The sequence below is a fragment of the Pseudochaenichthys georgianus genome, chromosome 4, assembly GCF_902827115.2.
Source record: "Pseudochaenichthys georgianus chromosome 4, fPseGeo1.2, whole genome shotgun sequence".
In the NCBI taxonomy this organism is placed as follows: domain Eukaryota; kingdom Metazoa; phylum Chordata; class Actinopteri; order Perciformes; family Channichthyidae; genus Pseudochaenichthys; species Pseudochaenichthys georgianus.
In genome coordinates this window covers 5,038,921-5,322,121 of record NC_047506.1, presented here as the reverse complement: position 1 = coordinate 5,322,121, position 283,201 = coordinate 5,038,921, and the positions used below count along the sequence as shown (strand labels likewise).

Genomic DNA, 283,201 nt, shown 5'->3' with positions numbered 1-283,201 from the left:
CCTATATAAAATGGTTAGTGCATGTTTTAAAATACTCTAATTTAATAGTTTTGCAGCACAAATGATGCCTCAATATCCATTTTACTTTTTTCCATAGTAAGTCTCCAGAGCAGTTATTTGTTTTTAACAGAAAAGGGGACGGAGCGTATTGAGGAAGGTCAGACACTTTCACATTTGTCACCATGCATTGATCCCTTCTGGTTTATCAGTAACTTCCTAAACTCTGTGGAAAACAAACCTGATTGGTTGTTTGGGAAAAAGAGGGATGGCAGTGATTCTGGTGTCAGACACTTTCTGATAGTGCTTCTCCTGTTATTCAACCTACATATGATGTGGGCTATTTGGAACATTTTCTTTTCTCTGATAACAGTTTTTGGGAAGTTCACTGGGCTTTTTCATCCTCTTTCTCCTCAGAAACTGACATATAGGTAGCTGCCCAATGCCTTGTTCAACAACTCTTAGTCTGACTAATGTCGTGTTTCAGCATATTTAGATCAGTGTAGTTTGTTTCTTTACTGTATTGTTTACTCACTTTTGTTTTGGACAGGCACCATGACTATGGGACTCAAGAAATTCTAATGACTTGCATGATTTAATTGAAGTAATTGACAGGAACATAATGACCCTGTTTGTGTGTGTGTTTCTGTGTTGTAGGCGTTATTTATACAATACATTGCCCCTCTTATTGCGTAACAGGTGACCCCGACTATTGGATTATCTCACAATCACTGCAGACATTGCACCCACCCATGTTCATTTTTTAACCATCACAAAACCAAACAACGAAATCCTGCTCAACCCCCCCTTGTCTGACACTAAATCCTGACTGAAACTTTCATTTCCTTTGTGTAAGATGGGAAAAATAAAACAGAATGGAAATGTATAAAACATGGAGGGTGCTTGTGAGGAGCTGAAAGGATTGTGCTGAGATGTCTGATGGCTCTCTGAGGAGTTGGGAAGAGATTCCAGGCAGATGGGACAGGCTGGATGTTTTCAGACGATTTGTCCCTTGTGTGTGTGTGTGTGTGTGTGTGTGTGTGTGTGTGTGTGTGTGTGTGTGTGTGTGTGTGTGTGTGTGTGTGTGTGTGTGGTGTGTGTGTGTGTGTGTGTGTGTGTGTGTGTGGGTGTGTGTTGTGTGTGTGTGTGTGTGTGTGTGTGTGTGTGTGGTGTGTGTGTGTGTGTGTGTGTGTGTGTGTATTAAGTTTCAGTCTATTTCCATGACAAATAGATTTACACACTCACCGTGCCTCTCACACACACACACACACAACACAAAAACACACTTTAACTGATTGGATATGACTCATGCCGGTATTATTTACTCACATTCGCAATCAATTTCTGCATTAATATTTCTGTTTTGTATTCCATATTAGTGGGAGCAACAGTTCATTGTGCATTTTTTTTTTTAAATACAATTCCTTTACTGATATGGATTATGGCAGAAAGGTTATTTAGAATAAGCTAAATACATTGATGGATGAAAAACAAATCAATAGAGGAAATAAGCAAGAATGGAAAAAAAAACTTGATAGGAAACAAGCAAGAATGGAAAAAAAAACTTGATAGGAAACAAGGGATGCTTGATTATTCTGCATGTTCTGATATTTGAATATAATTAATTGTCCGTTTTTTTGGTCAATTTATAGGTTTATAGAATATATTGTTGCTAACCTTGTCACGATCACAGGTACAGATCAGAACCCAATAGCACAACTCAGATACAACCAGTATAGTAATGTTCAGTTTATCCAGGTCAAGGACAGGCAGAGTCAAAACCAGTAAATCCGTCAGACAGGCAGAATCAAAAAACTGGGCAGGACAAAACTCGGGACTAGAGCACAACACTCACTGGAGAGCTTGGCGGAAAATCGACAAGACGATCTGGCAAAGGACAACTGATAATGAGGTGGTATAAATACTTGTGGAGTGATAAGGGAATGAGTAACAGGTTGAGGGGAAGGGGCTGAGGAGATCAGGTGAGGGAAGTGAGCTGATTACAGGGCCTGGAGGAAAGCGGGATCTGAAATGAGAAGAGAGAGAGAGATAGAGAGAGCGAGAGAGAGATGAGATAGATAGAGAGCTAGATGCGAGGCAGAGAAGAGAGAGCTCGAGCGAGAGAGAGCTAGATGATCTAAGGGCAGTGAATAGGAGAGAAGGCCAGCTCAGAACAGAGAGAGAGTGGCATGAGGCCGGGACAGTGTGTGTGTGTGTGGTGTGTGTGTGTGGTGTGTGTGTTGTGTGTGTGGTTGTGTGTGGTGTGTGTGGTGTGTGTGTGTGTGTGTGTGTGTGTGTGTGGTGTGTGTTGTGTGGGTGTGTGTTGTGTGTGTGTGTGTGTGTGTGTGTGTGTGCGTGTGTGTGCGGACCAGACAGCATTCCGTTGACAAGGATTTAGGGCTCCACCTGGAAGATTTTTTCTCTAGTTTTCTCCCCGTCTTCCAATACACCTCTCCCCCTTCCTTTTCCCCCCTTCCCCTCTCCTCCCCCCTGATCCTCTGGCATCCTCTCAGCTCCTGCTCCAGGCGTCTCCTCCGGGCATGCTCCTTAAGCCAAAGTATGGCCGCTTTCGCAACGAGTCTGTGACCTCCGGCGACCTGATGCACAGCTTAGCCATGAGCGGGCCACACCGGTGGTCTCCGTCTCCGCCACCAGCCTCCATATGGCGCTGGATTGGACCAATGTGTTGACAGACACACACAGACAGTAGAACAGGACATGCAGAGCGCTGTTTGCAGTCTATGGACATAGCGGATAATTTTGACTCGTTGCGTTGTGGCGATGTCTCGCAGATAACACAGATAATACATATGAAAAGTATAATTTACTCAGAGTCCAGAGACAGTTGTGGTTCAGACCGGAGTCCGGACTTTGAGGATGCCTGGATATTCGTGCACCGCAATACCAATATATATAATATACGTGCGGGCTGGCTGGTTTGACCAGGTTTTCCCGAGTGGAGGCTGGCTTGACCATATATCTATGGGCTTTACCGCAGTTCTTATTGGGGGTTATATTTGGAAATAAGTGTCAACTCATTGGTTAGTGCTGTACCCAGGGGGCTGTACCACATGATTGTGATGTCACTACCTGGGGTAAAAGACCGTTGGAAGTCACGCCCCTTCTCTCTCTGTCCTCAAGTCTCTCTGTCCTCAAGTCTCTTGAGACGTGTGCCTATAATAAATAACGCCGTGATGAATGGCTAAACTTGAACTGCTGATATTATTCACCTTTCTGCTGCAGGAGACAAAAGGTATAAGTCTAAATCTGGTAACATCAACAATGAACACAATGCAGGTCAAGTAAGGTCTTATCTTTGTAAGCCATGAGGGTTTAACAGGGTCTGACCCTACTCCTTCCATTCAGTCCGACTCACTGAATCTTTATTGGGGATTATATTTGGAAATAAGTGTCAGCGACCGACACAAGTTTAGTAGTAGGGAGTGTCAAGGCACAGAACAGTATGTTCTGCCAACGGAGGAGTGTTTGTATGAGACAAATGAGGGACACACATGATGAGCAGGAGCTTTGATGTCAATCACTGATGGTTTGGAGCTTCGGCCGGAGATTTCACATCACAAATCCAAGAGTCAGAGGTTCTGACTTCACGGTAGAGTTGCCACGTCAAATCTGAAGAACTCTACCCCAGACCCATGTATTTAGCTAGTTCAGAGAGAATAATCAACATTGTGCACAACAAGATAGAATCATAACACCTCAGCTGACGCTAACAGGCAGGAACAGGGAGACAAAACACTGAGAGCACAGCAGCCACGGTTACAGGTGCGTGTGCTCAGTCAGGACAGTATGAACTACATACATGATACACTGGGGCAAAGTTATGGACCTTGGAAAATATTTCCCCAACAAGAGGTTCGTGAATAATTCATATGACAGTGCTTGAATATATATATTTTCAAACAATAGAAATGGAAGGTTATTAGTTTATAGTTTATATAATTTATAGTATTATTGTGCAATTTACATATGGTGTTTGACTTGTCTGTGACCTCATATAAAATACTTAGATAGGTATTGATCCCAATTTGGGAACGGTTTGTTCTCAGTGTTATAACAGTAATTAACATTGATCCGTGTATCAAACTTTTAGGAGTTAGGTGCTTGTATTTTAGGGATTTAGGCCTGGAAAGTGGAAAGTCATTGAATTTGGTAAGGTTTTGAAACCCACACCCATTTGTGGCGCCCCCTTCCGTGCCTCAATGCAATCGCTCTATAGAAACCTATTATCCGGGTTCACGCCCTTGCAGTGAGTTTGTATGGATTTACATACATGGATTTTATTGACTCCATGTAGGCTAAATGATTAACACGAGGAATCTTTGACATAACTCTTCTTCCGCGCCACGTTGTTGATGTCTCCTTTAAAGCCAGCAGCTCTTCACACCCTCAGCATCAGTGTGTTTGTTTTGTTTTAGCCTCAGTTAGCATCATGGAGGGCGTAAAGCGGTATCTGGAGAACGTAGAGCCCCGGACAGCGGCTCTGTTTACGGGTGCAGCCTGCATGATAGGGACCTTGGTGGTGGTGCTGCTGCAGAAAGGCTACACTCAACGGGAGGCAAAGGCTAAGATCCAGAAGGCACAGAACCGGAGGACCGACAGCCTGCAGCGGGCTGAGCATGCGGTGCTGCAGTACAACAAGTCGGTGAGATTTCAACACAGACAGTTACTAAGTGGATTTTGTAAGGATTTATTTAGCCCTGAGAGCAGGATAAACTGAAAAGAGTCAAGGGAAGCTTATAAAAGTTAACAGCATTTAATTAAACATGATGCGGTGATATACAATGAAATGTGCGAGTTGGTGGCTCCCCGCTGCCAGCTGTTGGTCCCGTTTGCGTTGGGTCAGCTGGAGGAAGAGGTCGATTCTTCCTGTCCATCTCGGGTTATCAACCAATTTACTCAAGTACTGTACTGTACTTGTAGGCCTACTGAGTATTTCCAATTTGGACTTGGAAAATTCAGAAGTACAAAGTGTACATTTACTCCACTACAGTTGTTAAGTTCCTTTAGTTACTTTGCAGATTTGGATTGATGATGTTAAATATAATTAACACTTAGCTATATCAGACTTTAGTTACACCTGGGGTAAATTCACAAGCTACCCTGCAGTATACAAAGTCATTACAACTATTATATTATAAATTTATAACATACTATTATAGATTAAAACATTAATACATTAGTGAATCAATAATGAAAATGGACATTCTTCAATACTTTTTGGTGATTCAAGTATTGAACTGAATGTTGTTACACTGTTTTTACTGAATTACAAGATGAGTACTTCTTTCACCACTACATTCCCTGCAACTTATTTCACCTACTTAATTACAATTTTTCAAGATACATTTTGTTCTTTTAATTACACTACACTTTGTTGTTTGCTTAATCACATTTGGATTAAGAATTCAATCTACAGTGTATAATGTGTTATTATAAATTACAATGACTAGTCAATAATCACCAGATTTTATCTGCTTCCTTTCCAACTATTCCATTTATACATGTCTGCATTGAAAACGTTCTAACAATTACTGTAGGTGTTTGGCAGAAAAGTAATTTATAACTACTTTGATCACCAACATATATTGTCATTTTTAAAGTAAAAGTCCCCAAATTCCTATATTAGGGCTGCACAATTTTAACAAACAAACATATTTATTTTGACTGTAATTGCAGCTGCAATTTGATTAGCGACATAAGAGGGAATGATTATTTTGTATACATTATTCACATAATAACTGAAGTTACCTACTGTAACTCCAGCTTCTATTAGTATTGGCGTAGCCCTCTAAGGCTATTGGGTAATCCCCCTGCGCACCCGCGCAGCACTGAAACACTTGTAGTCCACGCCCACCTGCAAGGTGGGCCCCACCCTCGGGCTCCCTTCCGGTATAAATAGGAAGGAGGCCTGACAATCTGCTCCCACACAAAACAATTTTTCTTCAGCTATTCGTGGAGCCAGTGGGGCCCAGAACATAGAGGGCTACGCCAATACTCATAGAAGCTGGAGTTACAGTTGGTAACTTCAGTTCTATTTCGTATATGGCTTCGCCCTCTAAGGCTATCGCTATTGGGTTAAGGGCGAAGCATGATGTAGTCTGCGCCCCACTGGGTCCGCCCGGGTACTAGAAGCACAGACACACCTGCTCAGATAATAACCCATGCCTATTGCGTCATGCGTAATGGCGCATCGCCGTCCCTGGAATATAGCATAACATGAATATTTTCCATGAGGGGACGAAGGCTGGGAACAATACTGCCGCTGTGATAAAGTAGAGACGAAGGTCATACTTTTCCCAGTGACAAAAAGAGGGGGAACAGCCAACAAGTCCTCCAACTCATACGACCAAATATGCCGATTGTTAAAATCCTCTCTCTGTAAAATCCTAAATTGTAGGTTAGTTTGGCCATTAAAACGCTTTTTGATTAGATTTCTAGCGAGAAGTGTATATTGTACTTTTAGAATCCACGTCCAGTCGATATGTAGGATATATAGTTTGATAGATATTACGAAGATGATTTGAAGTATGCGGCAGCCTCCATGTAAAGTTATGGGTTGAAAACAGTATTTCCGTTCTCAACGTTTTCATAATAAAACCAATGATCAAATGAACATTTCATATTCATTACTAAAGGTACAGCCGAATCATCACAGCGCACAAAACCTATTACCGCCGCAGATGGACCAAAAAAGGGAGCGTTTTGAAAAAAAAAAGGGGCGGGTCCACTCAGTGAAACGATAACAACGAAACATGGAGGAACAGAAATCTGCATTTAGTGTGTGTGTAGAGGTGTGTGTGTGGTTAAAACACATCAGCATGCGGTCGCTCTTAGCCTTTCTAATGATTCTGAAGGTAAACACAGTGAAGGCGGTCCGGCCGAAATGTCCTTAAAATGAAGTCCGAGTTCAACATTTTAATTAATTAATTAATGACCTTTCCAACTCCTCATGCAGTTGACTGTTACAGGTCTATACAGGTTCATGGTACAATGCATAAGCTTCAAATTGAGAGACTGAAACTGTATTTTCCTTTTACCGTTCTGTTTTAATTTCACAATAAAGTTAATAGTCATATTATGTTTGATATTATTATGTTTTATTAACTACACCACAGGTTTTTTAACCCGCGCCGCCTAGTGGTTAAAGCGCGTTGTTGAATGTTGTTGTTGAATATGTTTAATTTGATGAAAACATTTAAATATTAAGAGTAGCCTACATACAAAATTGAAAATATCAAGAAGATACTGTAGTGATCTCTACAATAAAACAGTTTAGTGCAGGACGTCCAAAGATATTAACAGGAGGATGTACAAAACAGACCAACTAGCTTTATTTAAACATTAAAGATTACTTTAAGTTAAGGTCTTCTTTTGAATAAGAAAAAAACGTTGGGGTTATCCACAGATAAATATGAAGTCTGACAACGTACTTAACGTTCAATATATTCCATAGTTTATTTTGGCACTTGACAATCACCTTCCCTGAATTTGAGTCAGGTGTAACTAAAATACATGTAGTGGAGTAAAAATACCAGGTTAACCTCTGAATTGTAGTGGAGTAGAACAAAGTAGTATGCTGCTGTACCAAAAACATTTCCCAACTTGGGATCAATAAAGTATATCTTATCTTATCTTAAGATGATCGATGGCTACTGCCATATTTGCAAAATTTGCCTCTGAACCTTGACAAGTGCATGTTTCAGGCTTATCAATGAACAACAGGAGGGGTCACAGACATAAGAGCCAGGGGCTGGGACCCGTCCAATTCCAGTTTTGGATAGTCTGGCGTGGTTCCATTCCATTTCAAAGAGCTGTTGACGCTCAGCGTAACCTTGTCGCACTGCCACTCCAACATCCAATCACAGGGCTTGATGACTAATCACGGGGTTTGTAAAGCAAGGCGGATGTTGTAGTCCCAAACGATAGCTGGGGATTCTGGGTAGTGTAGTGTCTTCGGAAACTGTAGTGTCTAAACTCCTAAAAAACTATTTGTTTCTCTGAATCGAAGGTTAAAAACACAAAAGTATTGTACACAATTTAAACCAATCAATATGTGACCTGCTCCATCGAAATCAGTCGCATTGACCCGAAGACACATTTTGAGTTGTATACACGGTTGGAAAGAGGAGATTCCTAGCTTTCTAATGATATCAGGATTGTTTTTGTACTCCAAATATTAAGCGAAATATGTCACATTATATAATGACTGTCAAAGAGTCCTCATTTTGAGAAAAAGGCCTTTAAAGTTTCCTCTTCTCTGGAATCCATCGATCTGATTGATTATTAGTGGAGCAAATGATCAAAATACTACGGAGGGAAGATATTTTCGTTTGGAGGGGAAGCTCGCGAGTGTGTGTGTATACGTGTGCGCGTGTGTGTGTTTGTGTATTTTTGCGTTTGTGTGTATTGTGTTTGTTTCCCGGGGAAAACCCTCACGAGAAACACCGGCTGTTGTTGTGCCTGCTGTGGCGTTAAATTACTCCGTTCCCCGCTTGTAATTATGCCGTTACAAGCTTCAAAGTTATATTTATCATCTGAATTTGCCGAAACAAGTTTAATATTCTGAAAGCCAAGACTCTGTTTAATTTAAATCAGATGAAAACAAACTGTAAAGGATCCTGCCGTGTTATCTATGATTACTTTACTCTTACGTTCATAATGTCAGCCGGAGGGAGGGGGGCGGCGCTGCTGGAAGAGCAGAGTGCGAGTGAGAGGTGCCTGTCTTCGTCCCTTCACAAGCTTCAAAAATGTACTTATCGTGTGATTTTGGAAATAAAAGTTTCATATTCTGAAAGCCAAGACTTGGTTTGTTTAAAATCAAACAAAACACCCGAACCCTGAAAAAATAGTTTTTTACGTAAATCCACGTTTATTCTGAAATGATCCGTTGCGACTTCCGACTGATTTCGATAGAGCGGGTCACATATTGTGTAATTAACAAGGATAAACGTGTTTTAGTGGATGAGTAATGCAGATATCACTGTGTAATCATTTGACAGTGAGGGGAATATATCCGGTTTTATTATGAAAACTTCGAGGCCGGAAAAACTGTTTTCACCCACGCTAACTTTACATGGAAGCTATATACATGTTATCCTGGCGAGACCTCAAATCATCTTCGTAATATCTATCAAACTATAGATCCTACACATCCACTGGACGTGGATTCTAAAAGTACAATAAATATGCACTTCTCACTAGAAATCTAGTCAAAAAGCATTTTAATGGCCAAACTATTCTACAATTTAGGATTTTCCAGAGAGGGTTATTTGTGAATAAACGGGAGCATGTTGTTTCTTACACGACCACTAGAGGTGCTACACTTTAAAACGTGGCTATGGGTCGTAATCTAAGGTGCTTAAACAATCGACCTATTTGGTCGTTTTTTGTAGGAGCACAGGCTGGGAACAGCAGCTCTCTGCATGCAGACAGGCAGGAGAGCGCAGCTGGATCCCTGACGTCACTCACTCTGACAAGATACTCCGTACAAAATGTTTTTTAAAAAAAAGAAAACATCCCTCTCATAAGAGGGAAAAAGGGCCGTGGAGGAGGACATTCCTCTGAGGAGTGCGAATTGATGTTCTCCGGGGGATCCACCCCAGAGGAGACATATGCCTGTGACACAGCTTCACACAGCCAGTGTGACAGCCGTTGTGCAGACAGAGGCTGCCCGATCGAGTGCTCTCTATAATGCACAAACAGGCGCTGAGAACGGCGCAAGGCAGCCGTGCACGCCACATAGCAGGACAGGGCGCGCACAGGACAGAGGAGATGAGACGCGGCTCCTTCCTCCGACCTGTGAGGAGGGGGAAAGAAGCCATCCAAGGTGATCACTCTCGACTCTAAAAGAGCTTGTGATGACCTTTGGCATAAAAGCCGGGTTAGGGCGTAAAACAGCTGAACTGCCATCTCCTTGGATCTGGAGACATGACGGAGCCACAGAGAGAGCAGACAAATCACTCACCCTTTTCGCTGATAGTCAAAAGTAATACTATACTTTGGCTGACAACAGTTTAAGGGGAACCTGGTCTAAAGGTTCAAATGGTGATTTGCTTAGTGCGCGTAACACCAAGCCGAATCCCACTGAGGCGCCAGTGCACGTGAGTCCAGTGGCGTCGCCTGGCCTTGGCATTCGGGGCTTTAGGGCTTTTGTGCACCATGACTCGCACATGCATGCACGTGCACGGTGTGGCGTGACCACCAACACAGAAAGATATGGACACAAGATGTGTGCAAATGTATTTAGTTCTCATTCATAACACTCCGTTCGATGTCTCACTATGGGATGCACCTCATCGCGGAGCAAACAGAAGCATCAATCTCATTACGCCAATCCTGATTGGCTGGTGATCTTGATGTCAGCGTCAGGGAATTCACGCCACAACGCATGCGTCATTCAAACACCTCTTCTCGCTTCGGAGCACATCTCTACAGTAGCCGGGCAAGCTTCACTGTCCACAGACTGAACCCAAATACCCATTTCGGTCGACGGGCGCTCGCCGGCTACTCCTTCTGCTTCGCAGGAAGACGGTAGTACTAACGCTGTTAGTATTTTAAAAATCGACCTCGCCCTTCTCTACGAGAAAGTAAGGTAGGTACGATTTTTCAAGCTAGCAGCACACCTGTTGCTAGCTCGCTCCCTCTCTACCGACACCACGGTAGCGAGGAAGTTTTTCTTTTCTCTTCCCCACAGAGGGGAAAAGGATTAAAAAGGAGCATACTGCCACACCAGTCAGTATTCTCCGGGAATAAAAGACCCACACCGTCCTTTTTCTCCGGATTAAGGACAAGGTGGTAATACCTTTTTCTCCCGTCCCACCTGTCGAGAGCGGGGCCCTCTCCACGCCACGAGGCGACCAAGATGGACGCCCCTCTCCCTCACACCAGAGGAGTCAGGGACTCGGTGGCTCGACTCTGCGGCTGCGGGTTGAAGATCTCGGGCACAGACACACACCAGGTCTGTTCGTCCTGCCTCGGGCTGGAACACGCCCGAGGCGCTATCGACAACCCCGGCTCATGCGGACATTGTGTCCGCTTCACCGTTAAGAGCCTCCGCCGACGGTTAGCAAGACAAGCTAGCTTGTCGGAACAGGACCCCCCCATGTCCATGGACCCGTCGACCGGCAGTCAAGACACGGGGGCGTCCGCCACAGAGAGTGAACCCCTCTCCGTGTCGGTCTGGGGCTCATTACCCGCTATGGCCACAGAAACCGGAATCCCGCGCCCTGGCAGGCCGGGACCCGGTGACGACAAGACACGCGGGAACGGATTCCCGCGCTTTACCAAGACCTCACCATGGTCTCACCCGCGGAGGATGTCCTCGGGCTGGACTACGAGGAGGACTACGAGGAGGACTACGAGGAGGACTACGAGGAGGACTACGAGGAGGACGCCTTCATGTCATCGGCCCAGGCTGCAAAGCCCGGAGCGAGGGCTGCTCTCCCGGGCGATAGCATACCAGCTTCGCCCGGTCTGAGCATGAGCCTGCAGGCCGTGTGCAAACGCACTGCGGTCAGACTCAACGTTCCGTGGCCTGAAATGGCCAAGGAGACCTCCAGGTCCCGCTACGAGGGGAAACACCTTCCCCAAGCAGCGGGCAAAAAGAGGCAACTTCACGTATCTAACAGATATTCCCCACTCAGCGAGACACCCGCTGAGAAGCCAACTCTGGTTATTGGTAGCTCTATTATGAGACACGTGAATTTAGAGACCGAAGCCTCCACAGTCACATGCATTCCGGGGGCCAGAGCGGGCGACGTTGAGGCGCATCTTAAACTGCTGGCTAAAGATAAACGTAAATACAGTAGGATTGTTATTCACGTCGGTGGGTAATGATGTTCGTTTACGCCAATCAGAATGCACAAAACTTAATGTGGAGTCGGTGTGTAGTTATGCTAAAACAATGTCGGACACCGTAATCTTCTCTGGTCCCCTCCCCAATCTGATCAATGATGACATGTATAGCCGCATGTCATCATTTCAGCGCTGGTTGTCTTGGTGGTGCCCAGCAAACAATGTGGGCTTCGTAAATAATTGGACAGCCTTCTGGGGAAAACCTGGTCTGATTAAGAGAGACGGCATTCACCCTACTTTGAAAGGTGCAGATCTCATTTCGGCAAACATTTCAGGGCTTTGTGGACGTAATCCATGACAAACTGGAGTTGAGACCAGGAGGCAGAGTCGCAGTCTTACACGCTTCTCTGCGCTCTCTCCTAGGCAGTCACCCATAGGAATCCCGAACCCAATAAAATACCCAATATTAGCGGTGTGTGTGTCTGCCCAAGGACAATTTAAGGTAACACCTAATAGAGGTGTCATACATAATAACCTAATAAAAGTAAATGTAACAACTACTACAGTGCAACAAAACAGGAAGATTAAATGTGGTCTCTTAAACATAAGATCTCTAGCATCTAAAGCAATATTGGTAAATGATTTAATATCAGATTATAATATTGATATATGCTGTCTCACTGAAACTTGGTTGAGACATGAAGAATATGTCAGCATAAATGAGGCCACTCCACCCAGCCATGTCAACACTCATATTGCTCGAGGCACGGGCCGAGGAGGTGGAGTTGCAGCAATCTTTGACTCAAGTTTACTTATCAATACTAAACCAAAATGTAATTATACCTCTTTTGAAAGCCTCGTTTTTAGTCTTATGCATCCGACCTGGAAAACTTTGCAGCCAATCTTATTTGTTACAGTGTATCGTGCACCAGGTCCTTATTCAGAATTCTTATCAGAATTCTCTGAGTTTTTATCAACTTTGGTTCTTAAAACAGACAAAGTAATTATCGTAGGTGACTTTAATATTCATGTTGACGATGATAAAAATAGCCTTACTGTTGCATTTAACTCTATATTAGATTCTGTTGGTTTCTGTCAGAGTGTAAATAAACCAACCCACTGTTATAATCACACTCTCGACCTTGTTCTGACTTATGGTATTGAAATTGAGCAACTATTAGTCGAACCGCATAATCCTGCTTTATCCGACCATTTCTTAGTAACTTTTGAAGTACTGTTACTAGACTACAAAGCATTAGTCAAAAGCTCTTGCAGCAGAAACCTATCTGTTAGTGCTACAGCCACATTTAAGGAAGAGATTCAACCAATACTTAACTCGATAGCATGTCTGCATGTAGGGGAGGAAACTTATACAAAATGTACACCACCCCAAATTGATCATGTTGTTGATAGTGCTATAGATGCGCTGCGAATAAAATTAGATTCTGTTGCTCCTTTGAAAAAGAAGAAAAAAAACAACATAGATTAGCTCCATGGCATAATGCCGAAACCCGCAAAATAAAGCAAAAGTCTAGACAACTTGAAAGGATATGGCGTTCCACTAAACTTGAAGAATCTCGTTTAATTTGGCATATTACTCTCAATGAATATAAGAAAGCACTGCGTAAAGCGAGAGCAGCCTACTACTCTTCATTAATAGATGAGAATAAGAATAATGCAAGATTTCTTTTCAGCACTGTAGCCAGGCTGACAGAGAGCCACAGCTCCATTGAGCCTTCTATTCCCTTAGCACTCAGTAGTAATGATTTTATGTGCTTTTTTAACGATAAAATTGTTACTCTTAGAAACAAAATTAATGACCTCTTGCCTTCGACCAGTATAGTGTTATCAACAGCTCCCGGAATCGTAAGTTCTAATATTACACTAGATAGTAAACTAGAATGCTTTTCAGCCATTAACCTTGAACAATTACATTCAATGATTCTCTCTTCTAAACCATCAACGTGTATGTTAGACCCAATTCCAACTAAGCTGTTGAAGGAAGTTTTTCCATTAATTAGCACTTCTTTATTAAATATTATGAATATGTCTTTATTATCAGGCTATGTTCCACAATCATTCAAAGTAGCAGTGATAAAACCGCTTCTTAAAAAGCACAACCTCGATCCAGAGGTTTTAGCCAACTATAGACCTATTTCTAATCTTCCGTTCCTCTCAAAAATTCTTGAGAAAGCGGTCGCAAACAGTTGTGTGATTACTTAAAAACAATGATTTATTTGAAGATTTTCAGTCTGGCTTTAGAACACATCATAGCACAGAGACAGCTCTGGTTAAAGTCACAAATGATATTCTAATAGCCTCAGACAAGGGACTTGTCTCTATTCTTGTTTTGCTCGATCTCAGTGCTGCATTTGATACTATCGACCATGATATCCTATTGCAAAGACTAGAGCACTTAGTTGGCATACAGGGAACTGCTTTAGGCTGGTTTAGGTCCTATCTATCTGAACGCTCTCAGTTTGTACGTGTTAACGATGAATCTTCCACGCAAACCAAAGTTAGCCATGGAGTGCCACAGGGCTCAGTGCTCGGACCTATTTTGTTCACATTATATATGCTTCCGTTAGGCAATATTATAAGGAATCATTCTGTAAACTTTCATTGTTATGCGGATGATACTCAACTATATTTATCAATCAAGCCTGATGAAATTAATCATCTAAATAAAATTCAAGACTGCCTTAAGGACTTAAAAACGTGGATGACCTTAAACTTTTTGATGTTAAACACGACCAAAACTGAAGTTATTGTACTTGGCCCGAAGAATCTACGAAACAAATTATCTAAAGACATACTAACTATGGATGGCATTAATTTGGCCTCCAGTGAGACTGTAAGGAATCTTGGTGTTATATTTGATCAGGATTTATCCTTTAACGCCCACATAAAATCAATTTCAAGGACCCGCCTACTTCCATCTACGTAACATTGCAAAAATCAGGCATATCTTGCCTCAAAACGATGCAGAGAAACTAGTCCATGCATTTGTTACTTCTAGGCTGGATTATTGTAACTCTTTATTATCAGGGAGTACCAAGAAGTCAATCAAGTCGCTTCAGCTGATTCAAAATGCTGCGGCTCGTGTACTAACCAGGAGTTAGGAAAAGGGACCACATTACTCCTGTTCTGGCTGCCTTACACTGGCTCCCTATAGAACACAGGATAGAATTTAAAATTCTTCTTCTCGCCTACAAGCCCTTAATGGGCAGGCGCCATCTACCTTAAAGAACTCATCTATACCCCTACTGTCCTACTAGGGCATTGCGTTCCAAGAAGCAGGGTTGTTGGTTGTTCCTAGAATCTCTAAAAGTACAATGGGAGCCAGAGCCTTTTCTTATCAAGCTCCACATTTGTGGAATCAGCTTCCAGTTTGTGTTCGGGCGGCAGACACCCTATCCGTTTTTAAGAGTGCGCTTAAGACCTTCCTTTTGATAAAGCTTATAGTTAGGGCTGATTAGATTCAGCCCCTAGTTTGCTGATATAGGCTTAGTTTGTCGGGGGGACATCTTACTTCTTCCTTCTCTCTGTCTATACCCGTGTACACTCATGTTCCGATTAACCCAGCTTCCCCAAATGTCTTTCTTTTTGGTGTCTATATACGCTGGGATCCGGAGTCATGGATGATCCTGCGGTCCTGTGTCCTGGATCGCGAGCGCTGGATCTTGAGTCGTGGCTGTGGTCCTGGATCATAGGTCCTGGATGGATATCCTCGTGGATTCATCTTCCTATTATACACACTTGCATTTCCAAACATTTGGACTACCTATGTTGCAAATGTATTATCTTTTCAATTTACACACGGCATCTATTGCACGTCTGTCCGTCCTGGGAGAGGGATCCCTCCTCTGTTGCTCTCCCTGAGGTTTCTCCCATTTTTCCCTTTTAAACTGGGTTTCTTGGAAGTTTTCCTTGTACGATGTGAGGGTCTAAGGACAGAGGGTGTCGTATTGTCATACTGATATTCTGTACACACTGTGAAGACCACTGAGACAAATGTAACATTTGTGATATTGGGCTATATAAATAAACATTGATTGATTGATTGAACTCCTCCCGGTCTTCCCGGAAATGTTGGATGAAGTGTCGGTTTCGTGGAGAGACCGGCCCTTCAGCAACAAGGTTCCAATCCAGGGTGCCTCCTCCCTAGACTGTGACGGGATGGAGAGGCTCGACCTGCTCCGCATACCGCTCATGGAACCGCTGGTAGCGGCCCATGCAAAGGAGGTGTGAGACGAAGAAGAAGGAGGATGAGGCACTCCACCTCTGCCTCCCTCGAAGGATCCAGCCGCTGCCCTCGCAGCAGCAGTCCTTCACCCAAGCTGTCTCGAACTCTGCTCGGTTTAAAGCACCGGACAAGCAGAGGTCGCAGCCCACCCCGAGTCCCCAGCCCAGGCTGGAGACAAGGGCAAGTTGGCCGAGAACATCTCCGGTTCCGGCTGCAGCTCAGGCTCAGCCAACCCAGAATTTCGGCCAGCAGTCGAGGAAGAAGAAGCGAGCGGCGTGACAGCCCCTCCTTCTCCCCTCCGTGAATGTGTTCCCGCCGCCTCGAGAGATGTCTAAACACCATCCTCAAGTCCACACAAACACATGTCACACATTGATTGATTCCTCTGTCATAAAACATTTGCCGCTGATGCATCCAGGCTTCAGGCCGAGGGCGCAGCTCAAAAAAATGAAAAGAAAATCAATGAAGCCAATAAACCGCCGCTGCCCGTGAGGCGAAAGGGCTGCGAGGGAGTCTCCACACGCTGCATTTCACTCCGTCTCTCATCATGAGGCGCGTACACGCCCAGGGGATGAGTGGTGTGTGCAGTGCTGTCCACAGGAGGCGTTATAACGGTGCTCGTGGGTTTATTATGACCGTGTCAGTGTGCGAAAAAGTACACGTCCCACCGTCCGGGACGTGTTATTTACAATATCGGACAAGTAGATCTTTCAATTGACTTGTCCGGCGGACAAGTGACGTTTTTCGCCCCGATTTATTGACAAATTATTGATAAATTCAGTTTACAAAAGGCAGAACTCATTCGCAAATTGTACGTGTCCGCCATTGTTCGTTTAGAAATGTTAGTTTCGGTTCTGCTTGTCAATTCATAAGGAAATGCATCTCGCCGCTTTCTGTACAGTTAGACGGGGGCGGGGGGGAAGTGTAGCACAGTGGCAGGGTTGGGAAGCAAAACTCGGTTCCAAGTAGGAACAAATAACAATTGTCCGGTCCCGGGATTAATAAGAGTTGTGAGGACAGGAGGCGAGGCCGAGCCCCGCGGACCGCAGCTCTCTCTCTATGCTCCGTATCAGCTGATCGCTGCACGGTGCAGCTCAGCGTCTCCCTCTCTTTCTACACACAGCGGATCCGCTGCCCGTTTAACAGCCTCATCTTTGTCAAACTTTCTTATGTACTTTCTCGAACACGTAATGAAGGTTATTAAGCGTTTTAGCTCCTGTGTTGTTAATATTGACCACCATTTCCTTTATGAAGTGAAGCAGCCTCCCTGTCTGTGTCCTTGCGCTGTCCTCACATCCCCGGACCCCCAGACTCGAAGGAGCACAGGAATGTCAGTATTGTTTATGAAGCAGGGTATAGAAAGTACATTATTGAAATGCTATTTATACTGTTTATTAACTTTTACAAACAGTGCGCAGCTGGGCAGCTGCCAGCATGTGTATTGCAGGACATGTGTAAGCGTGCAAGTGTCTTTGAGTTGTAGAAAAGCGCTAGGATAGGCTATAAATATAATAATAATAACTTTATTTGTATAGCACCTTTCATACAGGGGATTGCAGTTCAATGTGCTTTACATCAGTAAAAAATAAGACATAAAATCAGTGTAAAACAAGCAGCAAGAGCAAAGCATAAAGTGGGATAAAATAATTAAAAATAAAAACATAGGGAATAAAACAAGAAATAGTGCAATGTCAATCACAGAGAATAGTGCAGTATAATAGTGTAAAATAAGTCAAATGCTTTGGTAAAGAGATTAAGCCTTTTAAAAATGCCTAATGTATTGGCTTCCCTAATATTGTTGGGTAACATGTTCCACAGTTTTGGGGCGTAGTTTACAAAGGCTGCATCACCGATCTTCTTATGACTCTTTCTGGTGACCTCTAATGGACCTGCATCTGATGATCGCAGTGTTCTGGCAGGTGTGTAGTTCATTAGAGAGTCAGCAATGTGGCTGGGTCCTTGTCCATTTAGAGCTTTGTATATGAGGAGAAGCACCTTAAAATCAATTCTAAAAGTTACAGGAAGCCAGTGTAGAGTAGCTAAGACAGGACTAACGTGTTCCCTCCTTTTGGTATTCGTTAGTAGTCTAGCTGCAGAGTTTTTAATGAGCTGGAGTCTTTGTACATTCTCAAACTGCACCACTTAGAACTAACTAAACAATGCAGAGATTATTTTTATATAATTGTATTCAATAACCGTAAGAAATTAAACAGTATGAAGTGATTTGTAAATAGGAATACAGATTTGACTTAATGTTTTCATAAATATATTTTTCTCCCAGTTTGTCATGGGACTTATTTTTACCCTCTCAAAGAACCGGAATCGAGAACCGAAAATAACCGGAATCGAAAAGCAGAACCGGAATCGTTAAAATCCAAGCGATACCCAACCCTTTGTGTGATGCAGTAAAATGTTACCGCTCACTTACGTTAGCGGTGTTGTAAAAACCGTGGGAAAATGTAAAAAATACGATGACGAAGAAGAAGATTCCAGTGGCCCCAATTTTTGTCAATTCTGGACAAGTGAAAAATGTATTCGGACAAGTACATTGCCAAATTCACTTGTCCATGGACAAGTACTCTCTAAAAACTTTTTCTCACACTGCGTGTGTAGGAGGCATATCTGGGACAGAGGAATGCCGCGAGCTCTGCAGTTTATAAACCAATAGGTTAAAAACAGCAGGCTTCTGCAGCGAATGAACCACCTCTGGAGTGTCCCCCTGTTGGAAGAGACCCAGGGGGATCATCACGTGACCAGCTGACGCCAACGCCGAGCGGCTGTGTCACGGAGAGGGCTGTGCGGGTTGTGACACGCCGGAGGGGAGCTGTCAGTTTCTCCACTCGCTGCCGCGAGAGCCGCGCTCTCATGCTGGCTGAGTTTAATTCCCCTCCCAGATAAACGATTGTCTGAGAGGGAAGAGGACAGCTCTTCTTCCAATTTATTATGAAACCCAGGCTTTGACAGATGCGATACGAGATGTAACGTCTGTAAAGCAACTTCCTCCCTGGGAAAAAAAAAAGGAAAAAGGAAACCACACTCTCATCCCTCCTCTGTGTAGTGGCTCCAGCCTTCTCTACACAAAAATGCGAGGAGCCAGGGAATATCTGAACCGCAGACGATTGTCTGGTCTGATATTCCCTGAAATGAGAAACGCAGGAATGTCCTGTGTTTCGGGATGATGGGTACGTGGAAGCATGCATCCTTCAGGTGGAAGTGAACCAGTCGTCCTGGGTAACACATTCCAGCACCTGTTTGATCGTCAGCATGTGGAATACTGACAGATCGAGGATGTCTCATTCCCCCAGTCTTTTTCGGGATTAGAAAAATAACGGGAGTAAAAACACCTGATTTCCTCCCTTTGAGGAACCCTGGAAATAGCCTCTTTCAACAGGAGTTCCTGCAGCTCTGAATGGAGCGCAAGACTGTTCCTGGGATAACAGGAGTGTTTCCTGTATCCCATTGAACTGTGGGGTGGGAGAGGCTTGATCAGCCTGCTCATCCATCTGTCCATCAGACACACGCGCTGCCACTCTGAGAAACACGAGCGGGCGCACATGCTTGAGATGTTCTGTGGTCGTCATGGCGACGAACCACGCCAGGGAGCCTCCACATGCTGCGTTTCACTCCGGCTCTCATCACGAGGCGTGTACACGCTCAGGGGATGAATGGAGGTGTGTGCAGTGCTGTCCACACAAGGCGTTATAACGGCGCTCATGGGTTTATTATGACCGTGTGTAGGAGGCGTATCTTGGACAGAGGAATGCTGCGAGCTCTGCAGGTTATTAACAGAGGTCAAAACCGGCAGGCTTCTGCAGCGAGCTCTGCTGTCTACTTAATCAACAGGTTAGTGGCAGCTGGCTTAATTACCTGCTCTGCTTCCTCTGAGGCTCTCGCGGAGCAGACCAGGAGCGGGGGAGCCCCACTCCCCTTTGACTCTGGGGTGGCGGGGGAGCCGAAGGGCGAGCCTGACGCCGAGGCGGTTGCTGTGGGCGTTTCGCCGCTTGCGGCCTCCTGTGGCCGGCGTGGATGCCGCGGCTGCTGCCGCTGTGGGTGCTCAGCAGACTGGAGCCAGCTGACATGCTGGCGAATGCCGTCCGCCTGTTCCGCGGCCGTCTTCATGGACTCCACCATGGTGTGGAACTGGGGTCCGAACAGCCCGTCCGGGCTGATTGGAGCGTCCAGTAGCACTTTTCTGTCCGTCTCCGTAACAGACGCCTGCTTCAGCCAGAGGTGGCGCTGGATTTGTGTCACCCACGCGGAAATCCTTGCCTGGGAGACAGCGATGGACGCGCACAGAGTGAGCGCCTTGCTGGCCGCCTTGCTGGCCGCCTTGCTGGCCGCCTTGCTGGCCGCCTTGCTGGCCGCCTTGCTGATTTCCTCTGCCTTGGTGGTGGACCGCTCTACCAGCATCACCACCGAGTTGGAGAGCAGCGCGATGTTATTCTCCGCTGCCTGAAAGGCACACTGGTGCACCCGGTCGGCCTGGCGGGTGACATACTGGTCTCTGGGGGAGCTCAACGTAGAGCGCCGTCCGGTGATTATGTTGGCCTGTCTTACCCCAAAAAAACGCCGTCAGGCCCGGCTCCAGATAAGGGGTGGCTGGGAAAGCAGCATCTGTGAACCCCTCCACCGTGGTGAGGGGAACAAATGTGGCCACCGGAGCCTTCAAGGTCCTCGGGTTTGCCTCCGCCCCCTCCTGGAACCTCCTGATGGCTGGGAAGCGTGGCCAGATCGGGTCACTCCTGACCGTCTGCACCCGCGAAAAAAACTCCGGTCATGTCGTCCGGAGCACACCTCTCCTCCTGAGCTAGGGGAACGGGGAGATCTCTGCAGGCGGCCGCCCTGCGAGTGATCTCCGGCAGTTCCCCTAGGATGCCACCTATCGCCGGTAGCGCTGTGGTGACGGAGAGGGGGAAAGCATGTTCGGCCGCAAAGCTGGTATCCTGCTCTGACTCTGTCTCCCCCGTATGGGGGAGAGGAGGGAGGGGAGAACCGAACGGTGAACCGTGGAGGGAGGTGGGGTAGGAGTTGTCGGACTCCTGCCCGGCACTCGGCCCCAGGGACATGAGGCCCCCGTCCGCGGGCTCGTAAGCCTGGACGGGCCAATCGTCCTCCTCGGCCGCAGCAGCAAGAGCGTCCGCTCTCCGCTTGCCCGAGGGGAGACGGGCACAGTGTGTGCATGCTACCTGCTGGTTTAGAGTATGCGTGCTCTGACCCCAGGCAGGATTCGCATACTGTGTGCTGGTCATAACTCATTATGAACCCAGAGCCACATGAGGGACAATCTCTCACAATTGTTACTCATGTTTACTCTGCAATTGAAGTGTCTCTTGTGCTTCAGTAACGGTGTGCTGAAGAAAAGAGGGAGCAGATTGTCGGGCGGGTGGGCGTGGACTACAAGTGTTTCAGTAGCCTTAGAGGGCGAAGCCATATACGAAATAGAAGTCAGTGTTACAAGCTGGCTCTGCTTGTAACAAAAAGGACAACAGTTCCACACAGGAGTTTCCCAAAACAATCATTTATGTATCCCAACGCAGTGGTTACAACCAACAATAAAACACAGAGGAGCGGTGGCTTGGTGCACCGAGCAGGGCAGCCGAGAGAGAGCGAGAGCCTGTTCTGCAGCCCTCTTAAATAGTGGAACCAGGTGCGACAGGTGGGTCTCATCACTGCTGATTACAAGAAAAATCCAGGTTACAACAGCACCACATGGTGGACAACCACTGGGTTGTTGTTATAAAATATTAATCTGTGGTCATTTTAGAGCATTTTTTAGAAGTGGACATTTTTGTCCCCAATGACTAATGTGTGAGTTTTTTGTTCAATCTGATTTTGTGCAAAAACTAATAATTAACCAAAATCAATGTTGTTGCTAATCTTTGACATATCCAAGACTGTGATCATCATGAAAAACAACAGCGGTTTCATGTATTCAAAATGGCATTTAAAGGGTTAAAATCCTGAAAATGATTACATTCTTGGTATTTTTGATTAGGACGGAAGTTGCTTTCAAGATTCAACCCGAAGAAGTTGTGAAAAAAAATTCAAAAATAGATCGAGAAAATAGCCTTGTTAGAAAAGATCAGGCCATTTGCACAAACTCAACCAAAGTTATTGCAAAATGAAAAGTGAACAATTACCCATATGGACAAAAACGTCCACAGTGATACCGGAGGGTTAAAATGATTTTATTTATTTGTTTAACTCTGGAATACCTCTCCCCTAGCTAACTGCCTACCCAATACTAACTATCTTGTCTCACCCTAGTCTTCATGCATGCCACGACAGGTGTTTTAAACACTTACCCAATGACCCGGTAAAGCCCCAGCGAAGCTGTTACTCACCAAGACAGCCACGGACGTGTACCCATGACAAAAATGTTGAATCATGTTTATGCACAAAAATAACAAACCAACAAGCTCCCCTAAAGAAGAAGTTGCTTATGCCTATCAGGAAAGGTAATTCCAAAGCTACTCCTTAATGCCCTACACCAGGAACAAACTGTCTACACAATCAAGGCAAACAAATCAAGTAAACAAATATCACCTGGTTCTTGGATCGGACGATCCCCCATATGCTACAAGCTGGCTCTGCTTGTAACAAAAGGACAACGGTTCCACACCGGAGTTGTCCAAAACAATCATTTATTTATCCCAACGCAGTGGCCTGGTGCACCGAGCAGGGCAGCCGAGAGAGAGAGTTCTGCAGCCCTCTTAAATAGTGGAACCAGGTGCCACAGGTGGGTCTCTCTTACAGCACCACATGGTGGACAACCACAGGGTTGTCACAGTCAGATATACATAACAAATTATTATGGTGTGATTTTTTTCTTTTGAAATATTACATCCATGAAGATCTTTTCCATACTTATAAAAAGTAAGTATAATTATTGCCTAGTGTCCGAATTCACTTTCCACACATATGTTTCTACTGAATGCCTACTGTGTGTTTGTGTGTGCCCTCTAGCATCCAGAGACCGACTCCGCTCTCATCCTGACGCTGTCTCTCTCCGAGCTGACAAAGAAACTGCAGGAAGGCTCGCTCAACCCTGAGGAGGTGTTTTACTCTTACATGGAAAAGGTGAAAAAACATAACACAAGTCATACCTTTATTTTTTTCAAAATGCCTAGTAGATCTTAGTGTTACTCTTTAAGGTTTATTTAAAACTTATCAGCAGACTTGTGTCTAATCAAAATAAATGCAATACATATATATGTTCAAGGCTTGTTGCTTAAATCGTCTATATGCACTGTTACAAAGTAAATATTGATGTTCTTGCTTGCACATTTCTATATGACTTTCATGGTCTATAAAACCAAGCTTTTGGAGGAACCGGTCTGTGCTGTGTTTCCTCTTCCCACAGACTCTGGATTTGAATAAAGATCTGAACTGCTGCACTGGGATCCTGTTGGAGAGTTTCGATCAGATGAAAACTCTTGACTCTAACAGGAAAGGTCTCTTGTATGGAGTTCCAGTTAGCATCAAAGAAAACTATGGATACAAGGTATTCTGTCGTTGTGTATTACACTCGTCTTTCAAATGCTTTATTTTCGTAAGCATAATAGCTACAGTTTGGGCGATGAAAAGCTTTCGTCTCAGGCTCTTCCAACAATGCAACAATGTTTTGGAAACGGTGATCCAGGATTAAATTAAGGTTAGTTGATCAGTGATGAAGTACAGGTGTGTGCAGGACAGGTCACCCTGCTCTTTGGATTTAGAATGTAATCTTTACTCGCATGTTCTGCAAATGATTATATTATTATTATTATTATATTATGATTATACCAACAACACCTATAAAGCTCAGTTTGATGAGTTGATGCTCTCTTCTAACCATTCTCTTTTGTCTTTGTTTTACATCACAAGAATTACGACTCTTCTTGTGGTGTTGTCATTAATCTGGACCACCCTGCCAAGGAAGACAGCGTTCTTGTTGAAGTTCTGAAGAAACAAGGGGCTATTCCTTTTGTGAAAACAAACATACCCCAAGCCCTACTAAAGTAAACATGCTTCTTGCCTGTGCTTATGTTCTCGTGTGTGATTTCTTTAAAGAGGCCCTTTTATGTTCATATGTGTTCCTCTACTGTGACATGTCTCCATGCTTTAATGTTCACAAAGCTCTTTATTTTTCTCATACCGCCTGTGCTGAAGCACCTCTTTTCACCCTCTGTCTGAAACCAGAGCCCAGTCTGCTCTGATTGGTTAGCTAACGTAGTGATGTCACTATGTTACAGAAGTAAACAAAGGAGTCCAATGGAGGCGTTTCAGGCTGGGGGGGAGTGTGTGGGAGAGGAACTCTCCAGAGGGAACTGATGAATTGTAGCTTTTGCAGACCATTATGCATAACAACCTACAGTATATAGCACACTACAGGAAAGGGGAAATCCCCAAAAAAAATAAAAATACAATTTCTTAATAAAGGTATAGAGAGTGAACTGTGGTACAGGTGTGCTCTCATGTAATTATGTTTTGATGCTTATGTGTTTTTATTTTTGACCTAATATCTAGTTATGAATGCAGTAACCCTATCTTTGGGCAGACCTTGAACCCGCACAACCCCCTGAAGACCAGCGGAGGTTCCTCCGGCGGGGAGGGGGCTCTCATCGGGGGAGGGGGCTCCCTGCTGGGGATGGGCAGTGATATAGGGGGTAGCATCCGTTTACCCGCCTCCTTCTGTGGGATCTGTGGCTTCAAGCCAACTCCAGGTCGACTCAGGTGAGTGTCTCTGCTTCAGTAGGTTTTGGATAATCATTCATTACATTAATATGTTTTCTTTGTTTTGTGTCTTATTCAGTTCACAGGGTTTGAGCTCCATTTACCGAGGGCAAAAATCAGGTAAGTTGTATCATCATTGCCTATATACTACATGTGTTGCCTGAAAATCATTGGTTACTGTTTGCTATGTTTCTCATTACATTAGTGCCGTCTTGTGCTGGACCCATGGCGAGGGATGTGGACAGTCTGGCTCTGTGTATGCAGGCGCTGCTGTGTGACCACATGTTCTCTTTGGACCCCACTGTCCCACCCGTGCCTTTTAATGTGCAGGTTTGTCCACCTCAAAATAGGTTTATGTAACAGACTACTTCTTGGCTGGGACCCTTAACCTGGACAGACATGTTGTTTGCTGCTGCTATGGATTTGCTCATCTTTTCAGTGAGGGGGCACAGTATGCTTTGTGACAGTTACAATGTCAAATCAATCAGTCAAATACCCAATATCACAAATTACACATTTGGCTAAGGGAGCTTCACAGTGTGTACAATGACACACTATGTCCTTAGACCCTCACTATGAATTGCAATTAATGTGGGGAAAACTTGGGAAGAGCAATAGAGGAGGATCACTCTCCCAGGGCAATAGATAGTGGGTGTTTCTCAATGCGAGTAAAGCTGCTCCAGAGCCACTATTTCAAGCATACTACGTCATCGAGTGCCGCCGAAGTACTGTTCCAATCTCCAGCATACTTGGAATTCTACCGAGCCCGGCGTGCTTCATTTGGAGAAATTTCGAGGCTGCACATGTGTAGACTCCACGGTCTTAAAATCCCCACAATGCTTTGCGCACGGACCAGGCGGGGCCTCTCATATGACGCACACCTGCACACTTGCTCGCCTGTTCCATTCCTTGTTTTCCGAGGCTAGGAAGTATTCTTGCCTCGCTTCTGAAGCAAGACGCCCGGAAGACATGTGCTACCAAGCAAGCGTACTCGAGATTGAGAAACACCCAGTGTGTGTCTAGATAAAACAAGATAATACATTTACAAGATAGACAGTCAAAATGATTTTGTGAATGTATATTTAAAAAAAATAGAGCCAGTTGGATGTCATCAATCTTCCAGATGCTGCCAAAAATAATAAAGAAGTGGGTGTGAGGCAGAGCGATGGCCACAATAATCTAGTTAATGTTCAAAACCCGGCCTATATAAGCACACCTTTGAACATCATATTTTAATTATGCCACAGACAAGTCCGCCTTAATCTGCCATCAGGCCCTGGGGCTGATAGTTTTTGTAGGCTCCCTATTTAAACAACAAATCAAAGTCATTTATAGCCTCTGTGATCGCACTTCTCCACTCTGCTCTACGCGCGCCTGGTCCTCTCCTCCAGATGAGTGACGTATCGGGCCTCCCTCATGTATTTGTCCGGTTGCCGTTGGCTCCCCTCCACGTAGCAAGTTCTCGTCGTCTTCTCCATCTCCTCCAACAGATAATGTCCCTCCTGTCTGTTTTTCCTCTCCAACTACTCCATCGCTATCAGAACCAGACGGCCTACTTGGCTCCGAGACCAGGATTACTGGTCTGGGGGAAGTGTGTGTGTGTGTGTGTGTGTGTGTGTGTGTGTGTGTGTGTGTGTGTGTGTGTGTGTGTGTGTGTGTGTGTGTGTGTGTGTGTGTGTGTGTGTGTGTGTGTGTGTGTGTGTGTGTGTGTGTGTGTGTGTGTGTGTGTGTGTGGTGTGTGTGTGTGTGTGTGTGTGTGTGTGTGTGTGTGTGTGTGTGTGTGTGTGTGTGTGTGTGTGTGTGTGTGTTTTTGCGTGTATTGCGTTTACGTCCCGGGGAAAACACTCACGAGAAACACCGGCTGTTGTTATGCCTGCTGTGACGTCAAGTTACTCCGTTCTCCGCTTGTAATTATGCCGTTACAAGCTTCAAAGCTGTATTTATCATCTGAATATTCTGAAAGCTAAGACTTTGTTTATTTGAAATCAGATGAAAACAAACTGTAACGGACCCTGCCGTGTTATCTATGATTACTATACACCTTACATTCGTAATTTCAGCCGGAGGGAGGGGGGGCGGCGCTGTGGAAGTGCAGGGCGGCGAGTGAGAGCTGTCATCTTCCCTTTACAAGCTTCAAAAATGTATTTATTGTGTGGTTTTGGAAATAAACGTTTCATATTCTGAAAAGTTAAAAGTTTATTTAAAATTAAAAGTTAATCTTAAATTTTAAAAAAACACCCGAAAAAAAAAAAAAAATTTATGATAGGCCCCCGATCTCCGTAGGACCCTGGGCTTGAGCCCAGGTCAGCCCGTGCATTAAGGCGGCCCTGGCCACAGATAAGGCTTGCAAAAGAATTAACAAGCAGCAAACCGTTTTTTGCACAATGTTGGCCTCAGGGCAGGGCCGGACTGGGACAATAAGTCAGGCCGGGAATTATACACCCAGCCAGGCCACTACCAGCTTTCTTTTGTGCCATTTTCCTGGATTTATTTGTCAATATTTACAGCGTTGCTGCCCATAGTGATAGCCCTAAACTTTAAATCTACTACCCCAGAATAAACATATGGACATGGGTTTATTTAAAAAAAATGTGCCAAGCTATTTAGGAACCTATCCATGTGAACATATTTTAAGTGAGGGTGGACCTCAAATCTTCTAGGGGGGGTCTGGGGGCATGCTCCCCCGGTAAGATTATTTTTTTAAATGTTGGACTTAAATGCATCAATCTGGTGCATTTTGAGGGGGAAATAAAGAGACTACACCCGCCATATGAAACAGAACTGTATACATTTAAATAATCATAAGAACATGGCCATAACCAATAACATACCATATCCAACATGAAAAAACATTGAAACTTGTTTATTTATTTGTTTTTGGTTCATTTATAGTTGTGAGTGTGTCTGTGCTCCTGAACCAGCCTCTCCTGTCTCCCTCCTCTCCCTCTGCTCCTCTTTGAGGCAGCAGCAAAGACTAGTTGTAGCTCTCAACACGTTTGTAAAGTTTATCTTACCTTTTGTAGTGGCAATTTCTTATATTACTTAATACTTACTTTATATGGTAAAACCAAATGATGATATTATGCTTAGAAACTGTTTGGTCAACTCAACCTGTTGTAGCACACGGTAGCTTCCTGCCAAGGTCGTACCTGGAAAATGCGGCTCTCCCTATGAGAGCATTGTAAGATAACAGTCAGGAGAAAGTCTTATCTCTTTTCCTTTCTGCACAGCAACAGTCCTCTATAAAACACACACACACACACACACATTATACCCTGTGCACACTCCTGCAGACTATCCTATACTCTGTGAGACCTGTGCCTTTGAAGCTTCAAATAAATAACCAACAAGACAACGCTGTTTGCTTTCACCAGTTTATTATTGATTACTCTCATTGTACATCTTTGCAGTATTGAAGAGTCTAAAATATCCACAACACTTTTTTCACCTAGTTAACATTTTTTATTATTATTCATGCATATTTTACGAATCACTCCCCCCTCCAGACAGCCAGTCACTCTCTGTGAGGCAGCGTCAGACCCACATTTGCGCAGCGTTGCGTTCACAATACATACAAAAAAAAAATCCTAAGGCCAGCAGGCCACTTGGCATGCCAGGCCATCGGGAAACCTCCCGGTGCTCCCGATGGCCAGCCCGGGCCTGCCTCAGGGTAGGGTCGTGCTGCCAGAACTACTAACGGCTCGATAAGTGAATGAAGAGTGTCTTTATTCCCATCCACATACAACCTTGATATGTTGGTTTCCTTTAAAGTTTAAGAGGTTGGAAAACTCCCCGGACCAGTTTCTTTCAGGAACAATAAGGATTGGATCAGATCAGCAGGGAAAGTGCTCGCTATATTAATAATAATGAGTTCACCTATAATGTGCAGGGGAAACATAAAGACACAATAACATCCATGGTTGTGTTCATCTTGATTCTAAAAAATCCTGGATCTGGCCCTCTGACTGCGAGCAAACGACTCTTTGTGGACACATTGACACTAACAAGAGGCCTTATTCTGCTTTTTGGGGTTTCCCTATCCTGTAGGGTGTTATATAGGTTTCTGTGCATGTAAAAGGTCTGCTAAGGCTACAATCCCATAGTTCCCTTTAGATGGAGTTTCTCTCCCACACACTCCCCCCCCCCCCCCCCCCTGACTTTGTTTACTACCATACCTTAATGACATCACTATGTAACACTCATGCTTCTATTGGCCAGTGCTCCAACACATTTCACATAATAGGCTAAGGGGCGGGACATCTCTAAGCGGTTGACCAATCACAACAGAGCCGGCCAGCTAACCAATCAGAGCAGACTGGGCTGCAGCACAGGCAGTATGAACAAATAAAGAGCTTTGTGAGCATTAAAGCATGGAAATAAGTCACAGTAGAGGCACAACATACAGATAGGAATCTGAAAATAAGCACTCTACACTGTAGCTGTATAAATTACATTAAAATCTTTAAACCTTTCAACCTTTTTGAATCAAACTGTTCACCTTTTCCTTTACCTAGAAACTGCTTTAGGCTACTTAAGTAAAGCTTTTAAATAAAGGAAAAACTTACTTAAAGAAAATGCTTCCTACAAATATATATTAGTTACATTTCATTTTTTTAAATATACATTTATTCGAATTTTTAAAACAGTGGATACCAAAAGTATTTACAACAAACAAAAGTAATACCTACACATAATGAAAGAGAAGAAGAGGAGAGAAAGAAGCATGTTGTGTTTGTATTGTTTCCACTCGGATGTCCCGCTATCGATTTGACAGAAAGAAAACCTTTTGTCCTCAGATTTACCAGAGCTCCAAACGTCTCCGGATCGGTTACCTAGAAAGCGACGGCTACACACAACCGTCTCCAAGCATGGCCCGCAGCGTCAGAGAGGTCAAAGCTCTGTTAGAGGCAGCAGGGCACACGGTAAGACTTCTCCACTCAGACACACGGACACTGTATGATCTACTGCCACATAACATATGTGATGTGAGCCCTATGTTGTTAATGCTGTTACCTTTTCCCCTGTCTGTCATTCGTGCCTGTAGTTGGTGCCCTACCGTCATCTGAATCTGGAATACGCTTTAGTTGAACTGGTTATAAGAGGTATTCTGGCAGACGGAGCCACCACTCTGCTCCAAAAACTGTGAGTTAGAATTACCTTGCAGATGGAAATTAGCTATAAAATATAATCTGGCATAATTCATATCTTTTCTTTTCTGAGATTAATTTGTATGCATGGTCCTTGTTGAAATAACTTAACCTGTCTAACTATACCAATGAGCCAAGTTACAATCCCTATGAAACAGATCATGTTGTGTGCTAATGAACCCTTATATTTTCTGTTTCAGAGAGGGCAGCCCTGTGGACCCTTGTCTCAAAGCACAGATTGTACCGTACGCTCTTCCTATATGGTTGAAGAAAACCTTCTCATTTCTGCTCAAGCCCTTTGTGAGTTCTCACCCTCTGACAAACATGCATACAGGCTAACATTATATCCTCAAGGTTGTTGAGTATAAAATTGGTTTAAATATTTATTTGGTAGATATTTCCTTAAACAGTTATTTTTTTATTTGCACGGTTTTTATGTCTTGCTTTTGTTTTTCAGTTTACTCGGGCTTCCGTTGTTCTACAAGGTCTCTGTGGAGTTGGGTGAGAAAGTAACTTAGTTCGTCATCGGTTTGCACTTATGGTTTCGTTACATTGCATGTGACGGGCAAAAAACAAACACATTTTTTTGTCTGCCTTGTTTTTAGATCCATTCCAGATCTGTGGAAGCAGCATGCTGCAGTTGATGTACTGTTAGTTGTCGGCTAATAACGCTTTTGCATCTAGGAATGCAGAACATTAAGTTCTCATTGTTTTGCTCAATTGTGTTCTCATTAGGACTACATTCAGGAAACGATAGCAGAGTGGAGGAAATGCAACATAGACGCTCTGCTGTGCCCTGTGACCGGACCGGCCTACAACCACCTCTACTGCGGCAAGCTCACCAGTACGGCACTCAAACTACTTCTATACTTAAAGGGGACCTTTCATGCAAAATGCACTTTGTGATGTCTTTTATACATAAATATGTGTCTCCGGTGCGTCGGGGAACTCACGCAGCGTCAGTACCCAAATCTCTAAAAACGGGGCTACAACGGAGCTGATCCCGGGTTGCGTTCCAATAGTCCATTTAGCTTAGGAACCTTCCTAAAGGAGTGAAATTACCCGGAAGTCCCTCAGTGGCAGCCATGATAAGTGCCGTTCCAATTCTCCAAATGAAAGGAAAGGAGGTTTCAAACTTCCTTTATAACCTCCTTTAGCTTAGGAACCACTGGACCTCCCTTGACGAAAGGAGAGGAGAAAATGCTGCCCCACAATGCATTGCAGCCGCAGCATTTGCGTCACACAACAGTCGGCCGTTCACGGAAACAACCGATTATGACCAATTAAATAATATCATGAAAGTTACGGTGCTTATTAAGCTTTTTAAAACGTATGTGGTAAGTTGCCAAAGTGCTTTGTTTTGAACGTTCATCAGTATTATAATCAAAAAGAGAAATATGAACGTTAGTTTTCACTGAAATTATCAAATAAAGTCAACATTTCAGTCTTTACTGAGCTGTGTGAGATGTTTGAATGGTGATATACACAGTGATAGATGTTAAGGACTAACGTTTATAATAAATACATTTGTATTGATTTTAAGATCTTTAGTTCATACAATCATACGTATTGGGATCATTGGTATTAATGTGGACCGGAGGGAGAGGGGGACGGGCATAAGTTTCACTTTCATTTTTTATTTCAATTCCAACTTTGGTCATGAAGAATATGTTTCTCTGTTGTCCACGTTCATAAAGCAAAGCAGCAGCATCAGAGCATGGTGCAGAGTCTCTAGATGAGTTTACAGTAGTCCCTCGTTCTTATTAAACATCCATGTTGTAGTCCGCTATAGAAAACTGTGGTTTCCATAGTTCCCCCACAGCAGCAGACGCACATTCATGACGTCCGCTGGCGCATCATAAACACGTCGGATAGTGAAAGTGCATTCAGATTCTCTAAAGTACCGCAGTCTCTTCTCCTAAGTCCTTTTGAATTCTCCTATCCACTATCCCTTAACCCCGTGACGTTTCACTCAGAGGTCAAGGAATAGGAGATAGGGTTTGAATTTAGGAGCTGATTTTTGGATTATTGGAACGCAACCCAGATTTCCATCCGCTGTGATGTCATGGACCAACAGAAAGTTGCTATCAGAAACAATGCCTGACAAGTTTTGGACGTAATCTCGTCTGTGTTTACATTAGCAAGCCTCGCTAACACTCAGAGCTAACCTGTACTGGAGAGCACATGTGTTTAAAAAGCAGGAAATAAAAAAAGGAACTTACCTTGTGATAAACCCGCAAGAGAAAAGGCATTTGGGCTCCATACTCAGAAATAATCCTTGACGTGGTTTAAACAGGATGGCGTATTATCACAACCGAATTTAACTTTATCTCCGGTAGAATTCTGATCAGGCATTAGCTCCGCCTCCTCTTCTTTTCTTTTTTTCAAGCTAAGGACCTAAAATCTGCGTTTCTCTAAAGCCCCTGTCACACTGTCCCGAAATTGACACCCGATGGACACACGATAAAGGAAATGTTCAAATTCGGCTGTGATCGTAGCAACATCGGGCCATTCGTGAGGGCATCTAAGCCATCGTATGACCGCCGGTGGAGTTTCTCAGGCTCCAGCAGCAACTTCGTGAGCGGCAACTTCGTAAGGCACTCGTGAGGGCATCTTGTCAAATCGTGTCATCTTCGTGTTATCATCGGTGCATTCACCCTCACTCTGATCGGGGCGAATGCCCGATGGCACCGATGATAACAAGATGCCCTCACGATGGCCTTACGAAGGGCAACATTGACACAGAAATTCAACATGAAAATGAACCTTCGCAAGGTCCTTCGGCAATTTTTTGGCATGCCAAAGATTTTGCCACCACTCACGAAGTTGCTGCCGGAGCCTGAGAAACTCCACCAGCGATCATACGATGGCTTAAGATGCCTTCACGAATGGCCCGATGTTGCTACGATCACAGCCGAATTTGAACATTTCCTTTATCGTGTGTCCATCGGGTTGTTTTATTGCACAACAAAATCATGTAAACATATTATGTAAATAACCCAATTTGTGTTCTGTGAAACTAAAAAGGATATAATATATTATTTTGAAGGACAGTTGACAAGAAGTTGTTGTTGCTATGGAAACAACATTACAGAGAAAACGTAATATTTTCTACATATAAAGACGGATAAAGTAAAGAACAAATTCTGAAGATATCAGTACAGTTTCATAGTACTGTAACATAATTGTTTTTGGTACTTTCATTGCAGTTGTATGTCTTAAATGTAATGTAAATGTTGCCTTCGTGTGTGGTTCGCGGCCATCTTCGTGCGAAATTCACAATTCCATATTCGTGTGTCCATCGGGTGTCAATTTCGGGACAGTGTGACAGGGGCTTAACAGGGCTGCAAAAGAGGGGTTTGAGCAGTATGAGGCATGGCTACAATGGGTGATCTGTTTGGTATTTTGAAAAAAAAACTTCACAGACATGTTTTATATAGATATGGCCCTACAATATATTTTTCAAATATAGCATGATAGGTCCACTTTAAGTTCAATAAAACGTAACTTAATAAAACACTTAAAAAAATCAAATATTACACAGTACAGGAAAGGGATAATCCTGTAAAGCATAATAGGGCCTCTTTAAATATTGTTACCTTGCTAGGATAATTGATTTGTGGCATAATGATTGCCAAATCTCTACCGGTGGACATATTTGAACCCAGTAAATATATGTAAATATACATATACAGGATGATTTAATGTCCGAGACAAAAAGGAGAAATATTATCTGTGTTAATTATTGAACTTTAAAACACTTCATAGGAAGGCTATATAAATAAAGGCTTATATGGTGTAATAGTATCCGTCCATTCATTCAAAGGTTTTTCCTCATATTTGTATCAATGATATTCAGTTTTGGCTGATACTTGATAGTAGAGAGGGCAATGCTGTTGTATTAGCAAAAGAGCTATCTCTCTGCAACAACAACAACAATAATATTACTTCCTCCTCTTCTTCTGTAACCTGGTGAATAACCTATTATCTGTCCTTCCAGGCGCTGCGTCTTACACGCTGCTTTTCAATCTCCTACAATTTCCTGCCGGAGTTGTTCCTGTTTCCACTGTGAATGCAGAGGATGAGGAGGAACTGAAGCACTATAAAGGCGTTTATCAGGATCAGTGGGACAAGCTCTTCAAACAGGTAAGACACTCTGATGTGACTTACACAACAGTTGTTCCATACAGCACTTGTAAAAACCTTCAGTGTGAAGCCGTAGTTCTGCAGTTGGTCAGTAGATGGAGGCAGGAGACTTTAGTGGTTCTCTGACTGGATGTTGTGTTTGTGTTCAGGCAGTGTGTGGAGGCGAGGGTCTGCCCGTGGGGGTGCAGTGCGTCACTCTGCCGTGGCAGGACGAGCTGTGCCTGCGCCTCATGAAGGAGGTGGAGCAGCTGGTCAAACAGAGCAAAGCGTAAAGGAGGACACAGAAGAAGTATGAGGAAAAACACAATCAATGTTTGGGAGAAGGAAGTTGAGTATAAGAAGTGCTTTAATATTAGGAGTTTCACTGTTCTGCTATATAAGGATTAACTCAGGCATTTTCTGCTCATTGGCTTTTTTAGATCCATAATTAAGATTTGATAAATGTTAAAGGGGATATTCATGTTTACTGATTTGAAAACGGTACACCTTCTTTGTTTATCTGTTCGTTAACATTGTTTTTAATTTGTCTTGTTCCTAAAACAGGAACTTAGCTTTTACTGCTTTTTAAATGTGGGTTTTCTCCGGGAGTGTTTCCTTGTACGATGTGAGGGTCTAAGGACAGAGGGTGTCGTATTGTCATACTGATATTCTGTACAAACTGTGAAGACCACTGAGACAAATGTAACATTTGTGATATTGGGCTATATAAATAAACATTGATTGATTGAAATGAACAGTGTTACTGACATCGACAGGCTTGATTATAGGGTGTTTCGGCAACATTCAGCATCCTGAACATTGAACATGAAACAGTGTTTTTTCAGTTGGCATAATGTTTAACATAATATCGCATGAGAATGAAATACATGCTGGAAAATAAATTGACCTCACAACAGCGTTATGCAAACAGTGCATAGCAACCACACACACAATGTTTTGTGAGTTAGGGTTTATAATGAATAATGTTGGCACCCTAATTCATACAGTATGTGTCTTTTTACAAGAATTGACAGATTTCTGTGATGTGATGACAAAAAATACAATAAAATGACTGATTTCTCACAAGTAAACCATTGCTATTATTGGTTTCCAAAAATAGAAATGTTTGAAATGTGGTTTAGGCGGTGGTGGCGAAGTCGATAGGGAGTTGGCTTGGCAACTGGGAGTTCAAGTCACCAGTTCAAGTCCCGGCAAGACCAAGTGCTACCGAGGGTGTCCCTGAGCAAGGCACCGTTCCCGACAATGCTCCCCGGGCAGATGGGGCTCATAGGCATAAAGCCCATCTAGGAGAAGGACACTCTGAACTAAGAACCAGGACTGAGAGGAGTTGCGCCCCCAGTCCTTAATCAGCATAGTAAAGCCAACCACAAAGAACAAAGTCATCCCAAAAATCCTATACGGAGAACCGGGATGACTGGTAGCGACGATGGAGGGCTCGTCTGAGGACGACCTAGAGAGAGAGGTTGGTACCAGACATCGATAATGCACTCTGTACAGGTAAGAAATAATCCTGCGTTCCTTCCTCTGCTCACCTGTCACATCACTTGTAATGGTTTCTTTTGGTGTACCAGTTATAAGTTGATATTTATAGTATTTAAATCCTGCACAGTTAACATGTGTTGATAAGGAGTGTTTAACAAAAGGAGCTTATAGAGTGCACCTTCATGGCATCTGTGGGGTTCACAAAACCTCTGTCCTTCTTCTTCCTCTCTTCCTCTCCATCACTGTGCCAGAGAGTGTGAGGTGATTGTTGTCCCGATGCTTTTACAGGAAACAGAAAAGAGATAAAGGAGACTAATGACACATGGCGCCTCCATCTACAAGGCCGGCGCACCGTGTCGTCATATTGTGATTACCCCGTGCTATTGTAAATATGTGTTTCTGTTGGGTTTACATACATTTACATATGTTTTAAAACTCCTGGGATGGGAAACCATTAGGGACAATGTTGGCTTTTCCCATTACAATCGCCCACGTTTGCTCCGCAGTGTCATTGAATGGGAATGGCCGTGTGCGAGCGGCGGAGGAAGGAGGGTACATGAGGCGAGGAGGGGAGCTGGAATTGAGAGGTTATTCTTAGCATTATCTGTGGCACATAGAGAGAGAGTGTGTGGCTCCCGCTGTGCCACTCAGTCAGGGAGCATTAAGCTTTAAGAGGCAGCGAAGAGACTCAGGTCTTCAGAGGGAACTTGACATTGTTCATAAATCCCTCAGGATCTGAGACAGAGGCAATTACACCAGTGGCGTTTTCTCCTGAAAAAAGCCAGGCTTCCCCTGTTTTTTCGGATTGTAGTTATAATTTTAATAAATAAATAAAAACACTTAGTTTAGTTTCGGAAATTCTTTGTTGTGTGTTGCTGCCGGTGTAGGTACCATGGCTGCAGTCGAATTGTCCAAAGATCAGCTCCTAAGTTTTAACCCTATCGTCTATTCCTTGACCTCTGAGTGAAACGTCACGGGGTTAAGGGACTTAGGAGAAGAGACTGCGGGGCTGAAGTCGAATAGTCCATTTAGCTTAGGAACCTTAGTTTTTACTGAAATGATCAAATAAAGTCAACATTTCAGTCTTCACTGAGCTGTGTGGGGTTTGTTCAACTTTTAAAAGATGTTTGAATGGTGATATACACAGTGATAGATGTTAAGGACTAACGTTTATAATAAATACATTTGTATTGATTTTAAGATCTTTTCATAGTTCATACAATCTTTGGGATCATTAGTATTAATGTGGACTGGAGGGAGAGGGAGACGAGCAGAAGTTTCACTTTCCTTTTTTATTTCAATTCCAACTTTGGTCATGAAGAATATGTTTCTCTGTTGTCCACGTTCATAAAGCAAAGCAGCAGCATCAGAGCACGGTGCAGAGTCTCTAGATGACTTTACAGTAGTCCCTCCTTCTTATTAAACATCCATGTTGTAGTCCGCTGTATAGAAAACTGTGGTTTCCATAGTTTCCCCACAGCAGCAGACGCACACAAAGACGTCCGCTGGCGCATCATAAACACGTCGGATAGTGAAAGTGCATTCGGATTCTCTAAAGTACCGCAGTCTCTTCTCCTAAGTCCTTTTGAATTCTCCTATCCACTATCCCTTAACCCCGTGACGTTTCACTCAGAGGTCAAGGAATAGACGATAGGGTTAGAACTTAGGAGCTGATTTTTAAACTATCCGACTGCAGCCCGGTACTTTAGAGAATCCGAATGCACTTTCACTATCCGACGTGTTTATGATGCGCAAGCGGCCGTCATGAATGTGCGTCTGCTGCTGTGGGGGAACTATGGAAACCACAGTTTTCTATAGCGGACTACAACATGGATGTTTAATAAGAACGAGGGACTACTGTGAACTCATCTAGAGACTCTGCACCGTGCTCTGATGCTGCTGCTTTGCTTTATGAACGTGGACAACAGAGAAACATATTCTTCATGACCAAAGTTGGAATTGAAATAAAAAAGGAAAGTGAAACTTATGCTCATCACCCTCTCCCTCCGGTCCACATTAATACCAATGATCCCAATACGTATGATTGTATGAACTAAAGATCTTAAAATAAATACAAATGTATTTATTATAAACGTTAGTCCTTAACATCTATCACTGTGTATATCACCATTCAAACATCTTTTAAAAGTTGAACAAAACCCCACACAGCTCAGTAAAGACTGTGAAATGTTGACTTTATTTGATAATTTCAGTAAAAACTAACGTTCATATTTCTCTTTTTGATTATAATACTGATGAACGTTCAGAACAAAGCACTTTGGCAACTTACCACCTATGTTTTTAAAATACTTAATAAGCACCGTAACTTTCATGATATTATTTCTCGGTCATAATCGGTTGTTTCCGTGAACGGCCGACTGTTGAGTGACAGCAAATGCTGCGGCTGCAAGGCATTGTGGGGCAGCATTTTCTCCTCTCCTTTCGGTTAGGGAGGTCCAGTGGTTCCTAAGCTAAAGGAGGTTATAAAGGAAGTTTGAAACCTCCTTTCCTATCATTCTCATCATTCTAGAGAATTCGAACGGCACTTATCATGGCTGCCACTGAGGGACTTCCGGGTCATTTCACTCCTTTAGGAAGGTTCCTAAGCTAAATGGACTATTCGAATTCAGCCCATATCTGCTCGAGTGTATTTCCGTGTTGGAGTTACATAATTGTTTCTTTACTCCCTCTTCTGTCTAGGCTCTAAGCCAATAGTGATGTGTGCAGAAGACGATAAAAGCACATTTATGGCTTAATATTTTACAGATTACTTTGATTTAGCTTTAAAAGAATAAATTATCCAAAGCTTAGTGTTATATGACAAACCTTTGACACCGAGATAAGGTTTTCACGTCGTCCACTTTATTGACATTTTGACTCAGACTACCTTGTTAAATATCCTGTTTATTCACAAAAGGCAGATACATTATAGTTTACATTTTAATTTTCAACATACAGCAGATCCACATATGGATATTTTTAAAACAATGTTCTCTTCACAATACAATAATTGAACAGTCAGGTAGGACTTCATTTCACCGAGTGGAACAGTTTGTGTGACACCTAAAGAGGACATGAGGGAATTCATTAATATAAAAATACAACATACAGTTTAAAAGCAGAAAAAAGTGCAATTAATGTTGCAAGTTAAACACAATTTTGCTTTAAAATGACAAGCTAGTAACATATGGCACACATTTCCCATCTTGGGATCCATAAAGGCTTTTCTTATGTGTCTATGTTGGTGTGGGACATGGAGCTGCTGTGATGCAAGTCACATTTCAGACTTGATCTGACCAATAAAGTATTATCGTATCGTATTATCTTATTTCAGCATTACTTAAAGAGCCTGTGACACGGTTTTCCCCCATCATCCAAACCCATCAATTTGAGTACATATTGTCCCCTTGAAAACCGTTACTGAACTGATTTTGGATATTTGTACTTTGATAACCATTAATCTGCCTTCAATGTTGACAATTTTCTGGATCTTCTCGCGGATTCTTCAAGTCTCGCCAAATGATGGGTGACGTCATTGCGGGCACAGCGCTCCAGCTGCACCGTCCAGGATCCCAGCATCTGCAGCAAGCTCAGACAGCGATGACAGGTTAATGTTGAACGTGTCTGAGAGCTCATATGAGGCTGAAGGATCGGTTTATGTTGTATCTTCTAAGTTTAGGAATGAGGTGCGTCAATATGGGTGATCATATGGTCATGTAGCCAGTGGTGGACTGGGACTAAAAATCATCCCGGGACTCTCGACCGGCCCACTTCGGTACCGCTAGTAAATTGTCAACGGGGGGAGCGGGGGGATTGTAAAATACAAATATAATGTATAATGTCTGTGTCTTTGACATTAGCGCTGCTAGCCACCTGTGCCCTGTACTACGAAGCCAGTTCAACAGACCCTGGATATGTTTGAGTAACAAAACAAACTAACAACAACAAACTAACAAACGAGATCTCGCTAAGCGGTCCTACGACGCTGGTTATCAACTCGGTAAATCAAGCCAGGGTTTCTCTCTCCAGCTGAGAGCGCGTTCACGTCTAAGACACGAGTGGATCTGACTTTAATTACATTTGTCTCGAGTGTTTCGTCAAACATAATGTGTTAAATAATACTTCTGCATCCAGTCTGTGACACTGTGAGTGTTGCACGGCCAGATGAGGCTGGAGAAGCTGACTCAGATAAGGAAATATATGATATATTATGATATTATATGATCGATGATTCTGATTGATGATGTAATATGAATGATAAGTTGCGACACGTCGGCATCTTCTCTGCATACGGCAGTTTAAACTGTATTCCTTTATCCTGTAATATGACTTGAGAGATTTAAACTCCGCACACTGAGTTGATATCTTCTATAGACGCCGGAGGCGGGCAGCGTTCAGGTAAAAGAAGTTATTTAGCCTTCTCAAACCTGAGCCTCACGCGCCGCCTATGGGGGATGTGCTAGTTACTTAACCGACCGGCCCATTCGGTACCGGCCCATCGGGATTCGTCCCGATGGCCAGTCGCCACTGCACCCAGCCCACGTAAACTGTCAACGGGGGGAGCCTCGCTGCGGGGAAGGACGGGAAGGTGGACCTAGTGTCCCGATCGGAGAGTGGGAATAATAATAATAATCCGTGCATTTTATCCATTAATTTCCCCCAACATTGTGGTTAAAAACCACACGTTTAATCCACGTTGGTGTACTACAACTACAAAAAGCATCGGTTTGTTTCTCATCAGGAAATGCAGACCGGCTCCAAACAAACGATTTTTTAATCATCATCCTCAATCATCATTTAATGTATCATATGTTCGCCGAATTGACATGAAAGCACTAATAAATGTAGTTTCATCCACTTGAGTTTATAACCACAAAAATAATCGATTTGTTTTTATATCACATCCGACGGGAAGGAAATTCAGCAGCTCTCACTCCCGATTTTTAATCCTAATGTAATCATCATCTTCACCACGATCATTTATGTTTATGTCGCCGAATTGACATGAAAGCACTGACAAATATGAATATACTGTAGTCAACTTCATTAAAACGTTATTAACGTGCCTAATCTCAGTAATTCACCATTTCTACGCATGACACAACACACTTTGTCCGTGTTTGGCTCTCGAAGCGTTCCCGCATTGACGTCACTTCCGGCTTCCCCCAAAACTTCAAAATGAGTCGAAGGAATTTTCCCGCGATGTTCGAAATTATTGATATTTAACGAAACGGTATCGCTTTTTCTTTTTTAAACTGACGGTTCGAGATTACTACCCAATATTTCATTGCACAACAGTTGTTGGGATGGTGTCACAGGCTCTTTAACTGCTGAATTCTTTATGTGTGAATCAAATGCAAAGACAATGGTAATTCAAAGCACATTTTGACAATGTTTTAGTACAGTACAGTCTCTTCTGTGCAGTATGCTGTTAGATAAAATGGACAGGAAAAATAGATGACAGTTTGTGTGTCAATAAAACCTTTTGGTAATTGAGGCATGAAAACGGGTCAGGGGTGAAAAAGGTGAGAAGGATATTATCCCTCTAGGGGGGTCTGGGGGCATGCTCCTCCGGAAGAACATTTTGAATATTCCATATTTTAAAGCATCAGTCTGATGCATTTGAGATGCATTTTTTTGCCAACCTGGGGAGAGCTGGAGAAACTTAACTTCAGCCATGAGTCAAAAATATTATGACCTCCTTACTAAGTATTATCAGGGATGCAAACTCATCAGGTATGGAAAAGGTGACAAGGACCCGAGCCCCCCGACCCCACGGAATATCGGCTTTAAAATTAGGAATAACAGAGGATTTTAGCAATCAAAACAACTAAAGCAGCAGTGTTAATAATAACAGAAATGGTAAAGAGTCACATCTAATAGAAATATATAAAAGCATTTATTTTAATTGTGTAGCAGTCAGTTTATAATTTTGGCAGCACTGTTGAGCATTTTGAAAATCTATTGTCATGCCTCTGTTTAAGGCTGAGTTTTCTATCTTTATGGCATCTGGTGTAAAGTAACTCAATTCATAAACTCAAGTACTTGGGTACAATTTTGAGATACTTGTACTTTATTTAAGTATTTCAATGTTTTGCTACTTTGTTCTTCTTCTCCTCTACAGTTCATAGGTAAATGGTGTACTTGTACTCCACTACATGTATTTAATACCTTTAGTTACTTCACAGATCTGGATGAATGATGTGAAATCTAATCAAGTGTTGAATCAGACTTTAGTTCCACCTGGAGTAAATCCACAAGCTACCCTGCAGAATACAAATTCATTCAAACTAGCTGCACCTTTACCAGCATTGAGAACACTTTCATGATCAATCATTATAAAACATATCATATATATTATTTGAAATGGACCAATCTGCACAACGACTACTTTTACTGTCGCTACTTTCACTATATTTTGAGTATTCCTATTCCTACACTCTGGTACTTCTACTTTTACTCAAGTACAAGACCTGAGTACTTCTGCTTTTACTCAAGTACAAGATCTGAGTATTTCTGCTTTTAATAAAGTACAAGATCTGAGTGCTTCTACTTTTACTCAAGTACAAGATCTATACTTATACCACCTCCGTTTATCGCCTATGAAAAAAAAACTATTAGAAAACGAAGGCTAAAGCTAACGTTAGCAGATAATGACAATGTATGCTAGCTAGCTAGCTCAACGATAATATTGCGACAGAAAAACTTTTCAGTGCACATCACGCTCTGCGCTCCGACAGGGAGCTCTGCTCTGAACACCTGAGCGGCCCGTTCTAACAGCTGTTCACCAGCGGTCCAGTCTGTGCCACAGTGACTCCGGACCGCACAGTTAATATTAACAAACGCACCGTAGCTAATGTGGCTGCTGAAGCTAGACCATCATCGCGGAGCAGCAGAGCCGACAGGCATGAGGCAGCGTCAGACCCACATTTGCGCAGCGTTGCGTTCACAATACATACAAAAAAAAAATCCTAAGGCCAGCAGGCCACTTGGCATGCCAGGCCATCGGGAAACCTCCCGGTGCTCCCGATGGCCAGCCCGGGCCTGCCTCAGGGTAGGGTCGTGCTGCCAGAACTACTAACGGCTCGATAAGTGAATGAAGAGTGTCTTTATTCCCATCCACATACAACCTTGATATGTTGGTTCCTTTAAAGTTTAAGAGGTTGGAAAACTCCCCGGACCAGTTTCTTTCAGGAACAATAAGGATTGGATCAGATCAGCAGGGAAAGTGCTCGCTATATTAATAATAATGAGTTCACCTATAATGTGCAGGGGAAACATAAAGCAATAACATCCATGGTTGTGTTCATCTTGATTCTAAAAAATCCTGGATCTGGCCCTCTGACTGCGAGCAAACGACTCTTTGTGGACACATTGACACTAACAAGAGGCCTTATTCTGCTTTTTGGGGTTTCCTATCCTGTAGGGTGTTATATAGGTTTCTGTGCATGTAAAAGGTCTGCTAAGGCTACAATCCCATAGTTCCCTTTAGATGGAGTTTCTCTCCACACACTCCCCCCCCCCCCCCCTGACTTTGTTTACTACCATACCTTAATGACATCACTATGTAACACTCATGCTTCTATTGGCCAGTGCTCCAACACATTTCACATAATAGGCTAAGGGGCGGGACATCTCTAAGCGGTTGACCAATCACAACAGAGCCGGCCAGCTAACCAATCAGAGCAGACTGGGCTGCAGCACAGGCAGTATGAACAAATAAAGAGCTTTGTGAGCATTAAAGCATGGAAATAAGTCACAGTAGAGGCACAACATACAGATAGGAATCTGAAAATAAGCACTCTACACTGTAGCTGTATAAATTACATTAAAATCTTTAAACCTTTCAACCTTTTTGAATCAAACTGTTCACCTTTCCTTTACCTAGAAACTGCTTTAGGCTACTTAAGTAAAGCTTTTAAATAAAGGAAAACTTACTTAAAGAAAATGCTTCCTACAAATATATATTAGTTACATTTCATTTTTTTAAATATACATTTATTCGAATTTTTAAAACAGTGGATACCAAAAGTATTTACAACAAACAAAAGTAATACCTACACATAATGAAAGAGAAGAGGAGAGAAAGAAGCATGTTGTGTTTGTATTGTTTCCACTCGGATGTCCCGCTATCGATTTGACAGAAAGAAAACCTTTTGTCCTCAGATTTACCAGAGCTCCAAACGTCTCCGGATCGGTTACCTAGAAAGCGACGGCTACACACAACCGTCTCCAAGCATGGCCCGCAGCGTCAGAGAGGTCAAAGCTCTGTTAGAGGCAGCAGGGCACACGGTAAGACTTCTCCACTCAGACACACGGACACTGTATGATCTACTGCCACATAACATATGTGATGTGAGCCCTATGTTGTTAATGCTGTTACCTTTTCCCCTGTCTGTCATTCGTGCCTGTAGTTGGTGCCCTACCGTCATCTGAATCTGGAATACGCTTTAGTTGAACTGGTTATAAGAGGTATTCTGGCAGACGGAGCCACCACTCTGCTCCAAAAACTGTGAGTTAGAATTACCTTGCAGATGGAAATTAGCTATAAAATATAATCTGGCATAATTCATATCTTTTCTTTTCTGAGATTAATTTGTATGCATGGTCCTTGTTGAAATAACTTAACCTGTCTAACTATACCAATGAGCCAAGTTACAATCCCTATGAAACAGATCATGTTGTGTGCTAATGAACCCTTATATTTTCTGTTTCAGAGAGGGCAGCCCTGTGGACCCTTGTCTCAAAGCACAGATTGTACCGTACGCTCTTCCTATATGGTTGAAGAAAACCTTCTCATTTCTGCTCAAGCCCTTTGTGAGTTCTCACCCTCTGACAAACATGCATACAGGCTAACATTATATCCTCAAGGTTGTTGAGTATAAAATTGGTTTAAATATTTATTTGGTAGATATTTCCTTAAACAGTTATTTTTTATTTGCACGGTTTTTATGTCTTGCTTTTGTTTTTCAGTTTACTCGGGCTTCCGTTGTTCTACAAGGTCTCTGTGGAGTTGGGTGAGAAAGTAACTTAGTTCGTCATCGGTTTGCACTTATGGTTTCGTTACATTGCATGTGACGGGCAAAAAACAAACACATTTTTTTGTCTGCCTTGTTTTTAGATCCATTCCAGATCTGTGGAAGCAGCATGCTGCAGTTGATGTACTGTTAGTTGTCGGCTAATAACGCTTTTGCATCTAGGAATGCAGAACATTAAGTTCTCATTGTTTTGCTCAATTGTGTTCTCATTAGGACTACATTCAGGAAACGATAGCAGAGTGGAGGAAATGCAACATAGACGCTCTGCTGTGCCCTGTGACCGGACCGGCCTACAACCACCTCTACTGCGGCAAGCTCACCAGTACGGCACTCAAACTACTTCTATACTTAAAGGGGACCTTTCATGCAAAATGCACTTTGTGATGTCTTTTATACATAAATATGTGTCTCCGGTGCGTCGGGGAACTCACGCAGCGTCAGTACCCAAATCTCTAAAAACGGGGCTACAACGGAGCTGATCCCGGGTTGCGTTCCAATAGTCCATTTAGCTTAGGAACCTTCCTAAAGGAGTGAAATTACCCGGAAGTCCCTCAGTGGCAGCCATGATAAGTGCCGTTCCAATTCTCCAAATTAAAGGAAAGGAGGTTTCAAACTTCCTTTATAACCTCCTTTAGCTTAGGAACCACTGGACCTCCCTTGACGAAAGGAGAGGAGAAAATGCTGCCCCACAATGCATTGCAGCCGCAGCATTTGCGTCACACAACAGTCGGCCGTTCACGGAAACAACCGATTATGACCAATTAAATAATATCATGAAAGTTACGGTGCTTATTAAGCTTTTTAAAACGTATGTGGTAAGTTGCCAAAGTGCTTTGTTTTGAACGTTCATCAGTATTATAATCAAAAAGAGAATATGAACGTTAGTTTTCACTGAAATTATCAAATAAAGTCAACATTTCAGTCTTTACTGAGCTGTGTGAGATGTTTGAATGGTGATATACACAGTGATAGATGTTAAGGACTAACGTTTATAATAAATACATTTGTATTGATTTTAAGATCTTTAGTTCATACAATCATACGTATTGGGATCATTGGTATTAATGTGGACCGGAGGGAGAGGGGGACGGGCATAAGTTTCACTTTCATTTTTTATTTCAATTCCAACTTTGGTCATGAAGAATATGTTTCTCTGTTGTCCACGTTCATAAAGCAAAGCAGCAGCATCAGAGCATGGTGCAGAGTCTCTAGATGAGTTTACAGTAGTCCCTCGTTCTTATTAAACATCCATGTTGTAGTCCGCTATAGAAAACTGTGGTTTCCATAGTTCCCCCACAGCAGCAGACGCACATTCATGACGTCCGCTGGCGCATCATAAACACGTCGGATAGTGAAAGTGCATTCAGATTCTCTAAAGTACCGCAGTCTCTTCTCCTAAGTCCTTTTGAATTCTCCTATCCACTATCCCTTAACCCCGTGACGTTTCACTCAGAGGTCAAGGAATAGGAGATAGGGTTTGAATTTAGGAGCTGATTTTTGGATTATTGGAACGCAACCCAGATTTCCATCCGCTGTGATGTCATGGACCAACAGAAAGTTGCTATCAGAAACAATGCCTGACAAGTTTTGGACGTAATCTCGTCTGTGTTTACATTAGCAAGCCTCGCTAACACTCAGAGCTAACCTGTACTGGAGAGCACATGTGTTTAAAAAGCAGGAAATAAAAAAAGGAACTTACCTTGTGATAAACCCGCAAGAGAAAAGGCATTTGGGCTCCATACTCAGAAATAATCCTTGACGTGGTTTAAACAGGATGGCGTATTATCACAACCGAATTTAACTTTATCTCCGGTAGAATTCTGATCAGGCATTAGCTCCGCCTCCTCTTCTTTTCTTTTTTTCAAGCTAAGGACCTAAAATCTGCGTTTCTCTAAAGCCCCTGTCACACTGTCCCGAAATTGACACCCGATGGACACACGATAAAGGAAATGTTCAAATTCGGCTGTGATCGTAGCAACATCGGGCCATTCGTGAGGGCATCTAAGCCATCGTATGACCGCCGGTGGAGTTTCTCAGGCTCCAGCAGCAACTTCGTGAGCGGCAACTTCGTAAGGCACTCGTGAGGGCATCTTGTCAAATCGTGTCATCTTCGTGTTATCATCGGTGCATTCACCCTCACTCTGATCGGGGCGAATGCCCGATGGCACCGATGATAACAAGATGCCCTCACGATGGCCTTACGAAGGGCAACATGGACACAGAAATTCAACATGAAAATGAACCTTCGCAAGGTCCTTCGGCAATTTTTTTGGCATGCCAAAGATTTTGCCACCACTCACGAAGTTGCTGCCGGAGCCTGAGAAACTCCACCAGCGATCATACGATGGCTTAAGATGCCTTCACGAATGGCCCGATGTTGCTACGATCACAGCCGAATTTGAACATTTCCTTTATCGTGTGTCCATCGGGTTGTTTTATTGCACAACAAAATCATGTAAACATATTATGTAAATAACCCAATTTGTGTTCTGTGAAACTAAAAAGGATATAATATATTATTTTGAAGGACAGTTGACAAGAAGTTGTTGTTGCTATGGAAACAACATTACAGAGAAAACGTAATATTTTCTACATATAAAGACGGATAAAGTAAAGAACAAATTCTGAAGATATCAGTACAGTTTCATAGTACTGTAACATAATTGTTTTTTGGTACTTTCATTGCAGTTGTATGTCTTAAATGTAATGTAAATGTTGCCTTCGTGTGTGGTTCGCGGCCATCTTCGTGCGAAATTCACAATTCCATATTCGTGTGTCCATCGGGTGGTCAATTTCGGGACAGTGTGACAGGGGCTTAACAGGGCTGCAAAAGAGGGGTTTGAGCAGTATGAGGCATGGCTACAATGGGTGATCTGTTTGGTATTTTGAAAAAAAAACTTCACAGACATGTTTTATATAGATATGGCCCTACAATATATTTTTCAAATATAGCATGATAGGTCCACTTTAAGTTCAATAAAACGTAACTTAATAAAACACTTAAAAAAATCAAATATTACACAGTACAGGAAAGGGATAATCCTGTAAAGCATAATAGGGCCTCTTTAAATATTGTTACCTTGCTAGGATAATTGATTTGTGGCATAATGATTGCCAAATCTCTACCGGTGGACCATATTTGAACCCAGTAAATATATGTAAATATACATATACAGGATGATTTAATGTCCGAGACAAAAAGGAGAAATATTATCTGTGTTAATTATTGAACTTTAAAACACTTCATAGGAAGGCTATATAAATAAAGGCTTATATGGTGTAATAGTATCCGTCCATTCATTCAAAGGTTTTTCCTCATATTTGTATCAATGATATTCAGTTTTGGCTGATACTTGATAGTAGAGAGGGCAATGCTGTTGTATTAGCAAAAGAGCTATCTCTCTGCAACAACAACAACAATAATATTACTTCCTCCTCTTCTTCTGTAACCTGGTGAATAACCTATTATCTGTCCTTCCAGGCGCTGCGTCTTACACGCTGCTTTTCAATCTCCTACAATTTCCTGCCGGAGTTGTTCCTGTTTCCACTGTGAATGCAGAGGATGAGGAGGAACTGAAGCACTATAAAAGGCGTTTATCAGGATCAGTGGGACAAGCTCTTCAAACAGGTAAGACACTCTGATGTGACTTACACAACAGTTGTTCCATACAGCACTTGTAAAAACCTTCAGTGTGAAGCCGTAGTTCTGCAGTTGGTCAGTAGATGGAGGCAGGAGACTTTAGTGGTTCTCTGACTGGATGGTGTGTTTGTGTTCAGGCAGTGTGTGGAGGCGAGGTCTGCCCGTGGGGTGCAGTGCGTCACTCTGCCGTGGCAGGACGAGCTGTGCCTGCGCCTCATGAAGGAGGTGGAGCAGCTGGTCAAACAGAGCAAAGCGTAAAGGAGGACACAGAAGAAGTATGAGGAAAAACACAATCAATGTTTGGGAGAAGGAAGTTGAGTATAAGAAGTGCTTTAATATTAGGAGTTTCACTGTTCTGCTATATAAGGATTAACTCAGGCATTTTCTGCTCATTGGCTTTTTTAGATCCATAATTAAGATTTGATAAATGTTAAAGGGGATATTCATGTTTACTGATTTGAAAACGGTACACCTTCTTTGTTTATCTGTTCGTTAACATTGTTTTTAATTTGTCTTGTTCCTAAAACAGGAACTTAGCTTTTACTGCTTTTAAATGTGGGTTTTCTCCGGGAGTGTTTCCTTGTACGATGTGAGGGTCTAAGGACAGAGGGTGTCGTATTGTCATACTGATATTCTGTACAAACTGTGAAGACCACTGAGACAAATGTAACATTTGTGATATTGGGCTATATAAATAAACATTGATTGATTGAAATGAACAGTGTTACTGACATCGACAGGCTTGATTATAGGGTGTTTCGGCAACATTCAGCATCCTGAACATTGAACATGAAACAGTGTTTTTTCAGTTGGCATAATGTTTAACATAATATTGCATGAGAATGAAATACATGCTGGAAAATAAATTGACCTCACAACAGCGTTATGCAAACAGTGCATAGCAACCACACACACAATGTTTTGTGAGTTAGGGTTTATAATGAATAATGTTGGCACCTAATTCATACAGTATGTGTCTTTTTTACAAGAATTGACAGATTTCTGTGATGTGATGACAAAAAATACAATAAAATGACTGATTTCTCACAAGTAAACCATTGCTATTATTGGTTTCCAAAAATAGAAATGTTGAAATGTGGTTTAGGCGGTGGTGGCGAAGTCGATAGGGAGTTGGCTTGGCAACTGGGAGTTCAAGTCACCAGTTCAAGTCCCGGCAAGACCAAGTGCTACCGAGGTGTCCCTGAGCAAGGCACCGTTCCCGACAATGCTCCCCGGGCAGATGGGGCTCATAGGCATAAAGCCCATCTAGGAGAAGGACACTCTGAACTAAGAACCAGGACTGAGAGGAGTTGCGCCCCCAGTCCTTAATCAGCATAGTAAAGCCAACCACAAAGAACAAAGTCATCCCAAAAATCCTATACGGAGAACCGGGATGACTGGTAGCGACGATGGAGGGCTCGTCTGAGGACGACCTAGAGAGAGAGGTTGGTACCAGACATCGATAATGCACTCTGTACAGGTAAGAAATAATCCTGCGTTCCTTCCTCTGCTCACCTGTCACATCACTTGTAATGGTTTCTTTTGGTGTACCAGTTATAAGTTGATATTTATAGTATTTAAATCCTGCACAGTTAACATGTGTTGATAAGGAGTGTTTAACAAAAGGAGCTTATAGAGTGCACCTTCATGGCATCTGTGGGGTTCACAAAACCTCTGTCCTTCTTCTTCCTCTCTTCCTCTCCATCACTGTGCCAGAGAGTGTGAGTGATTGTTGTCCCGATGCTTTTACAGGAAACAGAAAAGAGATAAAGGAGACTAATGACACATGGCGCCTCCATCTACAAGGCCGGCGCACCGTGTCGTCATATTGTGATTACCCCGTGCTATTGTAAATATGTGTTTCTGTTGGGTTTACATACATTTACATATGTTTTAAAACTCCTGGGATGGGAAACCATTAGGGACAATGTTGGCTTTTCCCATTACAATCGCCCACGTTTGCTCCGCAGTGTCATTGAATGGGAATGGCCGTGTGCGAGCGGCGGAGGAAGGAGGGTACATGAGGCGAGGAGGGGAGCTGGAATTGAGAGGTTATTCTTAGCATTATCTGTGGCACATAGAGAGAGAGTGTGTGGCTCCCGCTGTGCCACTCAGTCAGGGAGCATTAAGCTTTAAGAGGCAGCGAAGAGACTCAGGTCTTCAGAGGGAACTTGACATTGTTCATAAATCCCTCAGGATCTGAGACAGAGGCAATTACACCAGTGGCGTTTTCTCCTGAAAAAAAGCCAGGCTTCCCCTGTTTTTTCGGATTGTAGTTATAATTTTAATAAATAAATAAAAACACTTAGTTTAGTTTCGGAAATTCTTTGTTGTGTGTTGCTGCCGGTGTAGGTACCATGGCTGCAGTCGAATTGTCCAAAGATCAGCTCCTAAGTTTTAACCCTATCGTCTATTCCTTGACCTCTGAGTGAAACGTCACGGGGTTAAGGGACTTAGGAGAAGAGACTGCGGGGCTGAAGTCGAATAGTCCATTTAGCTTAGGAACCTTAGTTTTTACTGAAATGATCAAATAAAGTCAACATTTCAGTCTTCACTGAGCTGTGTGGGGTTTGTTCAACTTTTAAAAGATGTTTGAATGGTGATATACACAGTGATAGATGTTAAGGACTAACGTTTATAATAAATACATTTGTATTGATTTTAAGATCTTTTCATAGTTCATACAATCTTTGGGATCATTAGTATTAATGTGGACTGGAGGGAGAGGGAGACGAGCAGAAGTTTCACTTTCCTTTTTTATTTCAATTCCAACTTTGGTCATGAAGAATATGTTTCTCTGTTGTCCACGTTCATAAAGCAAAGCAGCAGCATCAGAGCACGGTGCAGAGTCTCTAGATGACTTTACAGTAGTCCCTCCTTCTTATTAAACATCCATGTTGTAGTCCGCTGTATAGAAAACTGTGGTTTCCATAGTTTCCCCACAGCAGCAGACGCACACAAAGACGTCCGCTGGCGCATCATAAACACGTCGGATAGTGAAAGTGCATTCGGATTCTCTAAAGTACCGCAGTCTCTTCTCCTAAGTCCTTTTGAATTCTCCTATCCACTATCCCTTAACCCCGTGACGTTTCACTCAGAGGTCAAGGAATAGACGATAGGGTTAGAACTTAGGAGCTGATTTTTAAACTATCCGACTGCAGCCCGGTACTTTAGAGAATCCGAATGCACTTTCACTATCCGACGTGTTTATGATGCGCCAGCGGACGTCATGAATGTGCGTCTGCTGCTGTGGGGGAACTATGGAAACCACAGTTTTCTATAGCGGACTACAACATGGATGTTTAATAAGAACGAGGGACTACTGTGAACTCATCTAGAGACTCTGCACCGTGCTCTGATGCTGCTGCTTTGCTTTATGAACGTGGACAACAGAGAAACATATTCTTCATGACCAAGTTGGAATTGAAATAAAAAAGGAAAGTGAAACTTATGCTCATCACCCTCTCCCTCCGGTCCACATTAATACCAATGATCCCAATACGTATGATTGTATGAACTAAAGATCTTAAAATAAATACAAATGTATTTATTATAAACGTTAGTCCTTAACATCTATCACTGTGTATATCACCATTCAAACATCTTTTAAAAGTTGAACAAACCCCACACAGCTCAGTAAAGACTGTGAAATGTTGACTTTATTTGATAATTTCAGTAAAAACTAACGTTCATATTTCTCTTTTTGATTATAATACTGATGAACGTTCAGAACAAAGCACTTTGGCAACTTACCACCTATGTTTTAAAATACTTAATAAGCACCGTAACTTTCATGATATTATTTCTCGGTCATAATCGGTTGTTTCCGTGAACGGCCGACTGTTGAGTGACAGCAAATGCTGCGGCTGCAAGGCATTGTGGGGCAGCATTTTCTCCTCTCCTTTCGGTTAGGGAGGTCCAGTGGTTCCTAAGCTAAAGGAGGTTATAAAGGAAGTTTGAAACCTCCTTTCCTATCATTCTCATCATTCTAGAGAATTCGAACGGCACTTATCATGGCTGCCACTGAGGGACTTCCGGGTCATTTCACTCCTTTAGGAAGGTTCCTAAGCTAAATGGACTATTCGAATTCAGCCCATATCTGCTCGAGTGTATTTCCGTGTTGGAGTTACATAATTGTTTCTTTACTCCCTCTTCTGTCTAGGCTCTAAGCCAATAGTGATGTGTGCAGAAGACGATAAAAGCACATTTATGGCTTAATATTTTACAGATTACTTTGATTTAGCTTTAAAAGAATAAATTATCCAAAGCTTAGTGTTATATGACAAACCTTTGACACCGAGATAAGGTTTTCACGTCGTCCACTTTATTGACATTTTGACTCAGACTACCTTGTTAAATATCCTGTTTATTCACAAAAGCAGATACATTATAGTTTACATTTTAATTTTCAACATACAGCAGATCCACATATGGATATTTTAAAACCATGTTCTCTTCACAATACAATAATTGAACAGTCAGGTAGGACTTCATTTCACCGAGTGGAACAGTTTGTGTGACACCTAAAGAGGACATGAGGGAATTCATTAATATAAAAATACAACATACAGTTAAAAGCAGAAAAAAGTGCAATTAATGTTGCAAGTTAAACACAATTTTGCTTTAAAATGACAGCTAGTAACATATGGCACACATTTCCCATCTTGGGATCCATAAAGGCTTTTCTTATGTGTCTATGTTGGTGTTGGACATGGAGCTGCTGTGATGCAAGTCACATTTCAGACTTGATCTGACCAATAAAGTATTATCGTATCGTATTATCTTATTTCAGCATTACTTAAAGAGCCTGTGACACGGTTTTCCCCCATCATCCAAACCCATCAATTTGAGTACATATTGTCCCCTTGAAAACCGTTACTGAACTGATTTTGGATATTTGTACTTTGATAACCATTAATCTGCCTTCAATGTTGACAATTTTCTGGATCTTCTCGCGGATTCTTCAAGTCTCGCCAAATGATGGGTGACGTCATTGCGGGCACAGCGCTCCAGCTGCACCGTCCAGGATCCCAGCATCTGCAGCAAGCTCAGACAGCGATGACAGGTTAATGTTGAACGTGTCTGAGAGCTCATATGAGGCTGAAGGATCGGTTTATGTTGTATCTTCTAAGTTTAGGAATGAGGTGCGTCAATATGGGTGATCATATGGTCATGTAGCCAGTGGTGGACTGGGACTAAAAATCATCCCGGGACTCTCGACCGGCCCACTTCGGTACCGCTAGTAAATTGTCAACGGGGGGAGCGGGGGATGTAAAATACAAATATAATGTATAATGTCTGTGTCTTTGACATTAGCGCTGCTAGCCACCTGTGCCCTGTACTACGAAGCCAGTTCAACAGACCCTGGATATGTTTGAGTAACAAACAAACTAACAACAACAAACTAACAAACGAGATCTCGCTAAGCGGTCCTACGACGCTGGTTATCAACTCGGTAAATCAAGCCAGGGTTTCTCTCTCCAGCTGAGAGCGCGTTCACGTCTAAGACACGAGTGGATCTGACTTTAATTACATTTGTCTCGAGTGTTTCGTCAACATAATGTGTTAAATAATACTTCTGCATCCAGTCTGTGACACTGTGAGTGTTGCACGGCCAGATGAGGCTGGAGAAGCTGACTCAGATAAGGAAATATATGATATATTATGATATTATATGATCGATGATCTGATTGATGATGTAATATGAATGATAAGTGCGACACGTCGGCATCTTCTCTGCATACGGCAGTTTAAACTGTATTTCCTTTATCCTGTAATATGACTTGAGAGATTTAAACTCCGCACACTGAGTTGATCTCTTCTATAGACGCCGGAGGCGGGCAGCGTCAGGTAAAATAAGTTATTTAGCCTTCTCAAACCTGAGCCTCACGCGCCGCCTATGGGGGATGTGCTAGTTACTTAACCGACCGGCCCATTTCGGTACCGGCCCATCGGGATTCGTCCCGATGGCCAGTCCGCCACTGCACCCAGCCCACGTAAACTGTCAACGGGGGGAGCCTCGCTGCGGGGAAACGGTGGACCTAGTGTCCCGATCGGAGTGGGAATAATAATAATAATCCGTGCATTTTATCCATTAATTTCCCCAACATTGTGGTAAAAAACCACACGTTTAATCCACGTTGGTGTACTACAACTACAAAAAGCATCGGTTTGTTTTCTCATCAGGAAATGCAGACCGGCTCAAACAAACGATTTTTAATCATCATCCTCAATCATCATTTAATGTATCATATGTTCGCCGAATTGACATGAAAGCACTAATAAATGTAGTTTCATCCACTTGAGTTTATAACCACAAAAATAATCGATTTGTTTTTATATCACATCCGACGGGAGGAAATTCAGCAGCTCTCACTCCCGATTTTTAATCCTAATGTAATCATCATCTTCACCACGATCATTTATGTTTATGTCGCCGAATTGACATGAAAGCACTGACAAATATGAATATACTGTAGTCAACTTCATTAAAACGTTATTAACGTGCCTAATCTCAGTAATTCACCATTTCTACGCATGACACAACACACTTTGTCCGTGTTTGGCTCTCGAAGCGTTCCCGCATTGACGTCACTTCCGGCTTCCCCCAAAACTTCAAAATGAGTCGAAGGAATTTCCCCGCGATGTTCGAAATTATTGATATTTAACGAAACGGTATCGCTTTTTCTTTTTTAAACTGACGGTTCGAGATTACTAGTAGCCCAATATTTCATTGCACAACAGTTGTTGGGATGGTGTCACAGGCTCTTTAACTGCTGAATTCTTTATGTGTGAATCAAATGCAAAGACAATGGTAATTCAAAGCACATTTTGACAATGTTTTAGTACAGTACAGTCTCTTCTGTGCAGTATGCTGTTAGATAAAATGGACAGGAAAAATAGATGACAGTTTGTGTGTCAATAAAACCTTTTGGTAATTGAGGCATGAAAACGGGTCAGGGGTGAAAAAGGTGAGAAGGATATTATCCCTCTAGGGGGGTCTGGGGGCATGCTCCTCCGGAAGAACATTTTGAATATTCCATATTTTAAAGCATCAGTCTGATGCATTTTGAGATGCATTTTTTTGCCAACCTGGGGAGAGCTGGAGAAACTTAACTTCAGCCATGAGTCAAAAATATTATGACCTCCTTACTAAGTATTATCAGGGATGCAAACTCATCAGGTATGGAAAAGGTGACAAGGACCCGAGCCCCCCGACCCCACGGAATATCGGCTTTAAAATTAGGAATAACAGAGGATTTTAGCAATCAAAACAACTAAAGCAGCAGTGTTAATAATAACAGAAATGGTAAAGAGTCACATCTAATAGAAATATATAAAAGCATTTATTTTAATTGTGTAGCAGTCAGTTTATAATTTTGGCAGCACTGTTGAGCATTTTGAAAATCTATTGTCATGCCTCTGTTTAAGGCTGAGTCTTTCTATCTTTATGGCATCTGGTGTAAAGTAACTCAATTCATAAACTCAAGTACTTGGGTACAATTTTGAGATACTTGTACTTTATTTAAGTATTTCAATGTTTTGCTACTTTGTTCTTCTTCTCCTCTACAGTTCATAGGTAAATGGTGTACTTGTACTCCACTACATGTATTTAATACCTTTAGTTACTTCACAGATCTGGATGAATGATGTGAAATCTAATCAAGTGTTGAATCAGACTTTAGTTCCACCTGGAGTAAATCCACAAGCTACCCTGCAGAATACAAATTCATTCAAACTAGCTGCACCTTTACCAGCATTGAGAACACTTTCATGATCAATCATTATAAAACATATCATATATATTATTTTGAAATGGACCAATCTGCACAACGACTACTTTTACTGTCGCTACTTTCACTATATTTTGAGTATTCCTATTCCTACACTCTGGTACTTCTACTTTTACTCAAGTACAAGACCTGAGTACTTCTGCTTTTACTCAAGTACAAGATCTGAGTATTTCTGCTTTTAATAAAGTACAAGATCTGAGTGCTTCTACTTTTACTCAAGTACAAGATCTATACTTATACCACCTCCGTTTATCGCCTATGAAAAAAAAACTATTAGAAAACGAAGGCTAAAGCTAACGTTAGCAGATAATGACAATGTATGCTAGCTAGCTAGCTCAACGATAATATTGCGACAGAAAAACTTTTCAGTGCACATCACGCTCTGCGCTCCGACAGGGAGCTCTGCTCTGAACACCTGAGCGGCCCGTTCTAACAGCTGTTCACCAGCGGTCCAGTCTGTGCCACAGTGACTCCGGACCGCACAGTTAATATTAACAAACGCACCCGTAGCTAATGTGGCTGCTGAAGCTAGACCATCATCGCGGAGCAGCAGAGCCGACAGGCAGGAAGACTCGAGCACACAGCTCGCGCTGCATTATAATATATAAAAAAAGAACACCATGCGTGTCATGATGGCACATAACAGCTCGCGGCCGCAGATTACTCCGGGTCCCAGACCCCCCCCCCCATACCCCTAAAATATTTTTATTGCAGATCTACATGAATCACACAAACGACCTATTTTGGATTCAAAACGGCGAATTTCGCCGAAAGGTGAGTGATTCTCATGCCTGGTAATTAGATGTAAAGGTGCTTATAGTTGCAGCATGTGCCCACCAGGTACATTATTGTGAAAAGCCAGCTATGAGCAGTAAAGCTATACTTGTAACTCTTTAGGGAAGACAATTCATTCTTTCTACAATATAAGAGCACAATGTTTTCTTAAGAAGGAAAGCTATATACAATCCTGTAATGCTTTTTGAAACAACGTAGCAGGAGAGACTTTACTGAAAAACATTCAAGTTTGTATCATGGGACACTTGCTTGAGTATTTTGTAAAACACATTCCTCAAATGTGATATGTGAATCACACACACACACACACACACACACACACACACACACACACACACACACACACACACACACACACACACACACACACACACACACACACACACACACACACACACACACACACACACACACACACACACACACACACACACACACACACACACACACACACACACACACACACCACTTCAGGGGACATTACATTGACTTACATGCAGTTCCTGGAGACTTATCCTAACCTTAACCACAACCAACACTTGCCTAACCCTAACCCTAATCCTAATCCTAATCCTAACCAAATCTTCACCCTAAAATTAATGATTCCCCTCATGGGGACCTCCAATTTGTCCCCATAAGGGAGGCGAGTCCCCACACGTGACTATGTAAACAGATTTAGGTCCCCACAAGTATAGTAATGCTAGGACACACACACACACACACACACACACACACACACACACACACACACACACACACACACACACACACACACACACACACACACACACACACACACACACACACACACACACACACACACACACACACACACACACACACACACACACACACACACACACACACACACACACACACACACACACACACACCATGACAGTTGCTGCAGCATTTGAAAACCTTTGATCACATACAGTACCAGTCAAGAGTTTGGACACACCTTCTCATTCGAAGGTTTTTATTTATTTCGATTATTTTTTACATTGTAGATTAATACTTAATAATTAATGTAGATGAAGACATCAAAACTATGAAAAAACAAAATATGGAATGATGTGGTAAACATAAAGGTGTTAAACAAACCAGTATATGATTTATATTTGTCAGAGCAGCCTGTAACCTTGGGCTGCAGTGCTCTGTGTTGTGTCTCCCTGCTCCTGCCTGTTGGCGTCAGCTGATAGGTGTTATCGTGCTTTATCTTGTTGTGCACAATGTTGATTATTCTTTCGGAACTAGCTAAATACATGGGTAAAGGTTCTACTTGAGCCCAATTTGAATACCATAAAGAAAGTATTAAAGCCAGTTCAAGCTAAATGTGTTTAATTAGTGTACAGTTGTTTTGATTTATTTTATTTGAGTTAAACATATTTCAAAACGCGAAGTGTAATAACTGCAGTTTGCCTCCCTGTCAGAATGACAAAGATTCTCAGTGAAGCTCAAGCCCATGTCTCACTACATTGTAAGTACAACTTATTAAAAAGATCAGTTCAATGCAACTAATGTCATCTTAGTGTTATTGCATGATGTTAAAATTGGTTTGCCATGAATTTAGTGATGGATTGTAAACATTTGAAATGTAGCATTTAAGTGTTTCTCAGTTACAAGGTTGTTGTTTTAATAAATCAGACTCCGATGGTGCAGCGCTGTACTGTACCTCTTTATATAGGCTTTTTGTCCCTAACAAATAGTTTTTGGGCTGATCAGGGGGTACTTGGCTGAAAAGAAAATTCGAAGGGAGTACATTATTGAAAAAGGTTTGAGAAACACTGGATTATGGGTAATGCTGCAATGATCTGTTTGGTATTTGGAGCCAAACACTTCAGAGACATGTTTTGTATATATCTGAGACCTATAATATATTGATGAAAAACAGTACAATAGACCTTTAACTTTAACACACACACACAGTACTTAGCCGTTTTACATTTACTGGCAGGCCGCATACAACTTCACGGCGTATACTGCCCGTACATAAGGCATCTGTTCATCTTCCTCAGACATGATGGAGTTGACTGAAGTTGTGTTTTTTGTGCTCATCATGTTATCCTGATTTATTTCAGCCAACTAGGGATTTGACACAGATGCGGAGCCACCAGTCGAATGCAATAGCAATGCTAGTTCAGAATCGAAGGCGGTTAAGAAGCCTTAAGAAAAGGATTGGACGATGGAATGCACGCGCTATGGCCATGTTTCGCCGTAGGATGGCTGAGGACGATGAGCGTTTTCACGCCCTAAGAACAGCAATGGTAAGTTCAGTAAATCACAATTATTCATACTATCTAATGTAGGATTTGTGGAGTTATGTAGAGCTAATGTAGGATTGTTTTTGTGCCTTTGTATGTGTTCCAGATATGCGAATACTACGGAACGCGTCGTGTCCCACGCTCTCTCTACCTGGGGGTGAGAAGGTTTGCGCGAACTAGGGACTAGGCCCAGATCCTTTTTGGTGTGAAACCAAATCCCCCCCCTATCGGCTTAGTTCGGGGGGAAAAGTACTCCGGTGTGAAAGCGCCTATTAACACCTCTTGTTGTTAAATAGCAACGATGTGCAATATGTGGCGTGCAATATATACACCGTTAAAAACTGTGCAATATATACCTGGCTGCTAAATCCTCAGAACTGTTACACGGTGTGTATTTTTGTAAAATGTGTAACTTTTTTTATGCATGCTTTGGCTCTTTTCTGCTGTAACAATGTACATTTCCCCCCTGTGGGACTAATACAGATATTGATAGGTACTGATTCTGATTAGTGGCTGATCTGAATGACAGAGCTTAACAGGGGCCTATTTTAATGGAGCTTTGGTGCCCCCTGCTGACATTATTAATGTATGCCAAGTTATTGCATGACTAATAAAAAGCACCTCCTGAACCTTGGATTCCTGGTGTTGTATTTTGTTATAAACTTACACAGTGGTCCCGAGCATGCAGGAAGTCAAACAGCTCCTCGGTGCAATCCTCCGCCGTGGAGGACCGGGAGCCCACCCTGGTCTCACAGTCCTCCAGACGCTCCTGAGTGTGGACGCAGTGCTCCGTCTCTGCACACTTCAGCCGCATTGTTTCAAGAGGGTCCTGAAACAGAATACTCAGAAATAAGAATATGTACCTCGAGTAGTGCCCTTCAAAGGACAGGAATTCAGTCGATGATCAGTTTTACACTAGAGCTAAAACGGTTTGTGGAGAGAGTTTACAATGGTGTGACAAGGGCAGCATCAGTGTCAAGGCGAGTTTATTTATATAGCACCTTTCAGCACACGGCAACCCAAAGTGCTTTACAAAATAAAATAAAAGACATTTAAGAATAAATACAGTAGAAGCACATTATAAAATGGCATTTAAAAAAAAACAGGCATTTAAAAAGCAAAGATGATAAAATAAACACAACAGGTACAAAATACATGAATAAAAGCCATACTGCAGTGTGAATAGGAACACCTCACTCAAATGCAGCGTCAAAAAGATACGTTTTTAGTCTTGATTTTAAAATATTAACAGTTGCAGCGGACCTGCACGATTCAGGGAGTTTGTTCCAGATAGTCGGGGCATAAAAACTAAACGCTGCTTCGCCATGTTTAGTTCTGACTCTTGTAACAGAGAGCAGACCCGTCCCAGAAGACCTGAGACTCCTGGAAGGTTCATACTTCTGCTGGAGATCGTTAATATAATTTGGTCCTAAACCATTCAGTGCTTTATAAACCAGCAATAGTACTTTAAAATACATTATTTGGTAGACTGGAAGCCAGTGTAAAGACTTCAGAACTGGACTGATGTGATCCACTATTTTAGTGTTGGTGAGGACTCGAGCAGCGGCGCTCTGAATCAGCTGCAGCTTTTTAATGAGACCGGTGAAGACACAGCAGCGCTTTGACAGCTTCATCCACATGTCATATCGCTGTAATAATAAACGTGTAGGTGATTTAAATGTTTAAATATAGCCATGGTGGAACTAATTGAATGACAGTTGTCTCCAGAGACCCACCCATTCATTGTTGTCCTCTGTGGTGCACATTGGTTTTTGGTCCATTACTTTGAGGTTATACGCCACAGCATTAACTCCAATTGTACTCTACAGAGGACATCCTGGGCTTTTCAAACATATGACATATGTGGGGGTGTGGCTTTGAAAAAGATAATTGCATTGTATTTCAAAATGGCGTCCATCAACACAAGCACTATTTATAGAAAGAGAAATGGTAAGTTTGTAATTTTGTAATTACCAGTGTTGTGAGGTCAATATATTTTTAATTAATTATAGTAAGGGAACATCTTAGGAGTTAGTGTAATGAGTTTCAGAGCAGTGTAATCATGATTTGACCTAAAACTAAATGTGTTTATGAATATCCTCTGAGGAGGACATGGGGATTTGCTAACTTTTTATTTCCCCCATTTTACACGACACAAATGGAGTCCACTGTGGGCCAAAACTAACACGTAGGTTTCTGTAGGGTTCATGGCAGACGGATGCAGTGGGGAAACATACATCAAGTGCCTCAAGTGTCAGATGTATCTCTGCACAAAAAAGGATGGAGTACTACAAAAGAGGGCTCAGTATGTGTTGCATTGAGTTGTTGTGCTCTAATGTTGTCCAAATGTACTTGTATGTTAATGTTGTTTGTATACTATGCTTCGCATAATTAACACCCGATGCCCTCTACAAAGGACACACAATAAAACAAAAATAAAAATATATATGTTTTAGTTTGTGTTAGTCATTATGTTAATACTACCGTAAAGACTTGTGTGAAAAAAAAAGGAGATTTGAAACCTTTTTCTTTCTGGGTCTCAAGAGGATATTGTGATCTGTCCCTTATTGGGAAAGTGTTTGATCCATGTTGGTATAGTGTGAAACCGAAAGGGTTGAATGATTCTTGTTTTATCAGAAAAGGGGGGGTGGCACAGGACAAGTCCTGATGTGACCCGGTGTCTGTTTATTGTTAGTCATGTAAGAGGGAGAACAGGAGCTCTCAACATTGTCCACAGCTTGAACACTTTTTTCTTTAAACACACCTTTGTCAATGAGTTCTTGTTTTTACCCTTACTCCTTCCAAATTAATGATCAACTATATCAAGTCAAACGAAAAGGATGCAAGACATGTGATAAAAGGCTTGTGCTGATCTTTATACAGAGAGCAGCTATAATGTATTTTGACAACATACCACCATGTCTTCCTCCTCTTCTTCTTCTTCTTCCTCCTGAAACAGACATAATGACCAAATCAATCACATAACTCACTTCCAGCCTTCAGACAATTATTAACAGTAATGTTATCATGAACTACACTTTCATCAACCACTAACTACAACGATTCTGCTGCATTAATAATAAGAATATTCATGTTTCTGGACGAGGATTGAATGTTAAAGTTCGCTAATGCTAAGTGTTGATACAGCTTAGTTAGCCTGCTTGCTAATATTACCAGACGTTTCTAACATGGCATGGCAGAGCTGTGTTAATTCTGTCAAATGTACTAACATCCTCGGGCTCTCCGTTCATGATTATCTTCTCCTCAAAAACCATGGTTTATGTTGTTGTCCTTAAATGACCGGCTGTCAGAGTTACAGAGGACACAGCAGGTCACACGAGCAGAGCGGTTACCTGACAAATTAGCCGAAATTAGCCACACAGTTTCCGGTTGTCGGATTTTCAAAATACATTTCCTGTAATAATCCATAAACTTGGTTTCCGTCGTGTTCAGAGGAGGGAGAAGTACTCAGATCTTGTACTTAGGTAAAAGTAGAAGTACCAGAGTGTAGGAATACTCTGTTACAAGTAAAGGTACCTTCCTACACTGAGCTTGCTGAGGAGCTCAAGCTCTCACTTATATGGAGGACGGAACATGACGTATAAATAAATAAATGTATGAATAAAAACATGAATACATAAATAAATAAGGCAATAAATAAATAAATGAATAAATACAGGAATAAATAAATAGACGAATAAATAAATAAATACATCAAATAATAAATAAATATGGAAACAAATAAATGAATGTATAAATAAATTCATAAAGTTGAGAATAAAACAGAACACACATTATTATATATCTTTAATATATTTGGCCGGCTCAGTCAGTAGGGGCTTGGACTGTGAGCCGTAGGGTCGCCGGTTCAAGTCCCCGACCAGACCTAAATATGGAGTGTGGACTGGTACTTGGAGAGGTCCCAGTTCACCTCCTGCCCTTCCGTGGTGCCCTTGAGCAAGGCACCAGACAACCACCCCACTCCCATTGCTCCCCGGGCGCTGTACAATAGCTGCCCACTGCTCCTAGTACTAGACTCCTGGTACTATGGGTTAAATGCAGAGAACAAATGTCACTGTGTGTGCTGTGTGCTCTGCATGTGAGACCATTAAAGAGGGTTTCATCCCTCCAATTCTATTCTATTTTCTATATTTCTACATTTAAGTTCACTTACATCTGTTTAAGGTATAAAGGCTTTTGCATCAAGGTTTTTTTTTTTTTTAAAAGTGTATTTAATTCATATTTTCATTAACTGTTTTTTTTTTTTTAGTAAAAACCTTTTTTTAATATTAAATATCTTATCGTTTTTTTAAGTTCGTTTTTATGATTGTATTATCTATTATATTATTATTTATTTATTTCATTATAATCATTATTATAATTATAATTGCATTTGTTTAATGTCATGCATTTGTCTCCCTGTTATTATTTTTTGAATTATTATTTGATTGTTTTTGTATATAATAATAATACTAATATATTTGATTTATATAGCACACTTTAAAAACAGCGTCATCTCAAGGTGCTTCACAAAGCTATAAGGAGAACATAATGAAACAAATAAAATAAAAAGATATCTAAGGAGCATATTGAATAAAACATGGTAATATAAAAAATAAAAATGTTAAAATAAAAATAACTAAATAAAGTAAAGGACAGTATATGTTTAATTTTATTTATTGTGTTTTTTTATCATAATTGTTTTATTATAATCATTTTTAATGAATGTGTTATTATTATTTTGTATGTATTTATTACACATTTGTATTTTCTTTTTTAACTATAAGTTTTTGTATTAGTTTATTTTTAATGTTTTGATTATTATTTATTTATATATTATTAATATGTTATCAGTATTAATCATTTATGGGCGTTTGGTTGAATGAATTCTTAATTTCTTTATACAACAAGACATTTCTCCAACCCACATTCCCACCAAATTACTGTGTTGATGGTGGATGGGGATTTGATGTGTTTTATTTTGAAGTCACAAACGTCTGCCAGACAAACGTGGATTGTGAACTTCCTCTTGACCAAAATTATGCTCATTCCTGCCATCGCGTGGTAAGAAGAGTAGGCTACTGCTTCGAAGTCAGGGACACCACAGACACCACTGTCCAGAAACCGTCCCCTAAAGCTGGGCATACACTGAACGATTTTATAAAATGTTGTAAATTCCATATTATAATTGTACGAGTAAGTGACTTGCAAGAAGAGAAAGATTGTTGTCCCAGCTTTGTTGGAACAGTTTTGTGGCAGCCAGGTGTTCTCCTGTTGTTGGAAACACTGTTGTTCAACACAACACAACACGTACATATTTAACCTGTTTAGCCCTGAGCCTGTTTTTCAGGTCTCAGGCTCGAAAATGACATTCCAAGAACAAAATAATTAGAGTTTGGTTCCAAAACGCTATAAATCCATGTTGATTAATTTGAGTAAAAATGTATTTTCTTTACCAAGAAAAGTGGCAAGTGAAAACCACTATTTTCTGTTTCAAACTTTCACATAGCATCTTGAGGTTATAATAACATTACAAATTAAAATCCAGAATTAGATTTTCAAAGATTTATTTTAAAAACTGATAATTTTTTCCCCAAAATGCAATAAATCCATGACACGTTTTTTCCCCTCCAAAATGCAATAGATCAATTTTATTTTTCATATTGAAACTGTGCAAAAATACACAACAGTAAGTCAGTTGATACATATGAAAATCTCTGAACTTGGTCAATACTAAACTTATATATGGGCACTGGGCCAAAAATACATCAATCTTCGCTCCCAAAATGTATTTAACGGGTCATCTTGTTAATACACATTCATTACAACAATAAAACATTACATGTGAGGAAAATGTATCATGAACAAGAACAACAATATCACATTAGACCACAGAAATTTCAAAATCACATTCATCTTTGCCATGTTACATTCATATTAGTGCTGTACGTTGTACGATTGTCTTGTGCATACTATAAATCCATTGCATTCATATAACTATATCTGTGTAAAGAACTGTAAAGAAGATTGAAAACTGATTTGCACAAGTCTTGTGCACAGGGGCGGCGCCAGGGGGAGCTAGGGGGTGCCGAAGCACCCCCCACGATTGCCAAAGCACCCCCTAAGCACCCCCAAGAAATATGTTTTTTTTTTCCCCGAAAATTATTATTATTTTTATTAAATTAAATCAGAAAAAATATTGATTACATCAATGCAAATGTGAAACAAATAAATGTTTGACCAAAAACATAAAGCCAACACAGGTGATATGAATAGGCCAGTTCACATGTGCGGTGTTATGCATGGCTGTGTTATGCATGGCTGCTGCACCTCGCGGGAGTGTGCACAGCGTAAAGCCAAAACTCACAGACATTTCAATGATTTGTACGGCACAGTTAGGTTTGGAAACGGTATGATGTCCTTTTTGGAGGCCGGGGTAGACATTAAGGGTACATTTCCACTGGCCCGGAGCATTCGTTCAAACAAATCTACTAATAATGAAGGAAATAAACACATTTGTTGCAATAGTCATTTATGCACAAACTACATTACAAACTACTTGTACTACAACATTTGAATCATCAGTTCTTCCTCATTTCCCTCATTGTTCATATTTGGTTTATTAAAATAATTATATTGTGTTCATTGTTAAAAGAAAAAAAGGAGGGTGACTTTTCTGCTATGGTATTATTATTTGTATAATGCGCTTTCTGTCTTCCTGTCATTAATGTAATGCCCTAGTAATAGATTAGATTAGAACCTTCATTATCCTAAACTGCTGGGACATTTCCCGATAGCGAATAGCTTTTATATATGTTCTACTCTTCACTTACTTGTCAGCATAGGTCGGCATTGATGTACGGAGCCGACTAAAGACCTTGTTTATATCATCATATTGAAGCCAACTCCATCGATCAAGCTGGCTGAAACGTTCTCTCCCTGTTCTTCTCATGCTCCCTGTCACTCTCCTTTAACTCCTCCGGTGACTGTCTTTTATTCGAAGATAGTTTTTTGCCCGGCGCTTGGCCGGTTACCGCTGGTATTAAAAACATTTTTGGCGAATGGTTAGGTGACGAAACAATTTAACAAAACTGCTAGTCTGGGAGGGCATGCATAATACGGCATAACACCGGAGCCTCGCTGCGGGGAACTTTGGCGCTGTTCCGAGTTTGTTCTAATCTGTCAAAATGACGGACTGCTTTCAGATTTGTGCGTCATTGTTAAAAAAAATCAAATCAATCAAAGTCGCGTTAACCAAATATTTGGTTAACGCGACCTCTGTGTGTGATACATCTCAAACATGAGTTGCGTGTTACATTTTGTCCAAGGGGATATGACATATATCGAAACAATCTTTTATTTTATTCCATGAGATTCAACAAATTGCACTGATGGTAATAATGTCTTCAGTTTTGCAAGTCTACACTGCAGATGCAAAGTATGAACAAACAACATTTGTTTGTTGTGAAAGACAAGTGGAAAAAAATAATTATAGGTCACTGATTTATACTGGTATCAAGGGGGCAGAGTCCAGTTTTTCCTCTAGGCAATCACTGGGCTGCCGTGAGCAAAGTTTCACGAGAGGTGATAGCTCTCTGCAACAGAAACAGCATTTTATGTGAAAGTCAAAGCAAAGAAACCCCAGGTTTCAGTTAGACAGGCTTGAGCCCTTGATTTGCAGAATGGATTCAATCCTTTCTGTACTCGGTTCCTATCTGAACTGGGATGTCAAAAGCCTTCTGCTCTTCTCTGTAATCTTTATCCTCACCGCCGATTATTTCAAGAACCGTCGGTCAGGCAACTTCCCTCCAGGACCCCGGGGACTTCCTATTGTGGGCAACATGTTCTCTGTGGATTACCAAAGGACCCATGAGAGTATGACAGAGGTAAATCAGACATCTTCTCACAGTTAGCAGGGACATATGGAGATGTGTACAGCCTGAGAATGGGTCAGTCATGGATGGTGGTGTTAAACAGGTTTGAGGTTCTGAGAGAAGCTCTGGTTACTCAGGGTGACAGTCTATCAGACTGCCCGGACCTCCCTCTGTTCGTTGACATAACCTCTGGACTAGGTGACACACACACACACACACACACACACACACACACACACACACACACACACACACACACACACACACACACACACACACACACACACACACACACACACACACACACACACACACACACACACACACACACACACACACACACACACACACACGCACACGCGCACACACACACACACACACACACACACACACACACACACACACACACACACACACACACACACACACACACACACACACACACAGTGTATATTGAATTCCTGTGATACTGTGATAAATTGTTGAATTATTACACTGTGTGTTGCATCAGTTTCTCCCTCAATCAGTTTTATAGTTTGCATGTGTTCATACTTTTACACACTAAATGAACTAGAGATGAGTTTTTTCTGCTGAGGAGTTTTGTCAAATAATTATGAACCTTTTAGTTTCTTCTTTTGATTTCTTTCTGTGTAATTTAATATAAATAAAGTATTCAAAATATAATGAAAGCTAAATTAAACTAATAGTTTTTTTTTATTGTTCAAGGTTTTCTTAATCTGCTTGTGTTTCCCATCAGGTATAGTTTTCAGTAATGGCAACACATGGAAGCAGCAGAGGCGTTTTGCACTTTCGACCCTCAAATATTTTGGATTTGGCAAGAAGTCCCTTGAGCCCATCATCTTGGATGAATTTTCATATTGTGCAAAAGACATCAGAAGCTACAATGGTAAAAATGAAAGCATAAGGACAATTGAAGAATGATACACTGATGTGCACATTTGCCATGGCCTCTGCCTTACACCAAATTTGCAATTTACATTAAATGTTCTGATAAACTTTGAAGGAAAGCCATTCAATCCACATCTCCTCATCAACAACGTCGTCTCCAACATCATTTGTTCCCTTGTTTTTGGTCATCGCTTTGAGTATGGTGATAAGAAATTTACAAAACTGATGGAGTGGTTTGACAAAGGTCTCGAGATTGAAGGCTCCATTTGGACACAGGTACAGCATTTTAAAACTATTGATAATATCGTAATGCTGTGTTGTTCGACACTCCTCATCATGATTCAGACCATTGGCTTCAACATGTTAACATGTTTTTTAGCAGAACATCCATCCATCCATCTTCTCCCGCTTATCCGTGGTCGGGTCGCGGGGGTAGCAGTTCCAGCAGAGAGCCCCAAACTTTCTTTTCCCTGGCGACATCAACCAGCTCTGACTGGGGGATCCCAAGGCGCTCCCAGGCCAGCGAAGAGATATAATCCCTCCACCTGGTCCTAGGTCTACCCCTTGGTCTCTTCCCAGCTGGACGTGCCTGGAACACCTCCCTAGGGAGGCGCCCAGGTGGCATCCTAACTAGGTGCCCGAACCACCTCAACTGGCTTCTTTCGAAGGCGAAGGAGGAGCGGCTCAACTCCGAGTCCCTCCCTGATGACCGAACTTCTCACCTTATCTCTAAGGGAGACACCAGCCACCCGGCGGAGGAAACCCATCTCGGCCGCTTGTATCCGCGATCTCGTTCTTTCGGTCATGACCCATCCTTCATGACCATAGGTGAGGGTAGGAACGAAAATGGCCCGGTAGACAGAGAGCTTTGCCTTCTGACTCAGCTCCCTTTTCGTCACAACGGTGCGGTAAAGCGACTGCAGTACCGCTCCCGCTGCTCCGATTCTCCGGCCCATCTCACGCTCCATTGTTCCCTCACTCGTGAACAAGACCCCGAGATACTTGAACTCCTTCACTTGGGGTAAGGACTCATTCCCTACTTGGAGTGGACAGTCCATCGGTTTCCTGCTGAGAACCATGGCCTCAGATTTGGAGGTGCTGATCCTCATCCCAGCCGCTTCACACTCTGTTGCAAACCGATCCAGTGAGTGCTGAAGGTCGCAGACCGATGAAGCCATCAGAACCACATCATCTGCAAAAAGCAGTGGTGCAATCCTTACTCCACCGAACTGCAGACCCCCCCCCCCCACGACTACGCCTCGAAATCCGATCCATGTATATTACAAACAGGATTGGTGACAAAGCGCAGCCCTGGCGGAGGCCAACCCTCACCGGAAATGGGTCCGACTTACTGCCGAGGACCCGGACACAGCTCTCGCTTTGGGAGTACAGAGATTGGATGGCCCTGAGTAGAGACCCCATACTCCCGCAGCACCTCCCACAGTAACTCCCTGGGAACCCGGTCATACGCCTTCTCCAAGTCTACAAAACACATGTAGACCGGATAAGCGTACTCCCAGGCCCCCTCCAGGATCCTTGTGAGAGTAAAAAGCTGATCCGTCGTTCCACGACCAGGACGGAATCCGCATTGTTCCTCCTCAATCTGAGGTTCGACAATCGGCCTGACCCTCCTTTCAAGTACCTTGGAGTAAACTTTCCCGGGGAGGCTGAGTAGTGTGATGCCTCTGTAATTGGCACACACCCTCTGATCCCCCTTTTTGAAAAGGGGGACCACCACCCCGGTCTGCCACTCCTTCGGTACTGTTTCCGACTTCCACGCAACGTTGATGAGACGTGTCAACCATGACAGTCCCTCAACACCCAGAGCCTTCAGCATTTCCGGGCGGATCTCATCCACCCCCGGGGCTTTGCCACTGTGGAGTTGTTTAATGACCTCAGTGACCTCCCACCGGGAGATTGGTGTTGATCCCCCGTCATACTCCAGCTCTGCCTCTAACATAGAGGGCGGAGTTGTCGGGTTCAGGAGTTCCTCAAAGTGTTCCTTCCAACGCCCCAACACTCCATCAGTTGAGGTCAACAACGTCCCATCCTTACTGTACACAGCTTGGATGGTTCCCTGCTTCCCCCTCCTGAGGTGTCGGACAGTTTTCCAGAACAACTTTGGTGCCGCCCGAAAGTCCTTCTCCATGTCTTCTCCAAACTTCTCCCACACCCGCTGCTTTGCCTCGGCCACGGATGAGGCTGCTGCCCTTCGGGCCTGTCGGTACCTTGCAACTGCCTCGGGAGTCCCCCGGGATAACAAATCCCTGAAGGCCTCCTTCTTCAGTCGGACGGCTTCCCTGACCACCGGTGTCCACCAGGAGGTTCGAGGGTTACCGCCCCTTGAGGCACCTAGGACCTTGAGACCACAGCTCCCCACCGCGGCTTCGGCAATAGAGGCTTTGAACACCGACCACTCTGGTTCAATGTCCCCAACCTCCACAGGAATGCCCGAAAAGCTCCGCCGGAGGTGTGAGTTGAAGGCCTCCTGAACTTGGGCCTCCTCCAGACGTTCCCAGTTCACCCGAACTACACGTTTGGGCTTACCAGGTCTATCCAGAGGCTTCCCCCGCCACTCGACCCAACTCACCACCAGATGGTGATCAGTTGACAACTCCGCCCCTCTCTTTACCCGAGTGTCCAAAACATACGGCCTCAGGTCCGATGATACGATAACGAAATCGATCATGGACCTTCTGCCTAGGGTGCTCTGGTACCACGTACACTTATGAGCATCCTTATGTTCGAACATGGTGTTTGTTATGGCCAATCCATGACTAGCACAGAAGTCCAGTAACAAACCACCACTCCGGTTCAGATCAGGGGGGCCGTTCCTCCCAATCACGCCCCTCCAAGTGTCTCCATCATTGCCCACATGTGCGTTGAAGTCTCCCAGCAAGACTAAGGAGTCCCCTTCAGGAGCCCCATACAGGACTCTTTCCAGGGTCTCCAAGAAGGCCGAATACTCTGAACTGCTGTTGGGTGCATAAGCACACACAACAGTCAGAGTTTTCCCCCCCATAACCCGCAGGCGTAGGGAGGCGACCCTCTCGTCCACTGGGGTAAACTCCAACAACGAAGCACCTAACCGGGGACTTGTGAGTATCCCCACACCCGCCCGGCGCCTCACACCTTGAGCAACTCCGGAGAAGAATAGAGTCCAACCCCTATCCAGAAGTAAGGTTCCAGAGCCGACGCTGTGCGTAGAGGTGAGCCCAACCAGATCCAACTGGTACCGCTCCACCTCCCGCACAAGCTCCGGCTCCTTCCCCCCCAGAGAGGTGACGTTCCACGTCCCCAAAGCCAGCTTCTGCCGCCCGGGTCTGGTCCGTCGAGACCCTCCGCTTTCACTGCCACCCTTCTGGCAGCGCACCCGACCCCATCGATGTTTCCCGTAGGTGGTGGGCCCGCGGGACGGAGAAGCGGAGGTGTTGCCCACGTTGCCTTTTCGGGCTGGGCCCGGCCGGGCTCCGTGGCAAGCCCGGCCACCAGACGCTCGCCGACGAGTCCTCCTTCTGGGCCTGGCTCCAGAAGGGGACCCCGGGCTTCCTCCGGGCCGGGTATCCTCACTTCCTGTGTCGTCTTTCATGAGCAGAACATATTTTTCTGAAATGCCTTGTCATGTTACTGTTCTGATCTGCTCCACTCTGCAGCTTTACAACTCGTTCCCATGGCTGATGAGACGTTTGCCAGGGCCTCATCAGACAGTCCAGCACATCTGGGACGATGTGAAGGACTTCATAAGAGTAGAGATTAAGAAGCACAAACAGAACTTGGATCCCTCAGACCCAAGAGACTACATCGACTGCTTCCTGAACGAGATTCAGAAGGTACTTGGTACTAAGATGAACATTGTTGAGTTCCTGTATATATCTTATCTGCTTGTTTTGCACCACCATTAGCACTAGCAACTGTTTTTGTGTTGTACTGACACAACATTTCATTGCAAAATTACTCCTGGCTGGTATGTGAACAAATCAAAGACCTGATATGCACTTCTGCAATGGCCTCTACCTTATAGCCCTATCATTTATTACCCTATCTTTAACAGCATACACTCCTTTTGATCAAACAAAGCAAAGCCTTTTAATTATCAAGGTGCAAGGTCAAGAATATATATGTTTGCTTTACTTACCAGGAACCATAATAACATACAATGACCTTTGCTGTTACAGCCATGTAGATGTTCCAAATTAATTTGCGTCATGTTTTAACACGTGCATTCCCGTATATAATTAGGGTAAGGGGAAGGCTGACAATACTTTTGATGAGGAAAATCTGGTTGGGTCTGCCTGGGATCTGTTTTTGGCTGGATCTGAGACAACCTCCACTACCCTGCGATGGGCTTTCCTCTTCATGGCAAAGTACCCTGAGATGCAGAGTAAGAGCATTGACACAGCCAACTGAGCTCTTTGTTTTGATGCAATTTGTAGGGCTAAATAATTACAAACATCATGTAACTGCTTTTTCTACAAGGGGACAAAGGGTGTCTTTAGATGTATCGCTATGCAACAAACATCTACAACTTATAGTATTAGACTGATTCAAGTTTGCATATAAACAGGGCCTCATCTTGATAAAATATTTATGCTACAAATTCTGTAACGTCTGCCTGTTCCCCTCCTGTTCCACAGCAAAGGTCCAGGCTGAGATAGACAGAGTGATTGGACAGTCCAGACATCCCTCCATGGAAGATCGTGCTAACCTGCCCTACACTGATGCCGTCATACACGAGATCCAGAGGATGGGTAACATAGTTCCTCTCAACCTGCCTCATGTTACCAACAGGGACGTCCAGCTGGGAGGCTACACAATCCCAAAGGTCAGTTCTTGAATGCAGTTGTATGTCACATGACTATGTTGTATCTTTGCGAATTGCCATTTCATTTCCAATTCAACAGGGAGTTACTATAATCCCCAATCTGACCTCGGTGCTGTACGACAAGAATGAATGGGAGACGCCAAACACCTTCAACCCAGGACACTTTCTGAACAAGGAGGGAAAGTTTGTGACGCAAGCTGCTTTCATTCCATTCTCTGCCGGTGAGAAGCAATACCAGTTCTTGCTTTTGAATTGTCTCTATCTGTTTATACAGTAGTCTATCCTGTCATACACTGGGACCCTATGTTCTTCCTTTGCATAATGATTGCAGTTTGTCCTGGTAGAAACTGTCACCATCTTGAAGATAACACATACAATGTTATGGCTAGGGAGCCGATAGGTCTTTGGTGTTTGCTTTAACCATGTTCTGGATGTAGGATAGGCTTGATCCACTGACAGCATGATAAGCTGGTGCCAGTGCCAGGTGAACAGGAGGGGAGGAGCGGTGTGGTTTGGGAGGTAGACCAACCAGGAGGGAGTTGCAGTAGTCCAGACGTCAGATGACATGAACATTAACAAGAACCTGCGTCTCCTTCTGTCTGAAAGGGACATGTCATCTTGATGTTGTAGATTTGTTGCAGTCTGATTTGTGGACACAACACAAGTGTCAATGTTGATACTATAGTAAGAAAAAGCAGTTTTGTCTTGACAAGGTTGAGCTTCAAGTGGTGCAAGGACATCATCTGCGAGATGTCAGCCAGACCAACAGAGATTTTTGCGACCACTTGGGATTCAGTCTGGGGAAAGGCAGTATCTGTTGAGTGTCATCTGCATAGCTGTAGTAGGAGAAGCAATGACATAGCCAAGATAATTGGTGTTCAGAGGAAAGAGGGGTGGACCCAGGATGGCACCCTGAGGGACCCCAGTAAGAAGTTGACAAAGTTCTGACACAGACCCCCACCACATTATTCTTTATGTGCATCTTTGAGATTGGATGTGAACATTGGAAGTGCCATCGTCATAATAATGAATACTGTATTCTTTATTACTGTAAGTCTAAGAAATGTTCTGACAGTGTCTCGGGGAGAACCTGGCAAGGATGGAGCTTTTCCTGTTCTTCACATCCTTCATGCAGTACTTTAACTTCTCCATGCCTGCTGGGGTGAAACCTGTTTTGGATTTTCGCTTTGGCGTTACTCTTGCACCCGTTGAATATGAAATCTGTATAACCTCACGCTAGGATTTTACAAAAACTATTTTTATTTTGTCATAAATATAGTTAAATTACATTTTGAATCCCTACCTTTCCAAAGCCGCTGTGTGGACGTCCCGTTACTCCGGTTCAGTTTCACAGATGCTATCTACAGGGTTTCACTTAGGGATCATCAACAAATGATCGTTCTAATGACTAGAAAACAATGTAAAACCTCCATAGTGAAATGACCATATTAGTAAAAAAATATGCTCATGATTTTGATAAATATGTCTTGTGCATCCTTCGCGTCGAAAGGAGCCAGTTGAGGTGGTCAGGGAAAAGAAAGTGTGGGGCTCTCTGCTGGAACTGCGACCCCCGCGACCCGACCACGGATAAGAGGGAGAAGATGGATGGATGGATGGATGGATGTCTTATGCATATCATTATATCATTCACTTTTTTGATTACTGATGTAATGATTTTCTTTTACAAAGATATTGAAGTTTTTTCAATATCGTCTTGAAAATCCATTTCAGATATTATTACTACAATGTACTCATAAGACACACATTTTTTAATTATATTTTAGTGCATCTTCTCTATTTTATATATATTGTTATGAAGTTGTTTTATTTTTTATAAACTATGGGATTCTTTCAATAGCTTCCATGGCACATGACAGTAAATGGAGCATTGTATAAACTAAACAAAAGGACACACCTGTTTTATCGTGTTTTAGTCCCGCTTCTATTTTTGATAAATATTTCTATGAACCTTTTCTTCTTGAAGATATTCATATGAAATAGAAGTTTGACTGAAATACAATAAAAATACATGTGCCCCTCTAACCTAATCTAATCTAGAAAATATATCTCAATTAAATTGAGCTGATTTTTATAAAAGTATTAGAGGCGGTTTGAAATCCAATAAAGACAATACAGTGCAATACAATACAATACAATTGGGCATTGACATGGCGTCATTATGATATAGAAGCTATGAGAAATATAAATATCTTTTAATCGTAGGGGTGTGTCCTACTGCTCCAGTGTAATTGTGAGGGAATAATTTGAGCTTTACTAAGATATTTGACCTTTCGGCCTGTTGACGTTTTACGACCGAGCCAAAGTCTGTTATCTGTCTTAAGGAATGGGAAGTGTCAGCTATCTTGATAAACCAGTTCAACTCTCGGTCACAAAATGGTTTATCGCTGTGGGAACGCTGGCTTCTAAACACCACTGACAAGTGATTGAGTATTTCTAGTTGGGGGATAATCTCCTCTAGCTCCACAGATGTTTACGCCTCCCCCAATATGCTGATTAGCTCTCTGAAGCTAATTAAAAGGTCGGCCAAGGGAGAAGGGATTCAGAATTGACATGGCAACCCACCTGAGCAGTCAGAACTTTTGACTGTGTGACTTGTGATGTGAATTTCTCCGGCCGATGCTTGTATTAAACTGACACTGTTTGACATCAGAACTCCTGCTCGTCCTGTGTCTCCTTCATGAGTCGGTGACTCCCACTGCATCGCTACACAGAAGTTTCCTCCACAAATTGGCGTTGTCGGAAGGATACCAATATATCTTCAGAGACTGGTAAGTGTAATTTCAAATCCACATTTGGACATTGCCTTGCCAGAATCTGTGATTGACGGTATCCTAAAATTACCTGTGAAACTGAGCGGTTGTGTTTCATTTTTGATTAATGAACATTTGGCTGATTGTCTCTGTGCATGCTGCTTGGGACAGCTTATGTTCAGAGTAACCTTAAAGAAATACATCAGTAAAGTGGAACTTCTGTTTAAAAAGCAATGTAAAGATTTGTATTGAACAAATCGCAGAATTCTGGGGGTTTCAGCGGCCAAACACAGCAGTTAAAAATAAGCAGCCAGAGATATTTCCCTCCATTGCCTCTGTGAGCACGGCTCCAGCAGCAGCCGGGGGTGTGTGTGTAAATACCTCCCCGCGTTTGGGTGGCTGCAGCCGTGCAGCTGAGAGGAAGAAAGTCCGGGGCTGCAGTCGGATAGTTTAAAAATCAGCTCCTAAGTTCTAACCCTATCGTCTATTCCTTGACCTCTGAGTGAAACGTCACGGGGTTAAGGGATAGTGGATAGGAGAATTCAAAAGGACTTAGGAGAAGAGACTGCGGTACTTTAGAGAATCCGAATGCACTTTCACTATCCGACGTGTTTATGATGCGCCAGCGGACGTCATTGTGTGCGTCTGCTGCTGTGGGGAAACTATGGAAACCACAGTTTTCTATACAGCGGACTACAACATGGATGTTTAATAAGAACGAAGGACTACTGTAAACTCATCAGACCGTGTTCTGATGCTGCTGCTTTGCTTTATGAACGTGGACAACAGAGAAACATATTCTTCATGATCAAAGTTGGAATTGAAATAAAAAAGGAAAGTGAAACTTATACTCGTCACCCTCTCCCTCCGGTCCACATTAATACCAATGATCCCAATACGTATGATTGTATGAACTAAAGATCTTAAAATCAATACAGATGTATTTATTATAAACGTTAGTCCTTAACATCTATCACTGTGTATATCACCATTCAAACATCTTTTAAAAGTTGAACAAACCCCACACAGCTCAGTAAAGACTGAAATGTTGACTTTATTTGATAATTTCAGTGAAAACTAACGTTCATATTTCTCTTTTTGATTATAATACTGATGAACGTTCAAAACAAAGCACTTTGGCAACTTACCACCTATGTTTTAAAATGCTTAATAAGCACCGTAACTTTCATGCTATCATTTCTCGGTCATAATCGGTTGTTTCCGTGAACGGCCGACTGTTGAGTGACGGCAAATGCTGCGACTGCAAGGCATTGTGGGCAGCATTTTCGCTTCTCCTGTCGGTTAGGGAGGTCCAGTGGTTCCTAAGCTAAAGGAGGTTATAAAGGAAGTTTGAAACCTCCTTTCCTATCATTCTCATCATTCTAGAGAATTCGAACGGCACTTATCATGGCTGCCACTGAGGGACTTCCGGGTCATTTCACTCCTTTAGGAAGGTTCCTAAGCTAAATGGACTATTCGACTTCAGCCACAGCCTTTTTGTCTATAGCTTTAACTCACACCACCACCATCTCTATTAAAAACGAGATGGTCTAAAAGCACCCGTTGTTTGCGACCGTCTTCTGCATTGCTGGTAAGGCTGGGGCAGCACGAGGTGCGTGCATCACCTGATGCGCCACAGTTCTCTACTCTGCTGGAGGAACATTTCCTACGTTGCTTGGAAGTGTTGCCTACGTTGCTGGAGAAACTGGTGGCGGTCCGGGGTGCATTCATAAAAATTATAGGCTAATTGATCACAGGTGGGCAGTGGCAAGCAAGCGTAGAATCAAAACTGTGTTTCACGGTTGGGGTGAACTCAATGGCGGGTGTATAGGCTGGTCGTGTAGGACTACAGTTAACTGTGCTGTTTTTGGAGAGAAAGGGTAGCGGAAAAAAAGTCTATGTTCTCCTTGTCGGGGGATCATAGCGCCACTAACTAGTGGTGTCGCAAGAGGATAAGCTAGTTATCGCTTTTGGACGGTCTTCAGGCACGATCTTAGCACTTGTACAAGGGTGGATGCGCGATAATAACAGATGATTTTAGCAGTCAGAACAACTAAAGCAGCAGTGGTAATAATAACAGAAACGCTAAAGAGTCACATCTAATAGAAATATATATAAAAGCATTCATTTTAATTGTGTAGCAGTCAGTTTATTATTTTGGCAGCACTATTGAGCATTTTGAAAATGTATTTTCATGCCTCTGCAAGGCGTAGTCTTTCTATCTGTATAGCCACTGGTGTTAAGTAACTAAGTTCATAAACTCAACAACTACTATACTTGGGCACAATTTTTAAATTTAAATGCTTTGCTACTTTGTTCTTCTACTCCACTACAGTTCAGAGGTACATGGTGTATTTCTACTCCACTACATGTATTTAATACCTTTTAGTTACTATACAGATCTGGATGAATGATGTGAAATATAATCAAGTGTTAAATCACACTTTAGTTCCACCTGGAGTAAATCCACAAGCTACCCTGCAGCATACAAAGTCATTTGAACTAGCTGCACCTTTACCAGCTTTGAGAACACTTTCATGATCAATCATTATAAAACACATCATATATATTATTCTGAAATGGACCAATCTGCACAACGACTACTTTTACTGTCGCTATTTCCACTATATTTTGATGAGAATACTTTTATACTTTTACTTAAGTAACATTTTGAATGCAGTACTTTTACTGTAACATAGTATTCCTACACTCTGGTACTTCTACTTTTACTCAAGTACAAGATCTGAGTACTAAAGCTAACGTTAGCCAGAAACATTTTTCAGTGCACATCACGCTCTGCCGCTCCGACAGGGAGCTCTGCTCTGAACACCTGAACGCCCCGTTCTAACAGCTGTTCACCAGCGGTCCAGTCTGTGCCACAGTGACTCCGGACCACACAGTTAATATTAACGAACGCACCCGTAGGTAATGTAGTTTGAAGCTAGAACATATTCGCGGGGCAGCAGAGCCTTATCATACATCCGTGAGCAGAGCCGATAGGCAGGAAGACTCGAGCACATAGCTCGCGCTTCATTATCATATATAAAAAAAGAACACCATGCGTGTATGATGGCACATAACTGCTCGCGGCTGCAGATTACTCCGGTTCCCAGACCCCCCCCCATACCCCAACGATATTTTTTTTGCAGATCTACATGAATCACACAAACGACCTATTTTGGATTCAAAACGGCGAATTTCGCCGAAAGGTGACAAGTTTGCATCCCTGCTTGGTATCCTTTTCATTACAGAGCTGGGAAAATGGTGTATTGATTAGATTCTGATCCGTGCAAGTCCAATTTTAACTGACTTTAGTTCTAATGTTAATGATAATTTGATTTCAACCCATAAGTAATTATTTAAATTAACTCAACATTTCACATGATGGATTAGTGTTTCCCACTAATTTGTTTTATGATTGAGCCAATGGCAAAGAGAGACATTGATGACCCTGTGTCCCTTTTGTTGGTACGTGGTTCCATTTTGTCTATGGCCTCGGACGGCTTCACTAAAGGTCACCCAGTTCTGCCCTGCTACCGTCCGGCTGAGTGCAGTCACAGAGATGCTATGGCTGCTCTACATGACATTAATGGTCTGGTCCGAGAATGGACACCATTTCTTGCTCCCAGAGAGAATAACATTCCTCAAACTGAACTGTACAAGCCGTTGATACTGTCTCACGTGGGTCTGCCCCCCCCCCCACCGAGCCATGAACTGAAAACTTGACATCTGCTTTGAACACTTGGAAGCCTCCTGTCACACCAGCACCTACCCTTGGGTCAGTCAGATGAGACTAACGGCTTCACTTAGGGCATAAGGGTCAGAAATATGACTCTCGTTACCACGGAGTGGTTTGTTTGTTTGTTTTTTAAGGCTATTCATACTGCTATGCAGAGGATGCCTGTAAGTTGGCAAGCTGTTAAAAGCCCCTACTATGTTTAGTATAGGCCTAATGTCAGGGGCCTCTTACTGTCTACTTCTACATGTATTCACATTATATGGACCATGTTTCCACCTGGTGAAACTAGAGGCTGCACGGAACTCAGGCTACAATACAACCATTTTGTTCTGCTCTAACGATTCAATTTATAGATTCTACTTCAAAACAGTTCGTTTTTATTGTTTCCAATGATAACGTTACCTTAAGTGGAGGAATGCAAATCTGTTTTCAAATGTAAGGTTTTGAATTTGTTTGACATTTCTCAGTAATGACACCCTCAGACGCCCACTATCATTCATGCTATGCCTTCAGTGGTAACGCAGATGTTAAAGGGGTTGAAGCTTTTCCTCCCAAATCGGCTATGCTTTGTTTTTTCAACAACGGTGTGCATTTCCTGCATAATATATGTTTCTCACAATTGTTTTTTGTTAGCTGCGCACAGGTGATACTGAGTCTTCTCGAGTGATGGATTATGACCTCTACCATGCTTACATGGACTCGTATGTTTTATTTCATATCTAACTGAAGTAAGAGAGAAAGAGATGGGTAAGCGAGAGACGAAAGACATGGGGAAGTAAGACAAGAAAGAGAGAATAGAGAGAAATGTGAAAGAGATGGGAGATGAGGATGAGAGAGAGATGAGGAAGAGAGAGAGATGTGAAAGAGATGGGAGATAAGGACGAGAGAGAGATGAGGAAGAGAGAGGGATGAGAAAGAGAGAATAGAGAGAAGAGGGAAGAGAGGGATAGGAAAGAGAGAAGAGATATTTGCGAGTTGCATACTGATACTGAGTTTTCTCGATTAATAGCTTATAGACGATACCATGTTTAAATAGACTCCTACGTTGTTATTACATTATGTGACATATGTAAGAAAAGGGAGGGGAGAGTCAATTATATTGAGTAATTGATTTCATATTGGAACATTCATTTCTCAAACCTATGTTTTATGGAAGAAGAAATGTACTTCTGATAAACTAATCTTTTATCAAACGGTAAATGGTGAATTAATATAACATTTAGAATCATTGAGAAAGGGTTATATCCACAGGGACTAGCTCACATTTAACTTAAAATAAAATGTCTCTGCTTTGGACTGATGAGTATATGATTCTTGCATGTTAAATGACTAACCTTACATGTATGCATGTGCATGTGTCAGGAAGGCTCCCAAATAATTCTGAGGGACCTATCCTATTTTTGTAATTGAATGATAATGTGCTAATCCATTACCTTGAGTTGTCTTCACTCAGGAAAACATCCCTATCAAGTGTTAACCCAATAACTAGGACAGCTCTGAAGGCCAAGGGTCAGAGAGAGAGGATCACACTCTCCGGCTGCAGAGGGCACCCCCAGCCACGGGCAAGGAGGCACGAGGTCGTTCGAGATGAGAGGATTCTAATCTTCAACTTTCTGATGGGATAGGATGCTTCTTCATCCTTCTGCTCGGGGGGGGGCTCAAAAGACAACTCTGCAGGACGAGCGATGGCTTCAGAGGCTTCATACAAGGTTCCATGTTTCCTGGAGGAGCAGATGTCTTCCTAACCTCTCCCATCGCGGGGGGGCATCTGGATGTGCCACTTGGAATAGGCTCTGCTCTCAAGCAGATAGCAGAAGGAATGCAGGCAGATGAGCCTCCATTTCACTGGGGGATCATAAAGTGCTCACTGAATGAGCCACAATAGCAGAGCAATTGGGGGGTTGAAATATGGCGCTCTGATGAAGAAGAGTTTTGAGCCAATCAGCACCTCAGTGCTAATCTACAGTATCGGATGCCTTTACACACCAGACATTCTGTGTCATAAAGAGAGGAGGAGAACGAGTCAGGAGGACATGTTTTTCCAGCTCTTGTACAAAGATAACATTTTAATTGAATGACCAGATGTTTACAGATGTACAATTAATGATAGTTCTTATATTTACGATGAACAGACATGTGTTAAATAGTGGTGATAAATATATTTTGTCAGATCAGATTACACTTTCACACTACACAAAATAAATTAATTGATATTTTCAGATTATAAGGTATTGAACAATAAGGTATTTCTAATATTATAACAGATGATGTTAATATCCTTAATTGTCCAGCAATCAGGTTTAACAACACTACTCTTCAACGTATTATCCATGCACAGAAAGACCTACAATGATGTTTCAAGTTTTAAATATTTAAACCTTCCTTTCCAGGTTTTACAAAAGTCTTTGAATATTTGCCTAACTTTTCAGATTGTTAAACATTTTGAGAATTGTTTTCCCTTCAGATTTTGAAATGACATAATGATTGATAGTTGAAGTAATGTAATTATGTTATCACACCATAGTCTTTTGATTTAATATGTAATGAAGTAAAAGTAACAGTAATCCTGAATTGAGGACACTGTAACTTTGCAGATTACGAATTGATCAAACCACTGTGAACTTTATACCTTAACTGTGATTTTATACCTCAGCTGGATCTCTTCTGATCCTATGTTTTAAATGCATTTGACTAGTGATTGCCTTAAACTAAATCTTTAAACTGCAAGCTGGTTTTGATTTTATAGTTTGATAAGTGATATCAGCTAATGGTTACATGTTAAAACTAGTGCTGTCAAAATTATCGCGTTAACGACAGTAATTAATTTTTTGAATTAATTGCGTTAAAATATTTAACGCATTTAACGCATGTGCAGAATGGCCCGCCCCATACGTGCCACCAGTGGCAGCGCCAGGGTATGGCTGGGGTAGGCTACACCCATACCAAGAAATGGCTTAGCCCCACCATGAAAAAATTATGTTAAAGTAAGCAAAATAAAGTCTGCCAACTCGCGCGGAGTAAATTGCACAGACAGCAGTTAGTAAGATTGATTTCAGTAGCCACGGTTTTGAAAACTTTTGTCACGTAGTGATCGTCTTCTCAATAGAACATCTTTGATAACGGCGTGGTGTTGTTGCAGGAAGTCCTGACGGAGAATACTTTTGCTGTAGTACAGGTAACACATAACTAACTGGTACGCAGGTTATGTGCATAATCTGAAATGTGTACCGTCACTTGTGTCACAAAGCGCATTTGCGTACCGACGTACTTGTGAAGCTTTTCCAGAAGGCGGTTAGATCACCGGACGACAGAGTCGGTTTCCGTGTGCACAGACAGGGCTGCTGTTAACGTCGGTCTGTACAAACGGAATTGTGCCAAAACTACGCCAACCGGTTGCGGAGGGAGACTCCCCCCTTCACTGGAGAACTGCGCTAAAACAGCTGATCACAACGTTCACACTCTGTCTGTGGTCACGAAGTACTCCCCCCCCCCCCCCCCCCGAAATCAACACGTAATGAATTAAGACCCCACGGTTTGATGATTGATAGGTGTGTGGGTCGTCTTTCATTTTGACACGCAGAAAAATGTTATAATAAACATAGATACTGTATGTTAAATGGATATATCCGCCTTCTTTCATTTATCTTTCCATTCCCACAACAATATACATAAATAAATGGAATATTTTGGTCATAGTTCGAATGGTGATTAATCATGATTAATTAATTTTTAAACTGTGATTAATCTGATTAAAAATTGTAATCGTTTGACAGCCCTAGTTAAAACATATTATTTTAAAGAAGATGTTTTGCTATTATGCGTCTGTGTTTTATGTGTGTTCATTATTGTGCTTTTGACAACAGACGATCCAAACATTGATGAGAGATAATTTTCTATTGTGGTTGTCTGTATCAATCATTGTGGTTGAATGTTTCAATTGTATTCTACTTTGTGATGTAATTGATGTATGGTGGGACCACACTCATCTGAAGACGCCTATTGATTTAAGTATTGACCAAATTATTATTAGACTAACGTTTTCAGGTTATCAAAGATGATAAAAAGAGTGGGCTGTGAGGGAATCATTTTAGCTTTACTAAGATATTTGACCTTTCGGCCTGTTGACGTTTTACGACCGAGCCGAAGTCTGTTATCTGTCTTAAGGAATGGGAAGTGTCAGCTATCTTGATAAACCAGTTCAACTCTCGGTCACAAAATGGTTTATCGCTGTGGGAACGCTGGCTTCTAAACACCACTGACAAGTGATTGAGTATTTCTAGTTGGTTGATAATCTCCTCTAGCTCCACAGATGTTTACGCCTCCCCCAATATGCTGATTAGCTCTCTGAAGCTAATTAAAAGGTCGGCCAAGGGAGAAGGGATTCAGAATTGACATGGCAACCCACCTGAGCAGTCAGAACTTTTGACTGTGTGACTTGTGATGTGAATTTCTCCGGCCGATGCTTGTATTAAACTACCAGTGTTTGACATCAGAACTCCTGCTCGTCCTGTGTCTCCTTCATGAGTCGGTGACTCCCACTGCATCGCTACACAGAAGTTTCCTCCACAGTAATAATGCAATGCTGCATTGTTTTTGGATTCATTAAGTCAGAGGATATGGAAGCTTTTGAGAAAAATCAAGACTTTTCAATGTAAAACTGCAGAATTTTACGGACAATAATCGTATAAAATAGAACCACTAAAATCTAATAAAAAGAGGTTTGTCCTACTTGTCCAATGTAGTAATACGATGCTGTATTGTATTTCTCAATGGGTCACCTGACATTAAAGCTTTTGAAAAACAAATAAACACTCAAAAGTCATTGTAATGTTATTTATGTATTTCTCCTGTCTTTGGGCATTTTCTAAAAATTCAAGGTAAAAGTTTCCTATTTGCTTTCTTCCCAATCACTTGTGTTCTCCCTCCCACAGTTGGCAGAGCAGTATGGGAACGTGTACAGCCTGAAGATGGGCCCTGTGTGGACGGTGGTGTTGAACGGCTTCAGCACTCTGCAGGAGGGTCTCAGCAAAGGAGATCACATGAGCGACCGCCCTGCTTTCCCCATCCATACTGATGTGTTGCCTGATCTAGGTAAAGCACTTTTTCTATCCTTGTAGGAGGGAGGTTACATACCTCATCAATTATTTTACGTGTAGGCCTACCGGAGGCCTACTAATAATACGTAACAATATTTACACGGATGCTTTCATTATCAGTTAGCAGCGGTGTGGTTCATATTTTTACAATTTTTTTTTTTTTTTACACTGCCTTTTTAGAGAGAAATCAAGTCATAGATATGATTAGAAATTACTGATAATTAATTAATAATCCTAACATCTGATGTATTTACAGTACATTAAAACATTCATTTGACACTTACAACATTACTTTGCAAGGTACGCACAATCAAAATAAGTCTGTAAAAGCAGAATTTGAACACTGTTTCTGTGCTTCTACAATATTTTATTTACTGTTCACAGAAGTTTTATTATACTCATAAGACTGTTAAACACCTGAACTTTTGAAAGAACATCGATAACATTCATCTGTTTGCAACTTATATATATCGATATTCCAATTACTTGTAGACTATTCTGCACTATTTCTATTATATTCTATTTTTACTTGCACTATTTTATCTGTTTCATTGTGTTGCACTGTTGGAGGAGCCTGTGTGTGAAGATTTTCATTGTCATAACTACACTGTAGCTACTGTATGCACACATGACAATAAAAGCCTTGAATCATGGTGTGTGAAGAATAGTGACAGGCATTATTTTGATAATACATTTGATGTCCCACTATTTCAAATTGTGGGACATCACATTGTGAAAGTGTTAATGTTGTTGATTATAAAAACTACGGTTAATCATGTGTTTTTATTTGTTAATTTGGATATAAACTTAAAGATGTGTTTACTTCTACATACAGACTGTTTCTATCTGTCTCATTTATGTCACAAGCTGCATTTCTAAAGTTTTTATCTAAATTCACATTTTCTCATCAGGTATTGTTTTTGCTAGTGGATATTCGTGGAAGCAACAAAGGCAGTTTGCCCTCTCCACTCTCAAATACTTTGGCGTTGGCAAGAAATCACATGAATCTTCCATACTGGAGGAATTTAGGTACATGTCCAAAGAAATCGCTAGTCATAAAGGTAAAGTGTACAAATGTCTAAAGGTATTGAGAATACAGAAAAAAGCCTATTACTGATCATGCTACTCACTTTTCATTTTGATATGTTTGATCAACTGTCCAGGCAAACCCTTCTATCTACATTTTTTAATGAAGAACGCCGTCTCCAACATCATCTGCTCCCTGATCTTTGGCCATCGCTTTGACTACAAGGATGAGAAGTTTCTGCAGGTGATAACGTTGTTGGACAAAGGGGTCCAGATTGAAGGATCCATTTGGGCACAGGTACATCCTTTCAAAACTATTTCAATCTTACTTCAGTGTACTGGTCTTGTTCCTGCATCTGGACACTCTTTAGAGTTGAGTGTTTGCTCTTTGATACACATTTGTTCTAAGTCTTATTTACACTGTATGATAATGATATCATTACATAACAGCTGTACAACGCCTTTCCTGTGCTGATGAGGCGTGGGGCCACACCACACTCTTCAAAAGGGTTATCGTGATATAATGGACTTGATGGAAACAGAAATTAATAAGCACAGGGAAGACTGGAACCCCTCTGATCCTCGAGACTTCATCGACTGTTTCCTGACTGAGATTCAGAAGGTTCGTGGACAAACTACGAGCAAATCAACCAGATACTAGCTTAATTGATAATATTTGTTTTGTGTTGCCTTATATGATTGTAAACCCAGATGCTGAATTGACAGTTTTTAGGGTTTCCTTAAGGCTGTGGGAAATCGTCATTGTGATTTTGCCACTATATTCTGAAATCTTACAGTATAGACCAAATGATTATCAAATGCAAGAAATACCCATGCAATTAATTAATAATTAAAATTATCCTTTGTTGCATAATTTAGAGAGTTTCACACATATGTTTTTGGCAACAAAAGCATAAAATATGAGATTATTCAAAGTCAAAATTCAGTTTACTTATTATTGAATTTGCTTTGGTATATACTAATACAAACATGAACATAGTAAGAGAAAAATATGTCATCAAATATTGAAAACAATATTATAAAAGCTATTATAAAAATAAATTCACAACATAAAAGAAAATACAATCATTAGAAGCACCCTTAGTTGGACTTAATATTATTCAAATGTAAGTTAAAACCATAAACGAAAAGGATTGCTATTTAGCATTTCAATGTAAAAACTGTAGTAAAACAATTATATATATTTATGAGAAATATAAATTAAAATGAATGGGCTCTCTTTGATATAATGACAATTAGGTAATCATTGTTTAATAATCCATTTCTTTCCCTGCCTTCCCCCCACACTAGACATTTGTTTGTAAACTGTACCTCTAAATTGACATCACAAGTGCATTTTCAAAATGTTCAGCATCAGGACAAGAGGGATGATGAGCCAGACGCTTGTTTTGATGGAGGCAACCTGGTGAAGTGTTCGTTTGATCTGTTCGGAGCTGGCACTGAGACCACCTCCATCACCCTGCGCTGGGGTGTGCTCTACATGGCAAAGTACACTGAGATTCAGGGTATGAAATCATCATAAGTTATATTGGCTCGTGTGTCTTCTCTTCCATTCATTCTCTCCTTGGCTCTCCTGTTGCACAGAGAAGGTCCAGGAGGAGATAGACAGCGTGATTGGACAGTCCAGAGAGCCGTCCATGGAAGATCGTCCAAACATGCCCTACACTGACGCCGTCATACACGAGATCCAGAGAATTGGAAACGTAGTTCCTCACAACCTGCCTCATGTGACCAACAGGGACGTTCAGATAGGAGGCTACACAATCCCAAAGGTCAGTTCTCTAATTCAATATTTACGCAAATTGAACAACCATGTTGCATCTTCATAAATTACCATTATGGTTCCAATCACCAGGGAGTTATAGTAATGCCCAACCTGACCTCGGTGCTGTTTGACAAGAATGAGTGGGAGACGCCCAACACCTTCAACCCAGGACACTTTCTGAACAAGGAGGGGAAGTTTGTGCAGCGAGCGGCTTTCATCCCTTTCTCTGTGGGCAAGTACCTTTTCTAATATTATAGAAGTGATGGTGCAGATAACCAAATCAGTGGTTGACTTTGATACACTGGAATCCTTTTAAGTAATATATTGTTTGTTATTATATTGTCACGGATGAGTGAAGGAAGCAGGACCCAAATGCAGATAACTCTTGAGAAACCCTTTATTCCAAGGATAAATGACAAATACAGAACAGAACACTCTCCGGTGCACTCCGTCACCAACAAACAATGACCCAACACTGAACACAGACAAGACTAAATACAAGAAGGGGTAATCATGACAACGAGAAACAGCCGGGCAGGGGAGGAGAAACACAAGGACAACAGGTGAACACAATCGGGTAATCAGGGAGGGAAACAGACAGAAAGCAGACAGGCAGGAAATGGGGGTGAACACTTAACACAATAAGACAGGAAACCCAAAGACAAGAAAAACACCAACACAGACAAAACTACAAACGTGACCTAACATGTGAATTGTGACAGAACCCCCCCCTCAAGGGACGGATTCCAGACGTCCCTAAAGAAAAAAAAAAAAAAAAAAAAAAGTCCAAAACCCCAAGCAGGGGGTCCGGAGGGGGTCCGGAGGACGGGTCTTGGGCTGACAACCCAGGAACACAGCGGAGGACCAGGAAGGGGTCTCGGGCGGACGGCCCGGGGGGCAAGGTACAGTCCAAAAAGGGGATTCGGGCGGACTGCCCGGGGACAAGGCAGAGAACCAGGAAGGGGTCTCGGGCGGACGACCCGGGGTCAAAACAGAGTCCAAGGTGGGGACCATGGAGGACCGAAGGCAGCGGCAGGAAGAGTCAGGGGGCCGGGCCCGAGGGCGAAGACCGCGGCTCTCAGGGGGCCGGGCACGAGGGCGAAGACCGCGGCTCTCAGGGGGCCGGGCTCGAGGGCGAAGACCGCGGCTCTCAGGGGGCCGGGCTCTCAGGGGGCCGGGCTCGAGGGCGAAGACCGCGGCTCTCAGGGGGCCGGGCTCGAGGGCGAAGACCGCGGCTCTCAGGGGGCCGGGCTCGAGGGCGAAGACCGCGGCTCTCAGGGGGCCGGGCTCGAGGGCGAAGACCGCGGCTCTCAGGGAGCCGGGCTCGAGCCGGTGTCGACCGGACAGGATCAGGAGGCCGGGCAGGAAAGCGCTGATGGGCCAGTTCCGGAGATCGGGCAGGACCCGGTGTCGGCCGGACAGAAACCGGAGCCGGTCGGACAGGCTTCGGCAGGATCCCCCACGGAAAAGGACCAGGAGTGCCGCAGAAATAACTGACTGCCTCTCTTCAGTACTGGAGGCATATCGAAAGTCATTCCTCAAGCAAGTTAACTTGTACTTCACCGCGTACAAACTGTCTGCTGGGTCCATTCCTGGTTGGGTCATTCTGTCACGGATGAGTGAAGGAAGCAGGACCCAAATGCAGATAACTCTTGAGAAACCCTTTATTCCAAGGATAAATGACAAATACAGAACAGAACACTCTCCGGTGCACTCCGTCACCAACAAACAATGACCCAACACTGAACACAGACAGAGACAAGACTAAATACAAGAAGGGGTAATCATGACAACGAGAAACAGCCGGGCAGGGGAGGAGAAACACAAGGACAACAGGTGAACACAATCGGGTAATCAGGGAGGGAAACAGACAGAAAGCAGACAGGCAGGAAATGGGGGTGAACACTTAACACAATAAGACAGGAAACCCAAAGACAAGAAAAACACCAACACAGACAAAACTACAAACGTGACCTAACATGTGAATTGTGACATATATAACATAAGTATTCAAGTTTAAGTTAACGTTTCAAATATGGCCAGGTGAATATTAGGTGTAAATATTTCTTCTCAGATTAAATGTTTGTGTTTAATTCATAAAGATTGGCTTTTGGCACTACTGTAGTTTTTCCTGTCGAAAACAATCAAAAGTACATCCTGAAATGAAAGCATATCAGGAACAAAAATTGGCGTTTACTGCACTGATTAAAGGTAGGGTATGTAATTGATTTCAGAAACACTTTTTGTTATATTCCATGGAATGCTCTTAACATCCCGATAGCAATGAATACATTAAATGCTTTGACAATAAATACATTAAAAATTCATCTGTGGAAGCCATAGTACTGTAAAAAGCACAACCAATAATTTTCACCGGCCCGGCTAAAATAACTGGATGGCCTAGCTGCCTGTCAGCCTTCCATCTGGGCACACATTTCCCTCGTTCCCTCATTGGTCATGTGCCCGTTCGTGTGTGCTGGAGGAGGGGCTCTGTAAGGAAGTCTGAAGGAAGGGGCAGTTTTTCCTGTTGTGTATTTTCAAATTCTAGCGCACTCGAGCTGGTTTCTCCAAAATTACACACCCCACCTTTAAGCTCTGAAAACCTATAACACTAAAATATTTTTTATATGTGTATAAATGTTAGTAATACTCCCTAAAGCATGTTAACAAACCTTCATGTTTAATGTCGGTGGGGCAATTTTAAGTAAAACTGAATCGTCTCAGGTGAAGATAGCTCAGATGATAAATTGTTTCTTTTTTTTTTACTTATGTATTTGCATTTCTCTGATTATGTTTTTGCCGCAGGTAAGCGGGTGTGTCTCGGGGAGAACCTGGCCAGGATAGAGCTCTTCCTCCTCTTCACCTCCTTCCTGCAGCGCTTCACCTTCTCCATGAATCCGGGTGTGGAGGCTGTGTTCAAGCCCCGTGTCAGCATCTTCCTCTCACCCCAACCCTACCAAATCTGTGCCACTTTACGTGAAGAGTGACACACCTCATCAACACAATTTCCAGAAATATTAGAAAATATTCATTTATAAATATTTCTTGGAGCAGAAAAAGACGACAACGATGATGTAATTGCTAATGTTTAGGATAGACGTTGCCTATCTACATTGCACGTCCAGCAGAATTAGAGCTTTATTAGCATTTATTGGTATTTTCAATTTCAGACCAATATACACCCTTGCTTTGGTATCTAACAACTTACTTTAAAACATATGGATGTTTCGCTTAGTTGTGGTCTGCTATTTGATTATTTTCGGGTTAGGTGGAGGTTTAAGATAACAACAAAAACTGTATAATCAGGGATTCAGGGTCTCTGTAGACCGTGTTGTTTCTTTTGAATAAATGTCTTATATACTGTAATTGTACGAGGAGACGCATTAAATATTGTTGTGGGTTTGCAAGGTCTTTATTGTTAATTGTGCCTTGGATTTTTAAGACATTTAAAAAAAACAATATAATACAAGTTTTTATGGTAACATCTGTAAAACCCTAAAGGAGGAAATCTCCCACGACATCTGGAGCTTCTGAATCAAAGAAGGTCATACGAAGGCCTCTTACATAAGACATAAAGAAATGCAATAGGCTAACCAAACTGGGTGCTAGGTAAGAGGGCAGATATCAGGACAACACGGTGATAAGAATAAAAAAAGTCGGCCACACTGCAGTTCTGTTATATTGTGAGTATTTTAGTCATAAATGATGTAAGCTTGGTCAGAAATGACCATATCCTGTCATTCACACAGCTATTCTACTAGAAAAATGTATGTTTGTTTCAGTTTAACTTTATTGGAAATATTCCGGTGAACTCTTTGACTACAGTATCACACAGACAGTCCTTATTATTTGACAATCAGTGACAACCTGACTGTAAAAAGTGTTCTTAATATTGTCACCATTTCAAGAAGTTTTATTACTTTCAGCTGCCATACACATAACTGACAAATAATGAATCCATTACAAATTGTATAGACTTATAAATATTTGTTCATGAAATTGTAAACATTTTAAATATAGTGGTGATTAAATAAACTCGTTGTTACAGTGATGTCCCCCTTTTTATTTTAACATAACAGCTGAGAGAAGCCACAACACCCTCTCACTCATCCAATTTCAGTTTGTGTGTGTTACCCAAACTGTTGTCTGTGTTTACAACATGGCTCCTCAGCCCTTCCTCCCTGGACACTGTGTTTTGTAGCCCACCATGTAGGCCTGCAGATACACACGAGCCTGGTTCAGCCTGGAAACACAAACACAAAACATTTATTATTATTTTAAATACTCACGGATCTAACTTCACCTTTAGTTATTTTTAAAGAGGACATACAGTACAATGCTCATTTCCAAGTTCATATTAGTATTTATTTAGTGCCTCTACTGTGACATGTTTACATTCTTTAATGTTCAAAAAGCTCTTTATTTTTCTCATTCTGCCTGTGCTGCAGCACCTCTTTTCACCCTCTGTCTGAACCCAGAGCCCAGTCTGCTCTGATTGGTTAGCTGGCCGGCTCTGTTGTGATTGGTCAACCGCTTGGAGATGTCCCGCCCCTTAGCCTATCACTTAAAATGTTTTGGAGCGCTAACCAATAGATGCAAAAGTGTTACATACTGATGTTACTATGTTACAGAAGTAAACAAAGGAGTCCAATGGAGGCGTTTCAGGCAGGGGGGGGAAGTGTGTGGGAGAGAAACTCCCCACTTTTTTGCTTTTTCAGAACAATCACATGCAAAAAAAACCCTAATAACACACTTCAGAGAAGGGAAAACCCCAAAAAGCATGATCGCGCCTCTTTAAAATAATGGTCAACACATGCTGCTACTACCTTTGTATTTCATAAGGCAATTATGTTTCATTCTGACAATAAATAATTATTAACTGATTGAATCTAAGTCTAAGTAGTGATCTAAATATGAACATCGATAGCTCCACCATCTTCAACTTTATGAACTACCTAATCAAGATCTAGAGCAGTGGTTCTCAACTGGTCAGGCCTCGGGACCCACTTTTTTCTTTGTCAATAAATCGCGATCCGAAATGTTGAACCACTCAAATCTATTCAACAAAAAATCGTGCTGTATATACGCTTTTCAGCATACAATATTAATTAAAGTGAAGTACAGTGCATATATCCCTTCACAGAACTAAAGTATGCTTTAAAAAAATGTTTAATGAGATGATGGAATCAAAGCTTAAAGGTGGGGTAGGTAATTTTGGAGAAACCAGCTCGAGTGCGCTAGAATTTGAAAATACACAGCCGGAAAAAATCTGCCACTTCCTCACAGAGCCCCTCCTCCAACACACATGAACACGCACATGACCAATGAGGGCACGAGATAAGTTTGTGCACGAGATGGAAGGCGGACAGGCAGGTAGGCCATCCAGCTACTTTAGCCGGGCCGGCTCAGATGATTGGTCGTGCTTTTTACGGCTTCCGCAGATGACGTTTTTTTATGGATTTTGTTGTCAAAGCACTTCAGATATTCATTGCTATCGGGATGTTAAGAGCATTCCATGGAATATAACAAAAAGTGTATCTCGAGCCGGTTTCTCAAACTTACCCCACCTTTAACTATATAACATAAAAAGGCACACATGCTGAAAACCCAACCCCAGAAGGGGGGGTCTGGGGGGATTCTCCCCTAGGAGATTTTTATAAATACTAACATATAAACTACGCATTCTGGTACACTCTGAGAAGAAAATAAATAAATCTATTACTACCCGACATTTTAATAATATTTTATGCCATTGTTTGTTTTTCACTTTTTTCTGACAGCTGAACCTGCTGCTCCTCACGGAGAGAAGAGTAAAGAGGAGATAGTCTGTATGAATTACTTTAAATTGTGGGTAAGGTTAGATAGCCCCCATTGTTCTGTGGCCTGTCAATCATCAAACCGGGGGTCATATATCATTATGTGTTCATTTTGATCTGAAGTTGTACCCAGGGCCGGCTCTAGACAATTTGCTGCCCTAGGCGAGATTTTAGCTGGTGCCCCACCAGCCAGAAAATTATACAATAGAAAAGATAAAGATCAATAGAGTATCCAAGGAATACACAATAGCCGCGTTCACACTGCGGTACTTTTCCCACAAAGGTTCATGCGAACTTAGTTCATGCGAACTCTTTAGTTCGCATGAACTAAAGAGTTCGCATGAACTAAGTACAGAAAAAAACCACCAGAAAAAGTCCCTGGGGGTGGTTTAGGCAAATGAAGCCGCTGACGTCACTTCTTCTTCTTCTGCTTTGGGTTTACTGGCAGGCCGCAAACCACTTCACGGCGTATACTGCCGCCCGAAGTCCCCGGCCGGAAGTCCCCGGAGTTGGGGACTGGCTTCAGTAGAAGCTGCTGGGAGTCCCAGCAGCTTCTACTGAAGCCTTCCGAGTAAATCGCCAGAACGCCGACACCTCCTCATCTCCACCGCTCCCATGTTTTATTTTGTGTTGCCATAAGTTAGTCTCTCTGCGTTTCTGCGCTGGGCTAATGCTAATGCTAATAATGCTAATGCGAGGATAATAAAATGGCGGCTTCACAAAACTTTTTGGGAGTTTTACGGGGCGTGGTTTGCAATTCGCCCAGCCAATCAGAAATATAGCTCTTTTCTCAAAAAAGAGCCGCTCGAAAGTCCCTGCTAGAGAGCAGGGACTTTCGAGCGGGTAAAAAGGTTCGCATGAACTACTTTTAGTACCGGCTCTTTTTGGTGTGAACGCGATCATGAACTAAGTTCGCATGAATCTTTGTGGAAAAAGTACCGCAGTGTGAACGCGGCTAATGGAATGGGGGATGGACGTCAAATCCTCTAGGGGGGTCCGGGGGTATGCTCCCCCGGGAAGAATTGTTTGAACATTTTAAAGTAAAATGCTTCAATCTGGTGCACTTTGAGCAGAATTACTACCAGATCTAGGGGGTACAACACTAAAACACCCATATGAAAAAGATCGGTTTACATTTTAATAATCAAATAAGTATGTGAACATAACCAATAACCTACCATAGCCAATAACAAATAAATGTAACTTATTTTATTTTTGTTGTTCATTCATATCTTATTTTACTTCGTTAACATTTTTTTATTTATGCATATTTTTTTATCTCTCCAGTTTTAAACGATATTTTTGGTTTACTGTCCTATAGTATACATTGAAATGATTTCAAACCTGTTTATATTATATATTATAAAGGAGTGCCTTGGAAATATGTATTTACATAAATTGTGATCAAAACGTTTGAGACCCACTGAGATAACTTAGACTAAAGTGAACTATCTAAACACTGAGAGTCCTTTACCTCACTGAGCTGTAGTTATCAGCCTCTCAGTCTGACTGGAGAGGACTCTCCCTCCACATTATTGTAGAAAGCACCAGATTCTAATAACAACAGCGTTGGTACCGGTGCACCCTCCCTTTCTCCCTCGCTCGCTCCCACGCTCGCATTTTAGCTGTGAGCTGCGGGCGCCTGATAAGCCAACATCCCCATTTTCGTCACTTACAGCGCCCATCGTACAGGGCAAATGAAAAGTGTAACCAGGGTGAAAAGGGTGTTACATTTACTTAATTATGAATAATGTTACATCAAGGCCGAAAATTAGGATGAGCACCAACGGTCAAAATGTTTTTTTTTTCCTCCCAGAGCTGTCAGCGCAGCGCCTCCCCAGATCTGGCGCCCTAGGCGAACATCTATAACGCCAGTGCTACGAGCCGGCCCTGGTTGTACCCATGGATGTATAAAGAATAGTTCTACCGCAAAGTTATTCTCCGTGGGGACTTCCAGCAACAATCTTGATTCTGATTGGCCAGAAGACGTGAAAAAACATCAGCAAAGATGTTTTATTGAGAAGATGATCACTACGTGACAGAAGTTTTCAAAACCGTTTATGGTCTCCGGTACTTCCTGTCCAACGCCTACTGCATGCACAGCGTTAGAAAAAAAAAGATACTTTTTTTTTTCAATTTTCTTTTTCTTCACTCACACATCTGCGACCCACTTGAAACGGGTCCACGACCCACTTTTGGGTCGCGACCCACCAGTTGAGAACCACTGATCTAGAGGATGTAATAAGAAAACAAGTAAGAAACCTGTATTTAGTGCAGAACCGAATCCCCAGGGGTCCGCAGCGGTCCACGTAACTCTCCCTGAACGCCTTTCTTACCGCTCGAGCCCTGCTGACCACCGTGGTGACCACAGGGCACGTCCTAGGACACAAACACACATTCATAACAACACAGTCAATAAGTCATTATCATAATATAAATCATATGACATTTTTACATTTGCACAGATTCATTAATACTTGAGAGAAATTGTGAAAATGACATGATCAGTGTTTAAAAAGTTGTGCAGTTGTTAATATAATTCCGAATTTTATTTAGTTTTAAAAATGTGTTTTACTTTTATGTATGCACCATGACATCAAGTCAAATTCCTCGTACGTGTCAACCTACCAGGCAATAAACCTGTTTCTGATTCTATAATGTGCTTGAGTGAAACAAACTTCCTGAAAAGGCCGACCAGTAATGAGCAGCAGACAGACCACACATTAATGAATCGTGGTGTTATTTGTGTATCTTGTTGTTGTTGTTGATACTCACAGCTTCTCGCAGCGTAGGCCTGCCGTCCCCTCTGGACAGGTGCAGGTGTTGTGAGGACTGCAGGTGGCCCCGTGTTGGCAGGGCGGCACACAGGGCGTGGTCAGAGCTGCAGACACACAACACACAGCAAGAGTCTTAATGCAAGGTGACGGCAAAGAAAAGGTCTCTTATACAAACACACACACACACACACACACACACACACACACACACACACACACACACACACACACACACACACACACACACACACACACACACACACACACACACACACACACACACAAACCCGTTTCACAGTGAATTCCAGTATATCCTTTGACGCAGCGGCACCTGTTGAGGCCGACACACACTCCACCGTTTTTACATGGTTTGTGACACTGAACGGGCTCTGAGGGAGACAGAAAAACATGCATTTAGATGTAATGGATCATCTTTGAGTGATATTGATGCAGGGGAAACTGGTGGTATGACTGATGAACAGTGACCTGGATCAGGGGCCAAGACAAACTGGGCTGCACACTGACTGTTTGTTTTGAATACAACATGACCCTGAGGAGGGAAGCCTTTCTCTTTCTTTTATTCACTATTAAAGATCCAACTCTGTTATACTCTGTAATCCCAAAATAAACCATCTTGAGTTTTGACTTCTGACCACACTTCAAGCTGTAGTGTTGAACACTTATTATAGACGCTGTAAATTAAGCAACTTTCTCAAATATCAGTGAACATTAACTTTAGATATTCTGGTGCGGCTCGACAGCTCCACTTATTGGCAGCCGGTAGAGCTACATACTGCATCCAACCTTATCGGCTTATTTTAAATAAAGCCATGTCTACCAGGACATAAACATAATATTTTCATCATCAATTTATCTGTCAAGTAATTTAAAAGGTTGTCATTGGAGACAGTTAAAAGCGAAAGATAACTGGAGATCAATTACAAAAACAAATATGTAAGAAATAGCAATCTTTTCTCTTTTAATCGCTTGCCCTTTTTTATTTCTGTTCATTTACTTCTGGCAGCTCTATGTTCTTCAGTAGTAATGTTTTCTCCACCTCTCAGATTGTTTCAATTGAAGGGGTTTTTAGAGGACTAAGAACAGCGTTTCACAAAAAAGACACAACACATCTTTGAAGAAAACAGACCAAAGTTAATACAGAAAAGTTCATCAATGGAAAAAAGACAAAGCAAAATACAGAAAACATAGGTTAACACAGGTTAAAGCGAACATCACTGCTGTCTTTGTCCCCCAAAGAAAATCTGCATGAGGCAGCAAACACAAAATAATCTGAAAACAGGAAAACGGCTGCATCCATAACTCGTAACAACCAAAACCCCATTTTGTTAAAAGGCCCAATTTCTGGTGGAATAATGAAACCTCACATAGTGGCTTCTCTAGGAGGTCAAACCTGCCTCCTGATGAAGGTGAATTGAACTTTGTGTGTAAAAGGTAACAGGAGCTGAGAACAAATTCAGCACCTCGTTAAAGTAAAAGCTATTAGAAGTCATATGGTCTCATTTATTCAAAACACGTTCTATTCTGCAGACACAGACAATTAGGGAAATGTCACCTATTTGGCAGCGAGCTCCTTGCCAACCACTAACACATGTGCATTTGTTGACATCCACACATCTTCCCCCGTTTCTGCAGACAGGACTGCACAAGGCTGCAAAACAAACAAACACACACACACACACACACACACACACACACACACACACACACACACACACACACACACACACACACACACACACACACACACACACACACACACACATTGAAATAGAAGTGTTATGTCGGAAAAAAATTCATTTAAAGTAACATTGTGTTGTCCAAACATGATTTGTTTTTCCATCACACATTTTATTAGACCTGCATGGTGGCTGTAACTGGAGCCAGATGTGTTTGTGCTTCTGTTACTCACGCAGGAGGCACTGGGGGCCAGTGTAGTCAGAGGGACACTGGCAGGTTTCAGGCCCCACACAGCGACCACCGTTAGCACAGGGCAGCTCACACACCGCTGAGAGAAGGACGATACAAATGTGAGCATCTTGTAACCTTTTAAACAACAGGATTTTTTTCGTTTACTGCATTCTGCTTTCTTTACTCAAAATAGCTTCTATCCCAGCATGCTTATAGACTCTGCAGTGCTTGCTTGTACAGAAGTGATGCATAAAAGCTGGAGTGCAGATATTTTGTCTCCCCTCTCTGGCCGTAAGAGTAATTACTATACGGGGGAAATGTGCCAATAGCCGCTTTCACACCAAGTACTTTGCCGTACTTAGTGCCGGCACTTTGTCTGGGGTACCAGGGCACTAGTAGTACCCCAGGGCACTAGTACCCCAGGGCACTGAGTGCAGATCGCGTTCACACTGGAATAAATCGGAGATTACGCAAATGAGCCGCTGACGTCACTTCGTCTTCTTCTGCTTTGGGTTTACTGGCAGGCCGCAAACCACTTCACGGCGAGTACAGTAGGTGGCAGTATGCAGTGCACCTTAAAGTTATTTGCAATCCGCCAAAAAAACGAGAGAAGAAGAACTTCACGGCGTATACTGCCACGCCCACCTTCCGACCTCAGACATGACGGAGATGGAGTTGACTGAAGTTGTGATTTGTGTGCTCATGTTATACAGCTTTGTAACTGGGTTATTGCAGCCAACTAGGGATTTGACACAAATGCGGAGCCACCCGTCGAATGCTATAATTGCAATGCTGGTTCAGAATCGAAGGCGGTTAAAAAGCCTTAAGAAAAGGATTGGATGATGAAAAGCACGCACTATGGCCATGTTTCGCCGTAGGGTGGCCGATTCTGATTCCACTTTTTGCTGTCTGAAATGTGTCCCCTTTGTGTAAAGAGATTCTGAAAGTTTCAGGAAAAAAGATTTGCTCACTTTTTGTCCTGATCCATTTATATTAAAACTTGGCGAATTTGTGATAATGTTTTTTTGTCTTGTGTAACCATTAGCCAATCACCAACCAAGGTACCCCCCCCCCACACCTTATCACCTGAATCTCCTCCTAGAGCACCATTGTGTTCTGTTTAACCAAATCTCTCATAGGGGCGTGGGGAGGGACTCCTTATCTTCATCTAAAGTAACAGACAGAGAATCAGCACTTTTGAAACAGGGCTGAAACAGAGGGGATTATGGGTAATGCTGCAATGCATGATCTGTTTGGTATTTCAAGCCAAACACTTCAGAGACATGTTTTGTATATATCTGAGACCTACAATAAAGTAATGAAAAACAATATAGGGGACCTTTAAGCTTAATCACTGGAATCGTTTGGCAAAGGCTTGAATGTACGGGACTTTCCCTATTATGTAAAATTCACTGATTCAGCTTTAATGTCAGAGGTGAGGTACCTGTGTGGCATCCTGCTCCCTTCCAGCCAGGAGGACACAGACATTTGTTCCAGCGCATACAGGTTCCTCCGTGAGCACAGGGCGGGGAGCACGAGGCTGAAACACATCATCAACAAGAGTCTATTTCTCACAGCAGCAGCAAATAACTATATACACTTCTACATCAATGTTCTACATGTCAAACAGTCCAGTTTTGTACCTGAGCAGCCCAGTCCAGGGTAGCCTGGAGGACAGTCGCAGCTGTTTGGAGCCACACACACTCCATAGTTCTGACACTGAGTGTTACACACAGCTGCAACAGCAGGGACGTTAATAAGCATTTTATAATAATTAAATCCTTTCAAAAAACAGACTAAAGCAGTTCCTTTTGCTAATACTGTTGTAGGGCTGGGAAATATGTACGTATTATGTTGATATTGTGATATGAGACTACATATCATCTTATTTTTTTGATATCGTAATATTACAAAAGTAGAGAACAATACAGTAAATTGATGTCATTTTTTTATTCACTCAGTCATTATATCCTCATTACTGATGATTATTTACCAACAATCTCATTGTGTTCATATTTTTTAAAGCCCCAATAGTCAACCTTACAATATTATTGTAATATGATTACTTTCTCAATATTACACTTCCCCATACTGTTATCACTCATCCACATTTTGGTGGATCAGAAACATTTAGGTCCATTTTGTAAGCTGCCATAGACATATTGTGTGTTTGATGTTTGACTCACGCTTGCACTTGGTGCGGTCGTCAGTTTGAACCTCGTAGCCCCCCCGGCAGCTGCAGTGAAACGCTCCAGGATGGTTCACACAGAGCTGCTCACAGCCTCCGTTTGTAAAGTCCCCGCACTCGTTCACATCTTATGACAAAAGGTTAAACAGTTAAACATTTCACAACATTAAAAAACACATTGTCTATGCAGTCTGTTCGTTTCCTTTATGGCTCAGTGACAGGGAATGCTCGGCTGCTCACACACAGGCTTATCGCACATGACATGTGGCCGCAGCTAAACTGTTCAGAGTCATAAGGTCAATTATCAAATTTCGGCATTGGCCTTTTAACCGAGATACAGTTTCTTTTAAGTATCAACCTGGCACAAATAAATAAAAGAGAAGCTGAGCGCAGCCATTTAAAGTCCTAAAAAGCAGTACAAAGCAATATATATTTGCAAATGAGCCTCTGGGGATCTTTGTATGGCTGTTTCATCATAAGGTTGTTTTGATTGTGAAGTCTGAAGGCATACAACTGAGTTATTTTAACATAAATACTTGAAATAAAAGAAAATCCTATCTAACGTTGCTGGATGTTAATGACCTCAAATGAAATAGCATTAAATGTTCCCAAAATCCTTTTAAAATGATGGTGAAATGTATAGACAGCTTAATTTCTGGGCGGAATTAAGTTCAGTCGAAGCCTAATGAAGCTTAGCGCAAGTTCAGACAGGAAGACCTAACACTCCGTATTGCTCGTCATGGCAATACTTGCTCCCTGCACTAAATGACAGGGAGCGCCACTCCTCAGCTAACCTATCACGTCCCTCCATTTACAAGCCTAATGATCGCACCTGTTAATCCCTCTATATATGCTCTCCCCTTTCCTATCAGCTGTCTTCCAGGTGTCAACGCGCAACCCTCCTCCACCCCTTCGCCCCCTGCTTTCAACTCAGGGCCAAGCTTAACCTTCTCCCTTCCAACCGGACCTAACCACTTATCACCACCACCAGTGTCTAGACCCAGGGGGGTTCATCGGAAACGGTTCTTCCCTTCCCGATTGATATCCTACAAAACCTGGGCCTAATCGCCAAAACAACATTTCATTCACTTGTTATAAACTGTCATCATTATGTTTCATTTATATAATGTGACCGATAATAAATATGTATTCCATACATCACGTCTCTCCTGATTGAACTACAGTAGGTCAGCAATTTAAAAACAAAGGTGGCAGTGAGGAAATAAAATGGTTCTGACCGACGCAGCTCCTCTGGTCGTCGCCCAGCTTCCAGCCGGCTGTGCAGCTGCAGCGGATCTGACCCTCCGCTCTCACGCTGCAGACGTGTTCACAGCCACCGTTTCTCAGCTTGCAAGAAGTGACATCTGTACAGGTGAAGAAGAAAAGGTTTTAACACTAAGTATTTACAGATTATAATACTGCAGGGCCGGCTCTGACCAATTGGGGGGGCACCAAAGCTGGCGCCCCCCCCCCCCCCCCCAAATGCAGACACTCACTATGATTCACACGTGCATGGTTGTGGCATGACCACAAAAACAAAGATATTGACACAAGATGTGTGCAACTGTATTTAGTTTCCTATCCATTTGACCATGATTTAAGTGGGGGGGGGGCTCCTCTAGGGGGGTCCGGGGGCATTCACCCCCGGGAACACTTATTTTTATATTGAAGTTGAAAGCATCAATCTGGTGCACTTTGAGAGCAACATTAGGAGATCTATGGATACATCTCTCAACACCCATATGAAACAGAACTGTAAGCAGATTTTCTTTTACAAATCACTCCCCTTTCAAACTGTATTCTTGTTTATTAATAACAACTTTTTTGTACTGTCAGTATTTTATACCTGTTTTTCACCTGTTCTCTTATTTTTTTATAACTATAATGATCATATAAAGGTGTGCCTTTACCTCACTGAGCTGAGGTTATCAGAGCCTCTCAGTCTTTCAGGAGAGAGCTCTTTAAAGCTCTCCCCCTCGCGGCCGCTTACACAGTAAATTTCAATGTTAATAAAAGCACACAGAAGCTGTGTACGTTTTTTGGGAGTTTGATTTATTTTAAATGAATACAAATACAAAATTAAAACCTATAATTGCACACTAAAACCATTATTTCAAAAAAAGAACAATTTCACATAAGGGTTTTTACTGGGACTGGGGCAGTTCAACTTGATTTTGGGGGGGGGGGTGTGCCATAGTTTATGGGTGCTGTACGCAATATAGGCTTAGTTCTGTTAGTATAAGATAATAAGATGTACTTTGTTGATCCAAAATCGGGAAATTGTGTTGTTATGAAATAAAAAAAAAATATATTTTTTTTATTTCTAACTTCTTTTTTTTTTCAATTTTCGGCGCCCCCTATGGGTTGATGCGCCCTTAGCATTCGCCTATACTGCCTATGCCGAGGGCCGGCCCTGTAATACTGGCTTGGGCAAAACTAAATAAATAGATTCATCAAGTAATAGTGAAATGACCTAATCTTACATTTTCAAGCCAAAATGCCCCAAAAAACCTTCTAATTCCAGACTTTAAATTGTGAGATTATTACATTGTTTTAATGTTCCAATTAACATGCAATTTCCTTTAATAATATACTTTTAGTTGATAAATCACTGAAAGAGTGAATTGGCAACTAATCAACAATGAAAATAGTCACATTTAAAAATGACAGACCATATGAAAAAGCAGTCTTACAAACAAACAGTTGCTGCAAATAATAAGTTAAAGCTGCTGTTTTAAGTATTTTTAAACAACTATTTAAACTACCTCAACCATTTGATCTGATAATTAGCGCTACTGTAACCAGTCCTAAAGAATGAATTATTGACAGAGTACATTTCTTTAAAGCTGTGTTGGATGGGCATCAGTAAAATCATGGAATACTAAAATGTAAGCAGTTTGACTTGCAATTTGATACGACTTTACATGATAATTAGTTGCAATTCATAATTGATATTTGTCTATGTTGATGTTACACATGGAGCTGATCTGATGCAAGTCACATTTCAGACTTGATCTGACCATTAAAGGATTATCATATCCTATTTAAATATTACATTACATGTTACTTGTTAGACGCTTTTATCCAAAGCGACTTACATACTCAATACTGTGGGCAATCCCCACACCGACATGCTGACTCCACTGTGCCACACGCCTCCTATGAAATAGAATGCTTAATATTGTGATGTAGACACTGAAATGAGAGACGTACTGATGCAGGTGTGGTTGTCGCTGTGCAGCAGCAGGGGAGCAGGGCAGTGGCAGAGGTGTCCTCCTGGAGAGTTGGTGCAGGTTTGAGAGCAGCCACCACGCTCGAGCTTACATTCATCAATATCTGAGCACAGAGAAACACACACACTTTTTTTTTTTTACATAAACTCACATATATAATATATATATATATATCAATATTCCAATTACTGTATATATAGACTATTCTGCACAGTTTCTATCATATTCTGTTTCTATTATATCCTATTTTATTTACTTGTACTATTTTATCTGTTTTATTGTGTTGCACTGTTGGAGGAGCCTGTGACCTAAGCAGGTTGTCATGACTACACTGTAGCTATGTACAATAAAAGCCTTGCAACTTGAAACGTCTTTTTTGAACACCCATATTTCTGCTATGCAACACATTTCTCACTTTCTCTTCTCACTAATCCTTCAAAATGTGCCATTACGAGAGCCGTTTACATAAACAGACACACACAAACGGCGAACATGAGATAGCATATTCATGGCCGTTTTCGTCTCTCTGCATGCTGGTAAATCAGCCGGTTTAAATGCCTATAATGAGTAGGTAAACAGTGGGAAGTGTGGCTGAGTGACTGACCCACGCAGGTGTGGCTGTCGATGTGCAGCTGGTATCCGGCCCTGCAGGAGCACTGGAAGGATCCCTGAGTGTTCATGCAAATGTGATCACAGGTCCCGTTCACTGCCAAACACTCATCCACATCTGTGGGATGGGAAACATTTAGTTAGCTCTTCTCCAGAGGCACAACACGACTCCATATGAAAGGCTCGTTCTACAGTCGAACACTTTTTACAATTCATTTTAGAAGTCGTTTTCAAAAGCTTAGAGGGTCAGGTGAGTGGGGTTTCAAAGAAGGAAATGTTAAAAGGAGGCAGCTTGTTTGGATCACGAGACCAAAAAGGCTTCTTTGGATAATATACTGAAGAAGAGAAGATCCCTTTGATGATTAAACTACCCCGCACTATCAGAGGCCTTCAACATCATTTGAATTGGTTACAATGTCTCTGGTGTAGGATAACATTTTGATCCACAGTTCCTTCCTTCTGTGAATGGATCAATACCTGCTCCAGTGTTGTACCTGTGCAGGTGAGTCCATCCTGCAGCAGCTGGTAGCCTGAGGCACACCGGCAGCTGAAGCTTCCTGGTTGGTTGGAGCAGTTGTGTTGGCAGTGGCCGTTGTTCAGAGCACACTCATCAATATCTGCACAGAAGGACAATCCTAAGGCACTCGTCTCTGGAGAGTGCTGTGTGCCCAAGTGCTGCTGGCACACGCAAGTCGCATGACACAAGTATCACTTCAATGTCAAATTCAACTTTATTGTCAATCTCAACATATGTTTGTACACACAGAAAGATCGAAATACAGTTTCCCACAGTCCCGAGGTATAAAAGAACAATTACAAAAAAATTAAAATAACTGTTTACTTCAAGTAAGCAGGATATAACAAAAAGATGATGTGCATCGTGCAAAATATTTCCATAGCAGCGTAAAAGTGACTGGATTTGTTGTGTCTGTGTGTGGGGGGGGGGGGGGTGTTAACGTTTTTGGATACTGTGAACCACTAGTGGCAGGACCATGTGGAAAAGACACACACTGCTTACCCACCAAAACAAGAGTGGCCATTTCCATTGAAGCCCTGGTAGCATTGGCAGAAATAAGAGCCGATGATGTTCCCACAGCTAGCGTTGATGTCACACCCGTGATCACCTGACGCACACTCATTCCTATCTGCAAAGACAGCACACACACGCACACGCACAGGCACACACACACACACACACATACCATGTATACATCACTTCAGGGGACATTACATTGACGTACATGCATTTCCTGGAGACTTATCCTAACCTTAACCAACACATGCCTAACCCTTACCCTTAACCCAACCAAGTCTTCACCCTAAAATGAATGATCCCCCTCATGAGGACCTCCATTTTGTCCCCATAAGGGAGGCGAGTCCCCACACGTGACTATGTAAACAGATTTAGGTCCCCACAAGTATAGTAATGCTAGGCCACACACACACACACACACACACACACACACACACACACACACCCACACACACACACACACACACACACACCACACACACACACACCACACACACACACACACACACACACACACACACACACACACACACACTTTTTAAATGCCAGATCCGAAGATCATTACCATCTAATAATCATTAGTCAGCCACTCGGGATCTTTTGAATGAAAGATATAACTGCAGGCATTAAACCACGCGCACACACAGAGTCTGACCCCATCTACAGGAAACTGATTTCCCGTGGACGGACATTCTGCACTAATTACTTACCTGCGCAGTGTGTGCCGTTTCCCCGGTAACCAGGTCGACACACACACTTGTAGCTCCCGAGCGTGTTCTCACACACACCCTGACCATCACACACCGCAGGACTCTCTGAGCATTCGTCCACATCTGGAACACAGGAAGAGAATGCTACATAAACCAACATTTGTCATTCACTTGTTACTCTGACATAATCTGCAAAACATTATTACTGAGTGAAAAAACAACTGTTGTGCAATCCACCCTTATGTAACTGAATCATTTTCATGTCAACAAACCCCAGTAGGATCCGCCCTAATACATCTTGTTTCTGCAACACTACGGGGATATGTTGTTTTAATAGAGGACAGTACTTCACATTGTCCAACTCTACATTCACTACTCTCCTAAAGCAGTTTGTAATTATAGAAATATTATTAAAATAAGGGTAGAAATAACAAGATATTACTGGAAACTCTTTTTAAGAATGTCCGCTTAACCCTTATAAGATTGCGTTAGCCTACAAGTGCAACATCAAAGTGATATCTTTCAGCACCTTGGCCTAACTCAGAGGCCAACAGTACTTCAGGAGCATTACATACAGAAGGGAGCAGTGGTGGTGGTCGTGTCATTATCCTGGTCCTACTGGAACTGTTTTGTTTTGAAATGCATCTTTTCTTGTCTTGTTTTACTTTCTGTCTCTTTACTTTGTCTGATTCTCCTCACCTGCTACCCTTGTGTTTTTGCATGCCCTCCCCAGCAGTGTCCTGTCTTTGTGATTACCCCTGTGTATTTATACTTCTGTCCTTCCTTGTGTTCTCTGTCAGTTCGTGGTCAATGTTTCCCTGGTGCGGTTCGATTTGTCACTGTGTCTGGTTTCCTGTCTCCGCCTGAATCTTGATTTTCCTCGTCTGACCTCCTGGTTCTACAACCTGTGGTCTCCAAGTCTAACCAATTAGTTCCTCGTTTTGTTTTGCTGTTATCTTTTGTTATGTTTCAACTTGCCTGCTCCCCTTAGTATCTTACTTTTGTACCAGCTTTATTTCAACAAAGCACTTTTTTTATATTTCATTTCTGCTAATATATATATATCCCTTTAAACACTACGCACGGGCCCTTTAAGCTTTGAAAGTGCATCATACCTTGACACACATTGTAGTCTTGACACACAGGACCTGAGATTGGAAGTGCAGAAGAGTCGCAGAGAAAACACAACAAGGTGAAAAAAGAGGAGGTTTTGGGAGGATTTTAGAGCACAAGAGAGGAAATAGGTAATTAAAGAAAAAGTGAAGGAGCAAAAGAGTAAACAAAAAGTAATAACTACACAGGCAAGCAGCAAAGCAGGCGATTAAAGCTCTTCTCTCCTGCAAAGCCTTCCTGTCAGCAGAAGTTATTAAGTCCGGTTTAATTCAAGTGGAATGTTAGAAACACCCGATTAGATCTGGACATCAGTCTGACCCAGAGGAAGGGAAACGTTAACACCGGACTTACCCACGCAGGCGGGGGCCTCGGCTCTGAACCCCGGCCGGCAGCGGCACGTAAAGCTGCCGGGAATGTTCACACACTCGTTACCCAGCTCACGGCGACACTGATCCTCGAAGCTGCACTCATCCACATCTGTAAGAACGTGGATAAGAACTGTAATACTGTAATACACTCCCGTGTGGATTATATGGCATGGAGGTCAAGTATAATAACACCCAATATCCGGTCAAAGAGGAAGACATTTAACCCCTCACTGCTTCCCCAGGCGAGAAATACGAGATTTTGATGTATTTAGTTGACAGGGACAATACAGTTTAACCCTATGTGCCCCTATGTGCGATTTAACATGTACAGTTTAGTTACAATATAAAGCTTTAAGTGTAATTAAAACAACACGTAAATAATTAACAGCATTAACCAGAAACTAGAAACAAAGGAATCTACGGAGCCCTAAAGGGACATGGAAAAAAAAAAAAGTTACCGATGCACCAAGGAGGAAGTGGAACACGAGACAACCATTTCATTGCAGACTTTTATGTTTACGTGGGGAAATGACAGTGCATACATTATTTGAGATATATTTTGAAGTCAGACTTAATTGTATGGACATTTCGGCCAGGGGTGTAGAGCTATTGGTTTAAGCACCGGATTGGCAAAAAACAGGAGAGTCTGTAAATGTCCGTGACTCTCAGAGTACCTGCTGCCCGCAGCTGTCACACACACTCACTCACACACTCACACTCACACTCACTCACACACACACACACACACACACACACACACACACACACACACACACACACACACACACACACACACACACACACACACACACACACACACACACAGAGCCAGTGGCGGACTGGCCATCGGGACGTATCCCATTGGGCCGGTACCGAAGTGGGCCGCCCGTTGACAGTTTACGTGGGCTGGGCTGGGTGCGAGTCCCGGGCTGATTTTTATTCCCAGTCCGCCCATCATGTATAGCTGTTCAATGAAGGTAAACACAGTGTAGGCGGTGCGTAAAAGCTCTTTGAGCGCTGGTGCTGCTCTTCTCTGAGTTACACGTCCCGCTGCCTCCTGGAGTGACCACACACCCCTGGCCGAAATGTCCTTAAAGTGAAGTCTAAGTACGATATATATCTCAAATAATGTATGCACTGTCATTTCCCCACGTACACATAACAGTCTGCAATTAAATGGTTGTCTCCTGTCTCCTACTAACTCGTTATCCTGACTTTTTTTTTTCTCCCTCTGTTTTTTTTTTTTTTTTTTTTTTTCATGTCCCTTTAGGGCAGTGGTTCTCAAACTTTTTCTGTCATTCCCCACTTTGAACAGGTGGGCCTTTTCAAGCCCCACCTGTTCCTCATCGCTCCAATAAAATGGTAGGCCAAGCTTAAAATTGTCAAATGTATCGTTCTATAACGGGGTCTCCAACTTTTTTTAGGATGAGGGCTACTTTCAAAAAATAAAACAAGTCGTGAGCTACTTTTACTCCTCTTTTTTGTTTTTTTGCAGTGTATATATTTAGCACATTTTAACATTATTATATGCTACCTTTAACCTTTGAGTGCTGTTTGGGTCTGTGGGACCCGTTTTCAGTGTTTACTAAAATAAAATGTATGCAATTTAATTATTTTAACCTGCTTTATTTGGTGGTAGACGTCACATCCTCGAGGGTCCGGGGGCATGCACCCCCAGGAAGATTTTTTTTAAATGTTGAAGTTGAATGCATCAATCTGGTGCACTTTGAGCTAGGGCTGCTCAATTAATTTTAATCGCAATTACGATTTTGGCTTGCAACGATTATGAAAACAACATAATCGAAATAAAACGATTTTATTTATTTTTTAAATAGGTTTTTCAGTTGAATTATACTTAAAGTTCAGAGTAATCAACTGTTAAAAACATACTTTTCAAATTATTTTCTTCAATAAATTGATGTTTTTCAAAGTAAATGGTTAATCGTTTTTAATAATCGTGATATCAATTATTGACTCAAATAATCGAGATTATGATTTTTGCCATAATCGAGCAGCCCTACTTTGAGCCCAACATGAATGTATGGATACAGCTCTCAACACTCAGATGAAAGGGAGCTGTATACTTTTCAATAATCCAAACATCTTTAGAATATGATCACAACAAATCATTTAAACTTGTTTATTCTTATCTTATGTTACCTAGTTAGCATTCTTTCTTTTTATCTATGCATATTTGACTAATCCCTCCCCTTTTAAACTTTTTACTGTCCTACTGTATGTACACATTGGAATGATTTCTTACTTTATTTTGTACAACTTTATTAAATAGATAAAGGTGTGCTCTCTCTCTTGCTCTCTCGCTCTCTCGCTCCACATTGCTTTTCTTCCCGACTGCAACGCTGTTGTGTGTGTCTGTGAGAGCGTTTCACACTTGTGTATGAGAGATTTTTACCAGTGGCGAGCCTGTCTCTGAGGGCCTAAGATATTCTACAAAATAATATTTAAAAACATTAAAACAAATTATATTTTTCTTTATATATATTTTTTAAATATGTTTTTAGTAATATTTGTCATTAGTTTTACCAAAAATAACTTGATTAAATTGTATTTAAAATAACATTTCCAAAGAAATAAATCCTTTGAATCTGCCTATTCAGTTTCTGTTTGAATGTGAAGGGTTAAATGAAAGAAGCTCGTCTCTGCGAGGTGAAGACAGGAGCTGATTGGACGTCCAGCTATGAATTCACAGAGGGCCAGCTATAGTAACTGAACGAGAGTAATGTCAAATGACAGTACAATTGACCAAATATATCTTCCCTCTAAATGGGTGGGCTTTATTATCGCGGACTTTATGACAAGTTCCGCCCGCTGTGAAACGTTTCTTGTTTCCATAGCAACAACAACTGTCAACAGCGTAAACTTGCCTTCAAAATAAAAGCATGCCAAATTACACTTAAGACATACAACTGCAACGAAAGTAACAAACACAATGCAATATCCTTTTCAATTTCAAAGAACACAAATTGGGTTATCTACAGGTGTTGTTTTGTGTGGTAGAGGGTCGCTTTTCATTGATACGTTTTGCACCCCGGGCGGTCCGTTGTTTTGATATTCCACCAGTGTATAAATAATAAATAAATGTGGAAAAAAAATGTAAAAAAAAGAAATTGAATTTTTTGAATTTTTTTTTTTTCGCGACCCACCTATCACATCTCTGCGCCCCACCAGTGGGGCGCACCCCACACTTTGAGAAACGCTGCTTTAGGGGCTCCGTAGGAATCAAATTAAACACTTTTTATTTGTCACACACATGTCGTACTTCGGTTACTTTTTAATATGGAATTAATTGGATTTTAGTTGGTAATGTGTTTCAGAATTGACAGCTCTTTATGGAGAAAGCTGATCGTTGTTCATCAACCATCAACCATCTACCATGCTCATAATTCCTCTGTTATCATCTTTCACTTTGGATATTTCTGGAAAGAGGCTCTGGTGCTAGACTGTCAACCCATTGAAAGATTATTAACGTAAGCAGATTTGGCCTTTTTTGTATTCTGATGCTCTCGGACAGGCTTTTAATTAAGTATTTTCTGAGTCTAATTGTACTAGCATGTAATGTGTGTGATTGTAGATGGTTTTACTGGATATGAAAAATAAGAGAAAATCACAGAGTCCATACAGCACATATCATGCTCCTGAACATCTCATTATACTTCCACATTCTAGAGCCATACACCATTGACCTCACCTACACAACTTCGTCCATTTAGAGCCATTACATATCCTGCAGGACACGAGCAGGTGAAGGCACCGGGTGTGTTTCTACATTCAGCATCGCCGTGACACGCCTGCAGGCCCGTCACCGCCGCCAGAGCACACTCATCAATATCTGTGACAACATACAGAACACATGCATTAAACATACGGCAAAAGGGCTGGAAAACGATTTCAAACATGCACTCACACCCATTTATTCTTTCTCTCTCACACACACAGATAATGACGCACCCTTGCACCCTCCAGCACCCATCAGGTAACCACGGAGACAGCTACAGGAGTAGGACCCGGGTGTGTTAGCGCAGTCGGCGTGGAGACCACATGGACCCCCCACTTCACACTCATCAACATCTTTCGAGCAGAGAGAAGATAATGTGTTGCAACTAACGGACATCGCTGTGTATAAAAATAGGTGCTACAGTACATGATGGAAAATATTACGTAAAGCACTTAAATGTCAAATCCTTTTTTTGTGCATAAAGAAGATTATAGTCAGAGAAGTTTGGGTTGTCTTCTTATAAAGACTGTTCCTGGTACTTTTCCTGGCATTAACGAAACCTTCTGTTTTACTTGGATGTTGTTTTTTCTTTGGCTGTGTATTATTGCTGAGTTCCTGCAAATAATAGCTGTGAATCGTTTAAATAGTGCTGCAAGGAGAGTTATCGAAAGTTTTGATAATAGATTTAACGGTTAGGGCCAATTTTAGGCCCAATTGTGTTTTTGGAGGTTTTCCTTTCCAGAAGTGTGTTATTTAGGTTTTTGTGCATGTAAATGGTCTGCAAAGGCTAAAATCACGAAGTTCCCTTCTCATATTAATGTGATTATACTTGGGTTTGAAAGACATCACCATGTACATTGAATGTCCCATACTGTCCAGACTGTGATGGACCTTTTGTCACTATTTTCTGACTCTTATCAACAAACAATCTTCTCATTTAATTAAGTCAGTTGTAGCCATATTAAAATGCAGAGTAGAGACTGCTTGCCATTCTTCAGACTAATCAGTAGCCTCATTTGTATACTTTAATTACAATTACTTCCCTTATTGAATGCAGAACTAGTAAATTAGACATCAGTTAAAGCGTCTCCTCACCTTTACACCCTGCGGCCCCCTCCAGAGTGAAGCCCCCAGGGCAGCTACAGTTGTCTCCGTCCTTCACCATGCCAGATGGACAGCTGCAGACGGTGCTGTTCTCCAGCTTCACCTGGTTCCCCGGACCCTGAGGAGGAAGACTGGTGCTCGGAGAAACTGTAGTAGTCAGGGGAGCTGCTGATGTAAAGAGAAAAAAGGAGACATTTTAGGATCATCTGAAAAGGTAAAAGAGAACACAGCAAAACAAAAACACTCTCTTACAGGACGTTTGTGGCATGATATAATAGGTAAATAGGTATATTGTCTGTTACTTAAGCCCTTGTGAAACTGGAAATCTAACAAAGAAGATATACTTCGAACTATTGTGTTCATTAGTGAGTCTTCAAATTACGGTTGTATACAGTAGATAGTGTTACCTTTTGATGGAGCCACACTAACTTTTAACACTGTTTCCAGTCTTCTTTACATAAAGCTAAGCTAACTGGCTGCTAAGTGTAGCCCCCAAATGAACAGACATGAAAGTGGTAGGGACATTCTAATCTTACTTTAAAACAAAAGAAGCAATTAAACAGATTCTATATTTAAACTTAAAAAACAGGACCCACAAACTTAAAAGTTCACTTTTGAAAGGTCAAATAAAAAAAAGAATTTGGTAACATTATTGGATATTAAGTCTATTGAGGTATTTATTCTGTATGTTGTTGGGTAACCGATTACTGTAAATATATAATTTTTTTTACCATGGCATCAGAAAATGTTTCATATATAAATCACAGCTGGATTCTTTCCCGTTTTCTGTAAAGCTATCACAGGATAAATATGTAGATTTAATTAACTAACCCATTAGTGTATATATACAATAATTGACGCCCTAGTTTGAAATGCAGACTGCAGACTGCCTACCATTCTTTAATGGCCTAATTTGAATACTTGAATTACACACATTTTAATGCAGTTCTGATCACCTTCAGTTAAACTCTGGTTCTTCCTCTCCTCACCTTTACACCCTGCGGCCCCCTCCAGAGTGAAGCCCCCAGGGCAGCTACAGTTGTCTCCGTCCTTCACCAAGCCGGATGGACAGCTGCAGACGCTGCTGTTCTCCAGCTTCACCTGGTTCGTCGGACACTGAGGAGGAAGACTGGTGCTCGGAGAAACTGTGGTAGTCAGGGGAGCTGCTGATGTAAAGAGAAAAAAGGAGACATTTTAGGAAAATCTGAAAAGGTAAAAGAGAACACAGCTAAATACTCTCTCGAAGGAAGTTTGTTGGTTGATATAGTAGGTAAATAGGCTAATTGTCTGTTACTTTCTTTAGCCCTTGTGAAACTAGAAATCTAACCATCGAGATAAACTGTCTACTGTTGTGTGAGTTTCAGAGGTGCTGAATGGTAGACTATGTAACCTTTAGACAGAGCCACGCTGACTTTGACCTGTTTCCAGTTTTTACACAAAGCTGGACTTAAAGGTGGGGTAGGTAAGTTTAAGAAATCGGCACGAGATACACTTTTTGTTATATTCCATGGAATGCTCTTAACATCCCGATAGCAATAAATATCTTACTGTAAGTGCTTTGACAAAAAATCCATGAAAAATGTCATCTGTGGAAGCCGTAGTACTGTAAAAAGCACGACCAATCATCTGAGCCGGCCCGGCTAAAATAACTGGATGGCCTACCTGCCTGTCAGCCTTCCATCTGTGCACAAACTTATCTCGTGCCCTCATTGGTCATGTGCGCGTTCGTGTGTGTTGGAGGAGGGGCTCTGTAAGAAGTGGCAGATTTTTTCCGGCTGTGTATTTTCAAATTCTAGCGCACTCGAGCTGGTTTCTCCAAAATTACCTACCCCACCTTTAATGGTTGTGTTGCCTTTTATAAAAAATACAAGACATGAAACGTACACAGACCTTCTCATCTAACTCTTTGCCAGACAGAAAATAAGCCTATTTCCTACACCATAAACCTACTTATTAAGCCTTCATAACAAATACCAAAAAACATTAAAAGTTCAGACTTGATAGGTCAAACTAAAACACTGAATATGATAATGTGATCGCCTTGCACCAAGTCCTTATTTGATATCAGGTCATCTCATTGATGTATTCTGTATGTTTCTGGGATATCAATGAAACGTATATTTTATTTCCCATGGCATCATAAAATGTTCAGTACCATAATGACGATAAAGCTGTAATTAGTTAAAAAAACTATACATTTCATTCCGGTTTTTTAACGACAGAATAAATGTTGATGATGTATATTAAGGTAACTAACCCCTTGGTCTATATGGGAATTGAAGCCCTGATTTATTATGCAGAGTAGGGGCTGTCTACCATTCTTCAGTGGCATAAATAAACACACTTAATTCCCGAGTTGAATGCAGTCCTGACCGAAACATCACCTTCAGGTCAACTCTGGTTCTGCCTCTCCTCACCTTTACACCCTGCGGCCCCCTCCAGAGTGAAGCCCCCAGGGCAGCTACAGTTGTCTCCGTCCTTCACCATGCCGGATGGACAGCTGCAGATGCTGCTGTTCTCCAGCTTCACCTGGTTTCCCGGACACTGAGGAGGAAGACTGGTGCTCGGAGAAACGGTGGTAGTCAGGGGAGCTGCTGATGTAAAGAGAAAAAAGGAGACATTTTAGGAAAATCTGAACGGGTAAAAGAGAACACAGCTAAATACTCTCTCGAAGGAAGTTTGTCGGTTCATATAGTAGGTAAATACTAATAGGCCAATTGTCTGTTACTTTAGCCCTTGTGAAACTGGAAATCTTACCATTGAGATAAACTGTTTACTGTTGTGTGAGTTTCAGAGGTGCTGAATGGTAGACTATGTAACCTTTAGACAGAGCCACGCTGACTTTGACCTGTTTCAAGTTTTATAAGCTATCACAAAATAAAGATGTATATTAAGGTAATTAACCGCTTGATGTACATGAGAATTGAAGCCCTGATTTAAAATGCAGAGTATAGGGGCTGTCGACCATTCTTCAATGGCATTTTAAAAAGCAGAGAAGAGACTGCTTGCCATTCTTCAGTGGCCTCATTTGTATACTTAAATTACAATTAAATTCCCTAATTGAATGCAACACTGGCAATTGAGACATCACCTTCAGTTAAACTCTGGTTCTGCCTCTCCTCACCTTTACACCCTGCGGCCCCCTCCAGAGTGAAGCCCCCAGGGCAGCTACAGTTCTCTCCGTCCTTCACCATGCCAGATGGACAGCTGCAGACGCTGCTGTTCTCCAGCTTCACCTGGTTCCCCGGACACTGAGGAGGAAGACTGGTGCTCGGAGAAACCGTGGTAGTCAGGGACTCTAAAGCTAATGTAAAAAAAAAAAGTTGTAAAAGGAACTGAAAGGGTAAAAGAGAGTGCAGCAAAAAACAAAAACTCACCTGTGCTCGGTGTGTTGCTCGGTGTAGGCTCACTGAGATTTCCAATGGCATTTTCCATCACCTGATTCTAAAAAAAGTAGAAACCAACACATTGATTTGAACTAATCCACATCACATCCAATACGAACATTTCTAGCATAAGAAGCTAAACACTCAAGGAGGGTTTCTCTGGTCACTGGCCTGGCTCTTGGTGTGCTCCGCCTCTGGGTGTTTAAAGACTTCATTTTCATTTTCCTCTGGGCTGTTCAGAGGCTCGGACACAGACAGAACCAGCAGCAGGGCTGACAGCAGAGTCCTGAGGAGAGGCATCACCTGCATCTGTGTGGAGGAGGGGGTGATCTGCTGAGGAAAAGGAAGAAACCCCTCAGAGTGTTTCATAAATCAGAAACGTTCAGATGAGAGCAGTTACCTAAGGGGAAATAGTTTGGAGCTAAATTGGACTCAGATGATGAATTGTGTGCAGCTGCAGCCTTACAGTGCATGTCCAGGCAGGCAGAACAACAAAGGGTTCAGAGCACCCTGTTATTAAGTTAACATCACCCCCCCCCCCCCCCTCACAGAACAAAAGAAATGTACAGCAGCGGCAACAGGATTTACATTGAGCACATTGAAATTTTAAATATGAAAGCAACAAGAGCAACAAGAAACGTTGTTAAACATATAAACACGCTACTTCCGTGGAACTGACTTATAGAGTTGGCTAATGATGCGATATCAGAGTAAGAGTGCAACAAACTGAGCCAACTCACCCGGGTTAGATCTACTCGCAGTAATGAACCGGGTTGTGTCTCCAGGAGTTAGACGGAGACAGTTATCCAGATGCCAAAAATGCGCGTCCTATCTTCTCCAGATGCGGGGACTCGTGCAGCCTGAAGCAGCTCGGTGTCAGTGTGGGGGGGCTGAGGCTGTAGCAGTGACTCCACATCCTGTCTGAACACTCTGCACTTCCCATTCCTCAAATCCCAAACCAGCGCTAAAGTGGAGCAGCAGCCAGGCCCGCAGGCGGATCACTGTCACCCTGCTGCCGCCTCTGAACCCTGACATGCGGGTCATAAAGCAGTCAGAGCCTCGGTCAGCCGGGGAACCAGGGAGGTCAGAGAGACTTCACATGCGAGTTCATTAGGTTAAAAAAAAGCCTATTACACCCTGCCTGATGGTGAACATCTGGGGGGCTTCATGTTAGAGGGAAACTTTCCTTTAGGAAGGTCAGAGTTTACAAGAAGGCGTTTTACTAATTGGGGCTGCATGGTTGCGTATTAGTGAGTCATTTGTAGGCTATAGCCATTATGCAGAAGAGCATTTTGCATCATTATGTTTGATCACATGACACACACTTTATATCTACTGTGAGGACAGAGATGGGAGGAAAAGCCTTGTATTCTGCTGCAGCAGCCAACAACGTGGAATAATCTGCAAACGCAATTTGAGTTTAACCACAATGGGATGTTTCCTTTCCTGTCGTTTGTTGTTTAGGTTTTGATCTAAATTACATTACATTGCATTTAGCTGACGCTTTTATCCACAGCGACTTACAATAAGTACATTCGACCAGGAAGACACAACCTTGAAGAAAACAGAATCATATAAGTACATCAGGTTTCATAGAGCCAAGCATTTCAAGTGCTACTCAACTGGCTTTAGGTAAACCAGTCCTTTATTAGTATATAAGTGCTCTGTTAGCAGTTCTTTGTTAGTAATTCTATCGCTCGAGGTGGAGTCGAAAGAGATGAGTTTTCAGTTTGCGCGGAAGATGTGAAATTGTCTTCAAAGGCTAAAATTCCTGTGTTCCCTCAAGAGGGAGTTTCTCTCCCACACACTCCCCCCCCCCCCTGCCTGAAAAGCCTCCATTGGACTCCTGTGTTTAATTCTGCAACATAGTGTCATCACTGTGTAACCCTCGCACTTCTATTGGCTAGCGCTCCAACACATTGTACGTGATAGGCTAAGGGGTGGTACATCTCTAAGCGGTTTACCAATCACAACAGAGCCGGCCAGCTAACCAATCAGAGCAGACTGGGCTCTGGTTTCAGACAGAGGGTGAAAAGAGGTGCTGCAGCACAGGCAGTATGAGAAGAATAAAGAGCTTTTTGAACATTGAAGCATGGAGACATGTCACATTAGAGACACTGAATACAAATATGAACCTGAAATGAGCACAATACTGTTTAAAACTAATAAACAATACTCTTTAATTATACAACTGGTACTAGTTTAACTGTAAATCATTTTAGATACATTGTCTAAAATATGTATTCAAACATATAAAACACAATATAAAGATTGTTAGCTTGAAAATGGTTTTGCCATTGCTTTAATGATAACATTTATTAAGGTTTTCCAGATGAAGCACAACTGTAATTTTACTAAATACTCTCATATTGTTTTTTCTGAATGACATCCTTGGAAATGAAATCTACATGAATAACTATGATTTCAGTATTACATTACATTACATTTAGCTGACGCTTTCATCCAAAGCGACTTACAATAAGTACATTCGACCAAGAAGACACAACAGGTATCAGTGATTAGCGATTAGATAATTGATTTGACATTGCGTAGCTGCCAGCTGATGAGATTGCAGAGAGCCATAATCAAATCAAATCAAATCAAGTTTTATTTATATAGCACATTTATAAACGATTTTTGGTCGAGCCAAAGTGCTGCACATATAATAAAAATAGCCTACAGTAGAGACACTTTACTGATAATGAATCAGAGAAACCATATTTATGCTTTAGCTCCTTCAAACCTGTTAATTTCACAAGGCAATACAACATCACAAAGAGAGGCACAAGAATAGCAGCGACTTCCAAATGTAACAACAGAGAGATCTGACTTCTTTATACATTCAGTTTTACACAAATGTTTTGTTTACATAAAATAAACTACACTGTAAGAGTATTGTGGCTTATAACACATACAAAGCCTAAACATCCATTTTAATTTCTAACAAAAGATCTGTAAACAAATGATGGCACTCACATATCAATTTGTATCGTTCTATTATGCAGTACAAACCGCTGTATAATGTCAGCATCACATATATTGATGTAAAATAACTTAAAAATAATTACCATGATCAAGTTTATGTTCATGGTATTGTGTTCATGACATCAAACCACACAACAGGTGAGAAGCTGCTCAACTCTCACCAGTGTGTCAACGATCTAAAGGTTACAGGTGGAGGAGGTTACACTGAACAAGCGAACAAAAAACACACACATATAGCAGCTGTCACTAATGTGTATCATGAGCAGACTTCATTCATTAAGCTGCCATTAAGGTATCAATTTGTACGCACTTTGAATTAATATATTATATAAAAACAAAGAAATAATTTTGCTCAGTGAATAAATATATACATACACACTTACAGTTCATCTCCCTGTGTGCTAGACCAGTGTTTCTCAAACTTTTTCATACCAAGGACCACTTGACCAATAAAAAAACACTCGCGGACCACCTAACTCCACAAATATCCAAAAACACATCGTTTTTTACAAATCGCCTGAAAATTGTACAAACAAGTGGCAATATGTGTGATGAAGGTGCTTATCTGGGCTATATCATGCAATCGAAAGTGAAACTTAAGCTCGCTCCATTGCGGATATATTCCCGCGAGAGTGCGAAAAACTTAAATAAATGTATTTATTTCAAATGTGAAATTTTACCAATATACTCACGGACCACTAGGGGGCGCTCACGGACCACCAGTGGTCCGCGGACCACACTTTGAGAAGCACTGTGCTAGACAACTCAAAATAATCAATCTAAGTTCAAATATGAATTATGTAGTGCAATGTTATACTGCTGTTGAATTATATAATAATAATAATAATTCCTTACATTCATTATAGCGCTTTTTCAATGACTCAAAGCGCTTTACATATACACACATTACACATATATCATACATGCAATGGTCAGAAACTGTGGACAATACCCACAGGAGCAAGTTCAGGTGAAGTGTCTTGCCCAAGGACAGTAATAACCCATTTTAATTTCTGTTTGAGTCAACTGAGTGATTAATCATTTGTGTCTATTACATTTTCAACAGGTTACGCTACAGCAACAGTGATAAATGGAATTTAATCTACTGTATCTAACTTTAGCATCGACATAGAGACGACATCCACCACCCTCAATAGTGTTTTTCTTGGTTCCTAAAAAGCCATATCCGGTGAAACGGTTTACATAATTGATTATTCCTTAATCATCAGGGTAAGCGCTCAGCTTCACATACTCTTTATTCTTTAATAAAACCAGAGAGGGGCCCGAGGAAATCTGGAAGGGGAAGTTGTTGACACAGTGACTCAAGGGAAATTAAATTGGCAGGATCTGTTCTAAAATGCGTGTGTATAATGTCATGAAATGTCATCCTTCTTTCTGGAGCAGTCTTTAAAAAGGTCATCTTTTGAATGGTTTATAAATGTACAGACTTGGCTTTAAACCACTATTGTGCATACTGTGCAGCCTATTGCAGAACATGACACACACAAAGGCAATCCTGTGGGACTTCACAATGAGCAGAGGAGCTGTGGGTGGAGGGTGAAGACCATCACTAGAAGGGTGTGTCCATCTGACTGCATTTAGCAGCTGGTGACACCACACCATAGCTCCGCTCCAGCCACCTCAGCCACTGCATGTGCACCTCTTTCTGGACCTGGCAAGCGAACATAGGCATACAGAAAACACAATATTGAGAGGATTTCAAACTTGTAAGATGATGCAGTTGCAACTCGTATATGTGTTTGAACAGTTATGCTATTGGTTTATGATTTAAAAAACAACAACCATAGCATATACTGTGATGTAATATACTGAAAAGCAATAGTTTGACGTTTAAGGACACACATTTACATTTACAAGAAGATTGATTCCCCTCTCATATATTTCTGTTGTATGTAAGCAGCAGCTGGTTAGCTTAGCTTAGCACACAGCTCTATCTGTCCAATGGTTACCAGTACCAGACATTTTTCCAAAAATATTAACGTATTTCATTAACTTCAAATTACACACAATTTGAAAATGTATTTCCGTTTCACCACTCAAGTCATCTAAAGTATAGTATTCGCCATGTTATTGGGGTATAGGTGAAATGTAAAGCTTTAGATATCATACATTTCCCTAAAACATCCTTCACTAATAAACCCCAGCTGTATTGTGTTACTCGGTGTCTTGAATCTATCAGAGGATACAGATTTGGATTCCATTAGTGTGTGTAATAATTATGTGTCTTCCAAGTACTACCCATGAGGCCCTAATACACCAGGCAGATGAGTTATTGTGTACTGAGACAGTGTCTGTGTACTTGCTGGTTAAATATGTTCTCAAGGTTGTTTGCTTATGCAATGAGGGAAAGAGAGGCGTAAATTATATAGTTTTTTCAGCCCTGAAATCTCAGACCCACTCATCCTCACTGGTATCATGTTACTCTTGTTTATTATGCAACAGAGAGCTGTAAATTATCTGCGTGCTTTGGTGAACATGTAATAGTAAATACATGAGTGTTGAGGCTTGTACTGACCTCTTTATTGAGAAAGCAATAGAGGATCGCAACAAGGAGCCCCTGTAAGAGAGATGGTTTTAGTCATACACATTTAGGAATAGTCCACATCATTAAAAGGATTCATAGCCTAAATATCGATTGACAAATGATAGCTTCAAAGAGCTGGAAAAGTAAAAACAGGTCAGGAAAACTCTGACAGTATAATGACTGTAATAAATGTATAATGTGCTATATAAGCAATGTATACTCTAAATAAAAAGCTGTAAACGAAAACATATAGAATTAAATTGGACTTACTTGTTAAACTCTTATACTGTATAACCAAAAGCCTAGGTCAGAGCAAATGATGCACCTTTGTTACTAGCCTATGAAATACTTGTGGGACAATTACTATTAATAATCTTTAGAACAGATATGCAACACCACCCCAGCATGAGTTTCTTTATCACTTTGGTGATCCCTTGACTCTAACAGCTCGAATTTCACTTCAAGGCAAGTTTATTTATATAGCACCTTTCAACACAAGGCAATTCAAAGTGCTTTACAAAAAACGAAAGACATTAAGAAAATGGCATTTAAAACCAGTCATTAAAAAGAAAAGCTAATAAAATAAACATTAAAAGAAAAAATACATGGATAAAAGTTACGGTGCAGTTTAAGATGTGAACAGTTCAATTAAAAGCAGCGGCAAAAAGAAAAGTCTTCAGCCTGGATTTAAAAGTAGTCAGAGTTGTAGCGGACCTGCAGGTTTCTGGGAGTTTGTTCCAGATGTTTGAAGCATAATAACTGAACGCTGCTTCTCCATGTTTAGTTCTGACTCTGGGGACAGAAAGCTTCAAACTTTTTTTTTACGACCAAATACCTGGTAAAGTAGTGGCAATCCCAGCTCTTTTACTGTAAGTGCGAATTAGCTAAGACTACAGGCTTTACTATCAGCATGTTCATAACGCTGCTCATTAAAGCCCCACAGTTAGCATGGCTGGAGACTCTAAGTCTGGTTTACATAAGCTGTCTGGGAGAAAAGACCATTTTAAGTTTAAGTGTTATTACCTTATTCAATAGATTTGGTAATGAGCACTTCTAATTTACTGCAAGTGCAGAAAAAAAACCGAATCCAATGAATCTTTAACGTTATTCTCAATAAATAATGTCAACAATTGATCTAATATATTGTTTAGAGTTGTAAGAGTTTTCCATTTATATAGCCCAAACAACCCAAAGAGGTTAACAAAGAAACACATAGACCAACATACATGAGTGTGTGTGTGTGTGTGTGTGTGTGTGTGTGTGTGTGTGTGTGTGTGTGTGTGTGTGTGTGTGTGTGTGTGTGTGTGTGTGTGTGTGTGTGTGTGTGTGTGTGTGTGTGTGTGTGTGTGTGTGTGTGTGTGTGTGTGTGTGTGTGTGTGTGTGTGTGTGTGTGTGTTTTCATGGTATTTGAGCAGGCACACTATCTTCCTGTCAGCATATTGAGTGTTTATATATATGTTTATCGGTGTGTGTACCTGAAAGGATCCCATGCAGAGCTCGATACAGAGGCGCAGGTTGACATTGAAGTAGTCAGGCAGAAAATTGAAGACCATGTAGTGCGTACCGAACAAAGGGATGAGGAGGAGGGTCGACTTAGTGAGGCGCCTGTTGCACAGAGGGGGGGGGGGGGGGGGGGGGGGAGATGCAGAAGGTGAAGCTACCACAGGGAGTCTTTCTGTCTAATCTGAATGCTACTCTGGTTAGCATCCTCTACGCAGACACGCTAATCTTCAGGTGCCAGGAGAGGATGTGTGTGTGTGTGTGTGTGTGTGTGTGTGTGTGTGTGTGTGTGTGTGTGTGTGTGTGTGTGTGTGTGTGTGTGTGTGTGTGTGTGTGTGTGTGTGTGTGTGTGTGTGTGTGTGTCTGCCAGTCTGCACACAGTGTTGTTGATGAGGTGCAAGGTGAGGCAGGGGCGTCGTTCAAAGTGAGGATAAACAAATGTGAGTGCGCAGTTAATGTTCTTATATGGGGGAAATATCACTCTCAATTACTCTATTTACAAGCCTTTGGTGTGACTTTTATACAATTTGCATATGCATGATGACCCTGAACACTTTCAGCCAATTAGTTTCATTTATTTGTGATTCAATGAGGTGGAAAGGTAGACGTGGCCAGACTGACTAGTTTGAGTTGCAGTAGTGAGTGACTGAATAATACATAGCAGAGTGTGGTGTCTCAAACGTTTTCCCTCAATTTGCATCTCTCCCCACATCAAAGCGTCGCAGTAAAAAGGTTTCAAAGAGAGTGAAGACTATTTGAAAATGTGTCCGTCAGAATTTAAAAGCCTAATAGCTCAAGATAAACAAGTAACACAGCCGAATATTGAAACTCCAACTCTGTGTAAGACGAAAGTGAGACATGGTGTCGTGACTGAGGGAGGAGGTACTGGATGATTCTGCAGACAAACATTACCTGTACTGAGACGAGTTGTTGAACTGGATCAGACGAGGATTCAGTTTCTGTATCAGGATCCGGATGATGTTCATGAGGAGCAGGAAATTAACCTGTTGATTCAAAGGTTACGAGAGAAAAATTAAGAAATGAACACTTAAAGGTGGGGTAGGTAAGTTTCAGAAACCGGCTCGAGATACACTTTTTGATATTTTCTATGGAATGCTCTTAACATCCCGATAGCAATGAATATCTTAAGTGCTTTGACAAAAAATCCATAACAAAATTTCATCTGTAGAAGCCGTAATACTGTAAAAAGTACAACAACGATGGCCTACCTGCCTGTCAGCCTTCCATCGGGGCACAAACTTATCTCGTGCCCTCATTGGTCATGTGCGCGTTCGTGTGTGTTGGAGGAGGGGCTCTATGAGGAAGTGGCAGATTTTCTCCGGTTGTGTATTTTCAAATTCTAGCGATCTCGAGCCGGTTTCTCAAACTTACCTACCCCACCTTTAAGGGTAGTGGTGGTCTATGGATAGTGAGGTGGGCTGAAGATCGGAAGGTTGTGAGTTCAAATACACCACCACTAGTGTGCCCTTGAGTAAGGCACTTAGCCCTTAGTTACTCCAGGGAGAATGTCTCGGTAATTGTAAGTCGCTTTGGATAAAAGCGTCAGCTAAATGAAATGTAATGTTAACAATTCATTTTTGCTGTTACCGTTTATTAAATCAAATAACTGGTTATATCTTACAATGCACTGTAACTTTTATTCTTCTATATGATATGTGTCTTAATCATTTTCACTTTTTCAGATCAGATCCAGAATGACTTAGCGCTGTGGCTCAGTAGATAGTGTGATGGACTTCGAATCAGGGGATAGCAAGTTCGAGTCCCACTGCAGTCAGCATGTCGTTGTGTCCCTGGGCAAGACACTTCACTGCAAATTGCTCCTGTGCAAATTGCTCCACTTACAATAAGTTGATTATTGAATACTGTGATAACAAATATGGGTAGCCAAGTGTGTAATTGATTAGGATTGATGTAAGGACACAAAAAAAAGGTCCCATATAATTTCTCATCTCTAAAAAGAAAGTACACATCTGCATAGCAATCTGTAATCTGTCTCAAGCATTGTTAAGAGTCTGTCATTTAGCTGGTTTCCCACAATGTGAGCATTTACCGCGATAGACACAACAATCGGTCCCTTGATGATCCACCAATAGGGCGAGTCCTCGTTGATATCCCAGCATCTAATATAGAAAGACATTATGAAATGCGCGCTTGAGTCCATTTGCAGTTATTTCAGGGTGTGATGTACAATGATGGTAAATCAATTCATAACCAGCAACAAATAGTCATGAGTACAAAGTGAGTGCGAATTACACATTTCCTCGTAAGGGTTTTTTTCTTCATCCGAAACCGATGCTAAAATGCTAAACACTGTTGTTAAGTTGCTGTGCTGTAAAAATAACATATATTTATAAGAAATAAATGGGGCGAAGCCTGCGAGCTAGTTCAGGCAGTCAACTTCGAGCACTTATGCTGCATTCATACATAACGCCCCTTGCCACTCTACAACCAACCAAACAGAGTCTCCTTAATAAGCCGCTCTATTTAACCTGCCGGATCTCTCTCCATGCTTTGCTTGCTGCTGCTATTGCTGCAGATACCTCCACGTCGCTGCTGCTTGCTGCCCCACCACCACCCCAGCTTCCACCTGTAGGCTCGGGGGGTTAGTTATTTAAAGGAGAAATGTCATGCTTTTCCGGTTATTACCCGTCCCCTTGTGTGTTATGAAGGTTTTTATGCATGTAAACGGTGTGCAGAGTCAAAAACCCTCAAAGTACACCCTGTAGGGAGTACAACTCTAACGGCCCGTCTACACTACAGCGTCGACAGCGTCGAAAGCTCCAATCTGCCCATTCACTTTCAATGGGGTGACGTCACGTAGCCTCGCTTTTTTGCCGAACTGAATTGTGGGTAGCAGAGCGGTCCGTCTCAGGCGTCTCCGGCGACAGAAGTTGAACAATGTTCAACTTCTGACGCCGGAGACGCCGGAGTAGCCAGCGCCAGCCAATCAAATCCCGTTTCCCAAAATCTGACAGCTGAAGCCGTAGCCAATCAAACCGCGTCTAAGCTGGGAGAGATATCCCGCCGTTCATTTCTATATTTCAAAAAAAGTCGGAGGAGAAACTAACTATCGCCGTAGCAAATCACCCGGTTTTGTATGACCAGACCCTCTTCACCTACCGGGATACAAACCGGAGGAACCAGGCATGGAGGGAGGTGGCAGAGACAGTGGGGGAAACTGGTAGGTTTTCGCCTGTTTGGGGAGTTTATATATATATTGCTCCCATGCAATCCCCGGGGTTTTTTGCTTTGTATGTCGGGGGCGGGAGATTCATGTGATTGGTTGTTGGCCGTGTTGCTTGAATAAAATCCCCAAGCTCCAGACACGCCCAGCTCCAAGCTATTTTTGAAGCTGTAGTGTGGACGCTCCGTAACACAGAAAAGACCTCCCCAAAACGCCTCGTTGGAGATTTCTCATGTTCTTCCTGGGCATTGTGACGTCTGAATACCCAGTAGCCACGCCCAGAGCTATGACCAGGCTGATTGGTCCAAATTAACCAATCCATGGACTTCCTCACACACACACACACACACACACACACACACACACACACACACACACACACACACACACACACACACACACACACACACTATCATCATCATCATCATCATCATCATCATCATCATCATCGACGGTCACTCGTAGTCGAGTATGACTGTCCTCCTTCTTGGTCCTTGTGGGTCTTCAGGTGGGCATAGAGGCCGATTCTGGACCCGATTATTCTTGTGCAATGTGGACATGGGAATGCAGTGGTGGAGGGTTTGGGTTGGACCTGTTTGGTGGTTGCTCTCTCCTTCCTGAGTCTGCGCTTGTCTTGTGCAGCATGGCAGAGGTCATCATTATATAGTGCAGCACCCTCACGGACAAGGGTTCTCCAGGTCGCCCTGTCTGTTGCCATGTCTTCCCAAGCTTTTAGGTCTATGTGGCACTTCTTTAGGTTTGTTTTTATGTTATCTTTGTACCTCTTCTTTTGGCCTCCAGGGGCCCGTTTCCCTTTAACATGGCCAGTCCATCTGAGCTGGTTTTAGGCAATGGTGGCAGTGATGGTGGGAATGTCAGCCTCCTCCAGGATGCTGGTGTTAGTGCGCCGACACACACACACACACACACACACACACACACACACACACACACACACACACACACACACACACACACACACACACACACACACACACACACACACACACACACACACACACACACACACACACACACACACACACACACACACACACACACACACACATACACATACCATGTATACATCACTTCAGAGGACATTGCAATGACTTACATGCATTCCCTAGAGCAGTGCTTCTCAAAGTGTGGTCCGTGGACCACTGGTGGTCCGTGAGCGCTCCCTAGTGGTCCGTGAGTATATTAGTAACATTTCACATTTGAAATAAATAAATACATTTAAGTTTTCCGCACTCTCGCGGGAATATCTCCGCAATGGAACGAGCTTAAGTTTCACTTTCTCTTGCATGATAAAGCCCAGGGCAACACCTTCATCACACATGTTGTCACTTGTTTGTACCATTTTCAGGCGATTTATAATCTGTTCTAGAAAAACGATGTGTTTTGGGATATTTGTGGAGTTAGGTGGTCCGCAAGTGTTTTTTTATTGGTTAAGTGGTCCTTGGTATGAAAAAGTTTGAGAAACACTGCCCTAGAGACTTATCCTAACCTTAACCATAACCAACACATGCCTAACCGTAACCCTTAACCTTAACCTTAACCCTAAACCTAACCAAGTCTTCACCCTAAAATTAATGATCCCCCTCATGGGGACCTCCAATGTGTCCCCATAGGGGAGGCGAGTCCCCACACGTGACTATGTAAACAGATTTAGGTCCCCACAAGTATAGTAATGCTATAGTCCTCACACACACACACACAACACACACACACACACACACACACACACACACACACACACACACACACACACACACACACACACACACACACACACACACACACACACACACACACACACACAGACACACTGTGCAGGCAGCTCTGCTGATCTCTCCTCCCTGGCTGCAGACTGATAACAGACAGTTGGGATCGCAGCAAAATTCTCCCTGCAGACCCATTCTCACAGCGGTTATCAACCTTTTGCTTACTCAATATCAAGCCACACTTATTGTTTTTACTTCGGCTGTGACTTTGTGTGTGCTCAGGATGAGTTTGGCTATGTTTCGCTGTGTATCGCTAAACAAGGAAACCACACCTCCACGGAGCTCAGCGCGATTCACAACGTCCCGACCAATCAGAGCGCACTGTGCTCACAGGGAGGGTGGGGGCTGGAGCTATTGGAGCTACAACGAGCCGTTAAAGGCAGAGAGTGAAATTCAGTGAATACACGTAGTTTACAGAGATGCTGTTTGAGAAACAATGTGAGTTTGGAACATTGCACAATATAAATATATTCTAGACCTCAACAATGGAATTATGATCAGTGGAAATGGCCATGACATGTCTCCTTGAATCATCACTCATCGTGCTATGTGTATCTGTGGAGCGATGAGGCCCGAGCCTAGACGCCAAACTCAACTATATGCTGCTTCTAATAAACATGTTAAAGAAACACATGAGTTGTCTGACTGAACTGTGCTTGGGGCGATATAAATGGGAGTGTATACAAACTCTGTGTCCTCGAAATACACCCTGGATCCAATCCACATGACGATGAAGAGCACAGGTACACCTTTGGAAAAGCAGAGAAGCAAAACTAATGTCAGGGAGAGGCGATCAATAAACATATTCATAGAGTTAGCAGAGTGTGCGCCTGTTGAATGACATCCTTTGTAATATCTGTATTGATTTATTCAGTAAGAACTCAACGCAAAGGGAATATTCTTTGCACTACAGATCTACAATATGTCTATTCCCTGCCTTGCAGCCACTAGGACAAATTGCAGTATTTCTATCGTAATTGGGGAAAGTTTAGTGACGGAAACATCCAACCCACAAACACAATTTAATACATTAGCAGTGACTGCCATGGGAGTTTACACTTTGATTCAGTTTGTTTCCTAATTACGGCTGATGCCATTGAGCCATGGCAGTTTCTGGCTGTTCAAAACTAAATCTGTCTGCCTCTTGTTGTCCCTAAAGACAGGTTTTTTTTGGATCACAGCAGGACTGGAATACAAATGTAACTATCCTGCAAAATGGGTTTTAAATCAGTCATCTGCTTTCTGGGGAGGAGGCACAATTAAAAACACATCTTAGGCCCCATGTCATGAGGTTGATGAGAGTGGTCAGTGTGATATATTTTAGCACTATGTTTGGCAATAAAAAATAATAGAATTATTGGGTAATAATTCAAGGTGAAGAGGACATATGTTTGCTCTTTTCACCCTTGGTTAGCTTGCCGGCTGTGTGGTGATTGGTCAAACACTTAGAGATGCGAAAATAAATTGTCTATAATCATTTGTCGATTGAAACATAAAGAAACTGTTCATGTGAATTGAATTGGCAAATAGTTTCCAAAATAACTGGAAACTGCAATGCGACTTTTTCTGAAGAAGAACAGCCTGAAGCATCAAAGTATAGACATATTAACAAACACATATCTTTTCTAAGATAACAAATATCAGAAATGTATTCTGTGCAACATGTACTACTTGTTAGGGAATAATTTGCTTAGGTATTCAACCTTCGACACAGTTAATCATTTTCTCTTCTCACTGTCTCCTTTCCCACGGCACTGATCTACGGCCTTGGGTATTGCTGCTATCTCTCTTAAGGAGGAGCAGCTTGGGGGCATTGTTGTTGCCAGTCTATGACAGAGCACAAGCCGCCATGAGGTAGTTTACTGTTCAGGGACGTAGGCTCCCTGGCACACATTCTTTCCTATGGACGAGAGCTCTCGTTAGATTCTGGGTCCATAATGTTTAGTCTCGCTGATGAAGAATGTTGATTACTACACTCCGAGCTAGTTGAAACCTCGAGCTGCAGAAAGAGTTCTTCAGAATTGGTTTGGCAGCCGCCGTGTCAACTCGTGACACACGACCTGTCTTGTCAATTATCCGGCCGTAACTCCAAATAAACCGTGAGTGTTTGCCATCAAAGCTCCAGCTCTCCTCGTGTCTCTCAGAGTCCTGTTTCCAATTGCTTCAGAAGTTTCCCCCACACCACTAAGCTGCATGCACAGAATAAACAGTGTTTTGCTTACAAAAACCAACAAAGACTATTCAGGCAACAGTTATATCTTAACATGTCTCTTCTTCCGTATAAGTGTAACTCGCATTGAGCTGAAATACATGTACAACTCAAGTATCTGTAAAATATAAATAACAGTCTTTTTATTTTTCTGTTGGTGTACTTTTTTTACCCCTTAAATCACCCGTTACCGACAAATGTTTTCTACCTTTTCCACTGCGGACCAAGTATAAAAGAAGTATTTTTAGTATATCTCAAAAACTAACCAAAGCAAAAATACTTATTTAGCCTGAGTTTATCATTTCTATTATTATCATCATAGAAATATGAAAATCAGCACAGACTTCTATTTTGTAACGAGTCAAGGGTATTAGCCAAACTTAGCCTCTTGGCGACTTAAAGATGTTCCAAACCACTTCAAGGATTATTTCTGAAACAGTATGGCGCTCAAATACTTATTTTCGTGCGGGTTTACCACGAGGTGAGTTCCCTTTTTATTTCCTGCTTCTTTACACATGCTCTCTCCAGTACAGGTTAGCTCTGAGTGTTAGCGATGCTTGATAATGTAAAAGAACATATTACGTCCAAAACAGGTTGTGTATTGTTTCTGATAGTGCCGTGGGTCCACATTTCTGATATTACGTCATATTGGCAGCAAATCTGGATCAGCTCCGTTGTTCCCCCGTTTCTAGAGATTTGGGTACGGAGGAAAAGAGAGAGGGTTTTGTTTTCTGACGCTTTGTGAGTTCCCTGACCCCCCGGGGACACATATGTATGTATAAAGGACATTAAGGCATGGTGCATGATAGGAGACCTTTAAGTTATAGGAAGTGTTGTCGCTCAGTCAGCGTAACATAAGTGGAGGTAACTGCATGTTAAGTTCTCTCACCCCATCCCAGCAGGCTGAAGCCCCAGAGGCATGGGCGGCTGTGATAAAAGGACGAAAGCAGCAGGGAGTTGAGGTAAAGCGCCTCCACCAGGAGCCAGAAGAAATTGGACATTACACAATAGTGACAGAAGACCACAGAGGCCTTACAGGCAAACTGGAAAAAAGAAAGAAAGGAAGACACAGAGTGGATTATAAGGAGGGATATGCAATGAGATCAATGGGGAATCTGCCGATGGGAATTTCTTTATGCAACTAAGAACCTCTTTTCATTCTCCTACCGTGGAAAGGGTGCAGTGGTTCGTGTCTTCACTCGAGAAAAGAGTTGCATCCTTTATGAACACAGCCACAGCTTTGAGGATAAATGAGATGAAGAGCTGGATGTGAATGAAGTTCCTGGCACAACGCAGCCTCCTGTTGAAATATCAGGTAAGATACATGTAGTAAAAGTACGGGAGTGTTGTCTGATACAAGCATACAAGTTGTCCAAATGGTCAAAATAAGTTCTGCTTCACAACAAATTGTTTCAGTACTTTGTTACGCTTACTAATAGCTCAATATGCCATGGTGTGCATGTTTTGAGAGGCAGTTTACACATTATATCAGCTCAGAGATAAAGGTTCAGACCCTAAGAAAATAAAACCGTTGAAAAGGCCTAGTGTAAGGTCAAAATCAAAAACTGATCATTCAAAAAGACATGCAAGTTTTGATATTGCGATTTTAAATAGATTACACCAACAACTGATTAATGAAACCGCACAGCTGCACACAGAAAATGTCATGAGGGCTTTCTCGCCACTTTGTTATTTGGCCTGGCCTGGCTCTGTGGGATGGGAAGACCCTTGACTTTGTGCCAATCAGCTGCTAAGTGGACTATATCAGCTGTTAGATCCATGTCAACGAGGGTCCGAATCCAAAACAGGAATTATTGAAACTGAGAAGCATGACACAGATAAAGGTGAAGCACGTATTGGATTATGGACGGAAATGAGGGTATTATTCCTCATAACACCATGTCAACAGATTTAATTATAGTTATTTTAGTTTTTGACTTTGACTTCTCACAACAGAAACGACCCTCTTCTACACATTTTGAGAAATATGTTTATATACTTTTTAGGCAACATTTAGTTGAGGAAATCAAAACCTGAAGCTATAGAACCAACCAGATTACACTATAGCTAGCAGCTAAGAAATGTACACAATGTAAGCACAACTTTGCGTTTTCACATAACTGTTTGGGTACGAATTTAAAAAGTAGGATATACAACATTTGGAAAATGTAGACGCAGTGGTACTCAACCTTGTCCTAATCAGGAGCCACATTGACGAAAAATATTTTTGCAAGAGCCACAATCCAAAAACGCTCCTTTCCTCCCTGAAACTATTATGCATTTGAGAATATGGATAATAGTAATATGTTACTAAGGAATGAAAAGCATAATGTACAGTGCAATAACTGTGATTTATTATTTTCACTGCAACCACAAAACACACATTGTTGACTGCCCATAACAACAGATAACAGACAGCATGTTTACTGATCATCACAGCATGCCTCTGTCGCTCTTTCACACGTATTAGTGTGGAATAAGTTCGGTTATGTTTAAGTCTCGCCAGCTTTTCCGCCCTCAACTCTCCACCTTTCGGAAAGTCGGTACTGAACTTCGGGTGTTTTGTGTCGTGATGGCGCTGAAAATTGGACCTTTTAAATTGTGAAATGACGTTGTCACAAAGCAGGCAGATGCATTTTCCCGAACCGGTGGAGACGAAGAAAAACTCGAGTTCCCAGTCCTCTTTAAATGTTCGATATTCCTCTTCATATTTTCGTTTCCTATATTCCTTTACCATTTTTTCATAGTGCTGTAAGCTAGTTTTCCCAGTGTGACGGAGCAATTATCTTGCGCACCTGCAATCAGAGCGCGAAACCTGAAATAATTTGTGATTGGTTGTTCAGAGGGATGGGGGGGGCGGCTTAATAGACTGATGTGTGTGATGACTGATGTGTGACTTGTGAGTGATAATGAAATGTTGATGAATTCTGCTGACAATGTTTTTTTTTTTGGTTTTTTTAAGTGGGACTTAAAAGAGCCGCAACTAGTCTTAAAGGAGCCGCATGCGGCTCGCGAGCCGCGGGTTGAGTATCGCTGAGAGGTATTGGTTTAATCACTTTTTGTACTATGGGGAGCACCAGGCTACCTGCTTCCTCCTAAACTAAGCTAACATAAGCTAGTCACCTGTTAGCTCTTGCTTAATTCTTAGAGTAAATAAATAGGTTTCATTCTTCTCTTCCTACCCTTGACAAGAAAGTGCAAGCATAATCCAAATTAACCTATTTCTTTATTTTGTTTTATTTGTTACTTCTCATAACAGACACGCCCTCTTCCACACATTTTGAGAAATATGTTTATATACTTGTGAGGCAACATTTAGATCATAAAATCCTGAATCTATGGAGCCAACTACACTGCAGCTAAGAAATGTGCACCATGTAAACACAACTTTGCGTTTTCACATAACTGTTTGGGTACGAATTCAACAAATGAAGTCTCTAGCTGAAATGATGTGGAAGGAGTAGCATTTGAACAGGATATTGCATTTTTGGAAAATGTAGAGGTATTGGTTTAATCACTTTTTGCACCGTGGGGAGTACCAGCCTGTCAGTGTATTATGCTAATCATAATAAGCTAATCACCTGTTAGCTCTTGCTTCATCTTTTGCGCAAAGAAATATGTGTCAATCTTCTCTTCTTACTCCTTGACAAGAAAGTGCAAGCATAATCCAAATGAATCCTATTGTGTAAAACTATACTTGTTATAACAATAACAACCTTTTAAATGTGCCAAAGGCTGGGCCCACACTAAGTGTCATGTTTAAAGGTATTTTCCCGGAACGTTGGCTCAGAGTGCCTTGGATTATCTAGTTTACGAGCAATAATATGTTCTGATTGCTTTTGCTTCGCTCTCTGTGGTAAATGGACTGAAGGGTTATCTAAAATGTACTTCACGCTGATAGAACTGAATTGAAGTCTACCATTCTTACTTCTGAAATGTAATATGTTCTTACCTGAAGAGCAACAGGATAAACACAGCCACAGCCAGCACCGCCAGAGAGATGCTGTAGCCCACGGTGTAAATCATCTTCACCGTGGCAAAGTATGACTGCTCCGTCTGAAAGGAGATGGAAAGAGAAGATTTAGCATAAAACAGGATAATACTCCTAGTGAAATAAATGTAATATCTCAAAAAGGCACCAAATTGCAGAGAAGTTTAGGACTCATTTGGCTTGAAGAGATCAAAAGATGTTTTGGTAGAAGCGCTTCCTGGATTTAAAATGAGGTTCTGTTTGCATAAGGTAAGTAAGATAAGATAAGGTAAGTGTAGATGCGTAATCACAGGAAAACTCCCGTACTCCAAATGGTATTGTCGCGACGTCTGTGGCATTAAAGCATGAACGCTTTCTCCATATTTTGAGATATAACATGAATAGCAATCTATTGAATCGACTCCAAAAAGCTACTTACATCATCACTTGTCAGTAGAGACTTTACACGATAGGAAGACTTCAAAGGTATTTTGTTCAACATACAACAAAAGCTCTTTCTCTAAAGCACCAAAAGCAGTTTTCTGATGATTATCCTCCAAAAGCACTGTTCAGCAAGATTAAGCCCCATCCTCTTTGTGAAATAAGATAATTTCCGCTATTACCGGATGTGTGACATTTGTTTCAATCACTGCCTTGCAAAAGTATTTTTACATAAGACACATTTATAATATCTAATTAGAATATATTTTCTCATCTGCTTCTGTGAGGCAGGTAGCATATATATTTAAATCTAAACCAGGCTAAAAAAGAAAATGGAATATGGGCAATTAAAGTGTGTCAGACTGTCCAATTATTTATACCAGAACGTTTTGTTTTTATTTTAGCTTGTTTTGTTCCTTTTGCTTCTCTTCCTGTCTCGACCCCCACGCTCTCGATTTCCCATTCTGCGACCGGACGTCTTTATCTGCTTCGCCCCTGGCATTTCTCACCTCAGGGATGTCATCATCCACACTGCAGGCGATGTGGTACGGGGGGAAAGCTCTGGTCCATCCTCCGCTGGTGCAGTTACGGCTCACTGAACCTGCGGCGAAAGGTCAAGATATCAAAGAGATATCGACCATAAAGAGATCACCTTCCGATTATATTCACCCACTTGTCGAGATGAAGGAAGCAAATGTTTTTAACCTTCCTGGTAATGGAACAAAACCATTTCCAGCAGGGGAACCAGCATTTGGGGTATCTACGTTTTCTTTCTCTCATCTGAATGACACACCTCCCTCGCTCTTAATGCATAACATTATCAGAATGATGTGAAATGGCTTCTATTTGCACTTTTTGCTGATCGAGAACTGCACAATTGCACGAGTTATCAATGACGGTGAACCCTTGTTTGTTGTTAGCAATCTTTCTGACTATCCTGCAATATAACATGAATGCAACATTTGGCAAGGCAGGTTTATCTATATAGCACCTTTAACAACACCTTTTGCTTTACAAAATAAAATAAAACATTAAGAACATTTAGATTAAGCATGTAGGCTGAAAGCACCACTGGTTCTAAGGACAAGTGTTGTTTAGAAACGGTTCTATCCTCACCAACACATTTTACAATGTATGTTTTGCTGATTGACAGCACAGGATTGATGTCCTCTCTGAGCCTCTTGGACCAAAGTCTTTCTCTGTAACATTACATTGGATTATTTGGCTGTTTTGACCCAAATATGGGTTCAACTATTTTGTAGTAGTTTATTTAAGTCTGGTCTTCAACCTTCCGAAATGTTCCCACACCACGCCGTTCCTCTGCTCCCTTCACTGGCTTCCAGTAACTGCTGAATCCACTTCAAGACAATGGTACCTGCGTACCATGCTGCGAATGGATCTGGCCCTTCCTACATCCAGAACATGGTTAAACCGTACACAGCACGTGCACTCCGCTCTGCGTCAGGTTCCCATCAGCAAAAACACGTGGGTTTGCTATCCTGGCTCCAAAATGGTGGAATGAGCTCCCCATTGACATCAGGACAGCAGACAGCTTACACACCTTCCGGCGCAGACTGAAAACTCATCTCTTTCGACTCCACTTCGAGCGATAGAATTACTAACAGAGCACTTATATACTAATAAAGGACTGGCTTACCTAAAGCCAGTTGAGTAGCACTTGAAATGTTTTGGCTCTCTGAAACCTGATGTACTTATATGATTCTGTTTTCTTCAAGTTTGTATCTTCTTGGTCGAACGCACTTATTGTAAGTCGCTTTGGGTAAAAGCGTCAGCTCGATGCAATGTAAAAGTGCTGTGTGATAACCTCTTACTGTTAAAACAATAGTTATCTCGTGATATTGAATCCTTGCTTGTTGTTAACAAGGGAATCTTTCTGTCCACTATCGGGCCCCTCACTGAAGACTCTTTTTTAGAAACTGTAACTCATATCCTCGCCAACAGATAACGCAAAAGGTACTCCTTGTTTTCTCATTTGTAAAACATTTGCATGGGTTTCCCAATCCACATACACTTCCATCGCTGCTCATCTATCTGTTCAGAACAACTAATTTGATTTCAGTCAACTGTGACATGCCGGTGTAATAATAAATAAACACGCTTCATGAAATGATCCGGATCGGAAACACTCTTTCATTAGAGCAACAATGTCCCTTTTTGACTCCCGCTGCTCTCTTCATTATCACATCACTCCCCCCTCCTCCCCCTTTTGTCACCTGTGTTGTTTCTGAAGAGGGAGAAGACGGCAGGACATCCTCTCTCCACGGTTTCCCCCACGGCTGCGTGAGGCCAGCAGGCCACAGCGTCCCAGAATGGCTGACAACCTTTTCGTAAAGAAGGTTTAAAACAAAAAAGTTAGTTGAGTATCTATCAGGGTAGTACATCAAAAGAGAAACTCCATAAAGAGGTATTAATATGCGCTTTGCTCTGTCACACACCGCCGACACAAAGTTAAAATATATATGGGGAAACAGTGAAGGTAAATGGGGTGTATAATGCACGATATCACCAATTACATTTTTCAAAGACATAACATCTGCTTTTTTTTTTTTAATTGTATTAAGACAAGGACGAGGAAGTACTGTAGGTTTCAAAGCGAGACCTTTCACTTGAGATAGATTACATACATACATCCTTTTGTAACCAGCCGTAATGGTCTCCTATACAGATGCTACACAGTGATAGATCACCCAGTGCAGTGGGGACACTGTGACAACTGATGACTCTCTGCGAAGCAATTATTCCAGCTTAAACTCTTGTACTCAACACGCCTTGATTCAAATGGGGGGGGGGGTGAACACACACCTTCTGAGCTGGTGTTGCCCTGCTCGGCGATGAACTGATGGCAGAGACGCTCCTCTCTCTCCAGCTGGAATATGAACTCACATTCAGGGTGAAGGCTCGACAAAACCTGGAGTCAGGAAAGAAAGAAGGAAGGAAGGACGGAATGGAGGAAGGAAGATAGGAAGAATGAAAGAGAGAGAGACAGAGTTGAAGGAAGGAAGGAAAGTAGGACGAATGAAAGAAAGAAAGAAAGACAGAATCAAAGGAATTAAGTAAGAAAGGGTCGAAGGTAAAGTATAGGAAGAACAAAAGAAAGAAGGAAGGAAGAAAGGGAGGATGAAAGAATGAAAAAAGAGGGACATAATCAAAGGAAGGAAGGAACAAATGAAGGATAAAGGAATGAAGGAAGAAAGGGTCGAAGGTATAGGAAGAACAAAATAAAGAAGGAAAGGCTTGAAAGAAGGAAGGAAGAAAGGGAGGAAGGAAGATAGGAAGGAAGAAAGGAAGGATGAAAGAATGAAAGAAAGAGAGACATAATCGAAGGAAGGAAGGAAAGAAGGACAAATGTAAGAAAGAAAGACAGAATCAAAGGAAGGAAGGAACAAAGGAAGAACAAAAAGAAAGAAGGAGGAAAGAAAGTAAGGGATGCTCTTTTCGACATTGAATCAGTGTCCACTCAGTCTTTAACCTCTTCTACAACGCACCACCGATACCGGGGGGAAACGCGTCATCTGCAGGAAACAGCGTCTGAGGGCATCTTGATATTCAATAAACTAAGAATATTTTATATCCATGTAACGGGAAGAAACTCAGCTAACTAATCATTTTTATTAATTTTTTTTAAAAAAACACATAGCTAGCGCTGAGCCTATGAATTAGCCACGAGCGAAAAATGCTAACGGGGTGTTGCACAGAAACTTACTCATACTGGACGCGCTCGTGAACTGTCAACGGGGGGGGGGGGGGGGGCGACTGTCACTCAAATGCGGGACATAGAGCTACGTTTTTATTATAATACTGTGAAATCTGCCTATTATGTTTTCGTCAGTATTACAACAAATACACACTTGCAACTGTTAACACTGGCAATGATTTTAAATGTATTAGACGATTAAAAAAAGAAATCACGCTTCAAATAAGTGGGGGTACGGCGCCCCCGCGTCCAACGCCTACTACACCACTGGTTTCACTATAAGTAAAAAAGATTTTTTGGACGGACACTAATTTACAGTTTTTTTTACTTTGTTCAATCTGAATTTTCTTTAAAATAAAAAACATCTATATTGATTCTGACTTTTCTACATCCAACTCACAGGTTTACCATAACTTTGAGAAAACAGATTATTAATTTAACCCTTTTAGAAGGGAAGATAATGTCATTTGTTCTGGGAAGTCATTTTCGAGCCTGAGACCTGAAAACAGGCTCGGGGCTAAACAGGTTAACTCCATAACAATGACATTTCATCTGTAGGTCAAATCATTTGAAATGCAGTGACTCACTTTTCCTTCGCTGTGACCTCCTGGCAAAGCTCACCTGTTCCCTCGGTGGCATTAACTAACACGATCCCTCACTTCACTCCACAGAGAGGGGGGAGTGCAGTGAACCCTACATGATTGCATCCTATGGACAGAGATGATTGTCCTGGCCTCCGGCTTTGTCTCTCTATCCATTTAGTGCCCGACAGAGATCATTCTGTTACTGCGTCTCTGCTCATTCCTCCGGTTCCCGACGCCAAATAAAAACGGAATAATTGTGTTGGCTGAAATGTATCTAAGACTAAAACTATTAAGGATGTCTTGTTTCTTGGAGAGGAGAAGGAAGGATGTAAGGCGGATGTTGGAGAGTAACGTGGGGAAGAGGGTGGATGGAGGGAGTCTGCACGAAAAGAGACTATGCTTATGAAGACTGGTAATCATATGTGTGGCTGTACTGTAAATGTTGTGCATGTGGGTTAAAATAAACATGTTTCTCAGTCCGTGATGTTATATGTTTTCCATAAAAGAGAGGTGACAGGGTCATATACATCACATTCATCTGGCTCACAGGTTCAAACCCCACTGCAGTCAGCATGTCGTTGTGTCCCTGAGACACTTCACCCCAAATTGCTCCTGTGGGGATTGCCCACGGTACTGAGTATGTAAGTCGCTTTGGATAAAAGCGTCTAACAAGTAACATGTAATGTCTCACTTGACTTATTACCGCAGTAAACATATTCCCGTTGCATTTATGGTCTCGATCTTAGTCTATGAGAAAATGTAACACATGAGAATTGCCCGCACACGGTACAGATGTATTTGTGTAAAGTGCGGCAGCCTCAAGTGTGTAGGTACTTTAGTTACTTTTGTTGAAAAAGTAGTAGAAATATCTCTCAAAAATGTTCACGTATGGGAATATTGATTAAAATAAAAGCTTTTCAAAGCAATCATGTTCTTCAAATAGTGTCTAAGATTGTGTAGGATGATGCAGCAAGAATGAAGAAAGTTTTTGTCTGCGTGTGTGTAAATAAAAAGAGAGAAGTGAACACACAACATTATGAGAAAGATTGGCATTCAGTTTTTTTATAGTAGGAGTTTAGAGGCTGCACGTTGACACTCTATTTCTGTTTGAGAAGACGAATATTAATAAAATAAATACCTGAGGGAACTCCTAATGAAGGGAAACTTCAGACGCTATACTCTTCTGGGATCACACACACTCCCTCTGGAGATTTTCCCCCACAGCTTTCTGAATGCCTTCCAACAGCATGAACTAATTAACAGCAAGATCTTTGAGTTACTCTGAGGGGGACACAGCAACATCTGCACCCAAACAAACCCACCTGGAGCCATTTCATGGAATTGCATGAATGATTAAGCCTAGATATAACTTTTCATCATCATAATGTTGTGCATAACATTTGAACTGGGTGAAAAAAAGGTTTGGAAATTAAGAATAAAATGCTAAATGTGTGCTGACAGGGCACATGCAGGATGTTTGCCCAAAATGCAGTGTTGTAGTCAAGTCACCAATTCACGAGTCCAAGTCACTCTCGAGCCCCCACTTTTCGAGTCAGAGTCCAAGTCCGAGTCACCAAGGGAGAGTCGGAGTCGAGTCCGAGTCCAAGTCCGAGTTCAAGTCCGAATCCCAGTCCGAGTCCCAGTCCGAGTCCAAGTCCGTGTCCCAGTCCGAGTCCGAGTCCAAGTCCGAGTCCCAGTCCGAGTCCGAGTCCAAGTCCGAGTCACCCAAGGAGTGTCCGAGTCACCCAGGGAGAGTCGGAGTCGAGTTCAAGTCCGAGTCCGAGTCCAAGTCCGAGTCCAAGTCAGAGTCACCCAAGGAGTGTCCGAGTCACCCAGGGAGAGTCGGAGTCAAGTCCGAGTCCAAGTCCGAGTCCAAGTCCGAGTCCAAGTCCGAGTCTCGAGACTCGAGTGCTCCATCTCTGCCAAAATGTAGATGTTTTGTCATCATGATTAGGTTAGAAAAATATAAATCAGTAGTTTCAAAAGGGTGATTAGATTCAAACATACATTTATTAATTTCTTTGACACACTGATGCCGGTAGATACAAAGCTAATCAAAGCACCTCGGCCCCTTTCTCCTCGATTTGTTACTTCAACATGTTCCCAGTATAATAACACACACACACACACACACACACACACACACACACACACACACACACACACACACACACACACACACACACACACACACACACACACACACACACATTCACACATAATAGTTTTTTTAGAAACGAAAAGCTCGTGCAGAATAACATACCACTTTATACAGAAAAGTAGTTGTAATTACACACAATCCTCCTGAGAGTTGTAGCACAGGAAACATGTTTTCCCCCTATTTTCTAAAAATAAGTCGAAAGATAATGCAACCATCTGTCCCTCCATCAACGAGGAGCAAACATTTTTGAAGGCAACATGAGAAAATCGTTCCTAATGCAATGCTAATAACTTAATGAGAGGTACCATTGTGCAATTGATGCCCCAATTACTGCTCTTTCTGTTCAAAGACAGGCGAGGGAGACAAAAAAACATGGTTTGCACTGCCTCCCGTATAGCTGGTTGGTGGTAAGTGTGTTTCAAGGTGGGACATGTACTCTGATAAACTGTAGCTGTGTTGTATTTAAGCGTTGAGTAGAAAGAGCCAGAGTTAGGGCATTTATATTCAAAGCAGAAAGACGTGTGCACTCATGTTACAATAAAGCACATTGCACAAGAACACCAGCTGAAAGGCACACCATGGCGTTTCTGTTCATATACAAAGGCATGCTGTTAAGATATTTCATTCTACACAACAATAGTGTGCAGGTGAGAGGAAGCAAGGCGGGGGGGGGGGGACAAAGCAAGAGTCAATTGTTGCATGCATTTTAACTACATGGTGGAATAAAGGGAGATACTATGAAGCATTGAGACATCATAAACGGACATCAGGGTACAGAACGATGGGGGGTTGCATAAGGTAAGGCTGGATATTATGTACCATGAAACAAAAACACGAAAGGCCAGTTCACGCTGCGAGGTTAGCGTGCAGTCTGCTGTAAAATGTTCTCTGAGAGCCCATTATCCACTAACTACCCCCTCTAAAAAAAGAGGCCATTGAATTTGGAGAAAATGAGGTGCACTTTTACACTAGCCGCCGCTGAACTGTGGCACAGGAGAGAAATATATAAAAGATTCAAACAGTTTCTGAAGTTCGGTGAGGAAAGGAATTGTTTTACATATCATAAAATATAATGATATGTTTTCTTCACTATGCACTTTATATATGCATCGTACAAATGTAAGACTTGTGTTGATATTTTCACATAACTCCCTTCACAAAAGGAACTATATATAGCCTATTGTATTTAAATATGTTGGTTACTTGTGAAGGGATTCAGATTGAGTTCATATACGATATATATTTGGGAAAATTCAATATACAACCAAGAAGATGACCAGACAAATATTCCTCTCTAAAGTTTTGTGAGACACAGAAGGACATGAGGGAGAAAGAGCTCTTACACCTCATTAAAACAATTATTTTGCACATAAATGAAGTTAATAACAAACATAATCAACGTTAGAAAACAAGAGCAGCGAACATTCAGAAAGAACTGATGTGCCACAACATGCTGGATGTTCTGATTCAATCATACCCGCACATTCTAGAAAGATCGTGCTCCGATGGGCTTGTTTCCTTTTGAAATGTGTGTGTGTGTGTGTGTGTGTGTGTGTGTGTGTGTGTGTGTGTGTGTGTGTGTGTGTGTGTGTGTGTGTGTGTGTGTGTGTGTGTGTGTGTGTGTGTGTGTGTGTGTGTGTGTGTGTGTGTGTGTGTGTGTGTGTGTGTGTGTGTGTGTGTGTGTGTGTGTGTGTGTGTTGTAATGGACTCTGGTGGTTCATTATGATTCTCCACAGTCCTGAGCAGTGACAGTGAATGGACTGAAGTGATGAGATTCTGAACTGTTCCCTTCTCTCTCCGTCACACTGAACCTATCCGCCTGCTTCTCCCCTCTCTATTCTGTTATGGAAATTAGAGAGGTGGCCGTGTAATAATGACCCAATAAAGCTGTTTTGATACAAATAAAAAAGGGCTGCTGGAATGGGGATGTCGATACGAGTGTGTACGGTTTGTTGCACATCTTACTTATCACGGTTGATTTGCCAAGACAAGGCAGCACAGCAGACATCGTGAATACAACTGTAAAATCACAAAACACTATAGTCACTCCAAGTTTCCGGATTTCAATAAAGTGTGTGTGTGTGTGTGTGTGTGTGTGTGTGTTTGAAAAGAAAATAGCTAAACTAAATAAGACTAATACTTCTTTGTCTTTCACACACACACACACACACACACACACACAGACACACACACACACACACACACACACACACACACACACACACACACACACACACACACACACACACACACACACACACACACACTTCACTTGTTCACATTATACAATCACATTTTTGGTGTCATTTTATATATTTCTGTTATTATTTATAAATGATTTAATATATGTAAATCTAATGTTCTCTTGGCAACCGACTTTCCTACAAGGCCACCCAACTCTCAATGAAAAGATGAGGCCCCCCCCCCCTTTTAATATTTCCACATTTTATGACGTCCGCCCTTTGTAAATCTCCGCCTGCTCTTTCTTCTGAGGTCTGAGAAAGTGCTTTTCTCCTCTTAAACAAATCCTGACCTTTACCACAAGTCTCTTGGTGTTTTTCTCCCTGGTCTCTTTTCACTTTGCCTCGCTTCACGCTGTTGATAGCTTTCCTCTCGCCACATATGACAGATTTGTCCTGTTTTACAATAAATCCAAAGTCACTGTAACCTGGGACCCAGCCCACTGTAGTGGACATTTTGTTAACATGCATCTCCTTTTACTCTTTTGAGCTAGTCTATCAATCTGTGTGCTGCACAGAGGACATCCTGGTCTTTCCAGTGATATGTCATTGGTTAAAATTGCATGCTGAGATTCCTTTTTCTTTTCATCCAAAATGGCTGGCATACGAAAAACAAAATTGTATAGAAGAAGTAGGAGAAGTCAAATATTGTTGAATAATTGTAATTTTTACCATGAAAACCATATACCGGTATGTTCTTCTTTATTAACATGTGAGGAACTATATAATTAGTTCTGAAAGCAATTAAATAATTCAAGTTTTCAAATAACAGCTCTTTTATAAATGTCCATTTTAGTGGACGTCAGGACCGTCTTCATGGACTTTATGACTCAATATTGTTGCAGGAGACGGAACTGAAGCAGACATTTTCTGCACCAGATGATGAGAGAGATGAGGATGTCACACCTGGGATAGAAGAGGGTCAAGAAGATGGGGGGGAAAGATGCAGGAGGCTCCATGAGCGCACATATACAGACAGAGAGACAGATAGGGACGAGCTGGAAAGACATGGCCCCCTGTGGGCCAAGAGTAGCACGTATGTCTTATTGTTGTTTTTATTTGAAGTGGAGCCATGAAAAATGAGAGTTGCCTCAGGAATGCAAGCTTTGTTTCTATGAGCAGGTCAAATGGAGACCACATCCATAAAACTAGTCAAGATGACCCTACAGCCCGTGCCGACTGCAGTCAATGAGGTACTTTCCCACATCGACTACAAAGTCTTTGAAGATCTGGAAAGATTCACCAAAAACCAAACTAGTTTTGTATTGACCAAATAAACAGCAATGTTCAGATCAATTACTTATTCATGTTTTAAATAAAGGTGAATGTATTATTGTATTAATATCACTCTATAACCATAATAAGTTACATAGTCCATCTGTTAATTTTGGCTGTCTTTTCAAACTAATATGGTCCCGACGTCCTCTACAGTGGACATACTGTAACATTTTAAAATAAAATAAAATTAAAAAAGTCTAAATTGCAAGATGTTTTTTTGACCCTAAATAGGTAGGAAATCACAAAAAAAGGAAATTGGAAGACACTTTTTTTCCTCGGGTCCCAGGAGGATATTGTAACCCTTCGAGAGTGAGCTCCTTTCTGTTTTCATACGGATGAGTCATCAGATTCATTCAATACTGATGCTCTGACAGTGGAGGACATGCCGAAGAAGAGAAAGAGTTTAATAAAGCAGGTCATTTCAGTTTAAATGATGCACAAATACTGAGACGCTGACTCTCACAAATAGTTAAGATATAAAAAATCAGGAGCAGAATTCTAAATCACTTTAATTTGTTTAAACTCTCAGAAAAGTGATCAATTGGGACACTGCCGAGGATCAGTGTCCTTGGCAGGGGTTCGATTCCCTCTGCCTCCTTTTGATTATCTTCAAAGTATCTGATAGAACGCAAAAAAAAAAGCATATCTTAAAAAGAAAACACCAAACCGATCATTGCAGCATTACCCATAATCCCCTCTGTTTCAGCCCTGCTTCAAAGGTGCTGATTCTCTGTCTGTTACTTTAGATGAAAGTAAGAAGCCCCTCCCCACGCCCCTCTGAGAGATATTTGGACAAAGAACACAATGGTGCTCTAGGAGGAGATTCAGGTGATAAGGTGGGGGGGGGGTACCTTGGTTGGTGATTGGCTAATGGTTACACAAGACAAAACATCGTTATGACATCACAAAGTGGCCAAAATCTGATCAGCTCATTTTCAGACAGGTTTTTATAGAAATGGATCAGGACAAAAAGAGAGAGAATCTTTGTTCCTTAAACTTTCAGAATCTCTTTCCACATAGGGGACACATGTTGATGTAGAAGAGACATGAAGAAGTGGATTTTGCATAATGGGTGACCTTTAAAGTATCCGGTTGTAGTTTTGTTATGATTTTCCTATGCATGTTGAAATCTTATAATGACACTATCAGAGCAGATGAGTCTTGGCCGCCACCTGTCAACATTGGCCCGAACACCAGGTTGGGAACCAGTGCTTCACAGCATTGCCAAGTTGTAATATTATTAAGGTGGAGACTTCAAATGAGCCCAGTGGGTTTTCTAGCTCTCCCTGTTCAGAGAATTTCTTATAATTTTTTTAATGGTGAAACATAAACTTGAAATCCTTGTTCTCATGTGTGGTCAATAAAGTGTATTTATATTAAAGGTTAACATATAATCACACCCCACAGGTCACACACATGCACTAAATCTCCAGCAGACGGATTTTAATTAAATGTGAAAGATAATATTAACACTTTCAAATAATACAGTATTGGAAAATCCATGCTGGTGTGATGGGATATTGGCATTTTTTCTTAGATTTAGAAGACAACACACACTCACGTAAGACACACACACACCTCCAGACCCACCCACACATTGAATAGTAAAGACTAGAGACCCACACATACACACTTTATACTTATTCACATCACATTCATTCGTGAGCCTATGGATCGAGTACTCCTGGCTTTAGATCAGTCTGCTGATACCCTCCTGCAGAGTAGTTTATTATGCAACACACGCTAATGATAAGAAAATGATTAGCTGCAGATCAGGATTCTGCAGACAGACACTGGGGCACGCACACACAGTTTGTTTGTTTGTTTGTTTGTTTGTTTGTTTGTTATGATGATTTTGATTAAAGCTCAGTGAAAAGCAAAGTAATTCAAATGCAAATCTAGGAGAGGAAAAGAAAGAGAAATAGGGTAACATTTGAAGATTTATCTCGTTTTTGAAACACATCAGCCAGTTCCCTGCAAAACAGAACCTAAAGTTTTCTATGTGGCAATAATAATAAAAATAATAATGTACCTTTTTTCATTGTTAACAAAAGGTAAGTTAAAGTATCACTCACAGTTTGAGGCAGCCACAGAGAGAGCAGGATCCCTCCGATGAGACGGGACATGTTGTCGGTTCCTCTGTTCAGAGTGGAGTGGAGCTCTCATCAATGAGGCTGCAGCCCCCTCCTCCTGCATGTGAGACCCTGCTCTCTGCACAGGTGTACATACAACACCAGTCAAGCATGCAGCAATACAGGCGTAGCATTTCCTGTGTATTCTTTCAGAATAAAAATCGCATTCTCAAGATATCGGTAGGAAATGGATAAAGAGTGAAAATGTCTACATATTCCTATAGCTACAGTATGGAAAACAATGTACCAGCCACCAATAGGAATAATGGAAGTCTAATGACATATTTGTTGCGCGATTGTGAGGCGAAACGTTTCTGTATTTTATTTTGAAGGCCAAGAGGAGTTTGAAGGTGTTTTGGCAAGCTTTACAGCTGAGGCTGTTTGGTTAGTGAGATTCTCAACATTCAACTCTCTTCCTACGTACCTGAGCCTGAATGTGTCGCCAAACACACAGTTTTGGAAATGTTGGGCTGGTATATTACTTTACTCGAACAGAGATATAAAACAGGAGATAAGCCAGGTGAAAAACATATGAGTCTGAGACTTTGATGGAGAAACAGTGTTTTGTTTGAGTTCACATTCAGATTTCTCCTTTAAAGATTGATACTTTTATTAATTTGTGCAAATGTCAATTAATTTAGTTTCTCTCCCACACACTCCCCCCCTGCCTAAAACGCCTCCATTGGACTCCTTTGTTTTCTTCTTGAACATAATGACATCACTCAAGGGTGTAACTTTGGTTTGAGAAGTGGGGAGGACACAAAACAGCGGGTCCTCCGCAATAAAACATTGTTCTCGATTTAATTCCATTTCCTGCCTTTCTACAAATATATATTAGGGACTATGGTGTTAAATAATCCAATAACAATGTGTAGTGTATATAATGAGTGTGCAAACTGATCTATCCATGAACCTGTTTTATTTGTGATGACCTCACATCCTATTGGGGGGTCCGGGGGCATGCACCCCCGGTAAGATTTGTTTCTTTAAATTGAAGTTAAAGGCATCAATCTGGTGCACAAATTAAGAGATTTATGGATACAGCTCTCAACACTCATATGAAACAGAACTGTATATATTTCTATACTCCAAAAACCATTAGAATATGCTCACAATAACACATCATTGATACTCCTCTCTCCTATCTTTATCATACCTAGTCTGCATTATTTCTTTTTATGTATGCATATTTTACTAATCACTCCCCTTTCAAACTGTGTTTTTAATTTTTTACTGACATTGGAATTATTTTTTAACTTATTTTGAATAACTATATTAAATAGATGGAAATATTTGTTTAGACCAAACCGTTTGAGACCCACTGAGATAACTTAGACTAAAGTTTACAATATAATCACTCAGCGAGTCCTTTACCTCCCTGAGCTGATGTTATATCAGCCTCTCAGTCCGACAGGAGAGGACTCTCCCTCTCCTTATTGTTGCAACAGCTTCTAATCTCTGTTAGCTCCGAGCTAGCACCAGATGCTAACAACAACCCCCGTAACTCTCTCTGTCTCTCCCTGTCTCTCTCTCTCTCTCACACAAAATGCGCTCCTGCCACACACACACAGACGCTCAACCGTGACGATGACCACTTGCGTTTTGAAAAGTCGGGGGCGACAAAAACGGGATTTTGAAAAGTGGGGGGGACATGTCCCCCTTGTACCCAGTAGAAATTACTCCCATGACTATGTACCACCATAGACTGTGTACCACTTGCATTTCTATAGTCTAGCTCTAGCGCTCCAACACATTGTACAAAATAATCTAAGGGGCGGGACATTTCTAAGCAGTTGACCAATCACAACAGAGTCGGCCAGCTAACCAATCAGAGCAGACTGGGCTCTGGTTTCAGACAGAGGTGCTGCAGCACAGGCAGTATGAGAAAAATAAAGAGCTTTTTTACATTAAAGCATGGATACATGTCACAGTAGAGACACTAAATACAAATATGAACCTGAAAGTGTGCAATATAATTATTTAAGTTGTATTTGTATCATAATAGATGCAATAAAATGCATTAATCATTTTTGTCAATCAAACTGGAAATTATAATTTGATAGATAAAAACAAAAATATATCCAAATCAGTAAGGTGGAAAATGTCCATAATGTTTTACCGTTTTCAAATAGTCCTGTCAACAATTTAAAAGTCACATTTACAAACAAAAAATTCAACAAATATTTGAGAAACGGGAACAAATCAAATATTTGGCATTTTTCAATTGACTAAGTGATAAATGTGGCTTACTCTCTGAGATCATTAGCAGAACAGGCTCTGGCATGAGCTCACAAAAACTAATCATATTCACCGAGTATTATTCTGGATAATGTGATCTCGTTCCGTAGTTCAAGATGTCACACACTTAACGAGACAGATTAGTGGATCTCACATTTTATTCATGTTTACTGGATGTTTGACAGATCTATTAGAGTCACACTGAGTGCCTGTAGTTATGATTCATGCATATTACACTTCTTCAAAAATGATCCTTCAAGATCGGCAAGTAGAAAAATCTGACAAAGATACTGTAAACTTAACAGATTCAGTATTGTTTGTAACAAATTGTAAAGTAATTATCACAAAGTGCAGCTCTGTAATGAAAATATGAGCCTTTGCATAGAAATTGCACAAATATATACCCATTAAAAATATAAGAGATCTTACTATGAAGCTAGAAAAGATTTCAACAGCACAGAGATTAGCCCTTGCTTTTTTATAGTGTACGGATTAATCCGAGATTGAGCTGGATAATTTTTCTCTCATTACTTTGCTTTAAAAGAAACATTAAAACATAATAAAAGCCATTTGATCATCGAGAGTACATTGAATAGGGTTTCCTAAACAAGATGCCCGGGATTACAATAGAATCCAAATGAAAGTCAAACTTAAAATAAATGCTGATTTGTGATTTGAATGTCACTGAATACGTTTTTACAGAATGGTATCAACTCGTACCAAGTGTCATGTTTTATGTCGATGCTACAAAAGAAAAGTAATCCCTGGCCATCAGAGATAAGAGGCACTTTAGAAGTACAGTAGCTGATTAGCTGACCGTTTTTAATATACCTTTAGTGAATGTCATTGTAATGACACCAGTCAGCCTGTAGGTGCAGGCACTCCGCTTAATGAGGTCCTATAAACTGGATGGAGAAAGCTGATTTGTATTCTCCTGACACAGAAAGTAAGATGGCAGTTTTTCTTCTTTCTCTCACTCAAAAACATTAAAAATAAGGACATGCTACAAATAGAGGACACTTCAATGTCCCACTCCTGAGATCTGCACAAAGTTTATACGGTTTCTTATAAAACAGATATTGTAATTTTCCGGGTCAGTTTCTAGTTTCTACTTTTGGATATTCCTGCGCTAGCAAAGTGCAAACATAGTGTTCAGACGGGGTCATTAATAAAGCCAGGAGCAAACCTTTTGTCTGCACCTTTCTGCTTTGAATTCTTTGATTTAAAAGATTGCACAACAACTGACCGTACTTTGTCAATTAAAATAAAATATGTCTTGGGTCTTTTGCCAATAAATACTTATACTGATGAAGTAATGATACTACTGCATTCCCTAACATGACAGCATGTTGGGAAAAGAGAGACCAATAGTAAGACTGACAAAAATAAAAGAAAGACAAAACGTCTCAAACGAAACCAAAAGCCAACCAAACTTGGAGTACATATAGTATATTACTTGGTGGACATCTATAAAAACACACTAAAACATTTGTCTTCCTGTTTCTTTCAGAGACGTTTCCCTCTTGTTGACAACACCTCACTTAGGCCACAGTTAAAACATGGGGACACCTAAAGACAATAAGACCACAGACTTAAATAACACAATCAAAAATGGAGGCATAAAATACTTGGGTAAAAACCATTTTGGAGAAAAAGAGGTAAAATAAAATCCTATTAATTAGAAACTGTCGTTGAATTTTCCATCTTTGAGATCCTTTATATCATCCGTGTTCAGGGGAGTCACTTCCATCGTAGATGATGGGTCTCTCCATGGTCAGATGGTAGAAGACCTTCTTGGAGATAAACCTGTAGAAAGAGGGTTTCCAATCAGAATTTATCATCAAAGTTAATGCATTTCTATAATTAATATGCTTCTCCCCAGTGTGCGAAATACCGGTCAATAATCGGGGGGGGTCCCCATCTCCCGATTGTTGCTCAATATACCCATGCAGTAGGCCTATACAATATTCCATGGATGCAAGCCAAGACAATCAGTAGTCTATAGCAGTGTTTCTCAACCGGGGCGCCGTCTGTCGTCTTCAGGGGTGCCGTCAAATAATTCTATATTCTGACGTTCATATGAATGAATGAATACGCGACCGTTAAAGAGCCATCTGTTTCCATTCTATGCGAGGAAAGGCTTTTGCCAGCCAGAACAGAAGATATTTGTGAATAAATGTTGAATTATGAATGTATCACTTTGGTTAAAAAAAAAAACGAGCTACAGATATACTGGACATACAGTAGTAAGCTTAAAAACATTTTAGTGACCATTGTAAGTGACAAATATATATTATAATTTGAGACCCCCCTCAAATGTTGCTGTTGAGGCTTTCAGGGGGGCTCAGGTGTTAATCGTATTTCGCACGCTGCTTCTCCCCCTGAGAGGAAGAAGCGGGGCAGAGGAGATGTACCGTGAGTAGGAGTTGTCAAAGATGAGTGTGTAGAGGCCGGCGTTCCGGACTTTCAGCTGTCCCTGAATTGTCTCTTTATGGGAATTGCAGCGAGTCAGAGGAATCAGGACCTGAGAGCAGAACAGAAACATCGGCATGAAGTGAAACTCAATGTTCAGATAAAAACATTCTGCCACGGGTTGTCTAACAACTCTCGCCTCACCAGCCTATTTATCTACTCTAGTGTCGCTTTAATAATATGCTGTGCAAACAATGTTTATGTTTGACTTTGGCTAGCGCTCCAACACATTGTACGTGCCAGGCTAAGGGGCGGGAAATCTCTAAGCGGTTGACCAATCACAACAGAGCCGGCCAGATAACCAATCAGAGTAGACTGGGCTCTGGTTTCAGACAGAGGGTGAAAAGAGGTGCTGCAGCACAGGCAGTATGAGAGAGCTTTTTGAACATTAAAGCATGGAGACATGTCACAGTAGAGACACTACATACAAATATGAACTTGAAAGTGTGCAATATAATTCTTTAAAGGGAAATGGAAACACTTTTCAAACTGCTTTCCATGCGACAATATTACCATTAGGAAATGTATTTATCTAGTCTATTTCCAATGTAAACGATCGAGATACGCGAATTTACTTTTTGAAATACGTGCCTAATGACCATGGGCGCTTCCATTGCTCCGGGACTTTTCCAGTGACGTCACTGACTGTACGGCTTCCTGGGCCAAAGCTCAATAACAAACAACATGGCGTGCAATGCACCAGTAGTTTACATTACAAGAAAACGGTCGTCGTCAGGAGTTTATTGTATTGCCCCAGGCTGCACAAATGGATTTTATACAAAGAAGGAAGAAGTACATTTCCATAGGCTGCCACTAAAGGATGAGAAGCTGCTCAAAGTCCAGTCTGGATGCCTGGTTCAATACAAAACATTGGATTTGAAGCCAGGATCTGTTCCCACAATATTCGATTTCTCAACGTATGCAGTCGGGAACACCGACCGTCCCAGCACGTCGGCCGCGCAAGACAATGACAGTGTCAACAAACGTGAAGTTCGAGCCACCAAACGAGTTGCTTCAGCTGCCGAGAGAGAGGTACATATTGCAGCACTACCAGATTACTAGCTCACACATGTATTTACTGACACAGTGTGACCTTATTAATTAACGCAATCGCGTCCAAACTAAATGGTAGCTATTATTATGACGCACAATAGAGAATTGGGGGTGTTCTATAGCTCAACTAATTAAACTGGCATACACATGCTCATCTGTCGAAAACAGCCCTAAAAAGGCTAGTATTGCTATTGATGGATGGTATTGCAGGACCCAGAGCGCACGGAGCACAGAGCGGACAGCAGATAACGGAATTGCAGTTGTATTGCTTATAGATTATCAGAACATTTCAAAGGGGACACAGCCCCATTGGATATTAACCTATGGATTAACTACATCATCGTTTTTATCGTTGTAATGCCATTGAAGACCAGTTTAGACCAGACAATGAGGAAGGTAAACCGTTAGCCTGGCGTATGTTAGTACCTAGCGCCACTTGTTTTGATGTACGTTTTTGTGGATAACCTCGCGAGTTTGTATCTTTCAGTGTTGAGGTGGGCACCGTTAGATTCTGTGTCTCCTTGCGATCATAAACGATGTGTTGGATGTGCGGCTAGGATAAGTAATAAGGGAGCTAGGAGTGATTTTCGGTGCAGTAATAGGTTAGCATTTTCGCTCGGGGCTAATTCAGAGGCTCACTGTTAGCATTGTGTTTTTTTAATTTTTTTATTCCGGATCGTATGCCACTCTATTCGACCGAATCGGTTCATAAGCATAGGCCATGGGATGCCTGGTAACTGTAGATGCTTCCACATCAATGTCATCTCCCGACGAATAGTAAAATTCATCGTTCAAAACGTCGATCTCATTGCAAAATTCCTCCATCGCTGCCATATCTGCTACGTTGTGTTGACTTCAGGTGGAGCGAAAACACAGCCAGTGACGTCACCATTTGGGACTCCCCTAATGGCGGCGGCCTGGTCCCGGAATTCCCCACCCGGCCGGCGGATAATTAATTTTCTTTTGGCGAGTAATATCATATACAATAAATATTACGATCAATATCCATTGTAAAATGAATAAACTACCGGAATATTATAACTGTAATTGGTGTTTCCTTTCCCCTTTAAGTTGTTTTTATATATACAAAAATAAATGCAATAAAATGCATTAATAGCATTTTTGTCAGTCAAACTGGAAATTATAATTTGATAGATGAAAAAAAAATCTATACAAATCAGTAAAGTGGGAAATGTTCATAATTTTACCGTTTTCAAATAGTCCTGTCAACAATTCAAAAGTAAAAAAAAAAGAAAAAAAAATATTTGAGAAACAAGAACAAATTAAATATTTGGCATTTTTGCACAAAAAGCTATTTTCTATCAATTGACTAAGTGATAAATGTGGCTTATTTGCAGAATATAATATGTTCTTAAATGTAATATATTGTTAATGCCAACTCATTTTTAATTATATTTATATTATATATCAAAGGTGACTTAATATATTAAGTAAATATTGACATGAGTAGAAGGAGAAGTTTATGAAACCAAAGGTTGTTCATTTACAAACCCTGACATTTAAAGCGCAGGTGGTGTACCTTAACCTGCTGAGCAACACTGAACACCCGCGGGGGTTTTCCTCCGTCAGTGATATTTGAAAGATCAAGCAAAACACTGCAGGGGTCTCCTAAGACAGGGGTTCCCAATGTTTTTTCCCAAGAGCCCCCCCAAATGACTCCTGTTGGAAGTTGCGCCCCCCCCCCCCCCCCCACACACACATACAAGGGGGGGGGGGGGGGGGGCGCAACAGCGGTAATTAAAGTTTAAAAGTCTCAAGCTGCTACAACTACTGTCACAAACTGAATGAATGCACTATTGGAGTGAATTTGATGATTATTGGACTCAGGATTAATTCATTTGGATTCCCGCTGTATGAAGAAATTAAAGGACGGCGGAAGTGGAAACAATTCACAAAGGGATTAAACTGTTTAGAACACATGCTCAAAGTAAGCCGGATTTTGCCGATGTGCTTATGTGGATTCAAAAGTCGTAAATAATCGACAAAATGGAGGAGACCGATCTGATCGGAGAAACTGTGACAAATAATCCAACTGAAACCGGCGTGGACAATGACTATGTTTTAAAAATGCGCTTATCCAGAAAAGCCTGGTTTGGACACTTTACGGGCGGAAGAAACATTTCTATTAAAGAAAGAATTATAAATATCTGTCTTTTTATGCCTTTAATAGCTACTAACTTTAATTTTTATTAAAACTAATTAATCCATTTTTTTTTTTTATTGTAATGTAGAGACAAGGCTTTTAGTGACAATCATGTATTGCGTTACAATTATATGTAAACAAAAAAAAGAAGTAAAAAATGATATTTTTCCTCAAATCATCTGAGGCCTGGCGCCCCCCCCCCCCCTGCGCGCCCCCCCTGCGCGCCCCCCAGGTTGGGAACCACTGTCCTAAGACACAGGGTCAATCCTTTGTGTCTGTAAATAACTTTTGAGTCTGTTTTGAAGCAACTGCAATTTGAATGTATGAGCAGGAGTACAAGGAGTGAACACATTTATCTTTGACGTCTACCTTTGACTGTTCCACATGAACATCAGCTGATTCCCTGTAAACGACACTGAAGGAGATGCTCTTAGGCTCCGAGGAAAACACCCAGCTGATGGTTGGCCCACGGTCACCCACGGCAACAGTGATTACACTGTAACAGCTGGATTTGATGAAGAGCTCCCGGGAACCTTCACCAAACCCAGAAATATCGTCAATGCTGAGAGGGACAGCCATCCTGCAATAAGAACACCATTTCAAATGAGTTTTCAGTGGCATTTAAACGAGTCTCTCATCAGTTACACACTTCAAACCAGAAGCCAAGACTCACGTGACTTCTCCGGATTTGAGAATGTTGATTTCTGTATCCTGAACAGTGGGAACATGGTCTTCAGGGTCCTCAGGGGTCACATCTCCGGTGCCTCTGCAAAACACACGAGTGATATATATACTTTTAATGCAAATAACTCTTCAACGGTAATGATTCAGAGCTATAATGATAATTTAACTACACAAATAGAAAGCATCCTGATGTAGGCACTAGTAGGCAGGATAGGTATTGCTGTCTTGGGGATACACTACGGATTCATATTGATGCATTTAAAGAAGAATATGCATTTTTGCAGATTTGATCCCATTTACTTTATGCTTAACAAATTATGTTGCCATTAAAGTGAGTTCAATGTAAGCACAAGTTAATTCAATGTTACCTCACCGTGCTCCCAGTTATCTCCGAGGTACATCTTTGTACATTTTTTGTTCACATATTTAAGGGTTACCGCATTGAGTACTCCCGCATAAACATGTTGTTATATTTCAATCAAATGAACAACGGTAACACATCCATACTTCTGCATCTTTCTTCCACCCTGAAGTTGCAAGAAGCAAAGGCACTGATCTGTTGTTGTTTAAACTGAATGATAAAGGTCACATTGGACACATTGATTTTATATTATCAATAATAAGGAACTAATTCAGTTCCCAATGTCCTACTTGGAAAGGTCAAGAAGTTAAGGTGAACACAACCTGGAAGACAGCCTTGTTGTGTGTCTGCTTTATAAGCAAAGTAAGATTTGAAACCTAATTACATTTCTCATGAAACCACGCAGTATGTTGGATTTACAGGCTGATCAGCAAACAGGACACACACTTCATGAATGTACTGTGTGTAGATGTCCCACCGCTTGGTGCAATACGTGACTATATAGGTCTGGATGTTATCTGTGAGTGTAAACCTGAAATCAGTACTAAGTTGCCGTAGTATATCAAACTGAGGGATCTGGCCTCCGGCTGAACCAGGTCTCAGTTTTCTGACCCTACAGAAGTATGACACTCACATATCCAGCGCTCCTGGGGGCCGTGGCTCCTGATCTCCCTCCAGAGAGCCCCCTGTGGTCTGGGACACATTGTCACTGTCGTAGACGCCGTTCACTTCCTCTTCTGTGATTATGTCAAAAACCCCGTCATCAGATTTTGGGCTGGGGTCTGAAACTGGAAGAAACAAGAATATATCAATTACTGTTGGACCACTACATATTCTCATGGTATAGTCTGAGGAGCACACCAAATACATTGTGCATGTACAGTAAACATTAAAGGTCCCTATTACACTGTTTTTCATCAATATATTACAGCTCTCAGATATATACATTTGTCTGAAGTGTTTGGCTCCAAACACCAAACAGATCATTGCAGCATCCCATAAACCACTCTGTTTCAGCCCTGTTTCAAAAGTGCTGATTCTGGGTCTGTTACTTAATACGACAAAGAGAGCGAATATTTTTTTCAAAATCTCTTTCGACAGAGGTGACACATATTTATATATAAAAGACATGAGAAAGTGGATTTTGCATAATAGGTGCCCTTTGAACCATCCTAAATGAACGTCTGATAATGGGCCCCAACAAAGAGCTTTCCTTTATTTAGAATGAAAGTTAAATAGCCTCCTGTCAGAATTGAAATGTCACCATCTTCCCGTTTTGTCTACTAAACAAGAATCCTACGGCAAATACTTCGATCCTTGTTCCTCTTTATGAAGAAGTTAGTCTTTTCACTTCTGCTTCCCAGTTAACGGGCTACACACGGCCTGAGAACCACAGCTTGTGGGTGCTACCTTTAAGTTAAGTGTGCAGTGGTCAGGTTAGCATGTGCTTTCTCCCCAGCTTGCCTCTCACCTGTGACCCTGGGAGTGGGTTTATACGGGGCTGGTTCTGGAGGGGGCTGGGGTCCAGCTAAGGGTGGGGGGGGCTGAGTGTCTGAAGGACTCAGCTCCGCCTCTGTGAACCTCTCCACCACCGCGCTGTGCTGGTTGTAGCAGTCCCTGCAGCAGCGCTCCTTCTTCCCGCTGTGCTTAGTCAGCACAAAGTTGTTGCTGCAGTAGTAGCAGAAGATCCGACCACAAAGCCTGAGAGAGAAAGGGTTTTAATCCGTTTCAGACATTGTTCACGTAGTTTAAAGGTCCGCTATTATACTGTTTGTCAATATATTATAGGTCTGCGGGCAGGGCTCTCGACTAACTTTTTTCCCCATCCTCCCGGAACCGTCCCGAAATACAATCTAAGCCGTCCCGAAATTAATGTGGATCGTCCCGAATTTAAAATGTTAGTTTTTCTACATTATCATTAGTTAAAATCATTCAAAGTGACCTTTAACATAAATACAACATCATACAAATCATTAGATGATAATTCATCAACCTTTTTATGAGTAAATCGTTCTGTCACACATACAAAGGCCAAATATATTTAAACAAACACACAAACGAGAAAATTACTCTAATATTGAATCCAATCAAGTCCCATCCAATTAACAAAAAAATCCAACACTGTGTCCTGAAGACAGAACCCAGAGCAACCGCTAACCAGGATGACAGTCTGTAACAGACCTTTACAAACGGCCCCGCCCCCTCGCACACAGACGGGAGAGAGAGATCTCGTCTGGATTGGAAAGCTCGAAAATACATCACAGACGCATGTTGTAGTCTTATTGCATATTAGAAACGGAGTTGGTGAAACTAAAACTGCGATATAATGTGTATGTAGCAATAATACATATGACATATATTTTTTAAATGTCTTCAGTACCGATAAAAAGTCCGATAACGTCGGAGTTTAACGTTACCACTGTCTTTAATAATTTCGGACCGGGGCCCGTTTAATACCGGGGCTCGGTACCCATCCCCACATGGGGAGAGGCAGCATATTGCTAAGGACTAAATACGATGGAGGGTTCTCTTCTCAGCCTTATTAGGGGATGAAGAGGAGTAAGTAAATAAAGAGGCCGGCGCTCCAGGGTCTGGTTCTGCTGTGCGTTTTTGTGATGTAACGGTAAAACATTTCAGAATTCCTCCACGGGATGCCATTGTGCATCACTCAACCCGCGAAATACACACACTCAGTAGATAGCTAGACCCGCAAATTTGCGGGCCAGGAATTTGCGGGCACAGCCAGCTGGGCGGCTGGCTGACGGCCAGCGGCACAGCTGTAACTATGTACTGTGTGTGTATTTCGCGGGTTTCTAAATGTTTTGTGCGTGAGGTTTAATAACTGTGTGCTACCCATGTGTGCTACACAAAACGTGCAGTCGGTTTCATTTTCATCGCCGTTTGTAGTAGAGTTAGCAGGGTATTTTTATTCTAACTCTCGTCCCAAGTTCGTCCCAAAATTATTTTGTATCCTCCCCGACACAATTTTTTTCGGCCCCGGGACGACGGGACGTCCTTAAGCTCGAGCCCTGTCTGAGGTATATACAAACATGTCTCTGAAGTGTTTGGCTCCAAACACCAAACAGATCATTGCAGCATTACCCATAATCCCCTCTGTTTCAGCCCTGTTTCCAAAGTGCTGATTCTCTGTCTGTTACTTTAGATGAAAATAAGGAGCCCCTCCCCACGCCCCTCTGAGAGATATCTGGTTAAAAAGAACACAATGGTGCTCTAGGAGGAGATTCAGGTGATAAGGTGGGGGGGGGGGTTACCTTGGTTGCTGATTGGCTAATGGTTACACAAGACAAAACATCGTTATGACATCATAAAGTGGCCAAAATCTGATCAGCTCATTTTCAGACAGGTTTTTATAGAAAAGGATCAGGACAAAAAGAGAGAGAATCTTTTTTCCTGAGACTTTCAGAGTCTCTTTACGCAGAGGGGAAACGTGTTGATGTAGAAGAGACGTGAAGAAGTGGATTTTGTATAATAGGCGATCTTTAAAAAGGAGCAACATAAGGCCCACTGAAGCCCACCTGCAGTGATGTCTGCGCAGCCACCAGGTGAAATGGCCCTTGCAGTCGAGGCAGTTGGTGGTCTCTTTATCGGACCACCAGTGCTCCTCTGCTCGCATTTTCTGCTCAAACTCCAGAGCGTCTGACTTCTGCCACAGAGCATCTTTGTCCCTGGTGTTGCACAAAAAGACAAATGCAAGTTGAGTGTCATTGACTGCTGTCTTAAGGGGGGACATTATCATTTGAACGGAAAGGAAACTTTCACAATTGATTCCTGAACATATTTGTTTGTATAACAAGTATTCTGAAATGTTAAAATGAACAAAAAAGGTATCTTTTTTTATAACATTTGTAAATGTGCAACAGAACAGATATCTGAACATTGGACAAAGCCAGGACAAACAAGTGCCGTTTAATTTTCTTGGCAAATAGAAGTCACATGTTTTTACAAAGGGAATTGTGGGTCTGTCTAACACTTCAGAAATCAGAAAACAATATCGACAGCAACAAAATCTAATTCCATCCTGTTTTAGGAAGAACATTTGACATGATATTATAATATTAAATATAAAACATGTGGTTTATATGGTATGCTTCCCATTTATTTGAAGACTGAGCCCATTTGATGTGTTATATGCACTTTGACTGAACTATTTTTCCTTTCAAATATCCATGTCATCTTACACGTTGTATATTCTTGGTACAACAATGAAGGTGTGCCTCCTATTGAACAATGAAAGGCTTACATCCTGTGTGCACCTCCCAAAGGAGTTGACTGTAATCACTGAATGTGTGTTTCATCCCTTACACAGTATCACTCGCTCAATCGCTTTTGAGATAACAATGAAGAATATGTTATGTTCCACTTCCCCTGTCATGTTGGCCTTTCAGCATCACCCTCTCTTCGCATGCAACAACCCTGCTTCTCAGATCTTATTTCCCCCCATCATTGTCAAATATAACAACATGAGAGATACTCATACTGGAAGAAACTATTCAAAAACACACACACCCACTGGGTCTATCAAAGCGCAGGCAGCAGCTGTAGGAGGTCGACATCCAACGAGAACATGACCTTTAACCCCTTTACGCAGCTGTGACAGAGAAAGGTCGTACCTTATCAGCTCGATGAGCCGCTCTCCAAGGTTGCCCTTCGTCCTGTTGAGGTCATCGATCTCTGCAGTCATCGTCATGCTCTGGTTTGCTCTGTCGGCTTCTGTTGTGATGAGTTTCTGCCTCAAATCCTCGCAGAGCTTTTGCGCAGCCAAGTGTGCTTCTTCAGCGCTGAGGATAAACACATGCAAAGAAAATGATTCTGTAGCTCGTTTTTTTTTTTTAAACCAAGGGGATACTAAGTATGACTGGAAATAAACGCACCTGGTTACAGCATCCCTCAGCTGCTGAATCTCGCTCTCACTCTCACGGATGGTTGTTTCTGTCTGTGTGATGTGAGAGTCTTTCTCGCCAGTTAGGTTCAGGTACTGCTCATTCAAAGCCTTTAAAAACATTATAAGAACAATGTCAAATTTGTACATTAATCTCAATAATTTAAAGGTGGGGTAGGTAAGTTTCAGAAACCGGCTCGAGATACACTTTTTGTTATATTCCATGGAATGCTCTTAACATCCCGATAGCAATGAATATCTTAAATGGTTTGACAAAAAATCCATACAAAAATGTCATCTGTGGTAGCCGTAATACTGTAAAAAGTACAACCAATCGGATTGCCGCCCTGTCTGTCAGCCTTCCATCTCGTGCACGCACAAATGTATCTCGTGCCCTCATTGGGCGTGCATTGCAGCAGTACTTCAATGACTCGCCAGCAACAGGCGGCCACTTTCACCAGTCTGCTGACGTCATGTGTGCGTCCATGTGTGTTGGAGGAGGTGCTCTGTAAGGAAGTCTGAAGGAAGGGGCAGATTCTTTTCGGCTGTGTACTTTCAAATTGTAGTGCACTCGAGCCGGTTTCTGAAACTTACCTACCCCACCTTTAAGCAATAGTTCCATTGTTGTTCTTGAATTGGTTCTTTTGAACACGGCTGGGTTTAATTAAATTGTCGGAGTCCTAAAAAAAAAAAAGTTTTGCTCCTATATATTGAAGTATATTATATATCAAAACATGTGATTAAAACATTTTTAGATAACATTCCCTGGAGTGACCCAGAGTCAATTAAATCCAACAATCAAGTTAATCACAAATCAAAATTATAATCGTATGACACTGCTGTTTCAAATCTACCTAATGCAATCAAAGAAATCAATCGATATACAAAAACAACCTGAAAAAAGTCATGTAATCACCTCCTGTTGATGAGTATTAAACAAACCATGCTTCTGTAATGATGTCCCTTGTGGTGTGTAACTTTTCTCCATCCCTGTAAATCCACTTATGATAAAGCTGCTGTTGCTCCAGGTTATGTATAGGACGTTGCACTTTTGACTGCGTGACCCATGTTTGTCTTTAGACTAGAAGTCAGTACATCCCACTTTTGTTTCTTTCAAATGATGTTTTATATGACATGTTTCTCCTTTGCAAAGATTAAAGAACACATTCTTCCGTCACCATGTATTTACTTAGGTAGTAGATAGTAGGGCTGCTCAATTAATCGTATTTTAATCGCGATATTACGATTATGGCTTGCAACGATTACGAAAACAACGTCATCAAAATAAAACGATTTTTTTTTTTTTTTTTTTTATTATTACTTCTTTTTTTTTATATAATTTTTTTTTTTTTTTCCTGTTGAATTATTACGATGGAGTATTAGGGCCACACTTAGAAGAAAAAAAACAGAGAGATTTCGAGAATAAAGTCATAGTTACGAGAATAAAGTCGTAATATTACGAGAGTAAAGTCATAATTACGAGTTTAAAGTCGTAGTTTCATAAATGACTTGAGAAGGAGACAACAGGAGCGTCCTGCAATAAAATGAGGAATGTGGAGCATCTTGTGAAGTAGTACTTTAGTTTAGGTTTCTCAAATAACGAAATACTTAATCTTTTGGCACATCAGCATCAGATTATCATAAGTATTAGAACTTTGAAAAGGTTGTGCAAGAAACTATGTCTATTATTTCGAAGAACGAAACAAACGGACTTGGAGGAGATTGTCTCCTTTCTGCAGGAGGAAATGGCTGGTTCTGGCCGACTACAAGGCTATCGTTGGTTACATCTACGAGCTGTTCAAAGGGGATTTGCTGTTTCACAAGAAACGATGAGACTTGTAATCAAGGCTTTGGATCCAGAAGGAGTCGAACGATAGCCTTCTAGTGGAATCGGAATGAGCTCCCCATTGAAATCAGGACAGCAGAAAGCTTACACATCTTCCAGCGCAGACTGAAAACTCATCTCTTTCGACTCCACTTCGGGCGATAGAACTATTAACAAACCACTTATATACTAATAAAGGACTGGCTTACCTAAAGCCAGTTGAGTAGCACTTGAAATGTTTTGGCTCTATGAAACCTGATGTACTTATATGATTCTGTTTTCTTCAAGTTTGTATCTTGTTGGTCGAATGCACTTATTGTAAGTCGCTTTGGATAAAAGCGTCAGCTAAATGCAATGTAATGTAATGTCGTCGGCCAGAACCAGCCATTTCCTCCTGCAGAAAGGAGACAATCTCCTCCAAGCCCGCTTCTCAAGTCACTTATTAAACTACTACTTTAATCTCGTAATTATTACTTTATTCTCGTAACATTACGACATTATTCTCGTAATATTACGACTTTATTCTCATAACTATGACTTTATTCTCGCATTATTACGACTTTATTCTCGAAATCTCTCTGTTTTTTTTCTTCTAAGTGTGGCCCTAATACTCCGTCGTAAATTATACTTAAAGTTCAGGGTAATCAACTGTTAAAAAGATACTGTTCAAATCTTTTTTCTCCAATAAATTGATGTTTTCAAAGTACCGTACTTTTCGGACTATAAGCCGCGACTTTATTCCCCATTTTTTTAGTACAGCTAACGGCCACTAGGGAACCTCCTAAATCTATGGATTTTACAGGTAAAATTAACCACCTTTAACCCTATGGGCTCTATGACCGGTCCGCGCCCGCCACCTTTAAGCGGCGGGCTCCAGCAGGAAAAGGCCGGAAAAGAGTGAGACAGGTAGCGCGCCAAAGTAAAAGTGGAACCGAGAGACAGAACGAGAGCAAGACAGACGGACAATTTAGCTGCTGCGGCTTATATGCAGGTGCGCTTTATAGTCCGAAAAGTACGGTAAATGGATAATCGTTTTTAATAATCGTGATATCAATTATTGACCCAAATAATCGAGATTATTATTATTATTATACATCACTGTATTTGATGCTTGAAAGACACAAACCGCTATCTCAGACACTTTGTCCTGCAGGCTGGACACACTCCTCGTCTCCTCCTGCAGCTGGCCTCTCACCGCGTCCAGCTGCTCATTAACGCTCTGAAAAACAAGAATGTAATGCTTACATACAGTACTGATGCTATGTCATGCATGCACCACGACATCAAGTCAAATTCCTCGAATGTGTGAACCTACCTGGCAATAAACCCGTTTCTGATTCTGACTCTGATGTACCCTCACATAATTGAGAGGGTTTGCATGCTAAGGTTTGTTAATTAGCAAACACAAAATGCAGCTGAGGCTGATAGTAGGGTTGCCAGAAACTGACCATGATCAAAATCGATTATTCGGCAGCCCTGGCGAATAATAATCGATTATTCCTCCAAGTTTACAGTAAAACAAACTGGTGGTGTGACCAATGACCATTTACAATTATTAATACTATTACTATTATTAGCATATATATATATATATTTATATATATTTTGGTTGAAACTAAGACATAATAAAAAAAAAATACATTAAAAAAAAAATAATAAAATCGATTTTTAAAAATAATATTCGATTATGGAGACTGTAGCGAATATTCGAATATTCGAATAATCGCTGGCATCCCTAGCTGATAGGAATGTCATTCGTTTACATTTCCCCGCTGTGGGACTAATAAAGGATTTCTGAGTTTTACTTCTGGTCATAAACCAAGTATGGGGCTTGATCAAAAGCATGGGAGTCATGGATATTATGGGGGATTCGAATGTCTGTACACAATTACATAACAATCTATCCAAAAGTTAGGATATTTTATTGGGGAATAAAGTGTTGGAGTGACATTGCGATCTCAAGAGGTCACGGTTATGGACATGTTGAGCACTACCCGATGTACACCTGGCATGTACATGTGATTTGTATCTGCTTCGCGAGGGACTCTCTTCTCTGGCAACGTGATTCAGACACACCTGACGTCCTCGTGTGGAAGTGCTTCCCTTAACCTGGGACTCACACGTCAGCCTGCTCCGCCTCACTCATTTGCATATTGATGAATGATCACATTGTGGGTACAATCAAGCCATAAAAGGAATTTAGATAACAGGTGTAGATGCAAAGACCCATGGATTGGATGTCATTGCCCATTTAACAAATTCAGATACAGATTACAAGGTGTCTTACAAGGTGTGAATGGAGCCAATAAACTAATAACTATCCAGGACACAGGATCCTGCATCCTGTGTCCTGGATGTCCTGTGTCGTGGACTTCGAGTCGTGGCTGAACCTGTCTCTGTGGTCCTGCCTGACTCTCACCATACTACTTCCCTGATGGCTTCCACAGGATTGTTGACATCCTCGTTGATTCATCTTCTTATTATACAGACATGCTTTTCCAAAACATTTGGTCTACCTATGTTGTAAATGTATTATCTTTTTCGATTTACACACGGCATCTATTGCACGTCTGTCCGACCTGGGAGAGGGATCCCTCCTCTGTTGCTCTCCCTGAGGTTTCTCCCATGTTCCCTTTAAACTGTGGGGTTTCTCCGGAAGTGTTTCCTTGTACGATGTGAGGGTCTAAGGACAGAGGGTCTAAGGACAGAGGGTCTAAGGACAGAGGGTGTCGTATTGTCATACTGATATTCTGTACACACTGTGAAGTCCACTGAGACAAATGTAAGATTTGTGATATTGGGCTATATAAATAAACATTGATTGATTGATTGATTGATTGATTGATTGATTGATTGATTGATTGATTGATTGATTGATTGATTGATAACTAGTGCAAAGAATAGGCTTGCTCAGTAGTGAGTGTTAATGTTGACCACCTTCACTGACATTGTCATGCAATGTTTTGGGCCAGAGCGCCTTCATGGAAATATGTGTTGATAGGGGGATAGAGGGGAGGCCATTGTCTGCAATGCTCTGCCAGCTAAAGAGTTGAACCCTAATACTTGGCCGCAGACACCCGAAATAAAAAACCTAAGTTGCGTAATAACGTGTGTTTTCAATGCTTGTCAACTCTAATGGCAAAATGTAAGTGCCAGCTGACTCGCTTCTGACCGACTCACCTTCATCTGGACCTGATGGCTCATGCTCTCAGAGCTCAGGCGGAACTTGGCGGCCTCCACCTCCTCCGTGGCGCTCTGCGTTTGGTTTTTGGCGTTGTCCAGCTGCTTCTGGAGCTCCATGATACTCTCCGGAAGTGTCTCCTTCTCTGTCAGCTCCTCTCTTAGTCTGGCATTCTCCCGCTGCAGCTCTGCCATGCTCTCTTCGAGTCGCCCCACCTCTTTCTCCATGTCCTGGATCCTGGCGGCGTCCCCGGCCCAGTGCTCTCTCGCCTCCTCCTTCTCTGCACCCAGCTTACAGATGGTGATGCCGAGCTCTGCCATCTCAGTGTTGGCTCTGTGCAGACCCTCTCGCGTCTCGCCGTTCTCCGAGGACAGCCGGCTGTTTTCCGCCTTGAGTTTGGACAGCTCTTCGCGGACGGCCGCTGCAGAGATGGACAACTCTGCACAGACGGCTACTTCTGTATCACGCTGTTCAATGAGAACCCCCTCGTTCTTCTTGCAGTCCACTAGCTCTGTTACGTGCTTTTGATTCAGCGCCTCAGTCTGGGCTTTGAGATGCTCGGTCAGAGTCCGGAGCTCATCTCTCTGGGCCTCCGTCACCTCCAGTTGTGCTTGTGATTTCATTTTGTCTTCCTCGGACCTCTGTACCCGCACCCTGAGGTCCAGGGTCTCTGCTTGCAGCCTGGACACGTCCTTCATGCACACCTCCAATTGGCCTTGAAGTTTCCCCGTCTCTTCCTGGTTCTGCTTCACTTGCGCCGCGCTCCTCTCCAGCTGAGATGTCTGCATCACTCGCGTCTCCGAGGTAACCCTTTCAATCGTGTCTGTCTGTTTAGCACACACTGCTTCTGCGTCACATTTGGCGATCTCCAGCTCCTTCTCCCTGGTCTCAAGAGACTCCAACCTGGACTGCAGCTCAACGAGACTCTTCTCTGTATGGTCTAGTTGCGCCTCTTTGGCTTCGAGCTGTTCTTGAAGGGTGGTTTCGTTCTTCCGCGAGACTCCTAAGTTTTTCTCCAACTCTCCGATCTGCACGTGAACACTCCTCAGGTCGGCTTGCATACGGCTGAGAGCTGCTTTCACCGTGTCCTGCTCCTCCCTCACACTCTGGTTCTCCTGCTCCAGATGCTTTGCGGCCATGTATGCTCTCTGCAGACTCTCATCCAGCTGGCGGTTCTCCTCGCGCAGACGCTGCTCCTTTTCATCCACCGTCATCTTGGTGTCGTCCATCTGGCCACGAAGCTGTTTCTCAGAAGCTCTCAGAGCAGCTAATTCAGTCTCGGTCACTTTTCGGTGTTCTACCATCTCCTTCTTCATCCCCTCGTTTCTCTTTTCTGTTTTTAGCAATTTCTTATTTAGCTCTATTAAGCTGCCACACTGAGTCTTGTATCCTTCGATCTTCACTGCTTGTTCTTTGACGTTTCCCTCCAGCTCCACGAGGTTATTGGTCAGCGTGTCTCTCTCGGTGATCAGGCTTTGGTGCTTGGATTCTAGCTGTGCGTCCTTCTCCTTTAGCTTCCCCTTAAGGGCAGTGACTTCTGATCCTAAACCATTAGACTTCTTCTGCATTTCCTCTTTATCTTGCTGTGCCCTCTCCTTCACCTCCTCCGTGTCCTTCTCCTTCTCCTCTAGGGATCTTTGGAGGTCCTGCAGTTGTCTTTGGAGGTTGCTTGTCTCCTTCTCTCTCACTGTCAAAGCCCCCTGCAGCTTATCAAGAGCGCTGCACTGTTCCTCCACTTTCACCTGCAACCTTGCCTTCTCCTCGGATGCAGACGTTACCAATGCTTCTAGTTTTGTTTCGCCACGCGTTGCTGCTGCTTCCCTCAGTGTCAGCTCTTCCTCTAGCCTTTCTGCCTGTCTCTTCTTCTCATCCGCCTCAGCTACAGCATCCATCTTCCCTCTCTCTGCCTCCTTCAATCTGTCCAGTAACTCATGGATCTTTTGAGCTGAATCAAAGTGACTGGTTGCCTGCTGGCCCTTTTCACTCAGCACCCCGTCTAATTTGGCTAGGAGATGTATGTTCTTCCCCTCAGCAGCTGCCAGCTTTTCCTGGAGCAGTTGTTGTTCAGCTTTTCCCCCGGTCCTGAGTGCTTCCACTTCTCTGGAAAGGGCCTCTTCTCTTCCCTGCAGAGCATTCACATCTCCCTGCAAGCCCTGGTGCTCCTCTTGGGCAGCGAGGGACACATCCAGCTGACTCTGGAGCTGCACCACTACATCCCTGAGCTCAGCAGCCTCCTCGCCCAGCTGCTGCACTTTATCTAGGAGCCCTCGCTGCTTCAGCTCTGATTGGTCCAGCTCCAGGCGAAGGTCTTCAGCTGTGCCGGCCTCTTCTGTGCAGGATTCGTTCAGGTCATTGAGCAGATTCTGACCATAGTCAGGGCTGGAGGGAAACTCGTGGGCTTGCTACAACAAGGAAGGACGAGAAGGAGAGAGATGAACATCATGTATTTTAAAGGTCCCCTATTGTACCCATAATCCCCTCTGTTTCAGCCCTGTTTCAAAAGTGCTGATTCTCTGTCTGTTACTTTAGATGAAAGTAAGGAGCCCCTCCCCACGCCCCTCTGAGAGATATTTGGTTAATAAGAACTCAATGGTGCTCTAGGAGGAGATTCAGGTGATAAGGTGGGGGGGATTTTTCTTGGTTGCTGATTGGCTAATGGATACACAAGCCAAAAACTCGTTATGACGTCATAAAGTGGCCAAAATCTGATCAGCTCATTTTCAGACAGGTTTTTATAGAAATGGATCAGAACAAAAAGAGAGAGAATCTTTGTTCCTGAAACTTTCAGATTCTCTTTCCACAGAGGGGACACATGTTGTTGTAGAGGAGACATGAAGAAGAGGGGACACATGTTGATGTAGAAGAGACATGAAGAAGTGGGTACACATGTTGATGTAGAAGAGACGTGAAGAAGAGGGGACACATGTTGATGTAGAAGAGACATGAAGAAGAGGGGACACATGTTGATGTAGAAGAGACATGAAGAAGAGGGGACACATGCTGATGTAGAAGAGACATGAAGAAGAGGGGACACGTGTTGATGTAGAAGAGACATGGAGAAGAGGGGACACATGTTGATGTAGAAGAGACATGAAGAAGAGGGGACACATGTTGATGTAGAAGAGACATGAAGAAGAGACACATGTTGATGTAGAAGAGACATGAAGAAGAGGGGACACATGTTGATGTAGAAGAGACATGAAGAAGAGGGGACACATGTTGATGTAGAAGAGACATGAAGAAGAGGGGACACATGTTGATGTAGAAGAGACATGAAGAAGAGGGGACACATGTTGATGTAGAAGAGACATGAAGAAGAGGGGACACATGTTGATGTAGAAGAGACATGAAGAAGAGGGGACACATGTTGATGTAGAAGAGACATGAAGAAGTGGGTTTCGCATAATAGGTACGGTGGCTGAGAGGTGCGATCGACAATTACAAAGTGTGAAACACTTTAACAAAGCTTGAGACAAATTTACATTTTATAAAACAAAATCACATTAGCAAAACACTTTTACCAAAGAAAAAACTATTTAGCATCAACAAAAACAAATTAACAGGATGCGAAACACTTTTACAAAGCTCGAGACCAATGTATAGGTGTCGAAACACTTTCAGAAACTAGAGAATCAAACCGGAAAGGGAATGCCCATCATACCAGAAGTGACGTGCAAGTGATTGACACAAACCTAAGTTTATTTTGGCGGATAGACCGCCGGTACCTATGGACCTTTAAGGTTGTTAAACATGTTTTGTCCGTTCTGTGGAAACCACCTGGGCCAAGTGACATGGTGTTGCTCATCACGATATATCCATCCACTCTCAGTACATTGCCACTTTCCGAACAGGAAATGCACGCAAATACAAGCCTTTATATTATTAAGGTACAGCACCACTTTCCAAACCATTGATGAATGCGTGTGTACACAAAAACGGCAGGCAAAACCGTTTTAAATGTGTTTCCTGTATGGCGAATACAGCTGCTTTATTTATGTCTTCTGTATGAAGTTGTTGTGAGTGTGGAGGGAGCAGCTACAGGTTAGCTTAGCCTAATCGATCAGTGCACTACGAAGCCAGTGCTAGACAGTGAACTGTCAACGGGGGGAGCCCCGCCGGTCATTATCGGCCGATATTCACTCTTAATAGTTTGATCGGTGCTAAAGGCCGATCAGGAGAGCTGGATCTGATCGATATGGACATAAACGCGAGTGAAGTGTAACCGGACGCGAGAGAGAGATCAGATCAGCTGCTGAGTCTGATTGAGACACGCTGCTCTGCATGATCACTTGATGCTCCGCCCTCTGTTTAGTGACCGGACAGCGCAAAATGCGTATATGAAGTAATCTTACCCTCGCGGGGGCGCGCTCATGTGATTGGCTTAGAATGAAGGAGACATCTGATTGGCTATAGATAGAAAAAATTACAAGAACAAATCGGCTGACGGTCAGGGGAGTCTCAAAAAACCCACACACGAATGCAAAGCGATCCATGCACAGAAAGCTGGTTGTGTTTGCAGGTTCAGGATTTAAACGGGAAACTAATAAGTGAGGATCAAAAATAGATATGTAAAACTTTTTTCTGTATTTGGATTTTATTTACATGTATATGAAACGGAACACATTTGTGTGTGCATTGAAAAACACAAGTGTGAATCCTTCTGTGTGCATGTGTGTATTATGAGACTGTTCTGAGCCCATATTAGACAGCTAAAGAGCGACTGCAGACTGCTTCGTTATGGCCACACACACCTCTACACACACAAACACACACACACACAAACACACACACCTCTACACACACACACCTCACTTGCACGTCACTTCCGGTATGATGAGCATTCCCTTTCCGGTTTGATTCTCTAGATTGTTAAAGTGTTTCGCATCTTGTACATTTGTTTGTGTTCATGTTAAATCGTTTTTTCTTGGGTAAAAGTGTTTTGCTTTGTCATTTTGTTTTATAAAATGCAAATTTGTCTCAAGCTTTGTTAAAGTGTGTCACACTTTGTAATTGTCGATTGCACCTCTCAGCCACCGTAAATAGGTGACCTTTAAACATTTTGAATTGATGACGATGAAATGACAGGATGTTGTGTGAGTGTTACCTGGGAGTAGGTGCTGGCCAGACTGTTCATACTGGAACTGCGACTGGGTGCTTTCCACGTGTGGCCAGGTGAGCTTCCCAGTGTCCTCCTGTTGATTAGAAAATAAATATAGTGGTGGTTTATAGGAAGGCTGTACACACCTGTAATCATTTTGTAGATATTGTTGTAGTTTTACCTCCTTTTTAAGTTTTGTGTCGTTATTTACTGTCTGAGCTACAGTATATATTGCTTTAATATTATTTAATAGTTAAACATACATTTTCTTGCTGTTTTTGTTTATAGAAAATGTGTTAGATTTAAGATTTAAGGCTTTAATGTCATATGCACAGTAGCTAGTGTAGATATGGCAGGTCCCAGGCTCCTCCAGCAATGCAACATGAATATATATATAGGGCCTAAAACAGATAAAACCAACAAACATAGTGCAAGAAATAACAGAATGCTTTTATAATGAAGGCATCTTTGGGCACTTGGTGATTCGGGCACCTAATAATTGTATATATTGGAGACAGGTGATGGTGGGAGTAGCGCACCAGTAGGCATATCGTGTTTTACCAGGGTGAAACAAAGGCACAGGGAACACATTGCAAGCGTTGTACTTTCGGATGATATTGGATTAAAAAATGTACGAAACTGCCATCTTGTCTGGACTTGGATCATTCCTGGCTACAATTCGCTATCTTGTTCCTCAGCGGCAGTTTGACTTTTGAGATGAATTTCTGTTTTATGTCTCTATGATTTTGCTACATTTACCTTGCAAACGTTGGCCAGGAGGCATCAAGATCGTGACCTCTGGAGGCCACATCAAACTGGACCTCATTGAGCTCGTACAAGTGATTGATTATGTCAACACTCAGGTGGGGCTTCAAGAAGGGGCTCCGTGCATAATACCAGTCACTGTGGGAAGAGGGTAGAAAGAGGTCACAGTAGGTAATACCCAAATGATAAGAAACAAGGATAGTGGCTGAAAAAAGATCTTTCGTCACATTTTTTGACAACATTTTCTTCTCGATCAAGAAAGGCACCAAATATCAGCTGTGTGCTTCTTTAAGATTAAGATGTTCCCTTTTAGTTGTGTATTTTATGGCACAATACTAAAACTGCAGAACTCTACAATCTGACATCAAAAATGTGATTGAAAACAGTAACTCGATTCTTCTCTGTTATGTTTTTTAATATTCAACTCTCCCCTCTCTACAGCGACTCTCTCCGACCGACTACTACTTTAAAAGAAAGGGGAATTGATCGAATCAAACTGAACAGAACATGTTCTGCTAAATGAAATGCAATTTATTGTAACGGCCCGTCCACACAGCGGCGTGCGTCGAAGCTTGCCGGCGACCAACAACCAATCACATGAATCTCCCGCCCCTGACACACAAGCAGCGGTTTGATTGGCTAGAGCTTGTACTGATATGATTCGATTGACGCTTCTGCCGAGGCTTCAAAAGTTGAACATTGCTCAACTTTTGCAGTGAGCCACGCCAGCAAAGCTCCACGTCGCTTCCCGCAATGCAGTTTGGCGAAAAGTGACGCAGAAGCTTTCAACGCACGCCGCTGTGCGGACGGGCCGTAAAGCTGTTTCACCGTGATGCAAAAACAAATGCTGTTCTGTTTTTCTAAAAAGAGACTACATTGCTCCCTGATCATTTACCTGGTGACTCTCTGGTTCATCAGGCACTGCTGCAGAGTGTCGGCCAGGCGCTGATGTACGAGGGAGTAACGGATAAACGCCCGTCCTTTCCCCAGAGATGTCTTCAGCTAAAGCAGAAGAAGACATTTTTTCACATAACTTCATAGACTAACTGCACATCAACATCTACACATTTCTTCTAACAAATCTATTCAAACAAAACAAGATGGGGAAAAAACTTAACATGTGACTAATTGTTTCTATATGTTAGAGTTACAAGGTTGAAACACATTAGCTCTAATACTTCAATTGATTTCTTGGGTGTGTTTTGGGCCTAGCATATTAGAAGCTCTGAATACAATGCAAAAAAAGTTAAACAACAGGCTTTTTGTGCGTGGGAACTTCTGTCATGTCTATGGTGTCTTCCTACCTCAGGGATGGATTTGACAAAGCGGATCCCATCATTGGCTCCTTTGATTTTGGCCAGGCAGTCAGTGAAGTACTCCCAATAATCCTTCTTTGTACCAAGAAATGTGGTCTTCTCCTTCTGGTCAAACTGAAAGGTGAACACATATATAGAAACAGTTGGAATTAAAAACGGAAGTTGAATGTATGTCATTTTTTGAGGCATATATATATTAATATAGTTATTAATAACAACTTCCCTAAGTAAGTCATGTCATGTCTGACAATTAAAGCTGAATCACACCTGTAGTAAGTATTCCAGTTTGTAGGATAACTTGTGCAGGTTGGTACTGTCATCTGTGATTGGCTCCCCACTTTCCCTGTACTCTTTTGCAAGCTCAGCAACAGCATCTGAAGTTCACATAGTTTAAACAAGAAACAAAGGTCAGTCATTAAACTGGGTTTTCTTTGGAAGTTTCCTTGTACGATGTGAGGGTCTAAGGACAGAGGGTGTCGTATTGTCATACTGATATTCTGTACACACTGTGAAGACCACTGAGACAAATGTAACATTTGTGATATTGGGCTATATAAATAAACATTGATTGATTGATTGATTAATAACACTTTATACAAACAGTATGCATGTAGATTCACCCTGGTGAAGACATACAAAAGGCAAAGACATAATGCTTATTAAAAAAATGAAAGGAAGTGATAAATACAGTATATTAGGGAAGGGAAGACGGAGAGAAACAAAAAGACAGACAATTGTTATTTCCTTAGAATAAACCTAAAGTCACGTGGCCCAAAACAGACTCAGAGGAAATGAATAGAATTGCATCACTGTAATATTTTCCCATCTTTGTACACTTACACAAACAGCCTTAGTGCATACATCTAAAATGTTTTACCCTATTAAGCACAACTAGTCTGCCAATCAACCACTTGCCTCGTATCCATCGCAAAAACTGGAAGGACACCTGCGATGGGTGTATCCTCAGTATGAACTCTCTGTCACACTGCATGCTGACAGACCCTCCACCACACCCTTTTACAGCAACATGAGCTCAGACGCACACTTTCTCAAATAACTTGACATCCAGGAAAGGTCAGATAATTCCAGGCGAAAAATGTTGCTTAGAATTGAAGTTGAAATCAGGTCTAGTGATTATGAATCTTCTTTCACCTCTCTCCAGTCACACCATGTCAGCTGCAAATATCTGACTGCAGCCAATCTATTCATTCACAGCTACACACACACACACACACACACACACACACACACACACACACACACACACACACACACACACACACACACACACACACACACACACACACACACACACACACACACACACACACACACACACACACACACACACACACACACACACACACACACACACACACACACACACACACACACACACACACACACACACACACACACACACACACGAAGCTGGCCTACCGTGCAGATCTCTGATAATCCTCTGTAGTTGGCTCTCCCCGACTGTCGCCCCAGCAGCCATGGCCCCACCGCTCGCGGGGTCACAGGGTCACACCCAGTCTGCTGAATCAGAGAATCAGACACGGTCAGGAACAAAAGCTGGACACGAACGCTCCGAAATCTACTGTACTCTCTTGTGGCTGCAATTTATGAGCATGGGCACACTTTAATAAGAATGATCAGAAATGGCATTTTATTTTATTTATTTATGTGTTTATTCCACACATGGCAGTTATTTTAAAACAAGATGTACACTTTACAAAACACGTACACTTATAAAAAAAAAGCGCATAGCATATCATAGCGCATGGTGGAAAGGAGCAGGGAGAAGAAAATCTTATTATTTTTGTATATTAATTAAATTAATTAATATTGGACCTGCCCCTTCTTACAAAAAAATATAACAACAACAAAATATAGAAAAAAAGCAATATTCTTTCAGTCACAGTTGCTTACAAATACTGCAACATAAAACCAGAACACAATCAAAAGTTAACTTCATATTATCTAATTACACTTTCTTTATACATTTTCTTAAACATAAAAAATGCCTTACAGCCCTTTAAATCATTGGGCAAAGAATTTCACTTCTTTACGCCAACTACAGAGATACACATCTGCTTTAAAGTAGAACGTGCAAACTGATGCTTAAAATGTAATGTCCTCCTGATGCTCATCCTCTGAAATTATCATCGTCATGATCGTGTATGACAGTATAAGAAATGTCACTACACACATTTTTCAACCGTAATCCTGTATCCCAACGATGCACTTTTGTTTTTATAACATTCAGTGACGCAGACTATAATAACTAAAAACATAATTTAAATGATTTTAAAACTGCAAAATCAACGGATGATAGCCACAGAAATATATTTTGAAGACAAGACTGGAGAGTATTGGTCCCAAATGGAGGCGTGTGCAGATGTGATTACAGTAAGAATAGAGAAATAGTTACAGACCTGATAAAAACTTAAAGACACAGGATATATCCTCCATGAAGTCTGTGAGCAAATATACTTTTTAACCCACAGGAGAAATATTTGCAACAAAACGTACAATCCTCATACTTTTATATAACTACACATTGTGTGAGAGGACGTGAATGCTTTCAAATAAAATCATTATTCACAATATAGGAATTATTTGTATGTTTTTGACTTGTACACAGTGTTGTAAAGTAACTAAGTACATTTACTCAAGTACTATACTTAAGTACAATGTTGAGGTACTTGTACTCCACTACATTTATGTAATCCCTTTAGTTATTGTGAAGATACGGATTAATGATATGAACACTTAAATAAGACATTAGTTACACCTGGACTTAATTCCCAAACTACCCAGCAGTAAAAAAAGTAATTTAATTAGTTCCACCACCACCAGCTATGATAAACATAATAATGCATACATAATTAGAATCAAAACATATATGTATTATTACGAAATATAATTATATGTATATTATTTCCATAATAAGTACTTGATTTTGATGCTGATACTTTTGTACTTTTACTTACAGTAAGTAACATTTTGAATACAGGACTTTTACCTGTAACATAGTATTCCTACTCTGGTACTTCAACTCAAGTACAAGATCTGAGTACTTCTTTCACCCCTACTTGTACATAAAGTCCTCTAGTCCATAAACTATGTATACCATAAGTCAATACCTCTGATAAACTACACAAAAAAAATAACATTCAGAGAGGAATGTGACTGGATAGTATGTGCAAAATGTTACCGTGTCCTCCTCCTGCTGAACACTCCTGTTAGTTAGCTATGAGGAAGTAAACAAAGCATGTAAAATATGTTGTATGCCTTCTTAATACAACGTTATAAAAGTGGCAAAATACTGGAAAAACCTGCATTTGAATACTTCAGCATTCACACTGTAGTTACGTTAGCTAACGCACTTTACGTTACGTTTTTGTTTAGCTAACGGCTAACTTAGCTATGTTAGGTTTCAACAGTTTGAAAACATCAACAATAGTTTCACAACACTAACGTTAAGCACTAATATTTAATTTCGAACCTTAAAACCGACAGACAAGAACGAACAGCTGGCAGCTCAATCCTTTAAAGACACTTGTAAATGCTTTGTGTAGCTTTTACAGTGACGTTAAATTTAGCTTTTACACAGTTAACCTTTGGCAGGTATTTAGAAAATAGCAGTGACATCTCCAACAAGCGATACGTTGGATAATCGAGCGTGTTTATAGACCATTTCAGATTAAATATGTATAAAAGAATAATAACTTTGACATACTTTTACAGATGTGACTCAAGTCCATAACAACACAGATCGTTTAGGCGTGCATACAAACTTGTTTAAAGTGTCACAATTGTAACAGTGTTAACCAATCACAGAGCGCATGTATCTCTTCGACCAATGACTATGAGCTTGGTAGGCGGGACCCTTAAGGTAGCTTGGTTGTCGTAGCAAAGTAAACACCGATGTCATGTGATAAATGACAACAACAATTTATCCCACTTTTCTGTTGTCCTTTGTTGTCTGTTGCACATCTTTAAAGTATATTGAATGTAACTGCAATATTAATTTCGAACCGCTAAACCGTTACTTTTAAAATGTATGTGTATTTTATCATTTATAAACACCATCATCTCCAACACCCGTTTGTGTGTTACATACTATACAAGTAAAATAGACTAATATTTAATAATACGATTTAACGCTGGTCAATTGGTCCCCTTTTTTTAGGACGCAAATTGATTTTACACTAATACTTAGCCTGTGTGTTTTGTTTTCAGCAGATGAGCTGGTTGCATTGTGGGAAATGTAGGATCAAGTGATTGAAAGCTTGACCCACACTAAGGACAATAAATCAGGGCATCTTGGGCTCTGGTTTATCAATTTGTATCCATCTATAAAACAAAACAAAACAAAATACACACAAGTGCCCCAATGTCATGTAAGTGCTGTAGCACCCCTTTTTAGTTTCATAGCTCATATCTTCTTTTCTGAGGTTTCACTATCTGAATTCCCAGATAATACATGCCATGCAGATATAGTGTTTGTTTAACTTGACACGATTTTAAGTCATCCGACTCAGAGATGTCTTTTCAATTCCTAGTTCATATTAAAACATGTTTACAGTAAGTGCTGCAGATTATCTAAAGTAAGTAGTTAATGCACAAGTTAAAAACAAAACGAAAAAACAGGCCGCTGTATTGAGTTAACACCGGAAATCTAGATTAATATTTAACAATTCGGGCTCACAAAACAAAAACTATTCCATTTGTGTTTGTTTAAAAATAAATCCGCAAATCCAGGTGGGCTGAGGACTTGAACACATGTCAGGCTAGTACAACAAAACTAGGAACAGAAAACACTGCCTCACTTGTCACGAGATTACAAAAGCTACAACTTTTTTAGATTCCTTTGGAGTAGCGAGAGGCATCACGTCCAACAACACATCAGTCCCGCCGAGCAAGAGGTAGGTCCTTTTTTTTTAATCTTGCACACTAAATATATTGATGTTGCAACATAATAATTTCGTTATAGGAGTTCCAGTGTAGCATGATGTTGAATGCATCCTCTTATATAGACTCAGAGTTCTTGTTAAAAGACCTTTATTATGTGTACTCTTCTTACAGTGACATTTCTTGAACCTGAAATAATGCACATACTTCTTGTCTAGGTTCCAGTGATCAGCAATGAATGACTCTTGGAATATCAGCCAGTATGACGAAGACTACGAGGATGAAATGTGTGAAAAAGGCGAAGTGGTCCAGTTTGGGTCCATGGTCATTCCTGCGTTCTTCTCTGTTGTGATCACACTGAGCCTCTTTGGAAACATCCTCGTCCTTGTCGTTTTGGGGCTGTATGAAAACCTCAAGTCTCTCACCAACGTCTTCATCCTGAACCTGGCCATTTCCGACCTCGTTTTCACCTTCGGTCTCCCCTTTTGGGCCATTTACCACATCTGGGGATGGGTGTTTTCGGAGGCCCTCTGCAAAATTGTGACTTTTGTCTTCTTCACTGGGTTTTACAGCAGCATCCTCTGCCTCACCATCATGACCATCTACAGGTATTTGGCCGTGGTTCACCCTCTGTCTGACCTGAGAACACTGCAGATCAGCACCGGGGTTTATATGTCTTTCCTTCTGTGGGTAATCAGCATCGGAGCAGCCGTGCCCACCCTCTTCTATAGCGCCCTCATTCCGATCCCCCACCAAGGTGAACACTCTGTGGGCTGTGAATATGAATCTACTATTTGGAAAAGCATTGGTTTCTCCCCAGAGAATGTTATCTTCTTGGTCACCTTCACAGTCATGGCTTTCTGCTACATTCAAATACTGAGGAGAATCTCAAAATCGAGATCCCACACGAAGAACAGAGCCATGAAGTTGGTGTTCTGCATCGCGGCTGTGTTCTTCCTCGGCTGGGTGCCGTACAATGTGGCCATCTTTCTGAGGATCCTGTCGGACAATATGGTTGAACCATTTGATAAATGTGAAGCAAGTATCCAGCTGGACTATGCCTTCTATGTGTGCCGGCTCATTGCTTTCTCCCACTGCTGCCTGAACCCCGTCTTTTACGCGTTTGTTGGGGTGAAGTTTAGGAGTCATTTGAAGTCAATGATGCATCGCATGTTTATTCGCCAAAGTTCAGCCGGAGAACAACATGTTCGCGTGCAGAACTTCTCACGTGGATCAATGTACTAGTTGCTGTTTGAGTACGTAACTTCCTTGCATTAACTGTTGGATTACTGATCTAAAGAATGACTGATTTCAGGGTACATTTGGTAAAAAATCCATGGTAAAGAGGTTTGTAGCAAGCGCCAATATTCACTTGCAATGTTTCAGTGTATTGCTACATATGTGTGTCTACCTATAACCAGTTTCCTAATGTGCTTTGTATTCGTGGTGAATTTCAAAGGAGGCTATGTGGCACATGACAAATATTGTTCATTACTGGCAATGGAAGTGAAGCCATTATAGTAGACGTATGTTCACAGAGTGCCACGTGATTTATTATGATGATGTTGATGATGAGTTTTCATGTATTACTGTAATTATGGTTGATACTAGTGTACATATTATGCAATGTGTCATTTCATACAGCCACAGTAAACTCTGGTTTTCCATATGTTACAATAATGTAACATGTTTGTAAACAATGTATTTGTTGATATGTTTCTGATAAATGTGTAGATTAGTGTAGAATAAAACTTGATGAATGTTAATGTCAAACATCTCTAACATATGTAGATGTAATCAGTTCCTCTCAGTTAAAAGGAAGCAGAAATATTTGGATTTCTTTATCTCTCCGTGCTGTAAATAAACACGATATTTTTTTCTTCTGACAATATACTTTTTAATAAAGGTTCATATTCTTCTTCTTTTCTTGTTTTTTTTTAAATGAACCTCTACTAAATGAGATGTAAATGACAAACAGTTATGTCTATTAAAGGTGTATTAACATGTTTGGACACCACTCTCTGTGGACAGGAGCAACATGTTAAAACAGTTTTTTTGTGCCATATTTAACATATTTAACAACAAAACAATAATAATACCAGGAATGTAATATGTGGTGCAGCCTTTGAGTTCCACAAGTCAGACCAGCCATATATTTTTCTCAATAAATGGACCTCTGCCACTTCAATCTGGACACACTTTTTCAAAAGTGTCCAAGTGATCAGAGTGATCATAATTATTTTTAAATTGGCTTTGCTAAATCATTATTACCTGACGTGGCATTGATAACGTAAAAAAAGAAGATCAAACCAATATAATAGTCATGGTGGGGAATATATTCAGATCACAAAAAGAAAGTGGCACAGAAAAAAAGATCTGAAAGTCCAAGTATCTACAGTAGACTACAGTTTCTAAGGAACCAACACACTGTTAGAAAACAACACGATACAGTATAAGAGATATGAGACAGGTCAAAGCAAAGTGGAACTACTTTCTTGATCATAAACTGCATGTGGGTGGGTTCAAGCCGTGCACTTAGATTGCCCTTTACTGAATAACTTCCTCCTTCAGGCTGTTTTGCGCTGCTCTCGGACAAACACACCGCACACCGTAGAGGAAGGAGGATCTGAGGTTTTCTTAGAGGGATTAAACAGTGAGTTTTAGTAAGGTGTGACATCTCAACTTCTGGTTTCATGGTACCGGACCTTGGAAACAAATATTTGAAGGTAAGAGTAAAGGGTTGTTACTCTCATTGTGCTTTTACTGTTATTATTCAATACTGGTCTTAGAACTTAAATTAAACAGTGAAAGCAATCGTTAAAATGCTTGTTATTTACCTTTAGCCTTAATTTAGTTTGAGTTATTCCTATTTTCCAATACCGATTCCTACACACATTTCATATTACTAATTCCAGAAAACTGCATTTTTGGCTATCAGGTTAAAGAGGTGAGGAAATGTAAGGGCGTTTGAATGTATATTGGGTTACAAGTATGGGTTTTGTAGCTCTGTTGTTGTCCTGTTTCAAAATAACAATGTATGTGTATACTTATGGTACCAATGCATCCAATGAATATTACAATGTTTTAATATAGTTTGGTAGATTTCTAAATATTTCAGTAAAATTTGTTATAATTTTGGGGGGGTTAGTTATAATTTAGTAAAATTAGTTATAATTTTACTGCTGTAGATGTTAAAGGTTTTTATATTTGAAACTCCTTTATATACTCTTTGGTAGTTCAATCTACAGAAGTGCATCGTATTCAATAACACAATCCCATGTGTGTAGGGTCACTATCCTGTGAGAACCACATTTCTCTAAGAAGTCACATTTCCATGAGCTCCAATGCAATTCCCAGCTGTTCCAACCAGCATTTTAAATCGTCTTTTTCTAGCTTTGGAAGACTGCAAGTTTTCCTGGACGCACATATTAACTTTCTTCACTCTTCAGATTGTCCGAAACATTCAAATTCACAATCACCAAATTTGGTAGTGCATTGTTTTCACCGAACAGGAAGGGGATGAACAATTGTAAACTGCTAAGCTACTAAAACTGTGAGACAACTGTAGTGCAGTAAAAAGAACAGCCGTTACCTCTGAGATGGAGTGAGGTGAAGTTGCATATAATAGAAATACGTAAGCAAAAGCACAAATACTAAAGCACATGAGTAAATAATTACATTCCACCATTGATTCCCACTTTTTATGTGTTTACGAAAAAGGTTGATAAAGTCCTTTTGTGTCGCACGGGAACACACCGCACCGACTTCAGTGCGTGAGTGGCAATAACTCTCCTTACCAGCAGGCGGCGGTAGTGTGTATTCGTCATTCAAAAGAGGCAACAACCGGAAGACAGAGAAGAAGAAGAGTATCTTTTCTCCGTAATATCATACAGAGCTGGCCTCTCCTGGATCAAGGTGATGAGCAGGTCTTCGTTTGCATCATTCCAGATCACCATGATGAGATGAAAATGAATAGCAGTCTGTGTGTGCCTTCTTAAATAGTTTGTTTACGTCCCTCACTTCCGCTTCGCTTCTCATGCACTGATTTGCTAGCTGAACAGCCAATCAGAGTGATTATTTGGTCCGACTGCCAGACCCGATGCATGGCCGATTCAACATGTTGAATCGGCCATGCATCGGGTCTGGCAGTCCAAATAAGGCGTGTCACGGTCGACGGTGCGGGACACACCAACCTGACTACGGCGCCACGAATGCCCGACAGCCTCTGACGGCCTCTGACTCCCAAAATCGGGTTGGTGTGTCAGGGCCTTTACAGATGTGGTTGTGGATTGTGATTAGCCTAGACACCATCACAAAGGTGCATGGGTATTCAGACGGTAGATTCCCAGAGTCGTGTGACTCTATGTCCCCTGTGCATACAAATAGAAACGGGATATCGTATGAACCCCAGAGTACTGGCCCACCCTTTGAGATCACATACGATCCCGCCCCACATGGACACCCTATCACAGGTACAGAGAATATTTTCCTGAAGCTTGTTAATCACTATTCATCTTTGTTGCAGTGGTCATCCACTTACTACTGTGTTCATTTTCTGTTCCTCCCCTTCTCTTTGATAAATCTTCAAACCTTTTTCCAAGTTTATCTCAAGAGCAAGCAATCCAATAAGTTCACAGGATTTATGTTGGAGGCTCGAAAGACGGAGGACGTAGTCGGCCCTGCTGTTGGTAAATTCATCGTGCTTGATTCTCGTGAAACTCGACTCCTGTCGTGCCATAGTTCACCGGTAAGACACCATCATTATCTCCAATTCTATTTCATTAACACTTTTAAATGAATCCTATAAAGCTACTTCTGGATGCTTTACTCTTCTCGCCTCAGGACAACGCTGTTAGTCAAAAATTGAGTTCAGAAAAGCGTTTGTTAGCAGTAAACTGGACGTCGCCACAGGAAGAAAACTTGGACTACACTTTTAGGTATTCGCACACTTTGACTGTCCTTCATGATTCAATATTAGGCCTTCCACATGGAGCAAAATTATTGATATTGACATATTTGCATCCCTGATATGTTGCAGAGCCACATTTCTTCAGAATTTTGAAACTTTCTGGGAAGCAGTGGATTTAGATGTCAAGTTAACCGCACCATCACCAACAACAACTTCTACGCCATCTACTACATTGCCAACTACTACATTGCCAACTACTACAACTCCAATTACTACAAGTACTACAACGCCAATTACAACAACTCCAATTACTACAAGTACTACAACACCAATTACAACAACTCCAATTACTACAAGTACTACAACGCCAATTATAACAAATACTACAACGCCAAGGGCTAGAAATGTAACTAAATTACAGGTAAGCATGGACACAGAAGGACGATTCGATTGAGCTTTTTTTATTGTGTGGAAATCTATTATTAATAAATGAATATCAATATCTGCATTTACACAGCTCCACACTTTTCTTGTTTTTTCCTCAGCAACCGGGTACTGTATTGATGATTGCTGACAGTGTTTTGGTGGCCGTCAAAACGGTATGATTTTCTATTAATTTATGCCACCCGGTAAAAAATGTATAGCAGAAGATGAATTCCTGTCTCATTGCATCTCTCCACAGGAACTGCCTTTGTTAATAACTCTTCTCATCAACGGACCCCGTTTGCATCATCTAAATAAGGTATCCTGTGAGTTTTAGGGCTTGTGTTGTTTTCTGTGAGTCTTTTGTGCATCGGTAGGTAGGTCATTTCAATCTAGTGCTTAAATTAGCAATTAAAACGATATAGAGAGGTAACTACAGAATGCTATTACATTTAACGATTTTTGGAGAAAAAAAACAGGGGTTTCGTTTTATTGTATAGATTTAATGTCGTTTTTTCTCATATGTATTTTCTGTTTATTGTTTTGTGTATTTATTTGTATTCACTTTTAGGTATGTCCTTTTAAAAATGTAATTGAATTTAAAAGCCCATATACTGGGACAAGCATTACAAATCAGAATTTAAATATTATGGAGAAATTGGCCAAGCAAGTTTCCCTAAGTGAATACTATTAATTATTTACAATAATTGAAAGTTAATTGTAATTATTTGAAGGTGAAGATATTAAGCTGTGTTCTTTGTGCAGCCGTGGAGATACCTGCCTTGGTCTTGTTTTCTTTGGCTGATCCCATTAACGTAAAGAAATAGTTCATGATTTACAACAATTCTCCATATCTACATCCACATTTAAACTGAATAGGTACTATTTAATGTGTGTGCGATCTGTCTGCATGTTTAGGTCCTTTTCATTGCTCTAGTGTGTGTTGCAATAGCCTTTAATTTCATGGAGCTGTTTATCGTCTGTCTCCGAATTGAACCCAGTCATGAACTTTAAGTCCAACTTCCTCTTGACTTCTTCTGCATGAATATTTGACTTTACCCTTTCATTAACACTTTTATGCACAGCTGTTTGTGTTTGTGTTTTCTTCGGTTCCAGAAAGGAGATCAGTGAGCTTATCATTAAAGCGTGTTCTGTCATCCACTGTATTTTTACAAGTAAGTGTATATTTACCAAATGTTAACAGATACTGTAAACCTACTTTACTCACTTACCTATCTGAGAATACTTTTTAAATAACTTTAAAGCAATAGTTTGACATTTTGGGAAATACGCTTATATGCATTCTTGCCAATTCACAGTTTGTGGAACATTTGGGTATTTTACTTCATCCGACAAATACCGCTAAAGTCTGTGTGTTGGCAGTGCATACTCATCACTTCAAGCATGTATGAGCTGGACACTTGTTTTGTGCCTCGTTTGGACCGTTTGAGCCAAATACAACAATCAAAGGAGATTACCATAATTTGTTTCGTATATCACAATACAAAATGACTCTTGTACATATTCAGTAGGCTAAATATCCTAAATGGCGAAAGCTAGCAGCTACTGTAGTTAGCGTAGCCTAGCACAATTACCTAAAACAGGGTGAAACAAGTAGCCTGTTTTGATCTAAATGTTACCAAATTCTCCAACCAACAACCCTAAAACAAATGTTCCTTTCATATCATACTTACTTAGTTGTAGACGTGCTAGCAGGTGGACCATTGGACATGGCCAGCTAATTCTGAGTGTACCAGCTTTTGTCTGGTCTGGAGACTCAATTAAGCACAACTTCCCAAAAATATCTTAAACTAATCCTTTAAGAGACACGTTTATGATCCTTGCATAAACTCTTCAGACAGCTGCCTATGTGTTGTTCTGATTTATATTTTCTTTTCTCCACAGCCGCTATAATTTTTCTAGGTGTTTTGGAGTTTGACAACTGTGGAAAGGAAAGGGAAGACTCTTGGCCAGTGAAAGTGATGATGGCTTACACAGTGTGGACTCTCCTGTTTGTAATATGGGTATATGTAAGCAGTATTCACAGAAAAACCATACTGGGTGGAAGCAAAATAGGTAAATGACTAGTAGTATACATTTAAAAAAAATTATAATACCATGCATTAATACAGAATGGATTCTTTTGAAGAAGAACATATAATGTATGTCACTATTTTCTTTTACAGGGAGTTCAAAAAACAGAAAAGAAAGAAAAAAGGTCAGCGCCTGTCCACATCATGACAAAATACCATGTCTTAATAACTTTTCATTAACAATCGTACATTAATCATATATACAAATGCAACTTGATCAGGTATTTACCACTGCACCTCTACATTTCAGAAGAAGCTCAGTGCAGCAGGAGTGATTGTGATCGCTGTCCAAGTAATCTTCGGCGTTGGAAACTTGTGTTTTGCTTTTGCGGTCTCCTTTGGGATATTTTGGTGTTAGGAAAAGTAGGCCTGGGCATCAAGCTTTATTATGTAATTCACGTGTCCGTCCTGGGAGATGGATCCCTCTTCACTTGCCTTCCTGAAGTTTCCTCCCTTTTTCTTCAGATAATCAGGGTTATTTTTAGGGTAGTTTTTTGTTTTTGGAAGGGTCCATTTCCAGAATGCTGTACAGAGTGCAAGGCAACGAGGAACATTTGTAATTTGTTGTATTGGGTTTGTAAATTGAATTTGATTGACTGACATTTGAAAGTTATTAATGAATTCATAAAAATGCCAATGAGACTTGGCCTGGGAAACGGAGACTTGCTGGTTCAAGTCCCGGAAAGGACTCAGTACCAATTGTGGAGTGATACCTGGAGAAGTGCCAGTTCGCCTCTTGGACACTGCTGAGGTGCCCTTGAGCAAAACAAGGAACCCTACACTGCTCCCCTTACACCTTAAAGTAGCTGCCCAATGATTGTAATACTTGGATGGGTTGAATGCAGTCTAGACTCTGAGTCACATTTTCACTGTGTGTTGTGCATGTGTTACACTCAAATATGTTTGTATACTGACCTAAAATAAATCTATTTATCTTTATCTAAATAAAAAAATACTCAAATGTTATCATGGCGTTGAATCTGGTCTCAAAATAAAGCAAACTAAAAATTGCTTCAGCGCTTTCATTTTCCAAGGTTAGTTTAATAAATTAGGCCCTCACATTTCTTATCAGAGATTAGACAGACAGCACATTCAAACTTCAGATATTTACTTTTTTTACATTTGTAGTTACTGTATGTATCTCCTCGTACCAGGCCAACACACTCTCACTCCCTAAGCATCCAGGAGCGACGTTTGGTCAGTGTCCGTGGCGTCCAGTTGTGACGCTCCTAGGCTCCTTCAGCGTCATAAAGGGACGCAAATAGCTTTCAACTGATTGCAATGTATTCCCATCTGCGGCGGGATTTGACGCTCATGGAAGCACGGCATTCGTTTGTGTCGGCTGCCCTTAAAGGTGACATGTCATGCTTTTCCGGTTATTACCCGTCCCCTTGTGTGTTATGAAGGTTTTTATGCATGTAAACGGTGTGCAGAGTCAAAACCCTCAAAGTACACCCTGTAGCGAGTAAAACTCTAAAACAGAAAATATCTCCCCAAAACGCCTCGTTGGAGATACGTCACTGTCCATTTGATTCTTCCGTGGACATCATGATGTCATGTCGTCCCCGGAACGAAATGGGTCAATCCGTGGAGCCGTTACGTTACGTCCGCGCAGCCGTTACGTTAAACCCCCGCTGATTGGTCCAAATTGACCAATCCACGGACTTCCTCACACACTCAGTGCAGGCAGCTCTGCTGATCTCTCCTCCCTGGCTGCAGGCTGATAACAGACAGTTGGGATCGCGGCGAAATTCTCTCTGCAGACCCATTCTCACAGCGTTTATCAACCTTTTTCTTACTCAATATCAAGCCACACTTATTGTTTTTTCTTCGGCTGTGACTTTGTGTGTGCTCAGGGTGAGTTTGGCTGTGTTTCGCTGTGTTTCGGAGCACACTGGGGCCTGGGCTCACAGGGAGGGGGGGGCAAGAGCTGCAGCGAGCCGTTTAGTGGAGAGAGTAGGCTTGTTTGAGACACATTGCGGCTCGCCTCAAAAGTAGACGAGAGTAGCCGATCGCAGCCGGGGGAGGTGTCAAAAAGCTCGTCTTAAGTCGGACAGCCAGTCAAGCCGACTCGGAGTCTAATCATATATTTCAAAAACGCCAACGCAATTTACGCCATTGCAATGGCGGAAATTGCGTTGCCAGTCAAGCCGACTCGGAGTCGGCTTGACTGGCAACGCAATTTCCGCCATTGCAATGGCGTAAATTGCGTTGGCGTTTTTCGTTGCAGATGAAGTGGAAGCAATAGAAATCCCACATGTATTGTATGGAGAATGTAATTTGATTTAATCTTGCCATTTTAAATGATGTATTCAATAAATAAGGTTAAACCAAATCATTACATTACAATAGATTTTATTTTAATGATTTGGTTTAACTTAAAGAGAAACTTTATTGTTATTGCACATATTACAGGTACTGAGACAACGAAATGCAGTTTAGCTTCTCACCAGGTGCAACAAGCAGTGAAGTGGAAAGTAATGTACACAATCTACAGAATAAAATATAGAATGAATTGAATGATGAATAAACAGTGGGGTATGAATACACTAGATATCAGCCTGTGAGCAGTATGAACAGTGTGTATGAATATGCTAAGATATATAAAGTATGAAAACGGTAAGCAGTATAGTATAAAATATATAGATATTCATTTCATGATCATAAACATTGTGGAACAATGATGACAAATGGGAATGGACGTAAAACTGACACAAAACAACAACAAACTTTTGCCAGCCAATTGGAGAGTTTCATCAGCAGCACGTGGTAAAAACCACCAATGAGCGCTCAGCTCGAGATACCAGCGAGCCGTTTCCCATCAAGCATTTCGCTTCCGCAGCTCGTGGAGAGCAACTGCGCCAACTCGCCTCGCCTCGCTCTCAAGGCTGCGGGCGTCTTTGTCCCGCGAGATTTCAAAGTCTCATGTGGGCGAGCCTCCAGAGCAAGTCGGACAAAATGACTAACCATCATGCAACGCACTAGCAAGACGTTGATCGCAACTGCGCAGGTCTTGCTTGTCTCAAACAAGCCTAGTGAATACACATACTTTACAGAGATGCTGTATGCGAAACCAATGTGAGTTTGGAAAATTGCACAGTATAAATCTATTCTAGTAGACCTCGACAATGGAATTATGATCAGTGGAAATGGCCATGACATGTGACCTTTAAAGGCAATGTGAGCGTCCATTCCCATTGCATTGGATAATGGAGAATTGTACACCCGGAAGTAAGTATTCCTCTTACTGTCGATTAATTTTACAGTGATATCTCCACTACTCATCGACTAAAAAACACCAGATTATCCTCGTTAATTACACAACATTGATTCGTTTAAATTGTGTGCAATGCTTTTGTATTTTTCCCCTTCGATTCGGAGAAACAAATATTTTTTCGGAGTAAAGGATGGCAGAAGACACTACACTACCCAGAATCCCCAGCTATCGTTTGGACTACATCGTCCGTCAGGAAACACGCTGTTTACAAGTAGTTCCAGCAAACATCCACTGATAAATTGCGATGTTAACAACCTCATGATAACCTCATATGTTTTTAACTTAGGATCATACCTGTGTTTAGTCTAGAAAAAGGTAAATGTGTGCATTTTATTATAAAGTTGTGTATATTTACAGACCGTTGCAAAAACTAAGAAGCTTATAAACATCAGGTTTAAAATTAAAAGAGCTTTGAAACACAATGAAAGATGTTTGGAGTTTTATTTGAGTTATTAATTTAAAAATGTTGTCTAAGAGATTTGAAACCCTTGTTACATACAGTTACGGCATTTCCTGTTTCTGCCGGAGAGAGGGGAGGCCGTCCCAAAGCTTGCTGCTGTATTTACTCCCTCCATCTGACAGGAGGGAGCCTCGTTGAGCTGACTAAACAGAGACATAACCTCAGTGTAGTAACAGTGTAGTGCAGAACTACAATTATCTACCAGCAAAATGGCCAAAAGATATTCTGCTCAGAGAGCCTTGGAGCTAATAATGGATGAGAGTGAGTGGAATGCATTAGAAGAACATGGTGAAGTGGAACAGGAAGACATTTCTGAAGATGAGGATAATGTGGAGGTAAACACAGAATTTGACAGTATATTGGAAGATGAACTTGACTCAGAGCCAGCTGCTGGAAGACCCCCACAGCCAGCCGCAAGAAGACCCCCACAGTCAGCTTCTGGAAGACCCCCACAGCCAGCTGTGAGGTCTGTGGACCCTCAAAGGACTCCAAGACACAGACTACATGCAGCAACTGCAACAAGTACATCTGTGCTATACACACGAAGAAGTTCTGTGCATCATGTGTTTCCTAAACGGACCTGCCCATTGACTCACATAATGTTCTGCAGCGTCACTTCATCAATATATTTTTTTCGGATACTGTATTTTATGAATAGTGACTGTTAATTGTTTTTATTTGCTTAGTGTTTATATCTGTTAGATGTCATTTATATGGATGTTTCATTCTCTCTATATTTCACAGCCAAATACTTTTGGATGTGTGGTTCTTGTGTTCCAATTGCTGATAAATTGCTTTATTTCCTTCAGGGCTTTGATTATTAGGCTATATGACAGATTAAAATAATAAACATTAATGCATTTTTTTTAAATTTAAATTAGTCCTAGAAAAGCATGAGCAAAATGTAAACTTAGTTTTTAACATAAATTTCATTTTTATCACAAAAAATGATGGACACTTCCATTGTTAAATTTGATCTAGCAAAGAGTATTTTCAAAAACTAATCATATATTTCATTTATATTGTTGGGGAATGAGTTAAAGACAATATATATAAGGAATTGTGCATGTTGAATTTAGTTCTGTATTTTTTTTTAAATATGTCCCGGGTCAATTTTACCCGAACATTACCAAAGGGTGCGAAATGTGAACATAACACAAGGGTTAATAAATGATTGAACTCCTGCAGTGTTTTACAGTTGTAACTTCCTGGTTCCAAGCTGGAAACTGAACATGTGTTGCGGGACTTTCCCTCAAACACAAATTATTAACAAAAGTAGGTTTCATATTCTCAGTCATAGTAGACATAACAAACTGCAAGTGCTCTTCAACTCTTATAAAGAAACATTTCACCAGGGTCGGACTTTTAGCATTCAAAAACTGGGCAAACAAAAAGGAAACAAACCGTGAACTTCATTAATGATTAACTCTTCTAGTTATCAAAATAATCTTTATTGAAAATAGACACATGTACATGTGAGCAAAACAGAATTCATCAGAATAATACACCGGAGGCAAAGAAAAAACACTTTCCTGTATTTGGACATTTAACTTTGCAATCTTTCAGGGAGAAGCCTGCTTTGAAGTTGTCAGGATATAGCATCAAATCATTTATTTATTTCAAAAAGATGTTCTTACCTTCTCCATTTGAGTTATTAAGGCACATTTTGTGACTTACTGTTGTTTGTAAATAAATTCAATTCATACAAATTAAAATGCCCCAGTAATAACCTGTGATCGACAACGTTGTAAAAACATGTGGTTTTTTGACAGCAAAGAAAAATATTTTTATATTCAAAATATATATACAGCTATCAAAAAATATTTCAATCTAGAAAGAGACAAAATATCACAAATATAAATATCAGAAAAAAAGGGAAAAAAGGAATTAAAAATATGTATCCCAATAAAAGCCAGCACTCTTGATAAGAAGAATCATTAAAGCAAAGATTTTAGTGCAAATACAATCGTGTACACAAGAAAATTAATAAACAGATATATAAGTGAGCCATCAGTTGTATGAGATTTGATACAAAACAAGAAATATGAATCTAGACCTCAAACAAACATTTTCTATCCCAATAAGTGTAATCCACGCTGATCCTCCACTATAGGCTACTCTTCTTAGATGGGTTAAAAAGATGTGGAAAAAAGTGCTGTTGAAACAATTAATGACACAGCACAAGGAGACAACAAATCAATCAAACATATTGTACTAAACCTGGATGAGAGCATTTCATAACCGACTTGGGAAATGAAATGATGGTACATATCCTTATTCAAAAGCTTGTACATTTGTAAAAACTCAGTGCTGGACAACATGAGCAGTTCTTCAACCATATACTGCTGACGGAGAGATTAAAACAACCTTCAAACATTTGAACTCAAGGTTATATGTGAAATGTAACAACACACATTATATTTACAAGTTACTTCTCTGTCTCATAGCTAATGTACGGTCCTAGGAAGAATCAGGCTGATCCAAAACGGAATTCTGACCTCTTCGTTGATGACCAGCTCGAGTCTTCAGCATCCTATCTGCTCTACGTCCTTCTCAGACACCACAGGTAAGATGAGATGGGAGATGCGGCTCCACAGTCCACCAAACTTGTCTATGTCCATGTCATTGAAAGAAGCATGGTTGCTGGAGCTAATCAGCTTCTCCTTGACGTACTCCAGCACCATCTCCTCCACTTCCTTCAGACTCTGGTCCCCAATGATCTCATCTTGAGGAAGCAGCACAGTAAACAACAAAAACACGCGCTTGTAGGCGGCGTTCTCATGGTCACAGTAGCGATACAAAATGAGCGTGGAGCCTGGAGGCAGCTCCTCGAAGCGATGAATGACGGCCGCGGGTTTGTCTCCTTCAAACGCTGCTCGCAGCTGGTTGTCGATGTCCAGCTTCACCTCGTCGCTGTCCTGGCTGGCTCTGCTGGCTCCGTCGATGTAGAGGACGGAGGCGTTGAGGGCCGAGGAGTACGAGGAGGCCAGCCTCTGAGCCAGGCAGGTCAGGGTCCTCTCAGCCCCGCGGCCTGCAGTAAAGATCAGACTGACCGGCTCTGTGGGCTGCGCATTTCTCAGGTGCTTCTCCAAGTGGATCTTGCTTCTCCTCCACAACTCAGAGTGCTGACTGGAGAACTGAGCCTGAAGAAGAGACAGCTGATCTCTAAAAATATCCAGCTTTCCGGGCCTGGATGGGTGCGTGTCATCACCTGCATTCTTCTTCATTACAGGGATGATCTTGCATGCCACTAAGACGGCTGAACCGATCAGCGCCACGAGAATAAAACGGAATAAACCCCACATGAATCCTGGAAGGAAATAAGACCATATTAAAGTCCTGCAATGAATGTAGAACAAGTATCTTTGGGTGTAAAGACGATGTAGTTAAATGTATCTTACCGCTACAGGAATATCCAGAGCTTCTCTTGATAGCAAGTGTTTTCTTGTTCACTTGTAAAAGAAAGAAATGTCATTAAATGAATGCCAAACATGTCAATCTACACTTGATGTTTGTAATAACTGGATTTTCTTTTTAAGTTGAGGCTTCAATACCTTGTTTTTTCTGCTGAACGGTTTGTTTTTGTGTTGGAATATTATTCACACGTTGTCTTGTGCAGGATTTCTCCGAGGCTGGATGCACACTCTGGTGATGGTGAACTACAGGTATACCTAAAGGGGAGTTGGAACATATTAATGTAACAATGTGATTCTTTTTAGAGAGGTACATCAATTGGACAGGTGCTCAATGCATCTTTCCTCGTGATTTTTCAATTCTGTGAAATCTGGCTAAGTAAAAATGTCCTTTTTACCAGTGCTTTTGGCCTTAGCTTCCAACGTCTTCCTGTACTCGTCCATGCTGGTGATCTTCGGGATAGGCACATCATGTCTGTTTTCCGGTGGTCTGATTTGTGCGGAAGACTTGGTGGGAGCTTCAGGTCCTTTTGCTGAAGATTTAAGTGAAAAAACAAACATATTAGTTTTATCCTACATTGATGTAATCATACCTATGCAGAATGAAGCTCAAGCCTTTTCCCACCTGTCTTTGTTCTTATCCGTTCTGCATCTCCATGTACAGCAGGACTGCGGAGTTCATTCAGCCCTACACAAGGGGATAGATATATGGACAGCATTTAATTACCTCTCAAAGCGCTATTACATATACATGTCAGTATTCACTCATTCATATAGAGCAGTGTTTCTCAAACTTTTTCATACCAAGGACCAGTTAACCAATAAAAAAAACACTCGCGGACCACCTAACTCCACAAATATCTAAAAATACATCGTTTTTTACAAATCGCCTGAAAATGGTACAAACAAGTGGCCACATGTGTGATGAAGGTGTTTATCTGGGCTATATCCTGCAATCGAAAGTGAAACGTAAGCTCCCTCCATTGCGGAGATATTCCCGCGAGAGTGCGGAAAACTTAAATTTATTTATTTATTTCAAATGTGAAATTTTACCAATATACTCACGGACCACTAGGGGGCGCTCACGGACCACCAGTGGTCCGCGGACCACACTTTGAGAAGCACTGATATAGAGGCAGAGGCTGCTATACAACGTGCAACTGGCTCAGGGAGACTAACATTCACTTAGTCACACATGCCATGCCAGCAGGAGCCACTCCTACCTTTATTTGGTATTATCCAACCTGCATCTTTATTTACAGCGTGACTGCGGAGCTCCTGGAGCACAACACACGGGGATAAATTCATATCTCCAAGGGCGCCTGAAGGAACAAGAGAGAAAACCTGCCTGTGTTAGATCTGATGGTGGAAAGAAGTCCTATGAATGAAAGGTTAATAACGTCAGAGTAAAACAATCATTTGATGGCACCTGTAGTAAATATTAAATGAATTACATCTGATTATCACTAAGCTAAAACACCTAGTCCCTTTATTATAAAGTTGATCATGAAAAAAGGTTTAAAGAAGTTTAATAACTGGTTAATATTAACACATTTTAAATTGGTTGATGTTTATAACTTTGTGAGTTTGCAGCTATTTTGAGTTCTATACTATAGTTAAAAAAACCGTTTAAATGGTTGTCTATTGGTTGCACAAAGCGAACACTACTAGGGTGTCACTTATGGATAAGGAACATCTGAAGGATTTGGTTTTCTTCTTAAATTAGATGAACAAATAAATTGGCTGACAGAGATATTGAAACTCTGTATGTATGTATATGTGTAACAAATATAAGAATTAGGGCTGTCAGTCGATTAAAATATTTAATCGCGATTAATCGCATGATTGTCCATAGTTAATCGCGATTAATCGCAAATTAATCGCACATTTTTTATCTGTTCTAAATGTACCTTAGAGGAATATTTTTCAAGTTTTTAATACTCTTATCAACATATGAGTGGACAAATATGCTTTATGCTAATGTTTATTATAATTTGAACAATGACAAATATTCTCATGAATATTAAACACAACAACCTGGAACCTCTCTCATTCAATACAAATGGTGTGTGTGCATGTGTGTGTGTGTGTGTGTGTGTGTGTGTGTGTGTGTGTGTGTGTGTGTGTGTGTGTGTGTGTGTGTGTGTGTGTGTGTGTGTGTGTGTGTGTGTGTGTGTGTGTGTGTGTGTGATCGTTGGAGCTATGTGTGCAACTCAAGGCATATGCTCGAACGGGAGCTGCCTGGACGCTGCACTCATGTTGCTGCAATCATGAGTGTGCTGACTGTTCGTACGATGTCCCGCTGTCTGGCTTCCTGCATCAAGTCAAGTGCTCGGCGCAGTTGTGTGGATAGGGCGCCCCTCTGTTTTCATTTAAACAGCTCCTTATATCCGTTAGCGCAGCTAGCTAGCACCAGATGCTAACAACAACAATAGCCGCGTTCACACTGCGGTACGGTAATGCACGTAAGGTCTCTCGATCGGGCCACACATACACACACCCTCCCGGTCCTCCCGATGACCAGTCGGTGCCTGCCGGTGAGCGTGGAAGTGTGGTCTGCCACAAGCGGGCGGCAGGAGCGGGGCTGTCAGCATCAGCTTGTAGATGGTATTTTAAACTCGATGCGCTCTGAAACTACGGGGCGGCCGAGGAAAAAAAATACACATGCGTTAATCGCGTTAAAATAATTAGTGGCGTTAATTTTTGTTTGCGTTAACGCGTTATTAACGCGTTAACTTGACAGCCCTAATAAGAATATAAAAACAGACCTACCTTTGTTTGATTGTACTTGATGAGAGGCATGAGAGGACTGCTGTATAATATCCATTCCCTGGTCTTCATCTGTGTCCTGATCTTCATCAGGTTCCTGAACCTCCATCTCATTCGCATCCCCACAGCTGTCCTCTGCTCCTTCATCCTCCAGCCGGCTCATCTTGCTCGGGGATACTGCCATATAGGAAATAAATGATTGAACTCCTGCAGTGTTTTACAGTTGTAACTTCCTGGTTCCAAGCTGGAAACTGAACACGTGTTGCGGGACTTTCCCTCTAACACAAATTATTAACAAAAGTAGGTTTCATATTCTCAGTCATAGTAGACATAACAAACTCCAAGTGCTCTTCAACTCTTATAAAGAAACATTTCACCAGGGTCGGACTTTTAGCATTCAAAAACTGGGCAAACAAAAAAGGAAACAAACCGTGAAATTCATTAATGATTAACTCTTCTAGTTATCAAAATAATCTTTATTGAAAATAGACACATGTACATGTGAGCAAAACAGAATTCATCAGAATAATACACCGGAGGCAAAGAAAAAACACTTTCCTGTATTTGGACATTTAACTTTGCAATCTTTCAGGGAGAAGCCTGCTTTGAAGTTGTCAGGATATAGCATCAAATCATTTATTTACTTCAAAGATGTTCTTACCTTCTCCATTTGAGTTATTAAGGCACATTTTGTGACTTACTGTTGTTTGTAAATAAATTCAATTCATACAAATTAAAATGCCCCAGTAATAACCTGTGATCGACAACATTGTAAAAACATGTGGTTTTTTGACAGCAAAGAAAAATATTTTTATATTCAAAATATATATACAGCTATCAAAAAATATTTCAATCTAGAAAGAGACAAAATATCACAAATATAAATATCAGAAAAAAAGGAATTAAAAACATGTATCCCAATAAAAGCCAGCACTCTTGATAAGAAGAATCATTAAAGCAAAGATTTTAGTGCAAATACAATCGTGTACACAAGAAAATTAATGAACAATGGGATACACATCTCCATGGGGACATTTAACAGATATATAATGTGAGCCATCAGTTGTATGAGATTTGATACAAAAAAAGAAATATGAATCTAGACCTCAAACAAACATTTTCTATCCCAAGAAGTGTACTCCACGCTGATCTTCCACTATACTCTTCTTAGATGGGTTAAAAAGATGTGGAAAAAAGTGCTGTTGAAACAATTAATGACACAGCACAAGGAGACAACAAATCAATCAAACATATTGTACTAAACCTGGATGAGAGCATTTCATAACCGACTTGGGAAATGAAATGATGGTACATATCCTTATTCAAAAGCTTGTACATTTGTAAAAACTCAGTGCTGGACAACATGAGCAGTTCTTCAACCATATACTGCTGACGGAGAGATTAAAACAACCTTCAAACATTTGAACTCAAGGTTATATGTGAAATGTAACAACACACATTATATTTACAAGTTACTTCTCTGTCTCATAGCTAATGTACGGTCCTAGGAAGAATCAGGCTGATCCTAAATGGAATCCTGACCTCTTCGTTGATGACCAGCTCGAGTCTTCAGCATCCTATCTGCTCTACGTCCTTCTCAGACACCACAGGTAAGATGAGATGGGAGATGCGGCTCCACAGTCCACCAAACTTGTCTATGTCCATGTCATTGAAAGAAGCGTGGTTGCTGGAGCTAATCAGCTTCTCCTTGACGTACTCCAGCACCATCTCCTCCACTTCCTTCAGACTCTGGTCCCCAATGATCTCATCTTGAGGAAGCAGCACAGTAAACAACAAAAACACGCGCTTGTAGGCGGCGTTCTCATGGTCACAGTAGCGATACAAAATGAGCGTGGAGCCTGGGGACAGCTCCTCGAAGCGATGAATGACGGCCGCGGGTTTGTCTCCTTCAAACGCTGCTCGCAGCTGGTTGTCGATGTCCAGCTTCACCTCGTCGCTGTCCTGGCTGGCTCCGCTGGCTCTGCTGGCTCCGTCGATGTAGAGGACAGAGGCGTTGAGGGCCGAGGAGTACGAGGAGGCCAGCCTCTGAGCCAGGCAGGTCAGGGTCCTCTCAGCCCCGCGGCCGGCAGTAAAGATCAGACTGACCGGCTCTGTGGGCTGCGCATTTCTCAGGTGCTTCTCCAAGTGGATCTTGCTTCTCCTCCACAACTCAGAGTGCTGACTGGAGAACTGAGCCTGAAGAAGAGACAGCTGATCTGCAAACATTTTCAGATTTACGGGCCTGGGTGGGTGCGTCCCAGGGATGATCTTGCATGCCACTAAGACGGCTGAACCGATCAGCGCCACGAGAATAAAACGGAATAAACCCCACATGAATCCTGGAAGGAAATAAGACCATATTAAAGTCCTGCAATGAATGTAGAACAAGTATCTTTGGGTGTAAAGACGATGTAGTTAAATGTATCTTACCGCGACAGGAATATCCAGAGCTTTTCTTGATAGCAAGTGTTTTCTTGTTCACTTGTAAAAGAAAGAAATGTCATTAAATGAATGCCAAACATGTCAATCTACACTTGATGTTTCTAATAACTCGATTTTCTTTTTAAGTTGAGGCTTCAATACCTTTCTGCTGAACGGTTTGTTTTTGTGTTGGAATATTATTCACACGTTGTCTTGTGCAGGATTTCTCCGAGGCTGGATGCACACTCTGGTGATGGTGAACTACAGGTATACCTAAAGGGGAGTTGGAACATATTAATGTAACAATGTGATTCTTTTTAGAGAGGTACATCAATTGGACAGGTGCTCAATGCATCTTTCCTCGTGATTGTTCAATTCTGTGAAATCTGGCTAAGTAAAAATTTCCTTTTTACCAGTGCTTTTGGCCTTAGCTTCCAACGTCTTCCTGTACTCGTCCATGCTGGTGATCTTCGGGATAGGCACATCATGTCTGTTTACCGGTGGTCTGATTTGTGCGGAAGACTTGGTGGGAGCTTCAGGTCCTTTTGCTGAAGATTTAAGTGAAAAAACAAACATATTAGTTTTATCCTACATTGATGTAATCATACCTATGCAGAATGAAGCTCAAGCCTTTTCCCACCTGTCTTTGTTCTTATCCGTTCTGCATCTCCATGTACAGCAGGACTGCGGAGTTCATTCAGCCCTACACAAGGGGATAGATATATGGACAGCATTTAATTACCTCTCAAAGCGCTATTACATATACATGTCAGTATTCACTCATTCATATAGAGCAGTGTTTCTCAAACTTTTTCATACCAAGGACCAGTAAAAAAAACACTCGCGGACCACCTAACTCCACAAATATCTAAAAATACATCGTTTTTTACAAATCGCCTGAAAATGGTACAAACAAGTGGCCACATGTGTGATGAAGGTGTTTATCTGGGCTATATCTTGCAATCGAAAGTGAAACGTAAGCTCCCTCCATTGCGGAGATATTCCCGCGAGAGTGCGGAAAACTTAAATTAATTAATTTATTTCAAATGTGAAATTTTACCAATATACTCACGGACCACTAGGGGGCGCTCACGGACCACCAGTGGTCCGCGGACCACACTTTGAGAAGCACTGATATAGAGGCAGAGGCTGCTATACAACGTGCAACTGGCTCAGGGAGACTAACATTCACTTAGTCACACATGCCATGCCAGCAGGAGCCACTCCTACCTTTATTTGGTATTATCCAACCTGCATCTTTATTTACAGCGTGACTGCGGAGCTCCTGGAGCACAACACACGGGGATAAATTCATATCTCCAAGGGCGCCTGAAGGAACAAGAGAGAAAACCTGCCTGTGTTAGATCTGATGGTGGAAAGAAGTCCTATGAATGAAAGGTTAATAACGTCAGAGTAAAACAATCATTTGATGGCACCTGTAGTAAATATTAAATGAATTACATCTGATTATCACTAAGCTAAAACACCTAGTCCCTTTATTATAAAGTTGATCATGAAAAAAGGTTTAAAGAAGTTTAATAACTGGTTAATATTAACTCATTTTAAATTGGTTGATGTTTATAACTTTGTGAGTTTGCAGCTATTTTGAATTCTATACTATAGTTAAAAAAAAACGTTTAAATGGTTGTCTATTGGTTGCACAAAGCGAACACTACTAGGGTGTCACTTATGGATAAGGAACATCTGAAGGATTTGGTTTTCTTCTTAAATTAGATGAACAAATAAATTGGCTGACAGAGATATTGAAACTCTGTATGTACGTATATGTGTAACAAATATAAGAATATAAAAACAGACCTACCTTTGTTTGATTGTACTTGATGAGAGGCATGAGAGGACTGCTGTATAATATCCATTCCCTGGTCTTCATCTGTGTCCTGATCTTCATCAGGTTCCTGAACCTCCATCTCATTCGCATCCCCACAGCTGTCCTCTGCTCCTTCATCCTCCAGCCGGCTCATCTTGCTCGGGGATACTGCCATATAGGAAATAAAATAATTAGTTGTTCCACCTTGGCTAGTACAAACTATGTATGACTAACGTTAGGCTAACACTGTACGTTGGAGCATCCCACCTTCGTCCTCTGAGTCACACTCCTCATCTCTGGACCCATTGACAGCTTTAACAGGACTTTGGGGTTTCAACCCTCTTCTGGTCCTCTTCAGAGGTCCCCTGGGTGCCAGTTCAAAATCCAATGCTAAAGAAGGATCAGAAATACATTGTGGGAATGAGTCAACCAACTACTTGAACGTTGGATTGAACAAAGTTTGAAATAACTTTCAACATGTAAACGTGCAGCTCCATTCCTCTCTATTCCTAGTTTAAGCATCGACCACACAATTTAAGTTAGCTAACGTTGGTAATATCAGTCATTGAACGGGTGTTGCCGTTGAACTTTCAGTGAGCTTATTTCAGCTAATAGTTATTTAGCTTCAAATGCTAAGCTAGCGGAACTAACCCTTTACAACAGTCAGTTTGCTCACCTCTAACGTTACCCGATGACTGCCTAACCGATCGCCTCAGAAGTCGAGGCTCCTTAATTTCAGGAACCCTGGAATCCATTTATAATTACAATAAGAGCGATGCCAAAAACATCAGAGTCAATACGACTATCACATACGGATAAACGATGGACTTCCCGTAAATTGTTAGGGGGACCATTTTCTGACAGTACGCCGTTGATGCCCGGAAACGCCACATTCTCTTTATCTCCATGGAAACATGGGCACTGCTGAACGTTCCGCCTGAATGTTGTGATCTGTCAAAGCGACGGGCGTAACGCAAGGTATAAGGAAGCGTTTTGCTGGACAGATGTGATCACAGGTACGTAGTAATTGTATTAAACTATTAAACATATATGTAGTTGATGTAAGTTACACGACGGCAGCTATATCCACGTATCATGTTGCTAACTGTTTTGTAAACCACATAAACCAGCATCTCTCTGTCAGTTGACTCGTTAGCTAGCTAGAGTTACTCAACGGTTGACGTAATTTTAAATATTCGTAGGTAAAGGTTTCTATTAGTTGTGTTTCAAGCTAAGCTGCTAACATTGCTGCTAACTAGCTAACTATATTTTAACGTAAACATGTCGGTCGTTTTACAGCAATTTCAGTAGCAATTAGCCACCAGGTATTATTTAGCAACTCGCGGTGAACTCGAAACATATATTACGTGTTTCCAACTTCGAGTTTCAAAAGTAAATTGTGTTTGTATGTGCTGTCTCATCTTATCGGAAACTTTGCGTGTTATTTATTAATTGACCTGGGAGTGTGCACACTAGTCATTATTGTGTACCAATGCACCTGAGTTAGCTTTTGAGCTAATGTACATGTGTAGTCCCTGGGCAGGTTATTACCTATTGTATACAGACCTTGGTTATAACAAACAAGTGGCCTAATGTTGTCGATACATTTCCGACGCAAGCAGATATATGTATGTGACGAGGTGTAAGCTAGTGCCAGAGATAAAGTCTTACTGAAGTGACCATTAATTTCTCTCTGAAGTGTGGGCATAGCTTACAAGAGGCAACCTTTGGTAGAGGTTAATGTTACCATAGCACTTAAAGTTAAGTCGTCTATGTTTAAATTAATTGAATGAATGCAATTGAAACAAGGGGAGTTTGCTTTAAAGAGAAACCAGAAACGAATGTTAAAGCTACCCGTTGGCAGGTTCACTAAAGACTTTGGACTTTCTTATCTGTCAAGAACTAATAAATGTACTCGGGTCTTACCATAACAACAGTTCTATACCAATTTATTTCAATGCAGGTTTGAACCATCCTTCGAGTAAAGTTGCCCCATCCACAGACATGGCAGAGCAAGACCCAGATCACCAGCACACAGCAGGTACTGAAACACCAATGACAAAGGCCAGATATTAGTTATGGTGGGCTAAAATGTTTACATACATATACAACAGTTTTTACACATACTGGTACATAATAGTTCATCATTGATTTGTTTTTATCAGAAGGGAAGGAAGGAGAAACACAGTCTATATTGGATCCTGATGTTTTACCATGTAACTACAAACAGGAGAGAGATCCTGATGAAAAGCAGAATATCTCAAAAGGTAAGATATTTTTTATTTATTTATTTATCCTTTATTTATCCAGGAATGTCCCATTGAGATACAAGATCTCTTCTTCCAGGGAGTCCTGACCAACACGGCACACAACAAGTTTCAACATAAAACAAGGGCATTAAACAAAAAAACATACAATTCAAATATAAATACAGAAGGCCATTTGTGCAGTGGCAAGAAGCATAATCACGCAAGCAAGGTCAAAAATAATCTAATCATGTAATGTGTATTTACCAAATATGTCCCTGCATCCTCTAAACTAACTAATATGTGGTCTTTCTCACCTAACAAGATTCAGCTTCATTACCCGCAGCTACAAACCTAGAGACTAACAACTAGTTTATTATCAGTGTTTCATTTACATAATTCCAAATTTGATTTGCACAGTAAACTCTTTAATCGACTATCAACAGTTTACATTTGAATATTCGTACATATATTCCATTAGTTTCATTACTGTTGAGCAAGTTTTGCTAGCTGCCCTATTAACAACTATTATCAGTTTGCTTCCAGTGTCTTCTCGCACACAACTAATTCAGTTTAAATGAACCCCCCAGATGTGATTCAGTGTTTCAGTAAAACAGACTTTTCAATGTTTTCAACTTTGAGTTTTAACAGTAGTTTAATTCTTTGTTCAAGTGCTAACAGCTTGTTTCCAATTGGAAGCCTGATATGTTATGGAGCCAAACTGAAAACAAGGGAAGATTTGAATGTTATAAAAAGTGACTGCCCTTAGCCTCTCCCTTTTGACAGTTTAACTACATACCTTGAGACTTTGAACATGTGAGAAGGATGTGAACAAAACCAATAAACCTGTTTAGTCATTGGCATAATAAAAACAAGTGCTGTATACACTTTTCTGTCTTGCAGCATTGAACCAACCTTTGAGTGAAGAGCCACCACCCACAGACATAGCAGAGAAACACACAGAAGGTACATACACACCAAATGACAAAGTCCAAATATCAGTTCTAATGGAATAGTATATTTACAAAACATTTACAATGTAGTTTAAATGTACATGATATGTCATTATATATATTTTTTTATCAGGAGGCAAGGAAGAAGAAACGAAGGCTAAATCGGATCAAGAGGTTTCATCATCCGACGACAAACAGGAAGTGACCGATCCAAATAAAAAGGCTCAACTCTCAGAAGGTAAAATGCGCAAGCAACGTCAAAAGTAATGCATATTTCATCGATTTGTATTTTACAAATGGTTTTATGCATCTACTGTGCTAATCATATGGTCTCTAATGTAAAAACCATGTATTAGTGTTTTATTTATATAATATCACCATGTCAGTGTTTATTTTCCTCCAAAAGTATTTAAAAGACAAACATTCATGACATACAACACTGTGTAGTGTGTACATGGTGAGTATTGTTTCTGCACTGAACCCAGTAGTTTGTCTTAATGTCTCATCTACAACAATCAATAGGAAGGATTTGCAAATGAATTTGATGCAAAAAGTATGCTAAGAAAAAGCAAACGGTGCTGAACATACTGTATGCCAGATCTGGAATGAAAATCAAATGGGTCAGGTTAGGTAGGAATTTGAAACAAATATTTGTATTGATTTCCCACATATAAAAAACAGCTGTGCTCAACACTCAAAAATACAGCACACTCAGAAAGTATACAAAATATCAATTGACATCCAGAAGAGATACAAAATAGGTATATACAAAATAAACATAAATTATTAAATAAAAAACTACATGGTACAAGAGTAAAAACGAAAACATAAATACATTTTTTTTTAAAAGGGGGAGGGGTTGGCTACGTTGTTTTAATGTCAGAGAATTTGTTCTCAAAGTAGGACAGAAACGGTTGCCAGACCTTATAGTACTTTGCGATAGAGCGGAATTTGAAACATTAGACATCCAGTTAGACTATAACTCGTATAAGAATTATTTACAATACAATTACAATTGATTTCTGTATTTGTCTACAGACCCTGGAGATCGGATAGCGCCTCCAGGTGTAGGCACACCACTTCAGGCTGATGAAGGAAGTTGTGGTGATAAGCAACCGACCTCAACAGCTGAGGAGAAGTCCAGTGAGTGTTCCTGTCTAAGGGTCATAACAAGTCATTCTGGCTTCCTTATCCATTGCAGTCACACGTTAAGAGACATATTACTCACGTTTGGGAAAGCTTGATACAAACCTCTAACAAGTGCCATTAGGAGTAGTGTGTAAAAGTGTTCAATTTACTGCGTGCTCTATGAAGTACTTGTAGTGTGTTTCATTATGTGCAATGAGGTGACGTTCCCACTTGCATTTGCCATATTGTTGACATATGATATAGAATGCTGAAGTCCTTTTTTGCTTTGTAATAGCAATAATATTTTCCGTGGTTGCATATGTTTTACATTCAAGGATTCAAGGCTTTGTACAGTATATAGCTACAGTGTAGTTATGACAATGAAATTCTGAGGTCACCGGCTCCTCCAACCGTTCAACACAATAACACAGATAATAGTGCAAGTAAATAAAATAAAATAGAATATATATAATAGAAATAGTGCAGAATAGTATATAAAATGTATTGGAATATCGATATATATAAGTTACAACCAGATGAATGTTATGGATGTTCTTTCAAAAGTTCAGGTGTTTAACATTCAAGGTTTCCTTTTATAATTGGTTTGCAAAATTATAGCTATTTGTAATGACCCACACAAATCACTGCAGGCGAGCCAATGGGTAACCTGCACTGATTTAACCATCCTTGGCATGTATTCATCCGATTGCTTTGTTTATAGCAGTTGTTTTCCTACTGTAAGCTCCAGGGTCCTCCACTTGTTGTGGATGTTTTTATACACACCTCCAGTCGTAGTATGGTGTTGGTATTTGCTTGTAGTGCTTTATTCAGTCGCTGCTTAATAGTGTTAATGCCCTTGCTATATTCAGGTTTGAGCTAAAAGTTGATATCTTTTCCAGTCTTAAATAATGTAAGATTAAGAAGGCAGCTCTCATCACACTGTTATACCCCACACTCTTACTGCAGCTGTAAAGAAACTGACTCGAACATGTTTCCTAATTGTATCAGGAGAACACCACACTGGGGAGAAAAGAGAATCAGAAACGATAAGCCCGCCTCCTCTCAGTGAAGGAAAGGACGACCGAGTAGATGGACCAAGAGAAGAAAGCCCAGACACTAACAACACACATCCTGAAGCTGGAGACAGTGAGTCTGATTATTGTCAAATGTTATATCTTTCCATAACTTTCAAGTGCTGTTGTCTTGTCGTTCCTAGTCTTACACAACAGATAAAGCCAGTGAGGAAGCATGACGTATAGCTGCCAAGTGACTATCAGCTGTGTGCGTGTCTTTTTAGTTTCGTTTTAACCAGTTCTTTCCTCATTTGTCAGATGATGGAAGCGTCACAAAGGCAGCTTTAGCCCCTGAAGAGGAAGAGGATATACCGGAGAGGAAAGACCGTCCTCAGGAGAATATTGAAAGCATCGGCCCGAACACTGAGGAGAGTGATGATGCCGAAGCTACAGTTCCAGTGGTTAAGGGAAGTCCTGGAGGTAATCTTGTTTTTAGTGTCATTGGGGGTTTACTAACTGAGCAAATGACAAAAGTAAAACACAAGTCCCTTACGAGACCTTACTTTCTCAGTGATTATCTTTTTTCACATTCCATGTATTTTTTGACACACAATTTTGAGTAACTTATTAAGAACTCATTGACACAACACATGTGCCTTCTCTTCACAGGAGTGGGAATCTACCTGATGTTAGCTTTAGCAATGTTATGTGTCGCCATGGCGGGACAGTATTTCTACAAACCCGAGATGCCGATACCGGAAAAATATGGGCGGCAGAGAGCTATCTTCCTCAGGCAGCTGGAACAAGTAAAGACTCGGTTCCCTAACCAGCGTGAGGTGCTCTGGAACAGGAGCAAGATCCACCTGCTGAAGCACCTGCTGACGGCCCAGCCCACAGAGCCGGTGAGCCTGATCCTCACCGCGGGACACGGGGCTGAGCGGACTCTAACCTGCTTGGCTAAGAGCCTGGCCGCCGCCTTCTCCACCTCCCTCAACGCCTCCCTCAACGCCTCCGTCCTCCACATCGACGGAGCCGGCAGAGCCAGCCAAGACAGCGACCAGGTGAAGCTGGACATCGACAGCAAGCTGCAGGGAGCCTTCGAAGGAGACAAACCCGTAGCCGTCATCAACCGCTTCGAGGAGCTGCCCCCAGGCTCCACGCTTATTTTTTATCGCTACTGCGACCATGAGAACGCCGCCTACAAGAAGACCTGTCTGATCTTCACAGTGCTGCTGGGGGAGGAAGAGGAGATCCCTGCAGAGGCTCGTTTGTCTACTGTGGAGGAGATGGTGGACGACCATCTCCAGAAGAAGTTCCTCTCCAACGGCCATCCTGTTGCTTTCGACAGGATGGACCTCGACAAGTACAGTGGACTGTGGAGTCGTATTTCTCACCTCATCCTGCCTGTGGCGGCAGAGAGAAGGATTGAACTTGAAGGGTGCTAAGGGAATACATAGACACTGTTGAACATTTAGTCTAAGCACTCAAATATCACCACATGTCTCGCTGCAAGTAGCAGTGTTTTAAAGACCGAAATGTTTCTTGCATAATTTATATTAAATATCAACACAGATGAAAGTATCATGAAGAAATAAGACATTTACAATATTATGAAGATAATGTTATTGGTTATTTGTCAAATAAATTGGGGTCAAATTTGTTTGACAATATGGCTGTGGTGCTTTAATCTTATAAAATGTAGTTATATTGATTGCTTGTAGAATAAGAAGTGATCCGCCTCGGGTATTTGTTGATTAAACAGCGCTTTTCTTTCTGATTCACAACACAGGTTTTTTTTTTATTTCACTACAAATGTATTTTTCTGCGATCCTCAAACCTACATGGCACCACATGCCTTAACTGAATCTATTTTTTAATATACCTTTACGTGTGTCACACTACAGGAAGATTTGTCTTGGAAATAATTGCAAACATTGAATGTGCCTTAAAGTGCAAATAAACAGGTAATTTCAAATACTTGATTTGTTGTCATTGTAATGAACCGTGTTGCCGCTAGAGGGCGGTAGAACCACAGCTCAGACTTTGCTGCTGGGAATCTCATCACTATGTACCAGGTTACTTTGTATTTGACCTCGAAATATGCTTGAAGACCTTACATATTAAGTTGAATCATTAATACAAATCAAGATGAGTTTCAAATGTTTAGTGTTTTTGTTGTTTGTTATTGATATTCACATGTGGGTTTTATATCAGAGAGGTGGCTTGATGCAGTTGAACTCCTCCTCGCGGGGATCAGGTCCGCCTCCTGCCGCCGCTCCGCTGCAGATGCCGGCTGCTCTCTCCACACTGACCTGCGATCACCGACGATGGACAGGATGGCCTCGCGCTATAAAGCTTAATCCCTCAATCTGATGGCTTTTCTGGATACACCTGTCTGATTTTGGAGCCAGAAATAGGCTATGCAGCCGTGTTGGCAGCTAAAGTGATTTGCAACAGGCTGTGCCTGCTTGCATACTTGCAACATTTCTTGCTTTTTGTCGGTGCTCTGTGAGCCTCATAATGTATACATTATGCATTATTATCGGCATGTGCTGTGCGTTGTTTCCATGGTGCTCTGCAGCGCCAAAGATATTGGGTGCAGATCCCAGGTCAGAATTCGAGGCAGAGCAACATGAGGGTCTGCAGGAGGATATGGCTGTCCAGGAGAGCATCCTGTCTAAGGTAGGAGGAAATATCAATGTTCTTTGTTCTATGAACATTTTATAATTTTGTGCGTAAAAGTTTTTGATTGATCTTGGTTTGAAATACATTCGTGCTCTTCTCTTTGTAGCTGCTGGGTGATTATGACAAAGTGAAAGCCCTCTCGGAAGGCGCTGACTGTCGGTGTAAATGTGTTGTCAGACCCCTGAGCAGGAGCGCCTGTCGGCGGATAGAAGAAGGGAGCGCCACCGCGCAGGACTTCTACACCGTGGAGACTATCACATCTGGACCAGAGTGCAAGTGCGCCTGCATCGCTCCTCCGTCAGCAGTCAACCCGTGCGAGGGGGAATACAGGCTGAAAAGACTTAGAGAGGCTGGGAAAGAGAATGTCAAGGTGAAGTGTCGTCTGCTCCATTCCCACCGATACAAATATGTTCCCACGCTGCAGCGCCCACTGAAAGCTGCTGTTTAGCCCACCTGTTGGTCTCTATAGAGTTATGGATCACTGGAGTTATGAATGTTAGATCAAATGCAGGAAAGGATAGTCACACACTTGATCCAGAAAGTATGGATTGGCTTGGCATAAACCGATTTTAAGCATGTCATGTCTGAATTAGTAAAGCCTTTTGACAGAATCCACTTCATCGTTTTAGCTTTCCACCATCCTGGAGCTGCTGGAGGGCTCCTTCTATGGGATGGATCTACTCAAGTTGCACTCCATTACCAATAAGCTAGTGGATCGCATGGACAACATGGAAAAGGTAGAGTAACAGTGTGCATTTTTGTTGAAAATATCTAGCAAATATGTTGGTATAACATTCACACAAACTGGGGGTGCGTTTGGGGACTCCTGGACTCAATATGTCCAGTAAAACCCTTGTCAGAATTTAATATAAATGTTATTAGACATTGCATTAAAACAATAGATATATTATTCTTTGGACAACTTGATTTGAAGATTAGATTATAATTAAAAATACCATGCTTTTATAGGTGTTTTCTCACAACTTCAAACAGCAGCTGGCCAGGGCTTGAGCCTCAGTCAAACTTTGTCCAAAACATTTCTATATTTGCATGGGAAATGTTTTGTATGTGTCACTCTTAGTCTGCCTGACATGTTGAAAACACTGCACAAACTGTCAGGCCAATGGCTGCATTTGGTTCTGAAATTGCTCTTTTCACAGACTTGTCTTGGCATGGGAAACACATCTGTATGGTGATACAATTAATGGATAAATCGAGCGCATCTATGATTAATCTTACTAGTTTCAGCTGTGTCTGTCCTTGTGTGACAAGTGTTTTAGCCAGGCAACATATACATGAAATCATTGCAGCCTATTTTCTCATTCAAAAACATGTACATTATAACTGTTAATAACTCAATGTGTCCATGACTACACGAAGGCCGTGTCTCTGAACCATGTGGATGAGGTGAAGCCCCTGGAAAGTCCTTCAATCCAGACAAAAGCGACTGACAGCCTTCCAACTGTTCCCTCGCCACAACATCAGGACACGAGGAGACTCAGTGAGGTGAGCAAGGCCACTGCATATCCAGGTTAGGTTCTATTATTTAGTCAGGTCATCTCAATGAGACACAGAGTCATTCTTATGAGAGACCAAGACACTACAAAAAAAACATCACAAAGTTACAGCCAGAACATTGATACAAAGACAATAAAGTATAACAACAATCCTGCAAATGAAGATCAGATTCGGACCTACTTTTGCAGTTTGATCTACTGTTCTTGCCACAGTTGAACACATGGCATGTAAGTATAACCTCCAACATGGATTTACAAATTGTCTTCCAAGTAAATTGGCCCAGATAATGTGGCAAATATTTTGGTTTGTTTATAGTCCCTCTAGTAGTCAGAGTACGTGTTTCTTGCCCTGTTATTTCATAGACCCAGGGCCCCTTTAATCAAATAAATACATTTGCTTTTGGAAAAAAGTCATTTGACGTTGTTGAGGGTCCTTCAGTGTTCCAAAGTGGACATTTTGGTTCATGTTTTGCAAATGCAATCTTGATATAGTTTCTTGGTAATAGTAAAATGCTTTAATTGTCAACAGTATATTATAAGTGTATTTAATTGTGAAACTTTCTTAATCATGTTTTAAGTATTTTCCCCTGTATTCTAGGTCAAACCATTAAAGTGCATCTAACTCTCATAAAACTCTTTGGTAAAATGTTTGTTGATATTGAAAAACATGTAGGGCATCTAATCAAACAGATTGGTCTCACGCTAATGCTTTAGTTTGAATTGTTCTCGCCTCATATTAAGTCAGTATCCATCTGTCCAAACAGGAAAAGCATGAGGAGCAGTTTATTGGGGAAAATCCGTCCTTTCTACAGACAGATGGTTCTACTCAGATCATTGAGGTCAAACCTCTGGTAACCTCGAAGACCCCGGCTAACAAGGAGGCTGCTCAGGTGCTGAAGTCCGGCCCCAACGGCATGATCATCAGAGGAATGACTTTTTATAAATCTGAGCCGGATCCGATGGTGGCGGATGACGGGGATCCCGGAGAGAACTGTAAGTACAGACCCCCTTAGTCGGCTTAAATGCCATGGATTAAAAGCAGAAAAAACCTCAAATTTTCTTTTGAAATCTGAACATTCAAATGGACAGAAGTAATGTGATCATCCCAGTTACAGCTTTCCTTAAAAGGTAAAGTATAGAATTGCCCTTATACGTCCACACTCTGCCAACCATGAAACAGGATCATAGTCTGGATGGATTATCACATTACATTAATTAATTTCAGAGAATGTCAGAACATAAAAGCTTAGCGCTTCTAAACCGTCTGCCATCTGTCAGCCGCTGGATGCAGATGCCCTGCAACTATTTACGAATGGGTTCAATACTGTGGCTCTAACTGTTTGTTTGAACAGATTTGTATTCCAGACACAGATTACTTTACAGAAATCATTTCTCATTGTCTCGTTGCGCTCAGATTATTTCACCACATCTGTTCCTTTCCCCTTTTTTAGTGTTTGAATATCATGGATTCAGTGGCGATGGACCCGGTAACCTCTTCATTGAGGAGAATCTTCTTCAACACAGACCCCCGCGCCTAAAGACGAGAGCAGGACCACGATCATCTCGACCAAAGACAGCAGGTCCTTCACAAGGTTCCATAGAAACAAAACCATCTAATAAAGCGAAAGGAACTGAGCCCACCTCAACAATTGATGAGTTCCCCAGCGCCATTGGAACCACAACAAGAACCATCACGTTTGGACCGACTACTACCACACAAAAAACCAAGACAGCAGACACTGCACCTCAAACAACTCAAAGAGTCACTCAGCAAACAATCCCTTTGATGACTGAACCTGGCAACAGTTCTTTAAGCACCTCTGTCAAGGTAACAACCACAACTACAATGAACCCAACACAACCGTCTCAAATTACAACCACAAGAGATACACTAACTAAAATGGTGGGAACTTCTACCCTGGAGGTGAAAGACCAAATCCTGACTTTACCTGGTAGCACTGCAGCTCATTCAAGCACCCCAAATCCCACCACAGAGGCTTCAACTACCAGTCCCACTTCCACTATGACCATTACAACTCGTGCTGCCCCAACTTTAGCAGCAACACACCCCACAATAGCTTTAACACCGGCTACCACCACACAGGCTGCTACCACAACACCAGAAGAAGAAACTCAATCCATCTACTTTCCAGCCATGACTACCACACAGAGACTGATGACTTTGCCTCCCCCCACTACTCTGCCTTTCACCACACCTGGGACTACTTTTGCTTCAACAACCACTACCACCACAACCACCACTACGACCACTAAAAGGCAGGCTGATCCAGGCAGAAAGAAATACAAGATTAGCTGGGAAGAGGAAGAGAGGGAGCATGGAAACCCGGAATCAGAAGAGCCAATGCAAAGGCAGGAGGAATCTCGCCCAAAACAAACTGGTAAGTTGACTATTTATGTTGAATAATTTAAGCAATACCTTATTCATCCACACTTTTAAAGGAAACATCTACAAAAATGTATGAGAGCAGCTCTGTGATACTGTACTACTGTGTTTTGAGCTAAGTGCTAACATGCTCACAATGCTAACAAGCTAATTTTAAACGGGTACACTTTTATCACTGTTTTGGTCTAGTGGGTTAGCATGCATGCTAGCACACTAATCAGCTCTTAAAACTGAATTCTGGGGATGCTGATGGGAATGCCACTATTTGTGTAGGAATTTGGTCATTGAAGAATTTGATCTGGCGATGGCGCAACATACAGAAAATAGCAGGCTTCGTATTCCTAGTATCTATTCATGTTATGGGAATTGTGGCGTCTCAATCCCGAGTTACATTTGAGTCGCAGAGAGGCTAAACTTGGCTTTAAACTGTGACGTGTTTTCGAAAAGAAAGTCCATGTTGAAGCAATATAGTTTTAAGGATATTTAATAAACAAAATCAAAACATAGTAACTATGGACAAAACGGTCAACAGAAAAAATGACAGCACATCAAACAGGTGACTTATAAACCAAACCACACCCATGTGACAATTACCGGAAGTGCTCAACAAGCAAATAAAGGTGACTTAAATAATAATAATAATAATAATAATACAAATAATGAACTTGAGCTAAGTAGTGTTATGGCACCTACAGGAATTTCCCCAATTATTATTAAGACATTTATTTAAAAAAACTGAAATGGCAACCTCATATTAGTGCCAGAAGAAAAGTCATGGGAAGTCTCAATGAGCATGGTTCCCCTCTTGGGAAACAACAAGTCCTTGGCTATCCTCCAACTACTTTTTCAGTCAATTGGTCGACTGACAGACCAAATAACCAAATAACATTCCTAACTCTAAAGCCACAATGCCAGTGGCTTACAAAAACATCTGTGAATGTTTTGCACAACATCTTAATGCCAAATATATTGCCAAACAATAAGAACGCCTTTAATTTTCTTGTTAACATTTGCTCTGATTCGATGGAAATACCAAATGGAAAGAGCCTAATTTTTTGAAAGATGAATTGATATTGTTCTGTGAATATCTAGACTTTGTGTTTTAGTGCTCACTCCTTTGTGGCAACCTCACCCTCCCTGTCATCCAAGCTGGTTAAAATAAAACATTTCAGACTCTGTGACGTACGTCTGAATGATGTTTATCTGCTTCTAAATCCTCACTTGTTGTGTCTGTTTACAGGGGAGTGCAAGGACACTTTGGCGACCATCTCCGAACCAGTAACTCACAACACCTTTGGCAGGAATGAAGGAGCTTGGATGAAGGATCCAAAGTCGGATAATGACAAAATATATGTCACTAACTTCTACTACGGGAATAACCTGCTGGAGTTCCGCAACCTGGAGGTTTTCAAAAAAGGTAAGAGCCCGGTCTTGTGTTGACCTGTAAGTCATCTTTCTCTTTGTTTTCCTTTTGCTTTAAAGATCACGTATTATGCAAAATCCACTTTTTGTGTTGATTCTGACTTTTCAGGAAAAAAGATTCTCTCTCTTTTTGTCCTGATCCATTTCTATAAAAACCTGTCTGAAAATGAGCTGATCAGATTTTGGCCACTTTATGATGTCATAAAATGTTTTTATCTTGTGTAACCATTAGCCAATCAGCAACCAAGGTAACCCCCCCCCCCCCCCCCTTATCACCTGAATCTCCTCCTATAGCACCATTGTGTTCTTTCTAACCAAATCTCTCTCAGAGGGGCGTGGGGAGGGGCTCCTTATTTTCATCTAAAGTAACAGACAGAGAATCAGCACTTTGGAAACAGGGCTGAAACAGAGGGGATTATGAGTAATGCTGCAATGATCCGTTTGGTATTTCAGCCAATCAGAAACAGGCTTTGTATATATCTGAGACCTTTACTATATTGATGGAAAACAGTATAATAGAGGACCTTTAATAAATCTGATGTTTATCCGTTCTTCTTGGTCCCGTCTAGGACGTTTTACCACATCATACAAGCTTCCTTACAACTGGATCGGCACTGGCCATGTGATCTACAATGGGGCTTTCTTCTACAACCGCGCCTTCTCCCGAGACATCATCAAGTTTGACCTGCGTCTGCGATACGTGGCCGCCTGGACGATGCTGCACGATGCTCTGGTGGGAGATACGTCGTCGCTGGGGGAGTGGCGCGGCCACTCAGAAGTCGACTTCGCCATAGATGAAAGCGGCCTGTGGATCATCTACCCGGCTCTGGACGATGAGGGCTTCTTACATGAAGTGGTCGTTCTGAGTCGGCTGAACCCCTCGGACCTCAGCATGCAGAGGGAGACCACCTGGAGGACCGGGCTCAGGAGAAACCACTACGGAAACTGCTTCATCGTGTGCGGCGTCCTGTACGCTGTTGACAGCTACAACATAAGGGACGCCAGACTGGAATACGCCTTCGACACGCACACAAACACTCAGATGACTCCCAGAATGCCCTTCACCAACAACTACACCTACACCACGCAGATTGACTACAATCCAAAAGAGGGGGTTTTGTATGCGTGGGACAATGGACACCAGGTCACATATAACATAAAGTTCGCCTTTGTAGACCCTTAATACGGGGTCGATGGTAGTTATATTAAAAAGTTAACTATGGTTTGAATGGATTGTGGATCAGTCCAGATGGCCTTCAGGGTGGAGACAAAGGGGGGTCAAATGTACAAATATACTTACGTGTAGTTTGAGAAAGTTGTTTTGTTGCTATTAAGATTTGTTAACCCTAAGTCTGATTCCTCAGTCAATGCATCTTGATGTAATGTATATACTGCAATTCTGTGAAAAAGCCCAATGAGCTAAGCTATGTAGAAAGGGTTCAGAACTATTTTGTATCTTGGGTCAAATAACTCACAAACACATACTCTTAACAATTCCCCATTTCAATAATTGTTTTTGTTTTATACACATTTTGTATTTGTTTCCTTTGCATCATATGCCACAGATCCTGTTTTAATGATAATATCACAGGTTTTGCCGTTGTCTTGTGAAAGCACTTATTCCCTTCGTGTGAGACTGTTGAGAGGAGACTGCAATAAAATGTGGAAATACTTAAACATGTCTTTTTTATATGGCTAATCTAATCCAGGCAGAAATTATGAATACAAACAAATAATGATTTTTTACTGGATGTAAATTGAGGCATTATAGACAACAAAAAGACTCTATTGTACTTGTATACTGTATAACAATGCAGTAAAACAATTTCCCCAAAAACGATACGGACAAAGGAAATGTAAAATCCAGTGTTTATTTTGGTATTTTTCACAAAAAACAAAACCTCACAAGTTTCTTTAATTGTACTCTTGCTTTCTCCCAAAGTTCTGCTGGGATGCAGTGAAAACATTGCGGTGAATCGATTCTATTTTCAAAGGGAAGGAAAAAATATATAGACACAGATGGCCTGGTTTAAAATTACACAAGTAAAGAGTATTTTATGTGCATCTGTTGAGCTAAAGCTTAACCCATTGCACAATTGTGTAGCTGAAACAAACAAAAAAAGCACTTTTAGGTACAAGTATTGTATGTTTTTGTCAATCATATACAAAAATCAACATATACAAAAAGGTTCTTATTCTGATGATGTATCATTTGTTTTTCAATATCAATTTTAAAGAAACTTTAATGAGGCCTTTGAAGCCAGACCTTATATTCTTATCTTACAAGTTTGTGCATTTTTAGTGCCAACCTTTACAACGAATCTGATACTAAAACTCCATCATGCAAAATAACTTGCGCTTTCAGGCCTAAATGCACATAATACAAGTACAATTCAGCCTGTGGACGGAAACGTCTGGACTCAAAATAAGTTAAATGTAAAACATTTAGCTCAACTTTTAAGGCATAGACTATATTCATATAAAAAGGGGCAGGGGTCATAAATGTAATGAATATCTCAAGATGTCCACCAAGTAAAAAAATCTCCTAGTTCTAATAAAAACGTTTCTTTCCCATCCACCATTTTATAAATGTATGTACAATCATTTAGATTTGTGTGGTCAATTTGAAAACAAATTTCACAAAAGCACAATCAGACTAAATAATATCAAGTCTTTACAGAAGACTTTTGACAGCAGAAATGAGTGAATTGTATCACAGTACAGAAGTTGGTATAACTGTCATAATAATAGAAATAAATATGTAAAGTAGCCGAATCTGTTATTAATATAAGAGAAGCACAGTGCAAAAAAACAAAATTCTTCATCATACAATGCTTAAAAACAGAGCACCTGAAATCCTTAATGGAAACCATCCAACAACATAGTGACAGCCTACTAGCTTTCACAGATCACCTGACTTCCTGAGGTTGCTGCCTGTAATTAATCTGGCATCTCTTACAGAGACCATCCCAGAACAAATTTTTCAGTGTTCTCCTCTGGCTTAGTGGCTTGTTCCCAAAATTAACAAATAAAAAAGAAAGAGTGGACACGAGGAGAGCTGCACAAGTATTTGTGTTATGACGGGGTGACTCAGGGTTCAATGCTCGGCCCCCTGTCGCTAAGCAATTAACCTTATGTGGGGCATCTGGGGTTACAGGGAGAAGTCAGAGATGCCACACAAGGAGCAAGCAGACCCTATTATAGATTACCTCCGGATAGTTGCCCGGATAAAGCGTGCAGTGGACTAGTCCTGACCACTTGAGCTACCTTTGTGTTGCATTAAAATCTAAATCAAAAACCTCTAGTCAGCGGGAGTTAAAAAAAAAATGTATCACACAACAAAGTGTTAACTGAAGCCCCATCTTCTGTTTGACCTCATGGGTTTTGTTGGTGAGTTATATATAATAACAGGTGCGGTTGTTGGTCTTAAGCAGACCCCATTAGCACATTGACAGGAGGCGGGGCCTGGCTGTCAGTCGGAGAGTGTTGGTAAAACGTCTCGGTGCGATTCACCCGGAGCAGAGGCGGGATGCTGGACGACCTGATGTGGATGATCCTCGTGTTCGTCACCTCACAGTCGATCTGCATCATCACCTCGTAGTCTTTGTCCCTTATGATGCTGTCTGTAACGGCAGGAAAGGAAGCAGAGTGTCAGTTTTAGTTCATGGATACATTATTCTCGTGTGTATTTGCTCTGTCAGCAGTGGGTTTATATTACAGCAGAAGATTTAATCAACTCAAGGCACACATAGAGCTCGCCAAACTGTATTCGTCACCCTAATCAATGGCAGGTTTTTTGTTGCACTGGATGCAGAGAGACATGATAAGAGAGTGATTTGGGATTGTAAAGGAGTATTGATTGAGGCAGTTGGGGGGCTGAAAACGGCAGCTAGCTATAAAGAAAGAAAGGTGGAGGCCCGGACACACATGGCGTCCAGAGCTGAGTCAAAATCTGGATTTCTCCTTCTTAGAGATGCGGCCTAAACAAGAGCACGACCTGCACATTTGAGAGGAGAGAAGAAGAGTTTAGGAGAGAGGAAGAGAGACTCAGGATCCTTCAGGCTTCTTGTTGCATTTAGAGAAGAACATAAGAAACTCTGGCAAGATTAAGCCACAGGAAGAGGTCGATGTTGATGACTCAGACTATTGTGTTAGGAAAAACCCCAGAGATGGCAACAAACCACAAAATAAACAAATAGCTTGTGATCAAGAGAGGAATCCATTTTCTTCCCAAGGTCATCCTGACGTGTGACCTACAAATAAGAAACTGTTTTGTCTTTATCTCGGGAAATTCAAGTTTGGACAGAGATGCTGGACGTGAGACAATGGTTCCTGGTTTGTGGTCTCCCACAGCCTAAATTTGCTCCGTCAGGGGGAAGAACATATTTTAGAGTGCACACGCTTTCTCACTAGAGAGAGATTCCAGCATGCTCCCTTGTGGATTTGTATTAACAGAAAACTTTAAAACGTGTAGCTTCCTATATAACCGTGTCCATATGATAGCAACATTCCCCATATGGAGCAACACACCTCGTCAGTTTTAGTGAGCTGTATTTAAAATGCCTGCAAAGTTGTTTAAAAAGCTGCAGTTTTTTTCCAGCCACCTGCACAAGACATCAGCTTCTTCTGATTCTGCAGGATTTCCACAGACATTTACTTCAAAGATGTTATCAGATCCCGCAGTGACAATACAATAGCCCGTTCCGCCGCCAGAAGACTCCACGGCTGTTCATCTCATTAAATGGTGAGTAGATGTAAAGCCGAGTATGACTTAATCTGCTGCTGAACTTTCTCTTTTGCACCTGCAGTGAAACTGGAACTTTTCAAATGGCTTCAGTGCTCCAACAGAAATCTCTGGAAGTCATCCTGGGGTTTTGGATTTTGTCACGCTATGTCGGTTTCAAATTAGGCCTCTGTCTGAAGGCGAGCTGGAAAGTGATTCTCTGTGCATCTCCATACTGCTTGATGAGATCACATTTGAATTGTTCCCCCTCACATGTCAAGGTCCTGTCATTGCTCCACAGATGAACTTTTAGATTCTGCTCAGTTCAAAATAAACTTCTCTGACATTACCAGCGCTTAGGTCATTTATATCCAAAAATAAATAGAAGCTCAACAGAAAAGCAGTGAGTGGAAAAGTGTCATGTGTGTAATGCAAATGTACAACACATGAGGACGAAGAATATAATGGAAATAGTGTAAATTCTAATGGCCATATAGAAAAATGCAGGCATGGAGGAATGTAGCAAGAAATCTTTGAACACATATGGAAATTAATTTGTACTTCTAGCTTTATTACTGCTTTAATACATTCCCTAAATAAATATTTTTTAAAAAGCTTTAAACTGAGCCAACCTAACCCTAACCCTACACTTTGCTCATCCATTGGTTTCCCAACTTCCCATATAATAATTGTTTTGCCAAATATACATATATCTTAACTACATTAAAGGTCCCATGTCATGGCCATTTCTACTGATCATAATTCCATTGTTGAGGTCTACTAGAATATATTTATATTGTTCAATGTTCCAAACTCACATTGGTTTCTCATTGGCCATACAGCATCTCTGTATAGTATGTGTATTCACTCTCTGTCCGACACGGCTTGTTGGAGCTCCTTCCCCCCCCTGTGCTCTGATTGGTCAGCTCGCCCACTCTGTTCTGATGAGTCTACCACCGTTACAGCGGAACATCAATGATTATGTGTTACAATGGCGTTAGCAACCAAAAAATGACACCAGTAATGACAAACAGATGAGAATGCTGCGTGGGGTCTGGGTGCCGTGTTGGCGGGACGTTGCGGGGCTCGCTGCTGCGAGGAGAGGACAGTGTGAGCTGGGTTCATTTCCTGCTTGCTGCTCGGGCTCTGCGACACAGCGAGACATCGCGAATGGAAGGGGGGGGGTGCTGAGGGGGCTGCAGCACCCCCATCTGCGAGGCTCTACTAGCACCCCCCCCCCCAGCACATCACAGTTTCACCGCTGAGAGAGTGTGTGTGAGGAGCTCCACAGATTGGTCCATTATGGTCACGTCACCATACCCAGGAAGAACAAAATGGAAAAATAAAAATCTCCAACGAGGCGTTCTGGGGCAGCTTAGACAGGTATTTTCTGTGTTAGAGTTTTACTCGCTACAGGGTGTACTTTGAGGGTTTGTGACTCTGCAGACCGTTTACATGCAGAACAACCTTCATAACACACAAGGGGACGGGTGATAACCAGAAAAGCATGACATGGGACCTCAGTGTTTCCCCTATATACAAATAGTGGCGGCGCAGCGCCGCTGCTGAAATATGCGCGCCGCTGCTAGGGGGCGCCAGCCAGGTACCCAACATTTTTTTTTAAAACATTTTTTATTTCAAATAATAGTAAATGGCGACCCTTTTTCATTTTTGATTGTTTGTTGTGTGGATTTGTAGTATTTGTGTTAATGTATGTTCAATAAAGGTGTATTTTTGCTAAATCTTGAGACATTGCCATTGTATGTACTGGCAGGGGCGATCTTTGGCATAGGCGCCAGATCTGGGAGGCGCTGCGCTGGTAGCGACCGTTGGCGCTCATCCTAATTTTCGGCCTTGATGTAACAACATTCATAATTAAGTAAATGTAACACCCTTTTCACCCCGGTTACACTTTTCATTTGCCCTGTACGATGGGCGCTGTAAGTGATGAAAGTGGGGGATGTTGGCTTATCGGGCGCCCGCAGCTCACAGCCAAAGTGCGAGCGTGGGAGCGAGCGAGGGAGAGAGAGAGAGAGGGCGCACCGGTACCGGCGCTGTTGTTATTAGAATCTGGTGCTAGCTGCGCTAACGGATATAAGAAGTAGATGTTTCTACAACCAGGGTGGAGGAGAGCTCTCCTGTCAGACTGAGAGGCTCAGTGAGGTAAAGGACTCACTGAGTGTTTAGATAGTTAATTTTAGTCTAATTATCTCAGTGGACCACAAATTATGTAAACACATATTTCCAAGACACTCCTTTATAATTATTAGGATAAATAAAAACAGGTTTGAAATCATTCCAATGTATACTATAGGACAGTAAACCAAAAATATCGTTTAAAGTTGGAGAGATACAAAAATATGCATTCAATAAATAAATGTTAACTAGTTAAAATAACATATGAATGAACAACAAAAATAAAATAAGTTACATTTATTTGTTATTGGCTATGGTAGGCTATTGGTTATGTTCACATACTTATTTGATTATTAAAATGTAAACCGATCTTTTTCATATGGGTGTTTTAGAGTTGTACCCCCTAGATCAGGTCTCTAGTAATTGTGTGCTCAAAGTGCACCAGATTGAAGCATTTTACTTTAAAATGTTAAAAAATAATAATCTTCCAGGGGAGCATACCCCCGACCCCCCTAGAGGATGTGACGTCCACCCCCCAATTCAAACATGTTCATACAATAATGAATACATTTGAAGCAATTTTGACGTATATTACCTATGTCAATAAGTTTCTGTTTTTGTAGTGTATTTGTCTTTTGTAGAGATTTTTCATTTATTCTTTATATATAAAATCTCGCCTAGAGCAGCAAATTATCTAGAACCGGCCCTGGTACTAGGCCTCATGACGAGCCTTTCTTGTGCTGGCAGACACATAGAAACAAATTGGCGGGGCGCACTTCGCACAAAACAATTCCACGCGCTCCGCGCTCACATTATGCTGGGCCCACGTGCCTTAGCACCGCTGCTATGACTCCATCCTAGGGGAAACACTGGACCTTTAATGTATTCCTTTAAGTATCCCCTAATGAAAGAGGTAATCAATATTAGTTTTAGTGAAATGTTGGTGAATGGAGGATTTAGCAGCTCAAGAGCCAGATATCTGGAGTAGGTGGGGACTCAAACAGAGCTTAAAGGAAAGTGAATAATTGACTTAACCAGGTGGTGACCAGAAATTCGTCTCCAAATGAATTGTAATGTATTTGTTTGATGATGTGTGCCAACGGTTTGCTAACATGTTCACCATATCAGCATTATAGGGTGACGATATGTCAATATTGTGTTAAACAAATTAAGATTTATATGGTTATCTCTTTATTTGTAGATCTTATGTCACCCCTTAATCAGATTACTGTACCCATCATCAAATCAAATTCCCCACAATTTAAAAACAATTGCACTGTAATATGTAGGCCATAATTGTCACCATTATGCAAATGACCAACATCTCTCAATTCTATTCAGCCAACAACTCGAGAAGCTTCAATAGAGAAACCGCACGCACACACACACACACACACACACACACACACACACACACACACACACACACACACACACACACACACACACACACACACACACACACACACACACACACACACACACACACACACACACACACACACACACACACACACACACACACACACACACACACACACACACACACACACACACACACACACACACACACACACACACACACACACACACACACACACACACACACACACACACACACACACACACACACACACACACACACACACACACACACACACACACACACACACACACACACCAGCTCTTTGAAGAAGCTGCCAGATCTACAGTCCTCTCTGCATGGTCTCCTTCCCCCTTTTACTGGTGCCATCTGGAGATGTTCCAGAAAGTCCCAGCGACACAGGGAGCTGGTGTGTGCTGAGAAAAGCCTGATGTCTGGCAACAAGACATCTGAGGAAACTTGAGAGAGCATCTCGAGTGGATGGTCGCTGCCAGACTGGCACAGACACTGAAGACATGTTTATGAGGGGAGCTTTGTTTTAATGTCCAAAAGGAAGGAATTCATCAGAACTATTACAAAATTACAAGGCCAATCAAATAATTGCGGATCTAATATGAAGGCGATTACATTCACTTTCAGATAATGTGTATTTAGAAATTCTAAATAGGCTCATCTTTTATTGATTGGGACGTTCTGCAATAGAATGCAAGCCAAAAGCCAATGCTGAGCAACGAACCATGTTTTACTTTTGGAAAATAATCTTACAGGCAGTAAAAAGACTGCTACAGACATGCTAGCAGCTCTGTGACACAGCACTTTGAGCTAAATGTTAACATCAGCTAACACACAGAACATACTGATGTTTAGCAGGTACACTACAAACCAGATTCAACATCTTAGCTGGGCATGCTAACATTGGCAAATTAGCACTCAGTGCTCAGATGGCAGTATAGCCAAAGGTAAACAGATCAATTAATGGCTAATACTAGCTTTAAGCACTGAGAATGATGTCACTGAGGCAAATAATCACTTGCTTAAGTTTGTTTTTCCAAGGATCAGAAGGGTTAAACATTTGGGTTGGTAAGAGGGTTCTTTTCAGAGCATTGGTGCATGTTTGTTTGGATTAGAGGAGTAGGAAAATCTGACCCCCTGACTCCTTCAGTGGAGCGTTGCTTTACCTTGAACCCCCACTGAAAGCTGCCTGTTGGCGACAGAGCACATGAGAGGCAAACATACTGTAGACTGCAGTGCGTCTGCCACCATCCATCCACCTGTAGATGATGTCATCTACCAAACATTCCTCCCCTCCAAACATGTCGCTTCCACTTGATTGAGTTACTTTCAAACTCGGGAGATCCTTAAATAAACACACCCTTCAGTCCTTACGAGGAACCACCGCTCGGCCAGATATGTTCTCAGAGAGAATCAAGGCGGAGGAGGACCGTGGACACGCGGCGAGACAGAAACAAGCCACGTCTTACATCAAATTCTCAAATCTTCAATGATCAGTTATTGACCACGACAGACCAAACACTCACTCCAGATTAGCAGTGTGTATCCATCTCCTCCAGATGAAAACCATTTAGTGACTGGAGAAGGAAGGCATTCCTGAAGGAGAGCAGCAACAGGGAGCTGGAAAGAATTATCCTCCACGTGGAGCAATCACGCTGCAGAGAAGGGGCCGTGTTCCTGCATTTCTAAGCGTCTTTCCCATCTAAATGTGTACGTTCGCACTTCAAAGTTTCAGACAAAGACAACATAAATCTCAGATGTGATTTGAAGGCTGTCACCTGTGCGACACATTGGACTTTACATGTTGAAAGTGGGTGTGGAGAACAGCAACAGCTAGAGTCCTTTCTGTCAGGTCAACATCTAGAAGGTGCTGTTGTGGCATCTGAAACTGAAGCTACCGTACCGGCATCTGTGCTAAAATAAAACTGCCGTTAATCTTCTCTCTAAAATATACCACATGATCCAGCTGGCATAATAAATTCAAGAACACTAGCACCAGAAACAAGCAGGAAAATACTTTAAAGTGGACCTATCATGCTATATTTGAATAATATATTGTAGGGCCATACCGATATAAAACATGTCTGTGAAGTTTTTTTTTTCAAAATTCCAAACAGATCATGCATTTTAGCCATGCCTCATGTTGCTCTATTTGCTCTATTCCAGCCCTGTCTTTGCAAGGGCTGATTCTGTGGCAAATGAGCTGCAGCTGACCACGCCCCCCTGCAAAGGAGGGGGGCGAGGCACGAGCGTCATGTTACCATGCTGTTACCATGCTGTTACCATGCTGTTACCATGCTGTTACCATGCTGTTACCATGCTGTTACCATGCCACGGCAACCTCTCATTCCCCTGATAGGTGGAGAGTTGCCCATATAGGCGGAGCTCCTTGTTTCTGACGTCAGAGATATTTCAAATCTGTATCAGTCTGTATCAGATCCGTTGCAGCCCCGTTTTTAGAGATTTTGGTATGGAGGAAAAGAGAGAGGGTTGTGTTTTCTGACACTTAAAAGACGTACAAAAGTGCATTTTGCATGATAGGTCCCCTTTAAGTAAAAGCACATAGGACAATTGCACTTAAGGCCAACTTCGTGCATCCATGACTGATCATGCAAATCCAAGATCCTTTTCCTGAGCTAACAAGAATCTTTCCAGACCTGATATCTCTCCCTGAATGCCACCTTTGTTTGGCCATTTCATCAATTAGCTGAAAAGGAGGTCTTGGATTTCACTGTTTTCAGCTATTTCAATGGGCCATCTGACCAGCATGGACCGTAGCATTCCTCCCTGACAAGACCAACCGAGAACAATGTTGACCTTCATCAATCTTCAGCTCTAACACCCCCCTCTCAGAAGCAAAAAAAAGTTATTTCCCACTGGCCATGTCTTCCCTAAGAGCTCATATTCCACTGACTCACTCCCCTTAGAGCTGGTTGACTAATCGAATCTGTCGCTGGTGCTTTTCCACTGACTCAGAGATAACAGAGGAACAAGAGGATCTGTGATTCCAACACCAGGCCAACACCCAACAACAACAGGCTGTCTTCCTAATTGTTCACACCCTGCAAACACAATCCCTCTTGAGCAGGTTTCCTTTCAGTTCACTGCTTGGTCACAATCACACCACATGATAAATCATTTCTGAATTTAGATATAAAAAAATATATAATTTTAATGAAATCTCTGATCGTCTGACTTTTTATATCTGGTATCCAGCAGATCTAATAACTATAGAGAAAAGCTATGATGAGCTCATGGAAATCAAGAACATACTTTGGGGTTACGCCAAATAAAACAAATTGGCAACAACTGCACCAACCCAACTCCAAGGTTTTTGCCGATTACGTATTGAAATATTTAGGCGTATCTCATGCACAGTGTTTCAGTGCTTTCATTTGATTCTGTTTTAAAAAGTAAGACGTTCAAATAAAAAGGTAAAGGGTGATTGCATCTAAAATGGACGGATGGATATCCCCTCCCCTTGACCACAACCAAGTGCATTTTGATTGCCACTCACTGTGACAAGCTGTGGGTGGCAATTGTTCCTTTGAGAGGAAATGAAGGGGTCGAGATGAGCTCCCTCCTCCATGCCCTTTAACCTTAAGAGGACTTGTATTTGTTTTTATATCCTTGATTTTTTAATGCTAGCTTGGAGACATCAAGTGATTCAATCAGAGTGGATGCTGAGTGTGGCATGCTCAAAACAAAACACTTACATTCTCCCAAGGTTGCAAAGACCATGAATACTTTTTGTCCAGAACAAATAACTGTAGGTGGCCAACGTATCAAAGTTGCACACATTATTTATTTCCCTACTTTCCACAGGTCTGGGTGATACTGGCTTTTTTGCTGCTTCCACGCAGAAACTCTGGATCTTCAAAGTGAAGCCAATGTGCAAGTGCCTTAACGTGCCCTTTTTAGATTGTTACTTGATTTATTACCTCAATACAAATTGTAAACATGGGTTTAGGGTTTCCTTCCAATGCTAGTTTTAAGTCTTCTTTATCACAGCCGTATCCTCGTTATGTAAATGATGGTCCAATTTAGAATAAAATAGACGATAAAGCAGCGTGTATTTTCGGGTGGAGCTACCTAGTGATTGACAGGTCCTGACACGCTGCTGAAAAGTTTTGGGATGATAATTCACGAAAGTCGATTGGAAGATTTTGGTCGTCAATATATGTCTGGTTCAACGTTCGATAGCTCTAACTTCTCCTGTCACTTCTGGTGGTAAGAAAACAAGATCGGGACGGACAAAACGCCAGACTCAAGACTTTAGAAGTTGTCTTTGAATTACTTATTTCTCTACGGGTCTAGCTTTTTATAACCGTAAAGGTGATATAAAGCCAACAATTAAAGAAATGTGTTTGAGTGTTGATGACACAAATGTGCTTACAAGGTTGAGCCAACAAGAAGGCATTTTCAAATGATTTTCATGACAGTATAATATCTTTAATAAAATAATAAAATGTGTAATGTTATAAATTTGGTTAATCTGACAAAATAAACATTGCTGCCTAAACCTCAAGTTCAATATTTTCTGTTCAACAATCTAAAAAAAGATCAAAGCAAAAAGGAAATGACCACCCTGAAAAAGCTTTTCTCTTTTCTTTAAATGTTTGTGTCTGTGTGGTTCGGGCAGCGGCTGCACAGACACTTGACATCATACTGTAGCTAAATGCAACAGAGAGGATAATCAGAGTCTGAAGGACGTAACAGAAACGGCAAAGGGCTCAGAGGGAGGTAGGGACCAAAGACCTACCACTAACAAGACGCCAGATGTCAAAGAAATTGTAATGGCAAAGAAAATCTGAAAAAAAACTTCCATTTAAGTTGAAGAGGCAAAACACTCCAAATAGATCTTTGGGAAACAAAACACAAGCATATAAAGAACACTTATCCAAATCACCTTCAAATAGGCTTAACATTCAAAATGGCAGTGTTTCAGTCTGTAGGGGATTGGAATTTGGACCGAAGGGTCGCCGGTTCACGTCCCGATCGGACCAAAAATACGGAGTGTGACTGGAGAGGAGCCAGTTCACCTCCTGGGCCACTGCCGAGGTGCTCTTGAGCAAGGCACCTAACCCCCAACTGCTCACTGGTGCCGGCTAGACTGGCTGCCTCTGCTCTGGCCTCTCAACTGCATGTGCATGTGTGCATATAACTGTGTGTATATGTATGTTTTAAAAAGTGTGTACTGTATGTACCTGTATAAAAACGCATGTGCGTGTATGACAGAGTGGAAACTGAATTTTGAATTAAGGTCCATCTTCTTCTTCTCCTCCTTATTTTGGGCAAAGGAGTTTTCCTTGGAAGTGTTTTTCACCACCAGTAATGCATTCTTGTGAGGAGACGTGTTTCTGAATCTGCTCCCAGCCCTGCTCTCATCTGATACAGCGTGTTGATTGAGCAAACCCCCCCACAACTGTACTGCGTCTGTGCTGCAGTGCTCACCGTTTATGTTCATGGCTGGCAACACCACAGACATCTTCGGTCGACTTCCTTTGTTGTGGCTGGTGGCAGGAAGAAGGAGATGATCCTGGGAGCAAAGAGGAGAAGGTTGGCGGGAGGAAAATACATCTGGCAGCAAATAAGACAGATTTATGCATGCGTTTGCCAGTTGTTAATGAGGATTTGGATTCGAGTTGATAGCTTTAAAGAGATGACCTCCTTGAAGATTTGCATTAACTCCCATTGCGGTATCATTGACGCAATGGGAGGATCAGCGGTCTTTAAGAGTCAGATAATTCCACTAATGTAGTCCTTTTTCCGTGCCATGCCCCATCGTCTGAGCAGATAAAATCAGTTAATAATCCTTCCCCTTGGGCCACCAAAACACTCATGGCACTAATTAATCTAGTAGATTAATCTGGTAGAAGTCTAAGATTTAAAAGGGCATTAACCAGCAAAGTCCTGCAGTTTCTGAAGCTATTAAAAAGTAGCTTGAGTGCAATCCATTAGACAATGGCTTTAATCTGAGCAGCACATCACCTGAGAAGGAGCTGTGGTTAAAGAGAGGAATGCTAATGAGCAAACACATGACACACACACACACACACACACACACACACACACACACACACACACACACACACACACACACACACACACACACACACACACACACACACACACACACACACACACACACACACACACACACACACACACACACACACACACACACACACACACACACACACACACACACACACACACAGCTAACTAGAACTGTAAAAGCGCTTTGAGTGGTTGCAAAGAAAAATGCCCCATTAAAATGCAGTCCATGTATGAAATCATTTATTACTTTATCACTTTTCTCAGTGTGTAAAGCAAGAAAATATATTTTAAATGACAAGATTTGCCAGCCATCACCTGGAAACCTGGAGCTTTCTGTGGCTTTTCTAGCTATCGAGGGGCCAAATGAAAACTATACAACACTTGGCTTTACGCAACTCAGCTGGGGTGATTTGAAAAATGAGGGGCGTTAAGGTGAAGACAGGCGAGAGTACGGTCTGAGGTCAGAGAAAGGATTACAGCCAGAAGATAGGAAGAAGAAATGTTGAAAACGTGTGAGATACAAAGACACGCGGGAGAGAGACCATGCCATCTAGGTTTTTGGCTTTTGTAGATCATTGCTGTCAACAAGACCGTCTTCTTCATAATGCCTGATAAGACGAATTAAAGAGGACATATTGTGCTTATTTTCAGGTTCATATTTGTATTTTGTGTCCCTACTGGGACATGTTTCCAAAAATCTCTTTATTTTTCAGCACCTCTTTTCACCCTCTGTCTGAAACCAGAGCCCAGTCTGCTCTGATTGGTTAGCTAGCTGGCTCTGTTTTGATTGGTCAACTGCTTAGAGATGTCCCGCCCCTTAGCCTATCACGTACAATGAATTAGAGCGCTAGCCAATAGAAGCACAAGTGTTACATAGTGACGTCATTACTGTATCTTCCCGAAGTAAACAAAGGAGTCCAATGGAGTTTGAATGTTAGTCTTTGCAAACCATTTACATGCACACAAACCTACATATAGCACATACAAAAAAGGGAAAACCTAATAGGGCCTCTTGAAAATGACGCTAAGAAGTTGGGCTCAGGCTTCAGCGTCAAACTTTGTATTTTTCAGAATGAAGGGTTTGTGTGATGGCATGGCACTGCACGGCTTTAAGGATAAGCTGTAAGCACCCAAAGGGAGAATTAAATGTTAAAAATGACTGAGCGGCGGCATGGACTGTGTTTGGAGGGTGGCAGGGAAACAACCAGCCACATTACTGCTCATCATCAGGGGACGGGGGAGCCTGTCAAGCTGACATAACAGCTGCAGCTGCCATGACAACAGGTGCATTTAGCTTGAAGCTTATGGGATACGCAACATGGTGAAAGCAGCCAGTGTTTCCACCACCTCAATGCACACTTACATCAAGCCGCAGGCGGTGAGAGAAAAACCGCAAAATGACGGGACAGAGAGCAATTCTATATTTGGTCTTTTGGGGGGTTATTTCTTCCATCGCCTCATTTCACACTTAAAGCAACAGGTGGTTTTGAATCTAAAGAGGTCTTAAAGTAACTTTGACCTTAGCATGGCCATCCCTGAGTGTTTGAAGAAACACCCAGCAGAGAGTGACCTCAACTGCTGGCGAGTAACATCCCATAATGAACCAGATGAGTTGCATCAAGGGGAAAAACGTCAATTGGAAGAGATTGGTTCATAATCTAAACAAAATTACAAATTTAATCCAGAGCTTTGGCAGTGCTGTTAAAACATCATACTGACTGGGACAGAAAACAAAAGTACGCCCGACACACACACACACACACACACACACACACACACACACACACACACACACACACACACACACACACACACACACACACACACACACACACACACACACACACACACACACACACACACACACACACACACACACACACACACACACACACACACACACACACACACACACACACACACACACACACACACACACACACACACACACACACACACACACACACACACACACACACACACAATAAAAAGGCAAATAAACTGTCACACTCCTTTTTTGTTTTTGTTTGATTTTCTCCTTAGATAGAAAGGAGTGACGTTGTTGTTATAAATGTGTCTTCTTGACTTCTACTCTCACATCATATTTTTGGGTTTAATTGTGGGCAAATAAAAGTCACTGAATAACAAGCCTGTAATCCACGATTTGTTTTTATTGCCTTGTAAAGTGCTTTTGTCAAACCCAATAAGACATCCTTGATTCCTCTAGACTTTACAGTTTATTAAAACCAGGATAAGTTCACTTCAGCATTTAATTAAAAAGTAAGAATCATATCCAGAAAGAGAAACATGAAGTAAACAAGGGCTTTCTTTCATGCTTCCTCAGATGTGATGATTTCTTGTGATGGTAATCGAAAAAGGCAACCAATTATGCAAATTACTTTTCTTAATTAAAGGATTGGTCTTATACATTTCAGAAAAGTATGACCCAGTTTTCCAAGGTGATGTTTTAAAATGCTTAGTTTTTCTCAGCCCAAAAAACATTTATTATAATATTAAACATGAGAAAAGCAGAGAATCTCCACATTAAAGGTGGGGTAGGTCAGTTTGAGAAACCGGCTCGAGATACACTTTTTGTTATATTCCACGGAATGCTCTTAACATCCCGATAGCAATGAATATCTGAAGTGCTTTGACAAAAAACGTCATCTGTGGAAGCCGTGGTGCTGTAAAAAGCACGACCAATCATCTGAGCCGGCCCGGCTAAAGTAACTGGATGGCCTACCTGCCTGTCAGCCTTCCATCTGTGCTCAAACTTATCTCGTGCCCTCATTGGTCATGTGCGCGTTCGTGTGTGTTGGAGGAGGGGCTCTGTGAGGAAGTGGCAGATTTGTTCCGGCTGTGTATTTTCAAATTCTAGCGCACTCGAGCTGGTTTCTCCAAAGTTACCTACCCCACCTTTAAGTCTGGCATTGCATGGATTTGATCTCATTGATCGTTTCATTTTCTGTCATCTAATCCATTAGTTGTCTATTTGTTGCGTCTCTAAAGCTGAATAACTCTGGGTTTTTGAATATAAGTTGGATAAAACCAGCACTTGAAGACATTGACTTTGGCTTTTAAATGTTGCAATGGGTACAGACCAAACAACCCTCATATCATATCATATCTATGTCCATTAAGCTTCTTAACATTCACATGTAATGAAATGTACTTTTTAAATGTTGGCCATGAGGGTAGTGGCAATAGGTCGCCATTGTCAGTATGTGCGTCTGTGTATTGTGTCTGTTGTTGTATGTGTTTGTATATGTACATGTATGCGCAACTGCAGGACGGAGTCTCTAGAACAAATGTCCTTACGGGGACAATAAAGTATATCGTATATCAAAGTAATACAAAATAAAAACTCTCCTCAGTTTTTTTGTTGTTGTTTTTTTTAAAATTGTGATTCAACCAAAAATATATTAAACAAAGGTTTTATTTTTTAGGTTCCAGTGTTTATAACCGTTTTAGTTTATGTTACCATTTTGACTACACCTGATTCAAGATTAACGTTTGGAAGCATCCCTATATCTGGGTGATTCATTAAAGCAACATCTTAAGTCGGTGAGGATCAGACCCTGGAATGACTTTTATATTTAAATATTTTGAATAAAAGTCAATGTGTCCGAGTGTTTTAGCCCTGTAGTGTTTACACGTTCTGAACCACCTCCCAGCTTTACGCAACACAAAGCTGCTGGAAACGGACGGGCGGTCACTTGACCTGCAGACGCCCCCTCTCCATTGTGATCATTGTCGCTGCTGTCGCCATGCCAATCCAGAGCCAGACCTTTGTGACTTGCTTTGTGACGAGGGTCCTGAACTTTGACCCCATGCTCCAAAACTCCCGTAGTAATCCTGAGGATTTAAGGCTTAACATCACCCAGAGGTATTGAGTAGGATATGAGCTCTTAGGAACTATCCAAATGTGTTAAAGTAACACATACTTATTTTATATCTTTACAAACTGTTATGTAAATGTTAATTGGGACGCATTTGGAGCAGCAACTTTCCAGGATGACGAAACACAAACTATAATGGGTACAACTTGTTCTCTTGGAGTGAAAGTGTTTTCTTCTTCATGAAAACAAAAGCTCAATAAACTGATTTGATGATGTCCAGGATTAATCATACCGAGGTGGGAAATTAGAAACATACTGTGAGTCTTAAATGTGGAAACATTGACAAATGAATAAAGAGCGAGTAGATTGAGTGTGACATATGGTTTTGCCTCAAAATATAAAACATATTCTTGATGATAACAAATTGATCAAGGAAACGGCACTGCAGAGGCGCAGTTACACCCTTGGGCGAGTGAGTTTCATTCCCTCCCCCACCCCCACTTTCAAATCAGACCTCTCTGGTGAAAAACAAACCTATTACATAATATTAATGATTCATAAGTTACACTGTTTATAATTCGCTTTTTGCTTAGCATGGTCAGTTTGGGAGTAGAAATGCCATGACAGACACATATTGAATAGTGTGGAGTTATGAAAACTTACACTGAAAACCTTCTTAATTGTCCTTTATGCTGAAGCTAATGCCTCGTTTCTTCTCTCAGATCTGTGTATCTAATGAAACGAGTTGAAACTCACCCTGCGGAAAGACACCACGTAGAAAGTGTCGCCGCGACGGTTCAGCTCGTCGAAGAAGTCGCTGTATGTGTGATGAGGAGCGTAGTAAACCTGCAGCTCGTTGCCAGGGTTCCTGTTGATTAGAAATAACAGAAACATATGAGAAACACCTCAAAGAAATAGAAAAATATTACAAATTGGGGAGAAAAGATTGACGTGTACTCATCTGAATAAGTGCTGATAATCAATGTTATGTGCCAGAGAAGTCCTGCATCGGGTGACCCGCAAAAAAGGTGATTCGCGGGTGGTATTTTTTCAAACGCTTTTTTCCGAGTTCGGTTCTGGGTAAAACAAAGATGATGCGGGTCGGGTCGCGGGTATTGCATAATAAATATATTAAAATAATAATAATTGAGTTTAATGTTTAAATCCTCAGACTTCTCCCCCGCGGGACCGTGCATAATCATAACCTCTGCAGCGCATCAATCTGCTACTGTGCGCGCCACATTCAAAATGGCTGAGGTGAAGCTCTCTAGCGGAGAATACAGCATTTTCAAAAACACTTCCTCAAGAGCGAAATCCAACGTCTGGGAGGCTTTTGGTTCCTAGATTGAGAAAATAACCAACATCCCACGCTTTTTGAGACAAATATGCAACTGCGTGTGTTAATAATTGCACGTTTTCACAGCTCATATATATGCGGGTTCGGGTCGGGTTGCGGATCTTGTGCCGACGGATCGGGTCGGGTGCGGAACTAATTGGCAATATCTGCTGGTAGCGGGGCGGGTTCGGTATTGCGTGTGCGGGGCGGGAGCGGGTCTTGAAAATCAGACCCGTGCAGGACTCTGAAGTGTACTACTGTATAACAGTTTTTTTTGTATCTGATATCAAAACCCTAATATTATTTGATATGTCGGCAAGATTATTCAGGAATAAGAATTATCCACATATAACAAGTCAGTGTTCTCTAGGTTCCTGCAATGTGTGATTCATTTGCCAAAAAATAGATAAAACACACAAGAAAAAAGTAAAAAAATGTAAAGGCTGAGAGCGAGCATTACTAATGTTATTGATTTTTAGTCTAATTTTCTTCAGATATTGTGAAACTGTCGTAAACGTTCATTCTTTTTTAAGCTGTACAGCAGTCTGTGTCACCTGTTTCACAAACGTACTGGAGTTTAAAGAATGTGTGGCCTAAATATAAAAGATCTAACTGCTTAATTGCTCGAAATCTAGATCTTTCCATTTCCATCCTGACCAACTGGCGCCCCGCCTGCCTGGACTAGTTGTGGCTCTTTTGTTCTGTAGATTTGATTTACCTATTGTAAAAACTGAAGAAAGCCAAAAGTGAGGACATTCAGCCACTTTGCTCAAATAAAATGTTAAAACAATGAAACACACAGTTTGTTGTGTCTACAGTTGCTTTACATAATCTATCTTGGTGTACCCTGTTGACAATAAACACTAGTCAGCATTTTTAAACAAGCCGTAATTCACTGTTTTAGTTTACAACACATTGTTGGTTCACCACACAAACAGCAGTGACTGCATTTATCCTGATGGATCTACAGCGTGTTCTGCCTTCTAGATGTCTATAGATGTTTAATGCAGCTTTAAAATCTAATGGAAATGATTGTAAAAAGACATTTAAACCTGAAAATGTGTTGGATCTGACACTTTGAAACAGGCCTTTACTCACTTTTCCTCGGGAGTATCTGTGTATCGGACGGTCAAAGTCTGGGCATCCTCCTTATTCTCTGCTTTCTGATGGAAAAAAAAATGAAAGAATGAGCTTTAAAGTCTTTATTTGCATCAGCTAACCATTAAAGCAGGATAAACTGCTGGCAAGGCTGTCAAACACTTAAATACATACTCATTACAATCAACAATTATTTCACATTATCTAGAAATCAGCACACACATTCCAGTCCTGAGCCCAGTTTCCTCCTAATGAATCCCATCGAGTGTAAGCTTAAACTCGCATGTAGAACCATTCAATCAAACTGAAACACAAAATATATAAAATAAAGTTATACGAATTGAAATAGACATATGTGTGTGGGGCTTGAACAGCTCAAAACAGGTGAGAAATAAACACACCTTCCTATGTATTATGTATGTACTATCCATGACATTAATCTGGCAGCTACTTAGAAATCATTTATCTAATACATCATATTCCAATAACTTTTTTTTACTATTTTTCTTTTTGTATTTACTAGTGTTCGTGAAATAATTGTCCTAGACTCCTAAATAGGACGTGCATGACCAACCCTGACGTCTGTGATCTCCTTTAAGGAGAGAGGCTGCTTCAGCCATAATGTTGCCGTTCCCATTCTATGACCGGGCAACCCTAGGTCACAGGTGGTTGTTGTTACTGGGACACTTCCTTCTCGGTGTTTGTGGACTCCAAGGTGTGAAATCTTCGAGGCCATAAGTGTCAGACGCAAGTAACTCAGTGTTCCCAACTGTTTAGGCTATCTTCTCAAATATGTTGATCACTCTCTGCGAAACCAGTTAAATGGGCGAACGAGAGAGAGGCGCTCCAGAATTGACGTGGCAACTCTCCCGTGCAGTCAGACCGTGGCTGCTGTGACTGTTTGACATCAAAGCTCCTGCTCTTCCCGTGTCGCCTTCATGAGTCTGTGACTCCCACTGCATTGCTGCTACACAGAAGTTTCCCCCACAACTAGCACCATTTTTTTTTCAGTTGTATTGTGTGTTGCACTGTTGGAGGAGCCAGTGACCTAAGATTTTCATCGTCATAACTACACTGTAGCTATGTTCGTATGACCAATAAAAGCCTTGAACCTTAATTTAAAGTAAAAATCAAGAATGGCTATACGAACTTGGCAGCTCCCAGTGGATTAGCCCTACTGTGACAAACCTTGAAAAAATGATGGAAAAAAGGAGCAGGGGGCACTAATCCTACAGCGCCCCTCTAAGTGTTGTGTTTACTTTCTCATGGCTGCCGGATTAAACCCGGCCCGGTGGAGAGAAATTAGAGGCAGCAAAAGGGGAAGGTGTGAGAGGAGGTGAAACAGTGGTGAAAGAGCAGATTTGGGTTTGACAAATACCATCCTTTACTGTATGTGTCCCTAAAATACAGCGGGAGCAGAACACTGAACATTCTGTTCATTCTAGCACCGCCCATTAGACATGTTTTTCTTGTTTTTGAAAACATGCTGCGACTTACCAGAATGGTCCTTGTGGGTTTGTGATTGCCGTTACTCATGCGCCTGGATTTGGTCTGCTGCACTTCATGACGGTGGACCCAGCCCCGCAACTCATGGGCCAGCCTGTCAATCAACAGGAATTAGATTTGTTTTTACATTTTAAGTCACATTTAAGCATTTTTGTGTGGTCTTTAGATGTGTTTTATAGAGATGTTGTATTATGCAGAAAGGAGAAAAGAAGGCGGTACATTAAAGGTAAATATATATATACAAAACATGTCTCTGAAGTGTTTGGCCTCGAAACACCAAACAGATCATTGCAGCATTACCCATAAGCCCCTCTGTTTCAGCCCTGTTTCCAAAGTGCTGATTCTCTGTTACTTTAGATGAAAGTAAGGAGCCCCTCCCCACGCCCCTCTGAGAGATATCTGGTTACAAAGAACTCAATGGTGCTCTAGGAGGAGATTCAGTTGATAAGGGGGGGGGGGGGGTTACCTTGGTTGCTGATTGGCTAATGGTTACACAAGACAAAAAATCGTTATGACATCACAAAGTCGTTAAAATCTGATCAGCTCATTTTCAGACAGGTTTCTATATAAATGGATCAGGACAAGAAGAGAGAGAATCTTTGTTCCTGAAACTTCCAGAGTCTCTTTCCACAGAGGGGACACATGTTGATGTAGAAGAGACATGAAGAAGAGGGGACACGTGTTGATGTAGAAGAGACATGAAGAAGAGGGGACACGTGTTGATGTAGAAGAGACATGAAGAAGAGGGGACACATGTTGATGTAGAAGAGACATGAAGAAGTGGATTTTGCATAATAGGTGATCTTTAAAACGGTCATAACTTACTCTAAGCACTTGGTCCTGTTAACAGGGGGCTGGCAGGGGGCAGGGGGTCTGAGGAGGATGGGGTCCTTCACCACCATCAGGGCTTTATCCTCAGAGCTACAACACGGGAGAAAACACAGATAAAAGGGTGTTAAACAGAGAGAGAATTGATCACTTTACCAGGCTCTCAAATCAATGTATGAATGTCAAACAAGAATCTGTTGAAATATTTTCCACATGTTGAGAATATGCTTTGAAACCGAGAGCCAACATGGCTGCTCGCCTTCTGATGGAGGTGAAGCAGACGACCAAGAGGAAGCGAAGGAAGCAGCATGGCTTCAATGTGGGGACAATTATAAACCGTTTGAATTGTACTAATGAGTTCTCATGACTCAAATGCTCAATGCTTGACATGTGCAGAGATGGCAGATCTTCAATGGCTATTAGATGAAAGAAAGACGCTGAGAAGGGAGGTGCAGATTATGAAAATGGAGTATACTCGACCGGAAATGCTTAAAAAATAAAGAAAGTGTGAAATGTTTACATTGATTTGTTGTTCGTGGACTGTTTGTGTTATTTTTAAAGGGGCCCTTTTCGGATTTTTGCCGTGAGTTATAAAGGTTGTTGTGCATGTCAATGGTCTGCAAAGACTAAAATCCCTCCAGAGGAAGTTTCTCTCCCACACACTCCCCCCTGCCTGCTGACATTCCACATGATAGGCTAAGGGACGGGACATTTTTAAGCTGTCAACTAATCACAAAAGAGCCGGCCAGCTAACCAATCAGAGCAGACTGGGCTCTGGTTTCAGACAGAGGGTGAAAAGAGGTGCTGCAGCACAGGCAGTATGAGAAAAATAAAGAATTTTTTTAACATTAAAGTATGTAGACATGTCACAGTAGAGACACAAAATACACATATGCACCTGAACATGAGCATGAGCATAATCGGGCCCCTTTACATTTCTTGAACTGTAAAAATATTATCACGTTTGAGTCATTTATTGTGTAAGGTGTTTTTGCGGTTATGACTAACCCCATCATAAATGTCAGGAGAGATATGTGGCTGAGAACCCTAACCTCAAACATGCTACAGAGAAATGGTCACATCCATTCTGATTATAGAAAACGACGGATGAAACCAGTCTGGGTCGTCAGTCACTACTAAGGTGGGTTCACATGCATTATGGATTAACTGGCCTCTGCATTGCATAACTTTCCTCCTCAGAGTGAGAACTGTTCTACCTCTGTGAAAGAATGATTATGCTCCTGGAGGTGATGATGTAGACTGTCCACAGTCGGTGCCCACCTGCGAGGGGATTAATACAAAAATGCCGCCACCGACGTAATATCCCCCCCGGGCCCCCTTGATCCGAGCCAACACATCAACTACGCCTCGTGTTCCCGCCTCTAAACATTCTGGAAAAGGTTCTGCGGGACAACATGTCAGCCCACTGAGGCTTGATCATAACTCTACCTGAGGGGCCGGTATTAACCTACCCGCACACACACCTTCCTGTTCAGTGGGACCCCCAGGTTAGGTTTCATATCTCCCCCGTCATCCTCCTCTCTGGTGCGCTTGCTGCTGTCACCCCTTTTGTGAAGGCTAATGTGTTCCTTCCTGCCTGACTTGCCGGGAAACCTGACACTGCAGCCGAATGTTTTGCATTAACATGTAACATACCCTACAGGGAGATCTGACAGAACGCAGACTGGCGATGCCATGCGGACGCTCTGACCACCTTGCAAAACACGGCTTTCAGGACAGGGGGGTGGAGGTATAAAGTACCATATAATGTACCAAACAAGAATGTTATTTATGCAATTTACAAATGGACCTGTACGCATTTTTAAAATAGAAAGAAACATATAAAACCCTTGAGGATAATAAACTGTTACTAGTTATAGAAAGCTGGATGTCAAACAAAGTCTGACCCTAATTTCCCAACTTGTTACTCAAAGCTAAAATGCTAGCCTACTAGCCTGGAGGCATCTGAAAAGCAGACATTTAGATAGAGTTTGCAATGTTTACTCGTGTCGTAATGAGCTATACTCGTTCAGACTGAGCCTCGGCACAGGTGCATCCGTGCTCACTGCCATGGCGTGTTATGAAAGGTGTGGGGGGGTGAGCTCATTACCTGTCGCCCGTCTCAGAGGGGCCAGGGCCGAGAGAATCGGGGTCCATCTCAGCCTCAGTTTCTGCCTCCGAGGAGAAAGCCAACAGGTGTCTGCCGCCTTGCTGCAGGGACACATCTCTGAGCTTTGAGCCAGGGCCACCCTGGAACAGACTGAAGAAGAAGGAGACAGGTGAGGGGAGGAGGAGAGACAGGTGAGGGGAGGAGGAGGAGAGAGACAGGTGAGGCCAAATCAGGACACTAAGAAGGGGAGGAAACACTGAAAAGAAGAACAGGGGAATGGACTTAAATAACTGCTGAATTCCACGTGGCCCACATCCCGTACACAGGAGGGGAGGGGGGAATCTGAACTCTGGTCCAGACTGCATAACACAAAAGCACACACACACACACACACACACACACACACACACACACACACAGAGGAGCAAACACACACACACACACACACACACACACACACACACACACACACACACACACACACACACACACACACACACCACTACTACTACTACTACTACTACTACTACTCTGGGTGGCATTCTCGTTTCAAAAGGGATCCACCCGTGCTCAACAGCGGGAATACTTTACATTCCAAAGAAGAGCCCAAACACAGAATGCACAGATGTGAGCAACAGGTACAGACTCTCACACACTTCAGCTACTGTGGAGTCACAAAAGCAAACTCATTCATGGGTCCTTTTTCATGTTTAAGCGTCTCGAACAACTGAGAACATATTCCCAGCTCAGGGCACGAAAGAATATCGTTAGTCAGTCCAAAAAGTAGATCCTCACATGTTTCTGGAGAAGCAAATATTTGTATAACACAAACACAGAATGTATTGTTATAGTTGGACCTCAGTTGATTTTGTGGGGTTACGCCATCTCTCCATCTGCTAGCTGGGGGAAATAAACCCTTTTCCCCCGTGAAGTTACACATAAGTCATTTTGATTTGCCGTGTTGGTTGGTATTATAGGCAGAGATAAGAAACACTGCCATATAGTGATCCTTCTTTTGAAGCCTGAAATGGTTTTCTTTTCACATTTGTCAGTGGTAATGTTAACTGTTCCTCTAAACCCAGGGCGGTGTTCTGAAGCTGATTCACCCGTTAGTCACAAAGTCCGATAAACTCTGGCAGCAACAACAGAGGAATGGAAGATTCACACAAGAGCCAATTGGCTTTGTGACGAAGTATTGTCGGGTTCTTTACTTTCACTCATGATTGACTCTTACAGTGTGTGCATGACTGGGCTGCAGTACTTTGGGTTGCACCACAAAGGTTACCGTTAAGAACAGGTGCCTTTTAAGGACGATCAATATGTATGAATACAATCTTTTGCATTCATTGTCCAGATATTGTTTTCACAGCATAAACCGGTTTTTATTAATAATTGTTTAATGTAGGCGCATTTCGAGACACCCAGTCACCTTACAATGCATCAAAGAAATACTCTATAGGTAGACACAGCAATTGTTATACATAAATCGCTGATAGTAGTATGACTTTTTATTTTATGCCGATGTGTTACACTTTAGTCATCCCGGAGAAAATCTTTTTTTGTGACGGGGGATAATTAAAATATTTCTGATTCTGATTACCGTACTTTTCGGACTATAAGCCGCGACTTTTTCCCCCATTTTTTTTGTACCGCTAACGGCCACTAGGGAACCTTCTAAATCTATGGATTTTACAGGTAAAATTAACCACCTTTAACTCTATGAGCTCAATGACCGGTCCGCGCCCGCCACCTTTAAGCGGCGGGCTCCAGCAGGAAAAGCTGGAGGCCGGAAAAGAGTGAGACAGGTAGCGCGCCAAAGTAAAAGTGGAACCGAGAGACAGAACGAGAGCAAGACAGACGGACAATTTAGCTGCTGCGGCTCATATGCAGGTGCGCTTTATAGTCCGAAAAGTACGGTATTAAAGTTTTTCTCAACTGCAATATGTGTGAAGTAGATTTGGGTGAATGTGCTTGAATTGGAAATGCTATTCTCTGTTTTCAATCATCGTTTGTTGCGTAATGTCTCACATGAGGGGCGATTTCCACAATGACTCATCGTGGGGCTTCCCATTGGTGTTCCTGCCGTAATCAAACCCGTGTGCATCCACAGTGTGTTGCAGTTAGCAGTAATCTTCTTGTATCTCAAACTACCGTGTGCCAACATCAAATAATTGAGTTTCCACTTTAAGACACACAGAGAGAGATCTGTAGTCCCACAGTATGCATCGTGTGCTCACCCCATTGGTCCCACGTTAAGCATGACGAACACCAACACCGCCATGAGACACACGGCTCTCCTCTTGGGCGCCGTTACCTTCAGGACCGTGTTCTGTAGGAAATATCTTGTATTAAAACTCACAGATCTTATTCATGGGTAATTCATGGGAACATTTCTGAGCTGTTGTTTTTGTGCACAGTCTCGTTTCTGAGTGCGGTCTATCAGCAGAGCAGTGCCTCTCACCTCACTCAGTATGCCCTCCAGCTGCCTCTTCAGATTGCCATTCTCACTCTTGAGCGACTCATTCTCATACAGCGCAAATTTCAGGCGACCTTCCAGCGTGAGCAGATAGTCTTTCTTCTTTTTCCGAGACATGGACGCCGACTCGCGGTTCTTTATCATGCGCTGCTGCCTCTGGGAGATCTTTGACTGCAACAAGAAAAGGACAAAGAGAGAAACAGACAGACGGTATTACACTCATGTCACGTATTATGTCACATGTGGATGGTTCAACTCAACGCCTCAGCGAACACCAAAGAGGGGGGTGATGTGAGAATGGGATGATATGCCTCTCTGAGCCACCTGTTGGGTTGTAGATCATAGTTTCCTCTCACTACTGTGACATGTTTATCTGGGCTGTCAATGGCATTTAGTTAAAGAGGCCCTACTATGCGTTTGGGGGTTTCGCTTTCCTGTAGTGTTATAAAGTTTTTAGTGCATGTAAATGGTCTGCAAAGGCTAAAATCCATTTTTTCTCCCACAAACTCCCCCCCGTCCTTGAAACGCCTCCATTGGACTCATATGATTTTCTACTGTAACATATTGACATCACTATGTAACACTTGCGCTACTATTGGCTAGTGGGACATCTCTAAGTGGTTGTCCAATCACAACAAAACCAGCCAGCGAACCAATCGGAGCAGACTCGGCTCTGGTTTCAGACAGAGGGTGAAAAGAGGTGCTGCAGCAGAAAAATAAAGAGCTTTTTGAACATTACAAAATGTAAACATGTCACACTAGATAGAAATATGAACCTGAAATGAGCATTAATATGTCCTCTTTAAAAATAGTTTTCCATACATTTGAACAAACCCTTTCTTTGAAAGCACCAAAACAAGTGTCTCATAGAAGTAGGGAAAATGGATATAAGTGTAACAAGACAGGAGAAGTTTGAGAAGGGGGACACTGTCATGAGAAAGAAACCTCCAGTCAAAACACAGAAGAGATACTGAGTGGGAAAAATGCAAGAGGGTAAGCGGACGTAAAAGCCAGGGTCGACGTTGTTATTCTAACCTCGAACGAGAACACCTCGGATGCTCCCGTCTACCACGGAGTCAGAGAAACAAAGACATGTTCAAGATGGGTCGTATGATAAATGACTCCTCTGCAACAAATCATGGCTTTAACATCAGCCCCGAAGAACCCTTAAGTGCACACGATCGAAGCTCCCGATTTAAAATATTTACATCCTATGAGAGGTCAGGAGGTCGCCTGCAACGCCTCTGTTCTATAGGTGAAGAAAAATGTGTTTACGGAGGGTGTCACTGTGAGAATGGGTTCACATCTGAGACACATAAACACAGAGGTACTATGGATGCTATAGGTCCGGATGCAGAAAGAAAGAAAGTTCAGGAATAGTCCATCTTAATTGCTGTAATCAGTGCCTTACACACTCCAGTTAATTTGTAAATAAATACTTTCCCTCTTTAGATTTAGTTTGTTTTGCCCCTTCAAATCCGGCCTGGGACCATTTGCAGCATGTCATCCCCTCTGTATCCCCCTTTCAACAATGTCACTTAAATAAAAGACACTGGTTGCCCAAAAAAAAATCTAAAAATAAAATAATAAGACTTTCCAAATGTCAAAGCAAAATATGAAATGAAATTAATTAATAAATAACACTAGTTTTAAAGCTTCCCAGAGGATATACAGTACAATAGCTCTTTAACATAATAAAAAAAAAATACTAAATACAAATAAGATTGTATTTATTTGCTTTAAAAGACAAGCAAAAACAAAAATAATTGAAAAATAAAAAGTTTTTGTAGAGCTCGTTTCCAGTAAGGATGACCAATGGGCTTTTTTCCCACTCCAGGTCAGCGGGGTGAGGCCTGACATGTTACACAAATAGCACAGAACTTAGCATGACCTATCTCAAATTGACCGGACCCATGACACCTCCATTGACCATCCAGTCCCCAGATACCCCTCTGCTGCCCCTCTCCCAACACAAACACCCTCCCCGGAGAGAGCCTCTAAGATCCCGGGCCTAATAGCCCCACTGGTGATTAAGTTATTTGGATCCTTGTGTTTGTGTTCTGTCTCCTGAGAAACCCCTCTGTCTCTCCCAGCCCCGAACTGGGATCCGTGCCACCAGAGCGAGCCTGGGAACGCTGCAAGTGAGCAGTTACCAGGGAGAGAGGGAGGAACTTCACAGGGCCGAGGAGGAAAAACAGGCCGAATGTCACATCTCGATTAACCAACCTGGACTGGGCGAGAACGTAGAACAGGGGAGTCCAAACTACGGCCCGGGGGCCAAATGCTGCCCGCGGACCATTGTGAATCGGCGCTCAGCAAATTCAAAAAGTATAATGTAATACGGCCCACAAATGAAACTTGTGCTTGTCTTATATTGTACTTCTTAAATATATATGCACAAATGTATCACACAGTAGTATTCATGCGTTAATAAGCCCACTTTTCAAATAAATTCAGTCAATTCAAGTTGGAAACATTTTCTAACAAATGTTAGTTGATGAGAAAAAAGGCCTAATAACTTATTTACATAACAAGCTTGAAATACACTCTTCACATTTCCCCTTATTATACAATCTGAGGCTTCTGTTTTGAGGGATGAGCTGCCAACTAAATAAATGAAACCCTATGGAGAGCTGGGATCAAGCCTGCTTTTTTTCTAAAGGCACTTTCAACTATCAAGCATAATTTACCTACATTTGATTAATTTTGCTAACTTATAACTGAACCTATGAGGCAATAAACCTCACCTCTAGTGAGTGGCCCAGCCCTTCGTATGTTTTTCTGTATGTGGCTCTCGGTGAAAAAACACCTCTGACGTAGAACCTGCTTTCAACTATAAAATAAAAAGTCTGTGGGAAAAAGTCAAAGCTGCTTTTGAAGAACTCCAAAGTGGGGGGAAAACCTGCTCAACAACTCTGGATGAATGCAGGTGACGCAAAAGAAAACATGGATAACAAGCCTCATCACGCCTGATAACTGTCACAATGCTGTTGAGAATCAATAGATAGATAGATAGATAGATAGATAGATAGATAGATAGATAGATAGATAGATAGATAGATAGATAGATAGATAGATAGATAGATAGATAGATAGATAGATAGATAGATAGGTAGGTAGATAGATAGATAGCTTGACCTTTACCTAATTTTCCATGACCAAAAAGATTACTCTCTCAGCGGTACCACTGAAAATGGTTTATTTGAACCTGGAACAGGAAAATAAGGTCTGAAACATGTTGTGCCTATCTAAAACAAATAAGATAGTAGGCTTACTAGCTTCTACAGCTAAAGCAACTAAAATCTCTCACCAGCAAAATACCTCGTCAGTTAAATGCCATTTTACGAATATAAAATTCCATTGTTGAGGTATACTAAAATAGATTTATATTGTGCAATTTTCCAAACTCACATTGGTTTCTCATACAGCATCTCTGTATAGTTTGTGTATTCACTCTCTGTCCTAAACGGCTTGTTGGAGCTCCGACCCCCCCCTCCCTATGAGCCCAGTGGCTGTCTGCGAGACAGCGAGACACAGCCCGAACACACACACACACACACACACACACACACACACACACACACACACACACACACACACACACACACACACACACACACACACACACACACACACACACACACACACACACACACACACACACACACACACACACACACACACACACACACACACACACACACACACACACACACACACACACACACACCCTGGCTAAGAGTTTGTGTGTGTGTACTCACACAACGACTCACAGACTCGCCGCGTCCCGCCGTCTCAGGGAGGAGAAATCGGCAGAGCTGCAGCTGAGAAAAGATTGAGTGTGTGTGTGTGAGGAAGTCCGCGGATTGGTCCATTTGGACCAATCCACGAACTTAACGGCTCCGCGGATATATATTGGGTATGGGCACGTCACTGTACCCAGGAAGAAAACAATGGAAAAAGAGAAATGTCCAACGAGGCGTTCTGGGTAACACAGACAGGTCTTCTCTGTGTTAGAGTTTTACTCGCTACAGGGTGTACTTTGAGGGTTTGTGACTCTGCAGACCGTTTCCATGCAGACAAACCTTCATAACACACAAGGGGACGGGTAATAACCAGAAAAGCATGACATGGGACCTTTAAATTAAATATAAATGTAAAATGTACAGTTTGAAGAAAAGTCCGGTTATAAGTGATATGCCTGTTAAGGATCTACTTTCAGCATGTGAAGGGTTACTCAGGAGGAAGTGTGTGTTGAACCATTAACCTAATCCAAAGGGGAGGGGGCTTTGTTTAACAAATTCAGGTGAAAACCCTTCCTGTTCTTACTGGAGGTCATAAACACCTATGAAAAGGTGGCTGGCGTCCCACAGGTGAAATAAATGTCCACCTGTGATGTTGAATTCTCTCTAAGAGCTATTGTGTGCTGCACTTCACCTTTTAGCAGTGTCAGGGAGGAGTGAACTACATGTAATTAAACTAATAGTTCAACTACAATTTGCAGTAGCTTTCTGCTAGTTCATTTACACTCATATTCGCATAGAAATGTAACTAGTTGAATGTCATGTTTGGTCATTTAAGTGTAGTTACAGTACCTAGTAAAGCTACAAACTATTTGGCGCTATTAAAAGGAAATAACACTTTTTATTTTCCAAAGTAAAATAATTTGGAAATATTTAGAACAGTGTTCAAGCTGTTCATACAGTGTAAGAGCGTCAAATTACCATTTTAAAGGTGGGGTAGGTAATCTTGGAGAAACCAGCTCGAGATCGCTAGAATTTGAAAATACACAACCGGAAAAAATCTGCCACTTCTTACAGAGCCCCTCCTCCAACACACACGAACGAACACATGACCAATGAGGGCACGAGATAAGTTTGAGCACAGATGGAAGGCTGACAGGCAGGTAGGCCATCCAGTTACTTTAGCCGGGCCGGCTCAGATGATTGGTCGTGCTTTTTACAGCACCACGGCTTCCACAGATGACGTTTTTTTATGGATTTTTTGTCAAAGCACTTCAGATATTCATTGCTATCGGATGTTAAGAGCATTCCATGGAATATAACAAAAAGTGTATCTCGAGCCGGTTTCTCAAACTTCCCTACCCCACCTTTCAGTAAGATTATACACATTAGTCCTCAAAACAGTGTAAAAAGTTACAAATATCTTAAAGTGAAATCTATATATGTTTTGGTTTAGGTTTGACATGTGAACAAGTGGCCCTTTTTGAAATAATCTATGCCAAATTGATGGTAATATATTTGATTATAGTTTAATTTCACTTGACATTGTCAATACGTTTTTAAGCATAGTTAGAAACACTTTTTTCTAAGTGGCTTCAGTTAACCCGAACCACTCTATATTTTCTAGAGTAACAGTTCAACTTCTTCAAGTGTGAAGTAATTGGTAGCTCGCAAAGCTATAATTTCAGCTTCCCCAGCACTGCTTTTGAGATAATTGGTTTCCATTATTCTTAATTTTCAAATCCACATGGTACTTAACTGCTAAAGATGCAGGTGCAGAGAAGAAGCAAAACAGCCTGTTGATTCAGTTATGTCTTGTGGCTGTTTTTCTTGCACTGAAGTACTTAGGCTACGTTAGGGGAACAACCGGTATTTTTTTATGTAGCTTTCCCTCTTCCATTAGAAATATTAGAGCAGTGTCTAAAGAACTGCCTTCGTGCCTTGCTTTGTCAACGACATTTAAAAAGTATATAATTGTGCACTTTGTATTGAAACAATGGATAGATAGATAGATAGATAGATAGATAGATAGATAGATAGATAGATAGATAGATAGATAGATAGATAGATAGATAGATAGATAGATAGATAGATAGGTAGATAAGTACTTTAATGATCCCAATTTGGGAAATGTTTGCGTTGCAGCAGCATAAAAAGACAAGGCAATGTACATAAGATAAATTAAGAAACTAGAAATAAACAATCCAAAATATTTCTGAAATAGAAATAAAATAGCATTCAAAAGTAAAAAAATATACATGTGGAACTACAAATGTCCAGTAACAACATTTAGTAATATTCAGCATGTGGGGATTAGATAAGACTTTGTCGATCCCAATTTGGGACATTATTTGGTTCCAGCAGCATGAATCGCAGTAGAGAGTAGACAAACAAAAAATATAAGCATCTCAAAATAGAAAATGTAACAGAACTAAAAAGTCATGTTGACAGAGAAAGATACAAATCAGTTTACTATCAGTCAAATAAACACAATGGAGGTCCACCTAACACCATTTAAAGTAGGATTGTATGTACATGTCATGTGTGAGGAATAGCTTGTTGTGTGATTACAGTAGTTTCACGGCTGCATCAAATTACACAGAGGCACGTTTTACACATTAGGATGAAAACAACCAGATGTGGAGAAATAAAAAACATGAGCTCGAAGTCCAGGGAGCTGAAACATTTAACCCATCATGTGGTCAATTGTTTAAATCACTGGGAGCATTTCATAAAGAGCCTAGTTGTTAAGCCCCAAACATCTATGATAGATTTCCCTCTTTATGAGTTTTGAATAATGAGAGAAATGTGTAATGGTTTAGTCAAGCTCAACTCAGCTCTGTCAACACTAAGCAATCAATTGCACTGCTGTCTTTCTGTACTGCTTTAACCTGTAGCTATCTTCTTACTATGTGATATTAATGTTATTTCGTTTTGTTTTGTCTTTTTTACTAGCATTTCCCGTATTATAAGCCTCTATGTTTTTAATGATTTCATTACACTTTTTATTTTTTTAACAGGAAATGTTATGCTATGCTTGAAGTAACGTTTTTTGTGTGCCTCTACTGGGACATGTCTCCATGCTTTAATGTTCAAAAAGCTCTTTATTTTCCTCATACTGCCTGTCTTCTCACCCTCTGTCTGAAACCAGAGCCCAGTCTGCTCTGATTGGTTAGCTGGACGTCTCTGTTGTGATTGGTCAACCGCTTAGAGATGACCTGCCTCTTGGCCTATCACGTACATTTTGCTGAAGCACTAAACAATAGAAGTGTGAGTTTGACATAGTGAGTCCAATGGAGGCTTTTAGACAGGGCTGAAGTGTGTGAGAGAAACTCCCTCTGGGGGGGACTTTGAGACTTGAGCCTTTGCAGACCATTTACATGCACTGACTTAAAACCTACATATACACAAATAATACTTATTTTTAAGGTTGACAGAGGATATTTGCCTCGTGGGTTACTTGTCACATTTCCAGAAATATCTAAATAAATTAATAAATACTAAACCGTCCTTGTTGGAGGAAGGGTGACTCTTTGTAGGATCTAGCATCACAACACGCTTTTGCTGGGGTCCCATCCTGTAAATCCTCCTAACCTACAAATGGGAGGATTTGTTTAGGCCTGCAATGCCAGGCTGGACTGTTTTCCAGTCTTGAACACACACGCACACACAGAAAAACACACACACACACTCATGCACAGCTAAATCCCTGGCAGTATAGGAGCTCATTACATTACAGAGACCCAATCCCTGATGGCTGTTTACAGCTGTCGCAAATGGTTCGTCCTGCACAACACCTGTCTGCAGCATGTAATCGTTAGCAGCCGTTTAACTCCCCGGCTTATATGGTCCAACGGTAGCCCAAAACAGAGTACTGTAAACTACGTGAACAGTGACACACACAGACAGACTGTACATACAACATGTACTACCACCTGGCAGTAGCATGCCATCTTTAACAGGCATTCTACACATCCCCCGGCCCACCGCTGCGCTGCAGCCAAACCACAGTGAGGTTATAAAGTGAACACAGCTGCAGTGGATCCTAACACACACACTTTTACACAGCGAGACACGGCTCAGGAGCTCAAGGCCACAGAAACAAAGTACCACCTTGGACAGTTGAACAAAACACTTTTGTTCACAAATGAAAACCTGGATTCGTATATGTCCATTAGCTTGTGGTGGCTAATGTTAGAATAGAATAGAATCCTGTATTGTCATTATACAGGTATACAATGAGATGAGTAGAGCTACTCCCTTTTTTAAGGTGCCATCAAAAATACAAAAACCAACAAGAGACGTACAACACTCAGCAGGAGACAACATGCAAACAAGCATTCATACTTCAATATTCAGATAAAGTTAAAGTGCAGGAATATATCAGTTTAAGTAAAATAAATATGTTTGAATGTGTATACAAATATATATATCTCAATTGTGTCAGTGCATGCTGGAGTTCAGTGCAATTATTGCTCTGGGGAAGAAACTACCACTTTAGACAGATACTGCGGTGTTAGTAATGTTATTGAGCCACCGCATGTTTGACTAATTGCTTCTTGAGCTATGCAACACTATATTTGACCATTTACTTTTATTATCACCTCTGCAAGTTTGGTCAGTTTGGTTTGTTTGTTTGTCTGTTTGTCAGCAGATTTAGAAAAAGACATCCTGATTTTCATAAAACTTGAGAGGAGGAAGCATTGGCCAAGGAAAACAAATTAAAATGTTGGAGCTGATCAGAATTGCAGGGTGGGCGGACACACCAATTATTTTTCATTTAATGTAACCGGCCTTGGTGGGAGGTCGTGATTTGCTTTCTGAAGCCGTTCTAGTTGCAATTAGTTTTCTCACTTCTGGCTAACTGGCTGCAGTTAAACGTACATCATCATGCCTTAATCATTACTTAGATGATATGATTCTGAAATATCAATGTTTTTTCCCACATTCACCCAACCATGTTTAAACGATTTCATCACTCTCGCTTGAGAAATGATTCGAGGTCTTGGCTTTAAAAATTATTTTTCTTTATAATTAATGTGTGCGGTCCGATCCCTCCCCTTTAATTACCTATTGTAAACTTTACTGACTTGGTAAGCTTTACGAATGGCTGTGAGGCATATTTGCTTTGGCTTCTAAAGGTTGGGAATTCCTCGAAATTGTTCGCCGGGTCTGGCATGAAAAGTGTTTTCCAGACTAGATTATCCAAGAGATAATTGGACAAGTTCCTCTCGGGCCATTTAGGGCCGACTATTTTTACAGCAAGAAGTCAAGTTTAACCATTTATCAAACAAGAACTTGGTCAATTTCAGCTGAGATTAATTATTTAAAAAGCCTGATGGAAAACATTGTGAATGTCAAGATAAATTGAGCAGACTGGTAAAATATAAGAGTGAAACATTAGGTTAAGGATTGGAAATGCATCAGGGCCACAGAGTGAAGACTCCTTTAAGATGATGATTGGATCCATTTTCTGTGTCACCACAGCAATCACCGCACAAGATTTAGTAGAGGTTCCACGAATGTAACACATATGGTATTCCTAATTAAAGGGGACACTTTATCAGTGCTTTCGAACATGTGGGTATCTGGAGTGCATACCAATCTACAAAGTGGGAAATATGACAACCCAGTCAGTTTTTGTTGGCTGTTTAAAAAGTCATTTAGGTCTGGCGTGGCTCCTCTTCCTAAATCGCTTGCAGGCCAATTAGAAATGAACGTGTCCCATCTGAGTATCCCGACCAACATCCTAAAAAATTACCGTTGAGTGTTCAAGAGACATACAGGAAAACAAAGCATTTCAGGGGGAGAGAAACATTTTTTTTTATCTAATAGAAACCCAAAATGTAAGTATGAACCTGAAATGGGTGTAATAAGTCCGCTGCAAACAACGTCACTTCCTGCTCCCCTCTATGCATTTTTTAACTTCCCTTCCACATTAGTTGCAGCTAGCCAAGGAATGGTAAATGCAGTGAAAGTGGACGTTTTTCTCACACTCTAAAAAAGCACAAGACAAACAGAGGAGAAGATGGAGTGAGAACATGTTTCTCAACTCACTAAAGGTCAGACATGAGCAAGACATCAACTGTTGTGCTGGAGACCAAAGCCTGAAACAACACAGAGGTTGCTGAGAGTCACGGCATGGCTCTGACTTTGTGACGGAGCCTGGCGATTCAGACAAGCAGAAAGTAACAAAGAATCAGATAATCAGAAACACAGGCTAATAATGCAGCGTAAGGTCTTAACAGGACTCTCCCACTGAAAACAAGACAAGCACAAAAGCTTTTAGGAGAGATCTCGAGTTTCTAAAAACAACAAAACTTCTTTAATTGAGTTTTTATTAGACCCAAGAGATATTAGTGCACAAGGAAGCGATAACTGAAGATCAGGAAGCTGTGTGCCAACATTGCATGTTTTGATGTCTGTCCTGACATCACCCCTGATTGCAACACATGCAACAGTGTCCTTCTATGACACCATTCACACAGTCTGCACAACAAATACATGACGTGCATCTTTCCAATGAAGCTCATCTGTGGGTGGTTTAAGGCTTTGTGAAAGTCAAAGAGGCTGAGACTGTTGATACTGTACTAATCATGACAACCAAATTCATTTAAGATAAAAAAATGTATATTCAACTACCAAGCAGCGGCCTCTTTTTAAAGTGAAAATCAGTTTGCGTGTTGACAACATGGCCAAATACTTCAATGTAATGTTGTATATTTTGGCCTCATTTGTGTCTTCCCAGACTGACATGGCCCATGAAGTCTCATATATTTTCCTTCAGTATGGAAAAATCGTCACCATCTCAAATAATAAAAAGCACTTTATTTTTATAGTTTCACGCAGAATTTAAAAGTAATGGTTTGTGAAATTAAAATAAATACTAAAAATGGGGAAATATGAGTGTTTTTATGTCGGGCAGGTTCCAGTCCAAGTGTGAACATGGTAACCACAAAATCATAGTTACAAAGGGCAAGTGCATGCACGCCCATGGAGCAACTAAAGCGATGCAGGCAAGTCCCCGCATGTCAAAGCAGACACATGGAGACACTTGAATGTACTATGTCGTCTTATGAAGGAGTATGACCTTCAAAAGATCTGGTAAGCAACTAAATCTGGTGACCTACAAAATATAAAATACAATATATCAAGGATGTCAAGAATGCTGTGTTTGAGCAATCAGATCTCCATTTCAATCTATAGGGTCTGGGAACGTGACACTACTTCATATATCTACTGATTGGCTTTCTTTGTAAACAACATCCCATTTGTGCAACCAAAGGGAAACATGGAGTACCGCCCTATGATTGTGGATGTAACCTATCAAGCTAATCTGAGTGGCCTGTAAGCATCTCAAGATCGGATCAAATAAAAGGTTTATGTCACGTGGCTAGTGGACATATAAAGAGAGATGTATGGAACTGTCTGGAGCCAGAGCCCAGTCTGCTCTGATTGGTTAGCTGGCCGGCTCTGTTGTGATTTTGTCAACCGCTTAGAGATGTCCCGCCTCTTAGCCTATCAAAAACAATGTGTTGGAGCTCTAGCCAATAGAAGCGCAAGTGTTACATAATAATGTCATTATGTTACACAAGTAAACAAAGGAGTCCAATGGAGGTGTTTCAGGCAGCGGGGGAGTGTGTGAGAGAAACTCCCTCTGGAGGGAACTTTGAATTTTAGCCTTTGCAGACCATTTACATGCACTAAAACCTCTCTCATGTACACCCCCCTGTGGTAATACCACAGTGCAGCTCAACAAGTAGGAAGAGTAAAGAGATAAAGAGTTTGGACTCACATCATCATCTGAGGAAGGGGAGCGAAGCGTGAGTGAGACCGACGGAGGAGCAGCGAGGGGGAAGGGCCTGTCCTGGGTGAGCGTTGGCATGGTGACCACATTGGCGGTGATGGCCCCTGCTGTCTGGATCTGAAGCACCTGGGTTGGCTGAGACAGCACTATGGGACGTCCTGAGAAAGAGAACGCAACACATACACATTTTTAAATGACAGGTCTTAGGCATACTATGACCATATTTTGACTGTGTGATTACCACTGAAAAACTCTGACTGTGTTTATGTGTGTCAGTTTGTTTTCATGTTTATGTTCTTATCCCACATTTGCCATCTTCTACAAACACATTCAACCTGATATTCTATGCAATCTGGAAGCAACATCAGTGTGCCTGAGAAAGACCCTCCTGCGAGTACAAACGGAAACAGTTCTAAACAGTTCTAAATTGGTTTGAATCCTACTTAAAGGACAGAAACAACTTTGTTTCTATAGGTTATACACATCTGAGTTGACAAATATGACATGTGGGGTACCTCAAGGCTCCATCTTGGGGCCTCTTCTCTTTAACGTCTACATGCTACCACTGGCTCAGATAATGAAGAACAACAAAATAAGTTACCATAGCTACGCGGATGACACACACATTTACGTAACAATTTCACCAGGAGACTATGCTCCAATTCAAACACTGAGTAAGTGCATTGAACAAATCAATGACTGGATGTGTCAGAACCTTCTCCAAAACAAAGATAAAACTGAGGTAATGGTTTTTGGAGCAAAGTCAGAACGTATAAAAGTTAGCGCTGAGCTTCAGTCTGCAATGTTCAAAACAACAGATAAAGCCAGACATCTAGGTGTAGTCATGGACTCTGACCTGAGTTTCAACAGTCACATTAAAACAGTTACTAAATCAGCCTACTATCACCTAAAGAACATATCTAGGATAATAAGACTAATGTCACAGCAGGATTTAGAAAGACTTGTCCATGCTTTTATCTTCAGTAGACTGGACTACTGCAATGGTGTCTTCACAGGCCCAAAATACATTTCTGACCTCCTGCTAAATTATTAACCATCCAGATCTCTCAGGTCTTCAGGGACTGGTCAGCTTTCTGTCCCCAGAGTCAGAACTAAACATGGAGAAGCAGCGTTCAGTTATTATGCTCCAAACATCTGGAACAGACTCCCAGAAACCTGCAGGTCCGCTGCAACTCTGACTACTTTTAAATCCAGGCTGAAGACTTTTCTTTTTGTCGCTGCTTTTAATTGAACTATTCATATCTTAAACTGCACTGTAACTTTTATCCATGTATTTTTTCTTTTTATGTTTATTTTATTAGCTTTTCTTTTTAATGACTGATTTTAAATGCCATTTTCTTAATGTCTTTCATTTTTTGTAAAGCACTTTGAATTGCCTTGTGTTGAAAAGTGCTATATAAATAAACTTGCCTTGCCTTGCAGCAGATGGTACAGTCCAGCTCCGTAAACTCCCCTCACAACTGGTGACCTACATTAACCCCTTGTCTTTAACGGGAATCTCTGTGTTTAAAGTACAGGTGGAAAAGATGTTTACCATCGTGACCTATGGTCTTGAACTTCCACATTCCAAACTGAGAGGTGTGCAAGGTTTATGTGTAGGAACACGCATAAACCTGTGTGCTGACACACATTCAAAATGGATTATGGTGTAAAAGAAAAAAAGCAGCACCTTCAAAAACATGATATTCTCCATGTTTATAAATGTGCTGTTAATGCAGGAGCCCACCAGAGTGTAACCCAGCCCTCCCAGTGAGATTGTGCCAGGAACCATTCCTCAAACGGACCCAGCGACTGCTAATACTAGACAACCTGTCATTACTAATCGTTAGCCAGACTTGCTAATGAAAGTGTGGTGCAAACAAACAAGCTCAACATCTGTAAGAAACATTTATGAGAATGAAATTAAAATAAATGTAATACCTCAGGAACACCTGTCTGTTTTTATAAATACCGGTCAAACACAATAAAATGTAGCTCATGAGTAAATATCTCCAATGTCTTTCCTCCATCTGCCAGTATAAAGCCCAGAGCTCACTCCTCAGCTGTGAATATTTCAGAGATCTTAAATCATGGAGACTCGTAACACTGAGCAGGCTTGACTTCCAGCCGGAGCCCTAAACTTGGATAACTTGGCTTAAGCTATCTGCCATCTTGGCCCTTACCAGGATGACAGTTGAGCCAAGTTCAAACTCAAGTGGAAGGAGGTCAGATGCTCCACCCTCCTGGGTCCCAGGCAGTGACATAAGTATTTACGTTGGCCTAAGTGCTGCTGATGTAACCAGATTGGTTAACTGGGGAGACTAAACCACAAAAACTAAATTGTTTTTGTTATCCTTTCATGAACAAATTACCATAATAGCTCATGAATAGTGTTTGGTTTAAATGTGGGTTATAAAACAAACGTTCTCGCTTGTTTATCTATACAGGCTGATTCCCAGCATTGTATTATTTCTCAACCGTAGCCCAAATGTAGACATTTTGTTTAAAAAAGAAGAATTATACACTTGTAATGTTTGATTTACTTGTTATAATTTAACCTTTAATGATTGCAGCATGGAGCAGTGATGACTGAAGCTCATGAGCTGATCAAGCACCATCTGCTGGCCAACACACTACACTGTCTGTTTTAGATCCACTTTTATTCTCCATCTATATCAACAGCTTAGGTCAAAATGTGGATGAAGCTACTTTACATTTTTATGCGGACGATACCGTGATGTATTGTGCAGGTCCCTCCATTAAGGAGGCTGGTGTTAAATCACAGGCTGTTTTTAACATTATTCAGACTCAGCTCTCTGAACTAAAGCTTCTTTTAATAAATGTTGATAAAACTAAGGTAATGCTATTTTCAAAAGCTAAAAAGACACCAGAGCCTGTTTTGGAGATTGTTACTATGCAAGGACAAGTACTTGAAGTGGTTACCTGTTATAAATACCTTGGTATCTGGCTTGATGATTGTCTTACTTTTAAACTTCATGTCAATAACCTGCTTAAAAAGCTGAGGGTTAGGCTAGGTTTCTTTTTCAGAAACAAGTCCTGTTTCTCGCTTGAGGCCAGCTCCACTTGCTTGGAACAGTCTTCAGCAAGAATTGAAACTGAGCAATCTCATTCCTCTGCATGTTTTTAAAGCTAGGCTAAATGAAATGCTCGTTGATACAATGGGCACTTGTAAATGTCTATAACTATGTAACCTGTAAATATAATGTATAATGTCCTTTATTGTTTTATGTTTCATGTGGAACCTATATGCAGCAGGTCTCCCTTGAAAAAGAGATCTATGATCTCAATGGGACCAATCTCGTTAAATAAAGGTTCGAAATTAAATTAAATGACATTTTAAATGATTGTCTAAGCAAGAATGAACGAAACTCATCAGACACAAAGAAACAGTACTTATAATAGGTTGTCTTTCAATTGAAATGACTCTAATTAGAGAACAACACATTGCTTGGTCACAATTCCAGCACCGTGATCTGATGCAATACAGTGTGAAATGATGCAACGTGTCTCTGTGTGTTGCAGTGAGAGCTCTGACCTGGAGGGGGCGCTGGTTGGATGCAGATCGGAGCTTGTTTGATGACAGGCAGCACAGTGGTTTGCAGGGGCTGGATGATGATTGTCTTTGTCTGCAGGGGGGCAGCATGAGCGAGGGGCACAGCTGTAATCAGGGGCTTCGGCTGGATGGAAACCTTTGGGCCAATCTGAATCGGCCTCTTGATTGGCTGAGCTTGTCTGGCTGTTATGTGGATGGGGGGGTTGGGTGGAGTGAGAGAAGGAAACAGTATTCAGGTTAATACAAGCAGAAGTGGGAAGTAGTGGAGTACAAATACTTCGTTACTGTACTTAAGTACATTTGTCTGGTATCAGTACTTTACTCCACTTCTTATTTTTCTGACGACTTTTTACTTTTACTTCTTACTTCTTACATGTTGAACACAAATACCTGTACTTTCTACTTCTTACATTTTCCAAACAGCTGGTTCCTTTAGTCTGAATGTGTGTTTGGTGGCGTGATCATTATTCTTTAGAGTCATTGCGTGCCTATTGATTTGAACACGATCCGTGTATCCATCATTTCCTGGTCTTCTCTAAAGAAAAGGGACCAATGAAAACGTTGTCATGTTGCCGTTGTTCAGCATGGAAACATTCATTAGCTAACAATGACATTATTGTTCTATTAATATAAAGGGAGGTCAGGTACTCTTTAAAACAGCTGCTAGTTATGGGTACTTTTTACTGAAGTACATTTCAAAGCCCATACTTCTTTACTTTTACTTGAGTAAAGACGTTTAGTTAGTACTTCTACCAGAGTATTTTTAAACACGAGTATCTGTACTTCTACTTGAGTAAAGGATGTGTGTACTTTGCCATCTCTGAATACAAGGAAAGGCTGGTTCCAAGCTCAGGTGAAGAAATGTGTATTTTTAGGAGCTAGTTCTTTTCCAACATTTGCCAGTATGTTTTTACTGAGAGAGACGAGTTCTTCTTTGTTCGTTTGGTTAATTGCATCCCAGAATGGTAAAAGTCCAGAGATCAAAAATCCCCACTGGATTTTAAACAAAGCGTAGAAACATATTTGACAGCTGCTGAGCGAGCAGGTGTTTGGTGATGGAGCTGCCTCACCTCGCGCCGTCTGGCTGTTCCTCTTCGGAGCTTTCTTAGCTGGAGGAGAGTTTACAGAATAGCTGCTGGACTCTGAGCAGAAGGAAACAGGAGAGAGCTGAGATTGTGGAGATAGAGCCTCGTCCTGGAGGGGAAACAGAGAACATTGCTGTCTATTAGATATTGGACCTCTTTTTTCTACATCAGATGTGAAAAAAAGCATGGTTGTAATCCTGTGGCAACGTCATGTTAACCCCTTTAACAGTAGCACTGAATCATTTCAAATCAATGTCTAATGGCAACCACTTCAGACATAAATAATTACAAAAGGATTTCTGTTTTTTGTGGGAAATTGTAATATTTGCAACATTCATCTCATTTGGATTTAAAATAATATACAAATGATCATGGTATTATTGTTGCGAGTCTCTGTACCATACACAAAGGTGTTTTAAGGTGTAGAATAACATTTTAGGCCAGGACATCTTTGCAGCAGCGCAATACTTTGTTCAGAATGGCAAAATTGACGAAATTGCACCTCCTTAGATTTGGATATTGTCCATATTGACAATTTGATAACATTCTGATAACTTCATCAACCCTTATACAAAGTTGAATTATTATGACTTCTGCTGCTCAAAAATGCACATTTGTAAGCTGTGTCAGTTTTTGCACAAGGGCCTAATATTGTCATCCAACAGGCTTGTAATAAACACATTAAGTCATAGCAGCCTTTGGGTCATGATGCTAGCCTGCAGTTGTCATTACTCATCAACAACCTTCAAGAAAGTAGAGAGCCCTGTCTGACAAAATACAGAATGATTGCTGTCACATCAGATGAAATATGACTCTAGTGTCCTTGTCAGTATTCAAAGACTCCAGTAGACACATGTGTCCTTGGATTCAGTCAGGGTGATACAGTAACAGAGTATTGGTGCACAGTGTTGGGGCTAGACAAAGATGTAACCCCTGTCCATGTTTTGACACACTGTGAAAACATCTGCCTGCTAAATTATGCTAATGTAGCTAAAGTTGTCAGCACCTCATATTTGACGAAGGGGCGGGGCAGCGCTCAGGCGGGCGGCAAATTATTAACTTGACAAGGTGTTTAAGGCTTTTGTTAATAAGTGTCTAAAGTGTGAATCCAAAAGTGAAGAGCAGCTGTTAATGTTTGCACACCATCTGGATGGAGCTTTTACTTGTCCCAACTGCGCACCAAGAGGGGAGCATATTTAAATACCCACAGCCGATAACAATGGTACACATTTACATTGGAAATACAAGTCAAATACCCAAAAAACCGAGGAGGTCACAGTGTTGAAGACAGTGACTTACTTGTAGGAAGTATGGGGACAGGGCCTCCACAGAGCCAGGGGAGGGGGCGGAGCTCAGAGTGTGAGCAGGTGACAGAGAGTCCACGCTCACCTCACCATCTGGATGCACAAGGACAAAGACGACAACAAATCTGTCACATATAGAGGCTTATCTTCTTAGGCAGAAAGGATTTACTATCACTGCTTATTTCCACACATACATTCAACGATAAACCCTTTCTATATCCTTTGGTTTATTTAGCATAAACCACTGTGTCCAATTTATTCACACTTCAGGGTTTCAACATCTTTTAACTTTTAAATCCAAGCACTTTCAAGAAAAACTAAACTAAAAATGACTCGGGTCATCAAAGCCTTCATCATCACGTTACAATTGTAACTATAAATGCAAGTTGGCAGAATTACTTTATACCCACTTCAATCTATCACACTCCCACACATGCACACAAACACAGGAGACATGTAGCCTAAAGAAGTTCATCTTCACCATGTGATCAAGACTGTCATAGCAAATCAAATCATGAAGCAGCCATGCAAACATTAAATGTGTGGGGGAAACTTCTGAAGCAGTTGGAAACAGGACTCAGAGAGGCACGAGGAGAGCTGGAGCTTTGATGGCAAACACTGACGGTTTATTTGGAGTTACGGCCGGAGAATTGACAAGACAGGTGGTGTGTCACGAGTTGACACGGCGGCTGCCAAACCAATTCTGAAGAACTCTTTCTGTAGCTCGAGGTTTCAACTAGTTCGGAGTGTAGTAATCAACATTCTTCATCAGTGAGACGAAACATTACGGACCCTGAATCTAACTAGAGCTCTCGTCCGTAGGAAAGAATGTGCGCCAGGGAACCTACGTCCTTGAACAGTAAACTACCTCATGGCGGCTTGTGCTCTGTCAGACTGGCAACAACAATGCGCCCAAGCTGCCCCTCCTTAAGAGAGATAGCAGAAATACCCAAGGCCGTAGATCAGTGCCGTGGGAAAGGAGACAGTGAGAAGAGTAACCCTAACCCTAACCCTGATGAACTGTGTCGAAGGTTGAATACCTAATTAAATTATTCCCTAACAAAATGTACAAATGAAAGTCACTTGTTTTGTTTCCTTATATTTCGCACAAATTAAAGGCAATATAGAACTGCTAGTACTCTTTCCCAAATGTAGATAATTAGATTTTTTTGTTATTGTAATATTGAGTTAAAAACAAATGCTTTCAATAATTGGTCTATTGGTTAAACTTAATGCTTCAAGCTTCAGAAAACAAAAGTTTACCTAAGAATATTCTATCAGCCAAATCACATTACACGGGTTACATCATGGAAAATAGAGAGATGGACATTGGAAAGTTCAGACTTTTCTTATTTTATGCTGAAAGGTGATAACCATGTCTTCACAGAAGTCACATGTACCTGTGCAGCTGCTCCCGTCAACTTCCTTCCACGGCAGTATGTCAATGTCAAAGTCCAGGTCTGGACCCTCATTGGCCTGAGACATCAAAGAAACACTTTTAAAACAAAAGACTGGCAGATTGGGAAAAGATGTCTGACTAATGTGCATATAATAATAATAATAATAATAATAATAATAATAATAATAATAATAATAATAATAATAATAATAAATACCGCAATAAACCGTATTTGATTTTGTATTAATTTACATTATTTAATTTCATATTCTGATCTTGTACATATCCCATATTCTATTTACATGTATATAGACTTTTTGCACTACTTTTTATTTATTTATTTGTTTATTATATATGTTGCATTGTTGGAGGAGCTCAGGTCAGAATAATGTCATTGCCATTTCTACACTGTAACTTTGTGCATATGACAATGAATCTTTGAATAATCACTAAAAAAGTTGTTGTTCACTGAGCCATGCATTTGTGACAATTGCAGAAACAGGGACCATTGCCAAGAATTCCTGTTCGTCTCTTAAGTATTCCTGAGTACACCTGACACCTACAACGTAAAACATGCTGTTGTTCCTGTATCACATTTCATTTCCTTACATAATATCATGTTTTACAATGTAAGCTAATCGTGCACCTGCAGCTGTGGCTGTCACCGACGGTTAATAACCACAATTATTTGAGTTTCAGGTTGCCAAAACACATTTGCATACTGAGAGGAAGAACTACTCACATAGCTGCCATGCTGCAGGGCCTGAAGCAGCTCTTCTGCATCTCCCATGTAGTCGAGCTCATCAAACAGGCTAATGTCTGTGGAACAACAAGCATGAAACATCTAGTCAAAATGCGGTCACACAGATAAACAGACAAATCATGGCTTTAGATTTCACATATCATGATTTATCCCAGCAACAATGATATGCACTCATATATCTGTCTGATTAAAACAAATATCCAATGTGGGTATGAACTGGCAAATAAGGATAGTGTAAAGTAATTGACGCTGTTTCTACATAGTTGTGTAACTGTGGGCATTGTGTCCATAATACATGTTTATTGTTAAAGTCGATGCTGATCAAAACGACCAATTTTAACAATTTCCGATAGTTCACATGATGCAACTGTCTAAAAGACAAAAAAATGTAAATAATAAAAACTGAACACAAATAGTTTCTGTAAAATAAATGCTAGGGAAAAATGTAAATAATAAATGTCATGCTCAAATGTTTCTGGCCTATTATTGATAATCAGTCGCTGGTTAATTTGGAGCTGTGTTCAACATGTCGAATGAGATTGGGGGCAAAAATAAATCCTTCGGGTTGGCTGCTCAGCTTCGAAAAACAGCGGCCTAGCTTCAGACAAGCGGCTGACGCAAAGAGAAGATGGCAAACACTATTTTCATTAGAAATATTTATGTCATATGATAATTAGGTACCACTTTACAATAAGACTACCCTTATAAAGGGTTTATGAATAGTTTCATTTTAATTCATTTATTAATTAGGTTGTGAACACTTTATAAATCATTAATAAGCTTTTATATGACATGAGATAAACAGGGCAACTGTGACCGGTTGCTTGCCAAATAGTGAGCCCACATCTATATGCACTGCTAAGTATTATATTGGCTACTTAGCTTACTTCGTCTTCTTCATTAGCCAGCATCCTTGGTATATGTTGTTCACTGAGTTGATTCTCGCTAAGTAGCCAATATAAGGCTTAGTCAACTTGCCAAATAGTGAGCCTGTGTTGATGTTAGAACTGGTTTATAAATGGTTCTTAATGATTAATAAAGTGTTTACAACCTAATTAATATCCTAATTATAACCCCTTTATGAATCCTTTATAAGGGTAGTCTTATTGTAAAGTGGTACCCGATAATTCTAACTGTCGGATATTAGGCTAATTGGTAAGTTAGAATCATAAGTACCACTAAATTCTACTATTTATGTATCAAGTCTACATAATGCCGCTGCCTGGTGGCATCTATCATTTTTCCAACCCAGTTGAGATTAAACCACGCCCACGTCTGCATTAGCCTAGCTTTGCACTACTGCGTCACGGGTGTATAAAGAGAACGCAAATAAAAGAAAAATAATAATAAAGGAAAAGAAAATAAATGTATTTTTTATAATAATAATTGAACAAATAACATATTTTTAAAATATATATTATATATTAATATTGAACGATTAATCAACATATATTGCATGCTATGCATAACTGTGATCTTATCTCACATTTAGAAGCGACTGGAGCTGTTCATCTTCCGTAAGAAAACGCAATCGCCAAGCGGAAGTGGGCGTGGTTAAATCAAAACTGGGTCGGAAAAACTCAAGCCCCTAGGAAGTGCGCAGGACTCAGATGAAAATATCCGTGCTGGCCAAACGGCGGTACTACACTTCCGTTTGGTTGCCAGGCCCGGAAACACTTTTTCCCATTGACTTACATGGGGAAAGAGTGGTCTGTAAATCGTTGGATAATTTTTTTTAAACTAAATAAACTACCCAGTATGAACACTTGTATAGCCCTTATTAAAAACATTCGTTCCTCAAGTTATAATAATGTGCTAATAACGTTATTCTGAGAGTTATTTCCCTCTGCATTATGAACACGCATCTAACCCACGGGACCGTGTATATATATATATATATATATATACAGTGCAATCATTCTTTCATGCTAAATGAAGCTCTGTTGCTTGGATATCACTAGATCCTGTTACAGCGTAATATAAGTAGGCTACATAACGATTGATGTGTACATTAGCATAATTACTAGCTAGCTGCTAACTGCCGCCTCGTTAATATCAAATCCATCATAATAACAAATCATTACCATGCTGTCATGAACGTGCGGTGCTGTTACGTGTACGCAAATTGACGTGCTTGATGTGAACGAGCATTTTGGTTAAAGTTGCGCATGCGCTATGAGCGCACATACGCGTACTTCTCATGCATGCCGGGTAATCTGTGACGTTTCGCTCTCTCAAAAGTTGGGCCATTTTAGCAGCTCTCATAGGAATAAATGAGGCCCAGCCTCCCACGCTGTATGCAGTTCTTATTATACATCCATGAGCCATCCGGTACGGCTTGCGCAGTGCAAATCGGGTGGTCACAGTGGAACTGGTTCAAAATTCGAATTTTGTGCTCGGTCAAAAGTTGTTATTTTATGCATCAGCACCTTGTATCTAAAGTGTATGGTCAGGAGGACCTTAGGCATTTTCACTGTGTGTATTATGTCTAGGCGTATTGCTGGTTATTTTTTCACAAAACAGCAGGTCTCATCCATCAACATACTACAGCGAACGTAGCTAAGCTCAATGCTATCTGTAGATAAGACTCAAAGCACATGATAACAAGATATCTCTTCACGTATGTAAATACAGTCTATGGTAAGTACGAGCGTTGCAACTTGTCACAATATGTAAACTAAATGCACCTTTATGTATACTAATAAATATATCTGATTTGGTTACCTAAATGTTGTTAAACTCTGCTTCACTCTAAGGGTCTGTCTGTCACCTGACGTCAATTTAGCCATGTTAAATACACTACCTATAGTAGCCTACTATAACAGTCACATTTAGCTTGTTTGTATGTTAAAAACCACAGCAATATCGGTATACCTTTAAAACAGTACAGTATACTTTTACAGCCCTACAGTATAAATGTTATTATAAAAGACAAATAAAACCGTAAACAATGCTAGAAATTCAAAAACACCACCTGAAAAATACAACTCACAGCCCTGCCATGTACATGAAATCAATTAATACAACCACACTTATCAAACAAATAAAAAGCCAAAAATAGGTTTTTAGACTTTGTGTCTGTTTAAAGCCTCATTAATGGTTATTATTTACATTACAGAGCAGGCTCAGCAGGTTACATCAGCACATAATTTCCTCATTTACTACAGCTAGCTAACGAAATGCTAACTGTATATGCTTTGACATGAAGTGGATGTAAACAGTACAACATCAACCTTCTTTTTAAAGACAACCTTGTCACAAGAAACAGTTAAGAGTCATATATATTTATATTTATTATGTATATCTGATCTGTTACCTCAATTAAAAGCTAGCTAACGCTTATTTCCTATTTGGGTTAACTTACCCCACTCTCCTCCCTGGTCGATAGACATTATCCCTGTTTCACTATCCATCCCGGGGTCTTTTTGAAGATTTTCTAAGTATAACGCCAAGTTGGTTGACATCTTGTTTACAATTCATGAGTCTATTGTCTCAGAAAAACAAGCGACGGCTCATAGGAATGATTAATGTTGCAGCTGTTTAATGAGGAAATGTCCTGATAGATACACGTCTGACTTAACCGTAAAGCTACGGGTGCCACCGAGGGACAAAAGTGCGAAACCACAGTGTTTGGAATTAACTAGACACTGGTGCTGCCCAGAGCTGGTGCTGCCTAACCAGTCCACTAGGCCGCAGTATACAGTAAGGATACTGCACTGAAGGCTGTTTGCACCACAGTTGACCTCTTCGTTAAAAGGATTAGTGGTGGCACTGAGTTCATGACCGAGCAGAGGAGATGTATTTGAATTGTGCTTAAAAAGTTTGACTTGCTGGTGATTTCTTATTGAATAAGTAAGTCATTTAAATTGCCCCCATTTTGAAAACGTGGCTTTCTTAACTCTTGGAGTATGTTGTTCAGAATCCCTTTATTAGTCCCACAGAGGGGAAATGTATATTGTTACATCATGATAGATAGAGATGATAAGTAAAAATATCACACTGTTCGATAAAAGGGTATGCATATAGTATTTAAAATAAAAGGAAAATGTACAGAAGTACACATTCAGGGTAAATAAGTAAGTTAGCAGTACTTGTAAAAGTAGCTATTAGCAAGTTATGTTGCACAACAGACATTGAGGCTAAATATAAACTGTATATGCAATTTTGCTTAAAAACAATGATTGTAAACTAATGTTGAGTCAAGGATTTCACACATTAGCTTAGTGAGCTAAAGGCCTAAGTAAGAATAAACAGTCTCTTTATGTAAGTAGCACTTAAAAATGTTTGGATTATTCAGAGCTAACATGCTGTTCTGAATTTGTATTCTCTTGGTTAATTGCACTAATTGTGAGCTGAGAGAAAAGAGGGGTCGATACCTGATAGTCTTATTGATTGATACATTTTATTTAAAAAAAAATAATAATAATAATTACAAAACAAAACAAATGTTGCAGTGCATAGTCATGTAAGAGAAATCAAAACAAAAAAAATACATTTACAATAACAGCATTAGCAACATAAACAGTCCCACATCTAGTGTTCGAAAAGGAATGAGAAGAAGTATAATTTATTTAATCTCACCCCCTTGTCCCTAAATGATTTATTTATAATCTATAATCTGCAATAATTATCATTATAATTCATTATTATTGTTATTATTATTATTAATCTGCTTTACCTGTTGATTGACATATATGTACACACACATACATAGTCTCTGATATTCTTGAAATTAAGTCAAACTAGCAAGTGGACTTCGCCTGTTTTCAAGCTCAATAATCAACTTTGGAGCTTGAGTTTTAAACCGGCATGGATCAATTGTTTTAAAGGGGATATTAGTTTAAATCAATTTAAAAAACGAAACTACTGAGTTTACCTGTCAAACCATTGAATCTCATGCTTCATCCATCCTTAAAATGAACATGATTGAAAGTTCTGAAAAACTGTAACGAATGAGATTGTAGTTTCAAAATTCAACCAGTAAGTGTGTCCCATGAAGAGTCCCATGAAGAAAGTTTGATGAAAACCTTTTTAACGAAAACAGGTGTTTATCAGGCAGGGAGGCTCTATTTCAATACACTATAGATTTGCATCATGGGAAGTGTGGTATGCAACCTTGTTCATGTAAAAATCATATCTCTGCCCCAACAGTTATTTTAAAATAGTTCCCTGTGTAATTTTAATTAAGTGCAATTTTTTTTTTCTTCCTTTATTTATACAGATAAATCCCATTGAGATCATTGATCTCTTTTTCAAGGGAGAACTGCTCTAGTAGTTCCACATGAAACATAAAAACATAAATAGAACAAAAGGACATCATCCAGCATCATTTACATAATTATCCATATAACAGGTAACAATAGCTTCCGATTGAGTAGCATCCAACCGAGCTTTAAAAACATTTAGTGGCACCAGATTGTTCAGTTTCCATTTAATTTGCAGACTATTCCAAGACAGAGGAGCTGCGCATCTAAAAGCTGTCTTCCCTAAGACAGTCCTAGCAGTTGGCACATTTAATAAAACCACAGCATTCGATCTCTGGCAATAATTATCTCCTAGATTGAAATCCAAGAGATTTCATATAAAGCTGTCTTCATGACTCTTAAAGAAAATCGCTGGTGTTTGTTGACGATACCTCTGTTGAATCCGAATATTAATAATTTGAACCAGCACACTTAAATGTCAGTGTCAGCTCTCTCTGTGATTATAGAACAAGATGTTTTTGAACTGCGGCTACTGACGTTCACACATATAGATCCTGTGGGTTGTGTATACACTGGATACACACACGCACACACATGACATATTACCGCATATTACACATTTGGCCTAAAGCTAAGTCAGCTTCCTGTTGAATGCATTCCAATAAAATGGCTTCATATCCGCTCTATCCGTAAACATAACTCATCTCATGAGAAAGACGTGTCTGCCGCAGAATAAACTCTCTTCCCCAAGGTATGCTTTTAGACTTTGTGACACACGGTGTGCTAAAAATCAGTGGCTGCACCTAATCCTTCGTGAGCATTTCAGGTCGTAGTGAGATTAACCTGAGTTGGTCCGGCTGATTCCCTGGTTCAGCACCACTCTGAGAGAACAACCCCTAGTCTGTATTAAGTTATTAAAGCAAGGTAACGACTAATATAGAGGTCAGCCATCTGCCTGGAGTCTGCAGTTCACAATATAACATACACCTAATCAACTAATGTAAACTATCTTGTTTCATGAATCAGTGCTTACGTGACCGTGAGACTGTGCACTTTGTTCAAATCCAATGTTGCCTTTCACGTCAAAGTAAAAATGTCAAACGTTCCTTGCAGATCTTTCAAATATAAGCCGTGTGTATAAGGCTTTATCACATGCCCTGGTGGTAATGATAATGCACTCGTATGGGATTGGAGTGGTGTGGTAGTAGTGGTGTGTCTTTAGTCTGCGGATAGTTCACGGCTCATTGTATTGATTGTGTGTAAAGCCCCTCAGCCCAGACACTTAGATTAACAGTTTAACCTGATTTGTTTGGAGAAGGCTTTAACGGAACATTTGGGTAAAACGGATATAAGAGCTTTGGACACATTGGTCATGAAGCTGCTACAATATATTTCATTTATTTGTATAGTTTTTTAGAACAAATTAACCGTAACCCTGTTTATTTTGTTTACAATGAAGCAGAATGTAATCATTATTGCAATACTAACCAAGACTTTTACAGTGTTTTGAATGATAATTCAAGAATGAGGGTTAGGTATGTACAAGAAAAATGTTCGGGGAAGATTGATATGTCAGAAGGATGTCAAAAGAAGTAACTTCAGAATCAGAACCCGTTAAGTAGGTTTCTACATACATTTCTGTACAGGATTTTGCTTTTGTGTATAAAGGTGCTTACATAAACACAGAAAGAGCAATGCCATTTAAAATAAGAGCAAAAATAATTGCAAAACTATTATGGAATAAAGAAAGGTAAGCATAAATATATAAGAAAAAGAAATACAATGAAAATATCACAAATTAATGTGAAGAAAATATGTACAATACATTTGATTTTAATGTGGAATTAAAAGTGTTTGTAATTTGCAAAAATAAAATAATACAAAAATGTTCACAGTACAGATAAGAAAGAGTTTGGAGAGTTCAGATACCAGGATAATTGCAAAGATGTGTATTATTAACGTAACGCATTTAATAAGAAGAAATATCTTCTCATGGCATCATTATAGTAAATGCAATGGGGGGAAATTGGTGACAGTCCTGTTTTAGTTTAACCAATTGCAAACATTCCAAACAATTGTACAATTTAACAGATAATCATATCAAGTAAACAAAACCGCAAACAACATCTGTGTTCTTTTCTGGTAATCTGCTCAGAAGATGTCTGTGTCTTTCTCAAAACACAATTTAAACCCAACTCAAGCACTTAACATTTGGAGCGCTTTCTGTCTGTCATTATCTGAAGTCATGATGATAAAGCATTACCTGCACATTACAGAGATGAAGTGAGGTAAGAAAGAGCACTCAAATCCAATTATTAGCAATCTGTTTTGGCTCGGAACGTTCTACGATCCAACCATTTATGGCTGCTGAAAAAACAAAAACATGTAAAGTTTGGAGCTGATTTTCAGTGCAGGATTGGAAACAGCAACTGTGTGTAATATCTTTACATGATGCCAAAAAAGTGACACTGAGAGATAACGCAAAAAACGAAGATGCACAAACTGTCATAGTGTGTGTGCATTATTACAATTGCTCAATTTTGATTTCTGAGAAAATGTGCTGTGATTTGTGTGTCTTCAATTCTGGTGTTTTGGCCACTTGTGAAAGACAATCTTGTTCTCCCCGGGTTCTTTAAAAATAAATAGAAATAAAGGCCATGCTGTCACACACAATGACCGTAGACAAAAGCCCCCATGCTAGTGATCAGACAATGTAAACCAAATTAGGCAGAAAAGGAGGAGAAAGAAAAGTTAGGTGGTGGTATGTGTGTGTCGCTGGGCTTTTAATTATTTACCACCACACAAATCCATGTCATTTGGCAGAGGTCTGTTAGTGTGACGACAGCCTGTTTCCAATCAGACGTTGATTTCGGCAACATGTTTTTCTTCAGAGAAACGAAAACAGAGTTCATCTAGATGTTGAAATAGGGTCTGGATATTTTTGTGCAATTGCTTTTTTTTTTTTTTTTTAATACTTAGAATACTTGACATGCATAAACAGGGAAGAAGTATTCTCTGGTGAACCACTAGCAGTGAAAAGGAGCGAGGACAACGAGCTTCTTCTTCTGAGCAAAGAGAAACCCCTTTTTGCAGAAGGCTGTTCGAGCTACATTTCATCTTTGTGTGCCAGATTGATGACCTATGAGATGGATGATGTTCTGTAGTGCTGTGTAGCATTGTCTTATCCCGCCCGACACAAAGAGGGGGAACACTTATCATCTCAGGCTTATGTATGGAGCAGGGGGCAGGGGTTGTCAGAATTGTGAAGAGGGTCCAGGAGGGTTGGGGGTGGCGGGGGTCCCCCAGATAAAGCGTGGTGGAGATGGGCTAATGACAGCGGAGGCAGATGGAGAAGGCCGTCTCCCATGACTACGCAGCCAAAAACCTCCATCCTGACGCCAGAGAAGGACGGATACAGAAAGGGAAGGCGAGAAATAGAGGAAGGATGCCAAAATTAGAGAGAAAAGTGAAACAAGATCTGGTGTGTGTGTGTGTGTATGTGTGTGTGTTTGCAAGCCAATCTCCATTATGGAGTGCTGTTTTAAGGTGTTTTTAAACAGGCAGGTTATTGTTTGCGTTAGCCTTTTAGCTGCACGGTGACTCGCTGGTGGCCCGGTTAGAAGAGCTTGGTTTAGGATTAGGCTTTGGGACATTGTTTGGTGGGAATGGTGGTGTGAATACAAAGGGATTAGTGCAAAGGGTTGCTTCATTGACTGTGAGTTTGTATGTGTGTGGGGGGTGGAGGGTGCTGAAGTTGATGGATGAATTGAATGGCCACCAAAAGAAAACATTTTGCTCTAATTAGGCAAAAACTAAATAAAAAAATGGCGGGGGGAAATCAATAAAATGTGATAGAAACAAAACTGTTTAAACGACATAGCAAACGTTATTGATGTTGTGACTTATTATAAAAGAGCAATTAAATATGAATAAATAAACTGTAAAAATGTGGATTCAATTTTTTCAAAGGGCCACCGCATGAAAAGAGAAAAACACACATGTTTTCCTGAGTTCCCACGTTCCTTTCCTGATGCATGGAGAGGAAGAAAAGCCCTACCAGAATCACCTCAATGCCTTGAACCATGTGCCACCATTAGGGATACACAAAGAGAGATCTGACAAATGACCGTTTTAACGTCCCTCTTTGACTTTAATGAATTTATACGTTATCTGGCCCCCTAATGGAGACTGCGGTGGAGGGGCTGGCTGCAAGGCTATAACAAATGAAAAGCTCTGATTAGTGTAGAATGAGCTGAGAAAAAAATGCCATTCATCTTGGTTAGCATCCTCCTGTGCTCTTTTATGGGCCGCTGTTACAAGGACGGTGGAGCCGGGGTTGGCTGTCCCATTATCGGCCGCAGAGTGGTCAGCGGCCCGGCGTTGACGGAGCGTCTGCCCGCTCCGCAGTGCAACGCTGTGAATGCCTCAATGCGGCTTGACTCCTGAATAACCTTCCGAGGGACCGGGAGCCTCACCCCTGCATGACCCCACTGGAGAGGGGTGTGGGGGGACTCCGGGGGGTACCCAGACCAGGACTCCCACTAGCAATAGGTAAACACTGGAGGGATCCCCTCAGAAAAAGACAGCAGGAGAGTTAAACAGTCAATTTAGATTTATAAGCCTTAAATTGGAATAGATTTATCAATTATAAACCTTAAATTGGAATAGATTTTAAGCAATGCCTGAAATTAGATTGTTTTGGTTCAATAAAAGGCTACATGTTCTCCTCACACTAGCTAAAGGTGAAAACTGGAGAGATCCCCGAGACGCAGAGTAGCCTATAAACTGTGTACATTTCCATTTTTATATGCATTTAGTTATAATACATGTTAAGCAATGCCTGAAATTAGATAATCGCATAGCCTAAGCTACATATTTGAAATGATAATTTGGTAGCTTTCTTCTCATACCCACACTAGCAATATGTAAACACTGGAGAGATCCCCTCAGAGAGAGACTGCATGAGTGTAAAAAAAGTGTACATTTTTAAAGCATTCACTTATAATAAACATGAACTTATATGAATATATTTTATCTGGTTAAATAATAAGATACATATTTTTAAATGATCATTTGAAAAGCAGCTTTCTTTTCAAATTAACATTTCAGGAAATGTAACACAACATGCAAATATTGACATTAAATGTTGATCACAATCAGTGAAAAAAAAAATCCCAACTAGATAAAAGCAAGCCTTATTAGGTTATTAAATATAATCTAAAATGATATAAATATGCTATTAAAACTTGCATTACAATTAATGTTTAAATTAGCTTTTTAGACTTGCTGGCTGCAGTGGTTTTCAGTATTGAGTGAGATTTTTTCAGATTCTTCTGCGAGAAAAAAAACACGTTGCATCTAAAACCACCACCATTTTTTTTCTCTCTTTCCTTTTTTTAGTCGTGATTCCAGGAACTAGCCTAACATTTGACTGTAAACACATTGCAACACGGTGTGTCTGCAGGAGGAGATGTTTCGTCATGATCGTGTTGGAGCTTGATATCAAACCCTGTTGTCATTGGGAGAAGCCCTGTTTGGCCGCCCCCCCCCTCGCCGGGCCCCTGTGTGGAGCCGCCTCGCAGAGTTCAGTCGGGCTGGGAGAGGAATGCGCTGGGATGCGGAGCAGCACCGACTGTTGGAAATCGACGCAACAACTCGCACAGTATGGAAAGCAATGATCCGTATTTACACCTCAGTAAGTACGCCCTCGACGGTTTATTTTGAGCCCAGTGTGGCTGCTGTGCTCCCCGCGAAACTGCTGCATTTTGTTTTGACTTAACAGAGAGGGTTTGTTCATGGCGTCTTCTCTCCAGCCTGCGAGCTGTGCGGACTTTAACCACCGTCTGTGAATCCGTTGTGTTGTGCTACTCCCTGTGTTAATAATCGTTTTGCAACTGTGCCAATTGAAACGAAAGCCAAATACAAAAGTCAGGTGATCTTGGTTGTGCCGGTCAGACAAGGTCAGAGGTTGGCACTTTAATTGCGTTTATGTAATTTATGGTGCTTGTCGCGCGTCTCTTGCTAAACTGTTTCAGACAGAAACACTATTTATTGGTCTGGGATTGCCCTTCAGATCCACAGAGAAAAGCATGGTAGGCTACAAGCGTTGAGAAATGGCGGATAAACAAACTTGTACTTTGTGGTAAAACAACAAGACGCGCCCAGGTCAGCGCTGTGTTCGGTGAATGACAGCATGATGAGATTTTGCTCAGTAAAGATGAACTCTGACTGGCTGACAAATGTGCCCTTGAACCAGCTGATTGCCATTTTTATATTTTTTATAATCATGATTTTGGTTCGTGGGACTCTATGGAGTTGCAACATGTGGGCCACACACTTTACAAATCCTACTTACAGTGAGCTCCATAAGCTCCAGGCCTGATTTTCTAAGGTAAATCTTTTTTAGATTAGACTATCTGGATTGAATCTGGGGCTGTGAGAGCTTCACTGAGTCACACACTATATGCATCATTTATCATGTGATGTTTTTTTCTCTTCCTCAAAGATTGTCAAACCCCTCTGCAGGAGAGATATACCATGTGCTCCTAAACCACTGTCTTCTGTGAGGGGGGGGGGGGGGGGAATAATAATGATGTGGCTTTACCAGGAGACATCTAAAACTGGTATTTGAAGATAAAACCGTGCAAACCCCTTTATGTTATCACGGATATCTCGGCACCATTTTGAGGGGCTGGAAATTGTTTCCATAATGAATGTGGCTCCCAGGGGAGGGAGACAGACATCTGGATGGGAGAAAATGCAGAGGGGAGCTGCAGGAGTAACAGAGCCGCCCCCCCCGGGCTACAGGCTTTCTTCTCTGTCTCTAAAGACTGACTCTGATCAGACAGCAGTGGCATCTCAAGTGTTATGTAGATCAGGACAGCATCAGACCAGTGCATCAGTTTGTTCATGCTTTATTATTAAGTATTAGGGCTACAACTAACCCGTCTTCCCATAAAAGATACATCTGCACGTGATTTTCTGAGTAATCAGTTCATCTTTAAATTCTGAGAAAATAATGACAAGAGTCTGAATGTCTGTCAGTCAAAAACCCCAAAGACATCCACTTTAATATAATGAAACCTAAGAAAGCAGAACATCTCCATGTGAGAGGCATAAAACAACATTGCTTTAACAATGAATTTCTTATCAAAATGAACTGGCAATTATATTTCTTTCCGTCAATCAAAAGATAAGTAGAATTATTGTTGCTGATTTGTTAGATGTGTGTGAGTCATGTAGTCTCCTGCTGATACATACATCTCTGTTTACAGCTAGAAAACCCTATGCTGCTTTGCAACATTTCACTAACACACTATAACTTTGCTGGTCAGCGAGGCCTTTTTAAATACATTTCCTGGTCTATATGACGTTTTTCAAGTTAGAAAGTATCGAAAGTTATCATTATAAAAACAGCTCATCTCCAAAATCTGATTAATGTTGGTTTCAAGAATGTTGTTGTTCCATTATGGTCCAACAGAAATGCAGCTTTCCCATCCCACAATTACTTGCAATCTGGGGCAAATGTTAAATATTTGTAATTTTTCTTTCTTCTGTCTCAAAGTAATGGTAATAAAATGCTATCAGTTGAAACCATATAAAGACAGTTCTTATCTTTTAGGGCATACATCTTGTAAAAGCTTGCAGTCAAACCACTAAGCTGTTTCTGAGTGAAAGCCACAACCACTATTTTCATTTGTTCTTGTTGTGTCTCTGTGTTGGCCACCAAGTATGATTTATGATGTATTTTTGCATCAACACACCAAAATATGTATGAAAACAGATCCATAAACATGACTCCCTTCTTGAGTGTGAGAGGAATGAATCTTTAATTAGTATGCGGCCAAGGCGAAGAAAACTGATGATTGTGTTCGGATTGTTTCGAGCTGCACTTTTCCCAGAGATGTTGTGTTTCAGCAGGTTTGATGCAGGCTTTAAGTAGAATCAGCATTTTTCTCTGTAAGCACTTCAGCATTTTTTTCCAATTTTCTGCCAGTGGAAGTGATTCTAGACACGCTGACTAGCGCCCACTTGCTAATTTTGACAGTAAGAATATTTTTAGCTTGCAGATCGGGGGAAGTCATGGCAAAAAGAAGCACGGGGTGGGAGAGGGAAGGGAGCAAAAATAAAGGGGAAGTGTGTTTGGGGGGGGGTTGGAGAAAAAGGTCACTCGAGTTGATGTTAACTCTCATCACTTGCCAGGGGTCAGTGATTCACCTCTAAGGACACACCGAGAGGCAGAGAAGGACACACACACACACACACACACACAACACACACACACACACACACACACACACACACACACACACACACACACACACAACACACACACACACACACACACACACACACACACACACACACACACACACACACACACACACCACACACACACACGCACACTTATGCCAAAACTTCACAGCTGCATACATACACAGCCCCTATGTCCTTAGCTTAATGCACGGCGAAATGTCACAGTGATATCATGTGACTTAAAGAATGTGGGTGGTTCTATTAGACGGTGAAGTGCCGCAGTATTAAACCGGCTCTCCGACAGCTTTGACCTCCCTCTTCTGCAGTTAAATAAACCACACAGGTAGAGGGGTGTGGCTCTGCAGATATTTGCTCAAGAATTCAACCAGCAGTGCCGCCACATGAATTAGCACACAATGCACACAATGGGTTTATTCCCAGGCCCTTTTTTGATTGAGTGTGTGTTTTCATGTGTCTGTGTAAAAGAGGCTTCTCGTCCTGACTGTGTGAGTGGGTGCTAATTGTGAGAACAGGATGAGGGGAGAGAAGGAAGGAGGCCATTCTCTGGGCTAATTGCCAGTAATTAGTCATTAGTGAAGAAGGTCAGAGCCTTGATTTAATTCCAGCTTTAATCAAGCAGGAGAACCTTGAAAGGCCCTCTTGCTTGAGGGCTGCAGCGGTGTTAGGTTATGAGATGTTTATAGCTGTTTCCGTGCTAATTATGCAGCAACAACATCAATGCCACACATGGACGCACAGCAACTCTAGTTTTCCACGCGGTGAACATTAAACATCCCTCTGATCTTGAGCATCCCTTTCAATGTGCTTTTAATGAATGCATCAATCGCTAAGGCATAACAACAACATATATGTTTGAATGCATTAGGGTCTCCTCCTTCTGTGTAGGAGGAACAAGAGGAAGAGGAAAAAAACATACTTTATTATGGAAATTACTTTTTTTTCACTCTGTTGTGTTTACAGACTTGATATACACGAACAGAGGATATGCATGCACAAACAATACCATGCAGGATATGGGAGTTGGCAAAGCGACGAGGCAGCCAGTTAGCGGGCGCCCATAGCAGTTGGGGGGTTAGGTTCCTTGCTCAAGGGTACCTCGGCAGTGCTCAGGAGGTGAACTGGCACCTTTCCAGCTACCAGTCCACACTATTTTTTCCCGTCTGATCGGGACATGAACCAGCGACCCCTCGGTTCACACGTCTTTTTTTCTCGTACTCCCTGTGCTGCAGCCCCTCTTTTCACCCTCCGTCTGAAACCAGAGCCCAGTCTGCTTTGATTGGTTAGCTGGCCGGCTCTGTTGTGATTGGTCAACCCCTTAGAGATGTACCGATATCTAAAATACTCTCAGATGGTTTTATGTTATGATAATATTGCACTGTGTTATTGATTCATTAACATGTAAGCAGTATTTAAAGGTAGGGTAGGTCATTTTGGAGAAACCAGCTCGAGCGCGCTAGAATTTGAAAGTACGCAGCCGAAAAAAATCTGCCCCTTCCTTCAGACTTCCTCACAGAGCTCCTCCTCCAACACACACGAACGCGCACATGACCAATGAGGGCACGAGATAAGTTTGTGCCCAGATGGAAGGCTGACAGGCAGGTAGGCCATCCAGTTACTTTAGCCAGGCCGGCTCAGATGATTGGTCGTTCTTTTTACAGCGCCACGGCTTCCACAGATGACATTTTTTGATGTATTGTCAAAGCATTTAATGTATTCATTTCTATCGGGACGTTAAGAGCATTCCATGGAACATAACAAAAAGTGTTTCTGAAGTGAACCTTTAATGTCGTAGTTTGTTGAAGTAGAGCTCATTCTACTTGTCTCATATTGCTTCAACAAAGTCCGTCCATTTCCTTTGTTTGCCTTTGGAACATTTCTCAATGCCCCCCCAGCTCTGTTGGTGGTGTTGGAGTTTGTACCATGTTATCTTGATTCTGGGGTCCAGTGTAATGCAACTCCTATGATTGCTTTAATGCCATTTCTGAGTACATGGCCAAACCAGTTCCACCGTCTTTCATTTAAGTATGTCATATTGCGGGGTGACTGTGAAAAGGTTATCATCCGAGATGGTCAGATCAAATGTAGGAATCAAGTTTGGAAGGGAATATGTTGTAACCCTAACCCTGCTGATATTTATTTATACACTGATCATAGGTTTTGTATGTGGAATCCTAATGTAGCTTACTAGTAAATTGTTAAAGTCTTTAAAGATCTAGTATAAAATAGCATTTGAGATAAACACTCAACAATGGAGACATGTGTAAGTGAATGTAATTACTGTGTGTGGTTAAACAACGTCCTTCGAAGGCGAAAACCAAAAGAAAATAAATCAATTCTCTGGATGGATTGTTTGCTTGACAAAGAAAGGACTCCGTCACCTTGGGCTGTTGGGACTTGTCATGAGCATTTGTCATGTTATTATAACTAAACAATAAGTCACTTCATATAAATAAAGAACAGATTTATTACAAAGGAAAACAATTGTGCAACTTAATACCCAACTATAAGCACCATGGACCACATTGACACCGTAAATCTGATGGGCCTGATGAGAGGAGCGTTATGGCTCGGTGAGTTGCTCTGACGAGTCAGAGGGTCCATGGGTCCATGCAGTAGCTTTAATGGCAGCAACAGGTAAAAGCTTAGAAAATGATGTCTCATTAAATCCCTCCATTAAGAGACGTGAAGCATACCTCGCTTGGCTATTTTGAGTTTCTCTTGAGTGCCCTTTTAGTGTGTGTGTGTGTGTGGTGTGTGTGTGTGTGTGTGTGTGTATATACTAGCATACTATACTTGTGGGGACCTACACTGTTTACATGTCACGTGTGGGGACTCGCCTCCCTTATGGGACAATTGGAGGTCCCCTTGAGGGCAATCGTTAATTTTAGGTGAAGACTTGGTTAGGTTTAGGGTAAGGTTAAGGTTAAGGGTAAGGGTTAGGGTTTAGGGTTAGGCATTTGTTGGTTATGGTTAAGGTTAGGATAAGTCTCCAGGAAATGCATGTAAGTCAATGTAATGTCCCCCTGAAGTGATGTATACATGGCGTGTGTGTGTGTGTGTGTGTGTGTGTGGTGTGTGTGTGTGTGTGTGTGTGTGTGGTGTGTGTGGTGTGTGGTGTGTGTGTGTGTGTGTGTGTGTGTGTGTGTGTGTGTGTGTGTGTGTGTGTTGTGTGCCGCGCACCCACATGCATTAATACAGCACAGGCACACAATGCTGTTTGGAAGAAAACAACATGTTTTTCTGCCTTAATGCTGTTTTTCATTAATATTCTTTTACGACTGCCTTTTCCCAATATATCTTTCCAACTGATATGTTGCATTCAAATGTCCTTCCTGTTCAAAATCACGGCTAGTAGCAACGAGGGGGAGCGCGTAAAAAGAAACGGTGTCCTCTTGAGATCTCCTTCTCTGTTTCAGTATCAACGCCTAGAAGATGAATCATTTGTAGACATAAGTAGACATGACACCAATTGACAAAGCAGTGGTTAGATTATTAGTCAGTTCATATTAAACTTTCAAGAGTGTGCCAGAAATGTAAGTTTGCCAATTGTCCTCCTCTCACGTCTTCGATGACACATCCATGAATGCTAATTCAGGCTCTCAAGGTTAATTTGGCGTGTTTGATTTGGGCCATGACACATTATTATAACACGGCATGCATTTAAGAAGGACTGTATTATTTGAGCTTCTCCCTGCGGATTTGTTCACTCTGAATGAGCAGCAGCGAGTGTCTCTTCTCCTTCTCCGGCCTCCCTTCTTCTCGCCCAGTCCCTTGCCAGCTTGCTGTCCCGGAGTGAGATCAGGTTACTGGTGGCCCTCCTTCAAGCACTGTATAGACATCTGATCCAGCCTCATGCAGGTGCACCGCACAAGAAAACTCTGTTGAGTCATGGAGCTAATAGATGCACACATGTCGGCGAAGGCTTCTCAAGTTTGAAGTGCTATCTTTTAATCCAAATGTTCGTTTCCCAAGCCTGGGGGGTAGATTGGGGGCGAGCATTTGATAGGATGGCAGGATAGATTAAAAGGAGCAGCTGCAGACTACAATCAGTGCCAATTTTACATTTACTGGCTCGGGCTATTATCTGGTGATGATATGACTTACATCCATTGCGAAGTGCAGTATGTATGCTGCATCTGACACTGGTGACCAACGTTGAGTTGCATTTTATCGCTGTTTTTTAAAGCTGATGAAACATTCAGACAAAAATTAGAACCATCCCCGCCTGCAGCTTATTTAGGTTCGCTTGGTGTTTGTCATGTATTGTTCTTCATTGCCTTTAAGGTATATTTTTGGCCTGGGCTTGCATCTGGGTTTTCACTTTGCTCCTTGTTTGCTTGAGCATCCTCGAGCTCTGAAACAGACCATTCCTGACTTCCTGGAATGCTATAACACTTGTTAAACACACAAACATACTAACAATGTGCACTTCAACATGTTACAACAGAACCATTAGGCATGCATGCTTGCACCACTATTTCTTGGCAAAGGGGGAAACCGTCATGTGGGAGATAGACAGAATTATTTAGCCTTTGGCCACTTAGTGTCACTTCCTTTCTCACATCCTATTTATACCACTGTGACTAATACATGTGACTAATACATGACAAAAGGGCAGGAAAGAAGAAATTGACACATAAAAGTGTCGTACTGTCTTCCCACGCCCTCCGGTCTTGCTGCCTTTTAAGAAGGAGTAATGTGAAACTGCTGGTGGTACGGTACACGTACACCCACATAATCGCCCTCTCCTCCCGTGCCAGACACCCTGTTCTGTCACTACAACAGGTGTCTCTGTACAGATAGCTTTACCAGAGAGAGAGAGAGCGAGAGAGAGAGAGAGAGAGAGAGAGAGAGAGACGGTGTGTGTGAGTGAGCGGTATAAGAGCAGCAGTCTCTCAGTAAACAGTTCCTGTGGGATTGATCTCTGCGGAGGGATAATCTGTGTAATCCTATAACCGGCGCCGGTGGTCTCCGCCTCTTTTACGCTGCACTAACGGCACGCCCCTTTCCAACATCGACCCGTCTGCTCGGTCCTGAAAAGTACACACATCATTCTTTTTAGTTTGTCACCGAGCCAACACTCGTGTCTGAGTCCTGATTCGGAGTGACTGCCGTCTTGCCAGCGCCACTCTTGCCCCCTGAGACATGTGGCACCCTGTGGCATCACCCACACCTGGAGGCAGCTCAGGGAAGGAGAGTTTTGGACACTGTGAGTAGTTGAGTGAGTTGTCTGGCATGTGTGTGTGTGTTGTTGGGTCAGAACAGAGTGCATATGGCGGTGTGTCTGCACAGCTGTTGCACTGTGATTTTGCACAGCATTGGAGCACGTAATGCTAGCGCTGCACAATTGCACTACATGGTAAAGCCTCTAATTCCTGTCCACTCTATGGACAAGTTGAATGTATTTCTGCAGCCGGAGAAACCTGCAACAAACAGAAAGATTTGTAAACGTATTGCCTTTTTGCTTTTCCATATAGATAAATCCTCATTGTGATACATTTCTCACATTGCTCCAAGGACTATATTTTGGTTGATTGCATCTTTAAGATACATGTGTCATCATCTTATCGACCCCCAGCAGCTCTGTTCCTATACTTTCTAAACCCATTGCTTCACGGTAACCGACTGTGACAGGTACAAGGCTTTGCGGTTGCTTGTGACTCACTCCAGTTCTCAGATGTGGTCAGCGAGGATGCCACTCAACTTAAAAGGACGCTTCCAGCTCACATTGCCGTGTCCTTCACTATCAGTTTTTCTCTCAACACTTGTCCCCTCCCCATCCTGCTTTCTCTCTCTCTCTCTGTCCGCTGTCTGCCACCCTGCATGCATCCTTCCATCAACGCTCGCTCTGATAAGCTTTTTCTGCTTTTCCCCCTTCCTAAGTGTATAGAGGTGTTGATGTGAGCTCGCTTGCACACATACTGTAGTCGCCATATTAACTGGCTCACTGTGTGTGTGTGTGTGTGTGTGTGTGTGTGTGTGTGCTGTGTGTGTGTGTGTGTGTGTGTGTGTTTACATGTGTCTCTTCAGTGTCAAACTTGAGGATGTTCATTCCGTCCCCATTTCTTGTCTGATGTAAGGGTAGTGGAAACACTTTCAACACCTTTTCAGATGAATAATTCTGTCCACATCTCATCTGTACCCCAGTGTGAACCATCCACACTAATCCTCCCCTGCTGCATGTACATGATGGACATTTTCTGTTCTGATCCCTCCACTAAAAGCACAGCGGGGCAAACAGCTGTGATTACAACCATAAAACTCATAGTCACTCTGCAATAATATGGACAGAAAATTAAAGCAAGGATAATCCTTTTGATCTCCCATTGAATCCTACAAATATTGCAGTTTCATAAAAGTTTAAAAAGTTTGTATATCGCGTAACCAATTTTAGTTGAACAATGCCGAACAAACAGCTTTGGTTCGGTCCACCTGTCTTTGTCCGTCATCCTTGTACGTAACTGCCAAACCAAAATGTTCCCAAACCTGAGACTTCAATGATGCTGTAGGATTTTCGAGCTCAACTTTATCTGCGTTCGCCACTTCGACAGTTCCTCAAACTACTGACAACATTTGAACGCATCCCTGTGACCAGCTCTCATAGTATGCCTCTCGTCCAATGAAATGACTTGGTCGCTCTATGACGCGTTGAACACAATGTGAGCAAATTACAGAGATTACTTCCAAAAAGTTGTTCACGTTCTCAATTGTTGACGTTTAACGTTTATATTAGTCGGTACACTTCGGTACACACGTGTATACCGAATATTATTTATTTTTTATTTAACCTTTATTTAACCAGATAAAAGCATTGAGATAAAATCAAATTTTCAATGCTGACCTGGCCAAGAAGGCAGCAACGTTACACATAACACAAACATAGAGAACATAAATATATAGGAAGACGTATACCTTTACACCCCTAATTAACTGTAACGGCCCGTCCACACGGTGGCGTGCGTTGAAGTTTCAACGCTTCTGCCCATTCACTATGAATGGGGTGACGTCACACTTTGCCGAACTGCATTGTGGGAGCGTCGCTTCGCTTTGTTCGCTTTGTTCGCGTTTTGCTCGCTGCAAAAGTTGGCAATGTTCAACTTTTGAAGCTTCGATGGAAGTGTCAGCCAATCAAATCATATGCCAGTACAAGCTCTAGCCAATCAAACCGCGTGGCCCTTGTGTCCGGGCGGGAGATTCATGTGATTGGTTGTTGGTTGAGTTTCAGACACGCCCACCTGCAAGCTCAACGCACGCCGCTTGTGTGGACGTTGCGTAATTAAAGAGATTATGGTTTGTATATTGACTTTGGTGTCTGTCTATGCAAAGTATAATGTTAAACTCGCCTATGTAGAGCCTTGATTCTACTTGTTTGATTCATGAAGTAATCAGAAAAATAACCTGGACGACGAAAAAACAAGCAAACGATTCATGTTGGGGTTTTTTTCCAGCTTATTTCTGAGTCTCACACTTGTAGCTGTAGAAGTTAATAAATCCATTTATTTTAATTTTATTTTAGCTTTATTTAACCAGGATTGGTCTCATGAGATTACAAATCTGTTTTTCAAGAGAGTCCTGGCCTTAAGAATGGTTACAGCATAGTACAGGACTATTTAAAAACACACAATCACAACACAGTCATACACCACGTTTATCCAAAGCATTTACAGACACAGTGGCTTGCTTCAAGGGACAGTTCATTTTATTTTTTCATTTCAATCTTTATTTCGAACAGATAGAAAAAATAACAAATAAAAAATAACAAATGTGAAAACAGAATACCGTATTGTTAAAATACAGTATTTATCCCACATTTCATGATAATATTATATATTCAACAAAAAAAGTCTTCATATTAATAATAATAATATATAATGTGTCCGAAAGGGAGCAGGAGGAAGCAAATGCTTATTAATTCCCACCCTTTACTTGATCAATGATTGTCCTTTAAATCATTATGCAAGTTATTCCTACTTACATTTATATATACACATGCATATACAATAATTTCTCATCTTCAATCACCTCTCTTCATTCTCATAGTTTTCCAAAAAAGTGTTTCTGCACATCCTTTTAAACTGAATTATGCTTGTGCTTTGTTTTGACTCCTGCTCCAAACCATTCCATAACATCACCCCACAGATTGTTATACTCATACTTCTCAGAGTTGTTCTGACCTTGAGTAGTTTAAAATGTAGATTTCCTCTCAAATTATACCCACTATATACAGTTGAAAATGAGTGTAAGTTAAAGGGGTAAAACATGCAAAGCCGGTCCTTTTAATGCCTTCTTAGCAATGCGAGCACCAATTATATATAGATGGCAATGTAGGTGCGTGAATCGATCCACCAACACATACCGTAGGTCTCTAGACTGAAATATTGCAACACCTTTAGATGGATTGCGAGGACATACCATAAGTTCAGATATCCCGATAACTTTGACCTTTCCTCGTGTGGCACCATGATCCGAATCCAAGGCACTGTCTACTACAAATCTTAGATTGAGTTGTACTTTTAAATGTACATTTTTGCACATAGTTTAGATTCCCTGACTCCCTGGCAAAAGGTTTCTGGGGACATATTACTTTTATTCGGAACAACTATGCTCTTACAGCAAATGTATATTCATCTGTATTCTTTGGCGGCAGTCTTAGCAACCAATGAAATGCATGATATTGGCCGTTTCCAGGTTAAGGCAGCCTACCAGGGCCCAGTAACACCCATACTTTCCATTCACGGATGTAAGCAACACATTTGGAGTAGCTTCAGATAAACAGCTCACGTGAAACCTCTCAAGTGGTGGAAACAACTTGTTGGTCTCATGCATTCATTTGAGGAAGATGTTCAGTCTCCCATTTGTTCCATAGACCTTTTTGTCATTCCTCTTTAAGTAAAGCCAGAGCGGTGGGTGTTTAGATTGCATGCTTCAAGTACTTCAGTATGTATAAATCTGTTTCCATTTATCAGGACGACTTTCTTTCTCTTCAGCTCAGGCAAATATTTAGCATTTGAATTATTAAGTCCTCTTAATGTTTAAATGTGTTCCTTATATTCAGTCATTAATACTAAAGTGTATCTTTGTCCGTTGTAGGACATCATTTATGTCCAAGTTTTCACATGCCACAAGTTAACTGTAGATACTAAGCTGATTATGTAGTAGCTGACTATCTAGGATCTTATCACCACATCCAAGGTCAGTCGCTTGTGTGTGTGTGTGTGTGTGTGTGTGTGTGTGTGTGTGTGTGTGTGGGTTGTGTGTGTGTGTGTGGTGTGTGTGTGTGTGTGTGTGTGGTGTGTGTGTGTGTGTGTGTGTGTGTGTGTGGTGTGTGTGTGTGTGTGTGTGATGCTAGGTCTGCAGTGGGCATTCAGTCTACCTTTGTGTTTGTTTTCCAGGGACTGCTTGCTCAGCTTGTTCTGTCTCTCTGTTAGCTCTTGTTGTTAAAGCTCCAACCTTTCTTATCGCTTGAAAAACAATCTGTATCTCGTCCCTGTCTCAGCCCTGGCCTCAAAATCAATCCTCTGCCTGTGTCTGTGCAAAAAGTCTCCAGTGTTTGTGAATGTGAGGACACGACAGCCACAGATGATGTACTTTATGTTCATTAGCTTGCCTGGCATTTTCTGGGGCAAAAAAGTATTTAGTCAGCCACCAATTGTGCAAGTTCTCCCACTTAACAAGATGAGAGAGGCCTGTAATTTTCATCCTAGGTATACCTCAACTATGAGAGACAAAATGAGAAAAAAAATTATTTGCAAATTATGGTGGAAAATAAGTATTTGGTCAATAACAAAAGTTCATCTTAATACTTTGTTATATAGCCTTTGTTGGCAATGACAGAGGTCAAACGTTGTCTGTAAGTCTTCACAAGGTTTTCACACACTGTTGCTGGTATTTTGGCCCATTCCTCCATGCAGATCTCCTCTAGAGCAGTGATGTTTTGGGGCTGTCGCTGGGAAACACGGACTTTCAACTCCCTCCAAAGATTTTCTATGGGGTTGAGATCTAGAGACTGGCTAGGCCACTCCAGGACCTTTAAATGCTTCTTACGAAGCCACTCCTTCGTTGCCCGGGCAGTGTGTTTGGGATCATTGTCATGCTGAAAGACCCAGCCACGTTTCATCTTCAATGCCCTTGCTGATGGAAGGAAGTTGTCACTCAAAATCTCACGATACATGGCCCCATTCATTCTTTCCTTTACACGGATCAGTCGTACTGGTCCCTTTGCAGAAAAACACCCCCAAAGCATGATGTTTCCACCCCCATGTTTCACAGTAGGTATGGTGTTCTTTGGATGCAACTCAGCATTCTTTCTCCTCCAAACACGTCTAGTTGAGTTTTTACCAAAAAGTTCTATTTTTGTTTCATCTGACCATATGACATTCTCCCAATCCTCTTCTGGATCATCTAAATGCTCTCTAGCAAACTTCAGACGGGCCTGGACCAGGGTTTCCGTTAGCCGGTAATTACCGGTTTTTAGCTGGTAAAATTTATAAAAAACCGGTAAATTCAAAACCTGACGGTCAAAATGTCTGGTAATAATTAGGGAGGCTCCGATCGATCGGCCGCCGGTCATTATCGGCCGATATTCACTCTTAATAGTTTGATCGGTGCTCTCTATAAAGGCCGACCAGGAGAGCTGGATCTGATCGATATGGACAGAAACGCGAGTGAAGTGTAACCGGAGCGAGAGAGAGATCAGATCAGCTGCTGAGTCTGACCGAGACACGCAGCTCTGCAGAATCACC

At 41.4% G+C, this 283,201-nt stretch overlaps 15 protein-coding genes and 1 pseudogene across 28 annotated transcripts in view; 9 read left to right on the top strand and 7 right to left on the bottom strand.

Annotated features, from left to right (window-relative positions):
- Nucleotides 1-4,239: 4,239 nt before the first annotated feature.
- LOC117445087 (vitamin D3 hydroxylase-associated protein-like) lies at nt 4,240-35,031 on the top strand. The gene is made up of 15 exons (XM_034080490.2): nt 4,240-4,660; nt 23,024-23,137; nt 23,421-23,561; nt 23,924-24,057; nt 24,566-24,772; nt 24,852-24,892; nt 24,978-25,102; nt 29,569-29,694; nt 29,817-29,914; nt 30,120-30,219; nt 30,377-30,420; nt 30,525-30,564; nt 30,655-30,763; nt 33,920-34,065; nt 34,215-35,031. The coding sequence occupies exons 1-15, from the start codon at nt 4,448-4,450 to the stop codon at nt 34,335-34,337; spliced, it is 1,761 nt and encodes a 586-aa protein (XP_033936381.1). The 5' UTR covers nt 4,240-4,447; the 3' UTR covers nt 34,338-35,031.
- An 8,685-nt stretch (nt 35,032-43,716) lies between these two features.
- Nucleotides 43,717-48,445, top strand: LOC117445509 (fatty-acid amide hydrolase 1-like). The gene is made up of 8 exons (XM_071202972.1): nt 43,717-43,839; nt 43,962-44,059; nt 44,265-44,364; nt 44,521-44,564; nt 44,669-44,708; nt 44,799-44,907; nt 48,067-48,213; nt 48,363-48,445. The coding sequence occupies exons 1-8, from the start codon at nt 43,786-43,788 to the stop codon at nt 48,443-48,445; spliced, it is 675 nt and encodes a 224-aa protein (XP_071059073.1). The 5' UTR covers nt 43,717-43,785.
- A 4,082-nt stretch (nt 48,446-52,527) lies between these two features.
- Nucleotides 52,528-62,424, bottom strand: uqcrh (ubiquinol-cytochrome c reductase hinge protein). The gene is made up of 4 exons (XM_034081333.2): nt 62,308-62,424; nt 61,992-62,027; nt 59,745-59,906; nt 52,528-52,748 (listed from the first exon to the last, which is right to left on the bottom strand). Exons 1-4 carry the CDS (start codon nt 62,350-62,352, stop codon nt 52,716-52,718), a joined length of 276 nt encoding a protein of 91 aa, XP_033937224.1. The 5' UTR covers nt 62,353-62,424; the 3' UTR covers nt 52,528-52,715.
- A 4,214-nt stretch (nt 62,425-66,638) lies between these two features.
- LOC117445508 (cytochrome P450 2J2-like) lies at nt 66,639-80,759 on the top strand. 2 transcript variants are annotated; one of them, XM_071202835.1, is made up of 6 exons: nt 66,639-66,963; nt 71,514-71,690; nt 72,100-72,241; nt 72,495-72,682; nt 72,762-72,903; nt 80,646-80,759. In XM_071202835.1, exons 1-6 carry the CDS (start codon nt 66,760-66,762, stop codon nt 80,675-80,677), a joined length of 885 nt encoding a protein of 294 aa, XP_071058936.1. In that variant the 5' UTR covers nt 66,639-66,759; the 3' UTR covers nt 80,678-80,759. The 2 variants fall into 2 exon arrangements, with proteins under 2 accessions (XP_071058936.1, XP_071058935.1); XM_071202834.1 differs by having other exon boundaries at nt 75,354-80,736.
- On the top strand, nt 75,459-90,106 carry LOC117444993 (cytochrome P450 2J2-like; annotated as a pseudogene).
- Nucleotides 90,107-91,256: 1,150 nt separating this feature from the next.
- Nucleotides 91,257-115,968, bottom strand: LOC117444992 (fibrillin-2). 5 transcript variants are annotated; one of them, XM_034080386.2, is made up of 25 exons: nt 115,843-115,968; nt 115,274-115,435; nt 115,094-115,160; nt 114,841-115,020; nt 114,134-114,310; nt 112,706-112,882; nt 111,708-111,884; nt 110,846-110,965; nt 110,586-110,726; nt 106,860-106,985; nt 105,396-105,518; nt 104,675-104,797; nt 104,147-104,269; nt 103,648-103,770; nt 103,024-103,146; nt 101,049-101,174; nt 99,809-99,937; nt 99,266-99,358; nt 99,067-99,162; nt 97,624-97,719; nt 97,267-97,362; nt 95,981-96,082; nt 95,692-95,797; nt 95,179-95,295; nt 91,257-91,343 (listed from the first exon to the last, which is right to left on the bottom strand). In XM_034080386.2, the coding sequence occupies exons 2-25, from the start codon at nt 115,409-115,411 to the stop codon at nt 91,268-91,270; spliced, it is 2,955 nt and encodes a 984-aa protein (XP_033936277.1). In that variant the 5' UTR covers nt 115,412-115,435; nt 115,843-115,968; the 3' UTR covers nt 91,257-91,267. The 5 variants fall into 5 exon arrangements, with proteins under 5 accessions (XP_033936277.1, XP_033936279.1, XP_033936280.1 ...); XM_034080388.2 differs by having other exon boundaries at nt 111,708-111,881; XM_034080389.2 differs by having other exon boundaries at nt 112,706-112,879.
- A 3,439-nt stretch (nt 115,969-119,407) lies between these two features.
- Nucleotides 119,408-145,863, bottom strand: ghrhrl (growth hormone releasing hormone receptor, like). Its single transcript, XM_034081734.1, has 13 exons — nt 145,798-145,863; nt 136,568-136,673; nt 135,979-136,086; nt 134,254-134,345; nt 133,286-133,389; nt 130,501-130,633; nt 130,223-130,376; nt 127,813-127,873; nt 124,204-124,273; nt 123,045-123,136; nt 122,108-122,237; nt 120,624-120,665; nt 119,408-119,759 (listed from the first exon to the last, which is right to left on the bottom strand). The coding sequence occupies exons 1-13, from the start codon at nt 145,846-145,848 to the stop codon at nt 119,658-119,660; spliced, it is 1,245 nt and encodes a 414-aa protein (XP_033937625.1). The 5' UTR covers nt 145,849-145,863; the 3' UTR covers nt 119,408-119,657.
- A 2,373-nt stretch (nt 145,864-148,236) lies between these two features.
- Nucleotides 148,237-175,723, bottom strand: fyco1a (FYVE and coiled-coil domain autophagy adaptor 1a). 2 transcript variants are annotated; one of them, XM_034080649.2, is made up of 18 exons: nt 175,660-175,723; nt 173,352-173,453; nt 172,179-172,285; nt 171,900-172,025; nt 171,491-171,597; nt 170,590-170,733; nt 169,837-169,924; nt 164,732-167,134; nt 162,678-162,770; nt 159,719-159,837; nt 159,458-159,625; nt 158,363-158,512; nt 156,298-156,527; nt 155,461-155,614; nt 154,455-154,547; nt 154,151-154,361; nt 150,507-150,616; nt 148,237-149,898 (listed from the first exon to the last, which is right to left on the bottom strand). In XM_034080649.2, exons 2-18 carry the CDS (start codon nt 173,410-173,412, stop codon nt 149,814-149,816), a joined length of 4,449 nt encoding a protein of 1,482 aa, XP_033936540.1. In that variant the 5' UTR covers nt 173,413-173,453; nt 175,660-175,723; the 3' UTR covers nt 148,237-149,813. The 2 variants fall into 2 exon arrangements, with proteins under 2 accessions (XP_033936540.1, XP_033936541.1); XM_034080650.2 differs by having other exon boundaries at nt 173,352-173,450; nt 175,660-175,719.
- Nucleotides 175,724-176,747: 1,024 nt separating this feature from the next.
- On the top strand, nt 176,748-178,756 carry xcr1a.1 (chemokine (C motif) receptor 1a, duplicate 1). Its single transcript, XM_034081363.1, has 2 exons — nt 176,748-176,848; nt 177,053-178,756. The coding sequence occupies exon 2, from the start codon at nt 177,069-177,071 to the stop codon at nt 178,077-178,079; it is 1,011 nt and encodes a 336-aa protein (XP_033937254.1). The 5' UTR covers nt 176,748-176,848; nt 177,053-177,068; the 3' UTR covers nt 178,080-178,756.
- Nucleotides 178,757-179,428: 672 nt separating this feature from the next.
- On the top strand, nt 179,429-185,226 carry LOC117445689 (ferric-chelate reductase 1-like). 2 transcript variants are annotated; one of them, XM_071202982.1, is made up of 11 exons: nt 179,429-179,560; nt 180,555-181,306; nt 181,436-181,581; nt 181,677-181,771; nt 181,873-182,164; nt 182,289-182,342; nt 182,426-182,485; nt 183,283-183,341; nt 184,072-184,242; nt 184,353-184,384; nt 184,513-185,226. In XM_071202982.1, exons 2-8 carry the CDS (start codon nt 180,934-180,936, stop codon nt 183,295-183,297), a joined length of 1,035 nt encoding a protein of 344 aa, XP_071059083.1. In that variant the 5' UTR covers nt 179,429-179,560; nt 180,555-180,933; the 3' UTR covers nt 183,298-183,341; nt 184,072-184,242; nt 184,353-184,384; nt 184,513-185,226. The 2 variants fall into 2 exon arrangements, with proteins under 2 accessions (XP_071059083.1, XP_033937391.2); XM_034081500.2 differs by having other exon boundaries at nt 184,510-185,226.
- Nucleotides 185,227-189,407: 4,181 nt separating this feature from the next.
- On the bottom strand, nt 189,408-194,408 carry LOC117445976 (torsin-1A-interacting protein 2-like). Of its 4 annotated transcripts, none has more exons than XM_071202831.1 (8): nt 194,182-194,272; nt 193,904-194,043; nt 192,633-192,731; nt 192,035-192,097; nt 191,808-191,942; nt 191,551-191,667; nt 191,398-191,448; nt 189,408-191,306 (listed from the first exon to the last, which is right to left on the bottom strand). In XM_071202831.1, the coding sequence occupies exons 2-8, from the start codon at nt 194,001-194,003 to the stop codon at nt 190,522-190,524; spliced, it is 1,350 nt and encodes a 449-aa protein (XP_071058932.1). In that variant the 5' UTR covers nt 194,004-194,043; nt 194,182-194,272; the 3' UTR covers nt 189,408-190,521. The 4 variants fall into 4 exon arrangements, with proteins under 4 accessions (XP_071058932.1, XP_071058933.1, XP_033937845.1 ...); XM_071202832.1 differs by having other exon boundaries at nt 193,910-194,043; XM_034081954.2 differs by lacking the exon at nt 193,904-194,043 and having other exon boundaries at nt 194,182-194,408.
- A 207-nt stretch (nt 194,409-194,615) lies between these two features.
- On the bottom strand, nt 194,616-199,290 carry LOC117445974 (torsin-1A-interacting protein 2-like). The gene is made up of 9 exons (XM_034081949.2): nt 199,104-199,290; nt 198,695-198,817; nt 198,422-198,595; nt 197,830-197,928; nt 197,240-197,302; nt 197,013-197,147; nt 196,762-196,872; nt 196,609-196,659; nt 194,616-196,517 (listed from the first exon to the last, which is right to left on the bottom strand). The coding sequence occupies exons 1-9, from the start codon at nt 199,180-199,182 to the stop codon at nt 195,748-195,750; spliced, it is 1,605 nt and encodes a 534-aa protein (XP_033937840.1). The 5' UTR covers nt 199,183-199,290; the 3' UTR covers nt 194,616-195,747.
- A 49-nt stretch (nt 199,291-199,339) lies between these two features.
- Nucleotides 199,340-205,744, top strand: LOC117445975 (torsin-1A-interacting protein 2-like). Of its 2 annotated transcripts, none has more exons than XM_034081952.2 (9): nt 199,340-199,443; nt 200,391-200,468; nt 200,596-200,694; nt 201,577-201,639; nt 201,760-201,864; nt 202,665-202,769; nt 203,763-203,900; nt 204,086-204,247; nt 204,437-205,744. In XM_034081952.2, the coding sequence occupies exons 2-9, from the start codon at nt 200,432-200,434 to the stop codon at nt 205,210-205,212; spliced, it is 1,485 nt and encodes a 494-aa protein (XP_033937843.1). In that variant the 5' UTR covers nt 199,340-199,443; nt 200,391-200,431; the 3' UTR covers nt 205,213-205,744. The 2 variants fall into 2 exon arrangements, with proteins under 2 accessions (XP_033937843.1, XP_033937841.1); XM_034081950.2 differs by having other exon boundaries at nt 200,593-200,694.
- Nucleotides 205,745-206,035: 291 nt separating this feature from the next.
- olfml2ba (olfactomedin-like 2Ba) lies at nt 206,036-213,472 on the top strand. Its single transcript, XM_034081456.2, has 8 exons — nt 206,036-206,449; nt 206,559-206,822; nt 207,082-207,189; nt 207,833-207,958; nt 208,734-208,962; nt 209,421-210,368; nt 211,614-211,790; nt 212,365-213,472. The coding sequence occupies exons 1-8, from the start codon at nt 206,288-206,290 to the stop codon at nt 212,976-212,978; spliced, it is 2,628 nt and encodes an 875-aa protein (XP_033937347.1). The 5' UTR covers nt 206,036-206,287; the 3' UTR covers nt 212,979-213,472.
- Nucleotides 213,473-213,652: 180 nt separating this feature from the next.
- On the bottom strand, nt 213,653-262,581 carry atf6 (activating transcription factor 6). Its single transcript, XM_034081217.2, has 16 exons — nt 262,343-262,581; nt 258,958-259,034; nt 258,217-258,292; nt 256,812-256,909; nt 255,498-255,621; nt 254,410-254,610; nt 250,842-251,011; nt 239,289-239,474; nt 239,065-239,156; nt 236,828-236,977; nt 234,715-234,810; nt 233,881-233,983; nt 232,384-232,448; nt 230,706-230,817; nt 225,505-225,589; nt 213,653-215,418 (listed from the first exon to the last, which is right to left on the bottom strand). Exons 1-16 carry the CDS (start codon nt 262,440-262,442, stop codon nt 215,222-215,224), a joined length of 1,932 nt encoding a protein of 643 aa, XP_033937108.1. The 5' UTR covers nt 262,443-262,581; the 3' UTR covers nt 213,653-215,221.
- Nucleotides 262,582-269,649: 7,068 nt separating this feature from the next.
- rxrgb (retinoid X receptor, gamma b) overlaps nt 269,650-283,201 on the top strand; it is a 46,921-nt gene continuing 33,369 nt past the window's right edge. Inside the window, exon 1 of one of the 3 annotated variants that reach the window (XM_034081259.2) lies at nt 269,650-269,877. In XM_034081259.2, coding sequence (XP_033937150.1) covers nt 269,847-269,877 — 31 coding nt within the window. In that variant the 5' untranslated portion in view covers nt 269,650-269,846. Of the gene's footprint in view, nt 269,878-277,374; nt 277,669-283,201 lie in introns of those variants that run through there. The other 2 variants (XM_034081257.2, XM_034081258.2) reach the window with 2 other exon arrangements.

Coding starts and splice junctions, on each gene's coding strand:
- LOC117445087 (XM_034080490.2), top strand. CDS start 4,448: ATGGAGGGCGTAAAGCGGTATCTGGAGAACGTAGAGCCCCGGACAGCG. Junction 23,138..23,420: donor TTTACTCTTACATGGAAAAG/GTGAAAAAACAT, acceptor CTCTTCCCACAG/ACTCTGGATTTGAATAAAGA. Junction 30,565..30,654: donor AGCAGCATGCTGCAGTTGAT/GTACTGTTAGTT, acceptor TGTTCTCATTAG/GACTACATTCAGGAAACGAT.
- LOC117445509 (XM_071202972.1), top strand. CDS start 43,786: ATGGCCCGCAGCGTCAGAGAGGTCAAAGCTCTGTTAGAGGCAGCAGGG. Junction 44,565..44,668: donor CAAGGTCTCTGTGGAGTTGG/GTGAGAAAGTAA, acceptor CCTTGTTTTTAG/ATCCATTCCAGATCTGTGGA. Junction 48,214..48,362: donor GGGACAAGCTCTTCAAACAG/GTAAGACACTCT, acceptor GTTTGTGTTCAG/GCAGTGTGTGGAGGCGAGGT.
- uqcrh (XM_034081333.2), bottom strand. CDS start 62,352: ATGGTTTTTGAGGAGAAGATAATCATGAACGGAGAGCCCGAGGAT. Junction 62,028..62,307: donor TGAACGGAGAGCCCGAGGAT/GTTAGTACATTT, acceptor TGTCTGTTTCAG/GAGGAAGAAGAAGAAGAAGA. Junction 59,907..61,991: donor AAGAGGAGGAAGACATGGTG/GTATGTTGTCAA, acceptor ATTCTGTTTCAG/GACCCTCTTGAAACAATGCG.
- LOC117445508 (XM_071202834.1), top strand. CDS start 66,760: ATGGATTCAATCCTTTCTGTACTCGGTTCCTATCTGAACTGGGATGTC. Junction 71,691..72,099: donor TCCTGAACGAGATTCAGAAG/GTACTTGGTACT, acceptor GTATATAATTAG/GGTAAGGGGAAGGCTGACAA. Junction 72,904..75,353: donor TTTCATTCCATTCTCTGCCG/GTGAGAAGCAAT, acceptor GTTTGACATCAG/AACTCCTGCTCGTCCTGTGT.
- LOC117444992 (XM_034080386.2), bottom strand. CDS start 115,411: ATGCAGGTGATGCCTCTCCTCAGGACTCTGCTGTCAGCCCTGCTGCTG. Junction 97,363..97,623: donor TGGCCCCCAGTGCCTCCTGC/GTGAGTAACAGA, acceptor TTTGTTTTGCAG/CCTTGTGCAGTCCTGTCTGC. Junction 95,798..95,980: donor TGGAATTCACTGTGAAACGG/GTTTGTGTGTGT, acceptor GTGTGTCTGCAG/CTCTGACCACGCCCTGTGTG.
- ghrhrl (XM_034081734.1), bottom strand. CDS start 145,848: ATGTCCCGTCTCATCGGAGGGATCCTGCTCTCTCTGTGGCTGCCTCAA. Junction 123,137..124,203: donor CGATTGTTGTGTCTATCGCG/GTAAATGCTCAC, acceptor TTGAATCAACAG/GTTAATTTCCTGCTCCTCAT. Junction 120,666..122,107: donor TCTGCATGGGATCCTTTCAG/GTACACACACCG, acceptor TCTCTCTTACAG/GGGCTCCTTGTTGCGATCCT.
- fyco1a (XM_034080649.2), bottom strand. CDS start 173,412: ATGGCTGCTGGGGCGACAGTCGGGGAGAGCCAACTACAGAGGATTATC. Junction 169,925..170,589: donor TCCTGGCCAACGTTTGCAAG/GTAAATGTAGCA, acceptor TCTAATCAACAG/GAGGACACTGGGAAGCTCAC. Junction 154,362..154,454: donor CTCAAATCCGGAGAAGTCAC/GTGAGTCTTGGC, acceptor TTCTTATTGCAG/GATGGCTGTCCCTCTCAGCA.
- xcr1a.1 (XM_034081363.1), top strand. CDS start 177,069: ATGAATGACTCTTGGAATATCAGCCAGTATGACGAAGACTACGAGGAT.
- LOC117445689 (XM_071202982.1), top strand. CDS start 180,934: ATGCATGGCCGATTCAACATGTTGAATCGGCCATGCATCGGGTCTGGC. Junction 181,307..181,435: donor ACATGGACACCCTATCACAG/GTACAGAGAATA, acceptor CCTTTTTCCAAG/TTTATCTCAAGAGCAAGCAA. Junction 182,165..182,288: donor GAAATGTAACTAAATTACAG/GTAAGCATGGAC, acceptor TTTTTTCCTCAG/CAACCGGGTACTGTATTGAT.
- LOC117445976 (XM_034081954.2), bottom strand. CDS start 194,362: ATGGCAGTATCCCCGAGCAAGATGAGCCGGCTGGAGGATGAAGGAGCA. Junction 192,098..192,632: donor TTGGATAATACCAAATAAAG/GTAGGAGTGGCT, acceptor CCCCTTGTGTAG/GGCTGAATGAACTCCGCAGT. Junction 191,943..192,034: donor ACGGATAAGAACAAAGACAG/GTGGGAAAAGGC, acceptor TTAAATCTTCAG/CAAAAGGACCTGAAGCTCCC.
- LOC117445974 (XM_034081949.2), bottom strand. CDS start 199,182: ATGGATTCCAGGGTTCCTGAAATTAAGGAGCCTCGACTTCTGAGGCGA. Junction 197,148..197,239: donor ACGGATAAGAACAAAGACAG/GTGGGAAAAGGC, acceptor TTAAATCTTCAG/CAAAAGGACCTGAAGCTCCC. Junction 196,660..196,761: donor ACAAACCGTTCAGCAGAAAG/GTATTGAAGCCT, acceptor TTCTTTTACAAG/TGAACAAGAAAACACTTGCT.
- LOC117445975 (XM_034081950.2), top strand. CDS start 200,432: ATGGCAGAGCAAGACCCAGATCACCAGCACACAGCAG. Junction 201,865..202,664: donor AAAGGCTCAACTCTCAGAAG/GTAAAATGCGCA, acceptor ATTTGTCTACAG/ACCCTGGAGATCGGATAGCG. Junction 202,770..203,762: donor AACAGCTGAGGAGAAGTCCA/GTGAGTGTTCCT, acceptor TAATTGTATCAG/GAGAACACCACACTGGGGAG.
- olfml2ba (XM_034081456.2), top strand. CDS start 206,288: ATGTATACATTATGCATTATTATCGGCATGTGCTGTGCGTTGTTTCCA. Junction 206,823..207,081: donor CTGGGAAAGAGAATGTCAAG/GTGAAGTGTCGT, acceptor TCATCGTTTTAG/CTTTCCACCATCCTGGAGCT. Junction 207,190..207,832: donor GCATGGACAACATGGAAAAG/GTAGAGTAACAG, acceptor GACTACACGAAG/GCCGTGTCTCTGAACCATGT.
- atf6 (XM_034081217.2), bottom strand. CDS start 262,442: ATGTCAACCAACTTGGCGTTATACTTAGAAAATCTTCAAAAAGACCCC. Junction 251,012..254,409: donor CCAACCAGCGCCCCCTCCAG/GTCAGAGCTCTC, acceptor TCTCTTTCTCAG/GACGTCCCATAGTGCTGTCT. Junction 234,811..236,827: donor CCCTCTGAGACGGGCGACAG/GTAATGAGCTCA, acceptor CCCGTGTTGTAG/CTCTGAGGATAAAGCCCTGA.